At 41.7% G+C, this 288,358-nt stretch overlaps 4 protein-coding genes and 1 non-coding gene across 8 annotated transcripts; 4 read left to right on the top strand and 1 right to left on the bottom strand.

The window, feature by feature from the left end:
- Positions 1–87,291: 87,291 nt before the first annotated feature.
- On the top strand, positions 87,292–89,034 carry foxd3 (forkhead box D3). Its single transcript, XM_080195633.1, has one exon. The coding sequence runs from the start codon at positions 87,454–87,456 to the stop codon at positions 88,585–88,587; it is 1,134 nt and encodes a 377-aa protein (XP_080051759.1). The 5' UTR covers positions 87,292–87,453; the 3' UTR covers positions 88,588–89,034.
- Positions 89,035–94,230: 5,196 nt separating this feature from the next.
- alg6 (ALG6 alpha-1,3-glucosyltransferase) lies at positions 94,231–140,688 on the top strand. 2 transcript variants are annotated; one of them, XM_080195631.1, is made up of 14 exons: positions 94,231–94,380; positions 95,656–95,740; positions 96,346–96,435; positions 97,092–97,180; positions 100,371–100,450; positions 106,978–107,046; positions 108,019–108,200; positions 111,271–111,406; positions 118,551–118,636; positions 120,923–121,007; positions 128,328–128,398; positions 134,944–135,012; positions 138,076–138,274; positions 139,798–140,688. In XM_080195631.1, exons 1-14 carry the CDS (start codon positions 94,299–94,301, stop codon positions 139,993–139,995), a joined length of 1,521 nt encoding a protein of 506 aa, XP_080051757.1. In that variant the 5' UTR covers positions 94,231–94,298; the 3' UTR covers positions 139,996–140,688. The 2 variants fall into 2 exon arrangements, with proteins under 2 accessions (XP_080051757.1, XP_080051758.1); XM_080195632.1 differs by lacking the exons at positions 138,076–138,274; positions 139,798–140,688 and adding an exon at positions 135,865–137,184.
- A 36,364-nt stretch (positions 140,689–177,052) lies between these two features.
- On the bottom strand, positions 177,053–191,017 carry itgb3bp (integrin subunit beta 3 binding protein). The gene is made up of 7 exons (XM_080195630.1): positions 190,977–191,017; positions 184,310–184,340; positions 184,094–184,217; positions 179,996–180,065; positions 179,484–179,562; positions 178,117–178,210; positions 177,053–177,229 (listed from the first exon to the last, which is right to left on the bottom strand). Exons 1-7 carry the CDS (start codon positions 190,991–190,993, stop codon positions 177,180–177,182), a joined length of 465 nt encoding a protein of 154 aa, XP_080051756.1. The 5' UTR covers positions 190,994–191,017; the 3' UTR covers positions 177,053–177,179.
- Positions 191,018–191,552: 535 nt separating this feature from the next.
- On the top strand, positions 191,553–285,057 carry efcab7 (EF-hand calcium binding domain 7). Of its 3 annotated transcripts, none has more exons than XM_080195624.1 (14): positions 191,553–191,633; positions 197,306–197,481; positions 203,403–203,614; positions 205,119–205,205; positions 220,755–220,950; positions 227,993–228,117; positions 242,861–243,002; positions 245,618–245,727; positions 251,159–251,313; positions 252,739–252,872; positions 270,288–270,436; positions 270,951–271,160; positions 272,721–272,828; positions 283,437–285,056. In XM_080195624.1, exons 2-14 carry the CDS (start codon positions 197,307–197,309, stop codon positions 283,509–283,511), a joined length of 1,878 nt encoding a protein of 625 aa, XP_080051750.1. In that variant the 5' UTR covers positions 191,553–191,633; position 197,306; the 3' UTR covers positions 283,512–285,056. The 3 variants fall into 3 exon arrangements, with proteins under 3 accessions (XP_080051750.1, XP_080051753.1, XP_080051752.1); XM_080195626.1 differs by having other exon boundaries at positions 191,566–191,596; positions 283,437–285,057; XM_080195627.1 differs by lacking the exons at positions 272,721–272,828; positions 283,437–285,056 and adding an exon at positions 271,302–272,610.
- LOC145348781 (U2 spliceosomal RNA) lies at positions 206,868–207,058 on the top strand. The gene has a single exon (XR_013888015.1). It is a non-coding gene; the product is annotated as a U2 spliceosomal RNA (small nuclear RNA).
- Positions 285,058–288,358: the final 3,301 nt, after the last annotated feature.

Genomic DNA, 288,358 nt, shown 5'->3' with positions numbered 1-288,358 from the left:
CCCCTCCTACCAACCTCTCCACCTGTCTGGCTCTGCTTCATCAGACTCAGTCCCCTTCAGGGCACCACCTCCTCAGGCCCCATCCCCTTGGACATGCCCAGTGTGAAGTGCCAGGGTGCCAGGCTAGCACTGGTAGGGTCACAGGCTGATAATGCCCCAGGGGCATTGCCCGGTCCTGTCCTTGACCACCGGTGACGCCCTTATGTAGGGATCACATGCCTGTGATCCTCACTGGTGAGGACCTCCACCGGTAAGCCACGTGACCCTGGGATAAGTAGTAATATTAAAATAAGCTGGTACGTACTTAAATCAGCCTTCCGCCCTTCCCAGATGCAAAGCTGATTACACTGGCAGAATGGGGCTGGCAATATTGGGAGAGGCGAGAAAACAGGCGTGAGCCCAATTTTTCACCTCTTGATCATATTTCCTGCCACACTCTGCTACTCGATTAGCGCAGCAAGGCTGATAAATGTCGCCCACTGATTTTTAGTTAGGCCCTGCTGACGCTTTCCTGTTTTTGGTAAGATTCCACTGATGACTCCAGATTGCTACAATTTCAGTGGTGAAGAAAACTAAAGAAGTTAGCCTGTTTCCTTTTGGAAAGATTGGAATTTATAGTTAATTCTGGACAATTGTTCAGTAGGTTCAATTACCAGTAAACAGACAGAAAGTGGGAATAAGAAGGGGAAGGCATTGATGTGTCCAGAGGCATTTAATAAAGTCCCACACAAGAGATTATCTTGCAAGATTAAAACACATGGGATTGGGAGAAGTGTACTGAGATGAATAAAATGCTGGTTGGCAGAGAGGAAACGAAGAGTAGGATTTAATGGGTGCATTCCAAATTGGCAGGCAGTAACTAGTGGAGTGCCACAATGATTGGTGCTGGGACCCCAGCTATTCACAATATATATTAATGATTTGGATGAGGGAACAAAATGTAACATCTCAAAGTTTGCAGATGATACTAATTTGGATTGGAGGGTGAACTGTGATGAGGATGCAGAGATCCTTCAGAATGATCTGGACAGGTTGGGTGAGTGGGCAAATCAATGGCAAATGCAGTATAATTTGGATAAATGTGAGGCTATTCACTTTGGAAGCAAAAGCAAGAAGGCAGATTACTACCTGAATGGCTGTAAATTGGATGAGGGAGGTGTGCAGTGGGACCTGGATGTCTTGTGCACCAGTCACTGATGGTAAGCATGCAGTGCAGCAGGTAGTAAAGAAGACAAGTAGCATGTTGGCCTTCATTGCGAGAGGTTTTGAGTACAGGAGAAGTGATGTGTCATTGCAATTATACAGGGTCTAGGTGAGGCCACAGTGAGAGTATTGCAGTTTTAGTCTTTTCTGAGGAAAGATGTTCTTGCTCTCGAGGGATGCAGCGAAGGTTTACCAGGCTGATTCCGGGGATGGCGGAACTGAGGTATGATGAGAGATTGACTAGGATAGGATTGTTTTTGCTGGATTCCAGATGAATGAGAGGGGATCTCATAAAGACTTATGGAATTCCAACCGACTAGACAGGGTAAACGCAGGGAGGATTTTCCCAAAGGTGGGAGAGTCACAGTCTGAAGATTCAGGGTAGACCATTTAGGACAGAGATGAGGAGACATTTCTTCACCCAAAGAATAGTGGGCCTGTGAAATTCATTGTCACAGGAAATGGTTGATGCCAACACACTGAATGTATTCAAGAGGCAGCTAGATACAGCACTTGGATTGAATGGGATCAAATGTTATGGGGCAAAAGCAGGATTAGGCTATTGAGTTGGACGATCAGCCATGATTATAATAAATGGCGGAACAGGTTCGAAGGGCCAAATGACCTCCTCCGGCTCCTACCTTCTATGTTTCTGTCTTTCTATGTGAAGGGTATAAATTAGTTTGAGCGCAGTTAGACATATTTTCAAAGAGAAGGGATAAATTGAGGGTTATGCAGAGAAGACAACTTGGTTAGTCTCCAAAAAAGGTTTTTTTTTGTCAGACTTAATTTTTCTAAAACATTCATTGCATCAGTAGATGTAGCATGGAGGTTAGTTTAGATACTCAGTAATGGGAGCATACATTTTCATAGCTGTTTCACACAACACATGGTAAAATTTAGGTCATACAGTAGATTTACTGAACTAACAAATGATAATTCGGCAAACAAACCATCACTACTTAATGTGAATTTCTTAAATACTCCTACACATTGTTTTCTAAGTTATCCAAAGTTTTGTTTTTCTCTCCAATTTTCTATTTTTGCCATTTGTTCCAAATGGGGCAAAAAGCCATTATAGCTGAAAGTGCTTAACAGTTCCACTGATGTGAATCAAGTTGATTATTGGGTGCTGAATTTAACAGATGGTCAATGCAATAATGCCCATTAAGTGTTATTGCCCAAGACGTTTCTACCCCAGTAATTTCCAATGGACTATGGTTTCACAGGAACTGGCATCCCTTCAATCACTCACCAAGTGATCCTGGGCATCGATTGTTGATGGGATATAGGACAATGTGAGGTGCAATAGTGATGCTTGAGCCTGTCCTTACCTAACAACCACCCACCATGTCACAAGGTTAGTGATCAGGAGTGGGAACTTTGGTTGATATTTCCCTTCTTTACCCTAGGGGATGAAGCCGGTTCCTGCATCTTAACTATTACCACAGCTGAGATGATGTATAGCCCACAAGCAGAGTCACAGGAACAGGCAATTTGGAATTGCATCATTCCTCAGAATGTCATTTTGTTAGCAGGATTGAAAAGTTGAAAACAACCACAAAGCACCTGTAATAACGTTTCTCAAGCCGCCAAAGTTTCCCTTTGGCGCGGCTTAGTTGATAACATTCTGAATCTGAAAGTTATGTGCTCAAGTCCCACTTCAGAATTTGATCAGGAAATCTTTATTAACAATTCCGTATGAATTGAGGGACTACTGTGCCATCTTTCAGATGAGGCAGTAAACTGAGGCCCTACCTGACAGGTCAGGTCAAATATTCAAAGGGAGCAGGAGGAAATAGAGATGGACAATAAATGCTGGCTTTGCCAGTGACTCTCACATCTCATAACCAAATGTCTTGAATAAGCTGTAAGTAGTAGTAGTAGTAGTACATTAAGTTGTAGTAGAGGCGAGTCCAATTTTGTCTTAAAAAGCATTTAGACAGTTACGTGGGTAAGATGGGTATCGAGAGATATGGACCAAATATGGGAAATTGGACTAGTTTAGTGGTAAAAACTGGGTCGCGTGGACAAGTTGGGCCGAAGGGCCTGTTTCCATGCTGTAAACGTCTATGACTATGACAAATCTTAAAGAAAGTTTTCCAGCTGTCCTGGACAGCATCCCTTCTCTCATCGAAATTCAGATGTTCTGGTTATTTGCCCATCTGCTATTTGCAGTGCTTAGCCTACATAAATTGTCTACCTCATCTGACTACATAACACTATTGGTTGCATTTGTTGGAAAGCACCTTTTGGCATCCAACAGATACTACAAGGTATTGTCTAAATTCACACTTATTCACTTATGTAAAATCAGTACATTGTTAATACAATTGTGAAGTGCACATTTTACGAAAAAGACAGATTTCCCAATACAGTCCTGTAACTGCTGGTAACATCTATACTGAAGGATTACAAACAAAATGTTAATAAGGGAGGACCATTCTTAATATTTCAGATAGACGACTGGGATGGAAATTTGTCATGATGAGTAAAATCCCATGGGAACAATTGAGTGCCTATTGAGAGGCCCAGAAGAAGGTGCATAACTTAAACAACAAAATGGTGAGGAACAAATGGAAAATAGCATGCCAAGATGCATGTGGTTCAAGTTCAATGCAGAAAATGATTGCACTACCCACAGAAGATTATTACAGAAGGTTATTACAGAAGGTTAGGAATAATGGTAGGAAGGACTATTACTTACGTGGCGAAAAACTGCAGCAGGCGATGGTGCAGAGGGTCCTCGGGGTCCTTGTGCATGAGTTGCAAAAACCCAGCCTGCAGGTGCAGCAGGTGGTCAGGAAGGCTAATGGGATGCTGGCCTTCATAGCGAGGGGGATTGAATATAAAAGTAGGGAGGTCTTGCTGCAGCTGTATAGGGCATTGGTGAGGCCGCAGCTGGAGTACTGTGTGCAGTTTTGGTCGCCGCACCTGCGCAAAGATATTTTGGCCTTGGAGGGAGTGCAGAGGAGGTTTACTAGGCTGATACCGGAGTTGAGGGGGTTGAGCTATGAGGAGAGGCTGAATAGATTAGGCTTGTACTCGTTAGAGTTTAGAAGAATGAGGGGAGATCTCATTGAGACGTATAAGATGATGAATGGGATGGATAGGATAGAGGTGGAGAGGCTCTTCCTGCTCAGAAAGGACAGTAGGACTACAGGGCACAGCCTCAAGATAAAGGGGAGGCAGTTTAGGACGGAGTTGGGGAGGAACTTCTTCACTCAAAGGGTGGTGAATCTCTGGAATTCTCTGCCCGTTGAAGTGGTGGAGGCTGCCTCGCTAAATATATTTAAGATGCCGGTTGATGGGTTTTTGATAGGCAAGGGGATTAAGGGTTATGGGGAGAGGGCGGAAAGGTGGAACTGAGCCACGACAGGTCAGCCATGATCTTATTGAATGGCGGGGCAGGCTCGAAGGGCTAGATGGCCTACTCCTGCTCCTATTTCTTATGTTCTTATGTTCTTTCGAAAAATGTTATCAAGGAGGCAGTTGTGAAGTTTAGGAAATAAATAGCAGGGCTGTGAAAATTATATAAAGGAACTTTGTCAGTTTCATCTTTTTAAAATTTGCCCTCTACATGAGCGCACAATAGTTTAAATAGGAAATAAATCTACATCAGATTTGGAATAATAAGAGTGGGTGGAGGGCCAGGGGTGGAGGGTAAAGGGAGATCTATGGAACTACCCGTTTAATAAATATATATTTTCTGATTTGCATACTATATTACATCACCATGTCCACTCTGACTGATTAGGCATATCTACATAATAGTACATGCATTAGCAATATAGTATCAAATAAATAGGCATATCTATTTATCATATTATTCCATGTACTTAGTACAGAAAAGAGAACTAAATGGTATACAAAGCACATCCAAAGAGCACCATTCACTTGAGGGCCAAACACCACCTTCACTTGAAGCAGAAACAACACAAATACATACACTGCTGGACAAGATTATTTGTGAAGTTAAGGAAATACAAAGGTAAGAATCTGAGCCAAGGTGTTAAAAGATTAGCAGTGGTACCAGGTTAGGATCAGCTTACACTGAGCAGAGGCCCAGCTGCTGAGTGCTCCTCCTCAATCAGTCACAGATTTTACTGTCCCTGCGTTCCAATGGGGAATAGTTTACAATGGGGCCCATGTTGAAGAGTTATTTTGCTGGAAATATTTGTATTTATAACATAAAATTCTAAAGGGAATGCAGGAGCAGAGGAGCCAGTGGATTTATGTGCACAAATCATTGATGGTGGCAGGAGAGATTGAGAAAGCAGTTCAAAAGGCATGTGGGAACTTGGGTTTTATAAGTAAGGGCCTAGTGTACAAAATAAGGAGGTTATAATCAACATGTTATAAAACACTGTTTGGCCTAAACTGGAGTATTGTGCCCAGTTTTGGACACCATACTTTAAGAAGGATGTGGAGACGTTGTAGAGAATGCAGGAAAAATATTCATGAAACTGATTCCAGGGATGAAGTTCTTTATTACGTGGATAAGTTGGAGAAGCTGGGACTGCTTGCCTTAGAAAGAAGAAAATTAGGAGCACATCAACTACATGGGATGGCAGGCAAGAAGGCAGCACTGTGTTTTCAGAGGGGGCCTTCACAAGGATCCTGGATGAAATGGAGCAGAGGTTTGACACCCTCTATCCCTCCTCCAGGAGATAGCCTTCCAGCAGGTTCACCATCTCCACCAGGGATGCAGTGGCAGCCGTTGTCAGTGCAGGCGCATTCCAGGAGAGGATGGGGCAGCAGTATCGGAAGAAGATGAATGATAGTCACTCAGCCAAGGTAAGTGAACTATCTCTAGTTTCCCACTGCCCCCCACCCCCCAACATTGCACCCGCAACCCTTTCTTTCACTCAGCCACCTTGCCTTTTATCAGCACCAGGTTCCCCTCCCCCTCCCACAATCATCATATTCCCCCAGTAGCTGCTATGCTCCTCACACTCGAGCTCCCACCCAAGCCCCTTGCCTGCCACAGCTCATCAACATCTTAAATGTCAACACTTGCACCTACAGTCTTCCTCTCTGTGTCATTGCGGGACAAACTCAACCACATTGCTAATGCATCACTGGCACAGTGGCAAAGTTGTTAGCACTGCTGCCCCACAGTGCAAGGGGCCCAGATTCGATTCCCAGCTTGGGTTACTGTTCGTGCAGAGTCTGTGCGGAGTCTGCACATTGTCCCCATGTCTGCATGGGTTTCCTCCAGGTGCTCCGGTTTCCTCCCACAGTCTGAAAGACATGCTGGTTAGGTGCATTGGCCATGCTAAATTCTCCTTCTGTGTACCCGAACAGGAGTGTGACAACTGGGGGATTTTCACAGTGGCTTCATTGCAGTGTTAATGTAAGCCTACTTGTGACAGTAATAAATAAACTTTAAATTGGGAATGCTTTATGTATATTCAAGATGCCATGAAGAGAAAATGTTCTGCTAATAACTATTTTTTAAAGCCAAAATTCACAAAATGTTATACTGAATGAACAACAACAATAATTTACAGATACCCAGTCCCTTTAACAAAGAAAAATATTCCAAAGTACTTTGCTAGGCAAACAATAATGAACATCCAGCCAAAGGAGAGGAAAAGAATATGGCTTTAATGGAGGGTTTTAATGGAGAACACAGAGGTGGAGGTGGAATGATCTCAGGAGGGAATTACTGAATGATGGAGGAAGATTAGCAAGTGAAGAACAGGGCATTCTCTATGTGGTGGGGCTGGAAAAGTTTACAAAGGTAAGCAAGTGCAAGGCAATGAATTGAGTTAAATATGAGTTTGCAAATGATACATTGAAGGCAATGGAAACCAGCAGCTAATGAACACCAACAAGGACAGGAGTAATGAGTGAGTGGGATTGGGTGCATGAAATGCATAATAGGCAGCTGAGTGTTAGATGAGTTGCCATTTGCAGAGCGTAAACCTTCGGGAGCAAACCAGGAATAATACCATATACAGGATGCAAAGGTATGGATGAGAATTTCAGTAACAGTTGGGCTGACATAGGGGCAGAGACAGATGATATAATGGAGATGGAAGTAAGCAATCCTTCTGCTAAGAGGATATGGGGTCAGCAGCTCAATTGTGGTTGATTAGGACACTGAAGTTGTGAACAGTCTGGTTTAACCTGAGACAGTGAGATAGGGAGGAGGGATGTAATCAATGGCATATCTATTGGATTTGTAACCATTGCCAAGGACAATCCTTCCTGTGGTTCATCGGAGGAAATTGCAGCATTGGGTGCAAGACCAGATGCTAGTTAGAGTAGGGAGAATGGAAAGGTAGTGGAGGGGTTCACCTGCAGTATGTGAGCTTTCCTATGGATACTCACCCTTCTGCGGTGATATCATCACAGGGCAGCATATCAATTAAGTAAAGGCCAAGGTCATGGTCCTGACCTCTGGATGTGATTAGATAGGTAAGAGTAAGAACAAGTCAAAGCAACCTCAGTGAGCTAGATGAGAAGGAAAGCATTGATGGATGGTTGAGTGACCAGCTGTGTCATAGGCTGCAAAGAGGTTGAGATGGGTGTTGAGGGAAGATGCAGCAAGGTCACAGTCTCAGAAGATGTCATTAGTGACTATGCTTAGGTTCAATTCAGTGCTATAGCAGGGACAGAACTTGTTTCAAGAGGTTCGGACAAAAAGTTCCAGAACAACGTCCATAGATTTGGGAGATGATAACACCGTCAAGAACATTGGAAGGGAACTTTGCAAATGGGAAGTTATTTATAAAGACTCAGGTATCAGGGCCAATTATTTTTGAGGAGTGCAATGGCCTGTGGTTTTGAAAGGGACGAGGATGGCCCCTGATGAGAGATTTTGCAATGTTGGGTATCATGAGGGCTAGGAAAGGAAGTTGGAAGGTCAGTGGATAGATGGGAGGGGGATGGTGGGGTGTTGTCAAGTAGTCATTGGGGTATGTTAGTGGGACTGGTCAATGTAGGGTGGTTGGATAGTCAATGGGGAGGATCACATGGTCAGGGTGGTGTTCAGGATGGGAGTTGGATAGCTAAGTGTTTGTCAGTAAGGGAACATAAGAACATAAGAAATAGGAGCAGGAGTAGGCCATCTAGCCCTTCGAGCCTGCCCCGCCATTCAATAAGATCATGGCTGATCTGTCGTGGCTCAGTTCCACATTCCCGCCCTCTCCCCATAACCCTTAATCCCCTCTCTTATCAAAAACCCATCAACCCTCTTCTTAAAAATATTTAGCGAGGCAGCCTCCACCACTTCAACGGGCAGAGAATTCCAGAGATTCACCACCCTTTGAGTGAAGAAGTTCTTCCTCAACTCCGTTCTAAACCGCGCCCCCTTTATCTTGAGGCTGTGCCCCCTAGTCCTACTGTCCTTTCTGAGCGGGAAGAGTCTCTCCACCTCTATCCTATCCATCCCATTCATCATCTTATACGTCTCAATGAGATCTCCCCTCATTCTTCTAAAATGATCAGCTGAATGAATTGGTGGTCAGTGGGGTTATTGGATGTTCAGCAGGAGTAGTCAGAGGAGGGTTGGGAAGGTAGTTGGGGCAATCCAAGTGGCATATTCAAGGGGAGCCCTGCAGGATCCAAGGGGAGGGGTGGAGTCCCGTGGGGGTCATGGGAGTGAGTAATCAACTGTTTCCTTATAGAGTCAGGGATGTGTTAGAATCCTGCAGGGCAGTAGTTAGGAAAGGGTGAGCAGTTATTGGGGAGGAGGTTTGGGGTAACAATTAGTACAATCATCAAACAGGAGGTAGAAGTGATTTTAATTCCAACTTTTTCTAAGTATTTCTGTGAGACAGTCAAAACCACCCATAATTTGTGATTTTAATCAAATTATCAGATGGTTCTCATTGCAGGGCAACTGTCCAGTAAAAACTTGAATTTCTTGGCAATTGCCATTGCAATCCTTACATGGAGGTATGTTTTTTTTTATGGGGTATGGGGAGGGGAAGGGGGGTTCCCAGCGCATATTTGGCATATCCAAAGACAGTATTTTTATGGCTGTTGATATGTAATTTCTAGATCCTCATGTAGAATGGCTGCATGAATGAGACACTGTAGTGTGGTTGTTGTGTGCAGGATTCTAGCCCTGCTCCACCCCACAACTTTCTACGTGACTCAGCACCTTCAGAAGAGAGAAATAATTGGAGGGAATTTTTCAATTGCATCTAAAACAGTTTTGCAGCAACGACACGATTGAAAAGGGTACATAATCCATCTCTTTCGCAGCCATTAATTACTAATTTGAAATTATTCATTTAGTTAAATGTTTAAAATAAAATCCGAGTGCTTCATTTGTTTAACTTACACAGAAATAAGTAATGAGCTAGTTGACACAGTTCAGAATAGCAGGTGATAATATCATTACAACTTTAGACCTAAATAGAGACACATGATGTGAAAGGCTGACTGCTTTAACTTCACATGGTGGAGTGCAATGAACCCACGATCAAAGTACAACCCATCAGCCTGTCTTGAGCTTGGAACAAAACTTCTTTCACGGAGATTGTTGGAGCTCATTAAATATTCCCAGGCTGCTTCTCCTAAGTAATTAGATTTTAACAGGATTTGCAACAGATCAGAGCAAGCTCTGCGGGTGCCAGTGAGAGGATCTCCCTCTGGCTTTACCAGCAAAGCAGCATTGTAAAGCATCCAAACTAGGAGTTAATAGAATCATTACAGGGCTCTCTCAAATAATTACATTAATGCATTAATCCTAACTGATTCTGGATAGATCGGAACAAAACATCAGAAGTTGATATGTAATTAAATCACCTCAAGTTTTTATCACCCCCTTCCATATCCTTCCTCTCCTCTTCTCTCACACTTTGATGTGTTCCGTGGGCATTGGGTCACCACCAGAATCTCTCCTGAATGCCCATTGAGTAGGTTTAGATACTCTATTCAAGTTTGGAAAGGACATCCCAATAACATTGGCCCATACAAGAGCACCAAGGGGAAAAATTAACTCAAGGATTTGGATTAGCTTGCGGTTACCAATTGAGCAATTGATTTTTTTCTATATGATTGTACCTTGAAACAATATACCTTTAAAAAAAATCAAACATTTTTATTAAAGTAACTTGAGATATTGGTTGACAATTGGATATTGTTGTTCTCTGCTATTTAACCTAAATGACCATTTCTTCTATGAGGGTTATGTTAATAGCTAATTTATTCATTATAATTTTGTAAAATTAAATTATTAATGTTATGATATTTGCATTTCTTCATGAGTTTCTGGTACATTATTAAAGAATGAATCATCTATCCAGCGAGGTGGGCTGGGAATACCATCAGCTACCATCATCATGGAATACACTGATTAAGGCCTGAATTAAGGGTAATTTTGCAGCCTCACTGACATTTTGCTGCCAGCAGAGCAGTCCCCTTCCACATCAGTAGGCCACAAGCTTAATGGAGGCAGGCTGGTGGGGGAAGCCATCAAAGCTGGATGTTCTGCGTCTCACTGATGGGGCAAAGAACATGAAAGGCCGCAATGACATCTGATTCCAAGTCACTGGAAAGGTTTCCCCTCCTTCCATATGTACCTGCCCATCTAGATTTGTCTACTTCCTGCTGTGTAACCTAGTGAGAATACCTCCATTTTAAGGTATCCTTGCGGTCCCCTGGCTTGCCTCAGCAGTGCTTACCTCGCCCTGTGAAGCTGCCAAGTCTCTGGGGCTGCCAGCTCTTTGATAGGGCCAGCAGCCCAAATTGGGGGGGGGGCAGCACGGTGGGACAGTGGTTAGCATTGCTGCCTCACAGCGCCAGAGACCTGGGTTTGATCCCAGCTTGGATAACTGTGTGGAGTCTGCACGTTCTCCTGTGCCTGCGTGGGTTTCCTCTGGATGTTCCAGTTTCCTCGCACAGTCCAAAAGAAGTGCTGGTTGGGTGCCAAATGCTCCCTCAATGTACCTGAATAGGCACCGCAATGTGGCGACTAGGGGATTTTCTCAGTAACTTCATTACAATGTGAGTGTAAGCTTACTTATGGCACTAATAAATAAACTTTAAACTTTAAAACATCACCAGGGCATTACTTGCTCTTCTAAATTGGATGTCGAGTGTATAGACCCAGTGAATAAGTTACCTTCTGGGCTCGGGTCCACCACTTGGGCCTGATATCAGATTCCTGAAGCCAGCAACAAAATCTGGCTCAGTGGTAACACTACAGTTATTTCAGTGTGTCTCCTTGATGAGATTGGTGAGACAGGCAATGGTAGAGAATGATAATTTCCTAACCCTCGGGTCCCACCAGTATTGAAGGACAAGCTTTATGACACCTCAGGATAACTGAAGCATATAAATTTGATCTTAAAGTGTATTAACAAATCTAAGGATATCACCCAGTGGACTCTGCAGTGATGCCTGCATTTGGAAAGGTTCAATAAGTCACAACAGCATCCCACAACGCATGCATGTCCATTGAAGGCACATTACTTCAATGGGCAAAGTGATAAACATGATCAAATAGTCACCAATTTCAACTGGCTATGATTAATAATAATCATCCTTTTGTCACACAGGAAAAAGTTGTGCGCAATTTCTAAGAAGGCAAAGCAAACTGAGGATGTATCAGGGGAATATCAATACTTGGAGCCAAAATGCAAAGCAAAGCTTTGACAAAGGGTCATCTGGACTTGAAATGTCAGCTCTTTTCTCTCCTTACAGATACTGACAGACCTGCTGAGATTTTCCAGCATTTTCCTTTTTGGTTTCGGATTCCAGCATCCACAGTCATTTACTTTTATTGATATTTGGAGGCCTGCACCTACATCTGATTTCTGGTGACTGAGTGCTCAAGGTCAAAAGTCAGAAATGGCTTCTTTTTTGGGGTCCCATGCTCTGAAGATAGTGTGTCCTACAGGACAGAAAGAAACAGAAAGCAGGATAGTTATTTACCTTTCTCGTTCTTATCATTTCTAAATAAGTTGGAAAATAAGATGATACAGGAAGTGAGAGGAACAGAGAGAGAAAGGAACCAATGCCAGAATGGTCAGTACCTGACACTGCCGGTAACAACTGGTGGTGCACTGTGGCACGTGGCTGTGAATTTATTTTCTGGAGTGGAGCTATGTGTAGCTGGCACCATTCCACTGGGGAACCCTGCATCGCCAGCCTCTTACTCTGTTGCCTGCACAGGTATTCCAAGAAGTTTCTGAAGGGGTATTATTCTGATGTTACGCTGCCCTATTGGCTAATGTGATGCCAGAATGTTTGTGCCAAGCAAGAATTTAGTAATTACTCTATATAAAAGCAAATGTAGAGCTACATTGCAAAATTAGGCCAGTGTTACTTAAAGGGTCAAGCAACCAACTTGCAAGATTTTTAAGAACCTCTGGAAGTATAGTGAAGTGTTATCCGGAGATTTTGTGCTGAGTTTCTTACAGGGGTGGTAGAGGGTTAGATGGCCTGACCACAAAAAGGCTGCAACAGATATGGCAGTATCAATGACACTGATTTTAATCAAATTTTTCACTTATCACTTCATTTAATGTTTTAAATGAAATATTAGTTGTGTTTTAATTTGTTTTGAAATGTTGATCTTGGACTGCCTCTTTGTCTGCAGCGTAAGAGGGCGATGGAGGCTGTGGACAAGGGCAAGCTCTGTACGCTGCCTTCTGCCAAGTCAGAGCTGGACTCCTTCAAGTTCCTTGACAGTCACTGCTAGCTGTCTAATAAACCAATTAATGCATCCAGCACCTGAGTGTGCATGCCCATTCTGTGTTGTTCTCTATGGTACCTCAATGAGGTCCTCATCTGAAACCTCTGCAGCAGATCTAGCTGCAATCTCTCGCTTTGGTGAGCTGACAAAATGAGCCACCCTTCACCCATTTGCTGAACTCAACTCGAAGAATCTCCAAGAAACATACAGGATAGCTGAAAGCTGCAATTGTCATGTTGAATGCTGGGGCCACTTCACCAGAGATAGTGTTGCTTTCTTTTCTCCTCCTGGGGTAATTGTGGCTGTACAGGTAGAAGTTCTTGGGTATTTGAAAGCAAAAGGAAAGGTTGGAGTGAGTGAAGATGAGTACAGTGGGACATCATACACAATTTGCTCATTTTGCTGAATCTCAGAATAATGGTGAACTGGGCATTAAGACATAAGAACATAAGAATTAGGAGCAGGAATAGGCTATCTGGTCCCTCAAGCCTGTTCTGCCATTCAGTAAGATCATAGCTGATCTTTTTGTGGACTCAGCTCCACTTATCCACCTGCTCACCATAACCCTTAATGCCTTTACTGTTCAAAAATTTATCTATCCTTGCCTTAAAAACATTCAATGTGGTAGCCTCAACTGCTTCACTGGGCAGGGAATTCCACAGATTCACAACCCTTTGTGTGAAGAAATTCTTCCTCAACTCAATCCTTAATCTGTTCCCCCTTATTTTGAACCCATGTCTTCTAGTTCTAGCTTCATCCTCCAGTGGAAACAACTTCCCTGCTTCTACCTTATCAATTCCCTTCATATGTTTCTATAAGATCTCCTGTTATTCTTCTGAATTCCAATGAGTATAGCCCTAGTCTACTCAGTTTCTCCTCATAAGCCAACCTTTTCAACTCCGGAATCAATCTAGTGAATCTCCAGTGCCAGTATATCCTTTCTCAAGTAAGGAGATCAAAATTGTACACAGCACTCACCAGCACCTTATACACCTGCAACACAACCTTAACTCCATCCCTCTAGCAAGAAAGGACAAAATTCCATTTGCCTTCTTAATTTTCTGCTGCACATGCAAACCAACTTTTTATGATTCATGCACAAGGACACTCAGATCCCTCTGCATAGCAGCAAGCTGCAATTTTTTATCATTTAAATAATTGTCCATTTTGCTGTTATTCCTACCAAAGTGGATGATATCACATTTACCAACATTGTATTCCATCTGCCAGAGCCTTGCCCACTCACTTAGATTATCTATATCCCTTTGCAGACTTTCAGCATCCTCTGCACACTTTGCTCTGCCACTCACCTTAGTGTCATCTGAGAATTTTGACGCACCACATTTGGTCTCCAACTCCAAATCATCTTTGTAAATTGTCAACAATTGTGGTCCCAACACAGATCCCTGAGGCACATCACTAGTGAGTAATCGCCAACCAGAAAAGCACCCATTTACCCCTAGTTTTCACTTTTTATTACTTAACCAATCCTCTATCCATGCTAATATATTACGCTTAACACCGTGCACCTTTATCTTTTGCAGCAGACTTTGGTGCAGTACCTTGTCAAGTATCTTCTGGAAATCCAGATACAGCTCATCCACAAGTTCCCCAGTGTCCACTGCACATGTAATGTTCTCAAAAAGTTCCATCAAATTAGTCAAACATGACTTAGCCTTCATGAACCTGTGCTACGTTTTCCCAATGGGACTATTTAGGTGGTTCATAAGCAGGAACATTGTGTCATTCTTAATATTCTCAGTGAAGCTGTGTGTCAGGGGCTCAATCTCAGTCAGCTCCATGATACAGACAAGCATCTCTTATGTAGAAGTCAAGAGATGTAGAGATCCCCGTGGATTCCTTTGCCCTTTGTCAGTGATTGTGTAGAACTGTGTTTGGCATTTCTTAACTCAATAGTTGGTGATATGAGGAAGCAGCAAGAGGCGGGTGTGTGGCTGCCAGCATTGGTAAGAGTGTGAGCATGAGGTGGAGTACTTAGATGTTGGACATGAGCCATGACTGGCAGGAATTGTTGCCTTCTGAGTGTTGGGTGTGTAGTGCATTGAGCAGTGGGAGGGGCTGATGGTGCGCTGCCAGGTCCTGGGGTCAGATACTAGCAAATTACCATCCCTGGCCAGCTGCTCCCTATCATTTCTGGGATTGGAGAATCTCCTGCCCATCTCCATCACTAATGTCCCTAGTGCTGCAACTGTCTCTCCGGTGTTCCATTTTCAGTGTTTTCCAATGGGGCAATATTATTCAGTGCACCTTCTCTTTAAGAGGGACTCTCACCAAATTCTACAGCTGCACCTTAGAAAGCATTCTTTCCAGATATATCACAGCTTGAACCAAGACCGCAAGAAACTACAAAAGATTGTGAATGTAGCCCTGTTCATCATGCCTCCCATCCATTGACTCTGTCTACGCTTCCCGCTAGCTTGGAAAAGCAGCCAACAGAATCAAGGATCCCATGCACCCCTGACATATTCTCTCCCACCTTCTTCCATCGGGAAAAAGATACAAAAACCGGAGAATGTGTACCAACTAACTCAAGAACAGCTTCTTCCCTGCTGCTGTCAAACTTTTGAATGGACCTACCTTATATTAAATTGATCCTTCGCTATATTCTAGCTATGAATGTAACACTACATTCTGCACCCTCTCCTTTCCTTCTCCCTTATGTACTCAGTGAATGGTATGTTTTGTCTATGTAGAGCACAAAAAATAATAGTTTTCACTGTACCCCAGTATGTGTGACAATAATAAATCAGATCAAAGATTACCTTTAAGAAGATCTGTGTCTTTACTTTACATTCTCTTAGTAAAATTCATTTTGGCCTTGTGCTCAGCGTAGTGGCAACTAGCAGCACAAAGTGGTAGTTCACAGTGAGGATCCCACTTTGCCTGACACTCATGCTAATGAGGGGACAACAGCAAAATTTACATGCTGGTACTTCCAACAAAAACAATGTAAACATGTCATGATTCAGGACCCATGTTTCTGAAAATTGGGGTAACCAATTTCTAATCCAGTAAATTGTATTCAGCAGCTCAGCTGGGTTAACTCTGGGTTAGGATTTAATGGTAAATCTGATGGCATCATTCTCAGCCATGACTTAGAGTGGTCACTGAATATAGCAGAACAAAGACTCTAAGCGAACATATAGAAGGGACATCTTGCTTGGGTTAATTACTGTACATCTACGAATGTTAAATCAAAAAATCCCCTCCCCCAATCAGTACTTCAAGTTAAATCATCAATATGTTAACTATCTTAAATTTTAGCATGCAACATAAGGGGAGGAGGAGGTGGTGGTGGTGGTGGTGGTGGTGGTGGTGGTGGAGGGGGGTGGGGCGGGGTGGCGGGCAGGGGAGTGCGATTCTCTGACTTTGTCGTGCCATTGATAGATTGCACTGGTGACAGAGAGTAGCTTGTGAGAGTGAAAATCTGGTTTGTGCCCACCACAAAACAGTTTGCAATTCTCCTGCCCCTTTCTAATGGTGTGAACCAGTTTTCATTCATTCTCACCAGGAAGGGCGTGAGACTGATTTGCATGAGATTGTCTGCATTTCAATCTCATTGGCAAATTTGGAATGGAACCCACCCCCTCCCAGAATGCAATGATATTGGGTGGCTGGGGGCCGACATGGGTGCTGGGGCTTGGTGGGGCTCGGGCTAGGTCAGGGTCCTCAGGTCACTGCTGGGTTGGGATTGTGTGGCGAGCATTTTTCCTGCCTGTTGAAAGACCCCTGTGGAGTTCCAGAGGGCAAGTCAAATCCCACTAATGTCACACAATCCACCCTGCCACCTTTTGGCTGCAAAGGTTTTGTTGTTTACCGTAGACATCCCATCCCAGATCCCGCTAACAGTATCAAGCACCCAGCAACTGTTGCCCCAAATGGAGCTCATGAGATGCTAACACATCTCTGCACACTGCATAAACTCTGAGGTGCTTCCTACAATGCTCACTCATCGCATGGAAGTCAAGAGGGCACATCCCTACCAATTGTCCAAACTGCATGCCATCTCTGGAAGTCAGTTTGCACCATATGTCCAGGTATGTGCACGCAAGTTTATACTGCAAGAATTCCTCAATGAGGACCTTCTCAAAGCCACCTTTATGCTCTTCATGAGCGCTGAGTCCAGTCTACCACATGCTGCCACCAATGATCTGTGGTATCAGGGATCCCTAACCTAAGAGGGACTGCTCATCAGGGGGTAGGGGGCAGATCTGTTCTGTACACCAGTAACCTTGAAACTGCATTGGGAGTGCAGAATACATCCTGCTGCATCATGTGAAGGGAGGGTACAGCCATGTGTAATGCCATTGGCAATTAAGACGGGGCAGTCCCCTTGGCCACTGAGGCGATGATGTGGTAACAGTTGGCAGCCAATCAAGGTGGCATTTGGCACGGGGATGGTTAGGGTTGCCAGGATTCAAGCACATGGGGGCATTGGATGCTAGGAGGGACTAAAGAGGCCCAGGATGGATAACCCTGTGGACGGTCGCTTTCTTGCTCCTTTCCTGTCTCCCCAGAACAATAATGGATTTCGGTAGAGAGCCAGCAGAGCTGGCAGCAATCATCATTGACATGGCCTAAAACTCATCAGGATATTCCTCAAAAATTCCACTGTAAGAGGAAAGCAACTTCTGTATGAGATAGGGGTGCTGAATGATTTTCAAGTGGATTCTGATTAATAGAGGCATTACCATGGGGAATGCACCAGTTAATGGTGACTGACAATTGACTACCAAGCATTGTTTGAAATTTGAACCAGCTTTTGAATGCTCTGATTGATCAAGGCATTGCCAAGAGGAATTAGTCTGTGAATGGCTGTCACTTATTTTGCTTAGCTGGAACAGGCGCAATATGTGCACATGTTCTTTCTGTCTGCAAAGAACAGGGCCCTGTGTATTAATATATGTAGCTATCAAAACACGCAAATGTGCCACACTGCCAGCCTGTCAATATTAAACTATTTGCCATCATAATTCTTAGCATACCTAGGATTATTTAGCAAACGTTGTCCAACTGCGGAATCTCATCTAATGCTGGACACTGTGTTTTGTGTTTCACAAACACAGCCTGCTAGGGTATGGTCTGTACTTTGCCCATTGTGAATAATATCTATGGCATATTGTTTGATACGATCATCCAGTCTTTGGGACATATGATCTACATACCTAGCCTCACATTTGCACTGAGAACTTCATTTATCACATTATTCATTTGTGTGATAGCAGCACATTGTTTTGGCGTGATGAAAGCACCCTGTTAATGGCAAATACTACTTGTGTTGTTATTACATTTTGATGATGTTTATTGAAGTATAAATAAAGCAAAGTCATTTGGATAAGATACCAAATAGGGAATCAATATCCATGGAACTATACTCCAATATAAATCAGTTGAGATATTTCCGATACATTTTCAATTTGTCCAGCAATAAAAAGGTTAAAGATTACTGAAGAAAGCTGAATCCAGTGGCACAACATGAATGAATGTTACCTCTCAAAAATTACATTTATTTTGCATAGACTTGGAGTACAAGAATAGAGGAGTCTTGTCAGAATTGTACAGGGTTCTGGTGAGACCACATCTGGAATACTGTGTGGTATTTTGGTCTCCACATTTAAGGAAACATGTGCTTGCATTGGATGTGATTTGGTGAAGATTCATTAAATTGACACTTGAGATGAGGGGGTTGTCCTACGTTAAGAGGCTGAGTAAATTGGGCCTATTTTCTCTGGAATTTAGAAGAATGAGAGGTGATCGCTTTGGAACATACAAAATTCTGCTGAGAATTGATATCTTGATGCTGTGGTGTTGTCTCTGCTACCCAGGGAATCTAAAACACAGGGGCACATTCTCAGGATAAATAGCTGATCATTTGGGACTGAGATGAGGAGAAATTAATTCTCAAAGGTGATGAATCTTTGGACTTTTTTATCCTAGAGCATTGTGGATGTTCCATTGTAGAATACGTTTATGGCTGAGATAAACAGATTTTTGGTCCTTGTGGAATTGAGGGATATAGGGAGCGGATGAGAATGGAGATCAGCCACAATTGTATTGAATGGCGGAGCAGGTTTGACAGGTCTTATAGTCTGTTCCTACTCCTATTTCTTCTGCTCTTGTATATATGTATATACACAGACATGTACAGACGCAGACATGCAGAAACATAATACTCTCGACTGCAATTAAGTGAATGCTGCTGGACAGTGCATGTGAGCATCAGCTGGAACAGAATAATCAATTGATTGTCTAACCACACATTAATGAAAGAAAGAAAATGAAGATGCATTTAAACAGCATGGGCAGGGGTCTCTGGCTGCACTCACCTGAAAACCAAAGACACCCACCCGACTTCAAGAGACATTTACATGTTCTGCCCCATCCCCTCTCCCCCCACCTGCCAGAATTCCAATGGCGGGCAAGATGGGAGAATTTCGGCCCATATTTTATTCTCTTCCAAATGACTTAGCTGACAAAGGGAAATGTAAAATTTGCTCACTGCTCCACACTAGGAACATGCAGCAACCAATCAACACATAGCAAGATCCCCACAAACAGCAATGAGGTAAATTATCAGAATTTCTTTTTAATGGTGTTGGTTGAGGGATAAATAAAGCATATTAATTTGAATTAGATACTAAAAAAGTAAAGTAAAGGTAAAGTTCATTTATTAGTCACAAGTAGGCTTACATTCACACTGAAATGAAGTTACTGTGAAAAATCCCATAGTTGCCACACTCCAGCACCTGTTTGGGTACATTGAGGGAGAACTTAGCATCACCAATCAACCTAACCAGCACATCTTTGGACTGTGGGAGGAAACTGGAGCATCCAGACAAAGCCATGCAGGCACAGGGAAAATGTGCAAACTCCATATAGACAGTGACCCAAGCCAGGAATCAAACCCGGATCCCTCGTCTGCGAGGCAACAGTGCTAACAACTGTGCCACCATGCCATAGGGAATCAATATCCATGGAATTATACTCCAATACAAATCAGTTAAAATATTTCCTAAACATTTTCAATTTGCCCAGCAATAAAAGGGTTAAAGGTAACTGAAGAAAGCAGAATGCCGTGGCACAATATGAATGAACATTACCTGTCAAACGTTGCATATATTTTTGCATGTGCTTGACACATAAAACTATTAAACATGTAAACATTTTGCAATAACCCCCAAAAATGAATTAGCTATTCTCAATAATGTTAGCATTCTTTTAATCATCTGACTGGGACCAAATGCTTCTTAATTACTAAGATAGACTGTTTTCTATGTGTAATCTTGGTCTTTTTTCAAGTTATTATTGAATTAAATGTTTTCCTGTCATTCTGCAATCACAGACTATCCTTTATAATGTAGCTATTAAGACTGAATTTAGAATGTTCTAACTAATGTACCCCTTATTCCTCTGTTGATTGAGAAAGGAATATGTCTTGGCTCTTTACCTCCAGAATCTCTCAATCGCTAGTTTTTGAATACTAAAATGTTAATTTATAAATAACTCATGCTTGGCTTCTCTGGTCATGGACTGGAACATATTTGCATTTTATCCATTTTCTTACATGGACACTGTACTTTAATGAATTGTGTAAACTTCTGCAGCTCTTATGGAAACCTATTCATCACAGGAAACTTGGAGACAGGAAATTAATGTACTGCTGTTGCCCTTCTTGCCATTTTACTAAAAAGCTTTCAAAGAACAATAATTTGTCATTATTATAGTGGAAATGGTCGGTTTTCTTCATTATTTTTCAGATTTATTTTTGTCTCTACCAGGTTGTAATCTTTCCTTTTTCATTCAATTTTCAGATCGCAGTTCCTTCAGCTGTTCCATTTTCTCACCTTGGCTGAAGATTTCACTGGAATGCTATTCCATGGTCACTGGCAGCCCTAAGCATTTCCCCTAAGAGGTCATCCATTATAGGTCAACCTAGACAGCAAGTGAACATGCTGTTTGACTACAGGAGCATTACAGCTTAACCTAATTCAATCTTCACCCAAAGTCTAGAAACATTTCCAGCAGGCATCATTAGGTAACATTTAAGAGAGGAACACTGGCTAATCTTTCCTTCCCTGGCCCAGCAGTATTGAAGACAGTTATGGAGTCACCAATCAACGTGTGCCGTGGCTAAGATCAGAGAATTCAGCACAGATCAGGATTGAATCTATTGGCTCCCTCAGTTGTATGACTCAGTTTCACCCCAGGTATTTGATAAACTATGTATTGAAGGTGGGTGCCCCTCCTCTGTAATGGAAAGACCCAGATTTGAGACCCTGAACTTCACTTTGTTCACAAACTAACTTTACCAGAGAAAATGTCCTTGCAGCATGATAGAAAATTGGTGGCTGGTTAGAATGGACAATGGTGGAAGTCTGTACAACTCTATTCAAAAGGAGTCCGCGCCTTCAGGTTGGGGGTGGTGGTGTGGGATTGAATGAAGAAATAAATTCAATTTTCTTTCATTCAAAGGATAACACAGAGTGTAGCAATCCATGTTTATGCATTAGTTGTCAAGGCAACATCTGTCTGAAGTCAGAAAGGTCATTCTGTCATACTGAACCAGTTCTGGATTTCAAAAAAATCAAAGAAGCACAGACATAATGTGAAAGCCGGAATTGTACAGAGAGTATATAAATAAGCAAAAAGAAGTGATTTATTAAGCAAAATACATTTGCCTCAAATCCTACAAGCATCCTCTAATTTATAAAAAAGTTATAAAAGTGTTATTTATGACAGGGCATTTATAAAAAGTGCACAAGAAAACTAATTTATTTCCATTTAACAATATTTTTAAGTTACTTTTCATCTTACAAAAGCACCAAAATCTTTTTCTTTTCATCTCTGCTTTGTTGATGACGCCACAAATATTTATTTCTAAACTTTCTTACTTTGCTTTACCCCAGTTCCAAATGTGTCATTCCACATATTCCTCCACTCCAAAAATGAAAGCCTTCATTAGTACAATCCATGTGCTTTGGACATCCAAGCTTGGCTCTACTCAACATCTCCTTGGTCAACTCAGTTAATGCTGAGCTGAGTATCAAAATGCACGTCTTTTGACAAGATTTCACTCTCATAACTCACTCAATTAATTATATATTAACCAACAATATCCCTCAATTAGTCCAGTGTGTAACTCATTCCCATAAATCTACATACAAACCATCCAAACTCTATAATTAGATTACATTTGGTAGTTTATTCTTAGGAATAGAAAATGGAAAACATTTATGTTGATCGAGCTGGAGGACAGGTTAAAAGAGATTTGGACTCTGGAGTGATTATGGCCAGTCGTAAACAGCTACAATTAACAAAGCAAGTTAAGACTTATGGTTAAATCAGTAAGAGTTTAATATGACCATGCTGAAGTTATGTAATGCCTAGTCAGGCCATAGCTTAGATATTGTATTCAATGCTGGTCACTGAGGTACAAGGAAAATATCCAAGGCTCAGAAGGATATAAGGTGAACAAGGCTGGTTTTGATTGTCAGAGGAGCTGCCTTAGGACTTCTTAGCCTTAATAGGTGGTTTCAAAGTGCCTGATAGAGGTATATAAGATGATGAGAGACTTAGATAGAGTTACTCTTGGGCAGTATATCATGTTAAACACAACCATTGGTGACATACGGTAGAACCTTCCGCTCTGGACCGTAGTCCCATGGCGGGAGTAGAAGTTGGAGTGACCTGGTGCTTTTCAGCTCATTAATTATGCACTCACAAGGAGCATATCAAATCTCATGTTGGAGCAGACAGGAAGTGGCCCATCCCGGCATTACCTCAGAGGCTCCAACATCCAGGTGCCATGTTTAAATGACACCCGGACAGGCATTCACTATTCCGCTTTGCCCCTTCACTTCCACCACGCTCAAATATCGCCTGGGTCTCAACTCTCCCATGTGCCCAGCCCTGGCACACCACTGAGGCAGCTGATATCCCTCAATGATGGTGTGAAAGGAAGGTGAACGTAGCAACTACTGACCTCAGCAGTCCAGGAAGAAATCCACGTCACCAGGTCCCTGCCACTTATATACAGCCATGAAAATGCATTTTCTAAATTCCCACTGATGGGGCATTGAATTTAAACAAGATTCCAGTGTGTTGGTCTTTTAATGTGTATTCATGAGATGCAAATGAGATTCCCAACACCACTCTGCAGGACGTTTGAGTTGCCTCCACACCCCTATGAAAATCTGGAAAATAAAATTCTAAACAAACTTCCTGCTGTTGGGAAACTGATTTTGGTCTCCCAACAAATCTTGCTCCCCCACTCACTATGATTCCCTCTGCCGGTGAGAATGTAAAATTCCATTCATGGTTACAAAGTAATAACAGAAAAGCTCAGGATCGTTATCAGGAACATCTTTTCACTCAAGGACTGAACAGGAACTGAAATGCATCTTTTAATTGGGGACAAAAATCCTCAAGTCGTTTTTGGATTTGCATGTCAAAAACACATGGATTGTAGGAATGAAGGTTTTTGTTTTTGGAATGGAGGAATATGTGGAATGACACATTTGGAACTGGGGTAAAACAAAGAAAGAAAGTTTATAAATAAATATTTATGGCGTCATCAACAAAGCAGAAACGAGAAGGAAAAGATTTTGGTGCTTTTGTAAGATCAAAGGTAATTTAAATGTAGAATACAACAAAAGTAGACAAAGAAACTTAAGCAAGGAGTAAGGAGGGCTAAAATGGATCACGAAAAAGCATTAGCCATCAGGATTAAGGGAAACCCCAAGGTTTTTTATACATATATAAAGAGCAAGAGGGTAGCCAGAGAGAGGGTTGGCCCACTCAAGGACAAGGGAGGGAATCTATGCATGGAGCCAGAGGAAATTAGTGAGGTATTAAGTGAGTACTTTGCGTCAGTATTCACCAAAGGGAAAGGCTTGGTGGATGATGAGTCTGGGAAAGGGTGTGTAGATAGTTTGAGTCATGTTGAGATCAAAAAGGAGGAGGTATTGGGGTTCTTGAGAAACATTAATGTAGACAAGTCCCCAGGGTCTGATGGGATATACCCCAGAGAGAGGCAAGGGAGGAAATTGCTGGGGCCTTGAGAGAAATCTTTGTATCCTCACTGGCTACAGGAGAGATCCCAGAAGATTGGAGAATAGCCAATGTTGTTCCTTTGTTTAAAACAGGTAGCAAGAATAATCCAGGTAATTATAGACCGGTGAGCCTTACATCAGTGGTAGGGAAATTATTGGAGAGGTTTTCCAGACAGGATTTATTCCCACTTGGAAATAAATGGACGTATTAGTGAGAGGCAACATGGTTTTGTGAAGGGGAGGTTGTGTCTCATGAACTTGATTGAGTTTTTCGAGGAAGTGACAAAAATGATTAATGAGGGTAGGCCAGTGGATGTTGTCTACATGGACTTCAGTAAGGCTTTTGACAAGGACTCTCATGGCAGACTGGTGCAGAAGGTGAAGTGGCATGGGATCAGAGGTGAGCTGGCAAGATGGATACAAAACTGGCTCAGTCAAAGAAGAGAGAGGATAGCAGTAGAAGGGTGCATTTCTGAATGGAGGGCTGTGACAAGTGGCATTCCTCAGGGATCAGTGCTGAGACCTCTGCTGTTTGTAATATATATATCAATGATTTGTAAGAAACTGTAACTGGTTTGATTAGTAAGTTTGTGGACGACACAAAGGTTGGTGGATTTGCAGATAGCGATGAGGGCATTCAGAGGATATCTCAGGATATAGATCAGTTGGAGACTTGGGTAGAGAGATGGCAGATGGAGTTTAATCCGGACAAATATGAGGTAATGCATTTTGGAAGGTCTAATACAGATAGGAAATATAAATGGCAGAACCCTTAAGAGTATTGATAGGCAGAGGGATCTGGGTGTACAGATACACAGGTCACTGAACGTGGCAACACACATCGAGAAGGTAGTCAAGAAGACATATGGCATGCTTGCCTTCTTCAACTGGGGCACTGAGTTTAAAAATTGGCAAATCATGTTGCAGCTTTATAGAACCTTAATTAGGTCACACATGGAATATAAGTGTTCAATTCTGGTCGCCACACTACCAGAAGGATGTGGAGTCTTTGGAGAGGGTACAGAAAACATTTACCAGGATGTTGCCTAGTATGAAGGGCATTAGCTATGAGGAGAGGTTGGAGAAACTTGGTTTGTTCTCACTGGAATGACAGAGGTTGAGGGACGACCTGATAGAAGGCTACAAGATTATGAGAGGCATGGACAGAGTGGATAGTCAGAAGCTTTTTCCCAGGATGGAAGAGTCAGTCATTAGGGGGCACAGGTTTAAGGTGCGAGGGGCAAGGTTTAAAGGAGATGTATGAGGCAGAGTTTGTACACAGGGGATGGTGGGTGCCTGGAACTCGTTGTGGGGGGGAGGGGGGGTGTGGTAATGGAAGCACATATGGTGTGACTTTTAAGCGGCGTCCAGACAAAAACATGAATAGGATGGGAATAGAGGGATATGGTACCCGGTGAGGAAAGGGGTTTTAATTAAGTCGGGCGGCATGGTCGGTGCAGGTTTGGAGGGCCGAAGGGCCTGTTCCTGTGCTGTAATTTTCTTTGTTCTTTGTTTAGATGCTATAATAGTTGCAAGTTTCTGTAGACATGCTGGATGGGCTAACGCTCTCCCTTGTCATATATCTGTGTGATTTTAGTTAATCTATTCCAAATATGAACAATCTGAATTCCTTGATTTAACAATTCACTTTCTGACATCTGTTATTCTATCTATACACCGTCACCATTCATACCCTTCAGTTGGCTTGCTACTAACTGCTGGCTTCCCTTTGCTATCTACATAAACCATCAGAAATCCTGAATGATTACATCTTGTAACTCATTGACCGTTGCATGTCCATTCTCGCACTAATTGTGCAATAGCAATATCTTATTCTGATAAGTAGATGATTATGTACGTGAGAGGCAGATATTCTTGTCCTTGCAAATAGGCATAAAGGATCATCTGGCGCAGGACCATGTCAGACAATGTCGCAAACATTTTTCAGATCACGGTGGACCTCCAGGACTGGCATCACCGGATGACTGCGGAATTTGGAACTTATTTCAGCCACTCCTCCATCCCATGGAATGACCCGGAGGCCAGTGGGCACCCTGATAGAGGAGAAAGTGCTGAAGCCCATCGTGTTGCCTTCCACCAGGGAGACCCTGGCAATCTCTAGCACTTCTGAATCCCCGCCCAACACCAACGCTCCTACTGGGATTCGGGAAGAACAGAGTGATATGGCAACACCTTGGTGCCTAAATGTCAGCCAGGCCCCTCCAGGCTGAGGTCCTCCAGAAGCCGCCTACTGAGAGCATCACTGGCCAAAGGGCATGGAAAGCAGCAGGCTGCCCCTACTTCTGGTGCCGTCTGGGGGTCACCTAGAAGGAGGACATGTAGTTTGAAGGAATTCTAGAAGCACTGAGTTGGAACAGGTAAAGTTTCACAATGTTAATTAGGGAGAAGGGGCATCAAATGTTTAAATCCACTATTAAAACCTGTTTCACTCTTAGTCTGAGTACCTTTCACTGTGTGCGGTCACCCTCATTAGTGAGGGATGTGGGTGGGCGGCTCTTCTGTGTCCAGCTCTGACCTTATCTTTCCACTAGCTCTGCAGACTTACGCTGAAGTAGAAGGCTATGTGAGCCAGAGTAACACACATCCCAGTTAACAACTAAACAGCTCAGTCCAATTTCCTCTCCCTTCCCTGAACTCCCCCCACTCCCTCCCCACACACACCACCCCCTGCACCCCCCAACCCCACACTAACATCAGCCTATATAAAAGTGCACCCAGTACATTCTCAGCAACCCAGGCCAATCACCCTGGTGTGATGTGATGGCGACCCTTCGAGGTGGGGGGGAGGGAGGGCACATGTCACGGAGTAGAGGAAAGAGTTGAGAGGGAGGGAGGGAAGACAAGGGTTCATAGGAAGTTGAGGGGGGAAAAGGACAGAGCAAGGAAAGGTCTGAGGATAAAGGGATGAGGGAGATTGAGTTGCTGGATATGATTCCCTCTAGGTGGTGAATCTGGAGATTCTCTGGCCCTGTAGCACCCTGGCCACCGCATGTTCAGTGTGCTACAGGTATGCTTCAGGCTCCTCCTTTGCATCTTCCTGGTTCCCAACCTCCTCCTTCTCAGAGACCTCCTGTTCCTCCTCCTCCACCACCATGTCAGTCTGCTGCTGGGCAAGATTATGATGCACATGACAAGCGACAACGAGCTTCACGACCCTTTTGGACCTGCATTGAAGAGCCTCACCAGAGCAGTCCAAACAGCACAACCACATCTTTAGAACGTATATGCATTGTTCTATGATACTCCTGGTGGGCCTCATTTTAAGGGTTCTCTGCTTCAGTCTGGGGAATCTGCGCAGGCATCATTCACCATAACCCTAGTGGTTAACCCTTGAGCTGAGAATGACCCTTGAAGGTGCCAGGTACCTCCGAGTGTACCATGATGTAAGTGTCATGCATGCTCCCAGGGTAACTTGCACAGACGTGCATGATGTTCATTTGGTAGGCGCACGCCAGTTGCATGTTTAGGGAGTAGATCACCTTCTTGTGCAGCAGCCCCAAGATCTTCCAGCTGCAGCTCCTGTGGTGCAGGGCTGGTCCTGGCACTCCTCCCAGCTCCTGTTTGCCTAGATGCCAGTCAGTGACTATAAGGCCAGCTGGCCTGGCTCCAAACCAAAATTCATCTTCTATCTGTGAGAGTATGGAAAAGAGAGAGAAAGAGTCAGCAATGTTATCCATCTTTTTACTGTAGCATTCTCCCTCATCTCTATCTGCTGGAGACTAACCTGAGCATTCTCCCTCACAGCAATGCTTTACAGCAGCTGCTGTCTACAGCAGTGAGCTTGCATGGTAAGGTTGATGCCTCACGTCCCCTCATTCTGTTTCATAGCCTCATGTCCCCATCATCCCTCTATTCATAACACTAATAGAATGCTTCATGATCTGGGGAATGTGGTAAAGACTTGCTGGCCCATGCCCGTCCATCTCATGGTCCTACCTGTGACTGCCTTTAGCCCTGACCCTTGACTTGGTGTTGTCCACAGGGGATTGTGGTGTCCTCAATGATGAGGGACTGGCATGAGGATGAGTGGAAGGCTGAATGAGAGAGAGGACTCATCTTGGTCTCAGGCGAAGAAGGATGCCTGCTGAAACCTTTTAAGTGAGCATCACTCACCTTCTCTGAGACAGTTTGGTTAACTGCAAGGAAGTGCCAATCAACCATATGACCTGGAAAATCAGCAATCCATTGGTGGGACCCTGTCCTACTCCCCCCACACTCCCCCGGCCTCCCGTTTCCCCCCACCCCCCCATTCGTCCCCTGCCCCCCATCCCCCTCCATGCACCTGCATCCCTGACCCAAAACCTGTCCCTTCCAGGAACTGCAAAAGGCAGAGATGGTTTAATCTGTGGACCAGGAATCTTTTCTGTGCAGCCAAATGCCAATATCTCCTTATGAAGAGGCTGCAATGATGCCACTGATGAAAGAATTGCTTCAATCAGAGATGTGAGCCTATGGTGGAAGCTGGGCTGCATTGAGTGATACGGTAACTGATTCAAATGTGAGGTTCATTCAAAAGCTTGATTTGATTTATTACTGTCACATGTATTAGCAATCAGTGAAAAGTATTGTTTCTTGCGCGCTGTACAGAAAAAGCATATCATACATCGGGAAGGAAAGGAGAGAGTGCAGAATATAGTGTTACAGTCATAGCTAGGGTATAGAGAAAGATCAACTTAATGTGAGATAAGTCCATTCAAAAGTCTGATGGCAGCAGGGAAGAAGCTGTTCGTGAGTTGTTTGGCACATGATCTCAGACTTCTGTATCTTTTTCCTGACGGAAGAAGGTGAAAGAGAGAATGCCTGGGATGCATGGGGCCCTTAATTATGCTGGTTGCTTTTCCGAGGCAGCGGGAAGTGTAGATGGAGTCAACAGGTGAGATGAGATTTGTAGTGAATATGACAAATTTCCTTAGTCTCCTGAGAAAGTAGAGGCATTGGTGGGGGTTTCTTAACTATCATGCTGGCATAGAGTGACCACAACAGGTTGTTGGTGATCAGGCCACCTAAAAACTTGAAGTTCTCGATCATTTCTACTTCATTGATGTAGATGGGTATGCCCTCCACTATGCTTCCTGAAGTCAATGGCTATCTCCCTCATTTTGTTGACATTGAGGGGGAAAATGATTGTCACCGCACCAGTTCAGCAGATTCTTCATTTCTTTTGAGTATTCCGTCTCATTGTTTGAGATCTGACCCACTATGCTGGGGTCATCAGCAAACTTGAAAATCAAGTTAGAGGGGAATTTGGCCACATGGTCATAGGTATATAGGGAGTATAGTAGGGAGCTGAGAACACAGCCTTGCAGAGCATTGGTGTTAAGAATGATCATTGAGGAGGTATTGTTGCCTGTCTTTACTGATTGTGCTCTGAGGGTTAGGAAGTTCAGGATCCAGTCGCAGAGGGAGGAGCCAAGGCCCAGGCCACAGAGTTTGGACTTGAGTTTGATAGGAATAATGATGTTGAAGACTGAGCTATAGTCGATAAATAGGAGTCGACATCCGTGTCTCTGTTATCTAGGTATTCCAGGGTTGAGTGCAGGGCCAGGGAGATGGTGTCTGATGTGGAATTGTTGACCCAGTAGGCGAACTGTATCTGAGATTCAGCAAGGCTGAGATCAGCAAGATTCCAATCATGGTAATGTTCTCCAGTGGGTAAGGATGAGACTAGAGGGAGCAGCTGTTAGGCAGGGACAGAGAGCAGCATCCCTCATGGAGCAGCCCCTGACTGTCTCTGTGATCAGGCTTTTTATGTGATATTGGCTACTTGACAGCATATTATTTTAGCTGCTATTGGGCCACCTGACCCTCATGTGCACTAACCTTTCCGCATTTGCTCCTTCATCTGCTGTGGGACAGTCAATGAGGAGAGTTCAATGAGGTGTTCCAACTGCCTGCGCTCATGTAGGGTTTCAAGGGAGAGAAGCCCTCGGCCACACTCGCTGTGTGAAGGGGGAGTTAAGAGAGGGCTGGCCTGAGTTTGGGGTTTCTCTATGAACAATAAGAAGTCTCACAACACCAGGTTAAAGTCCAACAGGTTTATTTGGGACCTCAAGCCACAAGCTTTTGGAGCACTCCTTCATCAGGTGAGTTCATTCATCTGATGAAAAGGCAGTGCTCTGAAAGCTTGTGGCTTGTGCTACCAAATAAACCTGTTGGATTTTAACCTGATATTGTGAGATTTCTTACTGTGTTTACCCCAGTCCAATGCCGACATCTCCACATTGTTTCTCTATGAAGCCAAGAATGGGACAGACTGTGAGTGGGTAACTAGTACAAGTATGCAGTACAAGTATGGCATTGATGCAGAGGTTTATATCGAGCTCAAAGCTCAGAGCCAGTAGAAGCCACATAGACAATTGTCCTGTATTAAAACAGGTGCCTGAAACTGACAAGGATGAGGTCATCTGCAACACCTCAGAAACTCTATGAAAGCAGTCTGCAAGGGCTTCTCTTTCCTAGGGGTAACTCCTGAGGTCACGCCCTCCCTCCCTCCATCCAACTGGAACCTCACTTGCCACAGTTGAGACCCACAAATACCCCAAGTGAAGCGAAGAAGTATGAAAATGTTCACTTACCTCTTTGCTCCCCATCAGGCGCCTTACTGCCAGATTATCCGCTTTTGAAAAGCAGCACCAAGTTAGATTTCCGTGATCTCCGGCTAAGAGGGAGGGTGGATGACAGGAGGCTGCTGTCAGGGCTGTCCAGCCTGCTAACGACCTCCAAAGGAGGACTTTTGAATAATCAAGCCTGGTGGAGTAGGCATCGGGCTTCATGGGCCATCTGACAAGCTTGGATAATTCCACCCAAACCCTGTATACAATGTTTAGATCCTGTATCACAATGTTGAGATTTTATATACAATATTCAGATCCTGCATACAATGTTCAGATCCTGCATACAATGTTCAGATCCTGTATACAATATTCAGATTCTGTACACAATGTTCAGATCCTTATACAATGTTCAGATCCTTACAAATGTTCAGATCCTGTACACAATGTTCAGATTCTGTATACAATGTTCAGATTCTGTACACAATGTTCAGATCCTGTATACAATGTTCAGATCCTGTATACAATATTCAGATTCTGTACACAATGTTCAGATCCTTATACAATGTTCAGATCCTGTACACAGTGTTCAGATTCTGTATACAATGTTCAGCTCCTGTGTACAATATTCAGATTTTGTATACAATATTCAGATTCTGTATACAAAGTTCAGATCCTGTGTACAATATTCAGATTCTGTATGCAATATTAAGATCCTGTATGCAATATTCAGATGCTGTGTACAATATTCAGATTCAGTATACAATATCCAGATCCTGTATACAATGTTCAGTTCCTGTATACAATATTCAGATCCTGTCTAACAATGATCAGATTCTCCATAAAATGTCATCAGATCCTCTCAACAATTTTCAGTTCCTCTCCACAATGATCAGATCCTTTGCCGGTTTCTCTGATCTTGCCCGCAGCTGGGACTCTCCAATCCCACTGCAGTGATCAGTGATTTGGCTGAGCACCAAATTCTCCATTCTCGTGCTGGGGTGTGAGCGGCTGGAGAAGTCCGTCTCCTGTCTACAATGATCAGATCCTCCCTTTAATGAGCAGAACCACACTACAATAATCAAAACCTCCATCGAATAATCCTCCATCAATGATCAGACACCCACAAGAATAAACACCTTGCCACCCTAGCACCACCACAATCATCCCATTCCATTCAGACCCCTATAGTGATTAGATCCCCTCATGCATTATTGGAACGATGGATGGATCCCTTGAGGATGGATAGCCCCTGAGATAGATTTTCCCTTGATTAAACTCCTGAACAATCAGGTTGCCTTTTCCCATGATTGAATCCCATTCAATAATAGGAGTAACACCTCAACCCACAATTGGTCCATTCCCTGCGCATCATCACTGATCTCTCTCCATTGATATTGCATGTGATCAAACTACCTTATGGTTAGAAAACCCCCTACAATCAGATCTTTATCTGTGATTAGATACATCCCCACTGCCCAATATTCTTCCCAAGACCCAAAACTCTTCCCATGACCCAATATTCTCCCCAAGGCCCAATATTCTTCCCACGGACCAATGCTCTTCCCACTGCCCAATATTCTCCCCAAGACCCAATACTCTTCCCTCAGCCCAATACTCTCCCCACAGCCCAATACCATTCCCACGGACCAATTCTCTTCCCATGGACCAATACTCTCCCCGCTGCCCAATATTCTCCACATGGCCCAATACTCTTCCCATGGACCAATACTCTCCCCATGGCCCAATACTCTTCCCAAGACCCAATACTCTCCCCTCAGCCCAATAGTCTTCCCACAGCCCAGTACTCTCCCCACTGCCCAATATTCTCCCCACAGCCCAATACTCTCTCCTCGGCCTAATACTCTTCCCATCGACCAATACGCTCCCCATGGCCCAATACTCTCCCCATGACCAAATACTCTTCCCACGACCCAATACTCTTCCCATGACCCAATATTCTCCCCATGACCCAATACCATTCCCGTGGCCCAAAACTGTCCCCATGACCCAATACTCTCCCCTCCTCTCCCCAAGGCCCAATAATCTCTCCATGCCAATGTCTTCCTTAGTTGGAAAGGCACTTCTGTAAATTGTTCCTTAACTGGCCGCCTCTTTGGAAATTTCCTTCAGGGCCCTGCCACAACCACATTTGGGACTGTGGCCTTGTCCGAATTGGGTCCATGGTGTTATAATTCAACCCATTAACTCTGGTTTTCTCTCCACAGATGCTGTTTAATCTATTGAGTATTTCCAGCATCTTTCAGACTTCCAAAATTTGACTAACTTTGCCTTTGCACCAGATTAGGACTATATAGGCCTCCACCTTTTCCTATGAATCTTGCATAGCTCATTTGCATGCTTTTCATTCTTTAAGTGCTGAAGTACTAATTCTAAAAATATAAAATAACGGAAATGCATAGCGCATCTCTCAACAACTGCAAAATAAATAGAAGGTTAGTGTTTCCGGGGAACTAATCCCAATGTAAGGTTTTCACCTGAAAGATTATCCTATCGCTTCTCTTAGATGCTGATGGAATATTATATTTATAGCATTTTCTATTTTGTTTTACATTTCCAGCACTCGTGGCTTTACCTTCTTTTTTCAATCAAATACTTGTATAGTATATAATAATTCTGACAGGATTCCAGTAGAAAGTGTTTTTTTTTCCTGTACAATTCTGCATCTTGAGACTTCTTTCCTCAGGATTGACTCTTGTTGGTGTCTTGTTCCACACTCTGGCAGTTGCCTGACCCAAATGGACATTATTTATAGGTGAGGCTAGACTCTGAGCATCAGGAGGCTATACAGAACTGAGCCCTATCATGCCCTCCACTGACCTTTACACACATGCACACTTTTCAGCTGGAATTGCTGGATAAAGATCAGGAATTGAAACCATGATCAATTTAGCTGCCCCCTAACCCATAGTTATTGAGGCCACTTGCTGTGCCTGTATCACCAAACCGGCTGAAGCTCTGCACATACTAATAATGGAACCCTGGATTTTCTTTATCTGTGCGGCCCAGTATCACAACACTCAGCCTGTGGGATAGCTTAATGTAATTGTCTTTAATCCATTAATTTGTTTTCAACCCGTTAATGAAGGGCTGTATCAAATTTTACAACAGAAAGAAATAAACCCAGCTCTTACATTCCGACAAACTCATTTCAATCCCCACTGTCCTCAGCAATTTCTGCAATGCAATAAAATAATGGAATAATTACATTCAAGCAAGGACTGAGTGATCTTTTTAATTATTCCAAACCTCATCTTAGATCCCACTCTTCAAACCTACCGTTATAACTGATTGTCTTAAATCAGTCAACTAATCTTTGAGATCGTAAATAACCCAGCTATTAAAGACAAAGAAATGCTAAATATTAAATTGTAACCTTTATTATTCAGAAAATTAACCTCAGGATAATAGGATAGTATCCTCTTCAGAGAAGGAGAAAGTGAATTTGTTTTCTTGTGATTCCTTACGTATTATAAAATGGAAATTTTTTTGAATGTCAGTCTCTGAAATGGAAATAGGTTGGGAACGTTTTATTGTTCTATAAGGTCATTACACTGAATTCTGTAATTATGGAAATGATCTGTCCAGTTTCTAGCCAATGTTTTCTCCCATCCATAAGGTAAAGGAATGTTCAATCATGTATCTCATGGGAAAGTAAGGTCATAACTGTAAGAATCAGCAGAATCGAATTAAGCAAAGAAATTTCATTAGTGTTTAGCCAGAAGGCATCTGTAAAAGAAAAGTACAGGGCAAAGAACTTACATGGGACTTGAAAAGGAAAAAATGGTTTGTTGATGACACAGAGTTCTTGAAGGGGATACGAGGGTATCATTTTTAAATGGAAACTTATTGCTTGCACCTGGGGATGGAGTGGTAGGGATGGAGTGTAAAATATTATCTAGGGCTGAGATCCACTATTGAAGGAAGTAAACTTTTGAAGAAAATGTGATTATGCCCTTCTAATTTCTTGCCGCCTTCTGAAGGTACTGATGTTCTTATGTTCTTATGGTATTGATTCCTGAGTTAGATTCCAGCACTATCTCACTTGAGAGGCCATTCTTCACACGGGAGCCTAGACCGTGAGTGTTAGCAGTCTAATTGTTCATACAATGTATGATAGCTTAATCTGACCCCGTCCTCAGACAATACCCATTCACATGCCCTTACCAGCCGAGCTCACTCAATCTTTTCTCCACCACAGTAACACTGAGGCCAACAGTAGCACCCTTATTAGTACTCTGCTTGAGATCAACTAACAACATAAGCTAAAGATCAAATCTTGGCTTATCTACCTGATTCAAAGAAAAAAACTGCATTTACGTAGCACTTAATCACATCCCCAGCTGACTCACATCCAATTAATTTCTTTCCAATTACTAAAAATGAAGTCACCATAGCCCCACATGATGATAGGCTGCTCTGGTGACTGGTGGTGATTTAACCTGAGGATCACCACACCTTAGGCAAAGGGCAAGGTTCAGAAGGCAGACCTTCATGAATAACCTCAGCCGGTACAAGAATTGAACCCACATTGTTGGCATTGGCTCTGCATCACTAACCAGCTGTTCAGCCAATTGAGCTAAACTGACCCTATTATACAGGGAAATATGCCAGACAATTTCTGCACAGCAAGATCACAAAATTAGCAAACAAGATAAGTGATTAGTTGCTCTGTTTTCCCTGCTGAGGGAATGTGGCCAGGACAAATCAGAAGTCAATGTACCCACTGAGGCAGTGGACATCTTTGGAAATAATTTTTTTATAAAATTGTTAAACATGTTTGAATAATAATCATAACTTAGAAACTGTATAACCTTTTGTGAAGATGTAGTTCTGTTCAGAATGTATTAGTCTGGTTGTAAAAGGCTTCAGGGTGCATAGTTTTTGCATATTTTGCCAAAAAAAAGAAATTTGCAGAAATGAGTAAAATCATTATATGCTGAGTTTAATGGAGGAAATGGACAATTTAGCAGCTAGCAGCATTACTAACAGAAGTGTATGCTGATTCTAATCTCACTGGGAGTCACTAGGGCCAAAGCATTTTGTTTTTGGATCCCTGCTGGTAAGGTACAATGCTGACTCAACCAGAGCTAAGTGATTAGTGGTATTAATAATAGCATGCTTACTCCAAATAAAAGCTTTCCGTTAATCAAAAGCCACACTCAGAGAAATCCTGCAAGACAGTTAAAAGGGGGCCAGGGATAAAACATAGCATAAAGCCTGACAGATTGTTAAATAGAAGGCTTTTTTAAAAATTGAATTTAATTTACTGTGATATGATAGATATTTATGCCTCAATGAGCATGTGCAGATTGAGTTCAAGGGTCATCTCCATTGCTTATTTGACAAGCAATGCATAATGGGACAAAAAAAGAATGACAGTTGCCTTTGCCAGAAATAGAGGTTTATTAACCTGTATTTTCTCTCTTTTTTCACAGCACAGTACCTCAGGGAGGCATTTCCAATGCTAATAAGCTAAACTGTGATCTGTGTTCAAGCCATGAGTCCTTTCCTCTGAATCACTTCCTACATAAAGTCAAAAAACCAAAGAAAATGGAAAGGGCTAAATTGTTTAGTCTCAGAGATGATAAAATTAAATGTGGTTAAAGCGCTCATGTGAGCCCAATATCCTCTCATTTCTGACAAAAACTGTGAAATCGTTTGCTGTGAGCTCAAAAAGATTCACTGAAGTGGTAAAGTAATTCGCCAATATTATGACCTGAGTTTCCTATTCCATCTAACTTAATAGTCATTTTTATATTAGCATAGTTTACTCATGTCTGCATTTTGAGAGTGAATCTAGGGTCACATTGTTTGAGGTAAATTTGTATTTAAAACATATTACAGTGAAAGACTATTAAATGCAAAATGCCTGCACAGACAGATTTTACACACTGAATGTGTAACATATTCAGAAGTAAGGACTATAATTACTCGTGAGAACATGTAGGACATAATTATATTTCTGTATTTCAATGTAATTTTGTTCCCCTTGTAAGTGTTCTTATACTTTTTGCATGATAAACCCTTATCACTACACAACTATAATTTGAGTAAAGCTAAAAAATTAGCTGTGAAGTTGCATGGTTCACAAAAAAGGATATCACCAAAGTTGAAAAATGTAGTACAGGGAAGAGGAAGGGATTGCAGAATGAAGCATTTCGATCTTAAGAAAGCAAAGATGAGAGACAGCTCTTCTGGGCTTTGTTTCATTGGTGCTGAATGTGATAGTACTGATAAAGTAACAACAGGAAAATAGTGACCCGGGAGTGTAACTGCAGGATAATTCATGAATGGGCCACATAATAAACAGCAATGGCAAGTCATTTATAAGCCTTATTTTAATGTCGCAATTAGATTATTGCATTTGAATCAATCCTGTGTGGCTGATATTTTACTTTCCAATCTTCAATTTACTCTCCTTTCCTCTGAAGAATGCCAGCACAAGGAGAGTGCAGTCCAGTGCTAACAGCCTGTCAATAACTCACTGCTGATGTATAAACTTAGCCAGTGACTGTCAGCAGGTCACTCAGCAATGGAAAACATATCCAAGCCGAATGTTGTCCTTACCAGGTACCCTTAGCACCTTCAGGAGTCACTAAATAGCAATCAAAAAGTGAATACTTTAATCTGAGAACACAGAACAGTTGTAGTGTCCTCACTTGATGAAGTACAATTGTGTAATTTTTAATGGGACCCTCACATTAAAACCCTGAATAGAGTCATCAAACTGTGGCCATCAAATGTGGTAGGCAATAATGCTTTAATCTGACTTCACTGTTCTATTACTGCCGACATGATTACTATCTTCTTCAGTTATTAGTAGAACAACTGAGTCACAACTCGTAAATACAACATGTGCTTTCAGCTTTTCACCTACTAGGAATAACTGGACAGACAGCGAGTTTGTAACTCACTCAAAGCCCATTCACTCATGCAGTGTTAAAATTGGGCCCCTGAAGTACCCTGTACCATCATTCAAAAAGCTATCTTATCAGCAATTTTTAAAAATCACATTGGTGACAGGATGCCATTACATTGAAATGCACCTGGGTACCAAGCATATAAAACTGCCTTCTTCACCTTCACAATGATATGAGCAGGCATTGAGCACGGTGATCCTGTCTGCTTGGTTGTGAAATGCAGCCAATACTCTATGCTTGAGCTCCAGGTAGCATTTGTCTCATTCTTCTTCTTCCTTGTCTTAGCTCCTATTCCTAATATTTTCTCTTTTATTATCTTTATGCTTTGCCAATGTTCTCTTTTTTTCCTGTTTCTGATTATACAGCCAATCTGCCTGCAAGTGCGAATGTCACAGTTACAGTGTGCATTACTGAACCTGTAAGCCCTGTAGAATTAGCAGGACACTTTCATTTCTTCTATGAAGTCCAGACTGTCCCTGCCTACTGTGTTCTTTTACTTTCTCATTAAGGCTCTACAACTGATTTCAGTGTCATTGGGCTAAGAAGTAGCAAAACCATGCAGATAATTGACGTCCAATCAAGATTTAGTAACTTCTAAAAAGCATGTGTGTGCAAAGCCAGTGAAGGGGGAAATTGGATATATCAATGAGACCCCTGTTCCCCCAAAACGGAATTGTTTTCTGACCATCTCTGCCCAGGTTGACAAAGGGTTTGAAGTCCAGAGATTTTTTTAATCTTGAGGACCAAAGGGCAGCAGCTATTTAAATGACCCTGAAATCGGCATACTTGGAGCAGGATTTTCACACAGAGTTTCCAGCGACCTTTGAAAATGGCCACTGGACCTAGATGTGGAAGTCCAGCCCCCATTTCTGATAGATCCCATTTTTGTCACATTAATCTGATAGGTGGGAAACCCAAACTTAGCAAAGCCAGTAGAAATTAGTGTGGAATTCAAACAGACCCAATTTTCAGTATTTTGGGGGCCTTCAGTGTTGGAGTCACAAATTTATGGAGTGGATGTAAATGCTGGTAAAGGACAAAAAGGTCTGTTTACCTGCCATGATCTTAAATCCTCAGTCTTTTAAACTTGAAAAATATAAGCTGAAGCCAGATAAAGTGAAAAAAAATCATCTTCCGCTGGACTGCTTTGATTGATAGGCCATCTGATAAAGGTTAGAAAAAATACCATCTGGTCCTCCAATTCATTAATTCTTTGTTGACATTTCGCAAGGGTTTTTATAACAACCAAAGTTATTATGAATGTTTTGCTGAATTTCAAAACCTGAAGAAGTACTGATCTAATGGGTGGAAGGCAGGAGCTGAGTTCACATTTTGACTGACTGTTTAAAGAGGCTATTAAAAGATTAACTTTCTTTGATGTGGTTACTGAATTGAACATTGTTTATGTAATATATTGAATACCTGAGGGGATTTAAATTTTTTTGAATGAGTTTCATGAATGGAAGATTTTTCAGTATCAAGTGTTAATGAGTGAGAGTTCTATTAGACTGTGAGCAGTTTTTTTCAATTCCTTATAGAACATAGAACATTACAGCGCAGAACAGGCCCTTCGGCCCACGATGTTGCGCCGACCAGTTAAAAAACAATGACCCTCTAACCTAAACCAATCCCTTTTCATCCATAAACCTATCCACGGATCTCTTAAATGCCCCCAAACTAGGCGCATTTACAACTGCAGCAGGCAGGGCATTCCAATCCCTCACCACCCTCTGGGTAAAGAACCTACCCCTGACATCCGTCCTATAACTACCCCCCCTTAATTTAAAGCCATGCCCCCTCGTGCTAGCTTTCTCCATCCGAGGAAAAAGGCTATCACTATCCACCCTATCTAAACCTCTAATCATCTTATATGTTTCAATAAGATCCCCTCTTAGCTGCCTTCTTTCTAGCGAAAACAACCCCAAATCCCTCAGTCTCTCCTCATAGGATCTCCCCTCCATACCAGGCAACATCCTGGTAAACCTCCTCTGCACCCTCTCCAAAGCCTCCACATCCTTCCTGTAATGTGGGGACCAGAACTGCACACAGTACTCCAAGTGCGGCCGCACCAGAGTTGTGTACAGTTGCATCATGACGCTGCGACTCCTAAATTCAATCCCCCTACCAATAAACGCCAAGACACCGTATGCCTTCTTAACAACCTTATCTACTTGATTCCCTACTTTCAGGGATCTATGTACACATACACCTAGATCCCTCTGTTCATCCACACTATTCAAGTCCTCCCGTTAGCCCTATACTCGACACATCTGTTATTCCTACCAAAGTGAATTACCTCACACTTCTCCGCATTAAACTCCATCCGCCACCTCTCGGCCCAGCTCTGCAACCTGTCTAAGTCACCCTGCAAACTACGACACCCTTCCTCACAATCTACCACACCTCCGACTTTGGTGTCATCAGCAAATTTACTAATCCACCCAACTATACCCTCATCCAGATCATTAATAAAAATTACAAAATTATGGCCCATAAGTCTGCTCATAGAAGATACTGCTTGAGTGACATGGGGGAATGAGATGGATGGGGCTATGAGTTGGCCTGGAGGTGGCATAGAAAGTATGATGGGGCATGGGTTTTTCTAACATCCCCTATAAAAATTCCAACATAGTTATGTTCACACATATTTGTTACAATTACCTGTTACATTTTCCAATAACCCTTGCAATACTTCTTCATAGTCCTCATTAATTCTAAAATGTTCAGAAGCTCAGAATTAAGGGGACTACACCTGCAAAATGATAGCATGTCACATAAAAAGCTAAAGATTGAGGTTTCCCAATGTCTGACTGGAAAATACAGCACTGCTGAGTCAGATAGGCCAGAAAGATCCAAGACTTGGATCTAATAAGGTAAATGGTCTCAGTCTATGTGATCACCAGAGTGCTATAATTGACTTCAATTAGTCAAGGAAGCAAAAACTCTCAGCTGGATTTCCTATTCCTGATTGCTCTCTAGTGATCAGTGCCAGAGAATACAAGATTAAACAGCATTCCAACATTCGTTAAGCTCACACATAATAGTGATCTATAGGATCACTATGGATAATTTACTGGTACAATCTTCCATCAAATGAGAAAAGTCTCACTGACAGGAGAAGAGCCTGATCCTGGATATGAATGTACCATTGCACATACTGGGAGTGATTTTGAGCCCACACACTCCATCTGTTTGAATTGCAGCACACATTCAAAATCTGAAAAGCGTGATTTGTGCTGGCAAGTTTCAATCTTCTGGCCCCTCACCAATGGAGTGCCGTGAAATATGCCATGGGACTGCATGTTATTAAAGAGCATTCTTTCCAGGACTCCTCTCCTCACTGGATATTCAGCAAGCGCCAGCTGGCATGGTGTTACATCACCGCCATTTACAACAGCCATACATAAGTTTGAACCAGGTGCCTTCCCCTCTGAAGGGGAGTTCGGAGGTGAGGGTTTAAGCAGTCAGCACCCTTCGTGGTGTGCACTGCCCTGGGGGCACCAGAGAGGATGTGAGGGACACAAATAAGTGCAACACCAGGCCAGATTTGGGGGTTGTATTGGGGGAGGGGTCCACATGGGTCACTTGCAGGTCTTACCTTTTGTTTGTATCGGGATGCCTCCTTGTGAAGGCTGGTGTGCAGGCAGCACTTCCCATTTCTTCCATCCTGGGCTCCTGTCCATATTGCAGCTGAAGGAGTCCCCTTCCTTACTAGGGTTTGGCCATAAGGTGGGAGGGCTTGAAATCAAAAAGCACAACACTGGGGCTGACTGTGAGTTACCCGGGTGGGGTCCCATGACAGGCTGGGTTGTCAGGGAAGAGTAGGGGAATCAGGAATGGGCTACATCTCCCCTCATGAAGCTGAAGGGCCTCACACTTGGTGGAGGATGAGTGCAGTGTGATTGGAACCCACACTCAGGCAGCAGTGAGGACAAAGGGCAGAGGCTGCCTGGAAGGTCAAAACTAATTGTTGGGGTATTTATGTGCAATGGCAGATCTGAAAGGATCATGGAAGGCTGCTCAACTCTGCACCTCTTGGGACCTGGGAGAAACAGGGTGCTCTCTGGGAATGAGCTGGATGTGCTAATTGCTGGCCTCATGTTTCAGTTATGCCCTGTCTGCCACAAGAGGTGGACACTTGGCTGAACAGTCACCCCAGCCTTTTATCATTAATGATTATGCCATTACATGGTGTTCAGCCAAAAAGCACTGCTGTTTACTGGAGACCACCATTTAACCCTTCACAAGCGGATGATCCAAGCATTGAGCTGACATTCCCAATAAGACTGCAACATCACACAGATAACACTGATGTACCACCACCACCATCCCCCCCGCAACCATGGAAGGCGTGATGTTGATGTCCATCATCACACAGTCCAGTCAAGATCATTACAGGGTGCAACAGCGAGGTCCCCCTTCAGGATGCAAACACTAGTCACGTGCAGCCACCCAACTGTCCACAAATGTGATGTCAGGTTTCTTTGGGGGGTGTGCTGTGGGTGTTTTGTGCTACTGAGACCCTGTTGGGTCCACGCGCTGCATCCTGCTGGAGTAGTGGAGATGCGGCTATCACATCCGAGTGGAGTGTGTGAGGGTTATTGTTGTGGAATTAAGTCGTAATTCCAGACAAATCAGGGAGGAGGATCATAGCTCACTGTGGTTTTCTCTTCTTTACGGTGCATGGTCTGGAGGATCACAGAGCCTATCGACTTGGCTACCCTACTTATTAGTATAGAGCAGGGGCAGAGTCACCAATGTGCCACAAAAACTGACCAGGACTAACACTTCGTGGAGGAGAGAGAGGCTGGGCTTGTCACTGTTCCGGGAGCAGCACCGCAGATGCATAGGTACCAGCCGAAGGTATTCCTACGTCAGTCATCGTACCTGTAGGTATCAGATATGCAGTGTTGTAGGAGGCTGCGTCTTTCCAGGGGAATAATGGACCCTTTCTGCCAGACCCTGCAAGAATTATAGAATCACTAAAGAGCAGAAGAGGCCATTTGACCTATTGAGTCTGCACCAACTCTCTGACTGTATACTACACAGACCCTCTCCCCCACCCTATCCCCGTAACCCCACACATTTCCCATGCCTAATCCAGCTACACACATTGGGACACTAAGGGGCAATTTAGCATGGCCACTCCACTTAACCTGCACATCTTTGGACTATGGGAGGAAACCGAGCATCCGGAGGAAACCCACGTAGTCATGGGGAGAACATGCAAACTCACACAGACAGTCTCCCAAGGCCGGAATTGAACCTGGGTCCCTGGAGCTATGAGAAAATAGTGCTAACCATTGTGCCACTGTGCTGCCCAAGAGCTGACATCACATGGAATTGGAGGGTAACCCCTGCCTGTGGCCCTTAAATTCAAATTTCTACATGAGTGACTCATTTCAGGGCAGCATGGGTGGCCTGTGTGGCATCACCCAATCAGCAACACACAAATGCTTCAGGGAGGTTACTGATCCCCTTTGTGCGAGGGTTCACACGTATATCAACTTGGACTGGGACCCGGCCAGCCAAGACTCCAGGGCCATGGGCTTCACCAGTTTTGCAAGCTTGCCCCAGGTGCAAGCTTTGATTGACTGCACTCTCATGGCTCTGTGCAGTCCATGGCACCATACGGCTCCATTCGTGATGCCCTTGGGATACAGTTGTGTCTTTCAGATGCCAGTATTAACATGGCAACACATTAAGATGGTTTTTAATGCGTCTTTAAATAAAATTATTTGCTTACAACTATTAGAACATCCAGGCTACAGTTTGCCTTAAAATCAGCTTGAAGAATTCCACAATCAGGTAGGCAAGCCTTGTGTCAAGACCACTGGGATCTTATTGACTGTGGCCTTGGTTCCAGTTATACTGCAATGCTTGAGTTTTAGTCTTATTACTTGGTGCCAATGAAACATTGTAAACAGTGCAAGTGGAATTGATCAAATTGCTTGAAGGTGGTACTGAAGGAGATCGATGCAATACTATGTAGTAAAGTGATGAGGATAACAACTTGGAGAGTTGTAGTACGTGCCTTCAGGTGAAGGGGGATAAAAGAGGGTTTGCAAAAAAGTATTTCTTTAAAAAGATAGGTCAACACTGGAATACTGATAGCATAATGACATGAATGAATTTCTCCATGGTCTATAAACTTCTGAAAAAATTTAAGTTGAAGGAAAGTAGACCTAACTTGTCTAAATGCCCCCCTTATTGTTTCTTCAATGTTCTCTGATTAACTTTACTCAGAACAGGCTCTTTGTTTCCTGGAGAAGTTCAAGATATTGTTACAGGAGCAGAGGTTTCTTAGAAAGTCATTGGGATTATAAATCAAAACTGTGTTGGACTTTGACGGTTTATACTATTGTCAATTGAGCTATGTTTCAGAGGGCTTTACAAATGCAAACACAAACTATGTCCCCCCAGGGCAATTCTCCCTGTTGCTGTTTAGTGACTACAGTTGTTTCAATGCTGACACAGTAATGACCATTGATTCAGGTCATGTATTGCCCAGAACTGCCTTCTTCAGAGAGAGCAGACAAATTAACAAACTATGAAAAAAGGCTCCAGTGAAGCAGCAACAGACACTGAAATTCGCTATGACTCTTGTCCTTGTAAGACTCTGTCATTTCATGGTTGAGGTCAAAGTTAGTGACTGACATTTCAAAGAAAACAGAATAGGAATGAATTGTGTACAATCTTAATGTAGGGTGCCTGTTGTGCTTTACACAAGAAAACAGAAAAAGGCTGTGTCTGGATTGCTGTTTCTGACTGAAGACAATGCAGAAAGGATTAACTGAGATAAGAAAGCTGCAAGTACTTGAAAAACAGATGTTTGGCTTTGTGGGTACTTCTTGATTTTCTTTTCGCAATCTGTTTTCACGCAATTTTCCCTCATTTTCTCATGAAAGCTGAGAAATGGGTTTTCTTCCAAATTAACACCCATTTTGTGGTTGCAAATGGAGTAAAGTCGAACAGTAATGCCAATCGCTACAAAGCTGTTAGTCTAACATTGCGCCTGAATATTTTTGCCAAAGAATAACAAGGTAACTTTAAGGAATCTGTCTTGCTGTGTTTAAATTTGATTTGATTTATTATTGTCACATGTATTGTGAAACAGTGATAAGTATTATTTTTTGTGTCCTATACAGCTAAAACATACCATTCATAAAGTACATAGGCGAGAAGGAAAGGAGAGGATGCAGAACATGGTGTTGCAGTCATAACTAGGGTGTAGAGAAAGATCAGCTTAATATATATAGATCCATTCAGAAGTCTAATGGCAGCAAGGAAGAAACTGCTCTTGAGTTGGTTGCTACATGACCTCAGATTTTTGTATCTTTTTCCCAATGGAAGAAGAAGGAAGAGAGTATGTCTGGGGTGCATGGGATCCTTGATTATGCTGGCTGCTTTTCCAAGGCAGCAGAAAGTGTAGACGGAGTCAATGGATGGGAAGCTGGTTTGCATGATGGACTGGGCTACGTTCACAACCCTTTGTAGTTTCTTGTAGTTAAGGGTGTTACCTGGATTAAAGGATGTTGCCTGGATTGGGAGGCATGCCTTATGAAGATAGGTTGAGGGAGCTAGGTCTCTTCTCCCTGGAGAGACAAAGGTTGAAAGGCGACCTGATAGATGTTTATAAAATGTTGAGAGGTATAGATAGGGTGGATTCTTGGAGGCTATTTCCCAGGGCTGAAATGGTCGCTACGAGAGGACACAGGTTTAAGGTGCTGGGGAGCAGGTACAGAGGAGGTGTCGGGGTAAGTTTTTCACTCAGAGGGTGGTGAGTGAGTGGAATCGGCTGCCGTTGGTGGTGGTAGAGTCAAACTCGCTGGGGTCTTTTAAAAGACTTCTGGATGAGTACATGGGATTTCATGGAATTGAGAGTTATAAATAGTTCTATGGCCTGGTAGGTATGGATATGATCGGCGTAACTTGTGGGCCGAAGGGCCTGTTTGTGCTGTAGTGTTCTATGTTCTTCGATCTTGGTCAGTACAGGAGCCATACCAAGCTGACATCAGGGATTCTGTCAAGAAGCCAATTTTGTACCCATTTAGATATCTCACCTGAATCCCATGAGATTTAACCTAATGCAACAACCTACCATGTGGCACCTTGTCAAAGGCCTTGCTAAAGTCCATGTAGACAGCATTAACTGCACTGCCCTCGTCCACCTTCTTGGTTACCCCTTCAAAAAGTTCAATCAAATTTGTGAAACATGATTTTCCACTCACAAGCCATGTTGACTGTGCCAAATCAGTCCTTGCTTCTCTAAATGCCTGTAGACCCTGTCTCTCAAAATACCTTCCAACAACTTACTCACTACGGATTTGAGGCTCACTGGTCTGCAGTTCCCAGGCTTTTCCCTGCAGCCCTTTTTAAACAAAGACACAACATCAACAACAACTCCCTCGAGAACAAGAACTTCCTTCCTCAGAAAGGGAGACTGCACATAATACTCTAAGTGTGCCTCACCAAGGCCCTGTATAATTGCAAAAGCATATCCCTGTTCCTGTATTCAAAACCTCTCTCAATGAAGGCCAACATGCCATTTGCCTTCTTTACTGCCTGCTGCACTTGCATGCTTACCTTCAGTGACTGATGCACAAGGATATCCAAGTCCTGCTGCACACTCCCATCTCCCAATTTACAACCATTCAAACCTGCCTTCTTGTTTTTGCTTCAAAAGTGAATAACCCCACATTTATCCAAATTATACTGCAACTGCCATTGATTTGTCCACTCACCCAACCAGTCTAGATCATTCTGAAGGATCCCTGCATCCTTGTCACAGTTCACCCTTCCACGCAATTTGGTATCATCTGCAAACTTTGTTCCCTCGTCCAAATCATTAATATATATTGTGAATAGTTGGGTTCCCAACACCAATTCCTGTGGCACCCCACTAGTTACTGCCTGCCAATTTGAAAAGCACCCGTTAATTCCTACTCTTTGTTTCCTCTCTAGCTATCAGTTTTCTATCCATCTCAATACACTTCTCCCAATCCCATGCGCTTTAATCTCACACGATAATCTCTTGTGTGGAACTTTGTCAAACATTTTCTGAATATCCAAATATACCATATCAACTGGTTTCCTCTTATCAACTCTACTAGTTACATCTTCAAAGAATTTCAACAGATTCGGCAAGCATGATTTCCCCTTCATAAATCCATGTTGATTCTGCCTGATTCTACCACTGCTTTCTAAATGCTCTGCTATAAAGTCCTTGATAATGGATTTGAAAATTTTCCCTACTACTGATGTTAAGTTTACTGGTCTATAATTCCCTATTTTCTCTCTACCCCCCTTTTTGAATATTGGAGTGACATTAGCTATCCTACAATCTGCAGGGACTGTTGCAGAGTCTATAGAAAATGACCACCATTGCATCCACTATTTCTGGAGCCACTTCCTTAAGTACTCTGGGATGTAGATTATCAGGCTCTGGAGATTTATCTGCTTTCAATGCCATCAATTTTCACAGCACTATTTCTCTATTAATATTCATCTCCCTCAGTTCTTACCTTTCACTAAATCTTGCATTCTCCAACATTTCTGGCATCTGATTTGTATTCTCTTTTGTGAAGACAGAACCAAAGTATGTATTCAGTTGTTCAGCCACTTCTTTGTCCCCTATTATTCATTCCCCCATTTATGTCCGAAGGGGATCCACATTTGTCTTGACATAAAGTGGCCATTTAAGGGCCACTAAGGGCTTCATCCCACTGCCACTGACATGAGCCCAGCTACACTGAGCCTGTCACCATGTGGCGAGCACAAGTAAAACCATGCAGGCTGCTTGTGTCCTCCTCCAGCCACATTCAAAGGCATTCAGTGCCTGATCAAGGAACCCAACATCCAGAGGGTTGGGGGGTGCAGGGCAGGTATTGAGAGCCACACCCCTGTCCTTCCTGCCAACTGTCTCTTTCTCCCCCTTTAGATCAGCTAACTCAGCAGAGAACGGGGATTTAATTTCTTCAAACTGGGTGTTATGGATTCTACTGGAGTGGGCAAGATGGTAGGTGGACATAGAGAATTGTTCAGGAGTCAGACATCAGAGATTAAGCCAGCGGTGGGAAGGGAAGGTAACAAAACAGGAAACTTACTCTCTAGTGGGGGGGATCTCATTGATTATGTTTAATTGTCGACTTGTATAAAATTTAGTTGCAATTCAATGTGATTTAATCCTCCTTCCCAATTTATTGAAATTCACACAAGTTTCGCATGCGTTCAGTAACCTGTGCAGTGAAAGCAGGTGAATTACATATGACTTTCTTGATCCAGTGTTGAAAGAACTTTGGACTTCCAGGAGACTGAGTACAGAGCGCTGAATCGATCTGGGGGATGTTTTCTTTGTGTAAAAATTGCGAAGCTGACACTCAGAGGGACAAGGCCTCAGGTGGTAAATTTAGAACCCAGAAGTATTGGGTCCACAATTTAAAGGGATAGCACATAACTGATGTGCAGAGAAGCTATCTCTTAAAGTGGCATCACAGATCTGGATCTGAGCCTGTAAGGACAGGACACTTAGAGGCTGCCTGCCAGGAATGGGAGAGATGGTAACTGCATGGCAATCATCCAGCTTGGCCTTCTTCAATCTTGAGCACAGGTGATGTGGCGCGGGGAGAGAATGCATAATATTGATGAGCACCATGCTGAACACCAACAAATGTGGGACACATCATCAGCAATAGGAGCAAAAACAGAAAATGATGCTGGAAAATCTCAACAGGTCTGACGGCATCTGTGGAGAGAGAATAGGGCCAATATTTTATCGGCATGTCTGCCCTGGTTCCGGGGGACAGGTGAGGCTTGGAGAACAGCAATCTCCATTGGCCTCAGGTGGAATCTCGAACCTCGAACGGACGTGCCAGTAAAATTCCGCCCACTGAGTCAGGATGACCCTTCATCAGAACCCTGGCAGTGAGTTAAACAATAAGATAAAGGCAAAATCCTGCAGGTGCTGGAATCTGAAATAAAAAATGAAAATACTGGAAAAGTTCAGACAAAGGGTCATCTTGATTCGAAACATTGGCCCTATTCTCTATTCACAGATGCTGTCAGACCTACTGAGATTTTCCAGCACTTTCTGTTTTTGTTTCAGATTCCAGTATCTACAGTAATTTACCTTTGTCAGCACAGGAGGCAGCATAAAGATAGGAGGCCAGTCAGCCAGCCTTTGACAAACCATGGACCATCTGCTGGACTATGACTTCTCAAACCTCAGTTGAACCCATTGATGGCACTGAATGACTTTGTGTGAAAGCAGAGCAATCTTTTCCCTGGACTTTGGAACTGCTCTTTGTGCTGGAGCAACAGAAGCTCAGATGCTGGAGATTTAACCCACAAAGCTTCCTTTAAAAACCTGCCACACAATTCCCAACTCTAACACATGGCTTCTGCCATTTAAATAGGATTCCAGATCCTGTCTGACCATTAGATGATGTGGGCTTTCTGTTATTGCTGGGTCATCTTGCAGAGTGTTGGGTGTCTTATTCTTAGTAAGCAACCTAGCTGGAGACAAAGATCTTTTTCAAAGCAACCTACACGATTAAGTACTGTTTGTTTATTAGTCACAAGTAAGGCTTACATTAACACTTCAATAAAGTTACTGTGAAATTCCCCTAGTTGCCACAGTCTGGCATCTGTTCGGGCCAATGTATCTAACTAGCATGTCTTTCAGAATGAAACCAAAGTCTTTCAGAAGAAACCAGAGCAGCTGGAAGAAATCCACACAGAGACAAGGAAAATATGCAAACTCCATACAGACAGTGACTCAAGCCTGGAATCAAACCCAGATCCTTAGCACTGTGAAGCAGCAGTGCTAACCACTAAGCACTAGGATAGAGCTATGGTTCATCTGTCAGATTCTCCTCAGTGTGACATAATTATTATGTAGCCCCTTATGTACATGCTCAGTAGCTATTAGACTGGTGTTAGAGTTAACCTTTTATTCTGCATCTACACCACCCCCCCCACAAGTCTTTATCTATGCCAAACACCAACCAATGTAGGACACACAATGTAAGCAACAGGAGCAAAAACAGAAAATGTTGGAAAATCTCAACAGGTCTGACGGCTATCTTCACCTCCTCCCTTTCCCTGTTTTTACAGGGTTGATTTTTGAGATGGCTTCATCAATCTCCCCCAGTGTGTACAGAGTTCTTTGGTTTCATTTATGTTTTCCATTGTTATTGGTTACGTGATTGTAGTTACCTCCTGATGATGTGTGAGGATTTGCAGCTCATGCGACTATGATTGCTTGTTCATCAAAATCAAAGCACTCCTATTTCTTCAGTTATGATACCAGTTTCTGTCTGGACAAGATATGAACTTGGTTGTAGCAGCCTTTCCTTTATAGTACCTTCTTGCTGCTGGTCCCTAGTCCACAGCATCTCTCCCCTTTCAAGTATTGGAGACACTCAGAACTAAATGAGTACTGTGGCTACAGGAAAAGGTCAGAGAACTGGGACAGGTTTTAATGAAGGGTCATCCTGACTCGAAACGTTGGCTCTCTCCATAGATGCTGTCAGAGTTGCTGAGATTTTCCAGCATTTTCTGTTTTTGTTTTAGATTCCAGCATCCACAGTACTTTGTTTTGATACAAGTACAGATAGGGTCCTTTTACTTATAACTTTGTTAAAAGATTCTGATCAGTACAGAGTCTCTTATGGACTTCAGTTCCAGTTTTGAGCTACAGACTGCAATACGGCCTCTGTTGGGCTCTGTGTACACACCTAATGTCAAAGAACTGCAGAGTAATCTAAAATATACCCACAGTCAGAAGAGGGATTTTAACCTGACCTATCCAGCAGGAATGGGCAAGTGAGGGCTTTTTAAATGGAACATTCAGCTTTACTGACTTTATCCCATTGGCAGCCACCACTTTAATTCCCACTTACATTCCAATGCCTGTGGCACCTGTCAGAAACAGGCAGGAGCCTCACAAATGCTTGCAATTCCAAGTCCCATTCTGTTGGGATCTCCTGATTAAATTTTAACCAGGGCTTAGACTGGGGAAACCATTCTGGCTTTTCCACCAGGAGGAGGTGGGTCAGCAGCTGTTGGGAGGTCAAAGAGACTGCCCAAGGTAAGTCAAAATCTTCCCTCAATTGTTTAAAGAAAGCAGCTGATTCAGGAAGTATATCAGATATATAATATAAAATTAGACATTTATTCTGAAGCTTTTCTTGCTTTATCTTGAGGAAGCAGAAATAAATTCAACAGAACTTTCCCTCAGGAGATTAAATGGGTTGAGTAGAATCCATGATGGAACAAATTGTGCATGATCAGTGGAAAAACTAATAGGCTAATTCTTTTTTTCTTGTTCCATGTTTCTTTCTAGTCTCCAGTGTAAATGTTTTGATTGCTACAAGTTAAAGTACATTCACACATCATTAAATAATTCCTACTGTTGTATGCAGCTAATTGACAGGAACAATATACCATTGTGATCAAGAAGAAGCAAGTGATAGTTTAAGAACGTGCCTTGTGATGAAGGTGTTATGCATCAGCCTGGAGGCTGGAGTTAGCTAACACTGAAACATTAGACGGAATTGTCTATGTGCAGTATGAGAAAATGTTACAATGTCAGTGCGTGAGTGCCAAATGCCTGAAGCTTGGTATTCCCAAGAGGTGATGGAATGTGTCCCACAGGAAAGACTTTGATAGAATACCAAAACTGAAGGATTGGAAACATTCCAGTGAAGACTTCAAGTGGTGAGAGCTGATAGAGAAGGATAACATGATTATTTAGCATCAGCACACAGCCTGGTTGTAACAATTGACTAAATATCCTTTCACCAATAACACAAAGTACTTGGCCTTTAAATACTGGAATAGTAAAACATTTTAAATCTTGAAATCATTGTTGCCAAAACAGGTAGGTAAATGCACAATCTACATTTGCTAACTATATTAATGGGGGCATTGCCCATTTAAAATAATTTGGAGCGGCACAGTGGCACAGTGGTTAGCATTGCTGCCTCACAGCACCAGAGACTTGGGTTTAATTCCCAGCTTGGGTCACTGTCTGTGTGGAGTTTGTGTGTTCTCCCTGTGTCTGCATGGGTTTCCTCCAGGTGCTCAGGTTTCCTTCCACAGTCTGAAAAAGACACGCAAGTTAGGTATCTTGGCCATGCTAAATAAGTACATAAGAACTAGGAGCAGGAGTAGGCCATCTTGCCTTAAAAACATTCAATGAGGTAGCCTCAACTGCTTCACAGGGGAGTGAAGTCTTCAGTGGAATGTTTCCAATCCTTCAGTTTTGGTATTCCATTAAAGTCTTTCCTGTGGAACAGATTCTGTCACCTCCTGGGAATACCAAGCTTCAGGCATATGGCACTCACACATTGACATTGTAACATTTTCTCATACTGCACATTGATTCACAACACTTTGCTTGAAGAAGTTCCTCTTCAGCTCAATCCTAAATCTGCTTCCTCTTATTTTGAGCCCATGCCTCCTGGTTATAGTTTCACCCGCCAGTGGAAACAACTTCCTTCCTTCTATCTTATCTATTCACTTCATAATCTTATATGTTTCTATAAGATCTTCCCTCATTCTTCTGAATTCCAATAAGTATGGCCCAGTCTACTCAGTGTCTCCTCATAAGCCAAGCCTGCCAACTCTGGAATCAACCTAGTGAATCTCCTCTGCATCCCCTGCATTGCCAATATCTCATTTCTCAAGTAAGGAGACCAAAACTGTACACAGTACTCCAGGTGTGGCCTCACTAGCACTTTATACAGTTGAAACATAATGTTGCCATTTTTAAACTCCATCCCTCTGTCAATGAAGGGCAAAATTCCATTTGCCTTCTTAATTACCTGCTGCACCTATAAACCAACTCCTTGTGATTCTTGTACAAGGACACCCAGGTCCCTCTACACAGCAGCTGCAATTTTTTACCATTGAAATATTAGTCCATTTTGCTATTATTCCTACCAAAATGCATGACCTCACATTTACCAATATCATACTCCATCTGCTAGACCCTTGCCCACTCACTTAGATTATCTATATCCCTTTGCAGACTTTCAGCATCTTTTGCACACTTTGCTCTGCCACTCAGCTTAGTGTCACCTGTGAATTTTGACACACTACACTTGGTCCCCACCTCTAAATCATCTATGTAACTTGTAATTGTGGTCCCAACACTGATCCCTGAGGCACACCACTAGTCACTGATCGCCAACCAGAAAAATACCCATTTATCCCCACTCTTTGCTTTCTGTTAGTTAACCAGCTAGTTAAATTCTCCCTCAGTGTACCCAAACAGGCGCCAGAGTGTGGCAACTAGGGGATTTTCAGAATATCTTCATTGCAGTATTAATGTAAGCCTACTTGTGACGCTACTAATTAAACTTTAATAATTTCTGCATTAAAATAGAACTCAAAGTAATGACAAATACCTTTGTTAAATATTCCTCCTCCCTTATTATTGCAGATAGTAATATCTATGCTGTAGTTTAACCAACAATACCAATTACTGTCCCCTAAATATTAGTTTTGATTTTCCAGAAATGTTATGAATTACATTCCTTGTTTTACATCTACAGCCAGGTTTACTGCTAATAACCACACAATTTCAGGTTTTGTCACATTTAAGACTGATCTATTAATGTAGGTTAACAGAGTTTGTACTATATTTGTTCCAATGCTTTTCAAAAATTGTGATGGAGGTTCACATTGCTTTGCTAGGAGTGTACATCAACAATTGTTTTAAATCTTGCCACTATTTTCCTCTTTTGCTGCAACTTTCCTGAAGCTGCTGATTCAAGCTGTTCCCACAAGTTGCAGCAACCCCAATACCTGGCACAAGTGCTCACAATTAATTTAAATCTGGATAGCAAATGCTGGCAGCCTAGTCACCTAATATAAATGGCTCCAATGTTGTCCTTACCGCACAGCCACACTTCAAGCAGGGATTGATGGATAGTTATCATTTTTCTGTCCTTCCCTGAACCAAAGCATTGAGGACATTCAATGACTACCCTTGCTGACATTAACGTATACACCAAGTGACACATTTGTTTACTAAACCCTTGGGAGAGTTGTGCACCAGTATTTCATGGTAATAGCTTAAATATAGTTGCAGTTAGAAAATTACATGCACCTATGATATGTTCTTGTCAGGTTTTGTGGTCCTCATTACCCGGTGATTGATACTTGACACATGTTGAATGAAGAAGATGTGGCTCAGTGATTATATTCCTCAGAGGTGAATAGTCAGCTGATATGTGAGGGGCTAAATTAGATACAGTGGTGAGGATCATGATGGTCAAAACTGGAAGAGATGTCCTGTATCTGCAGAGGGAGCAGGAGGTCCTCCAGACACACACTCAACAGGTAGTCATAGAATTTAATGGCAGCAGTCAAACCCTGAGAACCTGGTACGGTGCTGTAAGAAGTACAATTGCCTCATATGAGTGATCAAGTGAATGTATCTTCAAATGCCATATCCCACCGACAACACCACTCGCCTCAGACACTGCTCACCACTCACCTACCAACAATCTCTTTCAATCAGTTCTCATACTAAATACTCGTATATTTCAACTCATCCTCACGCACTTAGCTCTCAGCTGCAAACCTCACATGACAGCTACATCAGCCATACATTATATAGCACTGACTGATGAAATTCCCTCTGTCTTGGAGAACAAGATGATTTACAACCAGAGATAACAGGAACCAACCAGAAAGGGACAGGTGAGCCTGCATATCCTCAACCCAATGGAGTGGTTGGTGTGGGCCACCATGGGATGCCTATATCTGAGGCCTTAGTCAGTGGCATAGCTGAAACCATTGAAGATCACAGTATTGCCATGTAACCCTCCTTCTCATATGCCAATTCCTCACATAAGACCATAAGACCATAAGAAATAGGAACAGCTTATTCAGCCTCTTGAGCCTACTCTATCATTCAATAGGATCATGACATACCACACCCCCTTCTCATTTACAAACAGCAATGATATAATAGGTATTTGTTATAGCCAGAGGGCAAGGTCACATATGGGTTCTGTTACAGTGGAATCAGCTGAGAACTTCAATAGAGTAACCTACAGAGAACTCTGATGGGTATACACAATAAAATATTAGGTGCATTGGGATGTTTACCAGAGGCCTGTGGTCAGTGTTGAGCATGGAGGAGTCCAACATAAATTGGCAGGGAGATTCATACCGAACTTGGAGCCTATCTTTTCCAGCATGGGTGTGGTGGCCAACTGTGATGGACACTTGCACTATCTGATGCCCAAGTCTCAATGTTAACTGCAACCCAAGCAACAGGGATCCAACAAGCTGCATTGGAAGTTCAGACTGTTGGCATGCAATTTCAGTTAGATGCCATGTAAATTCTGCTGTTGCTATCTTGATGTGGATTCAAAGGGGCTTACAGGGTGTCACAACAGACCAATAAGTGGTCCTCCAATGGGTTACTAGGATTAGGGACTAGAGGGACTGGCAGTAGCTGCAAGGTGCATGAATCTGTAGTCCATTTGCCCTCCCAACCCTGCCACTTGGTCAGCACTCTATTGCTGCCTGACAGCCAACCAGCCCAGTCTGCTGCCACACACACCTTGATATTACAGTTGGCAACCAGGCATTCTAGGTCCAGAGCTGCTTAAGATCATTCTCCAAAGCCAGCTGCAGCCTCCTCCATTGTAAGTCAAGTGGAAGTACCTTCCACCAGCTCTGCTGCAGCCAGTGACAGCACTGGGACAAAGATGAAAATAAGTAATTGTACTGTGCAGGGCCTTGGTCAGACCACACCTGGAACATTATGTGCAATTTTGGTCTCCTTATCTAAGAAAGAATACACTTGCCATAGAGGGGATGCAGTGAATGCAATGAAGACTCACCAGACTGATTCCTGGGATGGCAGGACTATTGTATCAGGAGAACTTGGATCAACTGGAATTTAAAAAGAATGTAAGAGGATCTAATGACATGCAGCAGAACAACTCTCCCTCATGGATACCCCTGGGATCAAGACTATGAGGATCAACTCTGTCTCTTTTCCCCACTTCCACTCCCCACCAACAAGCACTGGAGCAACCCCCTCACTCCACAACCTCCCCCCCCCCCCACCTCCCCAGATAAGGGGAACATCTCACCCAGAGGCAGCAGGACCCCACAGGATCCACCACTGGTACTGCCACTAGCATCCTGGTAGTGACAGGGCAGTGTCAGGGCATACCAAGAGGCCATGGGTAGTGCCAGGGCAAAGCCCAGGCCTGTTTCTCTCTCACTGGGAGCCTATACTTACCTGTATGCCCCTGGCTAGTTCCCGCAACTGCTTCATGTTTTAAAAAAATAGGTGTAAACCTTGTCAATGTGACATCATGTTGGTAAGGGGAGATTTCCAAATATGGGGGGGACGCTGTGTTGGGGAAATCCACTAATCATCTTGAAATGTTTAAAAATTGCTTTGAAATAAGGGCAGGAACCCCCATTACATCAGCAGCAAGGGGCAGGGAAAATTGGAAAACAAAATTTAGCCGTTAAGAATTTTGTTCTCCAGTTCTCGTGAGATTTTGTGTGCACATTGCCATTCGCATTCACTGTGGACACAGGCACAAGTTCATACAGCACACAGATTTATTTGTGATAAATCTTTATGAAATATTGTTTCTATCTCAAATGGAGAATTGTGTTTAATTCTGGGCACTATTCTTTCAGAAGGCTGTGAAGTCCATAGAGAAGGTGCAGAAAAGATTTCCGAGAATGCTTTCAAGGATGAGGGAGTTCTGTGATGTGACTAGAATGGAGAATCTAAGATTGTTCTCCTTAGAGAATAGAAAGTTAAGAGGAAATAAGTTTATTCGTCACAAGTAGGTTTACATTCACACCGAAATTATTGTGAAAATCCCTTAGTCACCACAATCCAGCACCTGTTCGGGTACACTGCGGGAGAATTTAGTATGGCCAATTCACTTAACCTACATATCTTTGGACTGTGGGACGAAGCCAGAGCAAACCCATGCAGATACAGGGAGAATGTGTAAACTCCATACAAACAGTGACCCAAGCTGGGAATTGAACCCAGGTCCTTGGCGCTGTGAGGCAGCAGTGCTAACCATTGTGTCACCGTGCCGTTCGAAATCTATGATTCTATGATTCTGTCCTATTCTATGATCTGATAAAGGTATTCAAAATCAAAGAATAGAGTGGAGAGTAGCCCTTCCCATTGGTGGATGTTCAAGCAGAGAGGACAGATTTAAAGTGATGGGCAAATGATTCAGAGGCAGAATGTGGAAAAATGATCTTACATAGTAGTAAGGCTCTGGAATGAGCTGCCTGAGAATGTGGTAGAGGTAGATTCAATTGTAACTTTCAAAAAGAAATTGGGTAAGCACATGAAGGGAAAATGATTTGCCAGGGATAGGGTGAGGAAGTTCTTCCAGAGAACCGGCATATACAGGAGACCAAATATCTCCTGTGCTGTAATTATTATATGATTCTGACTGGAAATGTTGCTACAGCACACTAAAAGATTTCCCTAATGTGTGCTGCATGGGATTTGTGTGGTGACCAGAGTCACCAGTCACATCATCAGTGGATAAGCCTTGTTACCCAATAGCCACCCTATAATCTGCTGTGTTGGCACAAATGCAGTTGGCTCAGTGAACAGCCACTGAATGAAAGCACAATGATAGCTGCCAGGATATTGGACATTGATTCATTGAGCGGGATTTTACAGCCTTGTTCATCCCGAAACCGTAAAATCCCATTTGAGATCGACGGAGCTTTCTGCTGTCCGCCCTTGCCTACTCCAATTCCCGTGACGGGCTGGATGGTAAAATTCTGGCTATTGTGTATGGTCACAACCAGCTGCATCCTCGGGGGTGGAATTCCTTTCAGTTTCACTATTGGGCAAAGTTGATTTGCGATGGGTGCAAAGCTAAATGCAGGCAGTCTATAGAACTGAACACACGGGGGATCCAGCAATCAGGGCAAAGGCACATACTCGCACATAGCAATGACACATACTCGCACAGAACAAAGGCACATGCTCGCACGGTTTCTTTCAGACAAGAAAGAACAAAATGTTATTAACTCTCTATCTGCCTACTGCTCACATACATGCTCCCCCCTCAGCAAGGAGCCCAGTGTTAGTTTACATGTGTGCTGACAACACCCAGCTTTACCTCACCACCACCTCTCTAATTCAATAACTTGTCTGTGCTGAATTATCTGAATTCAACTTGAGCAGCAATTTTGGCGCGTCAACTGGCCTTGATACTCCTGGGCTAGAGAGAGAAGTGTTCCTGTTCTGACTGCCATTTGCAAAACCCTTCAGGGAATAGCAGCTCTGATGAGAGCCTGGTCAGGCTCAGCCATGATATCCTGCATGGTCAAATGTCATGTCAATGCTCATTACCTAGGCTCATGTTGGAGAATGGTCACTTAGGTGAAACACTGGAGCACTGCAGTAAAGGCAAAACATGCAAATGAGCTAACATTTACTTAAGCAAAAATTAAGAATTCCAGAAAACATAAAAACCCTTCAGAATAACTATTGTTTAAAGAGAGCACATGATAGATGTTGAAAATTAATGACTGCACTGGGGACAGACCCAAAAAAAATCATTAAATCTCTCCATGTTCATTCTGCAGAGAATATATTTACACACAGAAATTATTATTGATTTTCTTTGATTAGTTTGTATATACAAAAGAAAACCACACTGTTGTGAGGAAAATTAATTTCAGAGGCAGGCATTTTCAACCTGCTTTTGACAAAAATTTATTTTCCTGCTCAGTTTACATGATGCAATTTATTGATTATCTGGTTGGCCATGTCACTTAAAAAGCAAACTCCACCATAGAGCCATTCATAAAATGAAAGACCAGTCACTCAGGTGAAAAGGTGAAAAAAATAATAAATTGGACATTTCAAGCAATTTTATTGCTCTTAATTTTGAAACCAATTTAGGTATTGAGTGCTTATGAAGTGTCATGCCACTGTTTGAAATTTTTTGTGGCTCTGATACGTTGTATGTATATTCATCAGTGATGATCACTAAAGTGAGATTATATATTATGAGTGAGGAGCCGTAATTTATGGAAATTAAACCATTATATAGAAACAGTGGGGTTAAGTTATGCAAGCAATGACATGAGAGGTTTACATTCCATAATCCACTAACCCTTAATCTGAATACCATTTGGAACAAAAATCACCTTAAAAAGGGTTTCCTTCACCTACTGCCTCAGTCGTTACAAACCAGGATGATCCCAAGTTCATGTTCCAGTCTTTGCTAGCTATCTGGATTTCAACAGATGGTGGTATGGTGGTAATGTTACTGAGTGAGTGATCCAGAGGCCCAGTCTAATGCTCTAGGGATTGGGTTCAAATCACACCTTGGCAGCTGGTGGAATTTAAATTCAGTTAATAAATCTGGAATATAAAAGCTAATCTCAGTAATAGTGACCATGAAACTATCACTGATTGTCATTAAAAAGCCATCTGTTTCACTAATGTCCTTTCAAGAAGAAAATCTGCCATCCTTAACTGGTCTTGCCTTTGTGGTACTGCAAATCCATAGCAATGTAGTTGACTCTTAACTGCCATCTGCATTGGCCTAACAGGCCAGTCTTTTCAAGGTCAATTAGGAATTGACAACACGTGCTAGCTTTGCCCATGATGCCCACTACCCATGAAAGAATAAAGAAGGTGCCATTAATGCAACTCTAGGAACTCCCATCTCGAGTTCCTCCCATAGAAAAATGCATGCATAGACATTGGGAGTGGACAGTTGGGTTTGGCTGGGGTAAAGTTGAACATCCTATTAGCAATTACTGTTAAGGTTTATCTGTGAGGAATGATCAGTTGGCTGAGGTACTGACTATGGCCTGCTCACATGAAGCTACCTTCACCAGAGTAAAGGAGAAAACTGGGAATTTGTTTGAAAGGATAAAGTTGCATTGTTTCTGCACATTCTGACTGGCAAATTCACTAAGGAGTTGTAGAATAATCAGGGCAAATTTAGCATTCTGGTCAGTGTGGGGGTCACACTTGAAAAAAATGTTGATTGATGGAGACAGAACAATAATATTAATTCTATAACCCGTGCTTCCTTTCAATGCCTCCCTATTAAGACTGCTGGAAGGGTGAAATTGCTTGACAGTATGCTTGATGAAATCATGTAAAAAAACACTGAAACCAGAAAATAATCTTCAAATTCATTTTAATTTCTATTTCTATGCTTTAAGCAATAAAAGAAAAAGCATTGAGCTCATGGCTTGACCAACAACTCATTTCACAGTGTCACCCGCATCCTTATACCACTCTTTCCTAAAAGATTTCCAACCCCATTGGCCCTTCTCTTACACTTTTTTTCTTAACTCCCAACAGAAGTTCAACAACTTCAGATCATGAACTCTGTTTTCCATTTCTGATTTTTCCCCCATGTGCCAGTGTGTTTTGTTTTCTTGTTTTGGCTTTCAGACAATGTGACCTCTTTTCTGCTATTAACATATTCTGCTGTTTTGCTTTCAAACATTGCTGATCCGTATTCTGCTATTAACAACTACTCTATACCAAAGTTTTAGCGTTTATACTATCATTATCAGTCCTTTTGTTTTGTGTTCCATGATATCTTTGTCATTGAATCGCTCCTGCCCTCCCTCCTATTTCTCTCCAACGACACCTAACCCTCTTTTACAACCCATAAAACCCATCACATTTTTATCTCTCCCCAGTTCTGAAGAAGAGTCAAATCAAAACATTGGGCGGGATTTTACAGTCTTGCTCGACCTGAGAACACAAAATCCCACCCGAGGTCAACGGACATTTCCATTGTCCATCCCTCACCCATTCCAATTCCGTGGTGGGTGGGGTGGTGGAATTCGGGTGATTAACTCTGTTTCTCTTTTCACTGATGCTGCCAGACATGTTGAAGTTTTCCAGCATTTTCTGACTTTGTTTCTCCCAATTATTGTTTTGGATGTAGAACCGTCAGTTCTGTGGTAACTCACTCAAGTTGCTTTCTACAATATGTGAGCTAGGCAGTATAGACTTTAACTCACCAAAAGTGGGGTATAGCAGAGTTAAAATTTCAGTCTACAACTTAGACTGTACACAACACTAACTGTTCCATTGCTGTTCCACTGTCATACTTCCTGGGCCTTCTGCTAGATGGCCCAGGCACCTGGCTGACTCTGGCAGGAGCAGCATTACTGTGCGCAAATTGAAATTCTGTACGCATCATAAAAATTCCCCCTGACTCTCTTCCCACTGGGTTGACCGGGGAGAAAGCTACAACAGCCTCCCTGCGTAGGTCTCTGGTTGAGATCACACAGGGTTATTGAAGGCCAATCTGCACACTTAAAGAAGAAGTCCATTCATTTCCAGGAATTGTCCAGCTTTCCTGCTCATAACAGCTGTTTCCACCTATGGGATTGAGATGGGACACTGGCATCCAGTTTTCCGTCAAGTGGAAAGAGTTAAAATCTGCTCTTCAGTGTCCATAGTTTTTATTTTTGGTGTTTCAAGGTAGAAAATAGTATAGCTCTTAACCCAGGAAACTGTGTCTTCCCTCCATTCCAACCCAGCCTCTACTACTGCCCTGGGTCAATCAGCTAATCATGATGTGGGCATACCAGGCATTGGACTGGACTCCAAAAGCTTGTGCTGCCAAGTAAACCTGTTGAACTTTAACCTGATATTATGAGACTTCTTACTGAATCAACTAATCAACCAGGTTCTGATAATGGCCCCAATATTTACCCGGGATCATATTAAGTAGGGATAGAACATAGAACATAGAACATTACAGCGCAGAACAGGCCCTTCGGCCCACGATGTTGCGCCGACCAGTTTTATTAAAAAAAAACACTGACCCACAAATCTAAACCAATCCCTTTTCGTCCATAAACCTATCCATAGATCTCTTAAACGCCCCCAAACTAGGCGCATTTACAACCGCAGCAGGCAGGGCATTCCAATCCCTCACCACCCTCTGGGTAAAGAACCTACCCCTGACATCCGTCCTATAACTACCACCCCTTAGGTGGGTGGAGTTCAAAATGGGAAACGAGAAGTAAGAATTTCCCACTTATCCCACAGGATTTAACTGCAGATGTCTTTTCAACATTTTCAGTGGAGTTTCCATCTGCCAACCAATCTGATTGACAAGATGCCTGCCTGTCAGGTGGGGAAGCAGCTGAGGAACCAAGTACGTGGTGGGATTGTCAGTGATTGTGCATCTTAGGAGTCAGAAATCAGAGATGATCAGAGGGTCAGAGCTGATGACTGTGAGGGGTAAGTGTTGAAGTTCATGGGGATAAGGGCAGAGATCAGGGATGGAAACCAAGCATTGTGAAGTGGATCAGAGATCAGGGTTAGGGTTGGAGATTGCGAGGAGTGGAGAGCTCAGGCACAAGTGTCAGAGATTGAGAGATCAGGAGTTAGAGTCAGAGGTTGGGTGGGGGTGGAACGTGGAGGGAATTGGTCACAGATCACAGCATACAGAAATCAGAGCCAAGGTGGAGCTGGTGATCATGGACATGTGAATAAATGATCTCGGAGTGAGGAGTAGAAATCACAGTGGTGGGGGAATCAGAGATCACAGTGGATAGAGTTCAGAGATTGTGAGGTGTGTCAGGGTTGCAGATGACAGGGTGTGAGGATTAGTGATCATCAAGGATAAAGGTCACAGCTGGCTGAACTGGGAAGATACTTCTGTTCTTTTTAGCTCATGAGCAATGCTGTAACGATACTCACTTTAAAGATCTGTCCCTTCCGGTCCTTTTACCAGAAGGCCAGAGAAACAACAACAATTTACATTCATATGGTAGTTTTGATGTTATAAAATATCCCAAGATGCTTTACATGAGTATTACAGCACAACATTAGATTCTGAACTTCTAAAGAAAATATTAGTCCAGATGATCAAAAACAAAAAAAACACCAGTTAAGTAGAGACACACAGTATCTTTAGAAATGTAAGTCATTGACCCACCTCCTAACAAGGGATCAGTCAACAGTACCCCCAACCTGCCTCCTTTAAAACCATTTGCAGGCAGGTGGGGGTTAGTTTGAAATAAAGAAGTTTTCACTTCTGTCCTTCCCTCCCAGTGCACCTTGTTCATGGGATTTAAAATGCCACCAAAGTAGCTTCTGTCACTCTATACATTGTGGTGCCCTCATTGGACAATCAGAAGAGTCCAACTTGTCAATTTTACAATCTCCATGATATTAATTTCAACAATGATTATTAATCAGAGTGCAGAAAACGTTCAGTTCTTAGTTATTCATGTTTATTACTGCCTTTTAATTGTCTAAGGCTGTTGCTGAAACCACATCAGTGAATTTGGCACTTTGTATTCATAATGGTATTGGCTTGTGTGTAAAAATGAATGGTATAGGAGAACACTCTGTGGATCGATGTTGGTTATTTCATATGAGAACAATTTGTCATAATTGTTGCGGTGATGGTCTAAGTCCTATTCTTGACCCTGGATGAGGAACTGAAAAAATAAACCAGAATTCCCACTCTGTCACTATCCAGTAATCCTTTGCTGGAAAGGTGTATGTACAGAGACTTGGCGATGTTAGATTAGACTTAAATGTTTTTGAAGAAGTGAGTTCCATATTTTCTCAAGGTGTGAAAAAGTGCTTCTGTCTTTTAATCCCATTCTGTGCTTTTAACACTCTAATCTAACTCTTTTACATCCTAGCTATGGTTGTAACACTATATTCTGCACTCTCTCCTTTCCTTGTCTATGAAGGGTATGCTTTGTCTGTATAGCACACAAGAAACAATACTTTTCACTCTATGTTAACACGTGACAATGATAAATCAAATGAAATGAAATCAGAAGCAATCTGAGCCTGCATGGCACCAAGCTGGCTTACATGGCAATAAACAGTGGATCTCATCTCCATAATTCTGCACTTGCACTGCAGCACCCAGACACTGGGTGGCCTCTTTCTGTGCTCCAATGGGAGCTGAGACATTAGCATTGCATCGTGGCTTAGGTCCAAAGTGTTTTCATGGAATTGGCCACCATTTCCATGCGGAAAGGATTTAATGGGATTAGAATAGTTGGATTGTTTGTAATTCTGAACTCTGCATAAAGCTCTGTTCCAACTTGCTGCTAGACTCTTTCACAGTCCTGAAGAGCAATAACAATCTTTGAGCTAAGTCTGCCAATACATAAAATATTTCAGCGTGCATATCCACTTGTACCATCATGCATGACACTCCATCAAAGTCTGCAACCTCATCCTCTGGTGTGCTGGCACGTGTGTTATCCTTTCCGTCTGCTCTGGCCATAACTAAATCATGCCCTGTGACTCAGTGCAAGTATATCCTTTATCCTCTAAGTAACTTCACAGGGCCGGTATCTGATTTGGTGGCTGCGAGTTTAAAATCAAATGACGGTGCTTCTTCATCAGACATCCACACTTACTTATGCCCTTCATTGTCAAGTTGCACTGCCTGGCCAGGCAGCAATTCTTGGGTATCCAAAAGCAAAAATGAAGAAGGGAGTTGGGCAGAGGGAAGGAGATTGGCAGAAAGCAAGAGGTTCGTTGTTATGCCACCTGCAGCTTGAACTCCATGCTGGATAGGAAGATGTGAATGAAGTGGGATTTGAGAAGATGCATAATTCACAAAAAGATAATATCCCTCAGTGCAGGTATGCTCCTGCCTGTGCTCCCTCTCTCCCTCCTGTAAAGTGTGATCTTATTCTTTGGGGGCAGAAAAAAGAGGTTTTGTGAGGAGGATCAGGTGGGTTTGGGGGCTTAACATCAGTGCCATATGAGGGATCCGGGGCAAGCCTGTGAGGGATCTTGATGAGTGTCGGGGGAAGAGATGAAACTGATGGGATTGTTTGGGGACGTGGAATGAGGAGGTTCTGAGGGAAATGTTGGTGGCCTGCCTGGGTGAAGGCTGGAAGTGCTTATTGTAACATACCTATGGTTAGGACCAGGAATGATGCCAGAGGAGGACAAATTGGTGCTCAGTCTTGCATCTCAAAAGAGGTTGTTAATTTTCTCTTTCTGCACTGAACAGCTGGGTCAGAGTGTTGCCAGTGACAGCTTCAGCCTCCATCTTCCAGGCTTGTGCTGCAACTACCTGGTAGTCTCCTGACTACTCTGGGGAACAGGGTGACCCTCCTCTCCTCAATGGCATCCTACACCCACTCAATATCTGCACTAAGACTGTATGGGACTGGACTCCTTCTGACCATCTTCCCTGGTGATGCGAGTGTGGGGTGTCACTTTTAAGCTGCTCCCATTTGTTGCTCATTCAGGTGATTCCTGATTCCAGCGAATAAGCCACGGCTGGAGTCGGAGAATCCACATGTTTCACATGGAGGCTGGAATAGCCTATTTGAATAAGCAGGATGACTTCTGCCAGCGGAAATGTGATTCGCTCTCACTTTCCCACTGGTGGGCGCACAGTCTCAAAATGGGAGAATTGAGCGATTTCTCTGATCTTCCACCTCCTGGAGTAATGGTCATATCAGTTTTACAAAGGGTCATCCAGACTTGAAACATTGGCTCTATTCTCTCTCCACAGATGCTGTCAGATCTGCTGAGATTTTCCAGCACTTTTTTGTTTTTGTTTCAGATTCCAGCTTCTGCAATATTTTGCATTTGTCATATCAGTTGATCTGAGAGCCCTCCCTCCTGCCAGATGCTCCATTGGTAGTCTCATTCTTTCTCTGAAAAACTTCTGGAGGCAGTTCCACCAGCTGCTGCAGCCTGTACAGATCTCCCCTTTTAGAAATGTGTTTGTTTGCTGCCTGCATCAACTAATCAAGTGCAGGTAACCTTACATTACAATTCCCATTGCCCACAAATGGGCCTTATTACATTTTGAACCCAGAGTCATTTGACTTCCAAGAAGACCAGGAAACTATACATAAGTTAGACTGAAACGGCCCTGGAAATTGACAAAATAGTTGCTGCCAATCCCAGGAAACATCTCTCGCATGAATAGGGTTAGTAAATCCAGAGACAAGGGAATGTCTGAAGAACCGGCAGGATTTTAAAACGGAAGATAATGCAACAGTAGGTCATTTGTACTGCATAATATCATTCAGAAAGTTATGAATAAACAAGATGACAGTTTCGTAATTAAGTTCAATGATTTTGAATTGGCCTTTGGTAGCCAAGAAAGAGTTACACTGATGGATTTTATAATGTTAGAGATTTTTCACAAGTATGCAAGCATCAATAAGGAATTCTGTGATGGGATGGAATATTGTGCTAAAGTGGAGCATGGAACCATGGAATGGTTCAAAATAAAAAACAATGTATATCAAGGATGTTCATGCTGCCCTTGTTATTGGCAATACCAGTCCATCAGAATACACACAAGGCAGGAAAATAATGGGCTCAGATGGGAAAGACAGAGAACACTTGACTTCATTGCACTATTGGTAGAAATGGAAGACGAAACACAGAGAGGTAAACATATTTGATAAATTTGGGCAAAAAGTCAGACACAATAAAATGAGATCATACCCAGTTATTATAAAAGTAAAATACTTCAAATACTGGATTCAACTCAGTTCGGTCCACAAATGTGGCCCCAAGCTTCTGGTACCCTGTCATTATAATTCTCCACCTTGCTCTCATGCTGATCTCTCTATCCTTGGCTTCCATAAGAAGTCTCACAACACCAGGTTAAAGTCCAACAGGTTTATTTGGTAGCATGAGCTTTCGGAGCGCTGCTCCTATATCAGGTGAGTGGAGAGTTGGGTTCACAAACAGGGCATATATAGATACAAATTCAATTGCAAGATAATGGTTGGAATGCAAATCTTAACAGGTAATTAATCTTTACGGGTACAGACAATGCAAGTGGAGAGAGAGTTCCTTGACTTCCTGCAGTAGTCCAGTGAAAATCAACAGAAACTCTAGGAACAGCATCTCTTCATATAATTAGCTACTTTACAGCATTCCAGGCTCAACATTGAGTTCAATTATTTCATGTTTTAACTCCTGCTGTCTCTTTGTTTGCTTTTTCTTTGTATATTTTGATTTTAGTCTGTTCTTCAATTCTTTTCACTTCCTGCTGTTGCTGTTCATTATTTTGCCATTCGCTCCTCCTTTAGCAAAATCCGTTTTTTTTCACTTTCCCCATTACCACCCACTTTGGCCTTGTACTACGAATTCATTAGTTATTTAATTTCCTTCATTCTCCATCCTATCACAGATCCATTTTGTTCTTTCCACACCCTGCCTGCCTTTCACTTACTTAAAACCTATTGCATTTCTAACCTTTTCCCAATTCTGATGAAAGATCTTGGGTGGGATTCTCCCAAAATAATTATGACTGTTGAAGCATAAAAACTGGAGTAAATCCCGTTGATTTTTCCAGCAGAGTGCACTAGCGTGAATGTCATGAAAAATCATGCCTATCCCCACTGGAGAGGCCAGCAGCATAGCATTGAGCGGGTCACTGTGCATCTGCCAATCTGTCAGCGCTGAGATTGGCGCATGCACAGTCGCTCTGCATTATAGCTCGATCACTGACCAACTCCACAACCCTGCAATGCTGGCCATGTGACCCCTCACCACCCGATCGCTGGCCTCCTTAACATGTCTGGCCAGCCTTGATGACCCCCCCTCTCAATTTTCCTCCCCTTCCCCAGCAGTCTGCTCTCCTCACCTCGTGGCAGTCCTGGTTCCGCCCCCCTCCCCCCCCCACCTCCTTCACACCACCAGCAGGCCAATCCTCCACCTCCATCCCAATGGCCAGCTCTGATGGCTGGCCACTCTCCCTCTGTCACTGTTGATTGAAGAGTGACAGCGGGGACACCCAACCCCCACTGATCTCCCCCCCAGAAGCCTCACCCACTATAGGTCCTGCCCCCATTAGGCCCTACCCCTTTGGCACTGCCCAATGTCCAGTGGGCAGTGTCAACATGCCCCTTTGGGCATTGCCACTTTGACCTTTGGGTAGTATCTGAGAGTTAGACTGGCACTGTCAAGCTGGTAATGCTCAGGGGGCAACACCCTTTTCCTGATCTCCCTGCACTTCAGTGGGATCGAATTGTGGAGAGCTGTTGTAAACCCTGCTGGAGTGGAACACTCTTGGGAGGGGGCGTGGATTGGGGGTGGTGAGACGGGGAGGAGAGGGGAGAGAATCCAGCAAGCCAAGAGATTTCAGTCCCAGGCCCACTTATTAAATTTAAATCAGTGTTAGAATGAATTATACTGCTCTGCACCTATTTGTGGCACAGGACTGTGGGCACCAGAAATCCTCCAGCCAGAGATTTGCAGACAGATCCAGCCTTTAACACTTGCGACATAAAATGTTCTTCCTCAAGTTTCCACTGTACCTCTTGCCCAAAATCCTCAATCTGGGTCCCCCTAATCCTTGTACTATCAACTAAGGGGATGAGCTTGTCCTTGTGTACCTCACCTCAGCCTATCAATATTTTGTATACCTCTATCAAAACTCCCCTCAGTTGCCTGAGAAGAATAAAGAAGAATAAACACAGCCTTTCCAACTTAACCCTCTAAACCATCCTTTCCCTGCCGCCCATCTTTGGAACTATTCAGATAAATTGCCTTTGCACATCCTAAGGATTTTCTTGATTTGATTTGATTTATTATTATCACATGTATTAGTATACAGAGAAAGTGTGATTGCTTCTTGTGCACCATATAGACAAAGCATATCATTCATAGAGAAGGAAAGGTGAGAGTGCAAAATGTAGTGTTACAGTCATAGGTAGGATGCAGAGAAAAATCAACTTAATGTGAGGTAGGTCCATTCAAAAGTCTGATGGCAGAAGGGAGGAAGCTGTTCTTGAGTGGGTTGGTAAGTTTCTTTAGACTTTAGCATTTTTTTCCTGACGGAAAAAGGTGGGAGAAAGTATATCTGGGCTGTTTGGGGGTCCTTAATTATGCTGGCTGCCCTTCCAAGGCAGCAGGAATTGTAGACTGTGTCAATGGGTTGGAGATGGCTTGAGTGATGGAATGGGCTTCAATCACGTTTTTTTGTCGTTTTTTGCGATCTTGAGCAGAGCAGGAGCCATACCAATCTGTGATATAACCAGAAGGAATGCTTTCTATGTTGCATCAGTAAAAGTTGATGAGATTTGTAGCGAACATGATAAATTTCCTTAGTCTCCTGAGAAAGTAGAGTCATTGGTGGGGCTTTCTTAACTAACATGTCAGCATAGAGTGACCAGGACAGGTTGTTGGTGATCAGGACACCTAAAAACATGAAGGCCTCGACCACTTCTACTTCATCTCCATTGATATAAACAGGGACATCTCCTTCACTACACTTCCTGAAGTTGATGACTATCTCCTTCTTTTTGTTGACATTGAGAGAGAGATATTTGTTATTCCACCAGTTCTGCGGATTCTCTTTCCTATGTTCTGTCTCATCATTGTTTTAGATCCGACCCACTACGGTGGTGTCATCAGCAAGCTTGAAAATCCAAGTTGGAGGTGAATTTGGCCACACAGTCTTGGTGTATAAGGAGTATAGTAAGGGGCTGAGGACACAGCCTTGCAGGGAACTGGTGTTGAGGTTGATCTTGGAGGAGGTGTTGTTGCCTGTCCTTACTGATTGCAGTCTGTGGGTTAGGAAGTTCAGGATCCAGTCGCAGATGAAGGAGCCGAGACCCAAACCACAGAATTTGGAGATGAGTTTCATGGGAATAATTTTGTTGAAGGCTGAGCTGTAGTCAATAAATAGGAGTCTGACACTGGTGTCTTTGTTATCTAGGTGTTCCCTTTACCTGCAGGGCCAGTGAGATGGCATCTGCTGTAGACTGTTGTGGCAGTAGGTGAATTGTAGTGAACTCAGGCATCTGGGAGGCTGGCATTGATTTGTGTCATGATTAGCCTTTTGAAGCACTTCATAATGATCGATGTTAGAGCAACCAGGCGATAGTCATTAAGGCATGCTGTCTTTTTTAAAGTGTGATGACAAAAACTAGATACAATATTCTATTTAGGGTGGAGGAGCGGGTTACTGGTGTGGCTGCATGTTCTTGACCCACGGAACAGATATTGCTGGCCAGACTGGATTGGCAGTCTCTGAATCCATGGCCAATGGCTAAACCATCAGGGCTGTCAGTACATTCCTACCTAATACGCACCTTCTAAAATCCCACTTCCCTCACCCCATCCCACAAACTATTTTGATTTACAATTCATTACCGGTGTAATCATGCAACTTTTCCTTTCCTCTCTTCCCTCACCTCAACATCCCCCAGTGGCTTTAGGTTTTCAGATATTGAAGAACTGCTATGTAGCCGGGCAATGGGGTGGGAGGCTAAAGGAATTAATACAGATAAGGAGGAAGAAACAATGTCATTTTAAGTGGATAGATATAAGGGTTCTCCATCATAAGTGCAGTCTTTAGCTGCAAGTTAAAGTGAAGATATTATAGAGAGCAAATAGGAATGAAGAAATTCTGCAGCATATCTTGCTGTACAGGCCTAGTAAAATCAGATGTTTTATTTTTATTAAAAGTAATATCACTAGTTTTTGGTTAGCACATCATGTTTATTATATTGTTGCTATTTTTGTAACATGCCGAGAACTTCCATTGTTAGCTAACACAGGCTAGTCTGTATTAAAAGGCATTTTATTGAGTAAAAACAAGACTCTTTTTATGCACAGTTGAAATTCCTTTTCATCAACTTGGCAACTGCTGAAGGAAAGTTAAAATTCAAGAAGAGTGTTTGAAGCTTGAAATTTTCACACAGACCTGTTCCAATCTCCAAAACTGCAACTCTACAGACCTTCACATAGGAATAGTATCTTGTTATGGAATTATTTCTCCAGCTGCTTTCTTCCCTGTTCTATAGGGTTCAGCTCCATGAGTATCTGTAGCTCTGCAGTACCTTAGAACAGTGGTCATACATTATTTATTGAGCCTGAAAGATAAATGTTGAAATGTGAATATATTGTCCAGCCACCATAAAGTAAATGCTTCACTATTCAACTGGGGTATTATTTTTGCCAAATACATGAGTGGAAATCCTGGTTGACAGATATTTCTCTTGCCCTTCAGGAACACAGCTTGGTCATTGTCACAACTGTCAAAATAGATGGCATATTTTTCCACAAATCCACTGGGGTGGACAGAAAAAGTACCTTTGAGCCACTCCCTATTGTGAAACTACTGTAACAAAACCAAAACGTTGGTGAGCGGACAGTTATTTGTGTCAGTGAATTCTGGCTCCATATTCTATGTAACAACCAAAAACATTCATCTTTGTCTTCCAAACTTCCAACCAAAGGAGGTTAAGAGAGAATGCTCCTTCTTCAAAAGATAAGTCAAGAATAAATGCATAGTAGATGAAGTTGGTCCATTTTATATTGTCTGGCAAGAGACTATGCACTTTTTATTTTGCCCAACACAGCCACTGGAACTCATCAGAACTGTATTCTCTGGCAGCAATGAGCCTGGATTAAGATGGGGCTGGGTGTGTGGGGGGTGTGGGGGCTCTGTTTCAGAGAGGCTGCTCATGATTTTTGTCAGGTAAGTAACAATTTTAATATTGTGTTGTATGAGAATGAGGAACTCACCAGGTTATGCACTAAAAGAGGGGTTATGAAGCTATGCACTGATCTTTCAAACAGCCAGTGCGAGCAAGGGAGATCGAATGGTCTGCTGTGCTGTAGGTTTCTATGATTGCATGACTGCAGTTGGAAAATATGCCAATGTAGACACTGGATGAGAACAGGGTCAGTCTGTTTGTAATTGCAATATCTCCCACCCTCCCCTATCCATTTCGCTCTCCTCCAAAAGTAGAATAACCTGCCCATAGCCACTCTTCAAGCTGAAATGTAAAGAGTGAAAGAATGACTATTTGGATAAATTTGTGGATGCTTCCAGAATGCTATGGAACTATTCCAACAGCGGTTGTGACATTTGAAAGAGCAAAGTCAAGAAAATGGAATGAATAAGTGTCTCTTGACCCTCATACTCATAGACCAGGTCTTGGATTAGATGAGATTATGTCCCCAGGTAGATTGTATGATCACAGTGGAACTAGGCCTGTTGAACTTACAGAAATCATTGCCAACAAATCCACAGTAATTGATTTACTTGAAATTATTCAGATCATGTCTGAAATAAATAGTATCATGGATGATGGAAAAGCTAATTGATCTTCATTGTAAAAGCAAACAGCACAAACCAACTGGTCTGACTGAAGGGAATAAATGAAAGTGCGTACTGTTCAGTGACTAGAAAATAATTGCTCTGCTGTTCTTAATTATTCAATAAATGACCTTTATTGGATTCACAAACAGTGAAGAAAATACAATGGAATTTCTTTATCTCTGCACCAATTTTCTCCAAGCCCTTTTTGTAGAACCTTACTTAGTCTAGGGTACAGTCCTACAGGTATTGGACACACAGCCCCCTTAATGAATCTCCAATGATTCAATCATGAGACTGTTGTATAGTTTAACATCATGTTGCCCTTAACATCCACACACATGACTTTTTCTGCAAAGGTCATTCTGAGTGAAAAAGGCAATGGAGGGTTGGGGGTGGGGAGTGGGGAGTGGATGTATGGGGTGCAGGGGAGGTGGGTGGGTTTCATCTGTCAATATTAAAAACTATAGAATAAATGTAATTACTATTGCACTATATTACATTTGTAGTGCTGATGAAGCCTAAATTTTATACCCAAATTATTTCCAAATATATTAATGAGGGTTTCACCCATGATTTAGTTATGCCGTCCAGAGGATAACAAAACTAAACAAACCAAGAGAGTCCCAGATTCTATTCCTGAGCTAGTTGCTTTCAGCTGGGACACTGTACCTGACACAAGGCAAGGAAACTTTTATGGATTAAAAATAAGAAGTGCTAAAAAAAAGCTCAAAAAATCTGACAGCATCTATGTTGAGAGAAGCAGAGTTAAATGTTGTGAGGTGAGTATGAATCATCTTCAGAACAATTCTAGTTCTGATGAAGAGTTATATTTGACTCAAAGCATTAACTCTAATTCTCACTCCACAGATGCCACCAACATATATTGAGTATTTCTAGCACTTTCAGTTGTTATTTCAGATTTCCAGCATTTGGAGTATTTTGCCATTGTGCCTCTTATGTTTGGAGGGTAAATGAAGATAAGATCCAGCTTGGCTTTGATACACTGCCCTGCTGTTGTCCACAAGTCAAATAGTCTACTAATACAGTCAATGGAAGGAAAATCTGATGGATTCTCCCGAGTTTATTTTCTTGCTATAGAGGGAGTACAGCAAAGGCTGATTCCTGAGATGACAGGTCTGCCATAGGAGGAGAGATTAAGTCAGTTACAATATATCCACTGGAGTTTAGCAGAGTGAGACGGTATCTCACAGAAAGTTGTAATATTCTAACAGGTTAGACAGGGTAGATTCAGAAGGAATGTTCCCAGTGATGGGGGAGTCCAGAAATAGGGGTCAAAGTTTGAGGATAAGGGGTAAACATTTTAAAACAGAGCTGAGGAAAATTTCTTTCACCCAGAGGGTGGTGAATGTGCAGAATTCACTACCACAGAAAGTAGTTGAGGCCAAAATGTTGTCCGATTTCAAGAAGGCATTCGATATAGTTCTTGGAGCTAAAGGGATCAGGAGATATGGGGGTAAGGGGCATCAGGGTATTGAATTTGATGATCAGTCTTGATAAAAATGAATGGTGGAGCATGCTTGAACAACCGAATGGCCTATTCCTACTTCTAGTTTCTGGGTTTCTTTATTCCACAGAGGCCAGGATTGGCACCTAGGAAGTAAAAGGGAAAATCTGTGTTAGTGGCATCACAAGAGGTGGGTGAAAATTGATGGAAAAAAAACAAAGGGTATAAAATAATCTCTGTCCGTGTTGATCTGCATATTCTCTTCAGGTCACCAGCTACATTATCTTAAACTCCAGATAAAAGTCAATAAATTACAACTGCGGGGAAAAATGGTCCATTATAACCTGCAATTAAAAAGTAATTTCATGCAACCTTGGGAATGGCAATGTCAACTCATGGAGGTGCTGCTGATGTTGAATTCTTCAAACACAAGCTGCAAAGTTAGGCTAAGATTATTATTATTATCATCATTATCTAAATTAGCTTGTGTAGTTTAACATGGATAAAATGCTCATTGTCATACTATGTAGAGGAAGAATTTTTAAACATGACAATTTAGAAGTTATGGTTGAGATTTTTTAACCTTTCCATCTCTTCTGAAGATATTGGCTTATGCTGGAGTACAATTCTACCCAGGATCAGGGGCTTCTCTACCTTGTCCAAGTGGTCATTCTTCATATATGAACATTAGCAGGTTATTCTGTCGTGGGAGGAATCACAGCAAATCCATTTCTGACTTTATGAAACATTCACACATGCTTGTCCAACAGAAGCCTGGCTAGCGTTTAGGATTATATTTTCATTAATGGTTTCCCTCTCTAATTCAGCAATATCTGTATTGTTACTGAGCTGGAATGAATTCACGCAGTACAGACCAGTAATGGAACCTGCGGACTTCCTGTTTTGAATAATTAATTTCCACACTTAACAGCAAATTTACATACTGAGCCAGAGAAGAAAAAATTCTTAAATATTTTCTTTCGCGGACAAATTTATTCAGGTTCACCATTGAAAAAAACTAGTTCCAGATCCCATATATTTTCACCCATTGGTGGAAGCCCAGTTCTATGTGTCCCTTAACTTTTTAACCTGATCCTGCAGCATTTCTCTGTTGTATTGTCACATCGCTTAGAAACTACCCAAAGTGCTTCACCTAAAATCAAATACTTAGAAGTCCAGGGATTGTTATTATATAAGTGAACAAATGCAATGTGTGACAAATATATACTGCCAGTAATATGGAAAATTATGAATCATCTTATTCAATGTCTGCAATTTTCCTATGCAGTTGTCAACATAGGAAGAATGTTAAGAGTAACATTTAGAATCATTAGGAGTAGCTTTGATTGCAATTATATTTAAACATATGAAAATGTGTTTATCTTTAAAACATACATCAAAATGTGTCATCTTTTAGAATAAAATGAAGGATTGTATACTTCGCAAGTCTTATTCATCTTGTTTCAGTGAAGCTCACTCTAAAATAGAAACAACATTCTAGAAGCACATTCCTCACGAGGGGCCTTGATTGCCCGGTTTATATATTGGGAAATTATGGGCACATTTTCCACAAATATGCAATCATTAAAATTCATAAATAGAAAAGCTTAGGGAACACATCCATGATTTCCCCATATTCTTTCCATCTGTAGGACGCATTTAGAAACTCAGCCTTGATATGTTTAAAAGGGTAATGCAATAGGTCTGACTCTTCATTATAATAGACTGGAAATTAATGTGAGTGACATTATCATACCCACATTTGATGTACTTGTACCAAGTTCCACTACTTTATTGGAGACATTAACCCATTTAAAATAAACAGGTTAACACCGCCAGTAAAATAGTGAGAGGAAATTTGTTAAGAGCACATTAAGTGCTGTATGATAATATTGCTTATAGTAATTTCCAGGCTAATATATTCTACTCATTAAACATTCCTAATGTTGGCAGCTCTGTGATGGTCACTCTCAGTGCCTTCTGATGTGAACATGATGCCTCTTATTGGCCACACCGACCAAATGTCCTGAACTCTTCAGGAGTTCCACCCATTCACTTTGATTTAAAGTGATGCATTTTTTAATCTTTGTTACTCTGAAAAATAACTTCATATACTTGATAAATTATTAAATGTTTTGTATCTACAACAGTGCCAGAATATATAATAATAGTGTCATTTCAGTTGCTTAGTTCCTAAACTGGAAGCCATTTGATCCCATTCAGACCTTCATGCTCCCAGACCATGTGGGCCATTGTTCCTCCTTGAACCAAATTCCAGAAACAAGAGTCAGCCATGCTTTACACTTCTAACAAATGATGAATCAAAACTTATAATCATATCAATCATGTATTTTTAAATTAATGTAATCACAATAATTGCCCATTAATATCTTCCAAAAAATAACATTTTGCCATAAAACAGATGTATCAGTTTCCATCGCTCCTCATAAAGTTAAATGGCTACCTGGTCCTGCTCTCCCATTTCCTCTGCTGTTCATCGATCCACTTCTCATGGCCTCTGCTCCCTACTATAGAATCTGTTATCGTGCTTTCCTCAACTCCAGGTTCCAGGGCTTCATGTTATCTTTAACTCCATGCCCACAGTGTTTAGCATCTTGTTTCAGGTACATCCCCCAGTTCAAGCCTTCATTTCCTTCGAACTCATGATGAACCTCAATGCCACTCGTCCAATCCCCTTACAATGCAGTCTGAACTTTCCAGTTACAGCCTTCTCTCTTGCTGCTTTTCAATTGTAGAAACTACCATTGTTGCCCTCTGATGACAGATCCTCAGCGCCAATAGGACAAAGAACTAGGAAGCTACAATGATATTTAACCCCCATTGAGATAGTCCATAGTCCAATATTAATAAGACCACAAAAGAATTATAGTAGCAGTACTTAAAAAAAACCTACTTTATCACAATTACTGGGACCTGTAGGTATTATTTAAATGAAGTATATTGCAACGTAAAATTTCTAATGAAATGAATATTACACAATATTCTATATTCATATGGAGTGCAAAAGGCTCACATTTGACCATCACTTCTTCATCCCACACTGTGTGTCACCATCTGGTGATAGCACAGAACTTAAGGTCATAGACAATTAGCTTTGTGGTTTAACTGGTGAAAATTTTGATGGGCATGAAAAAATTTCATCTACACATCACAACAATAACTTACATTCATGTGGCATTTTTGTGTAATTAAAAAGTCCAAGGTGTTTCATATGAGCATTAACAAACAAATCATATAAGGAGCAATTAGAACAAGTGATCAAAAGCTTGTTCCAAGAGATACGTCATAAGGAAAGTATTAAGAAAGAGATGCAAAAAGGCAGAAGGCTGAGGTTAGAATTGTAATTGAAAATAATTACAGGAGTTTTAAAAGAGAAATTTTGCCAGACCTTGAACAGTGAGCACAGCAGTGATGGGTGAAGGGGACTTGATGCCAATTAGGATATGGGAAGCAGAACTTTGAATGAATACAAGTTTCCAGAGTTGCAAGATGAGAGAGAAGACAGGAGGGCATTGGAAACAAAGGTATGAATTTGGGTTTCAGCAAGGCATTAGCTAAGTGATGAAGATGGGTGAAATTACAGAAGTGAAAGTAAGCAGTCTGATGATGAAGAGATTATGGCTTTGAAACTGATCCCTGTTTCAAATAGAACACCATTGCCAATTCAGCCTGTGACAGTGACCAGGAGAGAGATTGAATAGTTGGCTAAGAAATGGAGATTGTGATAGGGACCAAAGACACTGGCTTTTGGCTTCCAATACTTAATTGGAGAAAATTTCTGTTCAACCCTTCAGAACAGCAATGTGATAAATCAGAGGCAGTGGAGAGGTTGACACTGGCCATGGTATGCGAAAACTTTGGTGTGCATGTGGAACATGACATTGTGTTTGAATAACATTGCCAAGAGGCAATATCTGGATGAGAAATAGAGCGGGTCAAAGATAGTTTCTTGTGAGACTCCAGCGGTAACTATGTTGGGGTGGAAGAGAAGCCATTTCAGGTGATTGTATAGCTATGACTGGACAGACAGGAATAGAATCAGGCAATTACAGCTGGATGATGACAGAGAAGTTAACCTTGTCATGGCTGCAGACAGGTCAAGGATAATGAGGAGTGATAGTTTACCATGATTGCAGACATATAGGATATATTTTGTGATTTTGATAATGACTGTTTCAGTGCAGTGAAGGAGTGGAAACATGGTTAGAGGGAGTTAAACATGGAATTATGCAAAAGAAGGATTTAAGAGACAACAATAAAGAATCGTAGAATGATAACAGCACAGAAAGAGGCAATTTGGCCCTTCATGCCTATGCTGGCTCTCTGCACGTGCAACTCAGTTTGTTGCACTCCACTGCCCTTTCACAGCACTCTGTATTTTTTTCTCTTCACATACTTATCCTATTCTCTTTGAAAAGTGACTGAGCTTATCTTCACCATTCTCTCAGGCAGTACATCCCAGATCCCAATCATTCTCTGTAAAAAATGTTTATCCTCATGTTGCCTTTGGTTCTTTTGCCAATCACCTTAAATTGGTGTCCTCTGATTCTTGACCCTTCTGCCATAAGAAACAATTTCTCCATAATTTTGGAAACTTCTGCCAAATCTCCTCTCAATCTTCCCTCAGGAAAACAACTTCTGCCTCTTCAGTCTAGCCTCATAACTGAAGTTTCTCACACCTGGAAACATTCTCATAAATCTTTTGTGATGCCAGAGTTACTCTGGTAAAGACCTAATCAATGTTCTATTAAGGTTCACCATAACTTCCTTATAAAAGTAGATGTGTAAAATCATGCATCATGGATGTTCACTGATCTATGGAACGAGTGGAGGATATGACAGGACCAGCATGTGCTATGACCTATCATCAAATATGAGGTCAACTATGAACGGATTGGTATTACACTGATAGTGCATCGGTAAACTGGGTAGAGGGATAATGGCACATGTTTTTGTCTATCAACAATATAATTAGAAATCACCTTGGGACCCACTGGATGTCATATTGTGCAAACATTGAACCTTATATCATAAAGCTCAATGGCACAGCGAGTTGATAGGCTCATGTGTCAAACTTCTATTTCAATCCAATTGCTGTGCAACATTTAGGAAGAAAGAACCTGCAGTTATATAGCAACTTATTGTCATCTATAATAGGTCCTTAATTGCTTCCTTATGAATTAACATTTGAAATGTAGTCAATGTTGTCATATAGGAAAATGAAGCCACCAACTTGCACATAGCAAAGTACCACAAATAGTAAACAGGATGAATGATGCATTAATTTGCTTTGTGCAAATGTAGAAATGCTGGCCTGATCACCATGCTCTTGTCGAAAGTTTCCAAAAATCTTTAATACTGCTGAAAAGGAGACAGGCTATTGAAGATTTTCATCTTGCACTCATCAGGACAGATTCAAGAATGCCAGATTTCAAAGGAGGAACAGTTTCTACTGCATGAGAAAAGAATACTAATTTGTTCGCAAGTCAACTTTGGTTGGTAAAGCTGTTTCCATAGAGAATGCGCCAGGAACGATTATTCCACCATGAATTTGTTTAATTCAAATGAAGTACAATGCCTTGACATATTCTTAGAATCTTAGAATTTGGCCCATCAAGCCTGCACCGACAACAATCCCACCCAGGTCCTATCCTTGTAAACCCATGTATTTACCCTGCTAATCCCCCTGACACTAAGGGGCAATTTTGCATGGCCAATCAACTTAACCTGCACATAATTGGAGTGTGGGAGGAAACTGGAACACTCGGAAAAAATCCACAGAGACATGGGAGAATGTGCAAACTCCACACAGACAGTGACCCAAGGCAGGAATTGAACTTTGGTCGCTGGCATTGTGAGGCAGCATTGCTAACGACTGTGCCACAAAGCTGCCCTTTTTGCCTGCAGAGAACTGATCTCAATGTATGATTATACGCAGCTTCTAGAAAATATAAGTAAGCCACATAATTCTTTGATGCATTTCCCATGGCGATGCTTCAACTAACCAAAACTTAGCTGGCCAACCAGTGACACCCCTTTTATCATGCAGTATACATTGTTGTTCCACTTGAATTTTGGCACTCTTCAATCTGTTCTAATGAGTGCAAGACAAAAAATTCAACAGCCTGTCTCTTTTTTTTCAGCAATACTCAAGTTCTGTACCACCAAGTGATCTTTAATATTCACAGGAATCACCAGAAGAGACAGATGAAGTCTTGGTTTAACCTTCCATCCAAAAGCCAGCTCCGGTAATGCAGTGAACCTCAGTGCTGGACTCAAGTGTCAAACTAGATCTTCTACTTAAATACTGATGCGAGTCAAACTTCTGCCCCTGACACTTCAGTTGATTCTATGTACATGTGTATTCTTCATTGAAACCAATAACTGCATTATGACTCGAAAAGCATGCTTGTCACACTTATTCCCTCTCTATATGTTGACACACAAGATGGTATAAGCCATTTATTTTTTGTGGACATCTAGGTGTACGTAGGGCCAGAATTCTTCATGCAGCACACCAATATTTTATTTGTACGTATGATGTAGGCGTTGATGTCAAGAGCAGCCTATATGGCCCATCCCAATGGCGTTGAGCCATCTTCTTGCAGTCTGTGTGCTGTAGGTAAGCAATAAATTTAAAACAAACAGCAGAAAAGATAATTGAAAAAGCATTGGTTCTCTAATGTCAATATTGGGTTTTAAAGTGCCTGAAAATTACAGAAGGGCGGTGGATCAACGAAGTTAAGAAGTGACATGATTATCTACCGGCTATTATGCCTTGGATGGTGCAAAAAATCAAAAGTCGTGGCACAGAAGTAAATTTCTCAGCCTCACCGTGTCAGTGAATGGCATCCCTGCCCCTGGACTTTGTAATGACACGGTTGCATGCCATACCATCTAGAACAGGTCCATCACTTTTTATGCAGTATTATAGAGCTGCTTCATAATATATTTAAATCAGTTTTGGCTACACACACATTGTTTAAACAGTAAACATACCGGTCACATGTTAAAAACGAATCTACACAATAGACAAAAGCAAATACAATGCCCCCCGCTGTTGCTTTTTTTTAAGATCAGATCTGTCCTTTGGATGAATATTGCCCTATAGGAGAAAAGATCTCTTATTGTAACTTGTTTGATTCATATAAAACGGAAAGGCAAAGGTTTGGGATAAGTGGGTCGGTCAAGACATGGAGAAGTGTCAGCACTGAGTCCAAGTGGAGTTGCATGAACCAGTACACAGCTGCATTTAGAAAGTGCCTTCGCTGAGGAGCGGTGGAACTTCTGAATTAGTTCACATTTCTGAAATAGCTGACAGGAAAGGCATCATTTCTTGTGTTGTTAGGAAGTTACAAACTTCACCGGCAATAGGAGGTGGCCGAGTATAGCAATTTAGCCGATGCGCAGGTGCTCTGTGTGCCTGGAGAGACAGCGGAGAGACTGGACAATGGAACTCCTCGCCATCTCGGAATCCTGCCAGAACCAGTCGATAAAACCGGACCATTGGTTCAAAGCCGGTTCGATCACTCTGCTGTTCCTGGGGCGTCTTGACCCAATGATGATCTCGCCTTTGATTTCTACTGTTTCGGCAGTTCAGGGAGGCAGAGCTAAAAAAAACACACACATACACATACACACAAAGTTCCCGTCAATATTTCCGTGAACGTGTCTTATCTTCAGTTACAACAAAATGTCTAAGAAAAAAAGAACATAAAATTACCATAATATATGCGGGAAACATATGGACAATGATACACCAGACTGCAAATACATCGACGAGATGCGAGTAGTTTCCAGTGTGCTGTCTTTACTATTTCATCAGTATTGCTGACCGAATGTGAACCTTTAGTTCGCATCATGTATATTTTAAGGAAATTGGCATTGTCAGAAACAAGATATTTCCTTCCGCCTTTCTTGAAACTTCACACATAAGCGTTATACCGAGCCCGTGTATTTGTAGGTGAGAACCGTCCATTCAAAAAAAAGTTTGATGTATTTTGAGATGAAATGGTTCAATTTCCACTGAGCCACCTTACACTGCAATAAAACAGTTCATAGATAAAAAGTGAACAGGAAAAGTGCCGGTCCTCCTCCGCCACCCCCCTCCCAAAAGAAATCTGTTAATTCCCCTTATTAAGAAGAAGTAATTGTCAAATAAAGCGATGACTTTGACCTGGTCTTCAGATGATCTGAGAAGTGTTATTTCAAATGGGAGAAAATGTATTTTTCAAACCCAAGGAAGATGGCTCATAATAAACTTCTGGAAATAAAGTTGAAGAGCAGGTGTAATTCGCAGGGTTGAATTTTAGTGCAAAGAACAATTTGAACTTGGGACTTCTCTGCCAAGGTGCAAAAAAAATCAAAGATACAAGCTACAATTGGAGAAATAACTGGCAAAAGAATCTTAAAATAAAAATCTCCATAGTACAAGCTGTAGAATGCGATCGCTATTTTCTCGGCATCCAATCTCGGCAATATCGGTTAATTCTGCTTGTGTCAGGTCTCAGTGGTGAACCCTTTTCTGGAGGTCTGGCCGCCTTCACTGATCTCTCGTCTCTTACTCACTGACACCTCCGGAGTTCATACAGTGGCAAGTTAGCAGCAAATAAAACTAAATGATCACACACTGGGAATCCGCGTGAAGGTAGTGTACAATTTAAAAGAGAGGCCATTTTATATTTTATATTGATTATGATACACTTTGCTGGTTAAAATCGTAAATGTCGACAGGTACTGCGGAGAGGTAACATGGATTTCGATGTCATTAAAACGATGGATCAAGGTTTATTAGTATACAAAAACTGATCTGAGTGTGTAAACGTGCAAGTGACTGCAGCAATGATATTTAGACTTTTTAAATTATAAATTGCTTTATGTTTGTCGATATTTTCCCCCCTCTTAATTATAGGTGCTCAATACAGGAGTCATGTCAGGATATTAAAATTCGCCCTGACGCTTTGTGAGCAAACCTTGAGAGCACACTGACAGTGCCATTGAATATCTCTTTTGTTCCGACCACCTCTCCCTGCTTGTGAAAGCAGGGCTGCCCGCCGTCGGATTTGCAAAAAAATATCAACAGATAAAAATGAGCAACTTCATGTTGTTTGACAGAGAGTTACACGTTGATGGAGTAGGTTCCTAAAGGGGGTGATAATAGCGAATCCAGCCCTTTTAGGAGCTGGAGCCTGCGGGCTACATGTGACCAGACCGTACGAAACCAAATTAAACATTTCTTTCAATAAAAAGTCATTTTTTATACCTTTAAACAATAAACCCGCATGGTGTAGATTTTCACATCGCAGAATAAAAGAACAGTTTTCTGCAGAACGCTGCATTTTGATTAAACCTGACATGCTGATAACTTCATGCTAATGTAAAATAATTAACATAATAACTATAATTAAGAGCACGCCAACAATGCCATTAATTCATCACGAATTTCACTCGCATTCTAAACGCTGTCCAAATGCTGGATCCGAATTCTTTGAACCTTTAATTAAACGAGTTGCCTTTTTATTAAGCACTGTTTGATTTGTATAAATTGGAGTTATCCTACTTACTTTTTCCTATCCATTATCACCCGCAGTTTTTGCCCCCTCCCCTTCATCGTCTTAATTGGTTAAGTTACAGCGTACATATAGATGAAATATTCTGTTTTGCCATTTCCCTCGTCTTATTATAGTTAATTGGAGATTTAAATAAATGCAAGCAATTTTACTGCCTTGAGAAAGAGATAAATAATAAAGACAGCGTTCTGCAATATTGTTGCCAAGATACTTGAATCAATTTATCCCAACATGTCGTGAAAAATTACAATACAAACACCTCCTGTTAGCTGGAATTTGGTATTTATATTATATATATTATAATTTTTAAAGAAGCCAATTAAATTTGCCACCGCTCTCTGAACAGTGTCGAAAAATGAGTGAAAGTGATATTAATAGGACGGGGGATTATTGTGATCCAGATAGTTGGCCAAAAAGCTTTGATGCTGTTACTGGTTTCAGTTAGACGGCTAGTAAATGTATTGATTTTACTGGATATGCGAGGAGTGTGAGAGGAGAATGCCACAGGTAAGACTCTGCTCTTTCCCAGCTGTTTGTGTGGGTGATATTAGCGCCGTTAATATTTCCAATAGTTGGTTGACAGGCTGTAATCCCATCACCTGAACGCAAGATACATTTTGTTCGTCGGTATTGCACCTTGTGTAGTCGAAGTTTGCTGGCAGGCCACATATTGAAGGCGGGAAGAATGTTTCCCCTCAACTCACCTCCCCTCTTGCTGCCGCGTGCAGCATAATGGGATTTCTCCTTTAATAATCCAAGTGTAAGGTCGAAATTTTACATAATTCACCGGGAGAGGCTAATAGGGTTTAAGGTGGAAATAGGACGTCTTTGATACCATTCCCGTGTTGTGTGTAAAGCGATTAGACCCTGACAACCGCAGCCTTAGGGATGCCGTGTTCGACTGACATCTGATCGCAATCCCGTCAGATGGGTCCAAATCTTGGCTCTATTTAACTGGGGTATTAGTAAAAGGCGGACAAGTGTATTTTAGTTCAATTCAAAAGACAGCGTATGCGTTGGGGAGGGGGTGGGGGGGGAGCGAAAATAAATTACTGCAATAATAATATTCCTTCCCTTCATATGGCTCATATTATTTCCGTTAATTTATATGAGCTCCCTTTTTAAAATTTCCCGACGTTTTTGTTTGCATTCCTTTTTTTTATGGATATAGGCTTTTCACATCGCTCTTCATTCCATTCTTCTGCCCCTTCTTCCATCTCTCTACACCATCTTGACTGGATTAGGTGCCGGTTCCTATTAGGAAGATATGCTCAGGATCCTGTTATTATTTTAAAAGGGATCTGTGACGCCCAGCTCCGCTCAGAGCTTTGCTGCTTCTCATTAGCGACCTGAAATTAAATAAGATTATGGACGCTGTGAAATCGAAATCAGGTCGTTGCGAGTTGGGGAGGAGAAAGGAGCATCTTATTTATTATTTGCCGGGTCCAACTTTCTGGGGGTGGCGGTGGGGGTAGGAAGGTGGAGTGAGGCCGGGGGGGGGGGTAAGTTGACGCTTAAAGTTCATCGTTTTGCCGCTTCGTTTCGCAAATGAGAATTGGAGCGGTGGTTTCAATCCACGTGTGTCTTTGGTGCTAACTTGGATCATGTCATTCTAAAATTCCGGGTTATTTCTTGAAATGTCAGAGTAGAATTGAAAAAACCGCTCTGATATCCAAATCACTATTTCACTCTAAACATGCCTAATTAAGATTTGCTAAATTGGCCTAGAAAGGCTTTCTATAGAAATGATTGCAGAACAGACAGTTCTCTGTGTCAACACGGGGATTAGCACAATACATCCCTAATCGAGGGGAAACAATCCTTTTCACGCTAAGGGTCATAATTAATGGTATGATTTAATTAATTTGACTTTTATTGTGTTTAAGAAATACGCATCAAAGGGACCTGCGATCTGTGGTTGTTTTTCTTTATTTCCCCGCCCAACTCCACTGAGAGTTAAGAAGATCATCAGAAATAAATAGGATGATGTTTTTGGAACAAAGACGGCATTTTATACTCCCTCTTAACCATGTTCTTCCGACCAGGAGGATGATCGCAATTGAAAGCTACTGCGCAGATGGTCGCATGTAAGAGTCTTTTCAAAAAAAAATCAAATAGTACTCAGAAATGAAATCACTATCTTATTTTGCAGCTGCATTCCAGACTCTGGGAACATTTAATTCATCTGGAAATCAGACAAAGGCACTGTCATCGTTTTATTGTGGAACTTTTTTGAACCCCACATTCAAACAGGAAGACGGCATACAGAGAAAGAAACATGAAAAAAATGACACTTCGTGTGGCGAATTGCGGCAAAGATGGTTAGCCTACCAACGTAGCCTGTTCAAAGAGTGATTATAGAACCCCCTGTTACAGTAACCTCTCCTGCTCCCTGATTACACTAAAATCAGTATTCTGCCTCAACAGTTAAAAGCCCATCGTTTTCAGCGGCCGAATGTGCACGATTTTGGTCAAATGTGACATAGAAAGTTGATCGTATCATTATAACGAATAAGAACGGGAAATGTTTAAATCACACACATACACACATCCAGGAGACTTGCTTGTCTATACTGGCGAAAATCAGATTGTATTAAGAGTTTGTTTGAATCATTTATTGTCTTTTTTAAAAAAAAGTTTTGATTGTGGCAGTCGGACCTCGAAGTAAACAAACGAGAAAACAAAGTGGTTTGTAAACGGAGATGCTCATCCGCACTTATACAAATGGAAACAGCAACCAACAAACAGTCACTTACAGCCAATTTACAAGCACACAATCAAAGTCCACCCCCGCCCCCCGCACCCCTCGCCCCCGCCACCCCCCAGGCTTGGTTCAATCTTTCCTGTCCTCAATCATTGTTTAACATATCTTAATTCGCTTGGATTCGGCACTTGTTAAAAACACACTAAGCTATACATCTTAATTGCAGTTTATTAATTGGAGCAAATAGTATCTAATTTCTACAAAAATAAGGGCAGATGCCGTTACAAAATGTTATCGTTTCGTTTGCACTGAAACGCCGCAACGTTGACAGTTCGGGAACCCGCTTTAAGTAAAATAAAATTGTAACACAGAATGGTAACCGTGTCAAAAACGAAGTGAAATTCTAGTGCCAGAAAAATGCATCTTTAAAATGGAGACAAGCAGTTGCTTGATCTGTGGGGAAATCGCTCACGGTTTTATAATATCATTTTCTGTCACAGGGAAACCCTGTCAGGTTTAAATGGTTATTCATTCCTCCCATCGAAAACATGTCGTAAACCCATTCACATGGTTTTGTTAGTCTTAATAGGAGGGTGGAAAGAATAATTGATTCTTTTGTCACTTAAAGATATTTTGATTTGAGTAGGAGGAATTGGGAAACAAATCAATTCGATTTCAACCTCAGATCAAAACAAAAAAAAATAAATTAAACCTAATATTCACAGGCGAAAACTTCAGTGTTTCCAAAAAAAGAGTAAGACACTAGATTTTCATCGAGGTGTTGTTTTGAGGAAGGAATTATTGCGTTGAAATTAGCCTTTTGTTTAAAGGACGGTTGTCAGTTCCTGTTAAACTTATTTGGGAAAGTAGTTTCGACGCTGCAGGTTCAAAAATCGTCTTTCCTGAGAACAGGATTGAGACAAACGCTTACCTTCAGTGCTGTGAATGGCTCGTTCCCATTCACCCACTCTCTCCCATTTCCTAGTTTTTCATATGCTAACACGTCGGGATGATTAGCTCGTTAACACCTCTGCACATCCTGGTTCAAAGTTCTTTATTTGTAGCTATCCTTTTGTTATCACATATCTTTCTGCTCCCCCTTCCCCCCCCCCCCCCTCCACACACACCGACTTTTGTTCCTTCTTTTCTAAATCTAACAGATTGATCAATAGCCGTTTTGCTGTACGTGCGGCAACCGATCCAATGTAGTTATAAATCGCCATTCTAACAAAAAAATGTCGCTTAGACCCTGTTACCTGACTGTAAGTCAATGTGAAGTCAAAAAAGACAATGGTAAGAAAATTAAAGTGATCATTGTCTTCCTAAAGAAAGCAAATGTCACGCCAATCTACACAACATTTACTAAACTAAGTAGTGTCACGTTCATTAATACGGCTGTTCTAATAACTAATCAAAACAGTTATATTCATAGCCTGATTGGGAGGGGGAACTGCCCTTGAAATAATGGAAAATTAATAAACAAACATCCCAACATAGTTGTGCATTTGGCCAAAAAAGTGCAACTGTAAAAAATGCGCCCAATTAAATAATTTGAGGCCTCTTCTTGCTCTGTTCTGCTACCAAGTTTATTGACAAAGAATGCTTTGAGCATCTTGATGAAATGGTGCTTGTAGGAATGAGTGCTGCTACTGTTGTCTTGGCCGGATCTATGTTGACGATTACATGAAATAACTCGAGTTTTGCATGGCTTAACAGAGGGAAGTCTGACGTTAGTCCCTCACGTGACAAAGCTGAGAGTATATCTTTAACTGAAACAATCTTCAGACAGTCTTTTTATATATATAAAGGAGGCATAAAAAGCTAAAGAGCTGCGTGTCTGAAAGCGTTTTAAAAAAACATTGAGAGGAAATACAGGAAAAAGTGAATAAGTTGCAATGTGCAAGTTGAAATAGGCTGTCAAAAAGTTAAAGGTAACTATTATTGACAGCCCTTTGACCTGTATTAAAAAAAGCGTTGTCATCTGATCTGCAAGAGACTGCCAGCTGAGACAGTGTGTGTGCGAGAGAGACGAGAGACAGGAGAGGGACTAGAGAGAGAGAGAGAGAGAAGTTTCACCAGAAAAGAAGCCGAGTTCTCACCTTTTTTTGCTGATTTGTAAAAGGGAAAGCGTGATGACCCTGTCAGGCAACGGCAGTGCGAGCGATATGTCAGGGCACACGGTCCTCACAGCCGAGGATGTCGATATTGATGTGGTGGGAGAAGGAGACGAGAACATGGGAAAGGACAGCGACTCTGAGAGCCACGCCACCCACGATCAGGCAGAGGAGGTGGAGGAGATCGGGGCCAGGGAGATTGCGGAGAGCCCATCCGCTCTCTGCCAGCCTTCCTCGGAGGGAGAAGTAACGAAATCTGAAACTCAGGAAAGTGGTTCTTCGAGCGGCAACGCCGCCTCAAAACCCAAGAACAGTCTGGTGAAACCACCTTATTCGTACATTGCTCTCATCACCATGTCTATCCTGCAAAGTCCCCAGAAAAAGTTAACCCTTAGTGGGATCTGTGAGTTCATCAGTAACCGTTTTCCCTACTATAGGGAGAAATTCCCCGCCTGGCAGAACTCCATCAGGCACAACTTGTCCCTAAATGATTGTTTTGTGAAGATTCCCAGGGAGCCTGGTAATCCGGGGAAAGGGAACTATTGGACCCTAGATCCACAATCTGAAGATATGTTTGACAATGGGAGCTTTCTTCGTCGGAGGAAAAGGTTCAAGAGGCAACCTGCGGACCATCTGAGGGAGCAGACTGCCCTCATGATGCAGAGCTTTGGAGCTTACAGCCTAAGCGGTCCTTACGGGCGGCCCTATGCGCTGCATCCCGCCACCTATCCTCATCCCTCAACTCTTCAGTATCCCTACATCCCTCCTGTGGGTCCCATGCTACCCCCGGTCGTCCCACTCATCCCGTCCAGTGAACTCAACAGGAAAGCTTTCAATTCGCAGCTCAGCCCCAGCCTCCAGCTCCAACTCAGCAGTTTGAGCTCCACGTCCATCGTGAAAACGGAGCCCACCAGCAGACCTTCCTTCAGCATCGAGAATATCATCGGGGTGACTAGCACATCAGGCAGCTCACAAACTTTCCTGCGGCCGCCAGTCACCGTCCAGTCAGCTCTCATCAGTCCTCAGCCCTTGTCTTTAGCGAGAAGCACAGCTGCGATTACCCCCATCCTCAGTGTCCCCACGAACATAATCTCCGGACAATTCTTACAGTCAGCAGCTTCGGCCGCCGCAGTGACCAAATGGCCATCTTAATACCTCCTCCACTTCCAACTGCTCACTCACCATATCCCTTTTTTTTCTCCTGTGGTAGTGGGTCGCACTGAACTTGACTGCGAAATATAGACTAAAATCCTATGTTATATATAAAAAAGGAATGCTTTCTGTACAGGTAAATACGTTTGTAAATATTTGTATAAAGAACCTATCGGTTCATAGTATTTGAGTTTTATTTTTTAATTAGACTGTTTCACAGTTGTAGTATAGAGCTCTGGGCTTTCACACTTAATGTCTTTTTGAAAGGTTCATTGCCAGTAGCTTATTGACGAACATGTATAGATATTAAGGAAGACTGAATCATTCTAAAGAATTAATACAACAGGAGAAAAAATGTCAATATTGTATACGACTGCAAAAGCTTAAAGCCCTTTATATGAATTAAATATATGTATTCTATGTAGCGCTACCGTCGTGTTGTACAATGGGAATTAAACAACTTTGTAAATAAATTTTACAAATTGCAAACGTTTCTGTCCTCGTTCATTTCCAAAAAAAACGCTCTTGACCTTGCAAATTTAGAGTTTATTTCAGTCGTGATTATATTAAATGTTTAAGGTTTCAGATTGGGATATTAAAATACACTGTCATTGGATAGCAACCTCAGAAAGATATAAAACATGGCAAGCTCAGCAGATTACCAGAAATAAAATCTCTGAAGTGACGCCATTGAGGTCATTGCGGCTTTCTTTTAAAATTAAAAGCTATTTAATCAGTAAACATTTTGCTGAAGGCATTAGTTGTGAAATCCGAGCTGACAGCAACTACTGTTTAACTTCATGGAAGAAGGGTTCGCCAGAGCAAATTGAAATGGGTTCGACTCAAATCTGTTTCAATTCCGTTTTAGTGGCGAAGCAAAATATATTATTTAGAATATGTCACCATTTTAAAAAGATTGTATGGTATAGTCGTATCAAACAAGTGTGATGCTTTGTCCTAAATTATATATTTGGTGTTTCTGTGTGCACACAGTCGCTTTTTTCTTTTGGGAAATTTATGCTGCTTATATGAAATCGAGCAAATTACTAAAGCCAAACGCTTTAAAATCGTCCAAAAGGGTTGTTCGAGCAGATTTAAAAAGCACCCGCATCTGGATTTATAAATTCAGATTTCTTTTATAAACAATAAAATGATCTCATTTATATAATCGTTGAAATAAAAACAGGGCGCAATGATGCATCAGGAATCCGGCATCGATTGTCCCGCAGGTTACCTGAACAATTTAATTCCAGGAATAGTAATGACAACAGGGGTAATAATGCATGCCAGTTATAAAAAGGGGAATGGGAATGAAGAGGCGATGGTTACTGCTTCGCTACTGAAGACTCCAGGTGTTCTGGGAACATTGAACTCCATTCTCAGTCTTGTCATTTTCTTGTGTGCCCAGTGGCAGACGTGTTTGGCAGCCGTCCGAACGAATATTCAAATTAATATTAAACAACCCCACTTGACGTAAATCGGGAAACTCTAACCCACCAGTTATCTCAATTCTGAACCTAACCGGGCCTGTTGTGGGGCTGAGCACTTTATTGTGGGAAAATTGGGAATACATCGGGTGCAACTTTTTTTCCCCCATTTTGTGTATTGCGACCTCTAATAAATAAAATGCACCACATTCAGCTAACTTTTTAATTCTTGGAAACAGATCCGAGTCTCTGGGACAGTTCAGAGCTTGAAGAGCTTGGTCTAAAACCTAGTGAAGAGTTGGGAGGGGGTTGGGTGGAGAACGTCCGCAGATCGTTTTCCGTTTTAATACTTTGTAAATGATCTCGGGCGACGAGGTTGATTTTAGATCACCAGCCTTTCTCCCCTGACTGTTTATCTATGTGTCGCGGCTTCAAGTGTCGCTGCCCGGTGTTGAGTTTCCTTATTTACTTCACACTCTGTGCTTAAAGAGTATTGCGAAATGTCAGACCCCGTCCAACTTGAGAGTAACATTTGCTTGGACGCGAGTTTTTTTCTGTAGTTGTAAATATTATTTTACTGTGTGTAAACATTTATACCTCAGTATAAATACACCAAATGAAGCAAGCCGTCTTGCTTGTCGAGGTGTGGTCTCAACACATATATATATTTAATAATCGTTTGGCATGATGAAAGAAATATTCACTCTCCCTCCCAACTTCACTTGAAGGGCAACTTAACAACGCCAGATCCAGTCCCTAAATTGAATCTCCCTCAGTAATCCTTTTACAAGGAAATTGAAACTGATCTAAAAATGTTTTGTCTCTTGCTTCTATAAACGTTACAAGATGTTAGGCAGTTGTGACCCTGGTTATGAGTTACGTTTACACAAAACTAGCAAATGGCGGGTGGTTAGTGAAATACGAGCGTGAGTTCTATATTTAACTGATACCCCTGGGAAAGTCGAAGGCGACTCCTAAAGTCACTGTCCGCCTCAGGAACCTGCTGATATAACCATTCCGAAGTGACGAGACATAACAGGGGCTCATTCCAACACTGACCCTTTGTTGTTTGTAACTTTTACTGATTCGTACTTATCTGCAGTTGTAACTTTTGAGTCATCCTGCGGTCAACCGTGAGGTTCAAGTGATTTATGATTTTTGTTAAACGAAACTTGCGCGGATACGAGTGTCACAGAGAAGTCGACATAAGTGAACGGCAGAAATAAAAAGAACGCTTTTTTACAAATTCAAAACTGCTTGCATTGTTTTTTTTAAGAAATTATAGGAACCCAAGTCTGGAACAAACTTCTATTTTACTGAAACCCAGAAGGTAAACTGCAATTTGTGAGGATTGGAACGGATTAAGCGTCAATGAGGCTAACGTGTGTAACCAGTATTTCCGTTCTTATTTCATTGAGCGTTGGATCTCAGTAATGCGCCGAAAATGATGTAAACAGCACTGAAATAATTATTGCAACTTAACCAAATCTCGTTCCATTTGGACGCTCGGGCTTGGATTTGGACGGGCGTCTGCGATACCGAAATACAACACTAGATGTCACTTACGGAATGTGCTTAAAATGTCTGAAATGTTAGCAACTGCCCGATAGTTACTTTAAACACAACAGCAAATAAAACAAATTGAACCAGAGAAGTTTGCTTCCAAATTTGAAGGGAACCCCTCTCGCCATGTGTGTGTCAGTATTAGAATTATGTATTCAAGTTTATTGTGGAGCTGTTCCTCTTTGTAAAATGTTACTATTTACTTCATTGGGCTTTGCGCAGTTATTTTCATTTTCAGATTGAGTGGTGGGGAAAGTGATGCCTCTACTCTCGCTCCTCGGGATCTCAGTTATTTCTGCAATTAATACGTGAATGAAACTATCGTTCACCGATTATCTGTATCACTCGCTTTCAGTGTAAGAAATCATTGAAACAAAACGTATGTATGTACAGGTGAAAGGTGAAACGACAATGAACCCAAACTTAGGTAAAAAGAAGTATCAAACACAGCAGACACGATTCCTAGTAAATAAACGCATTAAGTCATGAAAGCAAAATTCATTGGCAATTTCGACTTATATTCAGTTACAACATTGTTGAAATTAATTCAATTTAAAAAGTGAATGCGCCATCATTGTGAAATAAAATCAGCACAAGAAACTTCAACCAAAATCTACTTCCAGATAAAAACATCGATTTTATTTTTATTTAGGACTCTTGTGCTGCTAATCTTATCCATCGTTCGCCTATTAGCTCTTTGCCAAATTACACTGTCAAGCAACACGATTTAAATTAAACCGCAAGATTTTAATGAGCAATATAAAGTTGTGCCAGTTCTTCGTTTTGTTCACATTCTCTGTAGTTTGAATATTTTATTTACAAAATAAAGTCCGAGCAGCCAGGAACACCACCAGAATCACCAGGAACATGGATACACCTTGACTGAAATCAGTTGACTTGCCCTTTGTTTGGATATACAGCCACGAAGTATGGCGGCGGAGTTTTAAAAAATCTTAACATGCATTATAATTCTACAAACATTAGGCAGCGATCAGAATGGAACTACAACCTTTACAGTACAGAAATCTGGGGTTAATCTAACCGAAGGTGGGTTGGCTAAACTCTGCCTAACCTCGAACAGCAGTGTTATTAACTTGCGTCTTCGTGTGGGGTTTCTTTCGACGATGTAGGTAAATCTGTAAAAAATACATATTCGTAGTGTATTGCATCTATACCATAAAACTTGTACCAGGAAGACTGCATTTTCCATGCTTAGTATGGTTATTAGATATAAGCATCAATTTTTAAAAATAATGTACGTATACTGAAAACCGCAATGCAAGATACCGAATGCTTTGAACTATCCAAAATTCATTTAACATTCATGGAAATATGTAACAATAATAGAGAATATTTATTTTTCAATTAAAATCAAAGCAATCAAAATGTAGACGTTACTGATTGAAGACTTTTGGTCAAACGCATTAAACCAGCAAGGAATCATTGTTCATACACAGACGTTGAACTTTTGATTTAAATTATTATTTCAATTGTTTTAATAATTCACGCAACCCAATGCGTTGCTGCTTTTGTGCTTCTGACCAATTCTTTACACGAGGAATGATCATAAACGCAAAAAGCGAAAAGTAATAAGCCGCCTCAACCTCATCAGAATGAGCAAAAACGAATCCAATTAAATCGTTTTACTTTTGTATTACAGCAAAGGAATCCAATTAAATGCGATTCTCAAACCTTGTCAATATTCAGTTCAACTTAAATATATTGGAGGTTATGTATGAGATATCTAATTAAATAAAACTAATTGCCTCAACTGGTTCCATTATAACGTATGATGACAAATGAGGCTGAAATAATATTAATTTTGGCAGCATTACAAGGAAGGGAGCATAGCAGAAAGTTTGAAAATTGATGCTGTTCGTCCAGGTTCATCAAAACACAAGCTATTTTTGTCATTTGCTTGACAGCATAAGGATATGAACTTGTACGAGCATTAACAAATGAATCCTGATCATTTCATGACCTGTCCGGTCTAAATCTTTCCTGATCTACAATGCGGCTTATCTTACAATGTCTGAGAGAAATTGACGTAAGTTCGCACTTTAGATGGATTTACTCACCACCCCCCCAACACAAAACTTTCCATTAAAGGAGTTTCATTTCAAACATTTCCCTGTCTTTCTGTTCCTTTTCAGTACTTTGTCTCCTTTAGCATGTTTGTACACGCCAAGAACAACATATAATTCGGATACTACCCAAATTGGAATTGAAATGTCAATATAAATAACTTTTTATCTACCCATATGAATGCAGCCAGGAATTCTGTCCCTTAATTAAAGCAAACAATTTGAAAACAAATTAGAACAAATATATTCGTAAACTACGATAGGTTATTGTAATGGCAGCTGACCCAACTTCTTCTGAAATGGGTTTACTGCTATTTTAAATAAATAGGGTTTTATGAAATATATATGTTGCAGGGAGTTAAAGTGATGTTATCGTGTAGTTTTTAAAGTGATTCGTCTGATCAGTGTCTCCCCGAAACTTAAATGCAGAAAACTTCACACAGCAAACTCTCCATTGACAATGGCACCAACTCTTGAGTTGGCCAAGGAGCTCTTACGTCATCAGGCTGCGCCGGCCCAATGGCGTGGGACATGGAGCGCGCAGGCGCGGGGGATCCAGGAAGTGCCGGGCCAGACAGAGAGCCTGAGAAGGAGCAGCGGGCAGTCCTGGGGAGCGGGAACCGGAGTTCAGTGCGGGATGGAGCGATGGAGTACCATCGCCATAATACTCGCAGTCAGCCTCACGGTGCGCTGGACAGTATCTCTGAATTCATACTCAGGTCAGTCAGTGAGCTGCAGATCATCCCGCCTCTTATTATTCAGCTCTACACCACAATGGAAACACAGACATCCCTGAGTCCAAGTTGAATGTGTCAACTGTTGTCTGTAAACCGCAATGATTGCTAACAGCTTTTGCATTCGATAAGACCCTTGCGAGTGGCAATATCGAGCCGTTTTTAGTTTGTAGACTTGTTAAAGGGGTGGATAGGCTTCTTGGAACAAAGGTTTTCTTTGCAAGCCTACAGTATTGTGATGTAGAATGAGAAATTCTACAGAAATTGCTTTTCAGGGGCTTATCAACTTGCAAAAAATAATGCACCTTGTTTTGCTAAACATATTCTTCAAACTGGGAAATAGTGGTTGCCCTTTCTTTTTCTAACAGATTCTTGAACCACTGGAAGCTGTCCCACCTCGATCATTTTTATGCTTCCTTTTAGTTATTCACATTATCTTTGATTTCCATCCTTAAGCCACCGTTTGACTCCTATAAATGTCATAACTGCACCTTTATCATCACCTGTTCTCTACTGGAAGTTACTTCTATTTTATTTCCTTTGCGTTTTTTAAAACGCTGACCATCTGTAACTGTGAGCAGCTCTGAGGAAGAGTTGAAATAGTTATTGCTGTTTTGCTGATGATGCTGCCTAACTGCTGAGTATTTTCAAACTTTTCAATTTATGTTTTGTGATTGCCAGCATCTACAACATTTTATTTTTTGTCACTTTATTCCACATTTCTGATTTTCCACTTTTTCACACAATTTTGGAATGTGGTTCCACAAATGGCAGCAGTTCATCACGTTCTTCCTTTCATGACTATTCTCAATGTGTGAACCTAGACCATATCCTTAGTCAACTCCAAATCACCCTTCCAAAATTCTAGTTGGGTTTTGGTCCCTCATTGCAAAACTCTTGAAATTCAAGAGCATATTGTTGTTGACTTGGTAGAATAAACTTGTCAAGAGATGAGAATGTGTTTTACAGATAAACTCAGACCTTTTCAGCAAGGTCACTAGACATTAACCAAGAGTCTAGAAGCCAGGAGCCTGCTTTCCAATGTCCTGGTGCATTGATACTCTGACTAGTTGCTGCATTGCTGCAGTAACTGAAATTGGTGAATTTCCCTCAGAGGACTGATGTGTTCTGGGCCTCCTTGTTCCATGTCAGTCACTTTCCACATGAAACATTGATCTTAGAAGGATGAACTTGCCAACCTTTTTGTGAAAGTACACCCTTTAATGTTATCTGCTTTACAGTTTTTAACTGTATTTGCAGGTGCTGGGAAACCTCCTATGTTTGGGGATTATGAGGCTCAGCGACACTGGCAGGAGATTACCATCAATCTACCCATCCATCAATGGTTTGTAATCTCATTATTCAGTTAATGCAATGTTTATGGAGGTTCTTGGAGACTTCTCACAATGGAATTTTGTTTAGATTATTTGCGATTCAATTTCTTCCTTCCTCCAACATCTCCACTCCTACCCTTTCTTGCGGTCAACTGCAATAATGTTGGTCCTGGCAAACCTCCAGTCTTTTAATTAGGCATTCGTTTTTTGGACGTAAACCTCAACAGGAAACGCTAGGGAGCATTTAAATCCTTGAGAGGATTGGGCATCATGGTCGAGTACTGTCCTGCTCCCACCTGACATTTACACTTTTCAGTAGAAGTCATTGGGTATCGTTCATGAGTGTGATCCCTGACTTTCATCCCTCTTTGCTAGTTCATGGCACTGAGGCTAATTGTAGCATCTTATTACTGTAATCTTGAGATTGGCTAACCCGGCAGAGATCTTGGGATTGGATTTGGGACGATGTTGATTCTGCATTGGGTGGTACAATTAGCTACATATAGAGCAATAGAGAGTATGTTGTCAAAACATGTAATATATAAATGTAGTAATTTAACTATTTCTGAATGCATTCTCTTAATGGTTAACATACAGTTGATTTATTTTATTTCAGGTACTTCAATACAAGCAGCAATAATCTGAAGTACTGGGGTCTTGATTATCCACCGCTCACTGCTTATCACAGTCTGGTTTGTGCATATGTGTAAGTTTAAACTGCCATTGTAGATAAGACAACTCTGCTTTAGAATTAGTGTTCAGAAATCTCTGATATGAAATGTAATTAGTTAAGATTGCAGCTCCTGATCAGTGCCCACCTTCTTCCTCCCCTTACAGCAGGAAAGTGGATGTTGGGTGGGATCAGGATCGCTCTTGGCTTTGATGCTGTTTTTGCTCATACTTACTGTTTCGGTTTGAAGAATAGCCATTGGTGGTATTGGAATTACACTCCAACATAAATTACAGATTGTGAATGTAAGTTAGATGTTGCAATGGGGCATTTGTCCATGGGCTTGACAGGTTGTTCAGCCCACTTACGCCAGCTGCCACAATGTTGCAGTTTGAGACTTGGAAAGAAAGTAGTTGTGTGAGCTGCTCTGATTGATGAGGACAGGATGAAGCTCAAGTTGCGCTCTACATTGTCAAGCAGCCTGTTGACATTCAGAGTTCAGGCTTCCCTATGTGGAATACATACTTGGGTGAGGTGTCAAAGGCAGTAATTTCCTTTGGGGAGGACAGGGAATTAGGTGGAGAAAAAGAAATTGTGCTATCTGTCATTGGGTATCTTTTATTGATTATGTGTACATTTTACATAAAGTGAATGCATTTTTATTCTAGAGGTAAACCTTTTTTTTAACACAGAGCTAAATCGATAAATCCTGAGTGGATTGCTCTTCATACATCTCGTGGCTTTGAAAGCCTTGGGCACAAGCTATTCATGCGAGCAACAGGTAATTAAGAATTTTAGAAACAACTGCAAAGTTTAAAAAGAAATCTGAAAGGAAAACGAACTGCAGGTTGATGATTATGGTTGTCAGCAGCTGGTCGAAACCAGCTCCAGGGTTCCTCAGTCCAACCATATCCAGTTGTTTCATCAGTGACCTTCCTCCATTACAATAACAGGGGTGTTTTACAGAAGGCTCATGTTCAGCTCCATTCCCAAGCACGTTGATCATGAAATAATAAAATCCTAACTAGGGCTGGAGAATTGCCTGGTACAGATCACCTTGAACAAAATTAGATCCGCAAACTCTCCCTGATCTTCGATGGCATCACCATTGTTGAGCCTTCCTCTTTCAGCTTTGGTCATTCAGCAGATACTTAACTAGACCAGCCATGTCAATACCAAAGCTGCAAGAGCGGTGAAGAGAGTGGATGTTTTGGCAAATGGTTCAATTTTTGACCCCTGAAAGCCTTTCCATCATCTAAAATACATTGGATTTTCTGTTATTTCTGGTACTTAAATCTTTTGTCCTTCCCCATTTTAGGAAACTGAGGTGGCAAGACAAAATATTCTGTTCATTGCTAGTGATTTAAACAGCATGACTTATAATTGAAGTGGGCACCTTGGGCAAACAATCCTGAAATGACATGCACAAGACGTTTGCCATGGCACAGTTTTCAAGAATTTAATGGTACTGTGCAAACTGGGAGTGGATAAAATCATTTGGGCAACTCAGTTGGTTTAATCATAGAATCATAGAATTCCACAGTGCAGAGGCCATTCAGCCCATTGAGAGTGCACCAGCCACAATCCCACCCAGGGCCTATCCCCATGACCCCATGCATTTACCCTAGCTAGCCCCCCTCACACTAAGGGGCAATTTAGCATGATCAGTCCACCTAAGCAGCACATCTTTGCGCTGTGGGAAGAAACTAGAGCACACAGGGAAACCCATGCAGACATGTGGAGAATGTGCAAACTCCACATAGTTAGTGACCCAAGCTGGGAATTGAACCTGAGTCTCTGGCGCTGTGAGGCAGCAATGCTACCAGTGTGCCACCGTGCTGCCCCCTTGAAGTAGATCATCCAAGTAGAGTGAATGGTGTTAGAGAAACAAATATTGCAGTGCACTTGGGCATAGATTAAGGCAAAGTGAAAGAGCAAAAAAACTTTTTATATTTTATTAAGAATAATTTAAAAAAAACTTTGTGGAAAACAAACATCTCACATATGCAAGGAGTGTAGATCAATTTAATTGTTTTATAGATATGTGATGCATCCTTTAAACTGATGGCAAATAGCATACAGCCTCAACTGCCTTCTTCGAAAACTGATGAAAAATTTAAATTTTATCTCAATCAAAGGCATAGACTGAAATTGCAAAACTTTGCTGCAGCAGTGGTCTATCCAGTGATATAAACATCTATTATGATCTGTTCAGTTGGCGTCCTTGAGGATTCTGGAGGTCATTTGAGGTTATTGGACTGAATATGAGTATTAATCTACTTTACCTACTTTATCTGGAGGCAAAAGCCTCCAGATCCAAATGAACTAAATCTTAAATGTCTAATCATAACCGTGAGAGAAGTGATTACTTTTTTCAGTTGTATTATACAATATAGTGCTACTTGTTAACTTAAAAGTAACCAACCAATGACATGAGAGAGTCTCCAGATTTCTGCAATCCACTGTCATGGGAGACAGTGAACCCTTGTTGAATCACTGTGTTAGGACCAACTGGCACATGGTGCAGCGTTTGAAATCTTGCTTTGAAGCAACAGGCTGAATCCTTGACCCATGGTATTATTGGATGGATCACATCTGTGGTGACCCAGAACTTAATGCAATAGTGTGAACCTGTGGAGGGGGATCGATGGAGTGGGGTGGCCTGTAGTGCGGCAGAGTGTGTCCGTGGCAGAGGCCTCACAGGAAGGAAAGGGATGGGGATGGGGTGGGTGAGGAGGATGCCAAAACTTGCAGAATGTGTTGGGAACTCTTGAAAGAATATATCTTATCACACCAATAGGAAACTCATTTTTAATTTTTTTGTCTGTGTGACCTCTTAGTTTCAATTAGCTTTGAACTCTGGGCAACTTTTGTTAGTAGGATTCAGACTTTTGAGTCATTTCAGAACGGACTTTCACTGCTAATAATGACCTACATTCCTTTAACTTGGCCTGGATTAAAACAACAGGAGAAGTGCAATGCCCACCACTGAGGAGTGAATGGGCAATATCCTTACCAAGATTGACATTTCTCAGATCTCCTCATTACCATCTTGCACATTAGTACTCCATCCTAATGTGTCACCGTAACGTTTTGATATGCCAAGTACAGAGGTTCAATAGCAGGAGGCTTGGATTCCATACTCAAGATGAGTAGGATGGAACTTTAATGGCAGGCAGGGAAATGGACTGAGCACTTTGGGTGGCTCATGTGGGAAAGGTGGCCTGTAACTGACTCATTTAGAGGAGAAATCCTGAAGCAGTTTTCCCACACAATGGTTCATGGAAATCTGGAACTTTCTCCAAATAAATGAGACTGCTGAGACAATTGAAATGAAATAAGTCAGGGATATGCAGTAATGGCAGAAAACCGTTTTTGAGGTAGGAATTGACCATGGTCGAATAGAAAATAGAACAAGCTCAAGGAACTGAATGGCTTATTCCTGTTCCAATGTTCCATCCAAACCAAAGTGCCCTTAGTTGTTTCAATGGTTTGTGCAGATAGCTGATCTCAGTCAAGATGGTATTATCTGTGGTTGGAGTTAGAGATCTTGGGAGAGGGAGGAATAATCAGTTCAGGCTGTTGTTTCCTTTTCATTGATCTTGGATTTTGTTATTTATCCAAACCTCCATACACTTACCCCTCCATAGTGAGAAGTTTAGATGTTTGTTTGACAGTTAACCAGTTGTCCAGACTTTCATAATGAGTGGCCATTGAGTGAGGTGCCTTAATACAACTGGCATCTGTGGAATGGTACCTAAGAAATGTGGAACAAGTAACTAAGGGAATCTCCTGAAGCAGGCTTGATATAAATGGGTTCGAGAGTCTAATCAAGGAATTGACAAATATATTGAAACATCGGGCAGGTAGAATTGATCTCTGAGAATAATTGCCCTTTTGGACCTTGAGGCTTTTTCTTGTTCCTAACAATTCTTCTGTTTACAATTCTCTGACATTTTGCCAATTTTTAGTGTTTGTTGCAGATCTTGCTGTATATATCCCTGCGATCCTCTGTTACATTCATCACTGTAAAGGACCAGAGAGGAAGAAGGTAGGCATTACAGTCAATATAACTACGGCAATAGCAAAACTGACAATGTCAGACTGTTAGTTGAGAGATTTTCAGCTATGAGCCATGTACCCAAAGCATCAACTTCGCAGAAAACTCATAATGAAGCTTAGATATGAAAGTTGTTCCAGGTGTCATCAGTTGTTCAAGTGGCAGCAATTTATCTTCTGTCCTCTGAATTTTGTGTTGCATTTTGAGGGAAAAAAATGTTAATTTTTGAAAAGTCTAGCTGTATTGACAGAATAACTTTGCATTTATATAGCGCCTGCTGGAAACTAGATATACTGAAACAATTGACAGCCAAAGATTTCTTAATTTTTTTCTGAGGCAAAATTGGCAAACAATTTCCACACAGCAAGATCCCACAAACAACAATGAGCTAAATGACCAGTCTGTCTCCTTTTCATGATTCTTTGTGAGGAATAATTTGGGAAAATTCCCTTTGGTCATTTTCAAATGGTGGCAGAGAATCTATCATGCTTATCTGAGGAGGATGTTGGGTCTTCAGTTTTAATATACCATCAAAAAAGTGGCACCTTGGAAACTGCAGCACTACCTCAGCACTACCATGCCTAGATTACGCACTGAAGTCATGGAGTGGAGTTTGTACTCTCCAGTTTCTGTCTTGGAGGTGAGAGAACTACTAATGAGTTGAGGCTAAAATTCATTTGAAATGCCCCACTTCTCCAAGACTAGAAAGATAGTGGGATAGGTGCTGAAAAGCATTCCACATCCTGACTGTTCTCCAGTGACTTTAGTTCCGGAAAGCCACGTGTGTGAGCGCAGGATAAATATAGGATCGTACTGATTCTCTCCACCACCTGCCAACAGACAAGTAACCTATCAACAATTGTCTGGAATTATATTCATAGGATAGAGCAATGCTGGAGGACAGCCAAAGCGTACAAAACCAGGGCTTGATGCTTGGGTCTTGCTGGTCTGTATGACTCAGCATCACGCTAACAGTATATTTACCTACAAGGCCAACAAATGAGCTAAGTTTTTTAAAAAGAAGGCTTCAGATGTGGTCTTTGTCATGTAATAGCAAATGTTTATTACAATCGGTCAAATAAAATTGAGGCCATTTTTAAAAGAAAAACCACTAAGGTAGGAAACATGACATCCACAAGTTGGGAGATTTAATAGAGATGTTCGAAATTGAAAGATTTTGATAGGAGTGGAAAAGGAAGAAAGTTTCCATTGACAGCGGTTCAGTAACCAGATGGTAATTAAGATGATTGGTACAAAAGCTTGCAGGAAGCAGTGGAAAAATTATTTGATGCAGCGAGTTGTAATCTGGAATGTATTGGCTAAAAGGCAGGTGAAAGCAGATTCAGTAGTAAGAATGAGGATAGGCCGTATCTCCTTCCTGCCATTAACTGCCTGTTTTAATACCAGAGCCTTCAACCCAAGTCTGTGTCAATCAGTCTCTTATTCCAACAATCAGTCAGGCCATTCATCAGACTGCTGCCTGCTCCTTTGACCCTCTCACTCTTCAGTGATCGCGTGGCACTTTAAGCCCACTTCGCTCCTACCTCTTTCTTTTATCATGCGTTATTTTCTCCTTCACCTCCTCCTTAGAAAGCTTAGCTTTATTTTATCTTCCCTAAGGGCTAGGACAATTCCAAAATCCCATTAATTTGTAGTCCTCAAATGGATCATTTTTGTTCTATTCAACGCCAACTATCTTCAATCTCACTTCCATGCTAACCACAGCACCGAGCATCTACTGGTCATTGATTAACAACTTGTGCTGCTGCTACAACACATTAGTTCTCTGGAGAAGAGTCATGTGAATTCAACATCAACCCTGTTTCTCGCCGCACAGATCTACTGAGTTTTTCCAGCATTTTCCATTTTTATTTCAGATTTTCAGCTTCTGCAGTATATTACTTCTATTGTCTATCTTTAGCTTTCTTGTGACCTTTTTAATATAGTTAAATTCTGCTCATTTTCCTTCACTGCCTGTTCTCTATGGTCTGTTTTTGTGTCATTGTTCTCTTCTAGTTTTATTCCTACCTTTCTGAAAGCAATTGTCCAAAATATAAGGAAAGATAGAAGTGTTGTTATCAACCTGTATGTCATCCAGTAACCTGTGGTGAGGAAGTGAGAGTCTGAGCTGTCAGCTGCCATAAGCCACTAACTGATTTGCACACCACTCCAACATTAGCCTCACAAACGCAGCAGCTCTCCTTTTAACTCCCAATGATTTTCAAGTTTTCGCACATGTACATTGAATAAAATTCAAGATGCAGCTACTAATTGATACTTATAATATTGTGATAAATACTTACAATAATGTGTTAAATTTTTAACTGTCAACCAACCTCTTTGCCCAGAAAATAAACTATTAAACTGTGGAGTCTCATACCATCATGTTGTGAATTGTTGGAGATTCAGAAATTGTCTGATTTGATATATTTTACTTTTCCTTTCTGCCTTTATTCTGCTCCTTTTAATTCAATCTTTCTACGTCCCTCTTTTTGTCTGTGCCTGAGGTTGATGCTGAATTCCATCCACTCTTAACTGCCTGGCTCCTCAGTTCTTCCTTTGTTTATTTCTCGATCCCTAAATCTCATTTGGTTAATGCAATACATTGTTTGTCTCATTGATCAGCAAATAAACTGTTGCGCTCACCTGTGTTGTTATTAGCTCGTGCTTCTAGTAACTTCACGGGAAATATTTTTATAGCTGATCAAATGCAGATCAAATACAAACTCTGGGCCATAAAATTTTCTCCGATAACTCCTCTTCCCATGTCCTTGTAGTCATTCCCATTGTTCCTAAATCATCATCCCTGGATTCCACTATTTTTTCTTAACCTATGGTGCCTTATTCAACAAGCACAAGATCACTTTCACTTGCATACTAATGACTTCCAACTCCTGTTTTGTGGGCCCTATTTTCTGGAATATTATCCACCATTGTTTTTACTGCCTACCTCTCCTCACCATTAAAAATCTTACTGCTGTCTTCAATATTTTCATGTAAATTCCCTTTTCTCGCTTGGTGTCCACCACACTTTTTAATGTACTTTGGGTTTGCTTTAAGTTTAAAATTATTTAGTAATGTCACATGTAGGCTTACATTAACACTGCATTGAGTTACTGTGAAAATCTCCTTGTCGCCCCACACTCCGGTGCCTGTTCGGGTACATTGAGGGAGAATTTAGCATGGTCAATGCACCTAACTAACACATCTTTTGGATTGTGGGAGGAAACCGGAGCACCCGGAGGAAACCCATGCAAACACGGGGAGAATATGCAAACTCCACACAGACAGTGACCCAAGCCGGGAATTGAACCCAGGTCCCAGGTGCTGTGAGATAACAGTGCTAACCACTGTGCTGCCCTTTAATGTAAGGTGCTACATAAATGTAAGTTGGCTGTTAATTCTTGTAGCTGAAATGAACATTTCATGCATCTGTCTCTGATTATTCTGCTTTAGTAACCTCAGTGCTTGATCCTTAGCACCTAAACCTTCACTGGTTAACTCGAGAAAAATTAATAATGTAATGAAGTTCATTACCTGGTATATAAGCAAAGCAGTTTCAGATTCCCAAGGCCTGGTTTGAATTGAGTTGATAAATCTCAGTATCAGATGTTTGGTCTCAGCCCCCTATGCTAGGCAAGGAGTGGGAGCAGTGGTGGAAATCAGTTTCCATTCCTGTTCCTGATCATTACCTACCTGTGTGTGTATATGTGTAGATCTTTCTGCATTTGCAGACATGTTTTGGATAAACTATGGTGAGTCACCTCCCTCTGAGGAAAAACAGCCTTCTGATATTAGCGTACAGGCTTTTGTGAAGAAAATCTATGTGTGCCATATCCAGGGACACTTCTGGATGCACAACATAGGAAGTCTTCATGCTTTCAGGAGAGGAATTTTTTTGGTCGGGCAGGAAGGAATTGATGAAGAATAACGCTTTAGGGAGTGACGAACGGAACTTCTGCTTCCTTTGATCAAGTGGAGAATTAGATTAACATGGTTTGACATTTTAGTGAAGGTGACCAAAGGCTTAGGGTTAAATTTCGGTTTCAGTGAAACCGTCTGGAACATAGCTGCGGAATAAGTGAAGTCCATGCGATCGTGCAGCAGTGGCCTGCATGACTTGAGGATAATGTTACTTGAAACTGCTCCGAGGTTTTAAATTCTGTCACATTATGGAACCATCATTAGATTTACTGATATTTTTGTATACTGAAACAACAAAACCAAATCATTAACATGCTTGAAATACTGATAAAAGTCAAGGTGAAGGCTTCCTTGATCTATGATGGGTGCTTCAAGATAGCGCAAAATGTGTATGCCACGAAACCAGATATGTTTGGCTGGTAGACAATTTTTGAAATTGTTTCCCAAGAAGCATGCAGGAAAGCTGGTTGGGGAGGTGGCTGGAGACTACAGGGCAATCAACAGCTGAGAGGGAACAGTAATGACATTTATTCACTGTTTGTCCCATATAATTATCAGTGTAATTCATATAAAGGTAACAGCTGCAATTGCGCATTAACTGCCCCATGCTCTTACTTTCGCGCAATGAGTAATGTTCCTAAATTAGCACCTCCGCTACGTGACTAAAATCACACTGGAGTGCAGCGCATTGGTGTCATTGGGATACAATTCCATAGTAACTGGCTTTAAAAAATGAACGCAAATGTTTCTTTTCCATCTCTGCTGCATCTTTTCAATTTCCCACCTTCACCTGAAGACACCCATTCATAATGAGCCGTGATGCCTCCAGCTAGTGACTATTCATCTTTTGTAAATCGAGACAAGCAATATACTTGACCTTGGAGGGCATTGCGATTAAGCCTGAGGCTGCCATGGTCTCATGTCAACTCTTGTTCACTTTCCAACAATCATTAAATATTTTTATGCAGCTGCTCTGATTGCTAAACTAACCCTGTTGAAATCTCATATCTGTACAGACCAGAAATGATATCTGGATCTTTACAGTGAATATGCTTAAATGTTATATTGGGTGATCATCCCATGCAATGCTATTGTATCTTCATGGACTGTGTATGATCAACTGCAGTCTATACGATGAAATGTATTCCATATGCTTTCATCTGGCAGCCTTTGCTTGACCAGTTGTATTTCGTCAGCCCAGGAAAGCTAACTATTAACGCGATTAAATGTTTTTACTTTCCAGTCCAGTTGGTTCAGTGCACCATGCAATTTGATAGAGAATCATAAAGACCAAAAATGATCCTAGGTTCAATCTTTTGCCTGAATTGAGGAACTAGCATTTGGTGATAGTTCCTTTTAAGGGCAACACAGCAGAAGAGGGTCACCTGGCTTGACGGGTCAACTGGCACAGAGTAGATAGCCACACCAAGGAGTGGACAAAAGGCCACACAAAATCTTACACAAAAGACCTCTAGAAGACATGCAGGGATTGGGGCAGTTGGTGGACTGCTCAAGGGTAGCAGGCGGAAGAGGACTTCCCTTATTAATAAATATGTTTTCCTGATGAAGTCTGTGAGCATGAATCATTATATAGTGGCAGTTCAAAGCTCCAGTTTACCTCAGTGATCCTGCACAGTGAAGGTGAAAAGATTAAAAAAAAGCCAGTGTTCCAATATTAAAATTAGTGCTAGGCCAGTTGGAAGTAACATTGGAAAACGTTTTTTGACATGGTAGTGGATTCCTGAAAAGTGAAAAATCCAAAATGCAGTAAATACTCGGTCAAGTGAAGCTGACAAGACTGAAATCAATGTATTTTTTATTAGGTATGGGTTTGAGGAATTTGGGAATTAAAAAAAGCAGGTAGATTAAGTTGAGATGAAATTATTTTAGAATAGAATTGAATGGTAGAACAAGCTTGAGGGGCTAAATAGTGTACTTTTGTTCCAGTGATTCCCTGAAGTTAGCATGGTGGCACAGTGGTTAGCACTGCTGCTTCACAGCACCAGGGACCCAGGTTCAATTCCCTGGAAGGGAATCACTGCTGGACTGTGTATGCCCCTGTTGTCTGGTGGGGATAGGACTGGACAGGGTTGTGATACTCTCTGTGGTCAAATAATGGGGCCACCATCTAACATGATATGGGAAGAATGGGCACTTTGTAGTGTTATTCGAAGCCTCAATGAGAATAGTACAAATCAACACTTTCAGGAAAAAATAGACAAATGAAAGTATGTGGGCATAGACAAAAGCATTTTGGGAAGGCCAGTTTTGGTTGATAATTTCATTTGACTTCTGCATCTGAGTTTTGGCGTGGAACAGAAATCAGCAGAGTTCTCACTCCTGATCAGTGGAAAAGTAGTTTTTTGGTAAGGATGGTTTGGCCTCAATTGCAATGCCCACAAGTTGAATAAACGGTACCTTACTTGGGTGAGCTGTCGTAGAGTATCCAAGTCAGTTCTGATCCCAGCATGAGTTTTAACATTTTCAGAAGAAGAGGGAGAAAATTGACTTGAGGGAAATAATTCATTGCTTATTGGGAGACATGATTCAGTGTAACTGTATTGAAAATGCACAACTGCTTTTACTCTTTGCAGGTGTCATCTGTGCTGTGTGTACTGCTGTACCCTGGACTCATTCTTATCGACCATGGCCATTTTCAATATCCTTTGAATGTTAAAGAAACCGTTAAAACAATGCATTTAGCTCTCCCAATGGTTCAGTGAGTGACTGCACTATGATGTGGCACACTGGTTAGCAGTGCTGCCTCACAGCTCCAGGGACCTGGGTTTGATTCTGGCCTTGGGTGATAGTGTGAAGCTTCTCCCTGTGGGTTTCCTTTGGGTGCTCCGGTTTCCTCCCAGAGTCCAAAGATGTATAGTTTAGGTGGATTAGCCATGCTAAATTACCACTTAGTGTCCAAAAGATGTATAGGTTAAATAGATTATGGTAAATTCATGGGGTTTGGTGGGGGAGTGGGGGTCTAGTTTAGATATTCTTTCGGAGAGTCAATGAGCCAAATAGCCTCCTGCACTGAAAGGATTTTATGGAGCCAGATGATCCTGGGTTCACTGGCAGGCCTTTATTGAGTTAACTTGATTTCAGCCACGATAACTTCCATAACCCCAAGACAAGGGGAAGAAAAATCACTCAGCAGTTTGTGCTACAGAATACTCCCCATTGACCCCTACTGGAAAATGTGTGTAAACATTGAATAAGGACAGAACTGTGCGTGGGTGCAATACTGCCCATGTTTAAATAATCTGGTATTTTCCCTTAGAGACAGCAGGAAGTCCAGCACCTCAGCGTGAACCGCATCTTAAAGAGGTGACGGGAAGCAAAGTAATGCACCTGCAAATAAAATATCTGCCTCTCGATCATAGGCAAATGGAAATTTTGTGCGTTGGTAGTCAAACTGAATTCGAAAAGGATAAAATCACTTTATCTAATTCCATTCATGTAATAAATTCTGAAAATTTTAAAAGACTTTTTCCTTTTAAAGCATATGCATAAGTGGCTTTTGCCTTATCCCTTAGTATTGGCGTAAGGCAATAAAAAAGACAGTGAGAGTGCTGGTTTGTCTATGTATGCTGTCTGAGTGAATATTTGTGAGCTATCCTTAACATGAAAACACATATAACTCTATCAGCTTGGGCCTTGCTGCGTGGGGGTTGCTGGGCCTACTGTTTGATCGAGTCCTCTTTGGCTCAGTGGCGTTTTGCCTGGCTCTTAACTATAAGCAAATGGAACTTTACCACGCACTGCCTTTCTTCTGCTATCTCCTTGGGAACTGTTTAAAGAGAGACTTGAAAGGTGAAGGGTGAGTAACTGAAACAATGAATTAAATAGACTCATGGTCCTTGTCATGTCAAATGGATCAAGTGAGGTCTATTTTTAAGACTTGAGAATTGTTCTGGTTTGCACTGCCCTGTAAACAGCTTAAAATAAACATGCAAGCTATGTTTGAGCCTATCAGTTTAATTAAGAAGGAAACTTCTTCTTAACATTCGACTTAAAATTCTATATTTTTCCTCCACTATTTCTTCTTGCTAAGTATACCTTTTGTAGGTAGCCGTTGGATGATTTTATGCTGTCGCATTGGAGTTATACAAAGCCCAGTATTCTGAATAGTAAGTATAGTATTCTGTGTACACCAGAGTCTAAAGATCAGGATCAGTCCCGGCTCTGTGTCCTGTTACCTCAGCTGGAGCAGCAACAGGAATGTGATAACCATCTCACCTGGGGTAGGGAGGGATGAATAAATTGTCAGCTTTCTAAAGGCCAAAGATGTGCAGGTAGGTAGACTGACCATGCTAAATTGTTCCTTAGTGTCTCAAGGTATATAAATTAGGGGGATTAGCAGGGTAAATATGTGAGGTATGGGGTCAGGCTAGATAAGAGCTGGTGCAGACTTGATGGGTTGAAAGGTCTCCTGCACAGGAAGGATTCAATTTTACGTTGTTATCTATTACCTCTTAGCTGTGCTAGAAGAAGCATGTGTGAACTGTTACAAAGACAGAATTGGATTTGCTAATATGACTTCCAAAGTTGAGTAGCCTACCAAAGCTCCAGTCTGAAGAATCTGCCCTGTAGAATGGCTGTCAGGGCTCTTGTGGGGCAGTTATAGCATCCCTGCTAGAAACTGGGGGTTCGTGTCCCATGGAAGATGAAATCCTTTCATTATACCTATTGCAGGTGGTAAGATGGGAGAGTTTTCTGATCAGGCAGAAGCTGAAGAAGGCAACAGCAAATCACTGCAATACCTTGTCAAGAATAACCATGGACCATCACATTGAAATGCGTGGTCGTTAGTGCCCTTCTTGGACGTTGTACAGCTATCAACAAGAGAGAGAGGGAGAAAATGACTGCGTGTAGAAGATACTGGAGAGCTGTCACTGTTTGTAGGACCATTTCCTGTTGTGAGACAGAGCACTGAACAAAGGTGTGGAGAAAATTAGAGGTGGATTATCTTACATTTTGTAAGAAAATAACTAAGTTGAGATGTTGTAATGTGGGCAGCCAGTTTGTGCACAAATGTATCTCACAAGGTAAGTACTTGTACTGTTTTGTTGATTAAGATTGGCTGGGACACTTGGAGAGCAGTCCTGTTCTTCAGTAGTTCCTGAGCAGGCAGCTGGGCCTTCAGTGCGATCTGCCATGTGAAAGAAAGCATCTCCTTCAAAACAGCATGCTCCCAGTAATTCACTGGAATGTCTAGAATTTGTACAGAAGTCCTAAATGGTTTTGATTCAAATCTTTTCATTCAGTCAATGGTAACATTCTCACCTGAGGAATATTTGTGGTAAGTTAGTTGCATCAGTTGAATGATCATTGGTACAACAAACCTAGCATTCTATGTTCCACCTTAGCTATTGCTGACTAATATTTTAGTTTTTAGCCATCTTTTTAAGTTGACATAGATTAGAATTCCTCACACTCATTAATTCAGTGCTCACTTAGCAAGGCCAAGTACCAGAGGAGTATCAAAAGATGAGATTGCCGACAGGCAAAGATCACAGACGTTGTGACTTACTACTGCCATAGTGTGATAATAACAGTTCATAACTGTACAAAGAGTGTTGGAATATAACCTGGGAGAGGATGAAGGAGAAATTGCAGATCCTTTCAGACATTCCTGTATGGATATTATGCCATGGAACACCATGATGTATTTTGGAACCCAAGGTTGTATTTCTGTCCCTCCCATTGTGTTGCTGTTTTTGATAACACATACATTGTGGAAGCTGTCAGATTTTTTTCCCTATAGTTTTGGGATGTGGGTGTCAGTGGCAAGGCCAGCATTTAAATCTCTTCCCATCACCACCTGCTCAAACAACTGCAGTCCATGTGCTGTTAGGGAGGGAGTTTAGGATTCTGACCCAACAACGCTAAAGGAATGACTGTAGTTCTGAGTCAGTTAGACTTAGAAGAGAGCTAGCAGGTTGTAGAGTTCCCATGTGCTGCATGTGAGCTTTTAGGTGGTAGAAGTCTTGGGTTTGAAAGGTGTTATCAAAGGAGCCTTGGCAAGTTGCTGCAATGAATTTGTAGAAGTGGGAAGCCATGCTGCCCTGAAAGATTGAATTGTTGAAATCTGTCTGATGGAAACACATTGACTCCCCTCAACCCCTCATTACTCAAATAGCTAAGCCAGCTTCCGTTGTTGGATGAAACCATGCCGACTAGGGCTGGTGGGAAGAGGGTGGCGGGGGAGGGTGGACACGGGAGACAATTACTAATCTGTGCTAAATTAATTGATCTCAATCAGGAAAATTATTTTTAAGTTATTTATTAGTGTCACAAATAGGCTTACATTAACACTCTAATGAAGTTACTGTGAAAATCTCCTATTCGCCAGACTCTGGCACCTGTTCGGGTACACTGAGGGAGAATTTTAGCATGGTCAATGCTGCTAACTAGCATGACTTTCGGAGTGTGGGAGGAAACCCATGCAGACATAGGGCGAAGGTGCAGATTCTCCACAGACAATGACCCAAGCTGGAAATCGAACCTGGGCCCCTGGTGCTGTGAAGCAGCAGTGCTGACCATTCCATCTGATGTTGTTTAAGATACTGAGGGGAAAAATTAGCCCAAGTTCTTTTTTGTGATTACTGCTTGATGCGTAATGCTGGAAAATCCACATATACATATTAATTGATGAGAGTGTAATAGCCTCCATAGCGGAATAACACACTGACGCTCAATCTTGCACTGCAGCTGCCCAGTTGAGAATTCTGGAAGTGCATTGTGAAACAATCCCTGCACACCATTAGGTGGAGAGAAAATGTGGTACTAGGTAGTGCTCTTTTCATTCTCTCTTTTCTTTACGCTATGGATGGAGGACAGGGAATTGAGTCATGCTTTTCAGGAGCTTAAATCTTCTTTTGTTACAGGATGAAACAGTTGATCAAAATTGCTCTCACTGTGCTGATTACGTTTGCCTGTTGCTGGCTGCCCTTCCTCACCAGTCTCCAGCAGTCCATGCAGGTGCTCCAAAGGCTTTTCCCTGTCGATAGAGGCTTGTTTGAGGTAGGTTTGAAAAATGAGCCTCAGGCTATGCCTGTTTACTCATGAATATCTATATATTTTATTAAACTTCGGGTTGTGGCAGCCACTAAACAATTGGAAATACACGCATGCTTCCTCCATGATGTCTGTGTTTGTGTGGCAGACAGGTACTGCAACACTAGAACCAGAGGGCACAACCTCAGACTAAAGGGACGATCCTTTAAAACAGAGATGAGGAGGAATTTCTTCAGCCAGAGAGTTCTCAATCTGTGAAACTCTTTGCCGCAGAAGGCTGTGGAGGCCAGGTCATTGAGTGTCTTTAAGACAGAGATAGGTTTTTGATTAATAAGGGGAATGAGGGGTTATGGGGAAAAGGCAGGTGAATGGGGATGAGAAAAATATCAGCCATGACTGAATGGTGGACCAGACTCGATGGGCTGAGTGGCCTAATTTTGCTCCTATGTCTTATGGTCTAACACCAAGTTGGCTGAAACACTGAGAACAATGCATCTTAAGAATTGAGCAGTCCAGTCATCCAACTCAGACACAGAGCCCAGCTTCTTCACCCAGCATCAAGTTCATCAGGAAATCTTCCTAACATTTCACTGATAATATTAGCTCAGCATCAGTTCAGAAGTCTGCAGCGGCTGACTTATTTAGAAGTAGGCAAGGACGAACTTGAGAACTCATTAGTGTAAGCACCCAACAAATTGAGTGTGACGTGTTGGTCATCTCCAATTGCTGTTTAAAAAAATATGCTGATAAGTGTAAATTACATGAGCTATAAAGTGGATATCTTGTTCGGTTTGTTTGTAGAATGCATCAAGTGCTAACCTTCTAACCTTTCCCTGTGTCCTCATCAAATTCAGGACAGATATTCTATATGTGCCATTTAGAAGAGAAGTTGTTCTGTCGGCCTGGGGTGTGGTGCGTTTGCTGTGAAGTTATGTCCCCTCCAGTTGTGACATTGACAACTGTCTCTGCTGTTTCTATTTCCTGTCCTGAACAGAGGTATCGAATATTACGTTCTTGATATTGATATCACAACCATCCGCAGATAGCCCATTTATAGAACCAATCTGCCCCAAACTTAACCCTTGAAATTGGTGGTGCATTTGCATTATAAACACCACAGTCTTGTTGCCACTAACGTGGCAGTACATATTAAAGACTCACACCAGACTTTTGCCTTTGGTGTTTGGTGCACTGTAAACATCTTTACTTCAATCAAAGTTACAAGCGGAAAAAGATTGTGACTGTTAGCCCGAGTGACGCGCTTGTTCTGGTCCAAACAGGTTTCAGCAACATTCACCTGTTCAAATGTCCAGCAACAGGCACAATTGTTGGAGCAAAAGAAAAATTCTCAAATATTTTTGAAAATGAATAAATTGGAACCATTTTCCACATGCAAATTTAAAAGAAAATCTTGTTTGAGTCATGTTTTTTGTCTGCTTGAAGAAAGCCAAAACCATAACCACACACTGCCTGAGTGGAAGTGGTACAGCTGTTAGTGGGCTCCATATATTTGTGCCATCTTTTCTACTTGTCTCTCTCTTTTTAAAAGCTTTGGCTTTTGGAGCAAGCAAGGAAACGGATCGACGGTTTGCCCTGTCCACTCTGCTTGTTGGCTTTGTAACTCTGAGAAAAAGGATGCATTAAAAAAATCTATACAGTAAATGGGATGCTTTTAAGTGTACCAGTAAGGTCAAAGTTTCTGTGTACAGAAGTTCCTCAAAGCAGCTTATTATTACATTTTTTTTTCTTTTCACCTGATTTATCTTCTGTTCCTTCTTTGAAGTTGTCAACTTATTCTGGCATGTGGTTCCACAGGTTCTACCCACCTCCTGATGTCTTTCAAGTGTGACTTTGAACATTAAATGTCAACAGGCCTCTTAACTGGCTGTGGTATCTTATCCAAACCCAACCCCATATTAGTTCCACATTTAACATACAAATACTTTACACTGGGTTCATTGGCGAGAATTGGAAGCCCAAACCCCTTTCCTCCTTCCCAATTGTCCTTCATAGCAGTCAAAAGACGGTTTCTCCTGCCCGCGGTAATCATCCGTAGCACCCCAGCCATGATCAGGAATTGAATCTGTAACTTCCTTGGTCTACGTGACCCAGTGTCACATCGGAGAGAGCATTTATTTGGTGACGCTTTCCAAAATAAGTTATTAATGACCTATTTAATATCAATATGTAATAAATATGGCCATGCAGTAAATATATAGAATTTGCTAATGTAGTTAATGTCTTTGAGTTGAGATATTTCAATTATGTAAGACCCCCCCTACTCTTGCATACCTCAAAAGCATTTCACATATAATAACTTTGAAGTGGATTGACCATTGCTATTTTGGCTGTACTGAAAGTCACCTTGTATGAAGTAAAATCTCACACAGCAGTGAGATGAATGACGAGTTTATTTCTTTGTGGTGCTGGGTTGGGGTGGAATGTTGGCTAGGACACTATCAGCACTTGTTCATCAGATGGTGCCATGGTATCGTAAATGTGCACTGGAGCAAGCAGAATAGCCTTTGGCTTGAATTTCTCTTCAAAAGATGGTAACATCAATACAGCATTGCCATGTGAGTCTAGACTATATATATTTTGCATAACGAAGACACTGTTCTCCTTATGGTCTTGGGTACTAGATGACAAAATCAAATCAGCTGGTTTCTGGGCTGTTAATACATACATGGTGATTTTGACAGCTGACAAGATTTATATTACTACAATCTCTAGTCATCTCAATTGAACGTAGTTCCAGAATACCTGAATGCATAGGTCTCAGCATTGTGTTTTCCTCCTTTTTTTCCTATTCCTTTACTATATAATGTATATGCACCCGCTGCTGCAGAACTTGAGAACTTTGTTTACTTTTTTATCTATGTTTAAACAAGTATTTTTTTAACCTATTTGTCCATCTGCCCTGAAATGTAGAGCCCAGAGATATAAAGTGGAACATGAGTTTGACTTCTCCTGTTCTGCTGTTTTTTGTGTTCTCTTTGGAGCGAACCAAGAGCCCAGTCTTGCTCAGCACGTTTGGTATCCTGGCATAAGATGTACTGACAGAGGTCCTTTGCCCTGCATTCCAGCTCTAGCTGATGTGTGGTGTTGCAGGAACCAGTAAGGAGTAAAAGAAGAATAGGATGTTTCAAGCAGGGAGAGGAATTGAGTTTGGACAATGGAATGTAAGTTGCAAGAGTCCATTAAAAGTGAGAGATTTAGCTTAAAATCAGAAAGAAGTTTCTAAATCTAAATTGTTTGTCCTGGTAGTTAGTGACTCTAATGTTTAGAGAAAAGCAAGTATTCTCTATTTGTGGAGGAAAAGGCAAAGAGGTGACTCTTGTGATCTTTTTGTCTGAGTTAATTGAACCTAATCTTCTACATCCACAATCCATGTGAGCACTGTCCAATGGGGGAAAAAATCACTGAATAGGGATTTGGAACAGGAGCCCTGGCCACTTCATCCTTTCTGAACAAGTGGCACCGGACTTCAGTAGATCACTGTTAATGTTGCTCTGGCTGAACCCCAACTAACAGTTCAGGCTTTGAAATTAAACTGGAGATCTTCCAAGTTTGCTTCCCTCAAAGTTCATTGAATATAGACTCGCTGAGCCAACTGGGGCCACAACAAAACCTCAGCTTTTTCAGGGAAAGCTACTGGGTTTTTACTGTAGACCTAAGAGAGGAACTGCATGTGCATTTGTAGTGGTTCCAATAAGGCTTTGTAGGCACCATCGTGATAAACCCCTTTAAATGTGAAGAGTGCAGAGAAAAATTGAGAAAACAACCATTATGTGGGATAGGAGAACTGATTTCTAAGTTGCTGTATTAATGTTAGGAGATTTGAGATTGCCTTGATGTTTGTGCTTTGTACTTTGTGTGTTTGTAATGAGTAGGCCCTCTCTCATCTTTCCAATCTTTGTCTCTATTGCAGCCTTCTTGTCTTCTTTTATAATATTAGCATTTATCTGAATTTCTGTATTCCAAAGCTCCAGAAATATTGCTTTTCAGGTTCTCCTCCTCCACATTCTAACCATATTAAAATAAAAATACATTGCACAGTAAACTCTAACTCATTCCTTCTTTAAGTTATTTTCCTTCCCCCTACAATCAAAAAGTTTTTAAAACCCAAGCTTGATTTCATCTAACCAATACCACTTGATTTATCTTGTTCCCTCTCTCTCTGTTCAGTCTTTGAGCTGCCAAAACTCAACAGCCGATTATGATCTATTGAGTTTCCAGGTTACAGATTTATGACAATTAAATGGACATATTTTCTATGAATGACCACTAGTCTGTGCTATTGTATAGTTTGGTTGTAATCTTCACCAATGTTAGAAAATTAAGATTAAGATCATTTTTCTGATGCTTGCAATAGTTTACAGCTAATGTTGCCCAATAGCAGCAGGTAAAATATTTGATTGTTTCTTTCGTGTTTCAGTCGCTGAGTTGCATTCAGTGAACTTGAGCATGAATTCTAGCTTCAATCCCCCAAGTATTCGGCCTCCAGAGACCTCCATAGTTGGTGTTGCTGTGCAATGGAATGTTTCAGCATCATTTTAAGAGGTGGCTACTGTGGCCTACCCAAGAAAACTCATTCCTGCTCATTGCATTGTTGCAACTGATTGGTTAGATAGGGTGTGGAGATAGGAAAGCACAGACACAGAACAACTAGAGTTGGCTAAACTTCCACTTTATTAATTTATTATGGTCACAAGTAGGCTTACATTAACACTGCAATGAAGTTACGGTGAAAATCCCCTGGCGCCATACTCCAGCGCCGGTTCAGGTACACTGAGGGAAAATTTAGCATGGCAAAGCACCTAAGTAGCACATCTTTTGGACTGTGGGAGGAAACTGGAGTATCTGGAGAAAAGCCATGCAGACACAGAGAGAATGTGCAGACTCCGCACAGACAGTGGTTCAAGCCGGGAATCGAACCCAAGTCCCTAACCCTGTGAGGCAGCAGTGCTAACCAGTGTGCCACCGTGCTGCTGGTCCAGTTATGGTACTCAATAACTACCAAAGCAAACAAAAGTGAGCAATATGAGGAGAGACTCAGAACTAAAATTGTTTTTATTAAGATTGAGAATGGATATGATCCCAGAATCTGGAGGGCCATGGGGTTATAAATTGCAGTGTTCTACAGTTGTGCTGCTGTTCAGAATATGTGACATCTCATTGATGCCTTGCTTTGGCCTTCTAGACGTTTCATTAGTCTGTCCCTTTTAACACAGTGGTGAGACTGCACCACACATTGCAATGTTAGAAACATAGAAAAACTACAGCACAATACAGGCCCTTCAGCCCACAAAGTTGTGCCGAACATGTCCCTGCCTTAGAGATTACTAGGCTTACCTATAACCCTCTATCTTACTAAGTTCCATGTATTTATCTAAAAGTCTCTTAAAAGATCCTATCAAATCCGCCTCCACCACCGCTGCTGGCAGCCCATTCCACACACCCACCACTCTGAGTGGAAAAACTTACCCCTGACATCTCCTCTGTACCTACTCCCCAGCACCTTAAACCTGTGTCCTCTTGTGGCAACTATTTCAGCCCTGGGAAAAAGAAATGTTGTGTAGTACTATTGTGCTAAGTGGGACATATTAAGAGAATAATGGGGAAAATATAGCTATAAATTCAAAGACTCGTTATGGCACAGAAGAAGGCCATTCAGCCAATTGAGTCTGTGCCAGTTCTTTGGGCAATCCAGTCAGTCCCCTCCCCCAAATCTGTCCCCGTCATCATGCAAGTTTATATTCCTTGTGTCCATTCAATTTCCTTTTGAAATCATTGGTCACCTTCTATTCAACTACCTTCATAGGTAACAAGTTCCAGGCCGTTGGTGGTTGCTGTGTTTTTAAAAAAAAATCTTCCTCCCTGTATCTCTTGCCCAAAACTGTAAATCTGTGTCCCAAATTCCTCATCCAATCAGTAAGCTGGGACCTTTGTTTAGGTTCTACAGCAGGATCATCAAATTTTAGTCTATATCTGAAAAAAAATTAAAATAGCTCAATCTTAATTGGAACTAGAAACTAACACACAGCCTTTCAATCTGTTACCTCAGGCAACCCCTCTATCAACAATTTGAATTCCTAAGAGGACATTGATAGCTTGGTGCCTCTTCTCAATGTAAAACTCAGTGTTAACTGGATTCCATGGGTAAAATTGACCACAGTAGTACAGGAACTATAATGTTTTGTGCATCATTCATGAATTCATTGTATACTTTTTATCATTCTCAATTCCATTCTTAATCAGAATTTACTTAACTCCTGACTGAAGAAGTTATTATGCTTTTGCTGAATAATTATTCCAGATGCTCAGTTCTCTGGGCAAGAAACCTTTTTTTTTGAAACAGTACATTTGTTTCTCCAGTAATGCACTCGTTGCTTAAGATAACTAATTTGTTTATCAGTGGTTTTCAATCACGTGGAACAGATTCAGCAAAAGCTGATGAAGCTGAATAAATTAACTCCTCCACAAAGGATTCAGATAAATATCTGGTTGGACGTGTAGTAATGGACTACAATGGTTCCTGTCTTGCTGGGTGAAAAAAGGCTATTGTCCATGGGTAGTACCAGAATAGATAAATGTTCCAAAATATTTATGCCTCAATGTTAAATGGAGGAAATGGAGTCCATGATTGAGCAGATTGTACATACTGTGTGGAAGGAGTGATGAATTTGTTGGCCACTTTTCATTCTATGCTTTCTAACCTCATTTTTCTGACAATGAAAATAATTCTACTTTTTGTAACTTTTTTTTCATTATCTAACGTTTTAAATCCCTGGTTCATCATTGTTGCGCTTCTCTAAAACTTCTCTATCTTTTAGAAAGCCTTGTCTCAATATCCACCTCCCTTATTTGAGTGCATACTTGCTGAACGATACCCACTGTGCGAGCACTGTCCACAATTTGCATGGTCCACAGGATCCCATACTTCGTATTATTTCACTGTTGGTGGAAGAGCAAGGAAGTAAGCGAATGGCAACTGTGGTCATATGACATCACTGAGGTGAAGCTGTTTAAAAATTGAGATCCAACTCATTTGTTTCTGATCCTTGTTAAAGTTTACCATGCCACAGGTACTCGATGAAATAGTTTGCATGTGGCTTCTGATGATTATTTACATGTTTTTTCTAAATAGGATAAAGTCGCAAATGTGTGGTGCAGTTTATCTGTTATATTGAAGGTGAAGAAGATTTTATCACCTTCAACCCAGATTTGGCTCAGGTAATGCTCTGCTCTTGTCGATCTATATTACATCATGAAGACATGTCATTGTTTTTTTTAATCACCAACACCCTGTCCCCGCTCGTCTCCATTTTTAGGTAATTGTAATTAACGTAAGTTAATTATGTTAATCCATGTGAGTTTATAACTCCCATTCAAACTCTCTTCTCATCTTTCCTGAAGATGGTAACTTGTGTTATAATATGGTTCAATAGATGTTTTCCATTATCATGCACAAATCATCATTCGGAGAAGGCTCAAGTAATTGCACCATCTTCAGCCAGAAGTGCAGTTGAATGATCCACCTTAGCATCCTTCTGGGGTCCCCAGCATCATAGATGCCAGTCTACAACCATTTCAGTTCACTCCACGTGATATCAGGAAGCAGCTGAGTGAACTACATGCAGCAAAGGCTGAGTCTTGACAACATCCTAGCTGCAGTGCTGGAGACTTGTTCTCCAACTGCCTCAGCTCTCCAGAACATCTCTGAACCCTAACTACACCAAACAACTCCCAGGGCTTTTCTTTGAACTGCAAACCACATGAAGTCCAAATTACAACCAACCTCTCTGAGCAAATGGCCAGATCAATTGAAATGAAAGAACCTACTTAAACTCCACCCAGCTCCATGATGATATAACCTTTAAGGGTTACAGAATGCTTTCAAACTAATTTAGTTCTAACTCCCAAAGCAAAAGATCTCTGGACTGCCCTTCTCTGCAAGCAGTGTAGACACTATGCCTCCAGTTCCCCAGATCAGTAATCTCACCTGCTGTTTTAGGATCTTGCTTTTCTAGCTGTTGTCCCCTTAGGTCAACATGGTCCCATAACCTTTTTGAGTGTAATGAACTCCAAACAGCTTTAGATTCATTTATCCCACTTTCAATAGTTAAATTTTAATTTTCACAGAACTAAAAATTATCTGCAAAATATTAACATGATTCATCAATTAGATATTTGCAAAACTGTGTATTTCATATTCACAATTTCTATAAAACTCACATTATAGGCACAAAATTGTTTCAACTTTACAATATATTAGTTTGGACAATATTTGATTTGCCTATTGGTTAGAGCGAGTGGATTATTAGTGACATTTAAATGGCCGGACTGTGTAGTCTGTGAATGCTCATTGCAAGTGACCCTAAATTTAGCCTTTTAATGTTCTTGCAATAACTCAGCAGGCAAATACGCTGCCTCTTGTAGTGCTGTGCTATATGGACTAAGAAACTGTGACCCCTGATATGTTTAAGTTCACTGGTTACAGCTGATATGACATTAGCAATTGACCTCAATGCTCTCTTCTACCGAAGAGATAATTCACATATTGGCTTCAAGGAGAAATGCTGATTTGTCAATGGTAGGTGGAGGTTTGCTACATGATATGCTTTCTACATGAAGAATAAAAGCATGGACACACACAATGGACTGTCAGAACTTGAGACCGCGAGGCTTCAGAAGAAATGGGAAAGAAAAAAATGAATTACTGTATCAAAAGCTAACATTTATTTTTGTTTGTACAAGTCAAACAAACCTGTTGTTTTTGTATGTATTTTCCCCTGTGGGGGGGGGGAGCGGAAATCCAGCTGAAAAGACTAAAACTTTTTTTTTCCTATTAGCAATGGGACTATTCGGGTGATGCCAGTTAGTTTCTACTGGGCATAGGTTTACAGGAGAAAATTGTCACAGATAAATTGCAACTATACTAGGAATCTACCTCAACCACTAGATTGAAAAATGGCCACACTGTATTGTAGGGTTGGAGCTAAGGCAGACTGTTATGGAACATTTACTGTGCGTCAAGGGAAACTTAGGTAAATGATTGATGGGGGATGATGGTTTTCTGGACTGGTACTTCAGTTTTCTTATTTCCCAGACTGATATCCCATATCTTTAGCAGCATAGACCTTTAGAAAGAAAAAAAATGCATCCTATTGTTATCACCAATTAGATGCTCAATTGAAGTTTATGAGGTTATTTATAGCTCCAGACGATTTTCCTCAAAATTAGTTCTAAAATGGTGTGCTCATTATGGGTAAAATTCTTGGAATTGGGTAGGTTGGCATTTGACGTTAAGTACAGATTCCAATTCCCTAGTCTCCAGTAACATAGCAAGAAGAGACTGATCTGATGTAGGATCTTTCTCAAAAGAAAGCAATGTTATGAGGTAAGTCAGCCCCACCATTCTTCCTCTCTGCTAATTAGTTTTGAAGTATTATTGCCTATTTTGCATTTGATGTATTGCTATTTTATATGTTAGTGGTTTAACAATGTTTTGTTTTTCAGTTTTGCTGCCACACTTCTGACACTATTACCTACGTGTATCAAGCTGACAATTAATCCCACGCTAAATGGGTTCAAACTTGCACTGGTAAGTCTAGTATTTACTTTGCTTAGGTCATAGTAGTGTTCAATGAGTGCAATTATTTTGTTTTCAAATTAGCTTTTCTGTGGTCTGACAAATTTACTGGAGTTCTATGAGGATGTGTCTAGGGCAGTGGATAGAGGAGAGCCGGTGGATGTGGTCTTTCTGGATTTTCAGAAGGCGTTTGACAAGGTACCTCACAAGAGGTTATTGCAGAAGATCAGGGGACATGGAGTTGGGGGTAGGGTGTTAGCGTGGATAGAGGATTGGTTGTCAAATAGGAGGCAGAGAGTGGGGGTCAATGGGTGCTATTCGGATTGGCGGTTGGTGACTAGTGGGGTGCCCCAGGGGTCGGTGCTGGGGCCTCAGCTATTTACCATTTATATAGATGATCTGGAGGAGGGAACCGAGTGCAGGGTGTCGAAATTTGCTGATGACACCAAGATTGGGGGAAAGGCAAATTGTGCGGAGGGTGTGGAGAGTCTGCAGAAGGATCTAGATAGGCTGGGCGAATGGGCCAGGAAATGGCAAATGGAATTTAATGTTGGCAAGTGTGAGGTGGTCCACTTTGGTAGGAAGAATGGTAGGAAGGACTATTACTTACGTGGCGAAAAACTGCAGCAGGCGACGGTGCAGAGGGACCTCGGGGTCCTTGTGCATGAGTCGCAAAAACCCAGCTTGCAGGTGCAGCAGGTGGTCAGGAAGGCGAATGGGATGCTGGCCTTCATAGCGAGGGGGATTGAATATAAAAGTAGGGAGGTCTTGCTGCAGCTGTATAGGGCATTGGTGAGGCCGCAGCTGGAGTACTGTGTGCAGTTTTGGGCGCCGCACCTGCGCAAGGATATTTTGGCCCTGGAGGGAGTGCAGAGGAGGTTTACTAGGCTGATACCGGAGTTGAGGGGATTGAGCTATGAGGAGAGGCTGAATAAACTAGGCTTGTACTCGTTAGAGTTTAGAAGAATGAGGGGAGATCTCATTGAGACGTATAAGATGATGAATGGGATGGATAGGATAGAGGTGGAGAGACTCTTCCCGCTCAAAAAAGACAGTAGGACTAGGGGGCACAGCCTCAAGATAAAGGGGAGGCGGTTTAGAACGGAGTTGAGGAGGAACTTCTTCACTCAAAGGGTGGTGAATCTCTGGAATTCTCTGCCCGTTGAAGTGGTGGAGGCTGCCTCGCTAAATATTTTTAAGAAGCGGGTTGATGGGTTCTTGATAAGAGAGGGGATTAAGGGTTATGGGGAGAGGGCGGGAAAGTGGAACTGAGCCACAACAGATCAGCCATGATCTTATTGAATGGCGGGGCAGGCTCGAAGGGCTAGATGGCCTACTCCTGCTCCTATTTCTTATGTTCTTATGATAAGTAGAACCAAATTATTTTGACCAGGAATGTCCCTTAATTCACTGCCTCTGTTCACTGCTCTTAGCCAGAGGCAGCAGTGGAGGAGAAATAACCTGAGTTTGTTTCTTTAACACCATCCAGTGATTCCAGTCAACTGCATGTGTGTAGACATCTGATAATGACAGGATATGACAGAACTGTGGTTCTCTCCATAGTTGAACAGCTTGATAACATGCACTTTTCACCGCTCACACAAAGAATAAACATTTGGTTGAGGCACCAAGGGATTGGTGTCATTTGAGGAACTGAAGCTCTTCTCCCCAAGTTTAGATTGCATTGTTGTACTTGTCCAATGTTTCCTATTCACTTCCATTTACTTTCTCACAAAGATCACTGGACATTGCTCAGGAATGGAAATACTGGCTGGGTTTTTTCCTTTTTAGTTCAAATGATATTGGCATGTACATTGTGGCCCTGAATTGGTTAACTTACAGCTAAGGCCTTCCTACTCTGTGTCACTGCATCATGCAGTGCATTTACCCACTCAGTTAATTAAGAGTTCCAGTTTAAATAAAAATTATTTAAGCACAAATTGTTTGTCCTTTATTACCAGACTATAAAAAGCATTTTTTAAATACTGTGTATAAGAGAATTTAAATCTTCACCTTTAGATTTTGACCTTCTGGTAGTTTGGCACTTATTCAAGGAATGTAACCCAGTGTATTAAGAGTGAAAGTGAAGACAGATAATGACAGGATTCTATCATGTTACAAGATCTCTCCATGGCTGGTAGGGAACATGTGTTGTGGAACGTGAGTTGCACTCTGTAGGCACACGAGTTTAAAACAAAATATCAGCATTATTCTGTGGTCCTTGATGGGCTCACCCAGTGAAGAGACTGCCCAATGTACTGCTAAGACATGTAGATTAGATGATTCCAGGTTCTATTGCTTATCTACTCAGCTGATCTTCTGGGACAATAGTTGGGATTTTATAATTGACTTCATTGCCTTAAGAGGGAAACAAAACCAGTTTGTGTACCCAGTCTTGCTTACTGTCTACTGACTCTTCCTGGCTATTTCTGTTGGGTGAGGACATCATCAGACACAGCTGAAATGCAATCCAGTTGGTTGGTCCACAAACATTAGTTTCTTCAGCCAAAAATGACTTCTTGGGTCAGATTCTAGAGGGTCGCCAGCAGTGGTGGAGCAAACATGAATTCAATGAAGGATAAGAGGGATAATTTCTTTGGGGTGGGTAGGGTTTGGGGCAGGAAGGTGAAGACAAACTTTAAACAATATGCTTGACATAACAATTACAAATTCAACTAATTTGTTTTAATGTGCTTATAACTTGGAATATAAAATATTTGTTTTTTTTTAAGCGTTTGTGCAACAATGAATTTATGAACTGTTCTCTAATAGTGTTTTAAAATGCAGCAATAATTGACTCAAAAACGCTCTATAAATCTTGTGATTCATTACAGTTCTAAAAGTGTCGACAGTTTTGGGAGGATCGGAAATGCAGGTTTATGCTTGGAGTGCAGAATAATTTCACTGTGACCATATATTGAAGGTTCAGCCATTTATGAACAATCTAAGCCAATTTAAGTAGTTTTATTTCAGATCATATTAATAAGGAGCATATTCCCAACCAAAGTCTTGCTTAAAAGCTAGAGTCGTGAATGGCGTGTTATGGTATGATTGATTAGGAAGTCTGTAGCTTATGGTGAGCTATGTAATGCATGTCTGTCTTTTCTTTTCCCTGATTTCAATCATATCACTGGAGGCAGTTGTTGCCAGGAAAGTTGCCACAGGAAGAAAGGGCAATAACTTTTCTGTTTTGACTGAATGCATTCACTCTGGGATTGGAATTGAGTTAGATTGGTCTGCAACAGAATCTTGTTACACCCTTTTACTGCAAAGCAAGAAAGGGCAAGGCAACTAGTTTGGTCAATAGCCAGATAGTCCATGGACAGAGACGTGGAGCATGGGGAGAAGCATGTCTGCTGAGACTTTAAGGTGAATGGTAACCTTCAATTAGCCTTATTGATTATATGCTGTACTTGCATGCTAACGTTTTGTGACTCATGCACAAGAACACCTCAATCTCTCTGTACCTCAGGATTCTGCAGTCATTCACTATTTAAGCAATACTCTGCTTTATTATTCTTCCTGCCGAAGTGAACAACTTCACATTTTCCCACATTATACTGTTAGGAAAACAAAGGTCGTTTTAAGGGATTTGTATGTGTATTGGTAAACATTAGAAATAAGATATAGTTTTAAGTGTGCTTAAACTAATGTTTCTGTACCTAAAAGGATAAAACCTATAGTTACATTCATGTTGAACAAATGTATTTGTATGTGTGGGGTTGGTTCAGTTCCAACTGTCTTTCTACTGTGCTTACAGAGGGCTGCAACGTGAAGAGTAAATAGAAGTAGCAGTCGCTGCTTAACAACTGGTGGTCGTTGTAATATTTTAATGAGGTTGGAAAGCTATCTGACTGCAGTTTGCCCTGCTTTATCTTTCTATCCTGAGGGTGATATCTGGTGGCTCCTTAAGGCTGTTCAACAGCCTTACTAACGCTTTGGCCTCTCTCAGTGGATGACAATAATTTGGAGTGATAATCTGCAATTCGTCTTTAATCCTGGACTTTACCCCTTTTTGGAATTTCTTTTTCGATTTTGCGATGTTATTTATCATGATGTCAGGGGTAATCTAGTATATGAGCACTGAGGCAAATTTTGTTTGTTATCCTTTGAACAACAGAGATGTCCGTTTGTTTATAATAGAACGCATCCCTCAGTGTGTTCCTTTAATTACCCCAAGTCTAGGACACAAACTTGATCCTACTATATTCTTGTTGTTCCAGGGGTGCAAGGTGGCATGGGGGATTACCTGCAATGCTTCTGGCCTTGTGTCAAAATTGAATCCTAGTATTTTAATATCCTTAAAGAGCTTGTTGGGGAGCGCAGTGGATAGGTTGTATGACACTAGTGCTGTACAATATTTATCTGTTTTTAATAATCTGTACATTTTTAATGGTGGTAGGTTCTATCTTTTACTCTTGCCGTAGCTAATGTGAGTAATGCCAACTGCAGGAGAGGTGAGTGGGTGCTTTGGTGTAGAGATTGTAAGTATGGCCCAATGAGTCCACACAACTGGTGCGAAAGTCCCCTTGGAACTATCAGTGTTGGTTGTTTTTTCTGAATTATTTTGGGGTCAAAGAATCTGATGGACTCCTGGAAAGGTACAGGTAAAGGTACAGACAATGCATATCCTGGTGCCCCTGGCATAAGCTGAATATGGGGAAATATGGTGCTCACCTAAGCGTGGTGCAAGAATCTTTGGTCATCCAGCATTTTTTAATACCTGTCAATATCCTATAGTCGTCTTGGGTGAATATGCAATAGCTATTTTGTAAATCCTGGAAGATGCGGATAATACAGTTGTTTGAGTGGAATGCATCCTTCAGTGTACCCCTTTGATGAAGTGAGGTAATGTAGCTTCGAGCACCATGCTGTCTGTAATCCTAAAACACAGATTTGGTCCTATTATACCCTTGATGTTTCAGAGATATCATATGGGTTTGGAGGTCTATCCACTTTGCTTTTGGCCCTGTGTCAAAATTAAATCCTTGAATGCTTGAGCAGGGGAATTTCACAGTTACTTCATTGCAGTGTTAATGTTAGCCTTACTTGTGACAAATAAATAAAAATAATTATTCTGGAATTGGCAGTATGGGAAACTATCTTTTGCTTACGCATAAGGAAAAGATAGTTTTGTTGGAGAGTGCGCTGTGTAGGCTGTATGGCACTTGCATGTTTTTTCTTAAAAGAGAGAGGGTTGACAAAAGCTTTGATTCAAGCAACTCTTCTGGAGGACGATGGGTGTCTTGAACTGAAAGGGACCGTGTTTGATGTGCCTCCCTGTTACCTTGTGGACAGCTGTGTCAGCAGCTCTTCCAAGATACTCCATTTAAATTTATCCTTAATAAGACACCTCTTCTTTTTGGTGCTGGTGGGGAAAAAATCCTGTTCACTGTGGATCCCGAGCAAGTATTTTGCTTTGGATCTCGCGAGAAGTTGGGCTCCACATTGATTTATTCCTATAAAGTTTTCCATAAATTACGTAGCTTTAGCCCTAGTGTTCTGTGTGAAAGGGTGTGCACCTTTATGCATGTAATCATGGCTTTATCTTGTTATTCATTTTTCCCTGAATCTCTGAAGCAAACTTTAGTTGTTTGTGGAGGCGCCATTTGTAATAAATAATGAATAATTTGAATCAATTGTACTGGTGCTCTTTTGTCTGTATACATGGAAAAATGATTCTACTGTAATATACCAATCCTTGAGAGTATGTTGTGCTGTTTGTAAAATTGGGAAAATCTTCAATAAAAATATATTTAAAAGTGAAGCAGAACCTTTGTTTTAAAATATCATTTGGAAAAGCTGGAGTGGATTCCAGAATGCAAACTGCTAAAGGAAAGCATTATAATGAGAGAAGATTTTAAAGTGTGCTTTTTGGAAGTGGTGTTTGGAAACTCTCATGTTACAATCATTTGGAGGACTTCTGAGGAGAAAACCACAGACATTAACTTGGGTTCAAAGTGGAGTATGTGTATTTGATCACAGCCAATCTGTGTGTTTAAGAGGGACTTTCTGGTAATGAGACCATTCTATCTTGTAATCCATGTTATCCTAAAATCTGTGTGTATTTGTTAAATTAAGGGGGAAGTAAATTAATACTGTATAATAGTTTGACTTTTCGTGCTTTAGTTTTCACAAGAAAAGAAATTATCAGCGATCCTGTGACTCTGTTCCTCCACATTTTATAAAGCAAAGTAAAAGTTGTGTTTTTTTTTTGAGCCAGGGTTCCATTCTGGAATCTTGTCGTGTTATAACATCAACTGGGAACGTAACAATGTCCTCTGTCCCAGACTTTTGCCTACTCATTTTATCTATATCCATCTGCAAACTCATCTCTTTTTCAGAACATATTTTTCTACCTAATTTTGTGCAGTCTGTAAATTTTGCTACCGTGCCTTCACTGCCCTCATTTAAGTCATTGATTGTGAAAATTGTAAAAAGTTATGGCCTCAGCACAGGCTCCTACAGGGCTCCACTTGTCACATCCTGCCAGTCAGACAGACCAATTTATGCATACACTCCGTTTTCTTCTTGCCAGCCAACCTTCTATCCAGGCTAATTTGTTAACCTTTACACCTTGAGCTTTCATTTTCTGTGATTACCTTTGATACAGCACCTTATCAATTCCTTCTACAGTATGTCTACATCTCCCCTTTATCCACAGAATATATTACTCCAAAGAACTCTATTGAATTGATTAAGCATGATTTCCCTTAACAAAACTATGTTGACTCTTCTTGATTCCCATGTGCTTTTCTAAGTGCCCAGCTATAACCTTTTTAATGATCAACTCTAACACCTTCCCTACATCAAGCTAACTGGTCTATAGTTTTCCATTTTCTGCCTCCCTCCCTTCTTGAATAGAGAAGCTACATTTGCTACTTTCTTCTCTTACCTTTTGTCTTTTTGATATATACATCCTTCCATGTTTGGTTCCTTGCCCCCACTGTTTAGTTTTAGGCCTTCTCTACCTCTGTAATTATGGGTCTCACAAGAACACTAGTTCCAGCACGGTTCAAGTATAGACCATCGAAATGGTACGCCCCGTTCCCCACCCCCGCCTCATTTTTGCCAGTACTGGTGCCAGTACCTCAAATTGGAACGGATCTCTCCCACATCACCCACATCAGTTTTTGAGCCACATGTTCACCTCTCTAATTTTATATACTCTGTACCGATTTGTATGCAGTTCAATATGACTTCAGACCTGGAGAAACTGTACACTAGCCATGAGAAAAGGTGAAGAGTGAGGAGAAACTACATTGAAGATGTTTTGTGATTTGCAATTGACAAAACTGAAATTAAAATCCTTTTTTACTTTTGCAATTTCAGGTGAACTGTTCTTTGTCATTCTTCCTGTTTTCCTTCCAAGTTCATGAAAAGTCTATACTTCTGGCTGCTCTGTAAGTTTTGAATATCTTTTATTTTAACTGCGTGTGAGAGAGAAATGTAGAAACCACGTGATGAACAGCAGAGTAAATGTTTTTTTTCTCTCTATCAGATCTTATTACAGAATTACTAATAATAGTAAAGTAGATAACACTATGAGATAGTGTTTAAAATAAAAATCCTTGGGTCTTTTCCTGCCCTCAATTTCTCCCTTTTTGTTCAAAATGTTGACAGTCTATAATGATTCTGTAAGTGCCAGCAACTTTTCAGAGCCTTACTCAAGTGGCTGTTCTTAATTAAAGGTTAATTAAGTAGTGAAGGCATACAGATTATTCAACTTCAGGGGTTGGGGGGAGGGGATGGTGGGGGTGGTGGTGGTGGTGTGGTCAGGTGGTGTGAATTCAGGTATTACGTCCTAGCCTGCAAGTTCCTCAGTTAGGTATGGATCTCCTGCACGGATTCAGAGGATAGCGACTAGAAGTGTTTTTTTAAACCTTCCTGATATAAACTGTAGCTAATTATAGCTCGAATTACCTCATCTAAAGCAAGCAATCTGGGGCCTTCCTGGTCTCTATGGATTACTAATTCATCAGGCAACTATACCCCCTTTTTTTTTGTATCTTAATGCAGTATTAAAAAAGACATTTTCTCCCCTTCTCATTTTTCTCGGTCTCCCTATTCCACACGGACATTCCTAGTTTTACAGTCCCTTCTGTAATGTTACTGTGTCCCATTCCATTGACATGAATACAAAATGTGGGAACTTGCTCATTCATGAAGTCATTCTGCCAGAAGAGGAGATATACATAAAACATCTCCTTCCAGACTGTCAAAACTATCATTTCAACATAATATTGAGGGCTTCGTGTGTCAATAATGCCCATTGTAACGTTAATTCAGTGAGTAAGTTTTCCCTTTAAGTTCATTGAGGCTCATGCATGGTCTAAGATGTACAGAGAGTTCAGATCTTCAGATCATGTGCCTTGATTTAGTTTTTAAAATTGGTTAGTTGTGATCTTTAATTTTAATGGAATCAGACATTAGAGGCACTCAGCTGACTTGAAAGGAACGTGTATTTTAGTTTGAGTTAGTAGCACACAATATTTCAGCTTTTAGATATTACAAACTATGAAAAATAACTGGATGTAATATAATGAAAGGGACTTGCACAATTTTTTTCTAAACAACTTGTTCAGAAATATTTAATTAAAGACAAACTTTATTCTACTGAGTCCCCTTTCACTAGGCAAACATCTATCTGCTTCTCGTGCCTCTACCCTTGTTACCATGTTTTTAAAAAACAACTGTTGATTGAGCTTTCCCAATGGTTAAGTAATTAAATGCTCAGCTGAATGTAGTATTGAGACATAAAGAACTTGGAAGTTCCCATGTACACGCCACGATTTCATGCTGTTAGTTGACCTTGGCTTGGGCAGCAATTTTCCAGGCTAGGTTGAAGTAGAATGAAATAGAAATCAAGCAAGTCACTAAGCAGCACCCCCTGCTGGAATGGGCACATTTATTGATGACTAGCAAGATCAGTATTGGATTTGGGATACTGCAATCCCATAGCTGTCAATTCCATTAACAGGGGCTCAATATGAGCGGTTTGTTGGCTGAGGGACTATGACTCAGCAACATTTTCTGCAGTCGAGAACATTTTAAGTATAATTAGCTGTCAGTGGGGAAGGGGGTGGGGGGTGCACTGAGGTTAAAAGTCACCCACGACAAGCATGTATCATAGAATGTCACATAAGTAATATTCCTTCATTCTTCCATTTTAAAAGGGAATTTGCATATATGTTTGTTTATAAATTGTCTAATTCTCAAGTTCCTTGTGACAGTATGATATTTTCAGTCAAACTAGTAGACATTAGTCATTATAAAAGATGACTTTTTCCATCAAGGTCAACAATTCCATCCCTTTTTGAAAGACCAAACCTATCTAGCCATGTTCTTACTGCATCTTTTTGTTCCTCCTCTCTTCAGAAGTAGATCTCTTTATGTTAACAGATTCAATAGCCTTCCATAACAAATTATTTCACAAATCTAAAATCATTTACCTAACATTCTAGCCTTTACGGATTCATTTTCCATTTATCCCTGGGCAGTTGAACCTCTTGATAAGCAATATGCCAGGATCAATTTTGTCAGTTCCACTCTTAATCTTAGAAACTTCATTTGAGTTTCATTTTACCATGGAAAACCAGCTTAACTCTCTTTCTTTGTCTTGTAACTGGAATGCGACAGACTGACCCACCTGTGCTTTATGAACCTGTTCTTGTGATGGTGGAAGCTGTAAGGGTAACAGTGGTGTGAACTGTGAATACATGACTGATGAAGATGAGAGAATACAAAATGTATTTGAGACAAATATAACATTTTCAACAGTAACAGTTTAATTTCTTTTGATTTACTAGTCCAGGTTGAATACATTATAATATGGTACATTAGCTTATTTAAGAAATTGCTAATTTAATAAAAGTTCAATGATCCGACACTGAAGTTCCCTTGTCATAACTGCTTCATTGATAAATTTCCAACAAAATTTAAATTATATATTTAATGCAATTTATGTGTTCAAGTCATAGAATAGAATAGGACCTGAATATAACTTGCTGACCCAGAAATGTTACCACCTGAGCCAAATTGATACTTTCAGCTCACGAATAGATGATTTGTGCAGCCATTAGGGAATAGTCTACATAATGAATTTTGACTGACCTGCCATGAAGGTGAAGTAAGTAAATGCACCACGTACTGAGGTATTAGAGTTAAAAAAAGAAGTGTTCTTGTTTTATCTCTGGTCTTTGCTGAGTTAGTCACCAGAGCAATGGTGTGGTGCTACAATTAAGAGGGAAAATTTAGTCAGTGTATCTGCTCCTGGTGGCCATGCAGGCAACCTTGATTCAGCAAGGCTGATTTTATTGTCTGAAAACATGCAATTCTTGTGATGTTCCCACTCCAAATAGGCATTTGTGCGTGCTCGTGTGCAAATGAATAATCTATTTAAATGACCGCCTCGCCTCAAGAATGAGGTGCCAACAATTGAATATGAATCACTCCTGTCCAATAATGTAATTTTAAAAGTTTAAATTAATGTACGTTCACTTATGAAAGCAAATTGGACAGAATATGTTGTGCAACACTGCATGGAGTAACTAAAATGAATACAACATTTATTTATAAAATATTGATTATTATTTAATCAAAAGTAACTTGAGATTAAGTTATTATTGCATGGTTACTGACTAATCTGATCATTGGTATTTCTGCCAGATAACATATCAGCCCATCAGTTGTTCAAACATAGTCTTCTGCTCCATCTCATTCTGACCTTGAGGCAGTCAGTAGGCAATTTTGCTGCCATAAAATTAACGGAGCAGCCTTCTGCCCAGAGCACATTTGCTGGGAATAATTTATCAAACCTGGCTACAATTTTGCCTCCCTGGCTCAATTTCTTATTTTAAAATTATATATTTTTTGTTCCAATTTTCTCCGTTCCTGAAGGCACAGACTTCTGCCAGGCTATGATTCTACAGAAATCAGCCACTCTCTGATGTTTTACTTAAGTGGCCATTCATCATATGCAAGTTTAGTCAGATTGTAGACAGTCTACTGAACAGTACGGGAAGGGACAAAAACATATACTTGGATGCCATCCCATTCTATCTTAGAAATACCTCAAGCACTTCATGTACAATGTCTGTTATGTAGCCAAGTTGAGCAGCCATTTTGTATTTAAGATAAGTAATGCATTGAATAACTGAATCTTGAGGGTAGGACATTGACCAGCGCACCTAATGAACTTATTGTACTGCCTTACGTAATGCTCGTGGATCTTTAACATTCACATTGAAACACTGGAAGAACAGTGCCATGTTTCAATATCTATCCAAAGGACAGCACTTCCGAATGAAGTATTCTCTCATTGCTGTATTGGCAAATCAGCCAAGATCATCAGATTTTGGAGTGGACTTGAATCCCAAGCTTTTTGAGGAAAATGTGCTACTAACTGGATTGAGCTAATGTTCAGCAATGTATTACAGATAGTCCCATTCCTTCGCATTTCTTTAGTCTTCCTGAGACTTTCCTCAGCAATAAGGTCTGTGACACTTGTATACCATCAGCATGATGGACAGGAGGTGAAGGGGAGAGAAAATTAGTAGAAAGTTGCTCACGTTCACTTTCTTTCCAGTGCTAGGATACAGTCAAGTGATGATCAGGTTACTCTACCTTTCCCAGATAGCCATTCTTCTTGTTGTCCAGGTAGCAAGTATGAGAAGAGACTGGCAGCTAACAAAAAGGGAACACACAAGTCTTCTACAAGCATATACATAGCATAAGGATAATAAGAAAGATTGCGTTGATTTATGGACCAAAAGAAAAGATCTTTCTTGAAGGCAGATGACATGGCTGAGGTGCTGAGATAGTGAATGAGTATTTTGCATTTATCTTTACCAAGGAAGAAGATGCTGCTGAAGTCATAATGAAAGAGAAGGCAGTTGACATACTGTATGGGCTAAAATTGAAAATGGAGTTGCTAAGTCACCAGGATCAGCTGGGCTGTATACAAGGATCCTGAGGAACTAGGGGAAGAAACTGTGGAGGCATTGCCTAAAATCTTCCAGTCTTTCTTAGATAGAAATATAGTGCCAGAAGAAAGGAGAATTGCAAATACTGCAGTTTTGTTCAAAAAGGATTGTAGATCTAACAATGACAAGCCAGTTAGTTTAACTCAGCAATGAGAATGCTTTTAGAAACAATAATCAGGGTCAAGAACAATAGTCACTTGGACTAATGTAGATTAATTAAGGAAAGCCACTATAGATTTGTTTAAGGTAAATTGTTTTTAACCAACTTGATTTGAGTTTTTAGGTAAGGTAACAGAGTGGGTTGATGAAGATAATGTGATTGATGCAATGCCATTGGACTTTCAAAAGGCATTTGACACATTTCCACAAAATAGGCTTGCTAGCAAAGTCAAAACCCATGTAATGGAAGGAACAATGGCAGTATGGCTATCCACTTGATTGAATAGTAGGAAACAGGAATAGTGAATGTTTTTTGGGCTGTGGGAAGGTATACAGTAGAGTTCTCAGATCACTTATTTCAATGACCCAAACTTGGGTGTACAGTGTGCATTTTCAAAATTTGCAGATGACACAAACATGGCCGTTCTTGAACTGTGAGGAGAAAAGTGGTAGGTTCCTCAAGGTAGTGGATAGTCTGGCGGAATGGGCAGATAGGTGACAGATTAAATTTAATGTAGAGAAATGGGAGGTGATACATTTTGGTAGGAAGCACAGAGATGGTATCTAAAGTCAAGGGTGCAAGTCTAAAGGGACTGCGGAGATCTGGTGGATGTGCATGAATCATTGAAGGGCAGCTTGAGAAATTGGTTGGAAAGGCAAAGAGGATCTTGGGTTTTATGAATTGATGCATTGATTACAGAAGTAAGGAAGTTCTGATGAATTCTAATAAACACTGAGTCCAACTCTGAGCACCAGACTTCAGGAAGAATGTAAAGGCTATTTTAGAGAGGGTGCAGAAAAGATTTACAAAAATGGTTCCAGGGTGAAGGACTGCAGCAATGTGAATAAATTGGCGAAACTGGGGTTGTTCTGCTTATGGAAGAGAAGCCTGAGAGTAGATTTAATAGAAATGCTCAAAATCATGAAGGGGTCAAGACAGTAGACAGAGAGAAACCATTGCCATTGGCAGAAGGGACAAGAACCAGAGGACACCAACATAAAGTTACCAGCAAAAGAACCAGAGTGGCATGAGGAAAAATCTTTGTTTAAGAACTCCATTGTGTACCTTCCTACAGCCCAAAAAAAACCCATTCACTACTACTGTTTTCTGCCATTCAATCAAGTGCATAACCATACTGCTAGTGTGCCTTTCATTACATGGGTTTTGACTTTGCTCCTGAGAGCTTATTTTGTGGAAATATGTCAAATGCCTTTTGAAAGTCCAAGGGCATTGCATCAATCACATTACCTTCAACCCACTCTGCCACCTTATCTAAAAACTCAAATCAAGTTGATTAAAAACAATTTATCTTTAACAAATCTATGGTGGCTTTCCTTAATTTATCCACCCTTGTCCAAGTGACTATTGTTTTTGACCCTGATTATTGTTTCTAAAAGCGTTCTCAAAAAAATGGCCACACACTGCTGGCCTCCCAATCACTGCCAGAGACTGTGGTGAAGGCAGATTCAATTGTGGCTTTCCAAAAAATTGGAGAATTATTTGAAGTGAAAAAATTCTAGGGTTACAGGAAAAGGACGGGAAAGTGAGGACTAGTTGAGTTGCACTGGCAGAGAGCTGGCATAGACTGAATGGGCTTCATTGCCTCCTCCTGTACCATTCTGTGATTTGAGTGTGAGCAGGTTGCAAATTGAGTGAGCAAACCTTTGAGCTTCCTGATCTTACCAATCTGGCTGGGTACCAGAAAAGGTAGGCAGCGTGCTTACCCACAGTATCCATTGCCATTATATTTCAGTTCAACTCTGCATGTTTCCAATCATGTTCCTTTTATCTGGTTTGTTTTCAGACCTGTGTTGTTGCTTCTACATGAAATTCCTTTCATGGCAACCTGGTTTTTGCTTGTATCAACTTTTAGGTAAGGTCAGCTTTTTTCATGTCAAATCCCTGAGTTGATGCTAATGAATAGATTCTGTGATGTGCCGTGGCCCTATTGTAATGATTTTCCATTTCCTCTCCTGTTTAAAGTGACAAGGAACTTACGATTTAAAAAGCTTTTAGGTGTATCATGCCCCTTGCAGATAATTTTAGTAAACATCAGTCACCTTTTCCTTTTAAACATTCATGACATATTTGGGCCACTGTTTCCAGTAACTTTTAAAATGAGATACCATTTTTCCAGTGGGAAAATTTAACGCTTTGATGTAACAAGCAAACTAAAATCAACATGACTACAAATAACTATTACACTAAGCTACAGAAAAAGCACTTTCCCCATAAACCAATTAACAAAGCTGAAAACTCCATGCCACATTTATACATTACGGCATACGCTCAGTAGATCTGTAGGGGGCGATTCTCCCAAAAAAAAATTCTAAGCATTGAATAGGCATAAAAATCATGTTTGTTTTTTCAAGGGGAGATTAAAAATGAATCTCCCACACTCTCCACTGCAGAGTGCCTTAGCGTGAGTCATGCTTACATTCAGTGGATGGGGCCTATTCCTGCTGGAGAGGCCGGCAGCACAGCGCTAAGCAAGTCACTGTGCATGTGCTGATCTATCAGCCCAAGATCGGCACATGCACAATAGCCCCGCTCAGCTGGCCTCACAATCACTAGATAGTCCTGTGATCCCTGCATCACCGGTCATGTGGACCCCCCACCCCAAATGGCCCGATTGCTGGCCCATCCCCTCCTGACTGCGTCAATCTTCCTTGCCCTCACACTCCAGCCTGCCTCAATCTCCCTTCTTCTCCACCCCAACCGGCAGCCCCGACCTTTGGATCTTCCCATCCATCCATGGAAAGCAACTGGCCCGGATGAGTATCCGAACGTGCACTCAGACTCTGTGTGGATCAGCTGGCGGGGGTACTTACAGACGTCTTCAATCTCTCTTTACAACAATCTGAAATCTCTATCTCTTCAAGAAGACGACCATCATACCTAAGGCAAGCAGCGTGCCTTAATGACTATTAGCCAGTGGCTCTGACATTCTTCATTATGAAGTGCTTTGAAAGGTTAGTCATGGCACAAATCAATTCTGGCCTCCCGGACTACTGGATGTACTACTGTTTGCCTACCACAGCAGCAGACGCCATTTCCTGGCCCTGCACTCAACCCTGGAACACCTATGTTGGACTCCTATTTATTGACTACAGCTCAGCCTTCAACACTATTATTCCTACAAGACTCATCTCCAAACTCCGTGGCCTGGGCCTCGGCATCTCCCTCTTCAACTGGATTCTGAATTGCCTAACTCGCACACCGCAATCAGTAAGGATAGGCAACAACATCTCCTGCGTGATCATCCTCAACACCAGTACCCCACAAGGCTGTGATCTCAGCCCCCTTCTATACTCCTTTTACACCTATGACTATGCAGCCAAATTCCTCTCCAATTTTTGGATCTCAAACAATGAGGAGATAGAGTACAGCAATGAGAGAGAGAATCTGGTGAACTGGTGCGGCAACAATAATCTCTCTCAATGTCAACAAAATGAAGGAGATTGTCGTCAACTTCAGGAAGCTTAAAGGAAAACATGCCCCTGTTTACATCAATGGGAACAAAGTAGAAAGGGTCAAGAGCTTCAAGTTTTAGATGTCCAGATCATCATCAACCTGTCCTGGTTCCCCCATGCTGACGCTATAGTTAAGAAAGCCTACCAATGCATCTACTTTCTCAGAAGACTAAGGAAATTTGGCATGTCAGTTACGACTCATACCAACTTTTACAGATGCACCATAAAAAGCATTCTTTCTCGTTGTTTCACAGCTTGGTATGGCTCCTGCTCTGTCCAAGACCGCAAGAAACTGCAAAAGGTTGTGAATGTAGCCCAATCCATCATGCAAACCAGCCTCCAATCCATTGACTCTGTCTACACTTCCTGCTGCCTCGGCAAAGCAGCCAGCATAATTAAAGACTCCACGCACCCCAGACACTACTTCGTTCAGGAAAATGATACAAAAGTCTGAGGTTACGTAACAACTGACTCAAGAACAACTTCTTCCCTGCTGCTGTCTGAATGGACTTACCTTTATATTAACTTGATGTTTCTCTATGTCCTAGCAATGGCTGTAACACTGCATTCTGCATTCTGCATTCTTCTGTTTCCTTCTCTATGTACGGTATGTTTTGTCTGTATAGTGCATAAGAAACAATACTTTTCACTGTATGTTAATACATGTGACAATAATAAACCAAATCAAACCCCACTGGCAGCCCCAATCACTGGCCTCTCACTACGCCCAGATACTGAGTAGCAGCAGTAACCCCCTCCTGCATAGGCCCCACTCTTTGGCACTTTCCCATGCCTAGTGCCAAGATGTCCCCTGGGCATTGGCACTTTGCCTCTTGGGCAGTGCTAGGGCACAGGTTATATGCTTATTTAAGTTTATAAAGGCTCACTTTTGTGATGGAGCTGAAAGTCATTTATTCATTAAGCCCTGGACAACTCCCAAATATTGAGTGGGGTATTGCCCAAAAAGCATATTGTTCATGGATCAGCCCAACTTAAAAAGATAGAAACGTAGGAAAAGGAGTAAGAGGAGGCCATTTGGCCCTTCGAGCCTGCACTTCCACTCATTATGATCATGGCTGATCATTCAACTGAATACCTGATCTCTCACCTTCCCCCTCCTATCCTTTGATTCCCTTCATCTCAAGTGCTATATTTAACTGCTTCTTGAAAACATTCAATGTTTTGGCCTTAACTGTTTTCTGTGGTAGCGAATACCATAGGTGACCACTCTCTGAGTAAAGAAATTTCTCCTCATCTCTTCTAAATGGTCTACCCTATATCCCCAAACTGTGACCCAGTCTATCAACCGTCTTAGCGTAGATGACCAAAGCGAATAATTGGTGCTCAATCTTCAGCTGCCAATGCTAAATCCAAGGATTTGGTTTTACTGTAATAAATTTTATATCTCTTGTGGTGTAACAGAGTAAGAGTGAAGTTTCTTAATTCACACTATTTTCTTACAGCATGTTTCCTCTGTTGTTGAAGGATGGGCTGCTCCTTCCTTACACTGTTACCTCTTTGGCTTTCCTCCTCGTCACAGCAAAGTTGTTGTCAGCATTTGATAAAGTGCCATTGGAGGATCTACGACTCCAGCCATTTTCCCAGGGTGTGAGGAGGTACATTCCACACTTTACAATTCCACCATATCTTGCAAAACTTACAGTAAGTAATTTTGAAAATCATCTTTTTTTGAAAATGTGTTCAATTGTGAAATGTTGGAACAGTTAAATCACAGCTTATCCTGTCATGTCCAGGACCTGGGTTCAAATCCTGATTAGTTCAATTGGATCACTGGAGGTTAATTAGTAGTAAATTGACCATTAGGATGATTGGTGCAGGAAATAAAGAATATCGCAACAGAGTGTTTTCCTAAATCTGAAGCTATGATGTTGAGGCAGAGAAACAAGGACTTTATTTTGCATATAATGGTAGTGCTTAACATTAATACCAGATGACAGAAGTGGGATCAAACATTTTGACTTCTAGTTTGACATTCTAAATCTTGATTAATTGTCGATGGGTCTTTACACAAGATTAATTTGAAGGTATTTTTAGCCCAGTTCTGCTAGTTATGGAACTCCAACCCAAAGCAAATTTATAGTTGACAAAAAAAAGTACTAAACTGGCTATTTTACTCGAAAGCTATAAATGATGTGGATCTGCTGGTGTTGGACTGGGCTGGGTACAGTAAGAAGTCTCACAACATTAGCTTTTAAAGTCCAACAGGTTTATTTGGAATTTTGACTCGCCTGATGAAGGAGCAGTGCTCCAAAAACTACAGAGAAAGTAGAGGTAGTAGAAGATGGAACATCAGTAAATGAAAGATGGGAAGACTAGCATTGATATTGCACCTTTCAGGATCTCAGGATGTCTCAAAACGTTTCACAGTCGTTGAAATGCTTTTGCAGTGTGTTCATTATTTTAATGTAGGAAATATGTCACACAATTTCCAAAAAGCAAGATCCCACATTCTGCAACAAAGCAGTGACCAGATTACTATTTTTTAAAAAAATGGTTGAAGCGTAAATGTTGGTCCGGATATTGGGAAAAATTCTCCTGATGTTCTTCAAGCTAGCATGATAAGATCTTTCACATCCACTTGACAGGAAAGGCAGGGCATCTGTTTAATGTTTCATCCAAAGGATGACATTTCTGAAAATGTTGCACCCTTTAGGTAGTACACTGGCGTGTTAGCCTAGATTTTTGTATTCAAGTCTCTGGAGTAGGGGATGTATCCTTAACTATCTGACTGAGTGAGATTGCTACCCAATGAACTACCGTCAATAAATGAATCAAATTCAGAGAGCAGCTTTTGATTCTTTTACTTTTTTCCTTCATCAAGAAACCAAGCTGAAGGATTTAGTAACAAACACAGGACACCAGCAAGGAAGAAAAGAGAGAAATATGTATGAGAAAACTAATGCTGGGGTAACAATAAACACAGACTTTAAGAGATTATAGAAGGAAAAACTAACAGGCAGATAGTTCCACAGTATGGCATCCTGGGAAACATATCAGCCAAGTAGGTGATAGTTGATGAGCATTACAACAAAGTAAAGATACAGGGAGAATGAAGGATTTCAGGATTTTATATTTTCAAATGAGAAAGCATAAATGTGATGTATTGAAAAATGTGACTTGAAATATATGAAAAAGGAAAACTGTCTTTTCTTTTATTCCTACAGTTCCTTCTATCCATAATTGCCATGGCAACACTTAGTTTGATAAGTGCAACACTAGTTCCTCCCTCACAACTGCCAGACTTATTCCCTGTTATGGTGTCTCTATTTTCCTGCATCCACTTCCTGGTCTTTCTGGTGTACTTCAACATTCTGCATCTTTCGGAGCCACTCTACAGGAAGCATCAATGGAAAGTCAAGTAAAGGACAAGTCACTGCAAACCTAGGAATTAATTATTTTGGTAATATAAAACATTAAATAAAAGTGCTGTTTGAAATTCTAAATGCCAAAAAACATTTTTTTAACTACTCTCTCCAGTAGCTGCCTTAATAGATCACTTGGCAAAATATGCCCTGTGGTATGAAGCGGACTGTGTTCACATGAAGTGAGACCTGGACAACATTCAGGTTTGGATTTTTAAGTGGCAAATAACATTCACAAAAGTGCCAATGAATGAACTTGACTGCATGACTGTAGCTCCAGCCACGTACATGAAAGTCAACACCATGTGGGATAACGCAGACTGCTTGATTGCCATTCCATCCACCATCTTAATTATTTGCCTCTTCCATCACTGACTGTCAGTCCCATACACACGGCAGCAATTTACCAAGACTTCTTCTGAACTTGTAACCTCTACCACATTAGAAGGACAAGTGCAGCAAATGCGTGGGAACACCAACACCTGGAAATTCCCCCTCCAAGCCACCCACCATCAAACTTGGAACTACATCACCATTCCTGGCTGGGCAAAACCCTGGAACTCCCTTCCAAACAGCTAGAGAGAAACTGAAGGCAAGAAGCCGCATCACCACCAATTTCTCGAGGATAATTAGGGATGAATAACAAATGCTGGCCTCACCAGTGACATTGCTATCACATGAAGGAATAAAAGATGTGGCTGGATCTATGCTAAGCTAATTAATCTTAGCCAGAGCAACAATTGGGTTTCTGCACTTCAACACAGCATCTTTAATTTAAGGTGATGAAAGTCATTCAGGATTTTTCCTCTTTATTACTGTCTAGCAGTCTCTGTGTCTGAACATCTGCTAAGTGAATTTGAGTTTACATGTGATTGGTATCCTGTAGCTGCTCATTGTTCAAACTTGTACTCATTTGCACAAGATAATAAAGGCCAAATGACAGCAAGTGATAAAATTCAGTCTCCTGCCTCAGCCACAACCTTCAAGATTAGAGGTGAAGGAACAAAAAAGATAATGCCCAGCCCATACTCCAATTTGCTTATCTTTAGATCTCAGCCACAGTTTGCAAATTGAATACTAAATATGGAGAATGGAGAAAGTCAGCTATTGTGTGCTTCCTGGCTGAAGGAAAAAGAGAAAAGCAGGTGATGTTTTAAGAACAGGTTACCCTCTCCCACGTACAGACAAGTAGGTAGAAAAAGGTAACATGGTGTAATTTCACCGCCATCCCTCAATTTCCACTCCCCCAGCTCCCCACCCATCTCCAGTATTTCCAACACTTTATGATGAATAGAAACATTAGTTTTGCTTGGATTCAGTTTGGTTTCTTCCCAAATAGTCTGCATTTTTGACTAAGTTTACACTTCCTCCAAGAAGTGTGAAATCCTGCTGCAATAGTGGAAATAAGAACTAGGAGCAGAAGTAAGGAATTTAATCCCTTGAGCCTGCTCTGCCTTTCAGTGTGATCATGGCTGATCTCATCTCAGCCTCATCTCCACTTTCCTGTCCACTCCCCAAAACTACTAATTAAAAACCTATCTATCTCCTCCTCAATTGCACGGTGGCACAGTGGTCATCACTGCTGCCTCACAGTGCCAGGGACCCAGGTTCGATTCCTGGCTTTGGCCACTGTCTGCAGAGTCTGCATGTTATCCCCAGATGGCATGGGTTTCTTCCTGGTGCTCTGGTTTCCTCCCACAGTCCAAAAGACGTGCTGGTTATTTGCATGGGCCATGCTAAATTCTCTGTGTGTACCCGAACAGGCGCCTGAGTATGGCGACTAGGGGATTTTCATAGTAACTTCATTGTAGTGTTAATGTAAGCTTACTTGTGACAGTAATAATTAAACTTTAAAACTTTAACCTTTTAGTGTTCTGACATCAACTGCACTCTGGGATAGAGAATTCCACAGACTCATGACCCTTTGAGTGAGGTAATTCATCGTCATTTCTATTTTAAATTATGCCACCCCTTAGCATAAGACTATGTTGAGTCCCGTCTGTTGCCTTCACTGAAGAAATAATTATTCACGTGAATCTTGTCAGCCATAGTTAGCTTGCTAACTGAGGTTTACAAATATTTTCTAGCAGAGGGCAGCACAGTGGTTAGCAGCGCCAGGGACCTGGATTCAATTCTGACTTTGGGTGACTATCTGTGTGGAGTTTGCACATTTTCCCCATGTCTGTGTGGGTTTCCTCTGGGTGCTCCGGTTTCCTCCCACAGTCCAAAGATCTGCAACTTAGGTGGAATGGCCATACTAAATTGCCCCTTTAGTCTTCCAAGATATATAGGTTCAGAGAATTAGCAAGGTGAATACGTGGGGTTACAGAGATAGGGCACGGGAAAGATGCTCTGTTGGAAAGTCAGTGCGGACGCGATGGGCCTTCTTTGGCACTGTTGGGATTCTACGATTCTACATTGATGGATAGCAATCAGAATGGGAATCTCCACTCTTCTGAACAGGCGCTAGAGTGTGGCGACTAGGGGATTTTCACAGTAACTTCGTTGCAGTGTTAATGTAATCCTACTTGTGACAAATAAATAAACTTAAACTTTCCCTTTTTCAGTCATGCAGAGCAGGTATCTCTACTGCTACTTGGCCTGAAATCCTTTAACTCAACTTATGTGGAATTAAACATAGCACCCTCTGGTTAGTTTGACTCAATTACATGCAACCTCTGCCGGCTGAGCCATTGGAGAGATCACGCAGTTAACTATAACTTGAACTTGCATATTCTCAACTTGGTTCTTAGTGGGCACGGGCTCATTGCACATAGTTATCTACCCAGTTAACAATCTTTCTGAGAGGTTTAAGGACAACGACAGTGGAAATATGCTACACTGGGATGTTGGCCTGGAATTCAGCCATGTTGGAGCCAAGCAGAAGGAATTTCACATCTGACCAATGTTGTACCTAATTAATAATACAAGGAGCGTTGAAAACATTGTGTGTTTATTCCTCAGCATTAACATCTCTAGCTTTGTAAAAAGAAAAGTTTTTTAAAAAGCAGCAGAAAAGATTTGAGAAGTTGTGCAAATCCATAAAAGTTGATTGTAATATCCAATGAAGTTGGTTTCAAATTAGTATCTCAAATTTCTCCATGTAGAAATGCATAATTGTTGTCAACAGTTTACCTTTTAAAAATATATGTAATATATATCAAATATATTTATGGAACATATAAAATAAACTGCTGACAATGACAAACTACAGCTACCTTGAATGTAGAGCTTCTAATATCATGTCCTATGGACTGAGGAATAAATACAAATTCTAATATTCATCGTGAAAGCAAATCCATTAACCAGTGTTTAAATAAAATGAAGATGTCAAGTTTCTGAAGGCCACACATTCCCACCTGCTTTTGCATTTGTCCTCGGCAGTTTATTTGTGTTTTAATGGGTTTTGGAATTTAGAAAACAGCACAACCATGAGGTGGGCAAGATTCTTGCCTCCTCCAGCTGCACTGGAAAATGACATTCATGACATTCTGAACGAATGACATACTCGATACATTGAATGAGACACCTCGAGGGCAATGCAATGAAAATCTCTTCTTAATCACGTGTTTGACATGGGTCACAGTTGCCAAGCAGCGAGAGAATGCTCAGAAGAAATGGCAGTGAGCTCGAGCACCAGTGGCCTGTTCTCTGTCACATTTATGCAGGCTGTTTATTCTAAGTAGTTACTGCAGTAGGAAAATATTAGTTTTGTGCTTGGGCGTGTTTTCTTTTCACTTTGTCTTTCACTTGGCCTCCAAGGGTGATAAAGTGAGAGTTATATGATCCACCTGGTGCACAACTGGAAACTGGATCTCCGAAATGCCAGCTGTCAAACAGGCTGCAATCCTCCTGCAAAAACCAGTCATTGGCTATCCTGAATATCACTGCTCACTTTGTATATGATGGAAGAGGGAATGAAAATAAGATGGGAAGTAGTGTTGTTTTCTGATACCTAGATATTCCAAAACAAATCGGAGAAGCAGGCTTGAAGGGCTGAATTGCCCACTTCTGCTCCTAATTCTATGTTCCTATATAATAGAGACCTACAATTTAGAATTCCTTTCCTCTGACGAATAATCCTGGAAAAAATACATTCAGTAAAACAGCCACCCTAAGAGGCAAAAAGGAAACTTAAAGGCAGCAACAATTGTTTTTAGATTTTTTTCCATGCGCGCATGCTGGAGTATTTTTCACTTCCCAAGATTTTCCTTCCAGTATAAATCTAAATTATACCTCAAACTCTCAGACAAAGGCAACAGAAGTAATCTATTCCATCATTTGTTCCGTATAGAAATTATTTTATCTCCTGTGTCATTACTCACAGGTAAAAAAAATTATCTGGTCCTGCATCTTTTTTCCTCATCATTACCTTTTAGATTAGTTTTTACTTATATATATGCTGGAGTACCTTTCACTTCTTCTCAAGATTTTCCTTGGTTTTAGTTTTTAATCTTAGTTTTTCTGCATTTTTTTTATGTATCTGTTTTCACACATATTCTTTTCCTGATTACTGAATTTATGACTTTTACATTTTGTCAATGTTAACAAAACAAAGGAGATAGTCATCAACTTCAGGAATTGTAGTGAAGGCAGGCCCTTGTCTACATCAATGGGATTGAAGTAGAAAAAGTCAAGAGCTTCAAACTTTTAGGTGTCCAAAAATTGTCCTTGTTTCTCCATGTGGATGCTATAGTTAAGAAAGTACATCAAAGCCTCTACTTTCTCAGGAAACTAAGGAAGCTTGGCATGTCCACTATGACTCTCACCAACTTTTACAAAAACACTACAGAAAGCATTATTTCTGGCTGTATCACAGTTTGGTATGGCTCCTGCTCCGCCCAAAACCACAAGAAACTACAAAGAATTGCGAATGAAGCCCAGTCCATCACTCAAACCAGCCTCCCAACTGCCAAATGCATTGCACCACTTTTTCTCTTGCAGGACAAGATTGTCCATAACTCGAGTTAGAGAGAGCTAACTGGTGGGGGACAGGCATAGTTACATCCCCATGGAGAAGATGGTGTTCACCATCACTGGATAAATAACGGCTAAGGCCATGGCCAGTGTTAGGGCTGAAACCATTGAAAACAACAGTATGTTCTCCTATATTACTCTCACACATTTCACTTCCTGAAATAAAAGAGTGTACAAAACATGACAAAAGATGGTCTGAGAAAACAGGGCAGAGAGCAAGGGAAGTCTAGATTAAACTGCATTCATAAAACCTGTGCACACCCCCCACCCCTTCTCCCACACCGATACCCACTCATCATAATCCTACCACTGGACCAGTGAGCTTGCACAGAACCAGTCAGCCAGAGTGAGATTTCAACCAGAGTGAGGATATTGGGAATTAGGAGCTGAATGGGAATTCAGTGCTATGGGGAAAGAGGTGCTCATCTTTGGGAGGAGCAGAGAGATGGACCTGTGAGGGAGACCGGAAGACAAGTGAGAGGTAGAAAGAAATCAAACCTGACCTTACAGCCAGCAGTTAAGTGACTGGTAAGTATTTTTCTCTTTTTTCTCTTGGCATTTTAGTTGTTGTTGTAAGTTAACTTAAGTCATGGCAGGAGATCCCTGACCCATGCCTTGCTCCTCTTGTGCGATTTGGGAATTCGGGAAACCTTCCAGTGTTCTGGCTCCTTCATGTGTAAGAAGTGTGTCCAATTGCAGCTCCTGTTAGACCGCTTGATGGCTCTGGAGCTGTGGATGGATTCACTTTGGAGCATCCACAATGCTGAGGAAGTCGTGATAACACATTCGGTGAGTTGGTCATACTGCAGATAATAATTACTGAGGGAGATAGGGAATGGGTGACCACCATACAGAGAAAGAGTAGGAAGGCAGTGCAGGGGTCCCCTGCAGTCATCTCCCTCCAAAACAGATATAGCCATTTTGGATACTGTTGGGGAAGATGGCTCACCAAGAGAAGGTGGCACCAGCTAGGTCCATGATGCTATGGCTAGGCTCCGCTACACAGGAGGGCAGGAAAAAGTGTGGCAGAAGTATAGGTGTTAGGTGGATAGATAGGCATTTCTGAAGATGCAAATGTGACTCAAGATGGCATGTTATCTCCTTGGTGCAAGGGTCAAGGATGTCTCAGAGCAGCTGCAAGACATTCTAGAGGAGGAGGGTGAATATCCAGCTGTCATATTGCATATAGGCATTAATGATATAGGTAAAAAACAGGATGAAATCCTACAAGCTGAATTTAGGGAGTTAGGAGTTAAGCCAAGAAGTAGGACCTCAAAGGTAGTAATCTCAGGATTGCTACCAGTGTCACATGCTAGTCAGAGTAGAATGTCAGGATAGCTAAGATGAATACATGGCTTGAGAGATGGTACAAGAGGGAGGGATTCAAATTCTTGGGACATTGGAACCGGTTCTGAGGAAGGTAGCACAAGTACAAGTCAGATGGTCTGCACCTGGGCAGATTGGAACAAATGTCATAAGGGGAGTGTTTGCTAGCACTGTTGGAGAGGATTTAAACTAATGTGGCAGGGAATAGGAACCGATGCAGGAAGTCAGGGGGAAATAAAATGGGGACAGAAACAAAAGACAGTAAGGGAAAAAGTGAAAGGCAGAGAAATAAATGTCAAAAATCAGAAACGGCCACAGTACAGAGTACAGAGATTGTGGAGAACTCAGTGAATGGGTCCAGTAAGGCTAAGAGAAATCAAACATGGAGACTGTACAAAACATGACCGGACAGATGGTCTGAGAAGCCAGGGCAGAGAGCATAACGTCCAGATTAAACTGCATTTATGTTAATGCAAGAGGCCTGATGGGCAAGGCAGATGAACTCAGGGCATGGATGGGTACATGGGACTGGGATATTATAGCAATTACTGAAATTTGGCTAAGGGAGGGGCAGGACTGGCAGTCTGGAGCATTTGATTTGGCAAATGTTCCAGAGTACAGATGCTATAGGAACGATAGAATAGGAGGCAAGAGAGGAGGGGCAGTTGTGTTTTTGATTAGGGAGAACATCAGGGCTGTGCTGAGAGAGGATATAGCTGAGGATTCACCCACTGCCTCCTTAGCGATAGAACTGAAAACCTAAGGGAGCGATCACTTTGATAGGATTGTACTACAGGCCCCCAAATAATCAGCCGGAAATTGAGAAGCAAATATTTAAGATTACAGATAGCTGCAAGAAAAATAGGGTGGTAATAGTAGGGAACTTTAACTTTCCCAACATTGACCTGGACAGCCATAGCATTAGGGGCTTGGATGGAGAGAAATTTGTTGAATGTATTCAGGAGGAATTTCTCATTATGTTGATGGCCTGACTAGAGAGGGGGCAAAACTTGACCTCTTGGGAAATAAGGAAGAGCAGGTGATGGAAGTGTCACTGAGGGATCACTTTGGGATCAGTGACCATAATTCCATTAGTTTTAAGATGTGGAGAATGTTAGGTCTGGCCCAAAAGTTAAAATCCTAAATTGGAGTAATGCCCAATGGTATTAGATAGGAACTTTCAAAAGTTGATTGTGAGAGTCTGTTGGCAGGCTTTCGAATGTGTGCTAACCAAGTTTGGGTAAGCATGTTCCTTTTGGAGTGAAGAGCAAGGCTGGTGGAAGTAGGGAACTCTGGATGACTCAGGATATTGAGGCCCTGGTCAAAAGGAAGAAGGAGGCAAATGACATGCATTGGCAATTGGGATCAAGGGGATTCCTTGAAGAGAATAGAGGTTGTTAGAGTAGAGTTAAGAGAGAAATCAGGGGGGCAAAAAGAGGTCATGAGATTGATTTGGCAGATAAGGCAACGGAGAATCCATAGATCTTCTACAAATACATACAATTGGATACAAAATTGGCTTGAGGACAGAAGACAGAGGGTGGTTGTAGAGGGTTGTTTTTCAAACTGGAGGCCTGTGACCGGGGTGTGCGTCAGGGATCAGTGTCAGGCCCACTGTTATTTGTTATTTATATTAATGATTTGGATTACAATTTAGGAGGCATGGTGAATAAATTTGCAGATGACGCCAAGATTGGTGGCATAGTGGACAGTGAAGAAAGTTATCTAGGATTGCAACGGGATCTTGATCAATTTGGATAAATGTGAGAAGATGCAATTCGATAGATTGAATCAGGGCAGGATCTACTCAGTTAATGGTGGAGTGTTGGGGAGAGCTATAGAACAAAGCGATCTAGAAGAACAGATTCATAGCTCCTTGAAAGTGAAGTCGCAAATGGATAGGATGGTGAAGAAGGCATGGTTGGTTTCATTGGTCAGAGCATTGAGTACAGGAGTTGGGACATCTTGTTGAAGTTGTAGAAGACATTAATAAGGCCTGGAATACTGTGAATAGTTCTCTTACCCTATTATAAAAAGGATATTATTAAACTAAAAAGAGTGCAGAAAAGATTTACTAGGATGCTATCGGGACTTGATGGTTTGAGTTCTGTGAAGAGGTTGGATAGACTGGGACTTTTTTCCCTGGAGTGTAGGAGGCGTAGGGGTGATCTTATAGAGGTCTATAAAATAATGAGGGCTATAGATAAGGTAGATAGTAAACATTTTTCCCAAAGGTAGGTGAGTCTAAAACCAAAGGGCATAGGTTTAAGGTGAGAGGGGAGAGATACAAAAGGGTCCGGGGGGCAATTTTTTCACACAGAGGGTGGTGAGTGTCTGGAATGAGCTGTCAGAGGCACTAGCAGAGGTGGCTACAACTTGTCTTTTAAGAAGCCTTTAGACAGTTGCATGATAAGATAGATATCAAGGGATATGGTCCAACTGTGGGCAATTGGGACCAGCTTAGTGATAAAAACTGGACAGCATGAACAAGCTGGGCCAAAGATCCTGTTTCCATGCTGTAATCCTCTAGACTCTACCTACTGTCTTCTTTCATGAAATGTTTGCTGTATTGTAAAGCTGTGCAGAAAGCCTGCTATCAGTGTTAAGGGCTGGAGTCTAGCATCAACTTGGTACAGGTCTTTGTGTGGAGCTTGATGGTCATTATTTAAGCACCCAGTGCTCTGCGGTATTTCTTTTTATTTGTTCATGGAATATGGGTGTCACTAGCTGGCCCAACAGTTATTGCCCATCCCTGAGGGCATTTAAGGCTCATCCACATTGCTATGGATCTAACGTCACATGTAGCCTAAGTAGGGACAACAGATTTTTTCCCTAATGGATATTAGTGAATCAGATGGGTTTTTATGACAATCACAATGGTTTTATGGTCATCATTAGACTTTTAATTCCAGATTTTACTGATTTCAAATTTCACCATCCAACACGGTGGGATTTGAACCTGTGTTCCCAGAGCATTACCCTGGGTCTCTTGATTACTAGTCCAGTAACAATACCCCTACTGCACTGCCTACCTGAAAAGCGTGAATGCATGCTGCTCATGTCTGTGTGAGTTACATGCCAGAATCCTGGGCCGTGTCATCAAAGAATATCCTTTGTCACCAGTAGCCACTCTGTAGTTTGTCATGATATCTCAAATGTAGATTGTAGGCATAGTAATTGCTGTCAGGTAGCTAGACATTGTCCTGCCTGATAGACTGAGTATGGTCGCAACATGATCTTGGAGGAGTTGAATCCCTCACAGTTCTGTGTAACACAGTGTTGACATCAGCCCTGCAAAGTAACATGTAGTCAGTGATTCTCAGCACCATGGGAAAGCCTGCAATCCTCATGAAGCTGCATGCTCATTCTGTCTGTGTCCCCTGGCAAGACAGAATAGAATGTACTGAGCTCTTTAGAAATACAAACCCTGCATCCCCGGTCCTTCCCATGCCAACACTATAGTTATGAAAGCTCACCAACGCCTTTACTTTCTCAGAAGATGCAGGAAATTTGACATGTCAGCTATGACTCTCACCAACTTTTCCAGATGCACCATTGAAAGCAATTCTTTCTTGTACCACAGATTGGTATGGCTCCTGCTCTGCCCAAGACTGCAAGAAACTGCAAAAGATCTTGAATGTAGCCCAATCCATCATGCAAACCAGCCTCTCACCCATTGACTCTGTCTACACTTTCTGCTGCCTCAGCAAAGCAGCCAGCATAATTAACGACCTCACGCACCCCAGACATTCTCTCTTCCACCTTCTTCCGCCAGGAAAAATATACAAAATTCTGAGATCATGTTCCAACCAACACAAGAACAGCTTCTTCCCTGCTGCTGTCAGACTTTTGAATGGACTTACCTTGCATTAAGTTGATGTTTCTCTACACCTCAGCTAACACATTCTACACTGTCTTGTTTCCTTCTCTATGAACAGTATGCATTATCTGTACAGCAAGCAAGAAACAATACTTTTCAGTATATGCTAATATGTGACAATAATAAGTCAAATCAAAATTGTACAGCAGTGGACGGTGAACTGGGAAATGTTGCAAATATCACCAACTGCATCATGGGAGGAGCCAGAAGCATAAATGTTCATCGCTGTGGTCAACTTCACGAGCACTGCCAGTGTTGTCTTCTCCCTGCTCTGATGTTGCAGTTGTGACTAGAGTAGGTGGCAGATTTTAGTGAGGACATCCTTTATGAAATGGAAATGCTTGGCATATTGTTCCTCTTTGAGGTCCGGGTAGTAGAATTTCTCCCTGACCACCCTGTGTGGAAATGCTGAAATCCCTTATCCCCCTTCCTCTTCCAGAAGTTTGTTCTGCTCTGTGTGACCTCTGCACCCATGCTTGAGAGCAAGAACTTGTGCACCATGATAGTTCCCCTATTGCTGGGCCAAAAGCTCTGGTTCTGAGTCCAACGCCAGCACTGCTGACCATGGAAGGAGCATTTAATGCAATTCAAGGGGCTGCTAATTAGTTCAGAAATCCTTCTACCACTCCCGCCACTCTTCCTCAAAGATAATAAACAGTATGGATGTAAAGGTATGCAAGAGAGAGAAGGGAGAGAGCATATTGTAGAATTGTGTAGTGCATTTTTGTGCAGGTAGTGATGTAAATGCTTGTTGTGTAAGACATATCTTTGGTTCATGTGTCATTCACATTTGTTCCAATTCATGTTAAAGTAAAAGCTACAAAAAGTGAAATCTTGTTGGTAACTTCTTCATTGGCGGGTCATTCAGTAAAATTGGTTATTTTGGTTTACAGTTTCCTCTTGGTAATCATAATACTGTTGAATGCATTCTAAGCCATGTAAATTAACAGAGGGTATTAGCTGGAGCGTTAAGCTCCAAAATAGCAGCACTGGCATCAAATCAGTGTCACATGCTGATTAACATCATGATCTGCCTACTCTGAATACTTCCAGCAAATGTTTCCTGTGTATCATTCAAATCACTAAAATGGTATCCAATGCGTCTCACCGCTGAAAAGTGTGCATGTGTCATGGACAACATTTTGGAAGTAAAATGGCACTCATTGCGCCAAAAAAGGTGGGAAATAGTTGAATTTTGGAACCACTGTCGTAGGACTAACTGGCATTTGGTAAAAAATGAGATGCAATCCAGGAACAAAAGTAGATCATTGATCCCACAAATCTGTTCTCCCATTTTATTTAGTTCATTTATTTTATTTACTATGTGCATAAACACAGAGCCAAACATGTGCCTTGTCAGTTGCTAGATGCAGCTCTTTAAGCCCACTTCAAAGTTGGTCAGTGGACACTCCTTCAAAATGTGAGTCATTGTTTGGACTGTACTACAGCTGCAGCCTGGATGGTCTTAGCAACCTCATCAATTTTGGGTGGCTGCACAGAGGCCTTGGCCTGCTTGGGAATATTCTAATGGATTCCATGTTGCCATGAGGGATCAAAGCTGGCTGGGCAAATATTGGAGTCTACGATGAGAGAGTTGTTTCTGGTCGATGTTTGCTTTTGCCAGTCCTCAGCTGTTATTCCTCAGTGTGGTGGGTTTAACCATATGAAGTGGAGTAAGAAAAGGCATACCACTGGTGGGTTAAGGAGCTCTTGGATTATAATAGAATTTCTCCAGTGGCTTGCCTGTTGCAGTTTCCCTTTTGATGGTGGTGGTGGTGGGTGTAGACAGGCCATGTTACTCAGGATGAGGAGGCAGGGAAGGTGACTTGGTCAAAGAGTGCCAGTGATGAAGCACATTGTTGAGTTACACATCAATAAGTGCAGTATGGGCAGCTTGTGACCAGACTGGGGCCAGACTCTCAAATCCTGTTAACTTGTTGTTTCACAATGAAGGGGTTTAGAGACTTGATGCTCATGGCTTGGGCCCAGAGAACCCTAATATTCAATATTTTGCAGCTGCGTACGTGATCTGAAGAGAAGAGGTCTTTAAGGTCTTGGTGTGTGATCCCCATGACTTTCAATCAGTTTATTGAGGACCCTTGGATTGTAATTTTTTGGGCAGTCTTGATGAGATGCTGTCTATACATGAGGATTTTCTCAAGGGTTAGTTCCAGATAAACAAGATGGGAATTGCGCTTCAGTCTCTAGTCATCCAGGGTTGTGTTCAATTCCCTCTTACTGCTGGCATTGTGAAGATAGAGCTTGCATGGCTTTAGGCACTATGTCTTGCAGTAGTCGGCCAGTTTTGCAATTCCAACGATTAGCATGTCTTCCAACTTGGGGGAAGTCTGAGCCTGTCTCCCACAGCAGATGTCATCTGCGTAGATAAGTTTCTGGCACTGAGTTGGTGATAGAGCATTGGTTTATAAGTTGAACAAGTTGGGGCTAAAATAGACCTTTGGGTAGCCCATTTGTCTGTTTCCTTGAAGCACTAATCTTGTCACCCATAAGCACATTGATTTTAATCATGACTTTTCTAGACATTATCTCCATTTTCTCTGTATCCAAAAATCTATCTATTCAATCTTGAAACTATCAATTGACAAAGAACCTATATTCCTACAGGCTGATGAATGCTCAGATCAGGCCTGTAGGAAGCAGTGGATACTCATGGCCTTATACTCTTTTAACTCACTCATGAAGGTATAATGGATCATGGCCATGACTTGTACTAATCTGTTTGGGAAGTGCTGCCATACATGGAAGGAGAGACCATAAAAATGAATTCTGCTTGCTATCTAGCAGCATTGCACAGCAGATGGGTTGATTATAATTGAATAGTCCTGAAGCTCTACACCCATTTGAAATTGGTATTAACCATCTGCTGCTGCATCTTTAATGGCTTTAAGTTGGGTGGCATGACTTGGAGCCAACAGAGAGGTGGCAAGAGCAAATGTGGAGTTGAAAAGGCGAAGGATGAGTTGCATGGAGCCAAGAATAATAATAAGAGCAAGACCAGTGGTCTTAGGAAATGCAAGCACTGGGAGTGTTACTAGATCTAATGAATTAGGTTGTGAGGATGTGGAATAGGGCAAGAACACTTGGGTTGGATTTTTGTCTGACAGTTAGTAATGGAAAGTAGGGAATGGACTTTGTGTTCTAAGTGATTTATGTAGCAGGGAAGAGTGAGTCCAATGGAATTTTTTTCCAGTGCTCTGATTGGCCTATAGTGTCATGTGGTTGGCATAGCCCTCTCAGCAACATTGCAAGCTTGTAACAGCAATTAAATTCTACAATGTTATGTCAACACATAATGTTAGACACAGTTTTTATTAATATGGATACTTAAGGGATTCTAAAACACAGTTGTAAATAATTGAGATTTACCCAAGTTTGCAAACATTCAAGATTTTCTTTGGCAGGAAAGGGGGTTAGTGGGAGAGAACTCTGTGTCTGGGTAAATGGCATTTAAATTAGGTGCTAGAAACTGTATCTTGGCGTGCACCTGTGGGAGCAGTTCCCTGCAGGCATTTTAGTGGACAGATTGATTTGCTTAGTGACATTTCTGTCATATATTTATATGAGCAGGCAGCTGCAATGATCTCTCCTTTTATATTCACACCAAACCTCCATGGGCCCTTTGCCTGGATACAGGATTTATACAATTAAAATGCTGATAATTAGAATGCACATTATTCTGAAGAGTTTTACCAGGACATGCCCAATCAGTTCTTGTAATATTATGTCTAATTGACATGAGGATATAAGATTAAAATGAAAGCTTCTGGCTGTTTCTTTCATTTCTCCTCCTCCTGCCCTGAAGACCGTGCATTAGACTGGAGCACAGTTCAACAGGTATTGACCAATGTCCACAACTTCTTTTGAGTGGCAATTCTTGATACTTGAGTCTAAACTGAGTAACACCTTGAGATGTTAAGGCATTGAGGTGACGTAGTTCAAAGTAGCTCTATTTTATTACAGGTCTTACCGATTTACTCTCCAATTTAAACATATATGAAGTTGGTTTGATAAGTGACATTATTCTGGCAAAGGCTTTGGAAAAAAAACAGCTGTTGGGGGTTACAGAATTCAGAACAGGGCCGGGCAATACTTTTAACAGATTCAGAGGCTCGATTTTAGTTTCCCATTGAGCTTCTGGCAACCAGTTGCTACCTGTCAATAGCAACCTGATAGTTTCAATAATAGTTATTAGTTTCAGTAGCAAAACCAAATTGAATTAAACCAAGGTTCAAATAGATGACAAAGTGAAGGCACGGTGGCACAGTGGTAAGCCTCACAGTGCCAGGAATCCAGATTTGATTCATGGCTTGGGTCGCTGTTTGTGTGGAATCTGTACGATCTCTCTGTGTCTGCGTGGGTTTCCTCCAGATGCTCCAGTTTCCTCTCACAATTCGAAAGACGTGCTGGTTAGGTGCATTGGCCGTGCTAAATTCTCCCTCAGTGTACCTGAACAAGCGCTGGAGTGTAGTGACTACGGGATTTTCACAATAACTTCATTGCAGTGTTGATGTAAGCCAACTTGTGACATGAATAAATAAACTTTAAAGTGATGGCTTCATGCAGTGAACCAAATACCAAAGCTCAAGTAACCAATCAAAATTGTGTGGCTATCATGAATTTACATAATGAGGAAAAAACTAAGCAAGTTGGTTGTGTATTCTTTGGGGGGAGAAAAGGTGATCTAATGGGGGTTTTCTTCACAGATTTTCAGAGAATTGACAAAGATTACCCAAGCAAATTATTCAGTTAAGTGACCGGTTTCCAAAGAACGCATGTTAAAAATTGCAACATTACAAGAAAGGAGAAAGGTTTTGAACTTGTAAAGTAAATGTTTCATGTAACTTAGTAAGATGTGAAATGTGAAGTATGTTTGTGGAAAGAGGAAGGATTGAAGATGGAGAGGATATTAATCTGTAAAGGACAGGCCTTTTTCTGAACCTATGAATTCCAGCATTCATAAGCAGCATGTCCAGCAGAGAACAACTGGCAACAATCACCATTTAGGCTAATCCAACAAGAATGGCCATTTAGGCTATGCAGCAGAAGGTAGCTGACATGTGGGGAATGTACTCCAGCAGAAATCTAGAAGAGGAAGGGTAACATTGGGTTTAAGTTTTTAATAATAAATTACTTTGGTTATGAATAATGGTAGGTTTACGAATTTATTTTTTTGTCAATGGATAATGTTTTGATTATATATGTTTCCTTATTGAGAACAAGATGACAAAACTTAATTAATATTTATTGGAATTATTCTATTGCTAAATGCACTTTGGCAACACTGAGCCCCTCCTCCACCGCCCTCACTGCATTCTCGGATTTAATCCCTTTCGGAGCTGCAACTGTCAAATCCAACTCCAATGATAGGCTGAACTGCTGTTCCTGTTGCAAACGATTCAGAGCTGCCAGAATTCAATTCACAGTGTGACCCTTAATACTCAGGAGTCAGAAGAGAACTAAACAGTTTTCTCTGAACTATGTTTAATGCCAGGGTAAAGGCCAACAACTACGAGTTTTTGCCAACTCCAGTCCACACTGTTTATTTATTATTGCACCTTGCCAATCAATTTCTTTTTAATGCTGAGGTTTTCTTTTTTCCTCCTTGCAAAGTCACAGTAAATAAGAGCTCCTTGGACAAAATACCTATTAAATTAGTAATTAAATGAGTTACAGCCAGCAAAAGTGTATACGAGTCAGTAACAACATCTGATCAAGCTCTTCAGAGATTGTTAAATTATTTTCTGCAGTAAGCAGAACTGTTTAAATGTTATTTATTTTTATGTTCAGAAAAAATCTATTGCAAAGTAAAATATTGATTAAAACGCAACAATGCTGTAGGAAGAAAAAGAATTTATGAAACCGTTGCTCAAATCCTTTAATTGAATTTTCCAAATCTCTCACCACACACAAATAATCAATATTTTCCAGTATCAGAAACATTACTGGCTATCTTTCCAATTTTGTTATCATCAGCACATACAAGAACACTTGGATATCCATAATGTCTCGACAAATAATTTATATTTACCTCATAAACTATTGTTCCTTCGAGATACTCAAATAAAAAACAAGAAAAATTAACTTTTCATAGCAACAGATGTGTCAGATCCTAAATATCTGAATCTTTTTTTGTTGGTTTCATTTGGAAGCCTAGATGAAAGGCCCAGGCCCATCATATAGAACAGCACCAAGGCAGAAAAAAATGAAAATAAAGTCAAGGGGCAGTGTACAACTGATGGCAAGATTAAGTTTTGGAAACACGTAGATTGTAGAAAGAGAAAACTGTGAAGGTATCCCATGGTGTTGAAGCCCTGGAGAAACAATATTTAAAGTAGGAGATGAATCTTGAAATGAAGGGAGATGGAAGAATGCCTAGATGGTATTGGTGCCTAGAAAGAATATAAGGAAAGTGTAATAATGGTTGTGGCTTTGGTAAAATAAGGGAAAACAAGAAAGGTTTCATCCAAGAGACTGTAGGTGAGGGAAACATCAACCGATATGCTTTTATTTTTGGTATATTTTCAAGGAATGTGAAAAGCATTTGGAAACGTTTGGGATGTAATAAAATTAACCAATTTCTTTGTTAGTTGTGCTAAAAGACAACTTTCTGTCTTTCTGAGAAGGTGATACCCAGAGTAAGGAGTTGCCACTCTGCAAATGTGTTTCTCACAATTACTCGGTAACTTGTTGTCAAATCCAATGTTACAAATCCAATGACACGCTGCTTGGAGGTGACTGCCAGGAATGGTCTAACGCTCTGCACCAGATCCTGTCATTCCTTCGTTCAGTAGGCACTGGGATTGGGAGTGAGTTGGGTGACAGGGTAAGTCTGGATGAGAGGAAAATCTCCCAGAAGAAGGAGGATCCGAGTGGGCCTGTAGGTCTTCAGTGCATCTGTTTTAATGCGAGGAGTGTGGCTGGTAAAGTGGATGAACTTAGGGCCTTAATGTTCGCGAGGAATTTAGATGTGGTGGCAGTGACGGAGACGTGGTTAAAGGAAGGCAGGACTGGCAGCTAAATATTCCTGGGTATAAGTGTTTTAGGCATGACAGAGGAGGGTCGAAAAGAGGGGGGGAGTGGCGCTGTTACTTAGGGAGCACATCACGGTGGTGCAGAGGGAGGATAATATAGAGGGGTTAGGAATTGAGTCTCTGTGGGTGGAGTTGAGGAATAGGAAGGGAGCGATTACTACGCTAGGGGTGTACTACAGACCGCCCGACAGCCCACAGGCAGTGGAAGATGGTATATGTAGAGACATTTTGGATAAGTGTAGGAAGAACAGGCTTGTTGTAGTGGGAGATTTTAATCTCCCTGGGGTGGATTGGAAGGTGCCTAGAGCTGGGGGTTCGGACGGGGAGGAATTTGTAAGATGTGTATTGGAAGGGACCTTGGAGCAGTATGTAGAAAGCCCGACTAGAGAGGGGGCTATACTGAATTTAGTTCTGGGCAATGAGCTGGGTCAGGTGGTTGAGGTTGCAGTAGGTGAACATGTGGCTAATAGTGACCACAATTCTGTCTACTTTAGGATACTAATGGAAAAGGATGAGTGCTGTCCTAAGGGGAGGGTGCTAAATTGGGGGAAGGCTAGATACAGCCGGATTAGGCAGGAGCTTAGGGATACAGACTGGGATAGGCTGTTGGAGGGCAAGTCCACGATAGGCATGTGGGAGTCTTTCAAGGAAAAACTGAAATGGTTGCAGGAAAGACATGTTAAGAGGAAGGATGGGAAAGGTAGGATTAGAGAGTTGTGGATTACTAGAGATATTGAGGACTTGGTCAGGAAGAAACGAGAGGCGTATGTTAGGTCTAAGCAACTGGGAATGGAGAGAGCGGTGGAGGAGTACAGAGAGAGTAGAAGGGATCTCAAAAGGGAGTTAGGAGGGCAAAAAGGGGGCATGAAATGGCTTTGGCAGGTAGGATTAAGGAAAATCCAAAGGCGTTTTACTCTTATGTTAGGAACAAAAGGGTGGCTAGGGGAAAAATCGGTCCTCTCAGGGACAGAGAAGGGGAATTGTGCTTAGAGTCCGAGGGAAGGGGGGAGATCCTGAATGAATACTTTGCGTCGGTATTCATGAAGGAGAGGGGCTTGATGTCTGGTGCAGTCTTCGAGGGAGCTGTAGACCAGTTGAAGGAACTATCCATTACGAGGGAGGAAGTATTAGGGCTTTCAGGTAGCATTAAAACTGATAAATCTCCGGGGCCCGATGGCATTTATCCTAGGCTGCTTAGGGAGGCATGAGATGAAATTGCTGGGCCTCTGATGCAAGTCTTTGTCTCTTCTTTGGACACAGGTGAGGTCCCAGAGGACTGGAGGGTAGCAAACGTGGTACCGTTGTTTAAAAAGGGTAGTAGGGATAACCCTGTTAATATAGGCTGGTGAGTTTGATTTCAGTAGTAGGCAAGTTCATGGAGAGGATTCTTAGGGATGTGATGTATGAGCACTTAGAGTGTTGCGATCTGATTAGGGATACACAGCATGGCTTTGGTAAGGGGAAGTCTTGCCCTACGAATCTGGTAGAGTTTTTTGAGGAGGTGACAAAAACGGTCGACAAAGGACGAGCCGTTGATGTCGTCTATATGGATTTCAGTAAGGCATTTGACAAAGTCCCTCATGGTAGGTTGGTTGAAAAGATAAAGGCTCATGGGACACAAGGCCAGGTATCTAGATGGGTTGAGAACTGGCTTGCTAAGAGCAGACAGAGAGTAGTAGTGGAAGGGTCCTTTTCTAGCTGGAGGTCTGTCACTAGTGGTGTGCCGCAGGGCTCAGTACTGGGACCTTTTCTGTTGGTAGTATATGTAAATGACTTGGAAGAGGGAGTAAGTGGAGTGATCAGCAAATTTGCAGATGACACTAAGATGGCTGGATTGGTGGGCAGTGAGGAGCAGTGTCTGGCAATACAACGGGATATAGATAGGCTGGTATATTGGGCAGATATATGGCAAATGGAGTTTAATCCGGATAAATGTGAGGTGATGCATTTTGGCCGGAATAATGTAGGGGGGAGTTATATGATAAAGGGTAAGCCTATAAAGAGTATAGAAACGCAGTGGGACCTGGGGGTGCAAGTGCACAAGTCTTTGAAGGTGGCAGTACAAGTGGAGAAGGTTGTGAAGATAGCTTATGGTATGTTAGCCTTTATAGGAAGGGGTATAGAGTATAAGAGTTGGAGTCTAATGTTGCAGCTGTATAGAACATTGGTTAGGCCGCATTTGGAGTATTGCGTCCAGTTCTGGTCGCCTTACTACCAGAAGGACGTGGAGACCCTGGAGAGAGCGCAGGGGAGGTTTACCAGGATGTTGCCTGGTATGGAAGGAATGGGTTATGAGGAAAGATTGAGCAAATTGGGACTGTTTTCCCTTGAAAGACGGTGACTGAGGGGGGATCTAATAGAGATATATAAGATTATGAAGGGTATAGATAGAGTAAACAGTGGTAAGCTATTTCCTATGTTAGAAATGCACAGTACGAGGGGCCATGGGCTTAAGGTGAGTGGAGAGAGGTATAACACGGATGTTAGAGGGAGGTTTTTCACACAGAGGGTAGTGGGGGTATGGAATGCTCTGCCAAGCAAGGTGGTGGAGGCAGGCACGCTGGAGTTGTTTAAGAGTTACTTAGATAGGCACATGAGTGGGTTGGAGGCGGGAGGATTTAGGATATTGTTTTAAATAAGGTTCATTAACATTGGGACGTCCCTGGTAATGTAAAAGGATGTGGACTGATACTAATGTTTTTCTCTTTTAATTCACAGGTTTTAAGTCGGTCTGCCTTGTTGTCCAACAAGGGGCATACATGCGATGGGTTGTACAAGGGCTGCTCTTGGATGTTCGAGAGTAGCCTAGTACTTCATGTCATTAGTGTACGCTTAAACTGGACCAGATGCTGGGCAGCACGACAGCTCAGTGACTATCACTGTTTGCTGTGCAGACACATGGATTTGGGCCAGTGTCTGTGGGAGTTTGCGCATTCTCCCCGTGCTTGCATGAGTTTTCTCTGGGTGCTCCAGTTTCCTCCCACACCCCAAAGATGTGCTATTAGGCTGATTGGAGGTAATAAGTTGTCCCTAAATTAGTTTTCCCTCAATGTGGAACGCCATAAGCATAGATAAGGGTCATGGGTGGAGGGGGGACTGGTAATGTTAAAATGGTGGAGTGGGCTCTTTGGGCTGAAGGGCCTGTTTCCCGGGCTGTTTTTGTTCTTTGTTCTTTGTATTTCAGTTATGTCACTAGGATAACTAAGACAGTTCTTTTTCATAGTCCTCCTACTTGTATGCAAACTAGGATCACCAACTTATTTCATATAAACCCTTTATTTCTATTCAAAGACAGGGAAAGAGTAGAGAATAGGACAATCTAGTCAACATCCCATTCAGGCCAGGCAGGTCATGAATGGAGGCAGACATAAATGTAATTTGTTGAAAGCCATGAGTGAAAGAGAAATAATCCTAGGTTAAATATTTTGAGACAATTTCCTATGAATCTGTTCACAAATAGACTGGCGCCAAGATTATTAACTCATTCTAGCAGAAAAAGTAGTTACAGCTTAAAAGGAGACAGTAGTGAGAATTGTGTTTGTAATGAGACCTGGAAGAAAAGTTTGTCCCTGACTGAATGGAGAGTTCAATACCCCAGTGATCTTGATATCATAATGCTTCTCCTTGTGAAGTACTCACAACATAGAGAATGGGTGGTCGTCACCTGTGACCTTCAGGAGACCAATTTGTCCTTACATTTCTGGACTCCCATTTGTAACATATTAATTCAGATTCAGGAAATCAGAGATAAAGAGTGAGACAAGGCGGAAAGAGATAACAAAATAGTGGCACCTGATTAATATCCAGTGACTCAGCATGTTCCGATTATTAACTCTTGATTTAACCGTCAAGCAACATCCTGGGAATTACTATTGATCAGAAACTGAACTGGACCAACCATATAAACAAGGACAGGTCAGAGGCTGGAAATGGTGAAATGTATAACTCATCTCCTGACTCCGCAAAACCTGTCCACTGCCTACAAGGCATAGCTCAGGAGCGTAAAGGAATACTTTCTCCTTTCCTGGATGATTGCAGCTCCAACCATATTCAAGAAGCTTGAACTAGCCAGGACAAAGCAACAGGCTTGTTTGACACCCCATTCGCCATCTTAAGCATTTATTCCCTCCACCATTGGCTCACAGTGGCAACAATGTGCACTATATGTAAGATGCATGGCAGCATCAATTATTCTACTTTGACGGCATCTTCCAAACCCACTTATCTACCAGCTAGAAGGACAAGGGTAGGGAACCAATCCTGGGAGAGCAAGTTCATATCCTAGGCACACACTATCCTGATTTGGAATGTTAATTGGCACAATTGTTAGCACTGCTGCCTCACAGTCTTGGGGACCCAGGTTTGCTTCTGGTCTTGGGTGACTGTTTGTATGGAGTTTGCAAGTTCTCTCCATGGGATTCCTCCAGCTGCTCTGGTTTCCTCCCACATTCCAAAGATGTGCAGGTTAGTTGGATTGGTCATGCTAAATTGCCCCTTAGCATCCAAAAATGTGTAAATTGGGTGGATTAGCCATGGTAAATGTGCAGAGTTGTGGGGATAGGGTAGGGAGTGGTCCTGAGTAGGATGTTCTTTTGGAGAGTTGGTGCAGACTCAATGGGTCAAGTGGCCTTCCTCTGCAGTATAGTGGTGCTTTGCTTCTATGGGTATTGCCATTATTTCTTTGTTACAGGGTCAAATTCTTGGAACTTCCTTCCTAACAATACTGTGGGTTTACCTATATCAGATAGATTACAGCAGTTCAAAAAGGCAGCACACCACACTTTCTCAAGTGCAATTAGAGATGAGCAACAAAATGCTCGCCTGGCCAGTGACACCGGCTTCCTGTAATAAATTTAAAAAAAAGTTTGCTCAATCTGCATAAACATAAAATACTTGTTATCCATCAATTTAGAATTGTATACAATATCTTGGTAAATACATCTGGACGTGATAGTCTGTACTCATGTCCATCTATTCTAAAAGTTGGCCTGCTCTGCTAAAAATGATAGCTAGATCAAAACAGACTTCTTTGACAGACCATATGCAGTCTAATCTATTATAGGATCTACTTATTTCAAGAATGTTTTCAGCAAAAGTTCAACTTAAAAAACTCACTGGTTCCCAAAGAAGATCAAGTAAAACTGAAAAATATTCTCTCCTGATTTAATCCCAAATTGGAAATGACTCCACTGCCATTTCCTGGCCTTAATAACAATGTCATCTTTATGTTGTATGCAGTGCCAGGGCACTGGCCAGGAGAACCAGGGAACAGTGCTGCAAAAAACTGAATGATCTATTCTGGGCAGCAAGGGTGAGTGTTTAACCTCATCTAGCATCTTCCCCCTAATAGACCTTCAGATTCCCCAGCACTCTGCATGCTTTCAGTTCCTGACACCTGGAAGTCTGGAAGTAGGCCAGGTCCCTCAAGGTCCAGGCTCTCCAGAGGATGATTGCCAAGGGCATCACAGGCCATGGGGTGCAGTAGGCAGCTGGCCACCACCACCTCTGATGTACATCCTGGGGAGACACCGAGACGTAGTGGTAGACCACGTAAGGTTAAGAAGTTGTAGCAGCACTAAGATGGCACAGGTGAAGGTAGATAGAGTATTTGGCACTTCAAAGTCTCATGTTCACATGTTTTTGTTTTATAACTTATTTCAAAAGCACTATTATTGGCAACAACAAATGTTATTTCACCCCACACCTGTGATATCTTGTCTCTAATGAGCTTCTAACAATAACTTACTTACCCCAACAGTTGTTGGAGGGACCCTGGCAAATCTTACAGCTAACCTGCAGAAACATGATTCACCAAACCATTACTCAACTGCTGAAGTCAGCACAACTGGAATCACACAACTTAACTGTCACAACATTTCACCATTAGCTCCTAGTCAAAGACTGATTTATATATCTTTATTCAATTTTTATTATTGGACCCACTTCCCATTTCTAATCTATGTGTATATTATGTTTTATTGTTTTCTTCTCATGCTTTAGTAACAAATAAACTCACTCTTCCCTTAACTCAAGAAAGCCTGATTAAATTGGTTCCTTTTAAAATATGAGGACATTTCAACTGGGAAAAGGTGTCCACAGGGGAAGGGATCCTTTTTAAATTGATTTTAGTGTGACCAACTGAGGGAGTTGAATAAGATGAGAATCTAGTTCATCCCTCCTCACTTGGGAATATAACCATTTGTGGTTATCCCATCTGGAATCATAAATCGGGGCTTGTGCCAAGATAGTTTCCACAGAAGGAATAGAGATAACAAATTGGGGGATGTTGCCTTGGGATTGGTTGTAAAAGCTGCCACTGTGTGATAATAACAGAGATGGTTCAGGGTACATTTGACAGAGACTATTGGAAGCAAGGAACTTATAAATGATTATCAACTGTTTACGACTATCTGCATGTAAACATGAGGCTCCTTCTAAAAGTATCTCCCTCTGTCTTTCTGTCTCTCTGATTTCAGGACTCTTGTGATATATATTAGCTATTACCATAATAGCTACTAACTCTTTTTACTACAGATCAAACCCTTTTTTGTCACTATCTATTTTTGGGACATGAGTTTCTAAATGTGTTTCTAGTTTAAAAATAATATAAGATAACTGGATATCTCTGTGGCAATGAATATTTTAACAGGTAATAGAACTTGTGAGACGCTTAACATGAAATTCTATTGACAATTTCATTGGATCAAAAGCCATAACAAGTTACAGTTGAACTGTTTTGCCAAGCAAAATGAAGACAAGCGTCATCGAGTTAATGGCCTGCTAGCCATTCACACAAGTGGCTCACAGACGTAGTTGAATACATCAATAAGGGAGCTATATGTGACCCTTGTTTTGGGGCTGTTTTCTACAAAAACAAGTTGATTTGTTATTGGAAACAGAAGTTTGTGTTGTCCATTAGTAGTACTGTGTGAAATATTAAGGTCAGTAGAAAGACATTTCACAGAAGTCCATAAATGTGTTTCTTTTTTTCATTATCCCTGGCATTTGCGTAGCAGCATTGCTACTTTTAACATATTGTTAACTTCAAAAAGAATGGCTCTTGTTAAGTTACTGACCTCTGCGCTAAGCTATACAGGCTAGGAAAGTTCCACATTCAACAGTGGACCTCTACTGAGTTAGTTATTTTCAGGTAGTTTTGTAGTGGGGAAAGTACAATTGGCCTCAGCAATCCTCATCGGGGAAGAGACAAGAAAAACTGGAGATTCTGCTCCTTAATGTATATGTCAAGAAACTCAGCTATGGTGTCATCCATGGCTCTACAACTTACCAACATTCACTTTCTGGACTCCACCATGTTCAAAGGTCACTTGGCAAAGTGTTAAACAGCAGCCAGTGCCCATGAAAGATTTAGTATCTTCAGCAGAGAGAGGGAGGAAAGTGGAGAAGATGAGGCAAAAAAGACAATTTGAGGATAAAACACTCAGAAAATACACAATTATAGGACGTCTCTGAATTCATATTTGTCTTTTTGAAGTGCAACTGATGTCTGATTTGTTGCAGCAATGCTGACACACTTGACAAGTAAATGGATGTGAAAAAACATGAGTTCTTGTTATGCCTGTTTGCATTACAGTTCTTCTGAAATTATGAAATGCTGAACAAACACTACTATTATTATTGCCAAGATATGCTCTTGTGATTCAACCACATAATCCCTTCACTGTGCAAACAAGATAATCACTGACTGAGAAAGATTGTGTTTCATTTTCTCAGCTCTTCAGATATGGTTGTATGGTCACCCTTTTAAGAATAAATGATACTGGTTGATTGGAATGGAACTATGACTGGTTTGTGCTGCCTGACAGCTGAGGAGTCACATTGTTATCACACGGGTTCATGTTGAAATACATGTGCTTTCAAAAAATAACCTTTACTTAAACAGCAGCACGCACAGCCTCCCTTGGTCAATGGACTACTATTTCACTATCAGTATATCATTTCTTTTATTTGGGGTGAAAAATAAGATTATTGTCCATCACACAACAACATCCAGTGCAAACAAAAATGTTTATTGACGGCATCTAATTAACAAAGGAGTATTTACAAATATGGGATTTATCTTAGGGTTTTCTCGGAAGCTAGGGAGGAGATTGCAGAGCCTTTGGCTTTGATTTTTAGGTAGGCATGAGATTGAGGGTGATTTAGCAATTTGGATCAGAAATTGGCTAGCTGTAAGAAGACAGAGGGTGGCGGTTGATAGGAAATGTTCATCCTGGAGTTCAGTTACTAGTGGTGTACCACAGGGATCTGTTTTGGGGCCACTGCTGTTGTTATTTTTATAAATGACCTGAATGAGGGTGTAGAAGGATGAGTTAGTAAATTTGCGGATGACACTAAAATTGCTGGAGTTGTGGATAGTGCGGAAGGATGTTGCAGGTTACAGAAGGACATAGATAAGCTGCAGAGCTGGGCTGAGAGGTGACAAATGGCGTTTCATGTGGAAAAGTGTGAAGTGATTCACTTTGGAAGGACTAACACGAATACAGAGTACTGGGCTAATGGTAACTTACTTGGTAGTGTGGATGAACAGAGAGATCTCGGTGTCCATGTGCATAGATCCCTGAAAGTTAGCACCCAGGTTGATAGGGTTGTCAAGATGGCATATGCTGTGTTAGCTTTTATTGGTAGAGGGATTGAGTTTCGGAGCCATGAGGTCATGTTGCAGTTGTACAAAACGCTGCTGCAGCCGCACTTGGAGTATTGTGTACAGTTCTGGTCGCCGCATTATAGGAAGGATGTGGAAGCATTGGAAAGGATGCAGAGGAGATTTACCAGGATGTTGCCTTGTATGGTGGGAAGGTCTTATGAGGAAAGGTTGAGGGACTTGAGGCTGTTTTCGTTGGAGAGAAGGTTGAGAGGTGACTTAATAAGGCATATAAAATGACTAGAGGATTAGATAGGGTGGACAGTGTGAGCCTGAGGGGACATAGCTTTAAATTGAGGGGTGATAGAGATAGGACAGAAGTCAGAGGTAGGTTCTTTACTCAGAGAGTAGTTAGAGCATGGAATGCCCTGCCCGCAACAATAGTGGATTCATCAACATTAAGGGCATTTAAATGGTCATTGTATAAACATATGGATGATATTGGAAAAGTGTAGGTTAGATGGGCTTTAGATTGGTTTCACAGGTCGGCGCAACATCGAGGACCGAAGAGCCTGTGTTGTGCTGTAATGTTCTATCCATCATTATGAAATGCTTCGAAAGGCTAGTCATGACACGAATCAATTTTGGCCTCCTGGACTGTCTGGATCCACCACAGTTCACGTACCACTGCAACAGGTGCACAGTGGACGCCATCTCCCTGGCCCTGCACTCAACCCTGGAATACCTAGATAACTATGACACCTATGTCAGGCTTCTAAACCTACGAGCGCCTCTACTTTCTCAATAGACTAAGGAAATTTGGCATGTCCACTACGACTCTCACCAACTTTTGCAGATGCACCATTGAAAGCATTCTTTCTGTTGTATCACAGATTTGTTTGGCTCCTGCTCTGCAAAAGATCGCAAGAAGCTACAATAAGTCGTGAATGTAGCCAGTACATCAGGTGAACCATTGACTCTGTCTACACTTGCAGCTGCCTAGGCAAAGCAACAAACATAATTAAGGACCACACGCACCCTGGACATTCTCTCTTTCACCTTCTTCCTTCAGGGAAAAAGATACAAAAGTCTGAGGTCATGTGCCAACTGACACAAGAACAGCTTCTTCCCTTCTGCCATCAGACTTTTAAATGGACTTACCTTGCATTAAGTTGATCTTTCTCTACACCCTAACTGTAACTGTAACATGACACCCTGCACACTTGTTTCCTTCCCTATGGACGGTGCACTTCACCTCATCCAGCCAGATGGTACCGTTACCCTGCCCAAATCACATCACAATTGCTGATGTTTGCTGAGTGCAGCCAAAAGACAAGCAGTGCCAGATACTCCTTGTTCATAGCTTCAATGATAGCTATTAAAATTGCAGAAGCCATAATAAATTAAAGCAAAGGAGTGGCCCCTAACCCCTCCCCTTATGAGCAAATTAAATCAAATCAATACAGTTGGTGTGGGAAGATGGGCAGCAGTGGCAGGCCATTTCTTTGTTGCCTAAATGAAAAATGACAGGAAGGAAGGGGGCACCTCAGTTGGGGGTTGTACTGTGAGCACCCACAGAACAACCACCCCCCTGCCCTCCTCCCCCCCAGCACTGCAAAATGTAATTCTGCCATTCCTTCCTCACCGCTTGCCCTCCTAAATTTGGCCCCACACTCCGTTCTCCTTCCTTCCTGAGCCCTCGGATGCATTCCCACCGTAAAGGTCCAGGACTTACTTCCCAACGACAGCCATCGCGCTTCTTTGTGCAGTCCCTGGCAGCACCCATTACTGAACTCTGGCACTGCCAGGATCGCTAAAGCTGCTGGCCTCAATCTGATTTGAGGGCAGAACCTCTTCCTATTCTCAGTTAGTTTAGCTTGGACCCCGTGTGGTATAGTTGTGGGGCGAACTTCTTTCCAGTATGTTTATAAAATCATGAGGGGCATAGATCAGGTGAATAGCCAAGGTCTTTTCCCTGGGGTAGGAAAGTACAAAATCAGAGTGCATAGGTTTAAGGTGAGAGGGGGAAGATTTAAAAGGGACCTCAGGGGAACTTTTCCACACAGAGGGTGGTGCGTATATGGATTGAGCTGCAGAGGAGGTGGTAAAGGCAGATACAATTACAACAGTTAAAAGACATTTGGACAAGTACATGGATAGAAAAGACTTAGAGGGATATGGGCCAAATACAGACAAATGTGACTAGTTCAGATTAGGAAACCTGGTTGGCTTGGATGAGGGGCCTGTTTCCATGCTGTATATTTCTGTTAGTGAAAAGTCTGACAACACCAGGTTTTAGTCCAACCTATTTATTTGATAATATTATCAAATAAATAGGTTGGACTAAAACCTGGTGTTGTCAGACTTTTCACTGTGTTTACGCCAGTCCAACGCCAGCATACCCACATCATGACTACTATTTCTGTTAGCCCATGACTCAATGCCAGCTGCCAGCTGACTTTTCTTTTGGGGAGCGAACAGTAAAATGCATGTCATTGTTTTTTGCGTTTTTCTGACTATTTAAGCTCTACGCTGGCTGCTCCACTGACTGAGATCAATTAACTTAGCACTGACTGGTGAGGGTACCCTAGGGCCAAAGGCTCTACAAATCACATCACAATTGCTGATGTTTGCTGAGTGCAGCCAAAAGACAAGCAGTGCCAGATACCCCTTGTTCATAGCTTCAATGATAGCTATTAAAATTGCAGAAGCCATAATAAATTAAAGCAAAGGAGTGGCCCCTAACCCCTCCCCTTATGAGCATTCCTGAATGTTAGTTAATTTGAACTGCAACATTTGTACTGAATGGAATCAAACTTCTAAGGGTAGACATAGGGAACGATTCTCCCAGCCAGGAGACATCAGTAGGGGCCATTTCATGGCTTTCTGCTGGGCACCACGGACTCTTTGCATCTCCCAGCTGAAGATTTCATCCGGCATGGAAGTGATTACAACTTGGAAATCTTCATTTTCATATCATTAGCGAGCCCAGGACTGAAGTCTCCAAGCCCCTTAGTGTCTTCCCCCACCATCAGAAGTGGTTCACTCCAGCTGGGTTTACAACTGCTCCCCATTAATGGGGAACAGGTGGCCAACCCCGCTGGAGGGAAGAGAGGCCATTGAGGCCCCCCCTAGGTGGTTGGGATTAAGGGGGAGTTGTGAGGTGGGGACGCATGCAAGGCCAATGATTGGGCTGGCTGGCAGGCGGGAGGCTGGCAATGTGGGGCCACTACACGTGCGCTGATCCCTGCACTGGTAGATTGGTGCATGCACAATGGCCCACTCAGCACCATGTTGCCCACTTCTGGGGTAGGAATAGGGCCTGCCTCCAGATTTTCAGAGGGAGTCTCGCTGGGGCACTCTGTGATGCAGCGAGTGTTGGAGATTTGTTCTAGAAATCACGCTGAAAGAAACCAACAGGCGCGACTTCCAGTTTCCTGCAAATTGGGGTCTTAGAATTTTTTTGTGAGAATCTCGGCTATAATCTGATACACTGAAATACAACCTCGTCTCCCCTGGCACAAATTGCAATGATCCTGGGAAATAGCTTGCAGGCCTAAAAATCATTCCATGCCTGCCACCAAATGGTTGACAATCATCCTGGTCCCTTTCCACTGACACAAACCAGATCGTACCCAGAAAGTTGGTGAGGCTGATTAGCATGAGATTGACTGGATTTCAATGTCATTCCCAAGCTTGGCACTTGATTGTTCTCCCCTCCTGGAATGTTCCCACCTCTATGGCAGAACTTCACCTGGGAGTGAATCACTACTGGTCCCTTGAAGGGTGGCTCAGGAGCAGCAGTTGCGAAGACGAGCGAGGAAGTGAATACCGCTTAGCACCAACCTTCAGGGTGCAAGAGGGTGTGTCAGCCACTGCCAAGGTGCAGGCTGGGGTGGAACCTTCAAGGGTGCCCTCAGGTCAGGGGTCATGGTTGGGTTGGGGCTTGTGAGAATTCTCCCTGCCCACTGAAACACCCCCGGAGGATTTCATATGAGATCAAGTTCAAATCCCACTAATGTTGCACTGGTTACCCTGCCATCTGTCTGCTGGAAAGACTCTGTGGATCATTGCAGACATTCCATCCCAGGCCCCACTCACAGTTACAAACACCAGCTCTGGCAGCTGTCTCCCCAATCAAGGGAGCTTGGCAGGTGTTAACACGGCTCTTCACATTGCATGCACTCTGCAGTGCTCCCTGCAATGGTAACCGCTCGCATGAAAGTCAGCAGGGTGCTTTTCCACTGTCTGCCTGAACTCTACGCCATCCCTGTCAGCTAGTTTGTACCATACATCCAGGTGAATGCATGTAGGTTTACATAGCATGAAGTTCTCATTGAGGATCTTCCCACAGCCATCCTTATGCTCTACGAGTGCCAGAGTGCTGAGCACAGTCTGCCACATGTGGTCTGTGGTACCAGGGGTCTGTATCGAAGGGCGGGGGGGTGTTAGCCATCCAAAGGGGCAACCCTGCCTCTCACACCAGTGACCATGCAATTGCACTGGGAGTTACAAAGGCAGAAGGCATCGTGCTGCATCATGTGAAGGGAGGCCATTGGCGACACTTTCATGGTCTCCAATGGCTTCACAATGGCTGCTGAGATGATGATTTGGCAACAGTTAGTAACCAATTGAAGTGGTGCATGGCACGGGGGACGGTGTTGAGTTGTCAGCATCTAGAATATGAGAGTATAGGATGCTGGGACGGATTGAGGCACGGGGACGGGTAACCATACGGACTCTTTTCATTTGCCCCCAAAGTAAAATAAATATTTTGAAGATGTCTTCAAAAGCTCTTATATTTTAGTTTGTTCGCTATGAAGTGTTTAATGCACACTAATTTTTAAGGCTAATTAATGCTGATACACATCTGTGCGTATTCTGCAAAATGCTACAAAGCGCAAAAGAAATTGAATTCCCTGTGATAGGTGCTGGTATGGATTCCTAAGGATTATCTGAGCCCATTCTATTGATGCACAGGCATCAATAGGCAATTTCTCCCCTGTACACAAGGAGGGGCTTAGTGAAAAATGCATAACTAAATTCTGTTTTATTTTCCACTTGGAACTTGCCCAAAAGTGAGTGAAGGAGTTAAACAGCAGAAAGTCCCTCGGAAATAATAAATTAAATGCATTAGATTCTTACATAATTACACTACATCAAATCTTTAAAGTTCAGCAGTAAAATTCTTTTGTGATCTAATGCCATATGAATGCAAAAAGACAATATTCTAATGGTTTGATAAATAATAGTGAAGTTGCAGAATAAAAACATATTCTCATTCCTTGCACCACTCACTATTTCCTTCATAAATATATGAACTCAATGAGGGTTACCTTACTCAGGGCCATGGGGAATGTGCGGGATAATATTTGATAGCTCCACCAAAGACCTACAACAGGCATGATAGACTAGATGGCTTTCTCCTGTGCTGTATCATTCTATGATTCTATCTTGTCATGATATTCAGACTTCTCAAGTGAAATCACTTTAAGTATGGGCTTTTTCAAATCACATAACAACCTAAACAGAAGTAAGAAATACAAGTCAAATTATCTACAACTTTCCTATGCTTCACACATTAGTTGCTGGGGCTGAAGAACCAAAAGTGGTCCACAAATTGCAGTCTGGTTACCCCTCTGAATAGACAAAATGATCTCTTGCATGTATTGAATTTTATGGCCACAATTAACAGGCCGAATGTTAAATTGCCTGATTTCTCAATTTCTAACTCAAGACCAATAGTAGTCCAAGCCAGCTAAGATTGACAACAATCGAAGAATATGTTTCTGCACTGTATGACTGTTATACACACTTGACACATTTATTCTCTGCTCTTCTGTTTATTCATCGCCAATTTTCTACCTTAACTAAGTGAAACATTCACACATTTATATTCATGTTTGGACTTCTTGAAGTCCAATGTAAAAGTTGATCATTCATTGGACTCATTTAGTGTCCAAAGCTGTAGAGGTTAGGGGATTAGCAGGGTAAATACATGGGGTTATGTGGATAGGGTCTGGGTGGGATACTCCAACAGAGTTGGTGCAGACTCAATGGGCCAAATGGCCTACTTCTGCACTCTAGGGATTCTATTCTAATTACATAGAAAAAATTAAAAGGCTTACAAGAACATATGCACTCAAAATGACACTCTGTAAGACGTTTTCCCCCTTAAATTTCATCCCCCCATCAGGACAGAAATACAATGAAATGTCTTAACTATACGAAAATCTGCCAGGGGCTTTGCAATTACAATGCGATCTACGCAATACCACTGTGAATCTTGTAATGGTTGATCTAGAATTGTAGGTGAAGAGCTAGATTGAAAATCTGCACATGAACGTTCCTCTTCCACTCCTCCAGCAGAGTCCACTGGCAAACCTGGAAGCAGCGGAACCACTTCTCAGTGAACACCCACAGCAGCATTACCTTCTCTGATGTTATCAGGGACAATTGCTGACTCAAACTTTTTCTACCCTGGGTTATATCGTAAATGAATATGATCTTAGTGCCTGCGAACCACTCTACTGTTTTGCAACGATAGAAAGTGAATTAAGGTTAGTTTATAGACGCTGAATTACCAAAATGTATGGGGTAGTACTGCAAAAAAAAACTTATTTGGCAAAATGAAGTGTATGAAATATTGCATCAAATTCACTGCCAATACTTTGTCCAGACAGGTGAAGTATTAAATCCTGATGTGTTCATGACAGACAATTTGGCCAACGTTAATTTCCTTAAACTTATAGTAACTAATTCAATTTGTAACTTAATTATACCGTGGCAATGAACTCCTTCAAAAAGGAACTAGATGAATAGCCATGAGGCAAACATTGCTCAAATGCAGGCAATCTTAAATATTGATGTTTATTTAAAATAAAAACAGAAATAATTGAAAATGCACAAGGTATCATTTAAAAATTAAGATATGTGAATGATTTAGGTGTCATTTGCTCATCTAATATCAAAAACAAATTAACTCATCATTTATAAAATTATTGTTAGTCAAATTGCAACACACAAAAAGATGTGTTTGTAACTGTTGCGACTTTCACACAAAACTTTATTCACTGCACTGTGGCACTGGAACAAATTGATAAGACACTAAATAAATGGCAGTTTTGTATTGATAAGGCACTACTTAAGGGCATGTCCTTTGTTTTGAATATGCTTTTAAGACAAAAATATATTTCATCCTGAGCATGCAAAAAAAAATTGCATTTAAACCTAAATGAAACATTGCCAAGCAAATTCTGTTTTCAAAAGGTCAGCCTGATATGGTGCAGACAGTAGAAAATAAAACTCAGGAACAGGTCAGAGGCTGTAGTCTGAAAGGTACCAGAGAAAATGTCTGAAGTGCAGTGTATCTGCCACCGCAACACTATTTTCTTGTGTAAAACAGCTTGACAACAGTTTTTATAAGCCTATAAACTAAAATCTGAGTTAGCACAGTCCAATTCTAACATTAATCATGGTAAATTGCTTGCTGGAGAATACAGAGCATGCCCACTATGTCTCCTGTCAGTTCAGACAACAGAAAGCAGCAGATTGATATACCTCTTTGCACAGGCTACATTGCTGTGCAGATTTATTTACAATTTAAGATAATTCATAGAAGCAAAAATACTGCTGCTTAAAAATAATCTATGTTTTTTTCAGTTGGGTTAAGCAAATTTTAGTAAAGACTGACAGTTACTGGTAGAATGTAAGGGCTTAAATGGCATGCTATATCTCATTTATGGTATAAGGCAAAATTTCAAAAAACACTGAAGACAAGTAGAAGGTTCCTGAATTTAGAAATTTGTTTTTCCTTTAAGTCCTCACAATATCTTTGAGGCAGTCAGGCAACCGAAATATTAACCATGTTAATACCTTAAGAAGCAATGGAAAATGGCTTCCCAATGCCAGTCTCTCAGTTATAACAACCAGGCTATTTTAATAACTGACATTGTCTGAAATTATATTTTTACCTGACAAATGTTGCTTCAAATAAAATTTGATCATGCTATATCTGCCAATCAAAATAAACCCTGTAATAATAAACTTATGATGAAATGTGGGTGCTTGTGGCAAGGCCAGCATTTGTTGCTCATCCCTAATTGCCCTTGAGAATGAGATGAACTGCCTTCTTGAAGCACTGCAGTCCATGTTGTGTCAAGGAGAGTGTTCCAGGATTTTGATCCAGCAACAACAAAGGAATGGCGATGTAATTATAAGTTAAGATGTTGTGTGACATGGAGGGGAACTTGCAGGTGGTGGCGTTATCATGCATCTGCTGTCCTTGTCCTTTTGGGTGATAGAGTTGCATATCTGGAAGGTGCTGTCATAGGAGTCTTGGTGAGTTGCTGCACTACATCTTGTAGATGGTGCACACAGTTGCCACTATACGTTGGTGATGGAGAGCAGGAAGATGGTGGATGGCGTACTAATCAAGCAGACTTTTGTCCTGCATGGTGTTGAGCGTTACTGTAGAGAATATTTGATCACATTTCTGGCTTATACCTTGTAGGTGGTGGATAGGCATTGAGGAATCTACCTTGTATTTGGTGGATAGGCTTTGGGAATCACTCCTACTGCTAGTGTCATGGACAGATGTATCTGCAGTAGGCAGTTTGGTAAGGATTTTGTTAGGAATGTTTTTCCTTCTTTTGCCTCCCTCACCCCCTGCCTTAGACCCTCGAGCAGCCTTATCCTTGAATGTTGGAACTGCATTTGTTTAGGCAAGTGGAATGTTATTCCATTACACTCCTGAATTGTGCCTTGGAAATGGTGGATGGACTTTGAGGAGTACAGGATGAGTTATTTGCTTCAGAATTCCAGCCACAGTATTTATATGGCTAAATTTCTGGTCAATGGTAACCCCAAGATGTTGGTAGTAGAATATCAAGGAGAATTGGTTAGATTTTCTCTTGTTGGTGATGGTCATGTGTGAAATATTACTTGCTACTTACCAGCCCAAGGCAGAATATTGTCCAGGTTTTGTGCAAATGAGCACAGACCACATCACTATCTGGAAGGGTTGAGAATGTTGCTGAATATTGGATAAACGTCAGTGAACATCACCACTTCTGATGTTAAGATGAAGCAATTGTAAATGTTTAAGCCCAGGATACTTACTACCTTGAGGAATCTGCACCCTGAGGAACCTGTATCTTTGTTCTGTGGCTGAGATGATTGGCCTCCAACAATCACAACCACCTTCCTCAGGGTTATATCTGACTCTGACCAGTGGAGAGCTTTTTCTTTGATGCCCATTGATTTCAATTTTGTTAGAGTTCCTTGATTCTATTGGTCAAATGTTGCTTTGATGTCAAGGGCAATTACTCTCACCTCACCTCTACAGTTCAGCTTTATTTATGTTTGAACCAAGGTTGTAATGAGGTCTGGAACTGTAGTTCTGGCAGAGCATCAGTTGTGATGCACCCCTCAAGTAAAACAGCCTAATTGCAGACACCACACGAACCTTAGCTAAATTCTCAGTATAATGGGACTGTATCCAGTACATTGAGAACCAATGTGATGTTCTAACTGGATGGAAGACTGCAAAGTCAGAGTGGTCTGGGTGGCAGCAAGGTGGCAAACACTGCTGTCTCACAGCACCAGGGAGCTGGGTTCAACTTCCGGCTCGCGTCACTGCCTGTGTGGAGTTTGCACATTCTCCCTGTGTCTCTGTGGGTTTCCTCCAGGTGCTCTGGTTTCCTCCTACAATCCAAAGATGTATGGGTTAAGTGGACTGGCCACACTAAATTGCCCCTTAGTGTCAGGAGGATTAGCTAAATACATGGAGGTTGTGGGGATAAGGCATGGATGGGATTGTGGTCGGTATAGACATGATGGGCCAAATGGTCTCCTTCTGCAGTGTAGGGATTCTATGAAAATTGAACCCTGACTCAAAAAACCATAACTTATACTTTTTATCAGGAACAGTCATAGGATCGCTAATTATTTCAACAAGAATAAAAATATAAAACATTGGGTTATTATCACTCCTTCACTCTGCTCTTAATTTAACAAATACACACACATTTTAAAACTGAAACAGATTACAAAGTATATCTTAAGCTATAACAATCTCAGTAACACATCCCTTTAAACACATAAGATGGCTATGATCAAATACACTCTCCATTCAATCTCAAGTGAATATCTGTGGATTTCTCCTCAGAATCCTCCCAGATGATTGTCACATGAGACTTTCCAAACCCCTCTCCCAAAAACACACTTTAAAATATTCTTTCACAATAATGTTTTCCATTAACAGTTTGCATTCTGAAGTCCAGTCCAGGTTTTCCAAATTACTCTTTTAAACAAAGCTTTCTCTCCATTTTTATCGGTGAATCTATTTACATCAGCCCCTTTAGGGTTTCTTTGTCTTGGCTGTTGTATAAGCTGTTCAAAATTGCTTTAATCTCTCAATTCCCAGACTCTTTTAAAATGGCATTAAACTTTTGATTGACTTCTGCAGCCAGCTTTCCCCACTTTAAATCTGGTTACAGCAATTGTCTCAGCACTTTGTTTAGTCTTGCTTGAATTCTACTGAACAATAGCTTGATCTCTGTTCTCTTTAGCTCAGTTGTTTTAAAACATTTTTCTGTCTCAATTTTCTGATTATCTGAACAGTAACTGGTTCTTTGGGAAGCCTGCCGCTTTTGCTCCTGTCCTGGCAGATTTGAGACATATTGTTTCCCTGGTATCCTGTCTTCAACTGCAGATTATCCAGCTAAAGACTTAAAAGTTTTTCTACCTTACAAAACCCCCAGTTGCTAAGCAACCACTGCTAGTTTATTTACTCTTCACGCCATAGCCCTCTCTAAGTATAACAGAAACAGTCAGAACTGAACCAAGCCCCATACATACAAACACCTTTGACCAGCATGAATCTAGCAATAGGTGTTAACTGTTCCAGGCACAGAAATGTCAAATTAAACCCACTTAAAACTATACCTTATTTCTAATGTTGACCAATACAAATATAAGTCCTCTAAAATGACCTTTGTTTTCTGAACAAGCATGGGTGACTACTTTAGTGTATCTATTTGAATAATAAGTGCTCAAGATGTATGTCGTAAATGCAATCTCAAGGTAGCCAGTATATTTTTTATTGCAAATATTAAGTTAATATCATACCAATGATTACATTTTAAGTTACCATTTCTTCTTTGAATGTAATGTAGAAAAAAAGGAAAGATATTCTTTCAGAAATAACTTATTGTAGACAGTACAATGGAAATTTATATTACTGTATACATTTAACAAATATACATGAAAATATCATTTCAAAGAGCATGTATTCAGCCTTGATTAATAAAATGCAAAAAAAAGTGTTAGAAAAGTTACATATTTAGTTCTGATCCTTAGCAGTCTGGTTGCTTCTTCTTTCAATTTGTGCCACTACAACAGAAACAGTGATATAGAATTACAATTTGTATTGGAAAAAGTAACTGTATTTTCTTCTCCAATCACTTAAAGGTACTGAATCATAACAGGATACAATTCAACAAGGATCGGCTAAATTATCCAAGTGGTCAATGTGTTGCCAGGTAATTCAAACATGGGGAAGCAGAGGGGTCAATGTCATGAATGTTCATCATTACTGACCCTAATCTTCCCCAATAGGTGTAGACAAAGGTCATGGGTAGAGGAGGGCACTCAATGTTAAAATTTGGCTTGTTGGGCCAAAGTGCCTGTTTCCCGTGCTGTGTTGTTCTTTGTTCTAATCATATTGTGTTCAACCATTTATAGGTATGGTCTTTCTAATCATATTAGGATAATGTTCCCAATCTTGATGCAAGTTACTCCAAACCAGTTACTAGGATGTTTTACAAGAGTGACATAATGTAAAATGATTTGCCCTCCCTTAATCTCACTATCGAAACTCTACAATCTGCTCCGCAGTCTTATGACGTTACAGAAATCAAAAGCGCAAAGTTAGGTACAGGAGGAGTATTGCCCATTTATGCTCAAATCCCCGAGCATCATAATACCTTAAATACTAATTAATAACTGATTTAGAAAATAAATCAAGAAAACGGATTTCCTTGAGATTCTAAAAATATCTGAGTGAGTCAGAGCATGCAATGCAATGGTGCTGCACAGGCACTCAAAAGACTAATCACCAATTTTCTTGTTGTTCGATCTCAGTTAAGTCACAATATAAAACTGTTTGACTTTCTGCAGTTGTGTTTGTAGGTGGATTTGCCCAGAATTTGCTGTTCTCCCTTCTATTAGCATAGGACTGCAAATATTGGAAATTTGTGAATTGAAACTATGCTACTTACTGAGTTCTCTGTTTTTTCGGAGCTCAACCATCAGGTCCCCTGACTTGTTCCAGGCACCAATGAAATACTCCAACTCTTTACTGCCCTCCAAAGCCTGAAATAGTCACAGTCGTAGCTTGTTGCATGCATGACCACCAGACTCTATACATAACTCTGGGGCTACATTTTTTAAACTGTCATTACAACTTTGGATTAATGAACTGTTTGAACAACATTTATTATTGTCCTTGATGGTTTGTAAATCTATAACTGTTGACAAAAAAATTGATCTTTAAAATCAGGCACAGTTTAAGTATATACTGACTTCAATAATTAAGCCACAAAAAAATGCAACGATTGAAATGTATTCAATCTTGCAAATTTTGATATTGATTAGCATTGCTGGAGTGCAGGATTAGGCTTAGCCATGATGTTAACAATCACTGTTCAGTCTTACACAAAGACTGGTCAATACTGTAAGACGTTTGGGGCGGTGGGGCGGTGGGGCGGTGGGGGGGTGGGGGGGTGGGGGGGGGGGGGGGTGCGCCAGCCACCTAGTGACAAGGCAAGTGTGAGCCAGCAATTTTAAATACGCAAAGTAAATAATCATCTTTATATTATTTACAGCTAGAAAGGGGTTTCCCAAAATAATGATGAGCCATCAAAAGGCACGATTCAGATATCAGGACTAGAGCAACATATTCATAGCAGCAGTAGGCAATGTCAAAGATAGAACAGGCATAGTTCAGTAATTCCACACCATTTTAATTTCAGATGCACATGGGATATATGGGGATCTGGGTCAAAACAGGATAGAGGATCATCCCTCATATCATTGCCACTGACTGGCAGAATCTGGTGAGAAATCAAGTCTCATCAGCAGGGTCTACTTTACCAAGTTTAATTCTTCAGAATTCCGACACTGGATAGAAGATATGTAAACTTAATCTTTGACAGGCCACAGGGCACTCTACGACTAAATGTCTATGAAAAATACGGCTGCCAGATTAGTTAATAGCTGCAATGTAGTAAACAAATAGATGATAACACCTTTTATCTTATTTGGATAACAAAAAGGCATAAAGAAAATAGCAGGTACAATGGAAGCATCTTAGTCCAGAGGGCTGTGTGTGGTGCAAAATAAAATTTGGTTTTGACTGAATGGTCTTGAAGAAAAACTGTGTTTTTAAGGTCTGGGTACTGGATTCCATGGGGATGGCTCAGGCCTAACCTCGGAAATGAAGAATGCCACTTGACTGAGAGACTAGACACCACCACTCTAAGATCAATCACGGTCTTCAGCAGAGAAGAAACAAGGAGTGAAAAATGAGTAACTTTTCCTACCATTTTTGAGAAATCAAAATCTTTATCAGCTTATCCACACTGACCTGCAGGGCACTCAGCTTCTCCCTGGTTGCTTTGATAGCCAAAACAGACTTCTCCACTTTTGACCTCAAAATATTTAATCTGTATCAAAACAAGTTACATCACAAACTTCACAACTTGGCAATTACACATATTTATAATTCTACATCATTGAAAAGGGAACAAAATCAGTACTTCAAAAGCAAGAATGTAAAAAGATAGGAAGAAAAGGGATACAAATTAGAGATGACAGCAATAATTGCAGTCCAACATTCCAAGAGGCTTCCTATTGTCTATGATTTTTTATACATCACATTCAAAATCTTACAGATAGTGCACATTTCCTGTAAGCTGTTATGTTGTCACATTTAATGACTTTTCTGACACAAAGTAAAATCTCGAGGATCTGATATTTTATGCATCATTTAAAAAATATATTTATATAAGTTACATAGCACATCTGTTTTCTTCAAAACATTGCACTATGCAGCCCTCTTCTACATGTGCAACACTTCTTGGTGATCCAGTGACTCACCCTTTCTGGCCTGTATGCAGATGTCCTCTTGTGGAAACTGCAGTTCTCTCTGAGTTCAGTTCCACGACATCTACAAGACAACAGGAAAGAGTTATATTTTAATTTGATCTTATAAAGCATTGGAGGGTTGCATGATAATGGTATCTCTAATTTCCTACTTGTCCTATTTGCCCACCTTTTTCCTGCTGCTGCTGAAAAAAGGTGGGCAAATAACCCAATTCCTGTTCTTTGCAAGTGCTGTTTTGGTAGAAATGCAGGCTAGCCTAAGTCCTGGTTTTCTCTCTTCTGACCCAAGGGAGCATCTGATCTCAAATCAGCCAGACTTCATAGCTGATCGGAGCAGGAGATGTGTGTCTGCCTATGTAGCGCAGGGATGGGTGTAGAATTAAACTACACGTGTATCTTCTTCATCATCATGGCATTATCACCATTACATTTATTACACAAGAATAAATAGTTTGTATTTATATGCTTAAAAAAGTTCACTGCCCCACTTGCAATTTTTCTTGTCTCCATTTTATTGATACAGTCCTACTACAGAATCCTTTCAGTTCTACTGAATATTTCTGAAATTATTACAGACAAGTGTTTTGAGGTTTTTTTAATATATAAGAAATTGAAATAATTGTCTTGGCCTGTAGATTGTTAGGCTATGGATCAGAAACCTCAAGACATACTATGAAGTCAGGCTAGACCCCAACAGTTTGTTATTTTGATAATATATGAGGATATGATGTCTTATTCCAGGTGTGATTCTACTGACATACTGGGAAACTTTTATCAAAACAAACTTTATTTAACATAATTTAACTATAACAAATGAATAGTGTCATCTATAGGCCCCCGAATAATGATCTGGAGGTGGGGCGGGCTGTTAACGCGCAAATAAGTGCGGCGTGCAGGAATGGGACGGCCGTAATTATGGGGGATTTCAATCTGCATATTGATTGGTCGACCCATGTTGGACGCGGTGGGCTCGAGGAGGAGTTCTTGGAATGCTGCCGGGATAGTTTCCTTGAACAGTGTGTGTTGGAGCCGACGAGGGAGCGAGCTATCTTGGATCTGGTGTTATGTAATGAGGCAGGTAGAATTAGGGACCTTGCGGTGAAGGATCCCCTTGGGGAGAGTGGTCATTGTATGGTGGAGTTTCTGGTGCAGATGGAGGAGGAGAAAGTGGGTTCCTGGACACATGTCCTTTGTTTGAACAGAGGGGAGTACGGTAGAATGAGAGAAGAATTGGCGAATGTGGACTGGGGGAGCGCGTTGGAAGGTAGGTCTGCTGAGGAGCAGTGGAGGATTTTTAAGGAGATCTTTCTTGGTGCTCAGCAGAAATTTATTCCAATGGTCAAAAAGGACCGTAGGAGGAGAGGTAATAAGCCGTGGATAACGAAGGAGGTGAAGGAAAGTGTTAAATTAAAAGCAGAGGCGTTTAGAGTAGCTAAGAGTAGTGGGTGAGAAGAGGATTGGGAGAGGTTTAAATGTCAACAAAGATTGACAAAGAAGTTGATAAAGAAGGGTAGGAGAAACTATGAAGCTGGGCTAGCGCTTAATATAAAAAAGGATAGCAAGAGTTTTTACAAATATATAAAAAGGAAGAGGCTGGCTAGGGAGAACGTTGGACCCTTAGAGGATGAGAAGGGGGACTTAGTGGTAGGGGATGGGGATATGGCTGAGGTCTTGAATAACTTTTTTGTTTCGGTCTTCACGGAGGAGGACGTGAATTATTTGCCGGGTGTTAGCGATGGAAAGGTGGTAGGACTGGAGGGTCTCAATGACATTACTGTTACTAGAGAGGCGGTGCTCGACAGACTGGAGTGGCTGATTGTGGACAAGTCCCCAGGACCGGATGGAATGCATCCGAGGGTTCTGAAAGAAATGGCGGAGGTGATAGTGGATGCCTTGGTGGTTATTTTCCAGACGTCGCTGGATTCCGGGGAAGTGCCGGAAGATTGGAAAACGGCTAATGTTACGCCGTTGTTTAAGGAGGGTGCCAGGCAAAAGGCAGGGAATTATAGGCCAGTTAGTTTAACGTCTGTTGTAGGTAAAATGTTAGAATCCATCATCAAGGAGGAAATAGCGAGGCATCTTGAGGGGAATTGCTTGATAGAGCAGACGCAGCATGGTTTCATTAAAGGGAAGTTGTGTCTGACAAATTTACTGGAGTTCTATGAGGATGTGTCTAGGGCGGTGGATAGAGGAGAGCCGGTGGATGTGGTCTTTCTTGATTTTCAGAAGGCGTTTGACAAGGTACCTCACAAGAGGTTATTGCAGAAGGTAAGGGGACATGGAGTTGGGGGTAGGGTGTTAGCATGGATAGAGGATTGATTGTCAAATAGGAGGCAGAGAGTGGGGGTCAATGGGTGCTATTCGGATTGGCGGTTGGTGACTAGTGGAGTGCCCCAGGGGTCGGTGCTGGGGCCTCAGCTATTTACCATTTATATAGATGATCTGGAGGAGGGAACCGAGTGTATGGTGTCAAAATTTGCTGATGACACCAAGATTGGTGGAACGGCAAATTGTGCGGAGGGTGTGGAGAGTCTACAGAAGGATCTAGATAGGCTGGGCGAATGGGCCAGGAAATGGCAAATGGAATTTAATGTTGGCAAGTGCGAGGTGGTCCACTTTGGTAGGAATAATGGTAGGAAGGATTATTACTTACGTGGAGAAAAACTGCAGCAGGCGACGGTGCAGAGGGACCTCGGGGTCCTTGTGCATGAGTCGCAAAAACCCAGCTTGCAGGTGCAGCAGGTGGTCAGGAAGGCGAATGGGATGCTGGCCTTCATAGCGAGGGGGATTGAATATAAAAGTAGGGAGGTCTTGCTGCGGCTGTATAGGGCATTGGTGAGGCCGCAGCTGGAGTACTGTGTGCAGTTTTGGGCGCCGTACTTACGCAAGGATATTTTGGCCTTGGAGGGAGTGCAGAGGAGGTTTACTAGGCTGATGCCAGAGTTGAGGGGGTTGAGCTATGAGGAGAGGCTGAATAAACTAGACTTGTACTCGTTAGAGTTTAGAAGAATGAGGGGAGATCTCATTGAGACGTATAAGATGATGAATGGGATGGATAGGATAGAGGTGGAGAGATTCTTCCCGCTCAGAAAGGACAGTAGGACTAGGGGGCACAGCCTCAAGACAAAGGGGGGGCGGTTTAAAACAGAGTTGAGGAAGAATTTCTTCACTCAAAGGGTGGTGAATCTCTGGAATTCTCTGCCCGTTGAAGTGGTGGAGGCTACCTCGCTAAATATTTTTAAGAAGCGGGTTGATGGGTTTTTGATAAGAGAGGGGATTAAGGGTTATGGGGAGAGGGCGGGAATGTGGAACTGAGCCACGACAGATCAGCCATGATCTTATTGAATGGTGGGGCAGGCTCGAAGGGCTAGATGGCCTACTCCTGCTCCTATTTCTTATGATCTTATTAGCTTAACATTTAATAATTGAACAATACCTAAACAAGATACAATTCTTAACTGCTAACCTATCCACATGAACTGCAAATTAAGCAATATTCCTCTTACAGACTTAAAACCCCTCTTCAAAATCACTTAGTAAAACACAGGCTCATGTACTTCTACTCAGGTTACCAGTCTTAGAGCTCGCAGAACCTTTCTTGAGATAGAGAGAGAGAGAGAGAGAGAAAGACATGTCTTTCTTCTTTCAGACCAGACAGTAAAGTTTGTTTTTAAAAATGAAAGAGAAACTGGCATCTTCCCTCACTCCACCCATTAGCACATGACTCAATCTGTCAATCAACCTAATCACTACCCTACTCTGAAGCCCCAGGGGGAAAACCTGGGAAAGTAAACAGAAATGCATAACTCTGTTTAGACAAACATACTGTTGTAAAATGAGTTATTATCCTGCAGTCTCAGCATAGAGCTGTTCTCTCAAACAAATTGACCCCTTATAATAAAAGGCTGCCTCTTACAAGAAATATATAAATATATTTCTTAAAGGCACAGTATCATCACAAGATCAATGATGCTCCAAAACTGGAATACATCTATCAACTAGTTAAGTAATTATGAACACATTGTTAATATGTCACTCAGTCATAGGATAACACACAAAACAAAACTAATTAATTTTCAGTTATTACTATACCAGATTTTGCCCTAAATTGGGAGCTTTTAGGGCTAAAAGGGCTAAGACATTGAGTTCCAGTGACTGGAGAAAATCTTTCAATGGAAATCCTGTGGTCTTTCTTGTGAGGTGTTGCTTCAATTTCCTGCAGTTATAGAAGAAAATGCCCTTAAGTCATAATTTTCGACTTTTGTTTTAATGAAACCATCTTCAAATGTTTTTATATATTACACTTACCTTTTTTTCTAACTGAAGGGACCGCTTAACTCTGAAACATTAAAAGAAATGTTTTGTTTAGAAGGCACAAAACTTGGTGGGAATGTGAGTGTTGAGGAGGATGTTAACAGGCTTCAAGGTGATTTAGACCAGTTGAGTAAGTGGGTGAATACTTGGCAGATGCTGTAAAGCATGGATAAATGTGAAATTATCCACTACAGATGGAGAAACAGAATGAGAGTAATATTTAATAGTGATAGACTGGGAAATGTTGACCTGGACCAGTCACTGAAAGCAAACGTGCAGATACAGCAAACAGTTAAGAAGGCAAATGGTATGTTGGTCTTCAGTGCAAGAGGATGAGAGTACAGGAGCAAGGATGTCTTACTGCAGCAGTAAAGGCATTGGTGAAACAACACCTGTAATATCGTGTGCAGTTTTGGTAGGATATACTTGCCAAAGAGGGAATGCAGTGAAAGTTAGTAAATTGGATCACATAAAAAACTGTGTTTAAAAAAATGCCATTGCTTATTCCTCAAGATAAACTAACTCAAAACACCTTCTGTTTACAGACAGATGGTAAGAGGAAAATAATGCCATTTGAAATTAACTCCTTCCTGTCCATAATATCATATGATCATGACTGGATATTCAGACCTTTCATATATGCCCACATTTCTCACTTTTTTAAAAAATTAAGCTTTTTTTTATCTCACAGGAAGTAAACATACAAATCAACAGTTATGTTCAGACTCAATTCAAACAGTGCAACTTCTTTTTGTGTTGAAATACAAAATAAAGAATACACTGTGCTTCCCTACATCACTGGTTGGTCATTCTTGACTCATAAAACAAATCCTGACTACCCTCCTACGCTTTTCTCCTGGACCTTTGGAACTTTTCTTGTTTCTGAACCAGCCTCATCTTGCATCCTGTTCCAAACTGTTTTTCCAACGCTTATATTCATAATCAGGCATGACGGCCTGACAATGATTATCCACTTTGGCAGAAATAATAGTAGGAGGGATTATTATTTAAAAGGCGAAAAGCTGCAGCATGCTACGGTGAGAGGGACCTGGGGGTCCTTGTGCACGAGTCGCAAAAACCCAGTCTGCAGGTGCAGCAGGGGATCAAGAAGGCAAATGGAATGTTGGCCTTTATAGCGAGAGGGATAGAATGTAAAAGTAGGGAGATCTTGCTGCAACTGTACAGGGTACTGGTGAGGCCGCAGCTGGAGTACTGTGTGCAGTTTTGGTTGCCACACTTGCGGAAGGATATATTGGCCTTGGAGGGAGTGCAGGGGAGGTTCAGTAGGCTGATACCGGAGATGAGGGGGTTGGCTAATGAAGAGAGACTAAATAGACTGGGTCTGTACTCGTTGGAGTTTAGAAGGCTGAGGGGGGAATCTTATAGAGATGTATAAGATAATGAAGGGGATGGATAGGGTAGAGGTAGAGAGATTCTTCCCGCTCAGAAAGGATAGCAGGACTAGAGGACACAGCCTCAAGATAAGGGGGGTGCGGTTTAGATCAGAGTTGAGGAGGAACTTCTTCACTCAAAGGGTGGTGAATCTCTGGAATTCTCTGCCCGTTGAAGTGGTGGAGGCTACCTCGCTAAATATATTTAAGTCATGGGTAGATAGGTTTCTGATAGACAGGGGAATTAAGGGTTATGGGGAGAAAGCGGGAAAATGGAACTGATCCACTTCAGATCAGCCATGGTCTTACTGAATGGAGGGGCAGGCTCGAAGGGATAGATGGCCTACTCCTGCTCCTATTTCTTATGTTCTTATGTAATGATTTTCAGAGCAAGGGGGTTCTCAATCCAGAAATTGCAAGGTGCTTATTAATTGCCAAGACAGACCACAATTTTAGCTCCATTGTACTTTAACCATGTTTCAATTTGGTTCCTTTTTTTAAAAAATGCATGTGTGAATACATATTGCTTTAGATACATAATCTATTGAGATAACAATTTCCAACAAATTTATTGTTAAAAAATTGTTTAAAAAATCCTGAAATGCAGCACTACCCTACCTACTTTGTCCAAGATAACATTGTCCAAGTGTGAGATCAGTGGGTTATTTGATTGCAGGAGATATCACAAACGATGGATTCATATTCTGTTCTCTTCTGATGTCCAAAAAAGCACATTTTCTAATAGTGGCCCCTGGCTGATTTACCCCTCTTGTTGGTTCAGGATACTCTGATTACTCCAAGAGTTGCAATTATGCTCCTCACCTAGATTTAGTACTTAACACAGTTTTGTAGGAATATTTCATTTTCATGTGCATAAAGATGAGGTTAGCTTGACATATGAATAATTGAGTTAAATTATTGGTTAGGTGACCTAATAGGGCTTGCTGAGCAATCAATTATAATTGATTTGTTGAGACACTTTTCTTATATTCAAAATCAATTAATTGACCTCTCATTGATCCACTGTCATGTAATCTGATCTTGCCATTTAGTGATCCTGTTTCACTCCACATCAGCGACATTGTTGCAACAACAAAATAAACTGGAATTTCTTTATTAATCAAGGGTTACTGCAAAAAATGAACCTGAGCATCACTGGTGCACTCCCAACAGTGAATAAGGTGAGGATTTATTTTTCTAGATGATGAAATATTTGTGCCAATGAAAATTAAGGCAGTGGAAGCAGAAGGAGAGGCTGGAGGATGGCATAGGGCAAACAAGATTAGAGAAATGATTGTGTGCCTCAAAGACTAGTGAAGGAGAAGTGGGGTTTTGGTTCGCGGGGCAGCGGCAAAAGTGGAGCTGTACTGTTGGAACTGTATACACCCCGAACTGTGCTCTAATGAACTGCATTACTAGGGAAGTAGCAAGGAGTTTAAACTACATATGGGATCAAATTTGGGAGGATGTGGTAAATCAACGTGTTAGATACGAGTCAAGAGGGAATGGTATTAAAATGGGAAATGATAAACAGACCATGACAGGGAGGGATAGAGATTACAATTCAAAGAATAAATCCGTAAAGTAAGAATTTGCAAAAATAATAAAAGGTCAAAACCAACGGCTTGGCATCTGAATGCACAGAGCATTCAAAACAAACAGCGAATTGATAGTGCAAATAGAAATACATATGATCTGATAGATATTAAAGATGTGGCTGCAGGGTGACATAGATTGGGACCTATATGTTGAAGGGTACATGACATTTAGGAAGACAGGAAGCTAGGGAAAGGTAGAAGGGTGGCTCTCTTAATTAATGATTGTATTAGCACAAGAGATAGGGGTGACCTACATTCAGGAAACCAGGGTGCAGAAGTAGTTTGAGTAGATGAGGAATGATAAAGACAAGAAGTCACTTCTGAGTGTTGTGTATAGGTCCCCTAACAGTAACCGCATTCCTTCCCCCCGCCTTCTAGTTCTCTCCATTTCCATATACAGTCCCCTACTTCCATTTCCTTCCCTCTTAACTTCCACTCCCTCCCCATCTACAGCTTCCTCATTCCCTCCAACTTTCCTCCTTACTCACGTCCCCCCTTCCACGCTACTAGCTCCTTCTCTCCACTTCTTCCTCAGCTCCTCCACAACTTCATTCACTCCACCCTGACTCCCTTTCCAGTTTCTCCTCCACTGCTTCCCTCCCTCTGACTTCCTCCTGCTCCCATGCCCACGTCTGTTCTTGGTCTTCTGCAATGTTCCAGTGAAGCTCAACGCGAACTGGAAGAGCAGCATCTCATCTTCCAGCTAGGCACTTCACAGCCTTCTGGTCTCAACATCTGAATTCAACAACTTCAGATGATTAGCTCCACCCCACCTTGATCCCTTTGTTTTCATTTTATTTTGTTTTTAACTGTTCTCTACCTTTTATTTCTCCCCTCTTTCCCATTTTATCCCTCTTTCCTTACCTTTTCTCTCCCTTTCCCTCAATTTTACCTCTCTCCCAAACATCCCCCCTCCCCCCACATCTTCATCTGTTACTGCTTACCCTCCGATTTCAGCTTCTTTGGCATTTGGCCATTCACATCTTTTATTCTATGGACTGCCATTTTCAGCCTTTCCCCTTGTTTTTGGGGCTATGACTCATCTTTCATTCCCTCACCCTATAGTATAAATATCTCCCACTTCCTATGCCTTTTAGCTTTGACAAAGGGTCATCTGGACTCAAAACATCAGCTTTTTTCTCTCCTTACAGATGCTGCCAGACCTGCTGAGATTTTTCAGCATTCTCTTTTGGTTTCAGATTCCAGCATCTGCAGTCATTTGCTTTTACCTCCTTCCCTCACACTCTACCTTGCTCCAATATTTCACCCTACCTCCACTACGTCCCTCCCCTACCACTCCATTAGGTCCACTCCAACTCCCTCCATTCCCCACCAATCACCTGTCCCGTCATCCTCTGACGCTCCACTGTCTACCCCCAATATTCCACTTCATTTCCCCCCCATTTACCACCAACCCTCCAGTTCCATTCCCAAACCTGCCCCTCTCAGGGGTCCCTCTCTCCCTACATCCCGGGGGTCTCTTTCCCTTCACCCTGCCCTCTCTCCCCCCTTCATGGGGTCTCTTCCACTCTCGCTCTCTCACTCATGAGGTCTCTTCCTGCCATTCCCTCTCAAGGGGGTCTCTTCCCTCCTTCTCTCACTCACAGGGGTCTCCACACCTGCTCTCACTCAGGGTGGGGAGGTCTCTTGCCCCTTCCCCTTTTCACTCGGGGGGTGGGTCGCTTCCTCCCTCCCTCTCTCATGGGAATTTCTTCCTTCCTTCCCGCCCCACAAGGGTCTCTTCCCTCCCTCTCTCACGTGGGTCTCTTCCCCCTTCATCTTTCACTCAGGGGGGTCTCTTTCTCCTCCCCCCACTCACGGAGGTCTCTCTCTGCCCCTGCTTCACACAAAGGTCTCTTTCTTCTTCCCCCACTCACGGGGTCTTCCACCCCGCCCCAAACACCCCCTTTCGGGGGCTCCGCCCCCCCCACCCCGCCCCAAACACCCCCTTTCGGGGGCTCCTCACCCCCCACCCCGCCCCAAACACCCCCTTTCGGGGGCTCCTCACCCCCCACCCCGCCCCAAACACCCCCTTTCGGGGGCTCCTCACCCCCCACCCCGCCCCAAACACCCCCTTTCGGGGGCTCCTCACCCCCCACCCCGCCCCAAACACCCCCTTTCGGGGGCTCCTCCCCCCCCCACCCCGCCCCAAACACCCCCTTTCGGGGGCTCCTACCCCCCCACCCCGCCCCAAAAACCCCCTTTCGGGGGCTCCTCCCCCCCCCACCCCGCCCCAAACACCCCCTTTCGGGGGCTCCTCCCCCCCACCCCGCCCCAAACACCCGCTTTCGGGGGCTCCTCCCCCCCATCCCGCCCTGCCCCACCCCAAACACCCCCTTTCGGGGGCTCCTCCCCCCCACCCCACCCCAAACACCCCCTCTTTCAGGGGCTCCTCCCCCCCCACCCCAAACACCCCCTCTTTCAGGGGCTCCTCCCCCCCCACCCCACCCCAAACACCCCCTCTTTCAGGGGCTCCTCCCCCCCACCCCACCCCACACACCCCCTCTTTCAGGGGCTCCTCCCCCCCCACCCCACCCCACACACCCCCTCTTTCAGGGGCTCCTCCCCCCCACCCCACCCCACCCCACCCCAAACACCCCCTCGTTCAGGGGCTCCTCCCCCCCCACCCCAAACACCCCCTCTTTCAGGGGCTCCTCCCCCCCCCCACCCCACCCCAAACACCCCCTCTTTCAGGGGCTCCTCCCCCCCCCACCCCACCCCAAACACCCCCTCTTTCAGGGGCTCCTCCCCCCCCCACCCCACCCCAAACACCCCCTCTTTCGGGGGCTCCTCCCTCCCCACCCCACCCCAAACACCCCCTCTTTCAGGGGCTCCTCCCCCCCCACCCCACCCCAAACACCCCCTCTTTCAGGGGCTCCTCCCCCCCCCAAACACCCCCTCTTTCAGGGGCTCCTCCCCCACCCACCCCACCCCACCCCAAACACCCCCTCTTTCAGGGGCTCCTCCCCCACCCACCCCACCCCAAACACCCCCTCTTTCAGGGGCTCCTCCCCCACCCACCCCACCCCAAACACCCCCTCTTTCAGGGGCTCCTCCCCCACCCACCCCACCCCAAACACCCCCTCTTTCAGGGGCTCCTCCCCCCCCACCCCACCCCAAACACCCCCTCTTTCAGGGGCTCCTCCCCCCCCACCCCAAACACCCCCTCTTTCAGGGGCTCCTCCCCCCCACCCCACCCCAAACACCCCCTTGCAGGGGCTCCTCCCCCCCACCCCACCCCAAACTCCCCCTTTCGGGGGCTCCTCCCCCCACCCCACCCCAAACACCCCCTTTCGGGGTCTCCCACCCCACCACCCGACCACCCCACTCATGGGGTCTCCCTCCCTCCCCCACCTCACAGGGATCTTTCGTTTTCCCCCCTCATTCATGTTCTTATGTTCTCCCCTCATTCATGTTCTTATGTTCTCCCCTCCACTCACGGCGGGGGGGGGGGGGGGGCTCTTCCACCCCACCACCCGCAGGGGTTACTCTTTTTCTCCCTCCGCCTACCCCACCCCCAGGGGCCTCCATCTGCCTGCCTGCCTGCTGCTGCTGCTGCTGCCCCCACCATGAAAGTATGTTTCCCCCGCACTCCCTCGCCCATGGGTCTCTTTCTCTTGCTCCACCCACAGGAGTCTGTTTCTTTTTCTTCCCTCTCTCTCTCTCACTCACGGGCGTCTGGGCTCCATTCTGGGTTGTGGTTTGATTTTGCCGCCCGGTGCTCTGTGTTTGCGGTCCGGGTGCCACTCGGGGTTGGCTGAGCGGCGGATCAGTTCACACAAACCATGGGCTTCCCCGAGACCTCATCAAGTCTCCTTCATTCAAATATTTACCATGTTTCCCAGTTCAGTAGCGATTGTGTTGATTTATTGTCATTAAACACACCAGGGTCGGCGGACAGAGAAGTCGACACAAAATTTAATTCCCAGATGAAATACAAAAAGATCGGAACAAATTAACATTTTTATATTCAAGACCGAGAAAACAGGATAAATTATTACAGACAAGAAATTTAAAAATCTCAGGCAAAATCTGAAACATTTCAGACCTGAGAGGATCAGTGAAAGGAACATGACTCTGTGCAGCTCTTTTATGTTGTGTTCTGAATGTAAAATTGTAAAGTCTGATTATAAATAATATTTAATAGAAACTGAAGACGCTGAGGCCGGAACCATTCCCCGGGACCGAGTTCTTCTCAGGGCAGGAGCGGTAAACAGTGAGAACCACTCGCTGCCCATTGGCTGGGGCTGTTGCCCATGGTTACCGTCTGGGCCTGGCTTGGGAGCGGTCAGGTGAGAACAAACTCCAGATACATTCGCAGCCCGAAGGGTAACTAACTCCTTTAACAATTTAAACCTTAACTTTTGGGAAAGTTGTATTGTGGTTTTACAAAGGCAGAGAGGTTGCAGTTTAGCAGTACCGTTGACCTGGTTTCGTTTACTAATGAAGCAAAAGTTATTTTTGCCATTAAGTTAATTGTTTAATTTCACTTGTTTTGCTTTTTAAAAATACACATTTAAAAAAATCGTGATGAGCAGGAATAAACTAATTATGAAGAAATTAAGTTTTAAGATACAGGAATTATTTCCAAGGGAAAGAGTAGAGGAATAAGACTTGATTTATTATTATCACATGTATTAGTATACAGTGAAAAGTATTGTTTCTCTTGTGCTATACAGATAAAGCATACCATTTATAGAAGGAAAGAACAAATGGAGAGGGTTACAGTCATAGCTAGAGTGTAGAGAAAGATCAGCTTAATATAAGGTATGTTCATTCAAAAGGCTGATGGCAGCGGGGAAAAAGCCGTTCTTCAGTCAATTGGTACTTGATCCCAGGCTTCTGTAGCTTTTTCCTGACGGAAGAAGATGGAAGAAAGTATATCTGGGGGGCACGGGGTCTTTAATTATGCTGGCTGCTTTTCTGAGGCGTCGAGAAGTGTAGACAGAATCAGTGGATGGGAGGCTGGTTTGTGTGATAGACTGGGCTATGTTCAAACTCTTGGTAGTTTCTTGCAGTCTTGGTCAGAGCAGGAGACATACCAAACTGATGAATCCAGAAAAGATGATTTCTATGTGCATCTGTAAAGGTTGGTGAGAATTGTAGCAGACGTGCCAAATTTCCTTAACATCCTGAGAAAGTAGAGCATTCTTAACTATAGTGTCTGCATGGAGGGACCAGGACACGTTGCTTGTGATCTGGACACCTAGAAACTTGAAGCTATTGACTGTTTCCATTTCATTCCCATTGACGTAGGCAGGGGCATGGCCTCCACTGCTGATATGATGTGGAGTTCCTGTCTTTGGACTAGGGTAGACATAGTAAGTAGTTTAACAACATCAGGTTAAAGTCCAACAGCTTAATTTGGTAACATGAGCTTTCAGAATGCTGCTCTTTCATCTGATGAAAGAGCAGCGCTCCGAAAGCTCATGCTACCAAATAAACCTGTTGGACTTTAACCTGGTGTTGTGAGACTGTTTTACTGATATTCAGGGAGAGATTATTGTCATTGCACCAGTTCACCAGATTCTCTATCTCTTTCCTGCACTCTGTCTCATCGTTGTTTGAGATCTGTTCCAGTACGGTGGTGTCATCAGCAAACTTGAAAATCAAGAAATTTGAAAACTTAAAAAATGGAAAGTTTATTCGTAATTTAGTTTTACTTATGAAAGGCTAGAATGCTTGCAGAGCCAGTAACTAGGTTGCTGGTTTAATCACTGCAGGGTAAGTAAGAATTTATTAGGTTATACAGTTTTAAAACTGGAAATGTCTGCCATGATACATGATTGAGGTAGAGATCATTCATGTTTAGAGGAAAATTGAATAAGCATTTGATGTGGCTAAAGTGAGATGCATCTTAATGCAATTAAGCATGATTCCATCTTCATATACAGGATTTGCAAGTCTATCATCTCAGCCCCACACTATCAGTGCAGTAGTTCCTCCTGGATCCAACTATCTTCAACTGCTTCATCAATGACCCTTCCTCCATTGTAAAATCAAGAAAGAGGAATTGCTGTTGATTACATAGCATTCAGTTGCATTCAGAATTTCTCAGATAATGAAACAATCCATGCCTGCATGCAGAAAGAATTGGATAATATTCAGACTTGGGCTGATGAATGACAAGTAACATTCCTACCACACAAGTGCCAGGCAATGACTAAATTCGAGAAGAGAGAATGTAACCATGTACACTTGACATTCGATGGCATTATCATTGCTGAAGCCCCCAACATCAATATCCTGGGGCTGTCAGTGACCAGAAACTTAACTGGTCCAGCCACATATGCCTAACAATGAGGAAAATTGCATCGATATGTCTTGTCCATGAAAAGCAGAACAAAATCAGCCCAGTCAATTACTGCGACAGAAATACTGTGGCTACAAGACAAGGTCAGAGGGTGGATATTCAGCATCGAGTAATTTAGTTTTTTACATCCCAAACTTCTCAACAATCTACAGGGACCAGTAAGGAATGTCATGAAATACTTTCCACTTACCTGAATGGGCGTAGCTCCAGCAACACATAAGAAGCTCAATGCCATCCTGGACAAACCAACCAGCTTAATTGGTATCCCAACCATCACCATAAAGATATACTGTTTCCACAACTAGTTCTCTCTGGTAGCAGTGTGTATCATTTACAGGAGAGAAACATGCTGGTTGTCTTGTCAGAAACAACACTCTGCCATTTTTTTGGTAAGATTTTGCTTGAGGCATTTTATCCTAACTTTTATCCAATGATCTTTGTGGGAAAATAAATGAGTATATGACTATTTGACAAAAACAGGTTCAAGTTTGGCTGGAATGTCCTCCATGATCAAACAAATTTGATAATGCTCAATATTTGGGGAAGACATGATACTGTGAGTCCATGAAACTATTTTGGAAGAAATAAGTTTACACATAAAAAATGGATCTATGTTTCCTTTTTGTTTATTTTTATTCCTGAAACTTAGCAACATTGGAATATCACACTAAAAATTAGGAGTCGGTAACCAGGTCCATTGGTGCTGAAGCTAGTGTGTCCTTACGACTGCCCTGCCTCAACTCACCTATACTAGTGACTCAGTGATTGAAACTGGAACCATCCTTTAAAATTTTGATAAATGTAAAATGCTGCAGATGCTGGAATCTGAAACAAAAACAGAAAATGCTGGGAAATCTCAGCAAATCTGACAGCGTCTGTGGGGAGAGAATAGAGCCAATGTTTCAAGTCTAGGTGACCCTTCGTCAGAGCTGAGAGCAAAGAAAATTAGCGGAATGTATACAGTGAGGATGGTGGGTTGGAATAGGTCAAAGAGAATGTAAATAAAGATACAGAAGGCTGAGAAGGTGATAAAGTGCACATTAAGTGATCAGAATGCATGGATGGCAGAAGAGAGGTGCAGATTGTCAAAGGAGTGCCTGAGGAATATGACAGTTGCCCTTAAAGGGGGATGAGGGGGCAAGAAGGAGAGCTGGAATGGAAAGTGGAAAAATGGAGGTGAAAAAGGATGATACAATAGATGAATAGGATGAAACAAAGTAAAATAAATGGAAACGAGGTGGAGGTGGAGAAGGGGGTTCTGAAGTTGTTGACTCAATGGGCACTTTACAGTCTTCTGGACTGAGCAATCAGGAGATGAGGTGCTGTTCCTCCAGTTTGTGTTAGGGTCACTAGACATTACAAAAGGCCAAGGACAGACATGTGTTCAGGAGAGCAGGGTGGTGTGTTGAAGTACCAAGTAACAGGAGGGTCAGAGCCCTGCCTACAGACAGATCGAAGGTGTCCAGCAATGCAATCACCCAGTCTACGTTTGGACTCTCCAATGTAGAATAGACCGTATTGGGAGTAGCGAATGCAATAGACAAGATTGAAGGAATGCATGTGAAGCGCTTCTTCACCTGAAAGGGGTGGTTAGGACCTGGGATCTTGAGCAAGGAGGAGGTAAAGGAGCAGGTATTGCAGCTTCTGCGATTGCATGGGAAGGTGTCATGGGCAGGGGGTGAGGTGTTGGGTTTGATGGAGGAGTGGACCACAGTGTCCAGGAGAGAATGATTCCTGCTGAATGCTGACAGGGGCAGTGCAGCAGAGTCGAAGGAACTGAGAGAATGGGATGGAGTCCTTAAAGGTGTGGGGTGCGAGAAACTGCAGGCGAGTAGTTGTGGGAGTTGATGGGCTTGTGATGGATATTAGTGGACAGCATGTCACCAGAAATGGAGACAGGTCAAGGAAGGGAAGAGGAGTGTCAGAGATGGACCACGTGAAGGTAATAGAGGGAAATCGGAAGCAAAATTGATAATTTTTTCCAGGTCCAGACAAGAGCATGAGGTAACACCGAAATATTCATTGATGTACCGATAAAAGAGTTGTGGGCGGGGGCAGGAGTAGGACTGGAACAGGGAATGCTTCACATAACCCGTAAAGGGACAGGCGTAACTGGGACCCATGCAGGGGCCCAAAGCCACACCTTTTATTTGGAGAACATGAAACGAGTTAGAGGAGAAATTGTTGAGCGAGAGAACCAGTTCAGCCAGATGGAGGAGAATGGTGTTGGTTGGGAATTGTTCAAACCTCTGTTTGAGGAAGAAGTGAAGAGCTTTGAGGCCATCCTGGGGGGAAATGGAGGTGTAGAGGCATTGGACATCCATGATGAAAAGAAGGTTGTTTGGGCCGGTGAACTGGAAGTCGTTAATATGGCATTTGGCATCGGAGGAATCACAGATGTAGGTGGGAAGGAACTGGACAAGAGGAGAGAAAATGGAATCAAGATAGGAGGAAACGAGTTTGGTGGGGCAGGAACAGTCTGACACGATGGGCCTACCGGGGCAGTTTTGTTTGTGGATTTTGGGAAGGAGGTAGAAGTGGGCTGTCCAGAATTGGGAGACTGAGGTTGGAGGCTGTGGAGGGAAGATCTCCAGAGAGGATGAGGCCATTGACAGTCCTGGAAACAGTGGCTTGCTGTTCGGTGGTCAGGTTGTGGTCCAGGGGGAGGTAGGAGGAAGCATCTGAGAGTTAGTGCTCCCCCTCTGCGAGATAGAAGTCCATATGCCAGACAACAACAGCACTGCCCTTATTGGCTGATTTGATGGCAAGGTCAGGGTTGGACCTAAGAGAGCGAAGTGCATAAAGTTTGGAAGGAGATGACTTAGAATGGTCAAGAGGAGTAGAGAAATTGAGACAGTCACGCCGACAGTTCTCAATGAACAGATCAAGAGCAGATGAAAGGCCAGAGGGAGGGATCCAAGTGGAGAGGGAATGCTGGAGGTGGGTGAAAGGATCTGCTGAATGGGGGGAGGACTGCTGTCCAAAGAAGTGAGCACAGAGACAAAGGCGGTGGAAGAAGAGTTCAGCATCATGTCAAGCTTGAAATTTGTTTAGATGAGGATGCAAAGCCAAGTCCTTTGCTGAGTACAGCACGCTCAGCCTCAGAGAGGGGAAGGTCAGGGCAACTGCCACATTCCTCAGGCAGTCCTTTAACAATTTGCACCTCTGTTCTGCCATTCATGCATTTTGATCACTTAATGGACATTTTTTAAGCAATTTCTCAGCCTTCTGTATCCTCATTTACATTCCTTTGTTCCATTCAACTTGCCTTCACCTCCCTCTCTCACCATCCTCATAGTATAAATCTCCACTGATTCACTTTGCTCTCAGCTCTGACAAAGGGTCATCTAATTTGAAACATTCTCTCCCAAGGATGCTGTCAGACATGCTGAGATTTTCCAGCATTTTCTGATTTTCTTTAAAATTTTGATTTAGTCTTCAGAAGAATCAACATTTTCCTATCCATACACTTATTATTTAGTTTCTGACATATTATAATAAAGTAAAGTAAGTGATTCCTTTGTGAAAACCCCAAGCTTCTGTAGATTAAGCCATCATATCCAGGACATTTTGCTATGCTACATGCTATTGTCAATAACTGTTCAGTAATCTATATTTCTCAACACCACACCAAACAACATGAACATCTAGAATTTAATATAACACACACATTTTTGTAAACTTTCAGAATGTCCTATCAGCAAGGAAGCGTCGCATCTACTTCAGCCAAGCCTGTGAAATCCGAATCTGGCAAATCTCAGTTCACCGAAGAAGAGAATTTTTATAGGAATTGTCGAGCAGCTTACTTGACAGTGTTTGGAACCAGTTTAGAGAATATCACTTCCAAAGATCAACTCTGTCTAGGTGAAGTTGAAATTAAAATAGCGAATTTCATTTAAACGTGTTTACTTTTTTGTATTTTGAAATTTGTGATTTAAAACCAAGTGGAAAAACAACTTAGCACCCATCATTGTATTACAAGAACAGTGTTGAAGTGGCACTGTGTTTGTGTTGTAATGCTGTTGTGTGGCAGAGCCAAACAAAGGATTATTTCATTTTAAATCTGTTTTTTAACTACAAGTTAAGTTCTACATATCATAGATAAGTTGAGATCAATAAATCTTGGGGTCTATCATTTTCAGTATGAATATGTGATACAATACGAAAGCAAAACACTGCAGATATTAGAGATCTAAAATAAATGCAGAAAGTACTGAAAATACTCTGTAGGCTTGACAGCACCTGGGGAGGGTGAAGGAGAGATAATGTTTCAGGACCATGACCTCCATCAGATCAAAACTATACACTTGTGACTTAATTTCCCGTACGTTATTTTGTCCTATGCACTCATAGTAGATGTTGCATCAGAATAGTAAAAAGCTATTGAAAAATAGTTCATATTTATATAGTTTTATATTTTAAATTCTCAGAATGATTAACAAATTAATTTTAAAGTGTAGCGATTTTGTTTTAGGCAAAAAGCAATAGACAGTTTGCACAAACAAATATCTAGAATAATGACTACATTATTTATTCTAGTGGTGGTTCTTTTGGGATGAATGGTAGCCAGGATGCCGAGAGAACTGTGGTTAGCACTGCTGTCTCACAGCTCCAGGTACCTGGGTTCAATTCCCGACTTGGGTTACTGTCTGTGGAGTTTGCACATTCTCCCCATGTTTGCGTATGTTTCCTCCAGGCGCTCCGATTTCCTCCCACAGGTGTGCGGGTTAGCTTGATTGGATGTGCTAAATTAACCCTTAGTATCCTGGGAAACGATAGATTAGAGGGATAAGCAGGGTAATTAAGCGGGACTAGAGCATGGGTGGGATTGTTGTTGGTGCAGAATCCTAGGGTTTCTAACTCTAACTCTAGAGCAGTGGCATGATGCCTTACATCCACCTGAATGCTTCTCTGAAAATTCAATACTTCCTGAGTATTGCACTGAAACAGAACAAAGAAAATTACAGCACAGGAATAGGCCCTTTGGCCCTCCAAGCCTGCACCAATTATGCTGACTGACTGAACTAAAACCCCTACCCTTCTGCGGACCATACCCTTCTATTCCCATCCTATTCATGTATTTGTCCAGACGCCCCTTAAAACTCATTATCGTATCTGCTTCCACTATTTCCCTCAGCAGCAAGTTCTAGGCACCCACCACGCTCTGTGTGGAAACAATTTGCCTCGTATATCTCCTTTAAACCTTGCTCCTCGCACCTTAAACCTATGCCCCCTAATAATTGACTCTTCTACCCTGGGAAAAAGCTTCTAACTATCCACTCTGTCCATGCCCCCCATAACCTTGTAGACTTCTACCAGGTCGCCTCTCAACTCCGTCGTTCCAGTGAGAACAAACCAAGTTTCTCCAACCTCTCATAGCTGATGCCCTCCATGCCAGGCAACATCCTGGTAAATCTTTTCTGTACTCTCTCCAAAGCCTCCGCATCCTTCTGATAGTGTGGCGACCAGAATTGAACACTATATTCCAAGTACGGCCTAAGTGAAGTTCTATAAAGCTGTAACGTGACTTGTCAATTTTTAAACTCAATGCCCTGGCCGATGATGGCAAGCATACATATGCCTTCTTGACTACCCTCTCCACCTGCATTGCCACTTTCGGTGACCTGTGTTGGCCTGTGTACCTGTACACCCAGATCCCTCTGCCTATCAATACTCTTTAAGGGTTCTGCCATTTACTGCATATTTCCTATCTTTATTAGACCTTCCAAAATGCATTACCTCACATTTGTCTGGAATAAACTCGATTTGCCATCTCTTTGCCCAAGTCTCCAACTGATCTATATCCTTCTGTATCCTCTGATGGTCCTCATCGCTATCTGCAAATCCACCAGCCTTTGTGTCATCCACAAACTTACTAATCAAATCGGTTACGTTTCCTTCTGAATCATTTATATATATTACGAACAGCAAAGGTCCCAGCACTGATCCTGAGGAACATCACTAGTCACAGCCCTCTATTCAGAAACACACCCTTCCACTGCTACCCTCTGTCTTCTTTGACCGAGATGTGGAGGTAAACACAATAAGAAGTCTCACAACACCAGGTTAAAGTCCAATAGGTTTATTTGGTAGCACAAGCCACTAGCTTTCAGAGCGCTGCCCTTTCATCAGGTGAGTGGGAGTTCTGTTCACAAACAGGGCATATGTCTTTACATGCCCTGTTTGTGAACAGAACTCCCACTCACCTGATGAAGGGACAGCACTCTGAAAGCTAGTAGCTTGTGCTACCAAATAAACTTGTTGAACTTTAACCTGGTGTTCTGAGACTTCTTTCTATAACTGAGCCAATTCTGTATCCACCTTTCCAGCTCATCTCTGATCCCATGCGACTTCACCTTTTGCACCAGATGACCGAGCCAGTTCTGTATCCACCTTGTCAGCTCACCTCCGATCCCATGTGACTTCACCTTCTGCACCAGAAATGTCAGCCTTGATTATATACGCAACTCCAGGAGTGGGGTTTGAACCCACAGTCTGCAGATTCAGAGCTGAGTATCACCAGTCAACAAAATTGATGCTTGATGCATGCCCAATTACACCTCATTCAGTATATTCTGTTTTTATTGGTCATGTTATATATTCACAAAATTAAAATAACTTAGGTATAATGAAATGTGTAGTACTGTGCCATTCTATAGGAGATCATGGATCTGAAATATTAACGTTGTTTCTTGCTGTACATCCTACTTGATGCATGTTTCCAACATTTTTTTTATTTCATGCTTTTGCAACTTGGGTTTCCACACACAGCATGAAATATTAACATTGATAAATATTGCAAAACTATTAGATCATTATGATAAAGCATGTTTTGTTGGTCTACTTTTATTGTGATAGCTGTGTTTTTAAAATATTAGAATATTAGCAACCAGCTAGTGCCAAAGTAGTGCATCAGACACAGTTGTGACCTCCCTAGTAAAAGGCTTGAAAGGTTGCCTAAAATAGGACCTTACGATATGTGCCAGACATTGTTAATGTTTTCCTAGTTTTCCTAGGTGATGAAATATTAAAAATGCACAATATACTGGGGATATAGGAATGAACACCCCGACCTATTTTGTTATTCAGTTAGATCAAGGTTAGTCTGTATCTCAACTCATTTACTCACATTACTTCTATATTCTCCAATAACGTATGGGACGTTAACAGTCATTAAGGGATGCAGATTTGGACAGATATAGTGAACAACAGATTGAGCTGTTCACCACCGGATCTCGCTAAATAAACCACAAAAATCACAATTGGGTCCTGCTATTGTCTGCAAAAGCAACTTACAATTCCAGGATTATCCTAGAATGTAAAGGTGACTGCCAGCATCTTTTCTCTACTGTATAAACATTCCCATCCCTCCTCCCCTCCCCTGTCACATTAATCCTCACCTCTAACAGTAAGTGCCAGGAGCAAATGGATTTTTCATTAGCAGGAGATGGAGAACGTTTGATCAGCTGCCTCTACCACTTCCCTTTCTTCCTCTAGCCCTGGCCTAGACTTCCTTTAGGAATCCCCTTGTCCTAACCTTGAACTGCTTTCTCTACTATCTTCCTTCATGCGCTCACCAAGCTTATCTTGTCCATGAAACCCACTTCTTTCACTCTTAATCCTATTCTGCTTAAACTGCTGTAAAAACACCCATTGTTCCATTAGTTTTTCGTGCCAATGTTTGGTTCCATTTTATTCTAACTAGATCCCTTCTTATCTCATGTTAATCAGCTTCCAATTTAGAAATTATACCTTAGATTGTTCTACTTTTTACAAGTTCATCTTGGCTCTTAATTAACTCCCACCCTCTGTAGTTGCATTCTTTCTATAGCTTTGTCTAATTGAGGAGTAGTGAACGATAATTATTCATTTTTTGTGCAATAAATTTGCTTCATATTTTAAACTTATAATCTAAGTCTGTTGTATGCACGACCTTTTTGAGAACTGAAATAAGATTCTGTGGGGACATAAGGCAGTTTAGTACCCATAGGTAAAAATGAAATGTGATGTCTATTCAGTTACCCGAGCATATCACTTGAGTGTTTTCCTAGGCTTGGGATTCTCCGATCTTCTTTGCCTTACCTCTGTTGAGAATGAAGAATTTGGTGCTTAGCCAACACTCCATTCACTGCAGTGGTACTGGAGAATCGCAGGTGAGGTTAGCGGTTTCTGGAGTTGATTTCAACTGACAATTGGCACTTACAAAAATGTGAAAGGTTAGCTAGCACCCAATTTTTTGATTTGCTTTATTTTTGCTGCCTTACAGCATCAGGGACCCAGGTTCGATTCTGAGCTTAGGTCACTCTCTATGTGGAGTTCGCACATTCTCCCCATGCCAGCATGAGTTTTCTCCAGGTGCTCCAGTTTCCCCCCACAGTCTGAAAGATGCACTGGTTAGGCATATGACCCGAACAGGTGTCAGATTTTGGTGGCTGGGAAATTTCACTGTAACGTCATGGTAGTGTTAATGCAAGCCTTACTTCTGACTAATAAACTTTAAAACTTTACTTTAAACACTGAAAAGTATTGTTTCTTGCATGCTATACAAAGTATACCATTCATAGAGAAGAAAAGGAGAGAGTACAGAATGTAGTGTTACAGTCATAGCTCGGTGTAATGAAAGATCAACTTAATGTGATGTAGGCCCATTTCAGAAGTCTGATAGTAGCAGGGAAGAAGCTGTTCTTGAGTCGGTTGGTATGTGTCCTCAGTCTTTTGTATCTTTTTCCCGATGGAAGAAGGTAAAAGAGAGTATGTCCAGGGTGCGTGGGGTCCTTAATTATGCTGGCTGCTTTTCTGAGGGAAGTGTAGACAATGTCAGTGATGGTTTTAGTGATGGACTCTGCTTCGTCCACAACCCTTTCAGGTTTCTTGCAGTCTTGCACAGAGCAAAAGCCGTACCAAGCTGTGATAGAATCAGAAAGAATGCTTTCTTCGGTGCATCTGTAAATATGCCAAATTTCCTTTGTCCCATGATAGTTAGCTGATGCATAAGTTAAATTAATGTAGGATAAAACAGTTTAGAAAGGACCCAAAAACATAATTATACATTTTCTAGCATAATTTACTCAAGCCTCCAAGTATTGTAATCTTATTTGTAAGCAACCAACCACAATGGACAAAAACAAAGTAATAAAGTTGCAGAAAATCTGAATAAAAACAGAAAATCCTGTAAATACTCAGCAAGTCTTGCAGTAACTGTGAGGAGAGAAACAGCATTAACATTTCAAGCCAATGACCTCTCACCAGTTCTAACAAAGGTATTTCCAGCACTTTCTGTTTGTATTCTATTATAATGGACGTCATAATGTGAATGCAGATCATAGTTGATCATAGTGAAAGCAAAGTTAAATGTTTAGAACTGTTCAAAGTTCTATGAGTTTGAAGGATTGAATGTCTTAATTCTCCAGTATAATTGATCCTGCATCTAAAGTTCTCCAGCCAGAGACAGCAGACCTGAAACTTGGCATTTGCACTGGATCATATTTGAATTTGGCTGAGTGATGGCAGCAATCAGACTTGGAAGTAGTTCTGGCTTTAATGTGTCGCACACATTGATAAATTCAGCATTACTATGCAGTGTATTAATGCCATTTTATTCCAGTGGTTGATCAGAATGCTCATCAGATGAATAGATTCACCTACATTTAATGCTGGAATTATCTTCTGAATTATTTAGCTAATGATTGGTCAGTTAAAAATGCCATTTAAGATTGAATTTATTATTTGTTTATATGTTGGAAGTTAGACTTCTGTAACTTCTGCCTAATATTTTTATACTGTAGTTCTTCAGCAAGCTGGAAGAAACCCTTCCAGAAAGACACTTGAGAAATACTGGACTCAGTATACCAAGAGATTAAACTTTGATGACTTTTGTGAAATCATGAAGAATGAAAAACTCACAGGCAAGAATGAATTGATGAAAGCTTTCAAGAAACTTGACTTAAATAATGATGGCTACATTATGCATGAGGAACTTTATAAAGTTCTCACTACTGTAAGTGTTTTTTTTACTTACTTTGTTAAAAAAGTAGTTATTTCTTTCCAAGCAACAAATGGAATCAAAGGCCGCTGAACCAGTCCAACTGCAGGATCACAAATTTGCACTCAATACATGCCTCCCTCTTACTTTCATGTAACCTAAAACATGAGAGGGGACTATCCTTTTTTCAACTTTGCTGCTCCCAAAATGGCACTTTGGATTGGTGGAACATAAGGCCAATACGCCCAACATCGTTTGACCCCTGAATGGTAATTTGATTGTAAAATTATATACAAAGCTCTTCATCCCATTCACAGATATACACCTCTTAAACATGACAACTTTTCTTCCTTTTTCATTTCTGTGCTCCTTTGACCAAGATACTCACTCCTAGGAGGGTGGTACAATTTCAGATGCACCAGCTGCCTTCCAATGCCATACCCAACTGAGAAATCATCAATCACATTCAAGACTGATCCTGTCATCGTCCAGTACCACACGTACACTTTGTAGCAGAGAGCAGTGGATAGCAAAAATAGACTTCTTGTCCGCTACTAGCCCATGGAGCATCTGTGCTAATCCAAATGCAGAATACTGTGGATGCTCGAAACCTGAAATAAAAACAAAAAACGCTGTAAGTACTCAGCAGGTCAAGCAGCATTTGTGGAGCGAGAAATAGAGTTAATTTACCGTTTTGCCAAGACTTGAGTACATATTCCAGGCAGATATTATAGTGCACTGCTGAGGAAATGCTACATAGCTGGAAGCACAACTTTTTGGATGAAATTTTAAACCAAGGCTGTGTTTGCCCTTTCAGGTGGGCATGAAACATTGCATGGTACTACACAAAGAAGAGCAAGGGAACTCTCCCCAATCTCCTCGACAATATTGATCTCCTAACCAACATCACTAAAACGAGTCATTGCTGTGTCTTAACATTGCCGTGTGCAAATTGGCTGCTATACTTCCTAGATTAGAACAATGATTACTTTGGGATGTTCTGGGATCATGGAAGATGTGATGAAATTTCAAAATTTTTTCTTTTAATTTGAGCTTTACGGAAACAATTCATCTACCTGTAAACTTGTTAAAATGCCACCATTCCCTGTAATGCTATTGTCAAAGAACAGAAGAATTTTTTTTGGAACAGGAAAGGGTTATTAGACCCCACAAATCAGTCCTTTATACATAGATTCAGCGTCACATACCATTCTCATAATGTCCTTTGTTATCCTGAAACTTTTGGGACTTGTTTACTTTTCCTAGTGAGCTACCCTCCCAGTCCATGTACACTTTGTTACTTCCCTTTAAAAACCTGACTTTTAATTTTTTTTAACTTCGTGGCAAGGAACAATTTGCTTGGATTAACTTTGCTAGGTCTCAACATATGCTTGAAAAACTCAATTATGTGACCTCATATTTAACTTCGGTTTGGCTCCCTTGTAACGTGAACAGTATTTTTACTGAGTATCCTGGTACTATATACTACTCAATAAATTGGACCAATATTTCACTACAGAGAGGTGAGAGGATGACACATGAAGAAGTGAAGATGATCATGGATGAAGCTGATGTTAACAATGATGGGAAATTGGATTATAATGAGGTATGACGAACTGGATTACTGTTTCAAAACTTAGCAGTTCTTATATTCATCATCTTTGTAATGGTGTAAAGAGGCCAAGTCTTTATAATTTAATGATGATTGTTCATGCCAGTGAAATGCCATTGATCAAAACACCTACATTTATATCTTGGCTACACCTCTCAGGTGTAATTTATACCTGGATCGCTTTCTCTAGTCCTCTGGTATCTTCTCCTCCTTCAAGTACCTCATCTTGTCCACCACTCTCATCTCGTCCACCACTCTCATCTCTTCCTTAAATTCCTCATTCTCAATTCTCCCCTCGTCCTTCAAACTCTACTTCCATTGTATCCTCCTTCCTTTGTCAGTTTCAGCTTTGAGCAACTCCTCCTCAATGACTTCAATCCCTATCTGAACTCAACTCATCCATTTTGTGATTTCACTGTCCTTCATGCACCTCTGCCTCCGTACAAATTCTCCAACCCATATTTACTGTTTCTCTCTCATCCATGCCATTTCACATGACCTCTCTATTCCTATCATCACAAACATAGACAAGGCTTTCTCCTTAACATTTAAAAAACATTTAACAGTGCTCAATTTGAATAGCTAAATTATAATATGCTTGGAATGCAACACACCATAGTGAAAGATTTTCCTGCATCCTATTTTACAGTTGCAGGTGTTAAAGATTGTGTTCTTTGTCACCCATATTTCCCTCCTATGCCTACTTATTTCCAATTCCACTTCCATCTTATCTGCTTTTCATTAAACTCTCCCTCAAGACACGTTCAAATCCCCAACTGTTGATCCTTTGGCTCGCCACTTGTAGTAATAATTTTGCAGCTGTTTGTGTTCAGCCACTCCTGTGCCTCTGTGCTTGATACATTTATCCAGTGTAATTTTTCTTTCCCAGCATGGTTGTTTGCCCTGGTTTGGCCTCCATCTTTGATCCCTCATATTCAAGGGGTCCAGATTTTTATTCATTCGTGGGATATGGGCATTCCTGGCTGGCCAGCATTTGTTGTCCATCCCTAGTTGCCTTTGAGAAAGTAGGGTGAGCTACCTTGTGTTCCCATGAATCTGCTGCCTTCGTCCTTCTAAATGGAAATAGCTGTGGATTTGAAAGGTGCTGTTTAAGGAGCTTTAGTGAATTTCTGCATTGTACCTTGTAGGTAGGGCACCCTGCTGTTTTTGAGCATTGATGGTGAAGGGAGTGAATGTTTATGGACATAGGGATAACCAAGCAGGCTGCTTTGTCCTTAATTGTGTCAAGCTTCTTGAGTGTTGGAGCTGTACCCATCTAAGCAGGTGAGGAGTATTCCATCATATTCCTGACTTGTGCTTTGCAGATGGTGGACAGGTTTTGGGGAGTCAGGGAGTGTGTTATCCACTGTAGTATTGGCATTGTAGATGCTGAAAATATGAAATTAAAAACAGAAAATGTTGGAAATACTCAACAGGTGGAGCAGATCATTACTTCTGTCTCATTTCTATTTGCTATTGATGATGATCCTGCTTTTCACATCTGTACCTTCTCCAGACTCATCTTTGGTTTCTTTACAAAGCCCATTACCATCTCCCTTTTGCTTACACCTCATCGCTTTTGTCATTTAATCTCTCCTTCCCACACTTCCTCAGACCATTTGTTATTTCCTCCCCTCAGTCTCTGCCTTGTTTCCCAGCACTTCTCGGCCTTTTGGCTAGGATCAAGTGTAGTATCTGTTCTTATCAGTTTAATATCTGATACGTCCCTTATCTGGGGACCATATATTAAATTGAGTTTTGGAGCAGGGAGATGGAAGAGGGTCTTGCTCCATCCACTCCATGTAACGGCCTGGTATTGCAGTATCTCTGGGAACAGTGCATCACCCCCTTTCTGGGGACATTCTCAAACTTCAAAAACAGCTCTGCCTTGTTTCCTTGCACTTGTAATTCTTATTTATTGTCATTGACCCAGAAATGTTAACTCTGCTTCTCACACAGATGCTGCCAGATCTGCTGAGCATTTCCAACATGTTTGTTGATCATAGAATCCCTACAGTGCAGAAGGAGGCCAATCGGCCCTTCGTATCTGCACCGACAACAATCCCAAGTAGGGCCTATTCCGGAACCCCACATATTTACCCCACTAATCCCTCTAATCTACACATCCCTGGACACTAAGGGGCAATTTAGCATGGTCAATGCACCTAACCCGCATATCTTTGGACATGGGAGAAAACCGGAGCACCTGGAGGAAACCCATGCAAAAACGTTTAGATTTATGTTTTTCTGCCACATAACTGGTCCAGCTTATGCATCGTTGAATTTAGCTCGACCATATCAAACATTAATTAGCCTTGCTTTCCTCTGCCTAAACAAGTCATTATCCCAGGGCCATCTACAGAGCAAAATGTACTCCCAGTTTTATTGTACTGTCTCCTTAAACTTCTATTCCCTCTTCCGTTCAGCTGGGTAACCACCTTCTCTTTTAATCCCATTACCACATTAAACATCTGATAATTCAGCAGACAGGTTTTGCATCTGTACACTTGCATCAGAAAGGCTGTTTAAAAAAAAAAGGGAATATGGGACTGACTGAGGTTTGGACCATGGGTCTTGTGGAGGAAGTGGTCCCTTTGTAGTGTTTTTGATGCATGTACTTTAAAATTGCATGCAGCAGTGACCACACCTCTTGCCTCCTGGACTTGCTTAGGCCTGCTATTCCTTTCCCAGAGACGAGTGAAGTACATGAATTGGAATAGACAATTGCTTTTGGTGACTCAAAAACCTTATAATGGTTGGCTTACAACAAGAAAGGTAAGGACTTGGGGGACAATTATATGAGCATACATTCAATCACACGGATTAAGAACAGAAGTAGGCCATTTGGTTGCTCGAGTCTGGTCCCTTATTTTTAAACAATATCTCCTAGTTCTGGTCTCTCCCGTATGGGGAAACATTCTCTCAGTGTCCACCCTGTCAAGTTCCCTCCGGATGTATATGTTTCAGTAAGATCACCTCTCATTCTTCTAAACTCCTGTGGATATAGGCCAAAATTGTCCAACCTTTCTACTTCTTAACCTTTGATGATGTGCAGTGCATAGAGATCTGTAGAGAAAACATTTAAAATAGTTCCACTCGCCTGCCTTCCATCCTCAGTGTCATCCTCAGAGGCTCCTCTCCCTGCTGCACAGCCAGATTAACAAGATAGAGCAGTCTACAGCAATGTGCGAAACCCTCTCAGGGTTGAACTGAAGAGCCCCACCGGACCTGTCAAGACGCAGGAGCCTCATCCTTACTAGGCTGATACACTATTCAGTGACAGATTGAGTTGCATTATGAGCCTCATTGTCCCTGGTCTCCGCCATCTGTGGCCCCTACAGTGGCATCATTCGCCTCAACCTGAGGGGATATCCCTGGATCCCAAGGAGCCATTTCTATAGTCTCGGGTGTCCCCTAAAGATTCTAGGGATCTGCGACTGGCCAAGGATGAAGTTGTCCAGCATGCTCCCTGGAAAATGGGCACACACATGCATGACCCATATCTGGTGGTTGCATGCCAGCTGGACAATGAGGGAGTGGAACCCCTCCCTGTTGGTGAAGGAGATTTGCTGAGATTCGCATGAGATGCGGAGAGTGACATGGATGCAGTCTATTATCTTTTGCATTTGTGACAGATCAGCTATCTGCTAAATCCCCAAAACCCTCTTTTTCTACTGAGATTAGTCCAAGACACACTTGCATACAGTGTATCTATCAACTCATGGGTGCACTTATGAGCAGATGCCTGGAAGGACCTCATAATGAAAAAGCCCAGGACTGCTTTGACCTTGACAGCCACAGGGAATGTGAGGTCCCTACTGGCGCATGGGGCCAAGTCCACAAGGACATATCACAGATCCCGCACCATCTCCTTAGTTAGGTGATGTCTTTGTTGGCACGTGGTGTCGGACAGTTCCAGGAAGGGGACACGAGACCAGCAGACCCTTCTTCTTCGACTCCTTCGTGCATCTTGTACAGCTGGTGCGGCATCTAGCGGCTAATCCTACACTGTAGCCCCCTGGGCCTGTCCTGCAGGGTCTCCCCTCAGAGCCACTGCACTTTGCTGCTGGAGTCTGAGCTCCTCCAGTGCTATGATTAATAAGGTATCCAGTCCCACTGGCTCCATCCCAATGTTACTGTACTCCTTGTACACTTCTGACTGCATGGCCAGTTTGCTGATCTCACCACCATTGTGGCCTAGATCTTAAACAGTGATGAAACACAATACAGGAAAGAGATAGAGAATATAGTAAACTGGTGTGACAACAAAATGAAGGAAATAGTCATGAACTTCAGGAAGCATAGTGGAGGGCAGGCCCCTGTCTATACCAATGAGGACGAAGTAAAAATGGTTGAGAGCTTCAAGTTTCTAGTTGTCCAGATTACCAGCAACCTGCCCTGGTCCCTCCATGACGATGCTATATCTATGAAAACCCACCAATGTCTCTACTTTCTCAGGAGACTAAGGAAATTTGGCAAATCAGTGACGATCCTCACCAACTTCTACAGATGCACCATAGAAAGCATTCTTTCTGGTTGTACCACAGCTTGGTATGGCTCCTGCTCTATTCAAATCTGCAATAAACTACAAAGAATCGTGACCGAAGCACAGTCCATCACTCAAACCACCCTCTCATCCCTCGACACTGTCTATACTTCCTGCTGCATTGGAAAAGCAGCCACCGTTATAAAGGACCCCGTGCACCCCGGAAAAAGATACAGAAGTCTGAAGTCACATACCAACCAACTCAAGAGCGGCTTCTTTCCTGCTGCCATCAGACTTTTGAATGGACTACCTCATATTAAGTTGATCTTTCTCTATACCCTTGCTTTGACTGTAATACTACATTCTGCACTCTCTCCCTTCCTTCCCTACATACGGTACGTTTTGTCTGTTTAGTGTGCAAGAAACAGTACTTTTCACTGTATACTATTACATGTGACAATAAATCAAATGTTGCTCAGAACTCTGTGAGGGTTGAGAGAGCGCGAATCAGGTTGGTGTTGCAATTGCTGCCCATCATCATCATCGCTAACCTACTGCCATTTCTGACTTGGAAGCAGCCACTCCCAGAACATTGTCGGCAGTGATCACATGCTCACAGCTCTGGTGACCTCCCATCTCCAAAGCAGAGCTGTCCCTCGCAAATGCTCTCGCTCATTTGGACTCACCATGAGCCTTCAGTCTGGGTTCTCCCTCCCATAAGCTTGCTATCACTTGGGGTTCTTTCAGGAGAGCAATGTGTTCTCTCATCACGACTGGACGGGTTTGTTCTCCTCAGGGTGGGGAATGCTGATGGATCCTGAGTGATAAACATTAGCGATCTGGCAGAAAAGCAACCACCTTGCCTCTTGATCTCATGCCATCAAGCTTTGAGGATAGAAAGCTGAGGCTTAATGCCATTCCTTGACTTTGAGACTATGGGAGCTAATGTTGCTAAGGGTTAATTCTTGATAGTCAATTAGTGTCAGAAGTATGAGTCTCAGGAATGCAACAGGACACAGTTGCTTTCTCCTTCTGGGGTGGGCAGTGCTAATAGGCAGTCTGCTTAATCAGGCTGGATAATTCAGAGACGCATTGCTACCATCCATCTGCACTTAAGCGACCTGGACAGCTGATCCTTACATTGACAGCACTGAAAGCCAACTTGCACAGCATTGAAAGCAGAGTTACACATCACAGGCAGTAGAATCCAAGCCCACCAATGCTAACCATTCTAAAGCCTTCTGCCCCCGTCAGCTGATTTCCTCCTCTCACGCCACCGTCCCCTGCCTGGCAACTCACCCCTAGTCCTTTCTAATCTGTTCAATGGTTCTGCCCTTTTGGACTCCCTGGTGCTCAGTGGAGACAGTGGTGCTCACCTCTGTCTTCCCTCTTAGAGGTCATGGTGCCTGGTTCCTGCTTTTAAAAAGCAGTATTGGTTTGCACCGACATGACGTCATGGCTGGTAGGTGAAAAGATTCAATAAGAACTGAAAATGCAAAGTTAAGCCTGCCAAATAGATACTAATGCATTCGTATTTACTCTAATGAGGTTCACACTCTTCCTAAGCATGAAGCTGATTGCATCATCAAAAGAGGGGCTGAGAAGATTGTGTTCTCAGATCTTGCTGGCAAAAATTCCATTTTTGGCCTCTCACGATATTTAGTGGCTATGACGTGATTTGCGCCTGCAGCCTAAGGGCCCACTAAAACGTGCCCCTAGACTCAATTCCTTCAAAAGCTGCTCTGCCTCAATGACTGCTCACCCTCCCAATGATTCAATCTTTTCTCCTGAAACTGTATTACACATCTCAAAAAGCTGCGCTCCTACCTCTAATTACTGGTACAATGCCAACTCTTTTGCAAATAGCTAGCTTCACTAAGCTGCTGCTGCCCCTGGGTTTCTCTGACCTCCAGTCTGTACCAAGCTATTTATGGTTCCCAGGACTTCCTCTGACCCCTAACTGCACCAATGGCTTCCAGTTCTTCTCTTTGACCTACGAACCACGTAAGGTCCAAACTGCAATCAAATCAGTACCAGTGACAACCAGGGTTTCTGCAAGCTGTAGCTGCCAGGAACCAGAAACAGCAGCACCCTTTCAGTTATGGCTCCTCACCCTGTTGTAGAACACGCTGATAAACTGAAACCAGAGAACCTTCTTAAACGCCACCCATTTCCCTGACAATGTAGCCTTTCAGGGTTTACAGGATGCTTTTGAACTAATTTAGCTTTAACGTCCTAACCAAAACACCTCTGTGGACTACAGTTCTATGCAACCAGTATAGACTGTAATTCTCCACCTAAGTAAACCCACCAGCTGTTTTAGGACTTACCTTTCTAACTTTTCATCCCTTAAGTCAACATGTCCCAAACATTTAGACTCCAATCTGCTTTATAGTTGCATTTATCCCATTTTCTACAGTTAAACTTTAATCTTCCCAGAACTAAACATTACCTCTAAAATATTAACATGAACCATGAACTAGCTATACCATGCTGGCATATTCCCTGTAATGATTTCCCCTAGTACCCTGCAAGTCACATAAATAGTGCCTAAAAAGTGACCCTGGTCTTTCTGTTGTCTAAATACTCCCCTTGGTAGCATTAATTTTTGTGCATACATTCAACTTTTATCATTATACTAATGATACGTATCTCATTTAAAACTCTGTCACTGCATTATGTCCTGTTTATCTTTGCTTAGCATTTTAAAATGTTACTAATTGCTTGTTCTTCACTACACCAATTTCAAAATCCCTGTCATTGATTAATCTCCTAAACTGCTCCCTACTTCTGATTTAGCCCTTGTGTTGCTGCGCATCCTTTTCCAACCCTGGACTCCTTTGCATTCTTCTTTCTACCTTCAGTTGCTCAAAGTTCAGCTGCAATCTGAAATGCCGTTCTCGCACTCTTTACCTTGTTACTGCCCTTGTTCCTTTAAAAGCCTCCTTAGAATCTACTTCTTTGCAATGCCATAGATTCATAGAGGTTTACAGCATTGAAACAGGCCCAACTTGTCTACGCCGCCCTTTTTTTAAACCCTAAGCTGGTCCCAATTGCCTGCATTTGGCTCATATTTCTCTATACCCATCGTACCCATGTAATTATCTAAATGCTTTTTAAAAGATGAAATTGTACCCACCTCTACTACTACCTCTGGCAGCTTGTTCCAGACACTCACCATCCTCTGTGTGAAAAGATTGCCCCTCTGGACACTTCTGTATTTCTCCCTTCTCATCTTAAACCTATGCCTCTAGTTTTAGACTCCCCTACCTTTTGGAAAAGATATTGACAACCCTCTCTGTGCCCCTCATTATTTTATAGACCTCTATAAGGTCACCCCTCAGCCTCTTATCTTCCAGAGAAAAAAGTCCCAATCTATTCAGCCTCTCCTTATAACTCAATCCATCAAGTCCTGGTAGCATCCTAACAAATCTTTTCTGCACTCTGTCTAGTTTAATAATATCCTTTCTATAATGGGGTGACCAGAATTACACACAGTATTCCAAGTGTGGCCTTACCAATGTCTTGTACAACTTCAACGAGCCGTCCCAATGCCATTAAGTTTTTCCTCACCACTCGGTGCTTGGTTATTTTCACCTCCTGTAAGGTACATTAAGATGCTTTATTACATAAAAACAGTTACACAAGTGTAAGCTGTTGATAGTACTATGCAACTATTTCATTACATGTCTGCTTATGTAAATACAAGATGTGATGTATCTGAAAATTGTGTGACTAAATCAATTACAAAATAAAAATTAGAATGCATTCAGTTATTTTATAGACTTTCATGCTCATGCCTATAGGTTTATACTTGTGTGTTTTGTTTAAACAGAATGTGCAGAAGCATACGTTGAGTCTGTTTGGCCAAATTGTGTGTTTACTGATACTGTAGAACTGCGTGTTTCATTTTCAATGTTTTGCTAGTAGAAAGGGAGGTCATTGGATTTTTGATATACCTGCAGTGAGTGTGGGGTATACTGCTATCTTTCACTGGGTTTGTACAGCTTATGAATTTCTAAATCTAACCATTGATCACTTGTCTCATTTTGTTTATAAGTTAGCGGTTTGTTGAAACATAGGAATTAAATACAGGGAATAATTCTGGAAAAGCAGGCACAACATGCACCCAAGTGATTAGAAATTCATGTGCACAACTGAATTTCTGATGTGTTTCCATCAAGTAAGGCGTCCTGCCAGAGTGCAAAATCAGAACATCACTTCTATAAGCATAAGCACTTTTAGTATAACATCTTCTACCCTCTGTAGTTTAGTGTAGAGAATGGTGGCAGATCTGGTACAATATAAACATGAAGAAATTTCTGTTCATGAAGAAAAGAGGAGCCAGCTAAAGCTGATATTCCTCCAGAGACAGTTGTGCTGTCAATTAAAGCCAATGGTGACTCATTTAACCTTATCTGTACATGGCACTGGTGTGATTTCTCCATAGCTTGAAATGCTAATGACCAGAAATAAGTTAGAATTGTGCAATACTAATGTGCTGGAATTCACTTTTGAATGTGGGTAGAGTGGACATCACAGTAGCTTAAGCTATTATGTAGTGTAGTGAGGATGCTAGCATGCGTTGAACTAGTGTTTGCAGTTATACTTCATTCATTCTTAAATATTCTTTCACCGCCTGTAAAAATCCATTTCGTCCACCGAAGGCACAATGTGACAAGCGGTGTGTACAATCTAAAGTTTAAAGTTTTTAAAAGTTAATGTGTTTTTATTAGTGTCACGAGTAGGCTTACTTTAACACTGCAATGAAGTTACTCTAACATCCCATAGTTGCCACATTCCAGCACCTGCTCGGGTACACTGAGGGAAAGTTTAGCATGGTCAGTGCACCTAACCAGCATGTCTTTTGGACTTTTGGGAGGAAACCGGAGCACCTGGAAGAAACCCATGCAGACATGGGGATAATGTGCAAAGTCCACAAAACAGTGACCCAAGCCAGGAATCAAACCCCGGTCCCTGATGCTGTGAGGCAGCAGTGGTAACCACTGTGCCACCCCGTTGCAGCAGCCAAAAAGTCTGGTTCGACAGCAGCTTCCAACCCACAGCCTATACCACTCAGATGAACTAGGATAGTGAACACATAGGAACAACATCATCCACAAGCCCTTCCTTTACTGTTACTGGGCCAAATTCGTTGAAGTCGCTCCCTAACACTATTGAGTGTACCTTGCTATTTGGATTGGCGGATGGTGACTAGTGGAGTGCCCCAGGGGTCGGTGCTGGGGCCTCAGCTTTTTACCATTTATATAGATGATCTGGAGGAGGGAACCGAGTGAAGGGTGTCGAAATTTGCGGATGACACCAAGATTGGGGGAACGGCAAATTGTGCGGAGGGTGTGGAGAGTCTGCAGAAGGACCTAGATAGGCTGGGCGAATGGGCCAGGAAATGGCAAATGGAATTTAATGTTGGCAAGTGTGAGGTGGTCCACTTTGGTAGGAAGAATGGTAGGAAGGACTATTACTTACGTGGCAAAAAACTGCAGCAGGCGACGGTGCAGAGAGACCTCGGGGTCCTTGTGCATGAGTCGCAAAAACCCAGCTTGCAGGTGCAGCAGGTGGTCAGGAAGGCGAATGGGATGCTGGCCTTCATAGCGAAGGGGATTGAATATAAAAGTAGGGAGGTCTTGCTGCAGCTGTATAGGGCATTGGTGAGGCCGCAGCTGGAGTACTGTGTGCAGTTTTGGGCGCCGCACCTGCGCAAAGATATTTTGGCCTTGGAGGGAGTGCAGAGGAGGTTTACTAGGCTGATACCGGAGTTGAGGGGGTTGAGCTATGAGGAGAGGCTGAATAAACTAGGCTTGTACTCGGAGTTTAGAAGAATGAGGGGAGATCTCATTGAGACGTATAAGATGATGACTGGGATGGATAGGATAGAGGTGGAGAGACTCTTCCCGCTCAAAAAAGACACTAGGACTAGGGGGCACAGCCTCAAGATAAAGGGGGGGCGTTTTAGAACGGAGTTGAGGAGGAACTTCTTCACTCAAAGGGTGGTGAATCTCTGGAATTCTCTACCCATTGAAGTGGTGGAGGCTGCCTCGCTAAATATTTTCAAGAAGCGGGTTGATGGGTTTTTGATAAGAGAGGGGATTAAGGGTTATGGGGAGAGGGCCGGAAAGTGGAACTGAGCCACGACAGATCAGCCATGATCTTATTGAATGGCGGGGCAGGCTTGAAGGGCCAGATGGCCTACTCCTGCTCCTATTTCTTATATTCTTATGTTCTTACGTTAAATCATAGACTGCAGCGGTTCAAGAAGTGGCTCATCTTTCAAGAGCAATTAAGGATGAGCAATAACATTGTCAGCAATGTTGACATCCTACAAACAAATGAAACAAAATCTGTGGCATCCCATTATTGAGATTTTAATTATTGTTGGAGAATTTTTAAAAAATTAAATAAAACTTTTTTTGCTTTCCCTATTTTCTTTTCTCTCTTGATCCTGTTGGGGTTTCTGATTCCGTACCCTAAAGTATATTTTGAAGTTAGATTAGATCCCAACTATATGCTATTTTGGCCTTAATGTGAGAATAAGGTGTTTCACTCCAGGTATTGACACACTAGGAAGCTTTTATCAAAACAAATTTTATTTAACAATGCAGTTTAACAATGCATATTTACCAATTGAACAATATTTGAATATGGCAAGATACAGTTCTTAACTGCTAATCTATCCCTATGAGTTCCAATTCAAGCAATAAAATTTAAAATATGCCACTTACAGACTAAAAACCTCTCTTCAAAATCAGTTAGCAACACACTGGCTTATGCACTTGTATGGTTCAACAGTCCTACAACCTTTTGAACACCTCTGGGGAGAGAGAGAGAGAGAGAGAGAGCGACCTCTTTTAAACAGCTCCGGTCAGGAACTACTCTCGATTTTAAAAATGAAACTAAAACACTGACTTTCTTGCAAGTTTAGCACTTTCATTATTCACATGATTCTGTCAATCAACTTTATTGAAACTCTACTCTCAAACACCACAGGAAACAAAAATGCATTAACTCTTTAAAAAAACATATCCCTAGCTAACATCAGTCATTCTTGTGCATTCTCAACATTTGAGCTGCCTGTAGCCCTGACAAATTGGGGCCCATCTAAAACACAAACTGACTTTCAAACATACCCTTACAAAAAAAAGATAAAAATAGATTTTTTTAAAGGCACAGTATCATCACAATCCTGTCTTTCTTTCTATTTCTTTATTTTACTTTCTGCACATAATTTGACATTGAATTCTGGCTTACTGGATTTTAACTTGCATTTCCCATTTGAGACTCCCTGTGGCTAGTAAAGATTCTTCGATCTGATTGGCCAAGGAGATGTACAATGAATTTGCCCCATTCATATAATTCCCACATCCTCTGTAGAGGATGTCATGTGGTTTTGCATTTCTAATCACTACAAATTCCAATGCAAAAACCCAGAGGACATCCGTGGGGATGTGGAAATGTAATCAATAGCTTGTGCCGGTTGCTTGTCGCTCCCTGCAAAATTTGGGCTTTTAAATCCAAAATGCCTTAATGTGCAATTTTATTGCAGTGTTGATGTTGGTGTTGAAGGTGGTGGATGGTGTGCCACTCAAGCAGGCTGCTTTGTCCTGGATGTTGTCAAGCTTCGTGAGTGTTGTCGGAGCTACACACATCCAGGCAAGTGGAGAGTATTCAATCACACTGCTGACTTGTGCCTTTCAGATGGTAGACAGGCTTTGGGGAACTGGAAGGAATACTGATCAGTTTGCGCGAGAAAATTTCATTTCTAATTTCTAATCCCTCTTTTTAGATTATTTCCTATATTGCAGCAATGCTGCTCCATACAGAATGTTGTCGATTGAAAGGTGCAAGAGCAAGATGTTAAGGCTGTTATAAAGTCCACTTGCATTTAGAATTGAAAAAGGATGTGATCCTTATGGACCTAATCTAACTGACAGTATGTGTATCCCTCGCTTTGGGAATGAACTCTCCTGATGTATTTTGGCAGTTATTCTTAATCAGGTAGGAATACTGTTCTAAGTTTAAATGCATAGATTGGAGAGGCTGGGATTGTTCTCCTTGGAGCAGAGATTTGATAGAGATGATTATTTGATAGAAATATCATGCAACAGGTGATTAGGATTTAGGATGCACTGTATGATAGGGTCATGGAAGTAGATTCAGTGGTAGCTTTCAAAAAGAAATTGGATGAATAGAAGGAAAAAAAATGCAGACGTTTGGGGAAGCAGTGGGAGAATGGAACTAACTAGATTGCTCTGTGAAAGAGATACTGAAAACTCAATTGATAGAATGGCCTTCTTTCTGTAATATTCTATTCTATGGCTAGGATTTTATGGCCACCACCCATCTGGTGGGATATTACCATCTCGCTGAACTGAATGGAGATTTAGATGACTCAGCACATTTGTCAGGGGAGATATATTGCAGCAGGTCGGTAAAATCCTTGCCTATGATTCTAAACTGATGTATTTAAGCTGAGTTGAGTGGTTTATATTTTGCATTTCTATTTTTTTATATAGTTTCTCCCATATTTTCTCCCTCTGTTCAGAGACAGAAAAAGCAGCCGAACTGCTCTGCAGGCTCTATCAAAATCATACATGATTAAACACACTTCCCTGGATTACATAGAAATCACAGCAGAGAGAAAGACTGCTTTGGCTGATTCAATCCATGCTTGCATTTATCCTTCACGCAGGCAGTAGTTATAATCCCAAATTTCTGACCTATTCAGGTTTTCTTTCATTCCTTTTCCTTAAGCCATTTATCTAACATAAGTTAATAGCACGCAACAGTGGAGCACCAAGGTATTCTGCTACTCAGTAATTTGGATATAAATGTATCCAACTGTACAAAACAGATTTTGTTTATTTATTCAACATGTATTTTCAGCTGGTATAAAACAGTTGAAAATGTCTCACAAGGCTGAGCAGTAAAAGTCTAATAGTTAACTAAAACTTGAAATATAGAATAAAACTCATCATCTTTGTATTATTTAAAGGACAATGATTGTCTTGCACACACAGCAACCTTAAAACCCTTATTGAAATAATTTGAAATAACTTAATTTTATTCTTCTTCCAGTTCTGAAAAACTGCCTTGCCTCCCGTGGTTTCTTTGCCTCCCATGATCTACAAACTTTAAAATGTTACAGTGGTGTCATCCAATTCTCCCTTGAAAGCCATGAGTTAATCTACCTCCATCATATTCTTGGGCAGTGCTTCCTCAGTTGTAACATGGAACAAGCTAGCTTGGATCTGGTAATGGGTAATGAGGTAGGTTTAATACGTGACCTTAGTGTAAAAAATCCCCTTGGAAGTAGTGATCGTAACTTGATAGAATTTAATATTCAGTTTGAGAGTGAGAAACATGAGTTGGAAATAGTTGTGTTTAACTTAAGTAAAGGGAATTACAATGAAATGAGGATAGAGTTAGTTAATGCGGACTAGATGGATAGATTAGCAAGAAGCAAACAGTGGCAGACATTTAAGGAGGTCATTCTGTCAGCAAAAATATATCCCAGTAGGGAGGAAAGATTCAAAGAGAGAGTTAAAGCAACCATTGCTAACCAAGGAAGTTAAAGAGAGTATTGAGTTGAAAGAAAAAGCATATAAAGAGGCAAAAGTTAGTGGTAGCCCGAAGACTGGGATAAATTCAAATTCCAGCAAAGGAGGAATGAAAAGGTAATAGAGAAAATAAACTATAAGGGCAAATTAGCACGGAATATAAGAGCTGACAAGCACGTCATTAAATATATAAAAAGGAAGAGAGAGATCAAAGTAAATGTAGGCCTCTTAGAAATTGAATCTGGGGAGATAGTTATGGGGAACAAGGAATTGACAGAGGAGATAAGCAGATATTTTGCATCAGTCTTTATGGTGGAAGATACTTCAAACATCCCATTAATACTAAAGAATACGGGGGGGAAAAATATCATCATTTCTAGAGAAGCAGAATTAGTCAAACTAATGGGGCTAAAGGCGGATAAGTCCCCTAGCCCAAATAGCTTGCATCCTAGGATTCTAAAAGAAGTAGCTACTGAGATAGTAGCTGCATTGGTTATAATTTTCCAAAAATCTTTGGATTCAGGAGAAGTACTAGAAGATTGAAAAATTGCCAATGTGACATCCCTATTGCAGAAGGGAGAGAGGCAAAAAACTGGTAACTATTGGTTGATTAGCCTAACATTTTTGCTGGAAAAATGTTAGAATCAGTTATTAAGGAAGTAATAGCAGCACTTTTGGAAAATGGTGATCTAATCAAGCAAAGTCAACATGGCTTCATGAAAGAGAAATCATGTGTAACTAATTTATGAGAGTTTTTCGAGGAAGTCTCAACCAGACTAGATAGAGGGGAACTTGATTAAGGTATATCAGGTTGTGAGGGGTATGGACAGAGTGGATGGGAAACAACTATTCCCCTTAGTTGAAAGGTCAGTAACGAGAGGGGCATAGTTTTAAGGTGAGGGGCAGAAGGTTTCGAGGAAATTTGAGGGAAGTTTTTTTTCCACTGAGGGTGGGGGAAGTCTGGAATGCACTGCCTGGGAGGGTAGTAGAGTTTTTAAAATTTATTTATTAGTGTCACAAGTAGGCGTACATTAACACTGCAATGTTACTGTGAAAATCCTCTAGTCGCCACACTCTGTAGCTGTTCAGGTACACAGAGGGAGAATTTAGCATGGCCCATGCACCTAACCAGCACGTCTTTCGGACTGTGGGAGGAAACCAGAGCACCCGGAGGAAACCATGCAGGCACAGGGAAAATGTGCAAACCTCGCACAGACAGTGACTCAAGCTGGGAATCAATCCCGGGTCCCTGGCGCTGTGAGGGAGCAGTGCTAACCACTGTGCCAACTGGGAAAGCCTACAACCTTTAAAAAGTGTGTAGATGAGCACTTGAAATGTCATAAAGTTCTGGAAAGTGGGATTAGTGTAGATTTAGAGTAGTTTTGTCAGTGTGGACTCAATGGGCTGAAAGGCTTCTTCCGTATTGTGTGAAGATTAAAAAAAAGGAATTACCAATTAGTGTTGTACATTATCTTTTCACAGTTTTGCAAACTATTCCTGGCAACTGTTGAAACAAGTCAAAAGACTGCAGTAGCAAGATTTGAGGCTAATGCCAAGATGAAGCAACAACACTTTGGAAGTTTGACAGCTGCTTCGCTACAGTGTTCTTCCTCACCTTCATCAAAATCATCGCTGGGAACTTCTCAAAATCCAGAGACTGAAATAATGCCCAGAAAAGGTAAACATGTCCATAAGCACTGCATTCCTCTGCATCATCAGTCACTTTTCGAGAAATGGTCTTTTAAAAAAATTGATCAATACTTTAATATTAGAATTTTATTACTTTGTTTTAAACTGTTTTTGTGATAATCTTATGATGCTCAACATACCCATACAGCTACTGTAATGTCACTGTGTATTTTTACTAAATCTGGAAGAAATTACAGTTCATTGTTGTGTTTCATTAAAGTATTGATTACAATAATATAGAATTACTTTTCTTGAACAAATTTGAGTAGCTTTGCAGTCAGTCAAGTTTTCAAAAGTTTTTAATCTTACCTAAATTAGCTCTTTCAAAATGTACACTATATGGTTACATTTATATTTAATTCTAAAACAGTTTTGGGCACTTTGGCCAGGGTTTTATAGCCCCTTTGGAGACAGCTTTTGAGGCAAGGACAGGAGTATGAAAAATTGCAAGGGATAACTTTGGTCCAGATATTGCGCATTGGACAGCAAATAAAGTGAGAATGGTGCATGGTTTTGCAAAAAGAGGAATTGCAAAGTACTTAAGGGAATTAAAGTGCTAATTGATCAGAATTCTACTGGTCTGTTCCAATTTTCCGAAAAGAGCAGGGGGGCTCACAGGGTTTCAGATATAATTACTGGGTGGTTGGATTTCTCTTATAATGTTATCGGTCTCTAACAGGATCTTAACACCAACAAAAACAGAAATCTGGAAAATCTCAGCAGGTCTAACAGCAGAGAGAGAATAGGGCCAACATTTTGAGTCTGGATGACCCTTTGTCCTAGTGGTCCTTATGGCTTCTATGCTTCTAGTCCAGTAGATAGTTCACAGCTCCTGCTGACTGACAGCACTGACTGCTTTCAAGCTAACTGCAAGCTGCCTTCTGTCACAAGGCTCTGCAAGAACAGTGGTAGATTTCTTCCTCTACTTTGATATAGTCAAGTCTTCTAGCTTCTTCTCCCCTCATTAATTCCAAATTGAACTTGAGTTTCATCTTCATATTTTGTGCAGTATATATTAAGGTTAATATATTCTCTGCTTCGGACACAAGCCTGACTGACTTTATTGCCTTTGGCTCTGTCAACACAGCGACCTACAGTGTATACCAAAACAAAGCTGAAACTGTCTCTGTACTCAAACTGGACTGCTTGCTCACCGATTACACACTGTCCAATTAAATGAAACAAAGTACTTTCTAACCAGGGCTCAGCCCTGAATCACTAACTCCATGTCAATGTGGTATGTTTTGTGATGCTTCAAACAAAAATGTAAACAAATTATTTTACCTTCAGCACAACTGCTTATGACCTGTATGAATAATGTATATTGCTAATGGAGTTTATGACCTTTCTCCAGGCCGCCTTTCTCCATTTGAAGCTTAGAGATAAATCATTCAATGTTCACTTTTTACTATCAACTCTGGCCTTAAAAGATAAACGCAGCTTACATTATGTCATAAACATAGACTTCTCAATCAGATGTCTACTTATCTTACTACATTTTAATTTCTAAAACTAAAAGTTAGATTTGATTCCAAAACAAATGACTTATGTACCATATCTGTGCAACACTGGTCTGCTGAACTTGGCTGTCCAAGACAGTTGCCAGTCTCTTTTTATTCCACAGGTGTTGGTCCACCTTGTTGTCAAATGAGGGGCGTGCACACGGTGGGTCGTGCGTGGGCTGCTCTTGGAGGTTCCGGGAGTGGCCTAGTACTTCGCGTCGTGGTGTGTGCTTAATCCTGGACCAGCAGACGGGCGCCACAACAGCTCAGTGACTATCACTGCTAGCTGTGCAGATACATGGATTTGGGCCTGTGTCTGTGGGAGTTTGCGCATTCTCCCTGTGGTTGCGTGGGTTTCCTCCGGGTGCTCCGGTTTCCTCCCACACCCCAAAGATGTGCTCTTAGGCTGATTGGTGTACCAAATTGACACTATTCTCCCCTGAATCTGGCTACATTAGGGGTTCCACTCACATACACACAGGGCAGGGTAGGTGTAGGAAGATGCGGCGGCGCGGGCTCGTTGGGCCAAAGGGCCTGTTTCCCGTGCTGGGTTGTTCTTTGTTCTTTGAGACCATTTGTGCAGATAAGAGAGAAATAGCAGCACTCTTGGACTGGGTGGAATATTCCACTGTTTGACTCAGGGAATGTAAACTCTTTGGAATCTTGGCCAGATCAATCGTTATCTCATGTTGAATTTGGATCATCTGCTGCCTGATTGATGACTCCAGAGGTTCTTCATCAGCCTGAGGATCAGTATTAACCTAGCTTCCTCTGTTAGTGGCCTCAGTTGTCACAGCCTTTGACAGTTAGATAGGTGTATGTATGGGACTCCCATTAGGTTGTGACTCTGAATCTCAGCAAAGTAACACCCACTGACATGGAAAGTATCTGACTGAAGGATGGTGCAGCAATGTGTTCTTGAAACTTCTGAGATCCCCTCCTATCCTCAGAGGTAGAAGGCTGACCCCAGAAACAGGAATTCTCTGTTCTTTAGGTTGACCTGTGTCAATGAATAGAAAGATCAAAGCCCTTTCAAACATGAATCTCCAGAATTAATGGTGTTCCAGTTGATGGAGATCAGTTGAGAACACAGGAACATCATCCCTTGTGTTACCTGAGGTTTCCCCATGCCTGGTCATGAGGCTACTCTCTTACGATCACACTCCTGACTCACTATCTGTGATAGAGTAGCTGCATTTTGTCCTGCCAGTTCAAGAGCCATCTTTTCCATTTGCATTAGGATCTCAAGAAATATGAACCTGCCGTCAGTCTGAGTCCTTTCTTTTGTTTTTTGAGCTGTCTTATTCAGTAGGACCAAGGAAGAGGATTGCCAATAATCCCACTAAACCTAGCACAACATGTAAGTCACTGGCAGCCAAACATAAGAACATAAGAACATAAGAAATAGGAGCAGGAGTAGGCCATCTGGCCCTTCGAGCCTGCCCCGCCATTCAATAAGATCATGGCTGATCTGTCGTGGCTCAGTTCCACTTTCCCGCCCTCTCCCCATAACCCTTAATCCCCTCTCTTATCAAAAACCCATCAACCCGCTTCTTAAAAATATTTAGCAAGGCAGCCTCCACCACTTCAACGGGCAGAGAATTCCAGAGATTCACCACCCTTTGAGTGAAGAAGTTCCTCCTCAACTCCGTTCTGAACTGCCCCCCCTTTATCTTGAGGCTGTGCCCCCTAGTCCTACTGTCTTTTTTGAGCGGGAAGAGTCTTTCCACCTCTATCCTATCCATCCCATTCATCATCTTATACGTCTCAATGAGATCTCCCCTCATTCTTCTAAACTCTAACGAGTACAAGCCTAGTTTATTCAAACTGCTGTCTTTGGACCCAGTTGATTACATATGCATTGTACTACGGTGCAATTTTGCAAGGATCATCACTGTCAGACTTGTGCCCCTTCACCGAGCTGCTTCCATTCCTTTCATAGGAGAAGCTGAGGTCTCAACCCGTTGCCATCAACATCTTGACTTTCGCTTCCTGATACCCTGACACTCAACCCCTTAAGGGATCTGAGGCATAATGCACACTTTGGCTGCATGGAGAAGGTAATTGATGCCTTGAAATCAGGTTCTTCAGATGATCTCGCAGCTGCTGATCTTCTCTGTGATCTCCATCCAGGCTTACTTGATTGAATGGGGAGGTCTCCTCCTTTCTTCCTGAGGAAGGGTATGACCCTGAGTAGTTTGGAGGAGAACATGCTGCAAGTCAAACCTGAACCAGGGGCCAGGCTTCAGCACAACTGCTTATGACCCATATGAATAATGTATATTGCTAATGGAGTTTATGACCTTTCTCCAGGCCTTCTTTTTCCATTTGAAGTTTAGTGATAGATCATTCAATGTTCATTCTTTACCTTCAGCTCTGGCCTTAAAAGATAAACACAGCTTACATTATGTCATAAACATAGACTTCTCAATCATATGTCTACTTATCTTACTACCTTTTAATTTCTAAAACTAAAGATTAGATTTGATTCCAAAACATATGAATTATGTACCATATCTTTGCAACACTGGTCTGCTGAACTTGGCTGTCCAAGAGAGTTGCCAGTCTGTCAATGGAGGAGACCATTTGTGCAGGTAAGAGAGAAATAGCAGCACTCTTGGACTGAATGGAATATTCCACTGTTTGACTCAGGGAATGTAAACCCTTTGGAATCTTGGCCACATCAATACTTATCTCATTTTGAATTTGGATCACCTGGGATCTTCTTTTTACCATTCACTCCCTGCTGGTCTTCACTATGCTAGCTTCATTGACCTTTCGGCCTTCTCCATCTGACATGGTTGCACTGCTGGCTGGAACTTCTGGAGATGACCAGTTGGAATGCAGGAATTTTTGAGAGGATAGCTGCCTGGACCGCTGGAAGATTTGCGAGGATGGTGATCTCCTGGTTGGCAAGATATAGCGATGGTGTGCCACAAGGGCCTCAACGAGTGCTAGAACCTCAACCTTTTACAATTTATGTACATGGTTTAGATGAAGGGATTAAAGATATGATTGCTAAATTTGTTGATGACACAAAAATAGGTTGGCAAATGGAGTATAATGTACGTAAATGTGAAATTGTTCATTATGGTAGTAAGAATAAAAAGAAGCATGTTATTTAGATGGTGAAAGATTGCAGAGCTCTGAGATGCAGAGGGATTGAGGTGTCTTAGTAAATGAATCATAAAACGTTAGTATGCAGGTACAGCAAGTAATTAGGAAAGTTAATAGAATAAAATTGTTTATTGTGAGGGAATCGATTACAAAAATAGGGAGGTTATGCTCCCATTATACAGGCCATTGGTGAGACCACATAAGGACGTCTGCGTGCAGTATTGATCTCCTAATGTAAGGAAAGGTGTAAATCCATTGGAAACAATTCAGAGATGGTTTACTAGATTAATGCCCAGAATGGATGGGTTGTGTTGTGAGAAAATTGGACAGGCTAGCCTTGTATCCACTGAGGTTTTTCAGAATAAGGAGCAATTTGATTGAGACACACAGGGCTGAATTTTATGACCTTGTCCCCATTTTGCAGTGGGAAAAAGTCGTAAAATTGGGCGTGATGTGACCAATGGGAATGGTGCCTGTTTTAGCATCCATTCCCATTTTAGCACAAGAAATATCACATGATCGCAACCCTGCCCAAAACAGGCAAAACATCAATTTGCACTTAAAACAAAGGAAATTACAGCACAAGAACTGGCCCTTTGGCCCTCCAAGCCTGCACCAACCATGCTGCCCCAGTGAATTAAAACCCCCTACACTTCCGGGGACCCTATCTCTCTATTCACACCCTATTCATGTATTTGTCAAGACACCCCTTAAAAGTCACTATCGTATATGTTTCCACTACTTACCCCGGCAGCAAGTTCCGGGCACCCACCACCCTCTGTGCAAAAAAAAAACTTGCCTCGTACATCTTCTTTAAACCTTGCCCCTTGCGTCTTAAACCTATACCCCCAGTAATTGACTCTTCCACCCAGAGAAAAAGCTTCTGATTATTCATTCTGTCCATGCCCTTCATAATCTTGTAGAGTTCCATCAAGTCGTCCCTCAATATCTGTCATTCCAGTGAGAACAAACCAAGTTTCTCCAACCTCTCCTTATAGCTCACAGTGGCAGTGTGCTGAGGGGCTTCCCCCACTGACATCAACATGCAGGGTCACTCCAGCAACCGCTGGGGTAAGTACATCCCTGATGGAGGCTAATCAGAGACCAATTAGTCACAAATGTGAGGCGAAATAGCATTTATAACAAAAGTGCCTTTAAAATAAGTGCTAATATAGAAACATCTGAAAGTGAGATTCAATCTGACTGTATTGCTCTATACCCGTGCCATCTTAGTGCCGCTACAACTTAACTTTACATGGCCTACCACTACATCTTGTTGTCTCCCAGGATGTACATTGGAGGTGGAGATGGCCAGCTGTCTGCCGTGCTCTGTGGCCTATGATGCCTTTGGTGATCATCCTCTTGAGGGCCTTAGCCAGCTTCCAAGTGTCAGGGCCGTATCCATGACACTCTCATCATTCAGCCGCCCCTGAGATGCCCCGGTGTCAGGAAAGGAGGAGTCAGAGGTTAACCAGAGCTGCAATCTCCTGGCTGGAAGATCCCAGCATAGTCTTGAGCCATTCCTCCTCCCTCGGGGTTCCTGTGGGCTCCTGTCTCACTCCAATGGATGGCAGTGCTTCTGCAGTGACTCACCTTTGAATATATCTAGTGACCCCGTTTCCATGTCTCTCTGGCGTAAAAAATTCCAAAGATTAATGAACCACTGAGAAAAGAAATTTCCCTTCGCCTCTGATACGTTATTCTAAATGGTACTGCCTAATTTTAGATGAACCCATGTGGGGCAACGTCCTCTCAGCATCTACTCTATCAACTCCTTGTAGGATCACCTCTCACTCTTCTAAACTCAGTTGAATATCGGCCCAACCTTTCCTCAAAAGACAACCTTTCACCCTAGGAATCAACCTAATGAACCTTCTCTGAACTGATACGGGATGGCTGCAGGAACCTTTGGCTCCGGCACATCCTTTGGCTTCGGCTGACACAATGGCCTCCATTTCATATTCATCTCTGACAGTCTACCCCACTGTGCGCAGCATCCCTATTTTCCATCAGCTGTCAATTGGCCGACTGGATTTAGCTTGTAATGGTATTGGGAGTGTTAGTGCCTTTTGCTACTGGCACCGTCTATTAATATAAATTCTTGGCTTTTAATAATGTTCGGCTGTGAATAGCAACTGTTAGGTAAAATAGCAGTTTTTACCCTGCAGTTTTTCTAAATGACAGGATTGTTAATTATTTTTTGTGTGAAGGGATGCAAGCATATCTGTATTGAGCATCTCTGTGCTTGTTTAGAAACTGGCAGTGTATGTTGGGTCTGCTAGGTTAACATGGCTATAAGCAGGTTCTAATCATCAACTGGGAATGGTGGTATAGTAGAGCCTTTTATCTTTTCACAAGCTCCCTGATCTTCAAACTAAAACTGATGTAACTATACGCATGATTGTATTTCAGTTGATAGCAGACTTTCATCAAGACCCTCATCTGCTCGAAGTCGCAGGGCCTCAATTTCTTCTACCATCAGTATGGGTGCTACCGCTACAAAAAGTCTGAAATTAATGGCGCCCAAAGGAGCAAAGGTAATTCTTAAAGTTGCTGATTTCAAATCTGTGAAGCACACTTTTCTTATTATTTAGAGGAAAAACAGAAACCTATAGTTAATAGAAATCTGACATTAACAAATAAAAATAATTTGATTTATTATTGTCACATGTATTAACAGTGAAAAGTATTGTTCCTTGCATGCTATACAGACAAAACATACTGTTCATGAGAAGAAGGCGAGAGAGTGTAGAATGTAGTGTTACAGCCTTGCTTAGGGTGTAGAGATTGATCAACTTAATGCAAGGTAAGTCCATTCAAAAGTCTGACAGCAGCAGGGAAGAAGCTGTTCTTGACTCAGTTGGTTTGTGACCTCAGACTTCTGTATCTTTTTCCCGAAGGAAGAAGGTGGAAGAGAGAATGTCCAGCGTGTGTGAGATCTTTAATTATGCTGCCTGCTTTGCCGAGGCAGCAGAAAGTGCAGACAGAGTCAATGGATGGGAGGTTGGTTTGCGTGATTGATTGGGCTACATTTACGACCTTTTATGGTTCCTTGCGGTCTGGGGAAGAGCAGGAGCCATACCAAGCTGTAATACAACCAGAAAGAATGCGTTTTGTGGTGCATCTGTAAAAGTTGGTGAGAGTCGTAGCTGACATGCCAAATTTCCTTAGTTTTCTGAGAAAGTAGAGGAGTTGATGGGCTTTCTTAACTACAGTGTCAGCATGTTTTTGGTGATCTGGAACCTAAATACTTGAAGTCCTCGACCCTTTCTACTTCATCCCCTTTGATGTAGGCAGAAGCATGTTCTCCTTTATGCTTCCTGAAGTCGATGACAATCTCCTTTGTTTTGTTAACGTTGAGGGAGAGATTGTTGTTGCCGCACCAGTTCACCAGATTCTCTATCTCATTCCTGTACTCTGTCTCGTCATTGTCCAAGATCTAATCTACTATGGTGGTGTTGTCAGCAAACTTAAAAATTGAATTGGAGGGGAATTTGGCCATACAGTCATAGATGTATAAGGAGTACAGTAGAGGCCTTAGAACACAGCCTTGTGGGGCATCGATGTTGAGGATGCTCGTGGAGGAGGTGTTGTTGTCTGTCCTTACTGATTGTGGTCTGTGAATTAGAAAGTTCAGGATCGAGTCGCAGAGGGAGGTGCCCTGGCTCAGGCCATGGAGTTTGGAGGTGAGTTTCTTGGGAATAATAATGTTGAAGGCCGAGCTGTAATCAATAAATAGGAGTCTGACACAGGTGCTCTTGTTATCTAAGTGTTCCAAAGTTGAGTGCAGGACCAGAGAAATGGCGTCTGCTGTGGACCTGTTGTGGCGGTAGGCAAACTGTTGTGGATCCAGCTAGTCCAGGAGGCTGGAATTGATTTGTGCCATGACTAACCTTTCAAAGCACTTCATAAGGATGGATTTCAGAGCCACCAGCCGATGGTCATTAAGGCACGCTGCTTGGTTTTCCTTAGGTACCTGGATGATGATCGTCTTCTTGAAGCAGATAGGGACCTCCAATTATTGTAAAGAGAGGTTGAAGATGTCTGTGAATATCCCCATCAGCTGATCTGCACAGGATCTGAGTGCACGTCTGGTATCCCATCTGGGCCATTGCTTTCCATGGGTTGACCTTCATGAAAGCTGCTCTAGCATCTGCAATGGCGACCCCAGATACAAGTTCACCTAGGGCTTCCAGGGTGGAGGGCATGGTCTCTCTGACCTCTTGTTCAAAATGGAGGGGTGCTTTAGAGCCAATCATTTTACATGCCTTCATCTTGTAGCCTGTTGCTAAATAATGTGCTAAAAACACTGGATTAGTCTGCTTCTGAAATAAGAAAGCCGACTGATGCTTTGTGTGAAATCCATATTCAGAATGACAGGATTTTACGTCTTATACCTTTAACTCTGTCTGGGATATATTAACTTTACTGACAAAACATATGATGAACAAATTTAATTCAAATGCTTTTTAACTTATTTTATTTATGGAATTTGGGTGTCTCTGACAAGGCCTACATTTATTGCCCACCCTTGCGAAGGTGGTAAGCTGTCTTCTTGAACTGCTTCAATCTTGTGTAAGTAGAATGTGAGCAGGGAACTTCCTGGATTTTGATCCACCAACAATGAAGCAAGAACGATAAATTTTCTAGTCAGGATGGAGTGTGAATCTAAGGATGATTCTGCTGGTTATGTTGCATTATTGCTTTACATTTTTTTTCTCAGTCAAAAGTGTTACTGAGTATAAAAATGTTATTTATCTACTGAGATTCGAGTATCCATACTAAAAGTAATAGCTCCAGATAATGAACCTAATGTAATTTGCACCGCTGACCCAATTGGCAGGAGTACAGAAGCAGTAGAGTAGCCCTAAGGACACTGTAAACAGTACATCTCAAACTATTGTAGTGACATTACTGTTTACTGGTCATTCACTCCATCATTGCACTTAGCAACTTGTTTATTTCTTGCTGCAGGAAAGTGGAGCAGACGAATAATAAATATTTAATGATTTTTCTTCTTGCACTATAACAGATTTAATGAATTATAGAGAAACCTTTTCTTTAAAAAAAGGTTTAAATTGTAAAATCAGAGATATTTCTTTTCAAAAAAAAAGTGAATGCTGGAAATCTGAAATAAAAATACAAAATTCTAGAAATGCAGAGCCAGTAGTATTTATTTGTTTTTCCCTAAAGACACAGAGTCTTAGTGCTATACAGTTCAACACTGGCTGATTTTAGGTACCTGGGCTAAGTGGCCATTCTTCATGGATAAACTCAGATAGTGGGTGGTAGCAGGCAATTTGAATGTCCCAGGTGTCGCAGCTAAGCCCAATCATTTTCTTACCCAACATCCAATTATTGATTCTGCAGCTAAATTTGCAATGTCAAGAAACACTTTTCTCCTTTATTGAACTGTTATTTTACCTGTGTCAGTCAGTACATTTAGTGCTAATACTACTTGTCATAATTGGCAAAAATTACAAAGATAAAAAGTTGCTATAATTCTGTGTAAATATTAAGGCATCTGAGTATGCTCCAAAGCAGTAATGCATCTTGCAGATCATGTGATAAAGCATTTGCTCTAGTGATCATCTCAACTTCTTCATGGGCTTCAGCCTTAGAGTAAAATCCATATAGCATGTCCTGAAATAAATACATTCTGGTTGAAAAGCTTTCACCATAAGCTATTCATTTCCATAAATAGTTGAAAATGGTTCCAAGTGAAATTAGGTGATTCCCAGCCATTGAGTACTGTGCTCCTGAATAATTGAAACAACACTAGAAAAAATGTGGGAACACTTCCATGACTTTAGTGTGGTGTGGTCCTGAGCCATACTACTTGTAGCTCCCAGATTCAATCCCTGATCTGTGCTGAGTTAGCTGATTTTATCCTAGGCAGTGGTAGGCATGCTGCAATTGGTGATGAAGAACATACAAAAAATGGCCAACTGGGCATAGTGCTGGAACACAGGTGTTGACCATGGAACTGCACATGAACACAAAGTCAGCACCATTGGAAAGACATAAATTGAGAAAAATGTCCAAGGAAAAGAATGAATCTGCTTTAGGCATTGATGTATTATATATGGATCAAGCACCGTATGATGGAAGAATAGGGAAGTGATTTTATAGGTTGTTGGAAACTCTACAATTGGATTGGAAATGTATTGGATCTCTGTGCATTTGAGAGAATTTATCAGTAGATTCAATCTTGTAGAAGTTTAATTAAAGCAGGAGATGAAATTTTGAAATTGCGAGTATTTTTTTCTCTTTTTCCATATTTTGATCTCTGGGATCAAGAAGAAATATTGCAGAAAAGAAGTATTGACTGTACATAGTGCTTGCGTGTTTCAAAACTAGAATCAGCCTCTTTCAATTTTAGTTCCTAAGGGGTAAAGATAACATGATATTGACTTTGTAAAGTCAATATTTGTGTAGTGTTAATGTTGATTTTTTTCCCTTCTTTTCTTTCCTTCCTTCATCTCTCAACTTCTGTTAGATTTTCCTTTCAGCATTCAATACAATAACAACTGTAAATGCTCCAAGAGAAAATTGGAAAATGTTACTGTTCTGGTTGTGAATGGGAGCCTGGAGACCTTCTGTAAAAATTGTGCATTGATGATTCTAGTGCTGCGGCACAGAGAAATAACAGAGCCACATCTCACTTGACACCTCTTTCCCTTCCCTACAGTGCAACCCAAAAACACAAAGGCAGCATAAATATATGATGAAACGGAAAAGGTGTCATGGCTTCCTATATTAAATGTCTGAATGCAGTGTCTCTGTGGGACCGTATTTCACATTCTCCTTCCAAGTAATTATGCCCCTTAGGCTCTTTTGTAGATAATTCTATCCCAGTAATAGCTTCCACCAAAAAAGACATCTGATGCAAGAAACACTCTGGTGTTGTTTTATTTTGAAATCTTGTTTTGTTTAAACAATATGGCAAAGTGTTGTAAATTATTGAAGTATATAGTTAAGCTTTTTAAACAACTACACACTAGCTTTATTTGCATTATCTAGTTGGTTAAACATTTTGGTGTAGAGGAGGGAAGAAATCAACATTGGTTAACGGGCTGAAATATTCCTTTCTTGACTGATCTGGTTATTTTACCAAATGACCAAGCACCACATCATAATTTTTACAAATTAGTTCCCATTTATTCCAATCCACCTTAGCTTGGTTAAGATAATTAGGGATTTAGTGGCTGGTGGCAAACTCCTCTTAAAGACAAACACAATGGCATGTTAACCTAGTAGTAGTTTAAAAAAAACAGCTGCAACCCGCATTTAAAATCTGTGCACTCCTTTGCTCATTTGCAAACTGAACTTTGTGAATAATGTTGTGCCTGGGGCATAGTGATGTCATAATATATAACAGCTCAGCCTCCGTCTGCTCTTTGTGATCTGTGGGTCTGTCTTGTTTTTAATCTTGAATTTTGTCTCAGATGTTGGAATTTTTAAAATAAAAAGGACGTTCATAATGTATTGATCTTACACGATATTATCCGTTTCAGTAGAGTTAAAACAGATTACATTTTACTTGTAAATTATGATGAAAGTAGTACGGTGACTTCATCAATCACATTTCATTGCTGTTAACTGTGTGGAGAATATCACGCAGTGATGCACTATTACAGCAATTCTTTCACAGGTGAGATTGCTAGCAGTATGTATGATCACAAAAGAGAATGTTGGCCAGAATAACCTGTCGCTGATCAGATCTTCCCTTTAATTCACTAGATTCATGGCTTATCTTTAAAACAATTTAGGTTCTAACTCGGATGAAGGCTCAATGCAGCATTATGCCAATTAGACCAGTGATTCTTGTTTCAATTCTAGTCGATGCTGAATTAACTGATCTCAACTGGATCAGCAGTTATGGCTGTACATTTGGCCTCAGTGCCTCTGAGTTAGAGTGGTAAAATTTGTCAGGAATCATGCCCCTGATGGTTATCCAGTGACCCCTACTGGAAAATCCATTAGCAGATATTACACGAGGGCACAACTAAGTTTGGCTGTTGAGTGCTCCCTTCTTGAATAAGCTGTCAACATTCTCTACATGAAGAATGACCACGTGCATAAAGTTCCCAAGAATCACTTGTGCTATTTGGAACCCTCCAAAGTAGAGTCATGAGGTTTCAATGTTAATTTTTACTTTTCTGTCCATAATTGCTGCCAGATCTGCTGAATTTTTCCAGCACATTCAGTTTTTAATTTAAGATTTCCAGCACCTAATGGTTTTGCCTTTATTTTAAGGACATGAGCTTATTGCACCAAATATCCACAATTATGACACCAGATATCCATAATTATGAAGAGTTTATTTATAAAGAAACATGTTTTTAAATAAACTCATTTAGTGCATTGATATGTTGGATTGGCTTTTGTTAAGCTGAACTCCTGCATTAGTTTTCCTGCTATTTGGAGGAACAAGATATTTTTCTCAAAAGAAATGGAAGGAAGGAGAATCATTTCAAGCCACTCATTTTATACCTAACAGTAGTGTATAAGTGTAGGTTAATGGCGATTGCCTAAAAGCACGAGTCCTGTTTTTGCATAATTTGGTAGGAGAAAGAAGAACAAAGGAGGAAAATACCCTAAGATAGCAAATCTCACCCTGAATTATAAGTTTAAAAAAAAAGTTTGTGTTGTGCTATACCTAATTTTTTTACAATTATTTTCAGCACATGAGACACTATGACATAGAAAATAGGAGCAAGAGTAAGCCAGTCAACCTCTTAAGGCTGCTCTGCCATTCAATGAGATCATGGTTGATCTACCGCAATGCTATTTTGCTGCACCGTCCCATATCCCTTGATATCTTTAATATCTTGGAATCGATAGAGCCATGCCTTGGATATACTCAATGTTTGGGCCTCCACAACTCTCTGGGGTAGAGAATTCCAAAGTCTCATCACCGTCTGAGTGAAGAGACTCCTCCTCATCTCAGGCCTAACTCGCATTGCTCTTATTCTGAGACTGTGTGCCCTGGTTCTAGACAACCTAGCCAGAGGAAACATCTTTTCACGTCCACCCTGTTGAGCTCTCTCAGTGTTTTGTATGTTTCATTGAGATCACCTCGCGTTCTTCTAAACTCTATCGAATATAGGCCAGTCTCCTCAATCTCTCATAAGAACAATCCTGTCATCCCAGGAATCCCACATTATGAACCTTTGTTACATACCTTCTATTGGCAAGTATATCCTTTCTTGGATAAGCAGAACAAAACTATGCACAATACCCCATGAGTGGTCTCACCAAGACACTATACAATTGCAGCATGGTATCTTTATTTCTGTATTCAAAGCCTCTTGCAGCAAAGATCAACATAACATTTGCCTCCCCAATTGCATGTTATGTCTGCATGTTAACTTTCAGTGACTCATGAACAAGGATATCAGGATCCCTTATGATATTGACACTTCGCACTCTCAATTTAAGAAATAGTCCATTTTTATGTTTCTTCTAGATTACTTTTATATTCTATTTTCCCTTTCTTTATCAGTTTCATGGTCCTCCGTCGTTGAAATTGCTCCCAATTCTCAGGCTTACTTTTTTTTTAGTAACTTTATATGCATACTTCTTTGAACTGTACAATATTTAACTTCTCTTGTTAGCCACAGTTGGATCACATTTCCTTTTGGGTTTTTGTGCCTCAAAGGGATGTATATTTTTGTAAACCATGTATTAATTCTTTAAGTGTTAGCTATTGCCTGTCTACCATCATATCTTGTTTCCCAATCTATCTCAATCAATTTGTCCCTTGTATCTTAGTACCTGCAATACATTCTTCATATTGTTGGGTTTACATGTAAAAGCATTCTGACAACCATAGTGCACAGTACAACATTTAAATGAATTGCATTAAAAGCATTTACTTTCAGAGACAGAATATCTTCTTTTGAAAATCTGAGTGACTGGAGCGCCATCTGGTGTTTTGACAAAAACATACTGCTGGTGAAATTATTTTTAATATTACAGTAAGATACTGTAAGCAATAGCCTAACGTAGTCATACACACAGAATCATACCGTACAGATAATGTCCCAGACACCAATATCACTACTGGGTCTCACCAGCAAGACAGACCCAGCAGATGTGGCAGCACAGTGGTATATAATCGGGAGGGATTGCTGTGGGAATCCTCAACATCAGCTTTGAACTCCGTGAGATCTCATGGCACCACATCAAACATGGACAAGGAAAGCTTTTTGCTGATTACCATGTACCATCCTCCCTTGGCTGATGACTCATGTTGAACACTACTTGGAGGTAGCACCGAGGGCAGCAAGGGCAAAATGTACTCTGGGTGGGGGACTTGAATGTCCATTACCAAGAGTGGCTTGCTATTACCACCACAGATCAAGCTGGCTGGGGTCCTAAAAGACAGAACTGCTACACTGGAACTGTGGCAAGGAGTAAGGAAAGCAACAAGAGGGAAACAACATACTTGACCTCATTCTCAGCAACCTGCCTGCCTCAGATGCATCTGGCCATGATAGTATTGGTAGGAGTGACCACTGCAGTCCTTTTGGGGACGAAGTCCTGTCTTCACACTGAGGATACCTTCCAATGTGTTTTGTGGCACTATCACCATGTTAAATGAGGTGGACTTCAAAAAGATCAAGCAATGCAAGACTGGGCATCAATGAGGTGCTGTGGGCCATCAGCAGCAGCAAAATTGTACTCAACCACAATCTACAACCTCTTGACCCGGCATATCCCCCACTCTACTACTACCACCAAACGAGGAAATTAACCCTCGTCCAATGAAGAGTGCAGGAGAGCATGCCTAAAAATGAAGCATCAGCCCTGTGGAGCTCTAACACACAACTACTTGCATGTCAAACAGCATATGCAGCAAGTAATAGAGCAATTCCAAAATCAAAGGATCAGATCTAAATCCTGCACATGTAGTCGTGAATGGTGGTGGACAATTAAACAACTCACTGGAAGAGGAAGCTCCACAAATATCCCCATTCTCAATGGTGGAGGAGCCCACCACATCTGTACAAAAGATAAGGCCGAAGCATTTGCAACCATCTTCAGCTGGAGTCAATGATCCATCTCAGCCTCCTCCAGAGGTACCAAGATTCACAGATGTCAATCTTCAGTCAATTCGATTTACTTCATGTGATATCAAGGAACACCTAAAGGCACTGGATATTGCAAAGGCTCTGGATCCTGACAATATTCCGGCAATATTCCTTAAGACTTGTGCTCCAGAACTTGCTGCACCCCTAGCCAAGCTGCTCCTGTACATCTATAACACTGGCATCTACCCGGCAATGTGGAAAATTGCTCAGGCATGTCTTGTACTCAAGAAACAGGAAAAATCCAACCCAGCCAATTATTGCCCCGTTAGACTACTCTCGACCATCAGTGAAGTGTTGAAGACGTCATCAACAGTCCTACCAAGTGGCACTTACTCACAGATGCTCAGTTTGGCTGCTGCCAGGATCACTCAGCTCCTAACCTCATAACAGTCTTGGTTTAAACATGGACAGAAGAGCTGAATGCCAGAGGTGAGGTGAGAGTGACTGCCCCTGATGTGAACACAGCATTTGGCATCAAGGAGCCCAAGCAAAACCAAATCAATTGGAATTGGGGAAAACTCTCCACTGGTTGGAGTCTTACCTGGCACAAAGGAAGATGATTATGATTGTTGGAGGCAATCATCCCAATTCAAATACATCACTGCAGGAGTTCCTCAGGAACTTGGTTCCTAGAGTCCTAGGCCCAACCATCTTGAACTGTTTCATCAATGATATTCCTTAAATCATAAGATCAGAAGTAAAGATGCTTGCAGATGACTGCACAATGTTCAGCATAATTTGTGACTCCTCAGATACTGAAGCAGTCCATATCCAAATGTGCCAAACCGTAACAATATCCAGGCTTGGGCTGACAAGTGGCAAGTAACATTCGTGCCATGCAAGTACCAGGCAATGACCATCTCCAACAAGAGAGGATCTAACCATTAGCCCTTGACATTCAATGGCATTACCATAGCTGAATCCCTCACCATCAACATCCTGGAGGTTACCGTTGACCAGAAACTGAACTGGACTAGCTAGCACTCAAGGTCCAGTACCATCCAGGACAAAGCAACCTGCTTGATTGCTACCTGCTTCCACAATCATTCAATCCCTGCACCACTGACAAAGAATGATGCTGTGTGTACCACCACAGATGTACTGCAGGAATTCACCAAGGTCCCTTAGGCAGCACGTTCCAAACCCACGACCACTGCCACCTAAAAGGATAAGAGCAGCAGATATCTGGGAATACCATCACCTGGAGCTTCTCCTCCAAGCCCCTCAGCATCCTCATTTGGTATTTATTATCATTCTTTTATTTTGCTGGGTCAAAATGCTGCAGTTCCCTCCCTAACAGCACTGTGGGTGTACCTACATCTGAGACACTGCAGCAGTTCAAAAACACCTCCTAAAGGGCAACTCATTGGATAATAAAGGCTGGCCTAGCCAGCAATGCCTTTCTCCCATAAATGATTTTTTAAAAATTCCCTACTTTCCAACTGAAAATCACAGAATTGTTGCAGCATAGAAGGTGGTTCTGTCTGCGCTGGCTCTCCAAATGAGCATTCCCCTACCTTATCCCCATAATCCTGAGTTGGCTCTCCAAATGAGCATTCCTTCACCTTCTCCCTATAACCCTGTGCCAGCTTTCCGATTGAGCATTCCCGCACCTTCTCTGATGCACGGTTTTCCTTTTTGGATAATAATCTAATTCTCCTTGAAGGCCTTGACTTGTCTCCACTACATTCAGGCAGCTCCTTCCAGATCTTAACCACTTGCTGCATGAAAAGATCTCACCTTTCACTTGCTTTTTTTGTCAATTACTGTAAATCTGAGCCCTATCATTCTCAATCCTTCCAGCGATGGAACAGATTTGTCCTTTCTGCTCTGTTGGAATCCTTCATTATTTTGATATACCTGTCAAATCTCTTCTCAACCTTCTCTTCTCCGAGGAGAACAGTCCCAACTTTTTCCAATCAGTTTACATGACTGAAGTTCCTCATCCCTGGAACAATTCCCATGAATCATTTTTGTACTCTCTCTAATGCATTCACATCTTTCCTAAGGTGTACTACTGAGAATTGGATGCAATAGTCCTGTAATGGCCAAACCAGTGCTTTGTACAAATTTAACATAACTAACTTGCATTTCTACTCTCTGTCCCTTTTAATAAAGCCCAGGATACTGTATGCTTCATTAATGCTCTCTCAACCTGTCCTGCCACCTTTAATAATTTACGCACATATACACCCAGGTCCCTTTACTCCTGCACCTTCTTTAGAAGTGTATGCTTTATTTTATATTGTCTCTGAGTTCTTGCTACCTAAGTAAGTCACTTCACCTTCCTCTGTATTAAATTTTGTCTTCCCTTTATCTGCCCATTTATTGTGCTTCCAAGTTTTGTATCATTCACAAATTTTGAAATTGTGTCAGATACAACAATAATATCAGGAAGAGCAAGAGTCCCTTGGAGAATTCCCCTACAAGTCTTCATCCCAATCCGGAAAAAATCCATTATCCATAACTCTGTTTCCTATACCACAACCAATTTTGTATCCATGTTGCTACTGTTCCTCTTATCCTAAGAGTTCTTTATCTATTAGAACTGAAGATTTCGGAGACCCTTGACACCCTTTTTTCCATACATACGCTACTACATTGAGCATCAAAACTGGAAATAATGTAGTGTTATTATCAAACGCAACATGGTGTTTGGCAGCCATCTTTGAAAATAGCTCAGGTTATCTTTTCAACTATTTTGTTCCTTTTAATTGCACAGGCAAACAATCAAATTCATAAACGCAAGTTAGAAGTACAGTAAAGTTACATAGTGTCCATGTCCAGGGTTACTTAGTGTCAATGTTAATTAACATTGGTGCATTGAATGTGTTAGCAAGGCAGTATCTGCATGAGTGGCATTATGAGCGATTATTAATGAGTTATTGAGAATATCTCTGCAGAGCCAAGTGAACAAATGTTTGGGAGTACTTTGAGTTTATCCAACACTTACACAATCTCTTAAAGGAAATAGGCAAGGCTTGAATCTTTTTATGCCATCAGGTAACTTAATTATGTGTTTGTTAAAAAAAAGTACAGTGTTAGGAAAAAGCCTCTTCAGGAAGTAGTGGAGTGTCACAAAATAAAGATATTTTACCATTATTGTACACTGATGGTATGATTCCCATTTTGGTGCTGTTGCTGCTTGGAGGGAACAAACAAAGACCAAGCACACCCTCATGTGGTTGAAGGGAGAGGACAGGCTGCTAGAATGCAACTCAACAAAATATTTATTGTCCAATTAGCCTATGTTTCTTTTATGTGATGTGGCTTCAGTCTGACAGTAGTTGCCTCATGCCCACTCAAGGCAGTTGGTCTGTGGCGAAGAGATCTGGAAATGTTTCAAAATAGTACAATATCCTAAACTAGTATAAACCAAGAGATCATGTCCTCACAAAAAAAGACACTCCCAAAAGAAGTATTGTTTCTGGTTATTATTACTGCTGATGTTTCTGAAAATATTTCTTAACACCAATTAAATCGATCTGAAGTATAAACACCTTAATGCCATGAATTCATTTTGCTCCAACAGGCGTGGGATATACCATTGTATTAAGTTCTGTCTAAGTGTAATTTTTGTCATAAATTCATTGGTTGCGTCGTAATCATGAAGATAAATAACTTTTTGATGAACAATGCGACTGGCATACTCTCCCTGCAGAGGTGGCATGATGAGCTGTTATTAATGGGTTATTGAAAATACCTCTCCAGGCCAAATGAACAGCAAGTTAGGGAAGTTAGACTTGTCCTGCCTGTACATGCTAACCGCATAACCAGTAAAACATCTGGTTGCATTTTGTTTATATGAGCATATATTTTGAGTTGTAAATTAAATTTGTTTTTACAGATTTAAAGACTGTTTAGTTTAAAAATTGCATCCATCAGATTTAATAACAAAAGTTTTTTCTCAAACATTTGTAAAAATAGATTCATAACAGTTCAAATTTGACATTGCAAAGTATAATACAGTTTCTTTCAATTTTGTATATGTCACTCTGAGGTCCCACACCACACTTACAAGTTACATTTACAATACTGCATTTCATGTCAAATTTGCAGCCTGGGAATTTAACAAGATTCTGGTCCCTTGGCGTATTATCGTAGCAGGGCTCAGTGGCCTTTTCTTCATTGAGCCTTTTTGATGGCTGTCCCAAGCTTTAGTGCATCTCTCAGTATGTATTTCTGGACCTTGGAATGTGCCAGTATGGACAACTTTGTGCGCTGGAAGATGAACAATTTTCGGGCAGATCAAAGAGCAACTTCCACCGAGTTGATGGTTGTGCAGCAGCTATTGATGTCTATCTCAATGCCTATGCCTGCGAACAGCCCGTATACTTCAGAGCCTTGTGTTACAGAGCTGCCTGGGATGAAAACTGCTGCATTTCTTCCCACACCTTTGCAAAGGCACAAGGAGGTGAATAATGGTTTCTTCTCCGCTTCAGTTATCTGAAGGACTGTGTGTGTTGGGCTTAATACCAGATCTCCAATAGCAGGCCGGGATTTTCCAACCCTTACTGCCAACAGGATCTTCCAGTCCTGCAAAAAGCAACCTCCATAGTTGGCCAGGGAGCAACACAATTAGCTATTGACTTTGGTAGAATGAGAAGATCCCACCAGTGGCCAATGGTGAGCTGCCTCCACAATTGGAAACATGCTTTGGGGAGCTGGGGGTTGGTGTAGTGGGAAATACCAGCCACTGTGTCACTGGCATCTAGATTCATGTCTTTTTACCTCCGTACACTGAATTCCCCATCTCATGCTGTCTCAAGAGGCTGTTGAATAGAGGCCAATGTACACCTGATTAGATCAAAGTGCTATTGGTGGGGGAAGGAGATGACCCATTGCATTTATTGGTGCATGGCACATTATAACAAAACAGGCTGTAAATAATGGGCAGTATTGTACAGTCCCATAGTGGAGAGGCAAGGCTGTAAAATGCAGCATACCATTCAAAAGTCCCTTGGCTTGTCAAAACGATAAAATTCTGTCCTATGTATTTTTGAAAAGAAGAAAACAACCTCAATTCCAGTGAAAGATATAGTGCCTTAAACCAATTTATTTTGTCATTAATTGATCCCATTCCACACTTGGTGTCAAGAATATGTAAATTTACAATCCACAAGTTGCCAATCAGTTATGTAAAATTGAACAACTTGGACAGAAGATTTATTATGTAAGAACATAAGAACATAAGAAATAGGAGCAGGAGTAGGCCATCTAGCCTTTCGAGCCTGCCCCTCCATTCAATAAGATCATGGCTGATCTGAAGTGGATCAGTTCCACTTTCCCGCTTTCTCCCCATAACCCTTAATTCCCTTGTCTACCAAAAACCTATCTACCTGTGACTTAAATATATTTAGCGAGGTAACCACCACTTCAACGGGCAGAGAATTCCAGAGATTCACCACCCTTTGAGTGAAGAAGTTCCTCCTCAACTCTGATCTAAACTGCCCCCTCTTATGTTGAGGCTGTGCCCTCTAGTCCCGCTATCCTTTCTAAGTGGGAAGAATCTCTCTACCTCTACCCTATCCATCCCCTTCATTATCTTATACATCTCTATAATATCCCCCCTCATCCTTCTAAACTTCAACGAGTACAGACCTAGTCTATTTAGTCTCTCTTCATAATCCAACCCCATCATCTCCAGTATCAGCCTAGTGAACCTCCTCTGCACTTCCTCCAAGGCCAATATATCCTTCCGCAAGTGCAGCGACCAAAACTGCACACAGTACTCCAGCTGCGGCCTCACCAGTACCCTGTACAGTTGCAGCAAGACCTCCCTACTTTTATATTCTATCCCCCTCGCTATAAAGGCCAACATTCCATTTGCCTCCTTGATCACCTGCTGCACCTGCAGACTGGGTTTTTGCGACTCATGCACAAGGACCCCCAGGTCCCTCTGCACCGTAGCATGCTGCAGCTTTTCACCTTTTAAATAATAATCCCTCCTACTATTATTTCTACCAAAGTGGCAGAAATGCTAAGCGTAGGCATTTGGAAGATTTTTCAAGGCCTAAATTGCTAATCCTACCAATGAATAATATTTCCAAGTTTCCATTTTGCATCTTAATGTATCCAGAAGTAAACTGTCAGTTTGTTGTCTCTCTGTGTAACTGAATGAACATTAATAAATCAACAAGTTCTCAGTTTTCTTCCCTTTATATGTGTTCTTTCCTTCTAGAATTGGCAACATGCTTGGTCAAAGGGATGCTTTTTCCTGGAGGAAGATGGTGAAATTGTCAGTCATCGGTATAGGTTGGAATTGCATCAAACAACAGATGTTTTTCTTACTATCAGACCATTAAACCTCAGCCAAACTGAAGGTATAGTCTGCCAATTGTTCTGCAACACCTTAACAACTGTGGTTCAACAACTTTAATACTGAAAATGATCCAAGCTAGGTCGAGGTTTGTTATACGCCACCTTGTCAACGTGAGAAAAGGGGCAGTTTGTTTTGTGAAGTGATGTAATCAGAGCAATATTCCCACTCTAATCAAAGATATCCCAATCAAAATGCTACACATGTTGCAAATCCTAAATAAAAACAAAACATGCTGGAAATCCTCAGACACGTGAAGAGAGGTTTCAAGTCAGCAGACGTCTATTTAGACAGGCAAAAGGGGAGTGTTTGTTTTGGTTAATTGACATCTTTATGGGATTTGAATAAGTTATTCCTCTTTTGATTGTTTTTTTTCAATGTCTATATATTTGGAAAAAGTTTAAGAGTGAGCAAATTTATTAGTGAATCTCAGAGATTAGCCAAGTATTCACAATCGGGCAATATGGTGTGGGCACCCTTATTCTCTACCAGCAAAAATTGCTGGTTTCAGAAATGGGGGCCACAATACCAGAATTCGGTCTTGCCCATTATTTAATAAAGATCTCTGAAGTCAACTCTGCAAAAATCTGACGTTGATATATAATGGCCCTATCTAATTGACACGTTTATATGGTTAAAGAGCAGCAATTCCTTTCATAGGAGATTTTTTGATTGGGTGTTTTTTCTTGGTCAGCATTTCAAAAGTCGCCACTGTTACTATATGGTTCATTGGTTCTGCACGTAGTGCATACTGGATGAGTGGGTATGGATAGGAGTATAGAGGTGGTATAGAGATGGCATGGGTGTGACTAGAGCCTCTAACAACATTGAATTCAACTGCGACAAAATTGCAGAGAGCTGAAATGGGCCTTCTAACCAGCTCATTGTGGCACATGTCCACCTCTGTAGCCATAACTGATCTCTTGAACAGTTGGATTTTCCTGATCCGTGCCAGTTCTAAGTCACTGGCCGAGGCCAAAATATGACCCATGATGTTTACCTGAGAGTTAAATTATGGGAATAGAACCAGGAGGAATTGATCAAAATTAGTAAAAGCTAACTTTAGAACTGATTTGGGAAATTCTTCTTTACATGAAGAGTGATCAACATGTAGGATAAACTTGCAGGTGCAGTAGTGGAGGCAAAATCTCTGAAATCACTTACAAAATAATAGAATATTATAATGGGAGCAGGTAGGAATTTCTCTGAATGGACTGAATGACATTTCCAACATTGAACTATCTTGTGATTACACACCACCCAGGAGAACAAAAGACTTTGTGTTTGTGTGAGCTCTGCAATGTCTGTTGCTACCCTACTTGGTAGGAAAATGTATACTTAGAGGAGAACTGATATATTACATCTTTTTACCCTTTCACTGAATTATCTCACTGCCTTCTGTTTGTGCCTCTTGCCTCTTCCTTTTTAAAGAACATAATGTAGGAATGGGAAGAGTCATTTCAGCCCATATATCTCACCTCGCATGTTACGTCAGTGTTCAGACTTCAGACAGGCAGTTTCTTCTCATAATAAAAATTGTGTTCTTTTATCTATCTTATCTCAGGAATAAAAAAATCTGGTTGATTTTTGCCTCTGATTACTATCCAGCAACTTCTAAAGGAAAGTGTGCCTACGTATGAGGATAAAAATATTTTCATTATGTAGAGGGTACAGCAAAATTATAAATATATTTGTAAACATGTTTCTGATTTTTCTGTACCTGGTGTATAGAGAGCAGAGCTTCCCTCTCTCTGATAATCACATTAGGTTACAGAGCTCCATATAGCCAAATGGTTGCCAAAACTCATGTCCTGGCCTCAGACATGAAGAATGGCCATTTAAGTGAGGTAGGGCAAGAGTGCTGATCTCTTGCAAAATGTCAGTCCCTGAAAAAAGGAAACAAAATTATAAACTTGTAACTATTTTAAAAAAACGTAACCACAGCTTCAGTACCTTCACAATGTTATACTGACTATATATTTTATCTTTTTTTGCATTTTACTATTCTCGATGGAAAATGCATGAAATTAATGTATATGTATTATTTAAAAGCATAAAGCAGTGCAGAGCAATACATTTTGTTACCTTTAAAAATGTAGAGTTTTTAATACATATTTTACTAATCCTAAGGAAGTTCCCTTCTGTTTGACAGGTGCAGCCTCACAAATCTTTATAATGGCAGCACATCAATCACTCAGTTCAATCATTCACAATATGAGAAATGTGCATTCTGTAGTTTCATCACTTTTTTATGAATTTAGCCTGATATGGCTGTGGAATTTCAGACAGACTATTTATGATGTGAAATGGAAGCAGACTAATTTTGTCTCATAACTCCCCCGTAAAGTATGTTTAAATGATTCCCCAACCATTTCGAACACCTTATTCATTTTTAAATGTTTTATTCAACATGCCGTAATCCTGGATTATTTGAATTCTAAACAACTCTCTCCAATGCTATACATCTTTATCAGTTTAACAGTTGTAATGTAACATACTTGCAACACAGAATTCCACTAGAAAGGGAAAAAATACTTTTTCTTAATAATATACCTTTTTTGCTGTACATATAACAGCTTTTTAGTCACAGTAGCTTTACGTTTTGTTCCACACGCTCAGAAAAATTATCGCCCTGGATGAATGTGGATACTGCATTATACGTTTTGAGGAATGCTGGTGGCTCTGAAGCTCTGGAGGTCGTGTGTGTCACAGAATTACGGGAAAAGGAGGTCAGAATTGCAAATACACAAATAGACTCCAAATGTGATTTTGTTGATTAGCCTACATATGGATTAATGCATGAATGTGCAGAGAGATCAAGGGTCAATAATTGGTGTGCATTGAGTCCACATTTGTTTTTCACAAGTGAGACTAAAATCATCAAGCAAACCACTCATCAACTGGGCACTTCTCTTCCTGCTCTTTCCTCTAATTTTCCCTTTCGTTGTTGAGTGTTGTTTCCTAGACATCCTTTGGTACTGGCTGCGAGCCGTTTGATGTTGGGTGTCATTGATGTTGCAAAAGCCAAGCCTGGCTTTGTCCTCCCTTGAGATTTGAGACACACTATCAGTGAGGCTTACTGGATATCAATCAAGTAGCATCCTAACTGGTTTTGCCCTTATATCCCCAGAAATTGACAACAGTTTTAGTGCCAATTTTGTCATTTTGGCTCAAATCACAGTTGGGAACCACAGAATTTCCTGATGTACACTTTTTGATTAACCAGCTGAGATATAAGGAGGACTCAACACTTGAATTGAACCTGTGACCATCAGCTATTTACTGTAAAAAAATGAAAGGTATTTTTAACTTCTTACTTGGGGTAATGTTCAGCATTGGCCCTGAATGACTTGATCTGTTAGTGAGGAGGCTGAGGGGTGCTGCTTTTGTCAAGTCAAAAACTGGTTTATATTTTAGAAATATTTATGTGCACACTATTCCAAAACCAACACAAGTGACAAAACTAGAAAAATTGTTAATGACATTTGAGATTAGAAAGAGCAGAAGTTTTGGAGAAATATATAATGAACAAATCAAACAGAAGCATAGAATCCCTGCAGTGCAGAAGGAAGCATCCAGCTCTTCAGGTTTCCTCTCAGAAAGAGCATCCCACACAAGTCCTCCCCTCCACCCTATCCCCATAACCCCATGCATTTACCATTGCTTATCCACCTTAACCTACACATTTTTGGACGTTAAAGGGTAATTTAGCATGGCCAATCTACCTAACCTGCAATATTTGAACCGAAGCACCTGGAAAGCCCCACACAGACATGGGGGCATGCAAACTCCACACCAAAGGCCAGGATCGAATCCAGTTTCCTGGTGCTGTGAGGCAGCAGTGCTAACCACTGTGCCACCGTGCCATCCTCCATGTGAATAATGAGAAAACTTCAAAAATCCTGGAGGCAATTTTGACCCCATAGTCTTCATCTGCGGGAATTGCTGCACGTGCTCAAAACCCAGAAAGTGCAATTCGCAATGGTGAGTTTGCAACTTCTGATCTTCCCAGCTCCTCACTGATGGAGTGGCATAAAACATGCCACGGGACCACAGAAAGCTCATTTTAATACTCATTAATTGTCATTAATAGTCATTAGTAAGCACTCTCTCCGGGGCTTCCCTCCCCTCATCTGATTCAGCGTCACGCTGGCAACATTTACAACAGCTCTACAGAAGCATGAATCTGATGCCTTCAACTCAGAGGGTAAATTCAGAGATGAGCGCTCAGGCAGCCAGTATCCCCTGGGGTGTTCACTGCACAGGGGGCACCAGAGAAGATGCGGGGGACACAATTGTAACTTGCAGCTGAGGATTGGGGTCCCACAATTGCTATATATAGGGAAGTGGCCCACAGGGTTCACTTGCAGGCCTCATTTTCTCTTCATGTCGGGGCACGCCGTTCTGTAAAGGGATTGTGAAGGCTGGTATGCAGGCAACGTTTCCAGTTTCCTCCTTCCTGGGTTCTTATCCATATCACAGCTGATGGAGTGCCCTTCCTTAGTGGGGTTTGGCCATAAGGTGGGAGGGCTTGAAATCAAGAGACTCAGCACTGGGGGTGATTGTGAGTTATCCAGGTGCGGTTCCATGAGAGGCTGGGCTGTCAGGGAAGAGTAGGGGAATCAGGGATGGACTGCATTTCCCCTCATGCAACCTGTACGGCTTCGCACTTGTTGGAGGATGAGTGCAGTGTGATTGGAACCCACACTCAGGCAGCAGTGAGGACAAAGGGCAGAGGCTGCCCCGAAGGCCAAAACCAATTGTCAGGGGTATTTACGTGCAATGGTAGATCTCAATGGGTCATGGAAGGCTGTTCAACTCTGCACCTCTTGTGACTTGGGAGAAACAGGGTGCTCTCCAAGAATAAGCTGGATGTGCTAATTGCTGGCCTCACGCTTCAGTTACGCCTTGTCTGCCACAAAAGGAATACACTTAACTGAGCAGCCACCTCAGCCTCCCTTCACTTTTGCGGCCAAAAGCACTGCCTTCACAGTGAGTCAGGCATTAAGCTAACACTCCCAGTAAGGCTACAATGTTGCACAGATAACATTGATGTGCCCCGCTATGCAAGGTGTGATGGTGATGTCTATCATCACCCAACCCAATCAAGGTCATGACAGCATGCATTAGCGAGACGCCCTTTCAGGATGCAAACACTGGTCATATGCAGCTACTCAGGCCCTGCCTCTTCTTTCCAGGGTGAATCCCACTGAAGCAGTCTGTGATGCACCGAGTGTCGGAGACTCAATCTGGAAATCACACAAAAAAAACATCAGGATTTACTCCCATTTTCCCGCACATTGACGAATTCAAATTTTTTGGGAGAATCTCGCCACAGTGTCAAAAATACAATGCCACAAAAGGTTTTATAACTATCATTAAGATCATAAACCCACCAAAACATGGAATTTTCCATTTACTTTATATTCACGGCTTGTAAACCCGATCCAGTTATTTATTTCTTCTGTGCTCCTTTAAATGTGCTGCAGGCATGACATCTTCATTTTTATTTTGTTATCGCTGTGACCGTATTTCTTGTTTAGCGGAGGCAGTGGCACAATGGTACTGTCACTGAACTACTAATCCAGAGACCCAGACAAAGATTTGGGGACTTGGGTTGAAATCCTACCAGGGCAAATGTGGAATTTCATAAAAATCTAATGAAGACCATGAAACCATTGTCATTGTCGTAAAAATCCATCTGGGTCACTAATGTCCTTTAGGGAAGGAAATCTGCCATCCTTATCTGGTCTGGCCTACATGTGACATGGAGTTGACTCTCAAATACCTTCTGAAATGAAGGGCAGTTAGGGATGGGCAATAAATGCTAGCCTAGCTGTGACACTCGCGTCCTGTAAAATTAATTTTTAAAAATGAGTTCATCTATACTAGCTTAAATAAAGCATAAGATTTTACCCTTTTTCCCATGTGAAGTTTAACAACAGATTAAATAATCTTTTGTTTTCTATTAAACATTAAGTGTTTCTTAAGCCAACCTAAAATATTGGAGCATTCTCTGACTGTATTTCATGCATTTTAAATATTTTATATTTAAGAACAGATGAAGATAGAAGTCACAAAGAAGTATTTCTGATACATTTTCTTAATATGAACTTGGGCATAGTGGGTCATCTTAACTGCTAGCTATTGAATGCCATGGCATTAAGCAAGTAAAATGGTAGGGGGAGGGGTGGGTTCTGAAAGCAGTAAATACTCTACATTTTAGTGAAATATTACAGGGTGACTAAAAGCATGCCAGAGACATCAATAACTTCCAACACCCAATTTCGTGTTAGGCCACCAACCATATCTGTTACTTACTATAAAAATATTTGAAAGAATGAAGAGATTAACCCCATGTCAACAGGAAGCCAGTTGCAGAGATGTGCCATTTGCTACAAGGGGGCCTGCAGTCAACTAAACCAATGGAAAGGACAAGATAAACAATTACCTCAATTTTTCTGCCTCTGACTTCTAGCAGGCAGCATCAGACTTTTACTTCCCACACATGTATCAAATAAGCGACTAACGCATTGAAAAACTTGGCCTTTGCTTTTGAGTAGCAAGAGCAGCATTGCACAGCTGACCATTGCCCTACACCAGCCGTTTTTCCCAAAGCAGAGGTATCATTGGCAGCTATGTGGCATTCAATCAGTACATTCCTACTCTGCGGGCAGCTTTTCTCACCTTTGTAGTCTTACTCATCCCATACGACAGGTTGGACACCTAGAATTTGGTACCATTGAGACTGGGACCATACCAGATTTTCCTGGACTTTGAACAGTAAAATCAGATAGCCTATACTAGGCCAAATTCAATAAATAAAAGAGACATAAAACAAAGTATGAAAAAGCATAATAATATCTACCTCTTTCTGTATCTTTAACTTGTAAATGGTGAAGGTATTTTGAAGGTCAAGATTATGAGGGGCATGGACAGAGTGGATAGTCAGAAGCTTTTTCCCTGGGTGGAAGAATCAATTAATAGGGGGCTTAGGTTTAAGGTGAGCGGGGCAAAGTTTAAAGGAGATGTACGAGGCAAGCTTTTTACACGGAGGGTGGTAGGTGTCTGGAATTCGCTGCCGGGGGAGGTAGTGGAAACGGATACGGTAGTGACTTTTAAGGGACATCTTGACAAATACATGAATAGGATGGGAATGGAGGGATATGGTCCCTGGAAGGCTAGAGGGTTTTAGTTCAGTCAGGCAGCATTGTCGGTGCAGGCTTGGAGGGCCGAAGGCCTGCTCTTGTGCTGTAATTTTCTTTGTTCTTTGTTCATCGTATTCAACAATAGCACTAACAGTGTACGGGCAGGGGTCTGGAAATTCAGGCTGGATTAGTTCGTCAGGCCAGGCCAGGTGGGGTTGAGGGTCATTTGGGTTACATCAGAGCACAGGTGTGCCATCGAGAACTAGGACTTCGCCAAATTGTCCCAATAGTTTAGCAGTAAGTCTGAATTTCATTTAACTGAATGTTAAATAGAATATTTTCAAAAACAAAAATGTCTGGTTTTCAGACAATTCTGGTTTCTGGATAACAGGATTTTGAATGTCCAATCTGTAAGTCCAAGTTCAGAACTTGTAGGGATGCAAGATAATGGTTTCATCCAGCCTTTGCAGGCTCCAAAATGATGCTGTGAGGGCGATCTGTCTGTGGCAGAAAGAAAAATGGTTTCAGAGAGGAAATGTGTCGACATATATAAACTTCAATGAACAACATAAAGGGAGGTGAGGCTTGCATTTCCTTGAACACCCAGATTAAGCATGTTGTAGCTTTTCTTTTACAGCATTAATGATTTGCCTTAGCCCAGCCTTGAAGGTCATTTCTAACTGCTACATACCACCAATTCTTCCAGTGGAGTTGCCCATGTGTTCTGAATTTGCACTTCTGTTGAGTTGGAGTCTGAATTGAATTTCATTTAAGTTTGTATCAGTTTGGATCTCTACCTTGGGCTTAGAGAAGATGCATTAAACTCATCAAGCAAATCTGGATTTAAATTCAGATCCCATGGGAGTGTGAACACTTTGTGTGCTACCTGGTACCACATTTTAATGTTCAAAACAAAATCCGCAAAGTAAAGCAAAATTATTCAACATTAGATTTAAATGATTTCCAGAAGAGTGATTAAAACAATTAATGTCTGTTAACCTTCATATAACAGAAGTTTGGGTGGAAAGGAGAGCTTCAATCTGGAGTTTATCAACTCCTCCCATTCACTACTGGCTGCAGACTAAAGAAAAGGAAGAAATCAGTGACACGAGAGGCCAGGCTGATCCACAGGGAAGATGGAAGCCTCACACTTAGCAAAGAATTCAGGTGCGTTTTATTTTAAAAAGCAGAAACTTGAAATAGCTGTTTTAATTTCAATCTGATCCTGTGCCTGAAATGAATTGCCAATGCTAGGAATTGGAAAAACAATGCAAACAAGCAGTAGACCACTTGGCATATGAAGTGGAAGTAGGCTTATGGTTTGGTGTGACACCCAACCAGAATATCATAGTCTTGCTGGAGAAGTCAATTTATACTATTTGGAAAGGTATGTATTGAGGTGCCTAAGAATGCAGAGCTGAGAGAAGAAGAGTCAGATGAGGGCAAGAGTTTAGATGTACCATATATAAGAACATAAGAAATAGGAGCAGGAGTAGGCCATCTAGCCCTTCGAGCCTGCCCCGCCATTCAATAAGATCATGGCTGATCTGTCGCTGCTCAGTTCCACTTTCCCGCTTTCTCCCCATAACCCTTAATCCCCTCTCTTATCAAAAACCCATCAACCCGCGTCTTAAAAATATTTAGCGAGGCAGCCTCCACCACTTCAACGGGCAGAGAATTCCAGAGATTCACCACCCTTTGAGTGAAGAAGTTCCTCCTCAACTCCGTTCTAAACTGCCCCCCTTTTATCTTGAGGCTGTGCCCCCTAGTCCTACTGTCTTTTTTGAGCGGGAAGAGTCTCTCCACCTCTATCCTATCCATCCCATTCATCATCTTATACGTCTCAATGAGATCTCCCCTCATTCTTCTAAACTCTAACGAGTACAAGCCCAGTTTATTCAGCCTCTCCTCTTAGCTCAACCCCCTCAACTCCGGTATCAGCCTAGTAAACCTCCTCTGCACTCCCTCCAAGGCCAAGATACCTTTGCGCAGGTGCGGCGCCCAAAACTGCACACAGTACTCCAGCTGCGGCCTCACCAATGCCCTATACAGCTGCAGCAAGACCTCCCTACTTTTATATTCAATCCCCCTCGCTATGAAGGCCAGCATCCCATTTGCCTTCCTGACCACCTGCTGCACCTGCAAGCTGGGTTTTTGTGACTCATGCACAAGGACTCCGAGGTCCCTCTGCACCGTCACCTGCTGCAGTTTTTCACCCCGTAAGATATGTTTTTACAAAGAACTTAACAGTTTTTAAAAGGTGGGAATGAAATGTTTTGTATATATTTGTGTATGCACATTCAAATCAGTGGATAATACTGCAGTAGTAATGTTTGGTATTCTTAACTTGCTCTTGACATGTACTGCAATTCTCTCAACTGCTGCAGAAAACACATCTCTATCGCATTTTATTTCTTCTGACTAACAATACGAATGGAGAAAAAGAGCAATTTTTTAAACTATGTCATCTGACAATATGCTTTTCTCAGCATTTTCCGTTTTTTAATTACAAGGTATAAGCAGGTAACTTATATCTTTTCTGTATTCTGATGATCCAACCTGTCCATTCAGACTATCTTTTCACTTTAATAGGGCTGCTCTGTCTGACATATTTGAAGTCATTGATTTAGATGGCAATGGATTACTGAGCTTTGAAGAGTATAATTTCTTTGAGTTGAGGACAAGTGGAGAGAAATGCGACAGAGAGGCCTGGGCTGTGTGCCGAGGTAAAGTATTTAGCCTTTAGTAATTCCCACTTTTTTTTAAAGCAAATGCCTAAGATTATATTGATGGTTAATATGTGCTAGTCATTCAGTGTTGATGGATTTGAACATCTGAGCAGAGAAATTCAAAAAAAATCTGTGGAGCATTAGGAAAAGTCACACAGAACATTTTCAATTAGAAGGTAGTAGAATTTTGAAGTAAGTTTACAGGAAAAGATCATTGAAGCAGCAGGCTTAAGAGATAAATAGATTTTGAAAAGAGTAAGGATTGAGAGACACAAGAGAATAGAGGGGATAACTCTCAAAGCGATGGCTTTTGGGATAAAAATGCATGGTTTTTTCTCCTAAAAATTCTTGTGTTTGTGTTCATCACAAGTTCTCCAGATAATATAAATATGAACACATGTTGGAAGTGCATTAAAACTATTGTTCATCGGAAAGGCTGGGTGTTACGCTAGTCAATCAAAAGTATTAAAGCATCAATTTGCTATTAGGAAGAGGAAGGACCAGTAAGCCGCCTTTACCTAGAAATGGCTGCTTTCAGTATAACATCAAGAGAAGTTCAGGGCATGCTCATCTTTAAATTTGGCCTTGAGAGAAATAGGCCAAATTAATGGTTGCGTGTGTGCTATGAAGTGAGCTGCATATTTTGAGGGCTTAGAGACATCAGTAAACATGTAGGCATCTCCCAGATATAATATTTAAATTCAGTAGAAGATATTGTCCCTTTACCATATTAAATGCTGATATTTACTTTTGTAGATGGATTATTTTTTATCTTTTATACCTCCAAAATAATTTCTGGAAATTTTGAAGAATGCATTTAACTATACTTTCACTGGAAGGAAATATTTATGGTATTTAAACATTACAGAATTTAAACAAAGACAGGCTTTTAGTTTATCCAAAGGATGAAGGATATTTCTGAGAGCTGCAGGCAGCTGAAGCAAAATGGCACGAGACAACAGCTATTTTTAAAAGTGTTTGCTCAACGGTTATCTTTAGTATATAAAGTGGTAATTTCTGCAGCTTGGTCTGCAATGTAAGGTCTCTGTGGCAGTGCTGCACACATTCTTGCAACCATTGGATTTTTTTTGATATTTACAATTTCTAGGAATTTCTGAAACTTTCTTCAAATATGACTGTAACGAGCAAAACACTTAAATTGTGATCACCTTATGGTTGCATAAAAAGGGCACAATCGGATTAAAGGTGTGATGAGTTAGAGACTAGTACCTGTTTAAAATAACACAATGCTGTAAACCCTTGCCGAGATGCAGGATTCACATTGTTATCTAGCCAGGAAAATTGGAGATCTAAGAATGCATGAGACAGTTGACTTCTTATCATTAGAAAACTTTTAAATGGTATCCACTGGTTTGCCTGACTATCTTTTTTTACTTCACTCTGCATCACTACAATTATAATACAGTGGGTGTGAAGCTGTAATAGTGTGTGAATGTTTCCTTGAATGATGAGTTTCCTGGGCAGTTTGATAAATATTATTTCATTAATTTGAACATATTGCATTAAGGTAAATGTCCTTTCTTAGTGACTCCCAAGACATCTCTAAGGAAAGTGACAAATCTGCTATCAGGTAGAAGGGATTTTGGGCACTAGCAATTGCTACAGTCTGTGTTTAGGGTAAGTGATTTAATGTGGTATGACATCCCTAGACAAATCATGGCAGATTTCTACACCTACTGTGAATAATGTGATTTGATGGCTGAGTACTTTGCATTAAAAATGTTGAAGGCAGTGAAAATGCAAGTATCTAAGATGTAACAAATCACTTTCCTCACCCATAATCTATTGCAGCATATACATTGTCCAGTATAAAGCTAGGGGAGAGAACAGCATAGGGGAGAAATTATTCACCTTCGTGCAAAATGCAAATGCATTTCTCATCCCACAGATTTCCAAGTGGTCCAAAGCACAGGTAATCATTGTAAATCACTTAAAGAAATAAACAGGTAAATCGTAGGGATTGGGAACCTAAATTAAACCTCAGTAAACAAGATAATTAAAGATGGGTTGTTCAACCCATCTTCAATCATTCATCCAGTTATACCCATTTCAGCATCCAGTTATTGCTTAAAATGTCCCAGGTTTTTGATTCCACTATTTTTTTTCTTGGAAGCTGGTCTATATGTTCTTTATATGAAGAACAATTTCTTGACATCAGTCCCAGATTTACCTTTTACTTGTTTAAACTCACGCCCTTGGCTTAACCTGATAATTTAGTTAACAGGCAGAGTGGCACTGTGCTTAGCACTGCTGCCTCCCAGTGTCAGGGATCCGGGTTCAGTTCCAGTTTTGGGTGATTGTGATTGCACATTCTCCCTGTGTCTGCATGTGTTCCCTCCAGGTGCTCCGGTTTCCTCCCACAGTCCAGAGATGTGCGGGTTAGGTTGATTGGCCATGTTAAATTGCCCCTTCGTATTAGGGGGACTAGCTTGGGTAAATAAGTGGGGTGATGAGGATAGGACCTGGGTGGAATTGAGATCAGTACAGGCTCGATGGACCGAATGGCCTCCTTCTGCACTGTAGGAATTCTATGAAATATTTCGCAATTAACGTTCCTTCACTGAACTCAGAAAACTTAAAGAACAGCAAGATCCCAAGTTTATTTAGACTTTATCATTCTAAATCAGGTCTTTTTGTTTTGAACCCAAAGATAATTTTAGTCACTTCATTTCTAATATTTATCATTGATAATAGAAAATTTTTTATTAGCAATTCATATTCATAAAACAACAAAAGATAACAAGAGAAAATCCTTGAATTATACATTGTCATTCAGTGTTTAAAAGAGAAGCACCAGATGAATCTTTTAATCAATTCTGATCAAAGACTACACTGAATGTTAAGCAATATTTCTTTTCTCTTATACTTGAAGTGGAGAACTGCTTTTCCAAAAAATGTTTATCAGGCAGTTTCTCATTATTTTCAAACTAACTTCAATGAACTATTTATACAAGCAATGAAGTAAATTTCATCTAAATACAGTACCATTAAAATTAATGCCCAAATGTTGTCTTCTCTTTCATAGTAAAATCCTCAGTTCCATCCTTAACTTAAATAAAAGCGAAATATTGCGGATACTGGAATCTGAAACAAAAACAGAAAATGCTGGAAAATCTCAGCAGGTCATTCAGAATCTGTGAGGAGAAAATAGAGTCAACACTTCGAGTCCAGATGACCTTTTGTCAGAGCTCTGAAGAAGGGACATCTAGACTCGAAATATTGGTTCTATTCTTTCCCCATAGAGGCTGTCAGGCCGGCTGAGATCTTCCAGCAATTCCTGTTTCCACTCTTAACTTCCCTGATAATGAATCCGTGTCCATATGCACATTGTTCAGGCTTAAGCCGATAAGTGGTAAGTGAATATTCATGATCCAAAGCAAGGCAAAGATCATCCACAAGGAAAGAATCTAACCATCTCCTCGCGACATTCAACAATTTCATCATTACTGAACCCCACCATTAGTGCCCTAGGTGGTTCCCATTGACCAGAAGCTTAACTGGACTAGCTACATAAATACTGTGGCTGAAAGAGCAGGTCAGGAGATTCAAAATTCACATCGAGGTATATTAAAATACTTTAGAAAGCATGTTGTTGGATTTTGGCCCAGTGAGAGCAAAGAACGCAGTACAGTTTCAAGTCAGGATGGTGTGTGACTTTGGGGTGGAACTTGCAGGTTGTGGTTCCCATACATTGGTTGCTGATACTCCTCTTGATGGTAGGAGTCATGGGTTTGGCAGGTACTGTCAAAGGTGGTTTGGCAAGTTGCTGCAGCACAAATTAGTGGTGGATCGATTGCCGATCAAGCAGGTTACTTTGTCCTGGATGGTGTCAGGCTTCTTGAGTGTTTTAGAACTGCACTCATCCATACAAGTGGAGAGTATTCCATCACAATCCTGACTTAGAATATAAGAATAAGACACAAGGGAATTAATAAGCAAGTAGAACAACAGGGGGAACACTATTTAAAAATTAGGTGTCTCCCATCTTAGAAGCCGACGAAAAGGAATTATTTCACTCAGCTGGTAGTTAGATTTTGGAATTCTCTTCCACAGAGAGCAGTGAAGGCTGGGTCATTGTATATATTCAAGGCTGAGTTCGGCGGATATTTGATTGACAGGAGAGTTAACAGTTAAGTAGAACAGGCAGGAAAGTGGAGTTAAAGCCACAGTCAAATCAGTCATTGTCTTATTAAAAGACACAGCAGGTTCGATGGGCTAAATGGTCTACTACTATTTCTTATAACTGGTGCCTTATAGATGGTGGACAGGCTTTGGGGAGTCAGATGAGTTACTGTATACAGAATTCCCAGCCTCTGACATGCTCTTATAGCCACAGTACTTATTGCTGCTAAAGAGCACTGGCAATGACACCTTCCATTACTTTCCTAATGATTGAGAGCAGACTGATGGTAATTGGTTAGTTTGGATATGTAAGGACAGTAAGTCCCTGTTTTAAGTTGTTTTGATTTAACATTGGTTGGTTAATAGGATCAGTATTCATGTTTAGGAGTTTCGGTTGAACATTGTTTCACACGTGGTGCAGGATTTTCCGGCCTTAAAATCCCATCCTAGGTCCACCGCCTGCACGCTACAATTCCTGCGGCGGGTAGAATGGAAAAATTCCCTTCCCCAGTCTAACGTAGGCTCGCACGACCCAATCGCCGCGACTTTGGAATGGCTCTCCCACTCCCAACCCCCCCCAGTCACTTCAGATTCTCCCTCTCACTAACCCTCCCACTTGTCGACATTCCTGGTCTGTGCCAACTCTTCTGCTATGGCAATCCTGCTTGCAGCCAACCCACCCTCACACCAACCTTCCCATTTGTCAACTCTCCCAATCCCTGACCCAATTTATGTTATGTACATCACCAACAAAAAGGATCCATCAAAAGGTAGCTTTAAGTCCTTAATCAAATTCAATTGGGAGATACATAACCATGTGTGGGGCATTCACCTTAAAAATAATCTTCATTGGCGATTCCACATTCAGCAGATGACATTCAAAGCAAACAGGGTTCTTGGATTTCTGAGGATGGATCTTTATTGCACCAAAAATTATAGTTTACCAAACATTTGTTTGTCCAATCCTGGAGTGTATGGGAAGTTGTGTGTGGGAATCTTACATGGTGAGTGATAGGAATAAGATTGAAGGGATCTGAAGATGCGCTGCACAATTCTGCACAGAGTATTATGGGAAATACATCACTGTCACATCCTTGATCAATGATTTGGAATGAGAATCATGACACCAATGTAGGAAAAAAGTAGACTGACCATGCTCTATACAATATGGAATGGATTGGTGGGAATTGATAGAAACATGTACCTGGTTTCCCCTGGCAATGATGGAACACAAGGTAGCCATCCTCACAAACTACAAAGACCATTTGTTTCCCCAAGGACAATCCCACGATGGAGCAAGCTGTCAAAGCAAATTGTCTCAGCCCCATCACTTTAAATCTGCTGTCTCAGCAGATCATGCCTGATTTAGCTAGCACCACCCTTAGAATGATTGATGGAATATGAATATTAGTTAATGATGCCAACACAATAAAAGCAAAAGAACCTCTCACCAACATTCCCTCTCATCGAACCCACCAGCCACTGCTGATCCTCCTTGGTGCCTCTGAAACCTGTGGTTTACCTCCAAAACCCTGCAACTTGAAGCTGCTCTTGTTCCAAAATTGCTCCTCATGCCTCTCACTGCTCATCTTCTGAGTCCTTGTTCATAGTGAGAGAGACAGGAAATGACAGAGTTGGCGAAATGGAGGATTGTCAAGAGAGAAGATCAGTGGCAAGGGAGAGGGTGGGCAGGCAGAGGGAAGGACTGCGAGAGGGGGAGCAGGATGTGTAATGTGCAGGAGGTTAGGCAAGCATGATCAGTGATGAACTGGAGCAGGAGAGTTAATAAGCTGGTATTAAGTAGAAAGAATTAGCATATTTCTGAATTTATCTTATTTTTATTTTAACAGTTATTTCATTTATGTGTATAGGAATTTAGCCATGTTTGGTATTTCATCTTACTGGATATAAAACTCCAAACTCCTTTGTGTCCAGTTTCTAGCCTTTGTTCCTTTTGCCTTCCACATTCATTTACTAAGTACTAAATCTGAAGCCATTCCTCCAGCACCTTCTCACCTGGCATAACTTCTGTTTCTGTACTCAGTAGTGCAGGGTACTGAGAGTAATCTGAGACTCCTATCTTTGAGGTACTGCTTGTTAACTTCTCTCCTGGTTTCCTAAATTCTGTCAGCAGAACCTTATCCCTCTTCTTACCTATGCCATTCGTACTGAAATAGGTCACAACCTGTAGCTGTTCACCACCCCATCACCACCATACCCCCCCCACACCCCGAAAGGTACTTACACTGACCTTTGTACTGTTGCCCCTCAAGCTTGATGTCTCCACTCTTGCCTAACTTCCTGTGCATTACACATCCTGCTCCCCCTCTTGCTGTCCTTCCCTTTGCCTGCCCACTCTCACTGTTGCCACTGACCCTCCCGCTTGATTATCCTCCCTTTCTCTTACTGTCGTTTCATGTCTCTCTTGCTGTGAGCAAGGACTCAGAAGATGAGCAGTGAGAGGCATGAGAAACAAACTTGGAACAAGAGCAGCTTCAAGTTGCAGGGTTTGCTGATTCAGTAGAGAGTTGCATTGTTCCTCGAACAGTTGACTACATTGCATCATTAGAGAGGATCAATTTCTCCAGAATATTCAGTAAAGCAGTTCAGGACTCAGGAATGGTGTAGAGAATGTGAAGTTAATTTCTCAGTCACAGAGGAACAGAGTGAGACCGATTTGTCATTGTGCCAGGAACTCAAGTCCAAATACAATCCAGTTTCAGTAACAGAAACTCTGAACAGAGTGGTCGTGCAGCACAATAGATCAAGGGACTACTCATAGATGAACAGGTAAACTACAGACAACAGGAGAGATAGTCTTTTTCTGTAATCTATGCCATTAAATGTGGATGGAGGTAATGTTTTTGACCCTGTTTCTTAATCTGTTAATCTATAAACAAATTATCTCAAAACTATTGAAGGGATTTCAATAACGTTTGGTATATGGATGAAATGTGGCCTAAGGAAGAACAGATTAATTTTTAGCAACCATGCAGATCCAAATCTGGATCCTGAAATTTTTTTAAAGGATCCGTTAACATTAGAAGAATGAGGAGGGATCTTATAGAAACATATAAAATTATGAAGGGAATAGATAAAATAAAAGCAGAGAGGTTGTTTCCACTGGCAGGTGAAATCAAATCTAAGGGGCCTAGCCTCAAAATGAGAGCGAGTAGATTTAGGACAGAATTAATGAAGAACTTCTTCATCCAAAGGATTATGAATCTGTTGAATTCCCTGCTCAGTGAAGCAGTTGAGGCTACCTCATTGAATGTTTTTAAGGCAAAGATGGATATATTTTTGAAAAATAAGGAATTGAGGGTTATGGTGAGCAAATGTGTAAGTGGAGCTGAGTCCATGAAAAGATCAGCCATGAGCTGATTGAATGGCAGAGCAGGCTCGAGGGGCCAAATGGCCTACTCCTGCTCCTAGTTTTTATGTTCTTATTTGAACAACAAGGCATTTACCATCAGCCAAGCTTTTAAAGGCATTTATGATATTTGTTTATTTGAGATGAGTGAGCATGCGATGTCATTGTACTCATTGTCATTGTGTTGCCCATAACCCCAAATGCCTAATTTATGTGTAGGTATCCTGCAGAATTTCCATTATGACTGGTGCATGTTCTCATAGTGATTAACTTGGAACAAAGCTGATTAACAGGTATTATGTACACAGCCTTTAATAGATTTAGAAATTACGACTTCAAATCTAAACTCTGTACAAAATACATCAGTGCGTAAGGACAATGTGTGCCAAAGCTAAAGTAGCAAAGATTCATAAATTTGTTACAAATTTTAAAAGAATGTAGCCAGTTCTTTTGAAGGCATTAAAGATTTGTATTAGCCTAGAGCCACGTGGTGTGCTTGGCAGATAAGAATGCTTCTGCAGTCAAGGCACCTGTAGTGTAAATGCCCTCAATTGACCAACAAAATAGATTAATTGATTGGAATACTTTCATTACCTAATCACTAAATGTTGCTAAACTACAAAGTAATTTTTAAATATGGCCTTCTTTGTAATTATCTTACTATTTATCGATGAGCTGTTGGGATAGAGACTTCTGGTTTTTACAACTTTCCTCGAGTATCTCAAGGGTCACATTTCTAACTGATATTTCTTACCTATCTCTGCTTCTGCAGGGTTTGTGCCACGCTCCTGTTTTTGACTGGTCCTTCATGCCAGGCATATCTTTTCAAACATGGCCAAAGGTCAGCAGTTCCCCTATCTTCTATGTTCCAATTTCTTTTGTATATTCCAGCAGAACATTTTCATTTAGCAAGATTCTTACATTGATCAAATTACCCACCATGCACTGCTTCTTGGCCTTTCATGGATCATAAACATATTAAGAAAAAAATACACAAGGGCAATTTGGAATAGGCAACAATTGCTGACCTTGCCAGTGACACTGACATCTCATAAAGCAATTAGAAAAAATGACGCAGTGAGCAATAAATAGTGTGTTAGATGGGGGTAAGGGATATCAAAAGAATTAAATGACAGAGTCAAGAAAAAGCAAGGCTCATGTTCCTAAAATTGGAGTCACGATTCATTGGTATGTATCTGAATGCAAAAGCATTCAAATTAAAACTGGACAGTTAGAAGCATTAAAAGCTATAAAGATACATGATAATGATCCTAAATTTCCTGCAACAGCGATTATATAATATATGCAATATATTTTCCAGTTTTGTGTGTCAATTTTGCTGTTAGCAGCTTACTCCAAATTTCCCTGGATTTCTAATTAAAATATGCCACTGAGAGCATAACTGAATCCGAAGCAGAAAAATCCATTTACTTGTTCATTTCTGTGGAAATTTCAATCTGGAGCATTTGTTTACTTACATGTGACAGAAAATTGCTAAAAAGAATAATAAATATTATGAAAGGAACAAAAATTATTGGAAAAATAAGTATTTCTCTATCATTCACAAACTGCATCATGAGGTTATATGAGCTGTGGATTTTAAGGTTGCTGTAATTTACCCCGATTGACATCAGAAAAGATTTTCAGAAGCAGTGGAGTAAACAATTACCCAAAGAGGCAATCTCAAAGTGTTTCAAGGATTACTCTAGTTTTTTTTCAATTACTGTATCTAGCAGTGCGATAAATAATTTAGCATAAATAACATTTGCATTTGCTGTGTGTTACGTGTCAGAAATGTTGGCTCCATTTTGATTAATTTGATCAAGAGCATTTTGAGTTAAAAATATGAAGGAAAGATTTGTGGAGTCTTGAACATAACTGTATTATTATGATGCCCAGAAGCAATGTTGCAAGTTTTAAATGCATCCCTATGTTAATTTGAAAGGATAATTGTAGTTTTGTTATGGACACGTAACATGGATCAAAACCAATAATTGCAGGATGCAAAATTCAATTTTGGAGAGCAAGATTTCTCGATTGGAAATGAAAATGAATATCAAATGGTGCAGAAAAATGAATACAATACAATAATGATGTGAAACACAATGTGCTTAGACAAAAAGAAGATCCAGAGGGAGATTATTTTGAAGTGAATTTTATCATGCAAGTAATACTGAGCTGTTTGACTCCTATAAGCCAAATTCCCAACAAATTCATTGTAGTCAAGCACTTTATTGTCTGATTCTTATTATTCTGTTATGTTGTGACATGTCAGTAGATACTGGTTAAGTAGATATATTACACTTATTAAGAAAATGGTCAATCGAGTGATGGATGGATGGCTGTAAATTTGATCAATGTAAATAAAAACCAAACTAATGGTACAAAATTGTCCTGTATTACAGGCCACCAAATATTGGAGCTGAAATAGAAACGGAGATTGGCAGATAGTTCGGAGAAATATTGGTCACCTGAGGTGTCCTTTGATGATCTAGAATAAAAGTAATGCATATGATCAAAATGAAAATATGTTTTAACTTGCTCCCTAGATCATTATAGAATCCCTATAGTGCAGAAAGAGGCCATTCAGCCCTGCCAATCGCTCTGATACTAAGGGTTAATTTGCCATGGCCAAGCCACTTAACCTGCACATCTCTGGACATGGGAAGAAACCCATGCAGACACGGGAAGAATGTGCACATGCCCCACACACAGCCAAGGCTGGGATTGAATCTAAGTCCTTGGCGCTTTAAGGCAACAGTATTAACCACTGTGCCACCATGCAAAATATATTTTGAAAAGCTTAAGTCATTGCCCTTATTTGGCAGAATTGCCTCATTATGGGATTTTACGGGACTGCAGGCTGATATTGAAGCCTGAATTGATTGTACTTGGTGGCAAGCAATTAACTTTAGCAATTGCAGCTTCCAACGCTCTATAAACTTTGGAAGAATCCCTAAGGATTGGACGGTAGCTAATGTAACCCCACTATTTAAAAAGGGAGGTAGAGAGAGAAAAGGAAGTTATAGACCAATCAGCCTGATGTTGGTAGTGTGGAAAATGCTAGAGGTAATTATAAAAGATTTAATAGCAGAGCACTTGGGAAAACAGATCAGACAGAGTCAGTATGGATTTGCAAAAGGAAAATTACATTTGATAAATCTGCTGGAATTCTTTGAGGATGTAACTAGTAGAGTTCATGAGGGGGAGCCAATGGATTATTTCAACTTTCAGTAGGCTTTTGACAAAGTCCCACACAAGAGATTAGGGTGTAAAATTAAAGCCTATGTAATTGGGGGTAGTGTGTTGCGATGGACAGAAAATTGGTTGGCAGACAAGAAACAAAGAGTAGAAATAAACGGGTCCTTTTCCAAGTGACAGGCAATGACTGATGGGATACCACGGGGATCAGTCCTAGAACCTCAGCTATTCACAATATATTTTAATGAGGGAACTAAATGCTTTATCTCCAAATTTTAAAAAAATGTTTTTACTGAAGATTTTCCATTTTACCACATAATGCAACAAACCTCAAATCCAGTATAACACAGAATAATCATCATTCCACATATACATATAGAGAAGACAGGCAAATATTATTAAAATTGGTTTAGATTATCGATTACAATTCATTGTAATCCTTGCAATTGGTGTCTTCCTTCGCATGGATAATGAAAGGATATTACAAATAGTGGGGGGATATCAGTATATCAGAATAAAGACGTGAGCACATGGCACAATGGTGCACACCCTCACCCACAGAATAACAAGAACCGAGCTACACAGGGTAAGGGAGCCCCTGTGGCATCAAATACAACCAATCAGAGCCTAAAACAGCACCCCAAAACCTCAGAACAATGAAAGGATACCACGGAAAGTGAGGAACATCAGGATACAACCCCAAAGCCAAGATGTGGCATGACGGTGTATACACAAACACACACACACACACACACACACACACACAGAGGATAGCAGGAGCAGAGATACATAGCTTCATGGGATATGCAGACATAACAAAGCCCAGGCATCCAAACTTGACTTTGGGCTCTACAGATAACAGGATACTTTCCACAGGGGAAACCTAAACCTTGAGAAGACAAGCTGTCCAGATGTCCCCCCAAACTGGGACATGTCAGTGAGGACAAACTACTTCCATTTTAATAATATAGTGGAATCTTCACACTTTCCAAATACAAATTTTCAAAATAGTTGCTACCCTTACCTACACAGGCATAGTGCAGCCTAAAAAAGTAAAACATCTTGATGCAGATAAAAGAGCCAATAAAGCAAAGGATTCCCACAATTCATAACGTTCTCTGAGGCTCATAACAAAACAAGCCTCATCTCCAGCCACAACGAAGGTGCGGCTCAAGCCCCACCATCAAAAACATAACCTATTTTTCCACCAAGGAGACCCAACAATTGGAAGAATTTTTCAAGACTCCTACAGATGAGTTATCTCTGGAGATACAACCTTTCTCCTCCTGATAAGATGAGGGAAACCCTGTAGGACTAAGTATAACAAGTTGGAGCCTGTATCAGCACCCATCTTACCCATATAACAAAAGGAAAGCTTGCAAGGAGAAGAACACCAGGATAACACTACAGACGCAAGACATGGTTTGACAGTGTACACTCTCGCAAGCAGGATATCAGGAGCAGAGCTACATAACCTCATAGGATAAACTCAGATAATGTGGAACCGACATATCTGGGCTTACACTCAAACCCCACAGACAATAGGGGAACCTCATGAAGGAGAGTTGTTCACAAATCTCCAGAAGAGGACATCTTGGGGAGCACGTCCTACTCTCTCATTTACTACATTCTCCACAGGGTCTGGGAATGGATGATCAAAGTAGCTATTGTCCTAACCTACCCAGCCAAAATGGCTAGAACATAGAACAATGACACAATTAAAAGAAGGGCTGACAGGCTAGGACAACTTATGCCACCTCTGGGTTGCAAACAAAGCTAACTTCTATCTCTAATTGCACCAGAGGTGCCTCAATAAGTTTCCACCCATCAAGGAAACCCTAGCAACAGGAAGCGAAGTCAACTAGACATCCATAGTCAGGATACCTGGATGATATGCATATTGTACATTCCAGGAGCCAAACTACCAAGTAGGCAGTATCACAACCTGCACAGCCAAGGGAAATATAGGAAACCAGACCAAAAAAGGCTAGCCAACCTAGGATTCCCTAGTCATCAGTAAGTATTTTCCCCAGTTCCAGCTACATCGGAGATGCTGACGACATTAAAACCCAATTTTTTCCAAGATATAAGATCTATTTGTACCTTCACAGGAGAAAACAAGGATTCATTAAAGCAAAAATACAAAATAAAAACATGACATTGTAAGTTCTAAAGGGGGTTTGCCCTCACCCACTATGAGGATGTATAAGTCCCTACCCACCACCTCTATACCAAACCTCTTACCCATCACCTTGCTCTGGCACTACTCATATTATCCACAACTAAACTAAAGGATATTATATAATGTAATCCTCCATAATGAATGTCAGGGCTACAATACAAAAAAAGGATAAATATTGCACAACCATGATGCCATACAACTACCCCAGCACGCTTCCCAGTAGAATGATGGAGATCCATTATCAGTCCTAAAGCAAAGGAAATATCTCTGTACTACAAACACTAGATTCTAGAGATTTGAATTTGACGAAGAGCCAGAGCAGGTTGGGGAGACTCCATTATCCATCCTGCTTGTCTGGTAAACATGGAAAGACCAAGATTGAAAGTAAGCGGAACTCACTTTAAACTTAAGGTCTCTGTTGTTCCATCTCCAGAGCATTCCAGTGGATGCATTTTATTATAAATAATTGGATATCCTAGCTTTATAAGGGTAATAGGCAACATATGCCTCAATGCTGATATACCCTTGACAGGATAAAAGACAACAGGTGCTATTTTCTGCAAAAACAACCAAGTAACCAAGGGGCGGGAAAACAGGAGATTTTCCCTCCTGCTTTTTGGGCGAGCTTAGTAGAATTAATTTCTGGCATTGTATGCAGCACAAAGGCCATCAAGCAATTCATGCTGGTGTGGGTGGAAAGGGCTAACTCCACCAGAGAGCCCGACATCGGTTTGCTGAGGAGGCCATCTCCTACGCACACCTCCTCCTCCTCTCCTCTCCCCCCCCCCTCCCCCCCCAGCCCCACACACACACACACACACACACACACACACACACATATTCCTGGCCTTGATCCCCCCCTGACATTGCCAGCCCTGACACCCACCTCCTACTGTGCATTCCACCCCCCCCCCCCCCCCCCGCCATCTCTGATATCGCTGGCGTCAACCCTCTTGTAGCTCCTCAACAATGCCTTCAAGATAGTGGCAGTATCTGTCATTCAGCAGAATGACAATGAGACTGGAGTGTAGGAACAATTCCTGGCACTAAGATAAGTGATGAGAATTAGGTTTTCAGATTCAATCAGTTGGGACTGTGGGAATAGGGAGGCAGGGCAGATGCATGGGAGAAAGGTAGGTGTAAGGTTTGCTTATAGGGCCTGAGAACATTTCTGCTCCTCCTGGTTCACAAGAAAACCCTCAGAAAGAGTTAGTTTCACTTTAAAATTAGAAAATATTTAACACACAATGCAGAGTAACAAAGCCTACTTGTGTGGATTGAAATAGTATTGCAAGTGAATTGGTTAGTGCTAATTTAGTGGAATATTCTGCCATTTTTAAATTTGGAAGTGAAATTTAGAGTTGTGTCAATTGGATATGTCACTCTTTGTTCAAGATATTCTCATTTATACATGGAATTCTTCTCTGCAAGGTTTGTGGAGTTCAAGTCTTTCAGATGTTGCTATCTGGATATCGTGTGTAGAACCTCATAATATGAACAATCAAGTTGCGTATAATTGCTTGACAAAGCCACGGTTGGACATGTTATCCTCGACTTTGCATCATTCAAGCCATGACAAACAGCACTTGCAACATTTATAAATTGACTCCAGATAAAATCTAATCAAAATAGAATGAAAGTTTTATATAAATTTACTTTTGAACTCTATGCCTTTAGAAACAAGCCTTGGCTCTGGGTTTGCTTTTTATGACCTTGTTAAGCTGATCACTATTTTTAATAACTTGTGTATTTGTTTTCAAGATCCTTTTGGTAGCACTCTCATCTCAGAGTCAGAAGGTTCTATGTTCATCACCCAGTCAATGACTTCAGCACAAAAATCTGATGAAAGTTTACACCAAATGCAGTACCAAGAGAATTCTTAACTGACAGAAGTGCCATCTTTCAGATGAGAGTTAAATTTAGGCCATATCAGGTGACTATTCAATAGCACTATTTCAAAGATGAATAGGGAAGTTATCCTGGTGGCCAATATTTATCCCTCAATCAACATCATAAAACACATAATCTGGTTATTATCCCACAGTGTTTGTGGGATCTTGCTGCATGCAAATTGGCTGTCTTGTTTCTGCCACTTGAATAGCAACCCTTTAACCTTATTCATTATTTTCTGTCTTTAAGACAACTGGCTTTCTGTTCTAGTATTTATTCCCTGACTCTTCATCCTTTAACCTATTCATATGTCTTTTATGGTATACCTTATCAAAGGCCTTTTACATGTCAAAATTATACTGCTTTATTTCTGTTTAACCTCTCTGATACATGTTCAAAAATTTAATGAGGTTGGGCAAACATGATTTTCCTTTTTGAAATCCATGCTGACTATTCATTATTATATTTTAATTTCTAAATTTTCTTTCATTTTCTCCTTTAGTAGGAGTCCATAATAACACAACATAACATAAGAACATAAGAAATAGGAGCAGGAGTAGGCCATCCAGCCCTTCGAGCCTGCCGCGCCATTCAATAAGATCATGGCTGATCTGTTGTGGCTCAGTTCCACATTCCCACCCTCTCCCATAACCCTTAATCCCCTCGCTTATCAAAAACCCATCAACCCGCGTCTTAAAAATATTTAGCGAGGCAGCCTCCACCACCTCAACTGGCAGAGAATTCCAGAGATTCACCACCCTTTGAGTGAAGAAGTTCCTCCTCAACTCCGTTCTAAACCGCCCCCCCTTTATCTTGAGGCTGTGCCCCCTAGTCCTACTGTCCTTTCTGAGCGGGAAGAGTCTCTCCACCTCTATCCTATCCATCCCATTCATCATCTTATACGTCTCAATGAAATCTCCCCTCATTCTTCTAAACTCTAACGAGTACAAGCCTAGTTTATTCAGCCTCTCCTCATAGCTCAACCCCCTCAACTCCGGTATCAGCCTAGTAAACCTCCTCTGCGAGGGGGATTGAATATAAAAGTAGGGAGGTCTTGCTGCAGCTGTATAGGGCATTGGTGAGGCCGCAGCTGGAGTACTGTGTGCAGTTTTGGGCGCCGCACCTGCGCAAGGATATTTTGGCCCTGGAGGGAGTGCAGAGGAGGTTTACTAGGCTGATACCGGAGTTGAGGGGATTGAGCTATGAGGAGAAGCTGAATAAACTAGGCTTGTACTCGTTAGAGTTTAGAAGAATGAGGGGAGATTTCATTGAGACGTATAAGATGATGAATGGGATGGATAGGATAGAGGTGGAGAGACTCTTCCCGCTCAAAAAAGACAGTAGGACCAGGGGGCACAGCCTCAAGATAAAGGGGAGGCGGTTTAGAACGGAGTTGAGGAGGAACTTCTTCACTCAAAGGGTGGTGAATCTCTGGAATTCTCTGCCCGTTGAAGTGGTGGAGGCTGCCTCGCTAAATATTTTTAAGAAGCGGGTTGATGGGTTTTTGATAAGAGAGGGGATTAAGGGTTATGGGGAGAGGGCAGGAAAGTGGAACTGAGCCACAACAGATCAGCCATGATCTTATTGAATGGCGGGGCAGGCTCGAAGGGCTAGATGGCCTACTCCTGCTCCTATTTCTTATGTTCTTATGTTCTTATGTTCACTCCCTCCAAGGCCAAAATATCCTTGCGTAAGTACGGCAACCAAAACTGCACACAGTACTCTAGCTGCAGCCTCACCAATGCCCTATACAGCTGCAGCAAGACCTCCCTACTTTTATATTCAATCCCCCTCGCTATGAAGGCCAGCATCCCATTAGCCTTCCTGACCACCTGCTGCACCTGCAGGCTGGATTTTTGCGACTCATGCACAAGGACCCCGAGGTCCCTCTGCACCGTCGCCTGCTGCAGTTTTTCGCCCCAAAATGATAAGCTGATTAAAATAAAAATTTATAAGAGAGTAGGACATTATTACAAAACATTGGTTAGATCCTAGCCAGAGTAGGTTTAGGAGCCCCATCATAGAAAGGCTATTAACATATACATATTCACAGGAAACATATAGCATAGATTCATCGAGATGATACAGGGTATCAAACCAGTTATGAAGAAGATTTAAAATAGTAGAACTACTTCCACATAGAGAAAAATATGAGGAAATTGAGATTTTATTTTAAGATTATGAACGAATATGAATTCTGTTGTTTTTGTTACCTCCCTTCAAACTGTCACATATGACCCTGCATTATACATTGACTGTAGTCAAGAGGGTGGGGAGGTCACCTGCTCAAAACACCTTTAAAAAGTCTGACAACACCAGGTTTTAGTCCAACCTATTTATTTGATAATATACTGGCAAGCTTTCGGGTTAGCCCCTTCGTCACCTGACGAAGGGGCTAACCCGAAAGCTTGCGAGTATATTATCAAATAAATAGGTTGGACTAAAACCTGGTGTTGTCAGACTTTTTACTGTGTTTACACCAGTCCAACGCCGGCATACCCACATCAAAACACCTTTACCAGTGCCTCTTTGAGCTAACCACTGGAAAATGTACAACAGCAGCTTTACAACCCCTTATAGGGCACCATTAAGCATACCTTTATTTCATACTTCCACTTCTACACAGAGAACTTTGACACAAAGAAAAATGAGCTGACACGTCAGGGCTTCATGGACTTGAACCTGATGGAAGCCAATGATCGGGAAGGTGATCCCAGAGACCTCTGGGTGACACTTGAATCAATGGGTTACAGCAAAGCCCTGGAAATGCATGAGGTGTGTTGTTTCTTATGTTCATTTTAATTGATATCATTAAGCCATTAATCACTTATGAGAAGAGAAATGTATAAATGTGCAAGATTTCAAGATCCATATGCTTCCAGGTACAAGCATTTTATATTTTGCTTTGAAGTTTAGGTGTAAACGCCTCTTTTAAATTTTATTTAATTCAGTAGTGTAACTAAGTTTATTTAACAGATCATATCAATGCACAAGTGGAAACAATATATGTATAATATATTTTGGATTGTGATATGCTTATATTCTATTTGTAATTCAACACTTAAATTTACTGGCACTTGCAGTGGCATATCTACAAGTGCAGAGTTCCACTCTTAGCCCTTGTTCTTTAGCTTAGTTTCAGTTTCTGCTTGAAGAGCCATTGGAGTATTTTCTCACATGAAAGGCGCTATACAAATACAAACTGTTGAGTCTTGACTATGATCTTAACTTGATCTATGTACAAAGATCTGGTTCTTCCTTAAACTGTGCATTCTCTTTGTGTATATAGGCATGCCCTTTTGTAATTGATATCTATGCAGAGGACAGCAAACTTAAGCTGACACCAGTCAGTCTGGAAGTGGGTGGAAACCTTCTCAATTCGACTATCTGCAAATCTGTCACAAATAAAGGAGAGGCAAAAGTCATGAAGGATTACAATCATCTGGTTATTCACATCTACAAGACTGAAACACAAATCACTTCAGTCATTGAAAATAAAGTAGGCATTGTTATCATTCGTTTCAGTTGATTAATTTAGAATTTGTTTATTTATTGTTTGTAGCATCCACATGTTGTATTATTGTTTAATGTAGATTGAAATAATCCAAGCCTTAAATCTGTTTTATTCATTTTCTTTCAGTGAACACAATCCCAAGCCCCATTTTTCCCGAGGATCATATTCGTGGGTGTTTCTAACATACTGAAGTCGAGTGATCATGTCCTGATTTCTGCAGTAGAGCTGTTCCTTCATTTGTTCCTTGCATGTCATGAAAGGCCCACTTCCTGATAGCAATCTTATTAGGAAGCAAATTAGCTTTTGATTGTGCTTTCAACTTTTAGTCAGTGGGCTGTGGATTCAAGTCTCACACCAAGATTTCCATGTATACGTAATGCTGTTGTTACTCCAGTGCAATACTAAAGGACTGCTACACTACACCGTTGCTTTAATTGTTGAGATATATTTGTCACTGGCAAGGGCATCATTTATTAGTCATTAGTGATGTGGAGAAGGTGAAGATTGAGCATCTTCTTCACCACATGGCAGTCCATGTGGTGAAGTTATTCCTACAATGCTGTTCATTTAGGATTTTGACAGCATCCATGAAAGAAGAATGACATGTGTCCAGTTCCGGATGGTATGTGACCTGGAGATGATATGTCCTTGCCTTTCCAGCTAGTGGAAATTATATGTTTAGGAAGTGTTGCCAAAGAAGCCTACACTTGCTGCAGTGCATTTTGTACATGCACATACTGCCAACATGACATGCCTATGGTAGATACAGGTGAATGTTTAATCTGGTGGATACTATGCAGATGAAGCAGGCTGTTTTTTTCTGGAGTGTGCCTCAGTTCTCAAGAGCTGTTGTACCTGCGTCCATCTAGGCAAATGAAGTTGATGCTAAGGCTTACTCAACCTCTGCTCTGCTCTCGTACCACAACATTAATTTGGCTGGACCACAGTGATCTCTAGGATGTCAATTCAATTGTGATAGTGTTATCGATGGGGAGATGGTTTTGGTCTCCCCTGTTGAAGATAGTGATTGCCTGATCCTTGTGCAAATGTTGCAGTTTATCAGCCCAATTCTGCATGTTGTTGAACATGGAGCTGAATACTGTGCTATCATCAGCAAACAGTGCCATTTCTCACCTCCTAATGGTGGGAAAGCCATTGCTGAAACTGCTGAACATAGTTGGGTCTAGGATGATAACCTAGGATATTAAGCAATATCCTGGAGTTGAAATGATTGGTTGCTACCAATTAGATTCCTGTTGCTGAAAAGTTTGTTCCCTGATCCCTATTGACTCGTGCTGTCTTGTGCCAAACCTAGTGGAATATTGACTCGCATCCCACTGCTCTTGTATCCATGTTTGGACCAAGGTTATAATGAGATCTGGAACCAAATGTCTCACTGTTACAAATGCTAGTTTTCTGCCAATTCGAATCACTCAATGTTTAGAAATAAACAGCTGAATGCATTGGAGACAGCAAAGGCTATGGGCTCTGACAACATAATGTTATTATTGTGCAATTTTTGCTAAAATTATGTTTTTTTTACAGTCTGAAACAAGAGTGATCGTTCATGTCAACAATGAACAGTGTAAGAATTGTGTCAGCAGTCGGGGGCTAAGTATTTTTGCAGTGGAAGTAGCACCAAGGACAAGTACAGTAAGTTGATGTGTACATTTATTGGAGGAATGTAACATATTGATTATGTTATTAGACTAGTCATCCAGAGACAGAGAACCTTCTCTGTACTCCCTCCAAGGCCAATATATCCTTTCGCAAATACGGGGACCAAAACTGCACACAGTACTCCAGTTGCGGCTTCACCAGTGCCCTGTACAGTTACAGCAAGACCTCCCTGCTTTTATATTCTATCCCCCTCGCTATAAAGGCCAACATTCCATTTGCCTTCTTGATCACCTACACCTGCTGGATTTTTGTGATTTGTGCACAAGGACCCCCAGGTCCCTCTGTACTGTAGCATGCTGCAGCTTTTCACCCTTTAAATAATATTCCATCCTACTATTATTTCTACCAAAGTGGATAACCTCACATTTGCTAACGTTATACTCCATCTGCCAGGTCCTCACCCACTCACTCAGCTTATCCAGATCTCTCTGCAGACTTTCTGCGCCCTCCATGCAATTTGCTTTTCCACTCATCTTCGTATCATCAGCAAATTTCGTTACCCTACACTCAGTCCCCTCCTCCAGATCGTCTATGTATATGATAAACAGTTGAGGCCCCAGCACCGATCCCTGCGGCACTCCACTAGTCACCAGCTGCCAACCAGAAAAGCACCCATTGATTCCAACTCTCTGCTTCCTGTTAGAGAACCAATCCTCAATCCACACTAACACTTTACCCCCAACTCCATGTACCCTAACCTTCTGCAGCAACCTTTTGTGAGGCACCTTATCGAGCACCTTCTGGAAATCCAAAAACACCACATCCACCAGTTCCCCTCTGTCTACCGCACTAGTCACATCCTCATAGAAGTCCAATAAATTTGTTAAACACGACTTCCCCTTCACAAATCCATGCTGCGTCTGCTTGATCAAACCATTCTGTTCTCGGTGTCTTGCTATTTCTTCTTTGATGATGGATTCTAGCATTTTTCCAACTACGGACATTAAGCTAACCGGCCTAAAATTACCTGCCTTTTGCCTGCTACCTTTTTTAAACAGTGGCATAACATTAGCCGTTTTCCAATCCTCCGGCACTTCCCCAGAGTCCAGTGAATTTTGATAAATAATTACTAAGGCATCTGCTATTACTTCTGCCATTTCTTTCAGAACCCTGGGATGCATTCCATCTGGTCCCAGGGACTTGTCTACCTTCAGTCCCGTTAGTCTACCAAGCACTACCTCTCTAGTGACAGTAATTGCATTAAGGACCTCATCACCTACCATCCCTCTATCTTTAATATTCGGTAAGCTATTTGTGCCCTCCTCCGTGAAGACCGACACAAAAAACTTACTTAAATCCTCAGCCGTTTTCTCGTTATTCACTGCTAAATCCCCCCTCTTGTCCTCCAAGGGTCCAACATTCACTCTAGCCAGTCTTCTTCTTTATATATTTGTAAAAACTTTTACTATCATTTTTTATATTTAGAGCTAGTTTAGCTTCATACTCTATCTTTCCTGATTTCACGAGAATCGGAAAACATGATTCTCATCAACAAGATCTTGTTTTGGATTTCCCCGTCCCCTTGTCCATGATGTAATGAGATTCCCACCCAGAAAGAGTAGGAACCTCATTTAAATATAACTAAATGTAATTAGCAGGCTTCTTCACTATATTATCCACCCCCCCACCCACCTTTGAAATACCTCCTCAGGAAGGTTTATAACACAGTAGCACCGTGGTTAGCACTGCTGCTTCATAGCTCCAGGGACCTGGGTTCAATTCCTGGCTTGGGTCATTGTCTGTGTGGAGTTTGCACATACTTCTCGTGTCTGCACGGGTTTCCTCCGAGTGCTCCGGTATCCTCCCACAGTCCGAAGATGTGTGGGTTAGGTTGATTGGCCATGCTAAAAATTGCCCCTTAGAGTCTGGGATGCGTGGGTTAGAGGGATTAGCGGGTAAAAATATGTAGGGATATGGGGGTAGGGCTTGGGTAGGATTGTGGTCAGTGCAGACTCAATGAGCCAAATGGCCTCCTTCTGCACTGTAGGGTTTCTATAACTGCTTCTCACAAATGTGAAGCAGTTGAAGGGAACCTGCTGGGGGTGCACATTGAAGTATAGCCCCTGGTGGGGAGAAGGACTGACACCTTCTGCCTGACACTGCCAGAGTAGGCCATCTAGAGAGCTCCATTGCAGGGAAGGGGTTTTCTCTTTTTATATCTGAAATTGGAGTGTCCTTTAAAAACTGATCTCAGGATTCCTGGTTGCCGACTTTTTCCGGCCCGACCTCGTCAGTGTGATGGCATGAGCCACGTCTTTATACTGCTTTTCTTCAAAGTGCTTAAAGTATGGCAGGAGAAGTCAACACAGCTAGTGAACTAAACACAGCTTTTTTCACCTGAGCCCAACACTTTGGAAATAAAACCCGGAAAATTCCTCAGGATAAGTAGAAAACCAATAGATAATCTCTGCTATATTACAATTATTCCTTGTGTTCCCAGATAATTCGCCTCACTTGGATACAAGCTCAAAATAGACACAGTGCAATTTGATTTTGTGGCACTGGGTGCCTTCTGATTTTTTGCCTAACTTGCTATCCTTGTGGAATATAGGATCAAGAGTAAGACATTTAGCCCATTATGCATGCTGCACCTTTTGATTAGATCTTGGTTGATCATCTACATCACTTTCCCATGCTAACTCATATCTCCTTGGTGTCATTTGTCTCTACCAATCTATCAATCTCTGTCTTGCAATGCTCAAAGATTGAGCTTCCACAGGGTAGAGAATTCCTAAGATTCACCACCTTCTGAGTGAAGGAATTCAAAGAACAAAGAACAACCCAGCACGGGAAACAGGCCCTTCGGCCCAACGAGCCCGCGCCGCCGCATCACCCTACACCTATTCTACCCTGCATGTCTACGAATGGGACCCTACTCAGTCAGATTCAGGGAAGAAATAGTGTCAATTTGGTGGAAACCGATTAGCCTAAGAGCACATCTTTGGGGTGTGGGAGGAAACCGGAGCGCCCGGAGGAAACCCACGCAACCACAGGAAGAATGCGCAAACTCCCACAGACACAGGCCCAAATCCATGTATCTGCACAGCTAGCAGTGCTAGTCACTGAGCTGTTGTGGAGCCCGTCTATCGGTCCAGGATCAAGCACACACACCGACATGAAGTACTAGGCCACTCCTGGACTTCCAAGAGCAGCCCACGCACGACCCGCTGTGTGCGTGCCCCTCGCTTGACACGAGGTGGACCTCCACCTGTGGAATAAAGACAAAAAATATTAATCATACAGCCTGCCCTTCCGGTGTCTCCCGAGGTTTAACCCTATTTAATAGCCCCTACCATATCCCTCCATTCTCGTTTCACTCGTGCCTATCTAACTGCATCTTAAACGAGTCCAACGTTCCTGCCTCCACCACCCTACTCGGTAGCACATTCCAGACCCCCACAACTCTCTGCGTAAAGAACCTTCCTCTTACCTCCAAATTATACCTCCCCCCCCTCACCCTTAAGTGATGACCTCTCGTGTTCGTACCCAGTCTAGGGAGCAGTCTCTCACTATTAACTCTATCTATTCCCTTCAGTATCTTATATACCTCTATCATTTCCCCTCTCAATCTCCGTCTTTCCAAGGAGAATAGCCCCAGTCTCTTCAATCTCTCCTCGTAACCCAGTCCCCCCATGCCAGGCAACATCCTGGTAAACCTCTTCTGCACCCTTTCCAGAGACTCCACGTCCTTCCGGTAATAAGGTGACCAGAACTGGACGCAGTACTCCAAATGCGGTCTAACCAACGTTCTGTATAACTGAAGCATTAGACGGCAGCTTTTATACTCTAAGCCCCTTCCTATAAAGGCTAACATCCCATAAGCCTTCCTAACAACGTTCTCCACTTGTGACGCAACCTTCATGGATTTGTGAACCTGCACTCCCAGGTCCCTCTGTACGTCTATACTCCTAATCGGCCTACCTTTTATCACAGAGCTCCTCTCTGCATTATTCCTTCCAAAATGCATCACCTCACATTTGTCAGGATTAAATGCCATCTGCCACCTATCTGCCCACTGCACCAACCTATCTATATCCTGTTGTATCACCTGACAATCCAGTTCCGTACCCGCCAACCCTGCCATCTTGGTGTCATCAGCAAACTTGCTGATCACACCACCTACGCCCTCTTCTAAGTCATTTATGTAGACTACAAAGAGGAGAGGTCCCAGTACCGAGCCCTGCGGCACACCACTGGTCACTGGCCTCCAGCCCGACAAGGTACCCTCCACAACTACCCTCTGTCTCCTATTTCCCAGCCAGTTCTCAATCCACCTAGCTACCTGGCCTCGTATCCCATGCGCCTTAACCTTTTCTACCAGCCTACCGTGAGGGACTTTGTCAAACGCCTTACTGAAATCCATATAGATGACATCAACGGCTCTCCCATCGTCAACCGTTTTTGTCACCTCCTCAAAGAATTCCACCAGATTCGTAAGGCAAGACCTCCCTCTAACAAAGCCATGTTGCGTATCCCTAATCAGATCGCAACGCTCCAAATGCTCATACATCCTACCCCTAAGTATTTTTTCCATTAACTTCCCTACCACCGACGTCAAACTCACCGGCCTATAATTCCCAGGGTTATCCCTACTACCTTTTTTGAACAACGGGACCACATTTGCTACCCTCCAGTCTTCTGGGACCTCACCTGTGTCCAAAGAAGAGACAAAGATGTGCGCCAGAGGCCCAGCAATTTCATCTTTCGCCTCCCTAAGCAGCCTGGGATAAATACCATCAGGCCCCGGAGCTTTATCCGTCCTTACGCTACCTAAAAGCCCTAATTCCTCCTCATATCAGTCTTAAATGGCCTCCCCTTTATTCTGAGATTACGTCCCTAGGTTCGAGACTCACCTGGTTCTAGAAGCTGTCAAGAATATATCCCTTGTTTCCTTCATCTCTCCTCATAAATCAATCACACCATTGCAGTAATTAGCCTGGTGAACCTCCGTTGTGCTGTCACTTTGATAATTATATTCTTCTTTAGATAAGGAAAATAAACTGTAAACAATACCCAACAGGCTGTACACAATTGGAGCTAGACATCTTTGCTTCTGTACCAAAATCCCCTTGCAACAAAGGGCAACATCAGTTACCTTTTTGATGTTGCACCTGCATGCTAGCTTTTAGACTCAAGCTAGATTCATGAACAAGGACACCCAGATCCCTTCAGGCATCAACACTTCTCAATCACACCAGTTAAGGAATATTGTCTGCAATTCTCCCGTTGTGACCGGCAACTTTTCTGGCGGGTCGAGATGGGAGATGCACATCGCCGGCCTTGAACCAGGATTTGTGCATGTGCTGGGAATGCATTTGCATCCCCCAGAGCCGGCAAACAATTGCCGGTCAGACCACACTGGAGACCAGCAGAAAGGCAGGTAAGTAATTTGAATCTTTTTAAAATGTATTTTAAATATGCTTAGCGGGTCATTATCGGACACTTTCAAGTCCCGATCGAATCTCCCACCCCGCCAGGAGTACCTGTGGGTTCAGATTAGTTCCCTACTTTCGGGGAACTGGTGGGAGACCCTGCTGGAATGAAGGGGAGGCAATTGAGATCCACCTGGGAATCAGGTGGCGGGGGATGGTGCCCCCAGGCATGGGTACCCTCACAGTGCCAGCTTGTGCCCCTGGCACTGCCCTAGGGGCAAAGTGCCCTTGTCCAGGGAGCACCTTGGCACTGCCTAGCAGACATTGGGCAGTGCCAAGGGGGAGGGGCTATTGTGAGCAGGGCCGAGCGGCAATCGGTGCCACTCTGCAGACAGGAGCAGCCTAGCTTGGAGGGAGGGCAGCAATAAGGGTGGCCTGGGTGAAGGGGGTTGTCTGCTGGGGGTAGGGGAGGTGGCCTCCCTCCTGGGCGAGGGGGGGGCGGGGTTCTGACCCTGGAGGGGTTCAGTGGGGGGTTGGTGGATCGCCACTGCTGTGGGGGGCAAACTGTGTATCGGGGTGCTTCGGGGTGGCAGGATGGGAGAAATCAGGGCCAGCCCTGGAATTGCTATGGGGTCGCAATTGGGCCATGGGGGGAGGACTGGAGGGGCAGCACTGCAGTGGCCTTGGGCTGGCCAGCAAATGGGGAATCTGAAAGATCGGGATCACTGTGCATGCGCAGAGTTCCAGAATTGTTAAACTCCTGCTAAATGAGCCCTGTTCCTCTGGGTTTTGAATGATATTCAGAGTGCAGAGATTCAGGTGAGAAGCTGAACTAACAAAACAGCTGGGATTTAGAACAGTTTTCCTGCCAATTCAGCACTTTTGGAAGATTCGCGACCAAAATTATTTCTGTTTTTCCTATCACAGTGGATAAATTCACACTTATTCATATTATATTCCATCTGCCATCTTCTTGCTTATTCGCTTAATCTATCCAAGTCTACTTGAAGCCTCCTTGCATCTTCCTCACAACTTACATTCCCATCTAGTTTTTTGTGATCAGCAATATTACAATTGACCGCCACATGCAAATCATTTATATAGTTTTTGCACAGCTGTTCTCACACTGATCTCTGTGACATCCCTCTAGTAACAGGCAGCCATCTTCAGAATTACCTGTTTACTCATACTTTCATTTTCTGTCTCAATTCTCAATCCATATCAGTATATTGTTCCCAGTGCTATGTGCTGTATTTTTTGTTTACTAACCTCCTGTGTGGGACTTTCTCAAATGCCTTCAGAAAATCCAAATACAGCACTTCCACTGGTTCTTCTTTATGAATGTTACAAATAACATCCTCAAAAAACTCCCAACTCCTAATCCATGTTGATTCTGCCAAATTTTACCAAGTGCCCAGTTATCATATCCCTTATAATAATTCTACAATTTTCCCTATTACCGATGCCAAACGAAGCTATGGAATTTTGGAAGATAATTATCAGCCACTATCTGTCTATCACCACCTCCTTCAGCACTCTAGGATGTGGATCATCTGGTTCAGAGGATTTATCAAACCTCAATCCAGTTAACTTTGCAAAAATTACCTCTTTCCTAATAATTTTTTTCACTGCCTCAGTTCCACACGTCCCTTGGTTGCCTAATGTTTCTGGGAGATTTTCCATATCTTCTTCCGTGAAGACAGGCAAAAAGTAATTGTTTAGATCCTCCAACATTTTTCTATTCTCCACTTAAAATTCTTCTACCTCTACTGTACTGGGTCCTCATTTGTTGTAGGTGATAATTTCCCTTTTGCATGCCCAAAGAAGCTTTTACAATCCACCATTACATTTCTTGCTAGCTTGCGTTCATATTCTCTTCCCTTTATCAGTTTTTTCGTCATCCTTTGTTGACATAAACCCAGACTGATCTTTAGTGCGTTATTTATCCATAAGTGACATCGGCTGTAAACTGCTTTGAAATGTCCTGAGGTTGTGAAAGGTATATATAAATTTACAATGGCCAGTACAAACCCTGTCATCACTTAATATCCACATACACATAGCGCTAATCATAGAACGTAGAACACTACAGCACAAACAGGCCCTTCGGCCCACAAGTTGCGCCGATCATATCCATACCTACCAGGACATAGAACTATCTGTAACTCCCAATCCCATTAAATCCCATACACTCATCCAGAAGTCTTTTAAAAGACCCCAGCGAGTTCGCCTCTACCACCACCGACGGCAGCCGATTCCACTCACTCACCGCCCTCTGAGTGAAAAACTTACCCCTAACTTCTCCCCTGTACTTGCTCACCAGCACCTTAAACCTGTGTCCTCTCGTAGCGATCATTTCAGCCCTGGGAAATAGCCTCCGAGAATCCACCCTATCTATTCCTCTCAACATTTTATAAACCTTTATCAGGTCGCCTCTCAACCTTCATCTCTCCAGGGAGGAGACCTAGCTCCCTCAACCTATCTTCATAAGGCATGCCTCCCAATTCAGGCAACATGCTTGTAAACCTCCTCTGCACCCTCTCAATAGCTTCCACATCCTTCCTGTAGTGAGGCGACCAGAACTGCGCACAGTACTCCAAGTGGGGTCTGACAAGGGTCTTATAAAGTTGCAGCATTACCTCTCGACTCCTAAACTCAATCCCTCGATTAATGAAGGCCACGTCCTCCACCTGCAAGGCCGATTTAAGAGTCCTATGGACCCGGACCCCAAGGTCCTTCTGCTCCTCAACACTGCTAAGACTCCTACCCTTGATATTGTATTCCTTCATCCCATTGGACCTGCCAAAATGGACCATTACACATTTATCAGTGTTGAAGTCCATCTGCCACTTCTGCGCCCAGTCTTGCATCCTATCTATATCACGCTGCAACTTCTGACATCCCTCCAGACTATCCACAACACCACCAACCTTCGTGTCTTCGGTGAACTTACTAACCCATCCCTCCGCTTCCTCATCCAGGTCATTTATGAAAATGACAAACAGCAAGGGTCCTAGAACAGATCCCTGGGGCACACCACTGGTGACTGACAGCCATGCAGAAAAAGACCCATCCACAACCAGTCTCTGCCTTCTGCAGGCAAGCCAGTCTGGATCCACAAGGCCAAAGCCCCTTGGATCTCATGCCCTTTCACCTTCTCAAGAAGTCTTGCATGGGGGACCTTATCAAACGCCTTGCTGAAGTCCATGTAAACCACATCCACCGCTCTTCCTTCGTCAATGTGTTCAGTCACATTTTCAAAGAACTCAGCTAGGCTTGTAAGGCATGACCTGCCCTTGACAAAGCTGTGCTGACTATTTCTGATCATACTAAACTCCTCTAAATGCTCATAAATCCTGTCCATCAACTTACCAACCACCGAGGTTAAACTCACCGGTCAGTAATTTCCTGGGCTATCCCTGTTCCCTTTCTTGAAAATAGGTACCACATCTGCAATCCTCCGGAACCTCTCCTGTCTCCATCAACGACGCAAAGATCATTGCCAGGGGTTCTGCAATCACTTCCCTCACCTCCCACTGTAACCTGGGGTACATCCCATCCGGTCCCGGCGCCTTATCTATCTTGATAGAATTTAAAAGTTCCAACACATCCTCTTTCTTAATGTCCACATACTCAATCTTTTCAGTCTTTCGCAAACCTGTAGTACAACCTCCAAGATCACTTTCCACTGTGAATACCGAGGCAAAGCACTCATTAAGCACCTCTGCCATTTCTTCTGGTTCCACACAGACATTTCCCCCTTCACCTTTTATAGGTCCTACCCCTTCATTTCTTATCCTTTTACTCTTCACATATTTGTAGAACACCTTGGAATTCTCCTTAATCTTACCCACCAAGGCCTTCTCATGACCCCTTCTGGCTCTCCTAATTTCCTTTTTAAGCTCCTTTCTACAAGCCGTATACTCCTCTAGATCCTTAACATCTCCTAGCTCTCTGAACCTTTTGTACGCCTTTCTTTTCTTCCTGACTAGGTTCATCACAACCTTTGTGCACCACAGTTCCCGCAACCTACCAATACCTCCCTGTCTCATCGGAACGTTATCGTGCAGAGCTCCAGACAAACATTCCTCGAAAATCCGCCACCTTCCTTCAGTGCTTTTCCCCAAGAACACCTCCTTCTAGTTTACTCGTCCAATTTTCTGCCTGATGTCTTCACGTTTCCCCTTACTCCAGATCAAGATCATAGAAACATAGAAAACATAGAAAATAGGAGCAGGAGGAGGAAGAGGCCATTCAGCCCTTTGACCCTGCTCGGCCATTCATTATGATCAAGGCTGATCAACTCAAAACTTGATCCTGCCTTCTTCCCATATCCTTAGGACCCCTTCGCATCAAGTGCAATATCTAACTGCTTCTTGGAAACATACAATGTTTTGGCCTGAACTACTTTCCGTGATAACAAATTCCACAGGCTGATTAATCTGGGTGAAGAAATTGCTCCTCATCTCTGTCCCAAGCAGTCTACCCTGTATCCTCAGACTGTGACGCCTGGTTCTGGACACCCCCACCATCGGGAACATCCTTCTTGCATCTATTTTGTCTAGTCCTGTTAGGATTTTATCTGCTCTAATGAGATTCCCCCCTCATTTTTCTGAACTCCAGCAAATTTAATCCTAACTGACTCAATCTGTCCTCATAGTCAGTTCCAGCATCCCAGGAATTAGCCTGTTAAACCTTCTCTACACTTCCAATATAGTAAGAACATCCTCCTCAGATAACGAGACCAAAGCTGCCCACAGTATTCAAGTTGTGACCTCACCAAGATCCTATATAATTGCATGAAGACACCTCTGCTCCTGTACTTGAATCCTTTCGCTATGAAGGCCAACATACCATTTGCCTTCTTTACTGTCTGCTGCACCTGCATGCTTACCTTCAGTGACTGGTTTATGAGGACATACAGGTTTAATTGCACATTCCTGAATGTTAATCCATAGTACTCATTGCTTACTAATCCATAGTAAAAACCTTAGTTGAAATTCCCCTCCTTCACAAAGACATGTTGACAATTGCAGTGTTCCAAACCCTATCCTAACTGAGATCAGCCAACTCACCACAGATCATGAAAAGATTACATGGAGGTGGAATTGGGGCGGAAATTAACAACACTGATTTCAAGCACCCTGACCCCGCCTGTAGAATAAAATAGAAATATTAATTTTGATGTTTTCATGTCCAATTTTTGTAGGTCTGCCAGCATGTGATGCCTGTCAATGAAAAGCTGGAATGGATTTACTGCTGCACAGAAAGTGTTGTGACCTGAAATTAAGCACAAGAAAATAGATGCATTATTGAGCTGCATTATCCAACATCTGGGTGGCAATATTTCTGTGTCCAAAGTGTGAAGTTAAATTAACACTTCTGTATGTGTGCCGTCTAATGTATTTTTAATTGATCTCATTTATTTGCTGGCTTAGTATTTTGTATAATTATGTTTCTATGGAATATGGAATTTACATATCAAAAGGGAAAATGTTAATTCTGAGTTGTGAAATCATACTGGGCAAGAAATGCTTTTTGGGAAGGGGATTACTATGGTTTGATCTAATATGGCATGTGTTTGTGAAAGATATCCTAATTAAAACAACACAACTCTCACAAAAGTGAAATTAATGCTGCAGCCTAAAAGCAGAGACATTAGAGAGCAACATTGCAGCATATCTCATGACCAGATGGTCTCCAGGCCGTCCATCAATCCAGTCCATCTGTTACTGCTGAAGTGAGTTCTGCCGGGCTTTTGGCCAGGCCACCAGATGCAGTGTCTCACGTTTGTAAGATATTCACCATACTACAAGTAAAACTGATAACTATGATGTTGCACAACATGGCATCTTCTGCCATCTGAATGCTCTGTACAATAAAAGGCAGCCTTGAAAGATCCTTTGTTAAAACTATTACATCTACCCAGTGAAGGCAAGTTGCATGCAGAGAGATCTGTGTGATGAAAACAAAATGCATTCATTTATGTACATTACAGAAGCATTGCACAATGTAATGGACAGACTTTTAAAAATGGATGTCTGAAATAAAAATAGATTTATGTTCTGGGTGGCAAACTCAACTTAGCCTTACTCTCACATTACTAAATTAAAATAGTGTCACAAAAATCTGTTTCAATGCGGAGCAAATATAGAGTAGCCTGTTGCAGAAATTGAGCCTGTTTGAAAACTCACAAAAGTTGACATGCCCCTTTAGTGACGTGACATACATAATCACACTTTCAGTTGCTTCTTCTCAGCAAGTCTTACATTCATAATTGTGAAACTTCACAGGAAAGCACTATTATTACTTCAAATGTTTATCAATAGCATTTTATGCTCTTTCAAATGTACTTTTTCAGATGCATTTTGTGGGCTAGTATATGGTGCCTACACTTTCTGGACCTTGCTTCCTAAATTAATAGACATAATCTTCTGCTGCTGTGAAAGATCTTGCATGAACAAACTTGGACAGTCACAACCTAGTTGCTGTGTATGTTGGTCTGCAGAAAAAACTGCTCAAAATTGGCTGTGTAAATTGAGCTGGTGTGGGAAATGAATAAATGTTAGACTGGTGCAGTAATGGGTACTCATGAAAGCTTACGTCAAAGCACCTAACCTTGACATACACAATTTTGGTGTACTTGACGCTCAGATGGATAGTCAAAAAAGAATATACATAACATTAAAATTCTTTCCCCAGCAAACACAAAAATTCACTGAAAAAATACATATTTGAGCAAATTCTAGATAACTTAGGTTTTTTTTGTAATAGATAATGGTTTGCCTATATATTATATATAAAATATTTCAAATAATATTGTTGACTTATTTTTGCTATCTGCACTGAATATCCTTGGGGGATAATTGCTCCCATCCCATTCATCTCTTCCACTGCGCCAAAGGATTAACAATCACTGGCCCACTCCAAATGGTCATTCATGAGCAAAAAGTTGGGAATCAAGTAGATAAGGTTGTTAAGAAGGCATACGGTGTCTTGGCGTTTATTGGTAGGGGGATTGAATTTAGGAGTCGCAGTGTCATGTTGCAACTGTACACAACTCTGGTGCGGCCGCACTTGGAGTATTGTGTGCAGTTCTGGTCCCCACGTTATAGGAAGGATGTGGAGGCTTTGGAGAGGGTGCAGAGGAGGTTTACCAGGATGTTGCCTGGTATGGAGGGGAGGTCCTATGAGGAGAGACTGAGGGATTTGGGGTTGTTTTTGTTAGAAAGAAGGCAGCTAAGAGGGGATCTTATTGAAACATATAAGATGATTAGAGGTTTAGATAGGGTGGACAGTGATAGCCTTTTTCCTCGGATGGAGAAAGCTAGCACAAGGGGGCATGGCTTTAAATTAAGGGGGGGTAGTTATAGGACGGATGTCAGGGGTAGGTTCTTTACCCAGAGGGTGGTGAGGGATTGGAATGCCCTGCCTGCTGCAGTTGTAAATGCGCCTAGTTTGGGGGCGTTTAAGAGATCCGTGGATAGGTTTATGGATGGAAAGGGATTGGTTTAGGTTAGAGGGTCATTGTTTTTTAACTGGTCGGCGCAACATCGTGGGCCGAAGGGCCTGTTCTGCGCTGTTATGTTCTATGTTCTAAAACATTTCCCACGCACAATATAATTGTGATTGATTCTCCTGATATTTGGAGCTTGCTGACACTGAGTCCTTTCCTTTCATAGAAACCTTACTGCTTGACTTTACTTTTCGTTACCACAATGATGGCATGGTCATTATTTCCAGTATAATTCTGATCTCCTCCCCACTTTTCTGTTACTTTCTCCCACTTTGTACACTTCAGCCTCTTCCACTCTTCATACTTATGTTTTAAAACCTTGCCATCTTCCTTGTGCTCTGTCAACTTTCCTTAATAAGATGCTCTTTCTTCAATTTTTCCCCAGTGTCTGCATTGAGTCTTCAACCATGGTGATGTCAATTTCTACTTTGACTGTCCATATCCTCTGATTCTTTCACTTCACTATCATCCTGTCTTCCTTAATGCCGCCCTTTATATTACTTCTTCCACCCATATCCTTGACTAACTCCTTGACTTTGCCATGCGTCAAACTGCTTCTACTTCTGAAGTTTCAATCACTGACAGGACGATCTCTGAGCACTTCCATCTCTCTTGCCATGTTTTAGATTTGTCTGATTAATTTTTTGGTTGCATGGAAAAGATTTGGAAATGAATTATGTGTGAATGTTTCAAAAATAAAGTTTAATAGATATTTAAAGAATCACAGGATGAGACAATTGAAAAAAAGTTTATTACTGAACCAGACATTGAAAGTGGGTATTAAATCCAGGTTAGGCAGATTTTGGAATGTCAGCATTCATCTGTTTTGAGCTGGGAAAATGAGTCACTTCTCTCATCCAGGGTTAAGTACAGCAAGATGACCCCTATTTTTACAATAGCAGTTTTTTTAATGCCACACTCCAGAGGTGGGTGAAAGCAATTGGTTTTATTGATAGGCTTGCTGAAGAAGTCTGAAGGATCGCTTTCCTCACTGAGAACAAAAAGGAGATAGAGGCAATTAATGAATCAGCTGCTGGACACTGACCAGGCAAAGAAATAAGCTTTTATCTCCAGCTCAAGTTTAGAATAGGAAGGGGAGAAGTTAAGCAATGCGGTGTAAAGGGTTACTGTAGCATAATTTACTGTTTTTCATGTTTTTGAGGAAAATTCTGTGCTCAAGTGAATCAAGGTGAGATTTGATTATTTCTGTTACTCTGAACACTTACATTTTCTGCAAGATGAAATAATTTTCTGATTTGTACCGTCTCACTAAATGTTTCTATATTTGGAAAGAACGGACAAGTGCATGTGAGGGATATAAGTTTAGATCACAAGAGGGTGCTATTACACTACTAGTGACAGTATTGTATAATGAGGTGCTGAGCAGCTCAGGCACATTACCGAAATTAAAATATTTGGACCATTTATTGAAGTGACCAATACCTCCATACTCATGAAAATGTCCAATCTAAAACCTCGAACAGTGTTCCTTGTATATCTCCCCAATCCACTATTCCCTCCATCTGCCCATGGGAGAAATAAACTCCCTTACAATTTACGTTTAAATTCTTTCATGTTGATCATCTGCATTTATGAGATCTCTATTACTGTGGTCCTGTTTAACCATTTCCTTCCCTCTGCTGTTGCTGCCATGCTTTCATCTATTGTCCTTAGCATAGTCTCCATCTTAGTTCCCTCAAGGAAGATTGCAAACATGAGCATATAATGCATGACCATCCCAGCTGCCAATCATCAGATCATATTTGACAACAGGAAATATTACTTTTCTGCACTTAATCAAAAACTTAGTACACCAAGATTATCCTGCAGGGCAGGTTCAACACTTAGCCCCTGTTTCACCTGATCAATCACCCTCTCTAACTTCATTCCAAAAGCCAAATGTGAGATTCATTAATTTCTTCATTACTAAAATCAAGCCCATCTAGGCAGCAGCCTTAATTACTTTATTCTCTTTAACCTCAGTCTCCAATCTCACTCTGGTGTCCCACCAACTCTATGCCAGGACATCAACTTTTTGAGCTAACTTGCCCTCTCTAGGCTTATCTAGTCCATGGAATCTGCCCCCCCACCCCCCACCCCAGTCCCCCCTCACTAACTTCATTGTACAAATTCTGTACCCGGTCTGCATGCTATTTGGTATTGTCACCAGTTCCTATTAAAAGCATTTTTTTTGTTATCAAAAAAATGCACCTGGACTCATTTTTCTTCTACAACTATGATGCTATCTCCAACCTCATTTTCTCAAACCTCTTGAATGTGTCATCGCTCACTTCTGTACCCTATTCCAAAATATAACTCTTCCTCCTTTGTCAGTCAATTCCAAGAAGTTGTCTGTCAAATTCCATGCCCACTTAGCTGCAGTTGGATATCCAGCATCAGCTGTTTATATAGTCATAAAGGTCTACTGCACAGTAATAGCCCTTTGGCCCGTCACTGTGGTACTGGTCAAAAACAATCACAACTATTCTAATCCCATTTTCCAGCACTTGGCCCATCACGTTGTATGCCTTCACATCTAAATACTTCTAAAATGTCAGGGTTCCCACTTCCACCACCTTTTTGGGAAAATTCCAGACGCCCACCACCCTGTGGGT

The sequence above is a fragment of the Carcharhinus amblyrhynchos genome, chromosome 9 (assembly GCF_965287045.1).
Source record: "Carcharhinus amblyrhynchos chromosome 9, sCarAmb.v2.hapA, whole genome shotgun sequence".
Lineage (NCBI taxonomy): Eukaryota > Metazoa > Chordata > Chondrichthyes > Carcharhiniformes > Carcharhinidae > Carcharhinus > Carcharhinus amblyrhynchos.
This window is presented reverse-complemented; position numbering and strand designations above follow the sequence as displayed.

Excerpts from the sequence above, each read along its gene's own strand:
- alg6 (XM_080195631.1), top strand. The coding sequence starts at position 94,299 with ATGGAGCGATGGAGTACCATCGCCATAATACTCGCAGTCAGCCTCACG. Across the intron at positions 100,451-106,977 it reads AAGGACCAGAGAGGAAGAAG|GTGTCATCTGTGCTGTGTGT; the intron begins GTAGGCATTACA and ends TACTCTTTGCAG. Across the intron at positions 128,399-134,943 it reads TCTATACTTCTGGCTGCTCT|ACCTGTGTTGTTGCTTCTAC; the intron begins GTAAGTTTTGAA and ends GTTTGTTTTCAG.
- foxd3 (XM_080195633.1), top strand. The coding sequence starts at position 87,454 with ATGACCCTGTCAGGCAACGGCAGTGCGAGCGATATGTCAGGGCACACG.
- itgb3bp (XM_080195630.1), bottom strand. Across the intron at positions 180,066-184,093 it reads CCAATTTAGGGCAAAATCTG|ATGTCGTGGAACTGAACTCA; the intron begins GTATAGTAATAA and ends GTTGTCTTGTAG. Across the intron at positions 177,230-178,116 it reads CCGAAAAAACAGAGAACTCA|TGGCACAAATTGAAAGAAGA; the intron begins GTAAGTAGCATA and ends TTTCTGTTGTAG.
- efcab7 (XM_080195626.1), top strand. The coding sequence starts at position 197,307 with ATGTCCTATCAGCAAGGAAGCGTCGCATCTACTTCAGCCAAGCCTGTG. Across the intron at positions 228,118-242,860 it reads TGGCGCCCAAAGGAGCAAAG|AATTGGCAACATGCTTGGTC; the intron begins GTAATTCTTAAA and ends CTTTCCTTCTAG. Across the intron at positions 252,873-270,287 it reads GGCCTGGGCTGTGTGCCGAG|AGAACTTTGACACAAAGAAA; the intron begins GTAAAGTATTTA and ends ACTTCTACACAG.